Genomic DNA, 288,358 nt, shown 5'->3' with positions numbered 1-288,358 from the left:
AAGTAGAAATTAACTGTATGGTACAAAGCCTCAGTCCTGTTTATTCTGATGGTGGGAATTAGATGCAGTGGTGGTGTCGTGGTTAGCATTCGCACCTCACAGCGAGATAATGTTTGATGTTGTTTGATTCCGGGAATCTTCTCTGAGCTCATACATCTGTGGGTAAATGGTGACTTGAAACTGCCTCGAAGTGTGAATGTGAGAACGTCTGTTTGCCCTATAAGGGACTGATCCTGTCCAGGGTTCACCCTGCCTTCATATAAACACCAGCACAGAATTACTCATATTTTCACGACATCCAACATCAAATTCATCCGTATGAGGAGAAACAATCCGAGCGAAGGCCACGCGGTACAGAATTCCAAGCGACTTAAACATGCCTGCAAACGACAATACTGTAGAAACTAATGTCTGGTTCATGGCTGCGAGGAAAACCAATGGCAGGGGTACAAACGCAGATGAGAAGGATGCTCCTCCTGTCTAGATAGAGTTGTGTGGTTTGAGCATCTGCCAGTTCACCACCCATAGGGGAGTGTCTGTGGGCTCTTCAAACACCCTGCATGGGTCCTCCTCCTTTTGATGCTCCTGGAGAGGGAGAGGACAGGGGGAGCAGGAGACACTCCTCCACACACACTGCCGAGCTCTACCGGACCAGGTGCAGGCGAAATATTGAGGAAATAAAGAGGAAAAATATAAAGCCACCGTGGAAACAAACTAGCAGCATCATTCTGTGATTTCCTGGACTAATAAATGAATCAGTGAAAAAAAAGAAAAAAAAAGAAATAGCTTTAAGATGCGATAAAAAGAAAATTAACCAGACAAAATGGGTGTTATTTTAATGGATCAGGTAGCAATGTGGGTACTTATCGCTCCATCTAACAGGAGCTCAGGATCACAGAGGAAATAAGTGTTGAACTTTATGGGCTTTTATTTCATCCCTGACATCTTTGTGGATGACCAGGATTTCTTCTCATAATGTTAAATACACTACAATAGCCTAGGGAAGCAACCAATATTCTCATTATTAAGTAATTGGAAAAAAAAAAATACTGAAAAATGTCCATTAAATTTGCCCCAAGGCCCCGTGTGACTTATTTAAAAATCATGGTGTTTTTTTGTTTCATAGTACTTTAATTTCCTTCAAATAAACTATTTTCACTTCCACAACTTAACATAAAAATTACATTTGAATGTCTGAAATAAACAGCCAAGTCCTTTCTGCAAAGTTTCCAATATTGCAAGAACCAACAAACAAACACAGAGGGAGACACACGGCAGCATCAAAAGCACTGAGGCAGAGTGAATACTATAACTTGAAGTTTTCTCTGTTTTTTTATTGGCTGAAGGAAGAGACCAACACTCAGCAGTTTTATATCTCCGTGGTATCTTCTGGGTGGATTTAAGGCAAAACCTACTCTCTGACTCTGTTTGTGTTTCTCTTTGTGTGGATGTGAGGACTGTGGGGTGTTAATCCCTGGCTTTTTCTCCAAATTCAGAGCATTACCAAAAACCACACAATGCACCCATATGTGCACTCCTATTTGGAGATCAAAAATGACTCCTCAAAGGATATGTTTTTGGGAGAATAAATGACAGGACGATTGTCAAAAAACAGAGAAAATCATAAATAAATGAAAACACAAGGCTTTTGTGTGGGTTTTTGTGAGCATCTGGTATCAAACATACTCGCACCTTGCGGATAAAAGTCATGACAGAAAAATTACAGCAACAATCAGTTAAACCTGTTACAAGAGGAAAAGCTGTTTCTTGCTGGTCTCCAATGGCTACGGTTTGACTGACAGCTGTAGGTGAGAGGTAAACTATAGAGACCAGCAGTCAAATGGACAATGGAAGTCTCACTCGGGCTGACGCACAGATAAAAACATCTTACACTGTCTGATCTTCAAAGACAGAAGACTGAGGAGCAGTCATGTTGAAATGGTTCAAAGGTGTTTCTAAATTATTGAAGAGCTCTGGGTCTTCCGATGACGTGATAGCGAACCAGTGAGCTTGATAATTGGGTGAGGAAAATGTAGTTTGCGTAAAAGAGTGTTCAAAACAATTCTAATTCGACGAGTTATTAATCAACACAAACACCACAAAAAATCTCAAGATCTTCGCAACACGACGGAGGGCATTTCATGAGGAAATACTGCTCGGATTCCAGCCATGAGGCGCTATCAAAAGCGCTATCTGAACATATATAATAAACCAGTGGTGATATAATATCCACGGCAGTAGGAGCAGTGCTGAACCGGGCCAGCTGACTGGGGCTACACCACCATCTGAGCTAAGGGCATTGTGAGGGATGAATGCTGGGAGGCAGACATGAATCATGTGTCTGGGAATTACGTCCACAACATTTAATATAGTAGGAGTGTATTTCTGTTCAGAGCCATGTGGTCCCAGCAAGGCCTAGACAGGGAAAACAAATCTGTAATGGGAGTACAATTGAATCAGGTGTCTGGTCCTCTTAAGGAAATTAAGTTGTCGCAGGAGCAGGGCCACTTAATGAGAGGCAGGCCCGTGGACAGTGACGAATGGAGGGTGACATTGGCAAGAGTGTGAGGCCGCCACAATATCTGCATTTGGACTGGTGATGATTTTTCATCCATGAACCCCCTCCCACCCCTCCCTCCACCACTCTCCTTCTATCCCCCTCAAACACTCACAGGCGCACGTACACACAACACCACCTCTCTTCAGACCCTCGTATTTTCACGGCTTCATTGGGGACACATTTGCTCCCTGTGCGATGCTAGCTATTTATTTGCACATATATTCATGGGAAAGATGACAGCTAATAAAGAGGGAGAATCTTCTTTCCATGTGCTCTTACTTGCATCTGGCCATTATTCGATTTTGATAGATATCTTCCTGTTGTCACAGTCACGTTTGCGAAAGGCACACAGCATGACCTCTGGTATGAACGGAGATGTACAATACTATTTATAGCTGGAAGAAAGTCCATTTTAATAAAGGTAGTGTAATGCTTATTTTTATTACATGGTTTGATTTGGTCCATTATTACCAATATGTACATAAATGCACAATGGACACCTCCTCTTCTCAATCGCCATGCATAAAATATTAATGGACAATTAGGACTTTGTTATAATATAATTTCAACTGCGATCATAGGAAATTGCCATTGTCTGTTAGTTGAAAATTACATACTAAATTATACATGTTTTTTCAAGATATTAAACTGTGGATTCAAAAGGTGTATTTTGTCACCATGTTTATTTTACATTTATGTCACAAGTTAATATATTAAGTTTGGCTCCACACACCTCTGTTATGATTTCGTTGCTAATTATGTTTTTTTCAAGCTTTCAGGAAAAGTAGAGGCCTTTAATGTATCTTAACAAAACACTCACACATCCTTTGTTTTACTGGACCACATTGACGTACACTGATCAGAGGAAAAGTCTATCGTTAATAACGCTCCCTGCAAATCAAATCCTATCTCTAAGCACAGTAGATCAAATTAGTCACTTGAGATGTTGCTTTACTCTCCAGTGTGAGTCTGCTGATTGTCACTGTTGATCGTTCTTGTTGGTGATTGTGTGAAAAATAACCCCAAAAATACTCAACATGCATTTTTATGAACAATTGCAGTTTGGATGTTTTTTCTTCCAACACTGATACTTATACGACTTGTCAATGCTGTTGGCTTCACACTTTAGCCGACTTTCAATACCATGCACATCTCTCTTAGTTCTATTGATCAAAACATCAACATAGCATATCTTTCGATTCTCTCAAATGTAAACCTGGTATGCAAATCTAGATTTGTTGTTTCCCCTATGCTTGAGAACTATTAAAATGCAGACCCATGTTCAACTTGTGAGTGAAAAGCTCAGCAATCTGTCACCTAACTGAATTACCCTGACATCAAGAGATATTGCCACTAAACATGGGGACATGGCAATTTCTGCCAAAGAAACGTGGACTTGAAGGAGGAGATGTTCTCATTCCCATTTGTTCAAGTATCTTTCATAGTGTCTAAAATCATTTTCAAATGGAGTATCTTAGGTTTGTGGCAAGTCATTAAGGAATCATTAGTTAAGAACAAAAACAGGAACAAACGTCTTTGATTATCTCCAGTTATACTATTTCTTTGTAAGGTTTTTTCCTCTCAATATTCAAGTGGGTTTCTGCATTTTTAGCAGATACAGCAGATACAGGAGCATCTGCAATGCTAATTGACTACCATCATCCACATGTATTACAAACAGGCAGGGCTAACACCTGACACAGAGGCCACCCATGTTGAGTAATTCTCCTTGATAACTGACCTGAGATGATCTCCTGTATGCATAATGGCAGCGCTTGGGAACAGCTATAGTGTGTTGGTGATCAATGTCTGTCCTTTCATCACTGTAATTGTGGGGCCTGAGAATGGCAGAGTAGCCAAGGCTACTGCTGCACGGTGCCCACCGGAATGAGTGGCCACTCATGTATGCCTTTTATAGTTCCACTCCATCCATCCAGACAAGGCTTGGGCTTGGGTTTAGTTACGTGGATGGAGGCAGCGCTGCAACAAAAATCATTGCGAAGTGTGGTGGATTTGTTGGATTCGGCGAGGCTTCAACACCCCTCTTCTCCTGCTCTATCACTCCCAGCTGACTGGGTATGAATAATTGACCCCATAGTCTGGGCCCCAGCTCATTACTGGGGGAAGTGTCGGTCTGGTTTGCGATGCTGTGAGGGAAGGTGCGAGTGCCCACCATCCGGCTTGGTTTTCCCCTCTACCTCTGACCACAAACCAGTCCTTCATCTTTAATGGCCTGTGCCGTGATCGGACATCCAGCTTCTCCAACCTTCCAGCCTAGCCCACTTCATCAAGAAGGTGAATGGTTGGGCAGTAACACATCTTCTGCCAGAGAGGAGTTTTTCAAGAATTCTTAAGAATTCTCTTGTGAATTTAAGGAGTTTTGGGCAGGATTATCAAAGGGGGCAGGGGTAGGCGGGGGAGCAAACACTGACATCCTCGAAAGTTCTGTGGAAAGTTTTCAGGTACACACTCAAACTAGAGGAGAACTATTCATGGTCTTAAGGTGAGCGCTCCACTCGCATGGTGTCGTGCCTGTTTTGACACAGAAGTTGTAAAAGTCACCCAAAGTAAAGTTGCACGGAGCAAAGTACTGCAGCCATGGAAAAAAAACAAAAAACCCACACACACTCACGAGAATAACAAACTAATTCATAGCACATCACAATGAAACTTAACTCTAAAAACCGTCATGTCAGGCAAAAGTAAAGTTTACTCTGCATGAGCTGCTGCTCAACAGATGACTCATTTCTCCCTGCGACGCGGTGAATCTGACACATCTCCATCTGCACAGGAGGGACAGATAAGGCCGGGGAGTGAAGCCACTGAAAGCTGGCGAGGAAAACAATAGCTGATGAGAGGCCCTGCAATACATCAATCAGACAAGTCTGTCAGCTCAGCTCCCCGCCGAGAGATCCATGGGAAGCAAAAGAGGGACCACACAAAACACAGATCCTGCAAATGAGAAGTCTCAGTATGGATTGTTGCGTGATGAGCAGCCAGACCGGATGGAGGCGAGGGGTCAGCTTGTTGGCAACATACATTAAATAAGATGAACGAAGTATTTTATTCTATTATCCATTATATAATAACTGCATGTCTTTGATCCAGTTATAGCTGGTATGGTAAAAGATATTTTTGTTCTTAAATGATATTCAAATCCCGTAACTATTTCAAAAACAGATTCATACATTTCGCATCTCTTGTAGATATACAAGACATAATGTTTGACACAAACAGTAAAGTGCGTAAACAATGATGGCTTTCTGGTAAATTTTACCCTGTAGGCCAGTTTGCTGCCTGTTATATTTACAACCACCCGGTAAAAGTGCATCTCTCAAACATTAACTGAGGACATGCCCAAACTGCATATTCACACAGAGCCTGCATAATGGCATGTATTATTATAATCAATCACTTCACCTTTGAGACCGGTGGTTGGTCTGAATAAACACGGAAAATAAAACATTTGTAGACTGACCTGACAAGTGACCCCTTGAGGTTGTGAAAAAAGAAAAACATGCTCACCTCTTTAAGTCATGTGAATAATGTGACATTTATATATCAAAGGAAAACCTCTTAAGAAGGATGCTCGAGAGACAACTGGCTGGATCATCAAGAGACTGGTGTTCCTTTGCCGCCTTGCAACAACAGGAAGCTTCTGTTCCTCTTCAGCATGACCACAACCATTGCCTGAATAGGTTTGGTTGTCTGAACTTGAACGATGTCCTGTGGAGAGTTTGATCACGACTATGAAGCATTGTTTTGTGGGTCTCCGTTTTGTTGTTATCCAGAACATTCACACGAGGACGCGCAACGGTAAGGGCTGGTGGTGGCCACGTGCGGAGAAATTTAAAATGTGCCTACAAAGGCGAGGAACAGGAAGACTGCTGGCGAGTAAACATGGATGCAAACAATACTTCTTTTCAACTCTTCAAGGCATGGCGCTACAAGTATAAAGTGAAACACTGAATGCAAAAAAAAAAGTTGCCCATTCTTGAAAGGTTTATTTGGATGTTTTTATCATTTTTAGTGTGAGAAATTCTCCTCCAGGAAGCTTTTCATTGTCAGCGAAACTGTAATCAGGACTTTAAATGTCCAATAAAAACACATCTAAATAATAACTGCCCTTCTTGAGAACAGAGACTTGACAGTTAAGATAACAGATACATTGATAACCTTTTATTTCCCCTTTACTGCATTTTACAGGCGCTGGTCTCGTAGTTAGTGACACACACTAGAACAAAAACAGAAAAATACCTTAAAATGCATCTCAGCTAATAACTGTTATTGCTTGTTGTGTTAATGTGCAACCACATTTTAGTAAAAAAAAAAAAAAAAAACGAGCTGTGGACAAAATGCTCGTTTGAAAACTGTTTACGTTTGATGTGACTCATGGTGTTATTCCCATACTCTATTTTCGTAATTGTGCGAATCGATTTATACAGGATCATACAATTCAGGCCCTGAGTGTCTCCAAAAATGCTGTTCCTGAGATTTGTCCCCAGTCTGCATTGATCAGTGTCCGTCAAACTGAAAGAAAATCTGGTGACATTTTAATGAGCAGTTAATGCTTTTTGCTGCTTTTAGGGGGGGGCAGGTGGGATGGGGTGGGGGGTCTCTGTGGTCCGATCCAACAGACAGTGTATGTCCTAGAATACACCATGCATTAATGTTTGTTCTGAATGGGCTGCACTTACGGCTGATCGGTGTCGGTCTGGTATTGAGTGTATTTTTATTTTCAAGTCAGCAGTATACATCTAATAATATCTGGGGACAAATGTGCAGGTGTGCAAAAAAAAAAAAAAAAAAAAAAAAAAGCAACAACACCATAACTCGAAAACGAGTGAATTTGTTTCGAAGCATCACACCCAAAATTCAGAACACGTTCAGTACAAAATGTGTGAGTGGGACAAGTTTCAGTTCACAGAAACAAAGAAGAAGAGAGAGGTGTCTTACCCACAATGTGGATGAAAGAGATTATCAGAGCCGTTCCTGGTTGTTTCATTGGTCGCAGGCAGCCAAGGATTCTGGAGGAGAATATCGCAGAGCTGTCACTGTGTTTTCGGGGAGGGAGAGATATTGTTTGAACTGGGAGTAAACGCTGTGAAAATGGTGGAGCTGGCATATTTACACCCAGGGTCTGCACAGGGGGATTACATGCAACGTTTTTATGTCACCCTCTTGACAGCATCATCTAATGGAGGTTTTGAAGGCTCCCCCTCATTAGTTGAATTGGGGCTGCATTTAACACAGCTTTGAGTTTATAAAGACAATGGCTGCCAAACCTCAAGGCCTTTAGTTAACAACAAAGGAGAGGGTAACAATCAAAGTACCCATGTTCTGTTTTTGCCAAAAACTTGAGTGAAAAGTTGCCAGCATGGAAAGAAAACAACAAGACTTCACATGACAACTGGAGGGCAGTGAAATAATCTAAATGCTATAAGAGAAAAGTCTAATTATTTTTTATTGACTTTATTGGATTAAAAATCTAAACACTAAAATATTATACAAAATATTGTTTTTATTACAAATGTCTTGTGCTGCTCACTGAAGTGACTCAAATACTAGTCAAGAAATGAGCTCAAATATTTTCCCAGAAATCACACTCATCCGTTCATCCATCCTCTGTACTAAGGCCCCATTTACAGGACAACGTTTCATGCGACAACCCTTAATCTGTTTTAAAAAAAAGACACTCCAACAATGATGCAGTTAGTATGCTGGGCCGAAGGGGCCGAAGGGGCCGAACGGGGCGCTGTTGCTTAATTTTGTAATGAAACCATGCAGACATGAGTGCAGAGAGCAATACACTATATAAACATGAAGAAAATGGAGAGAACCTGACATTTGTATGGACTGATGGCGTATCGGATGCGATGAGTCTCAACTATAAAACTACTGATATGGACGATAAAACGACCGCGAGTCATACCACTACAGGTCCGCCATGTTTGTTACAAATAAGTGCATGAGTGGAGGGACGGGGAGAGATGCGCATGCGCAGTAAGAGCGCTCCATTGCCTGCAGCAGTCTCTGCAGGAGGGAATAGCGACCGTGAAAGAATCTTTCCACCTTGGGAGCCGGGATGAAAACTTTGCGAACACAGTGGATCCGTACGCCGGTGTCGTGCGAACGGACCCCCCAAAAGTGAAGAAAGTTTTGTGAATACGCTCGTATTTATTGTCGTGTAAATGGGGCCTAAATTGTCCATCTCCGAGTTGTGGAGTGTTGGAGCCAATTCCAGCTGAATATGAGTGAAGACGGTGCAAATCCTGGACAGGTTGTCAGTCCATCACTGGGCAAATGTTGGGGGGGGGGGACAAGCACACATAACACATACTCTAACTTAGGAGTAACATACAGAAAGACCCTCTGTCCAACCTGGACTATGGCCACTATAAAGCTACAGTTCCAACCACAACACCACTGTTTATTTTAATTCATAGTGATAATACAAAAGACAAACTATTGCATTTAGAGAAATCTAAGCGGGAGACGAGATTTCATTTATATGTACGACTTACTGATATGATCAATTCTGCCAGAAAATGGACCACTGAAAGACTGTTTTAAAAAGGCCAAGTCAGAGTTTAGTAAAACAAAACTGAGAACAAAGCAAAGATTCTGTACTTTGTTTGATGATCAAAGAGAAAATTAGGCGAAAAATATATCATCAGCCCTTTTGTCTTTATTTGCTCTCGCCTCAAAAGTAACAGAACAACCTGCTTGTGTTACAACGTCTCCTGCGCTGACGTTTAGTCACAGCAAAGTATTTACCCACCAATTACCCACAGATTCCTTTCCTCCTCTTGCAGCTGAGCAGCTCCCATAACAGGGAACAAACAATAACAACAGTGAAGGCTCCTCGGCAAGAGGAGACACAGTATAATGCAGGCAGACACCAGAAAGAGGGGTGTGGAAAGAACTTGTACTGATCGAGACGAAATTGAACTTGATTAAAAAGCAAACAAAACAAACCCCCGACCAAACACAAACACTCTGCACACTTTGTGAATGGGTCTGCACGTTGCTTTTCCAACACTCCTGAGGAGGAGAGATGAAAAAGACAAGTGTTTAAAGGGAGAGATCTTCTGCTGTTTGGCTGACATATTTACACAATTATATGCAGGATCCAAAGCTGCGCAGCCGACATTTCTCCCTCTCGACAAGTCACAAGAAGTTTAGCTTTTTTTATCCCTCATATCTTTCTTTACTTTTGTGCCAGGTTGATTATGATACTGATCAACTTGTGAAATTAGAAGCTTGTCTTAATGACATAAAGGTTTGGTTGAGCTATAATTTTCTGCTTCTCAATTCAGATAAAACAGAAGTTATTATATTCGGCCCAAAACATATGAGAGAGAAAATATCTAAATAGTGGATTACTATTGCAGCAGCACATCATCAGTAGGATAAAAATGGCCTGTCTCACGTTCCATGTTATTGGATGGGGAACGAGGAACATGTTGACTCAGAGTCATGCTGAGATATTAATCCATGCATTTTTTGGGTTAGTAGACTATTGTAAGTCCCTATTATCAGGGTGTTCAAATAACTGATTAAAAGTCTTCAATTGATTCTAAATGGTGCAGCGACTTTAGTAACAGGAACTATATCAGTTTCTCTTCATTGGCCTTCTGTTAAGTGTAGAACAGCATTCAAAATACTTCTTTTAACTCATGACACTCTTAACTAGGATCCATCATATTTTAAGATTAGATTAAATTAGATCAGACTTTATTAATTCCACATGAGAAAATTTGAATATCACAGCAGCTCCACATCACACATTGAGCTGTTAATTCCATATTACCCAGAACAACACTTTGATCTTAGAACGCTGGCTTACTGGAGGTTCCGAGGTTTTCTACAAGTAGAAGCAGAGCTTCCAGCTTCCACGCTCGTCTCATGTGGAACCAACTACCAGTTTCAATTTAGAGAAGCTGCCACAGTCTCTGCTTTTAAGGCTAGGCTTAAGAATTTTCCTTTTAACACAGCTTATAGTTAGAGCAGGTTCCGGCCAATCTCGACCATTTTCTAGTGAAGCTGCTGTAGGTTAAGAGAGACCTACACTGAGCTTCTTTTCTTTCTCAATCATCATGTTTCACTATTACATGTCTATAACATTTCTCTCTGTTTCTCTCTGGGTCTCCTGCTCTCATCCACGTGCAGCGAATGGATCTCTGTCTGCTGAATTGAGTGCAGAACCCCTACCTCCTTACCTGAACTAGTTTTGAATCCTTCCACACAATCGGTCTATCTGTCCTTTCTATTTCTTTCTTTCTATCCCCTAACCCCAACCGGAACAGTAGAAAGGTGCCACCCCTGAGTCTGGTTCTGCAGGTTGTAGGTTGGTTTTTTTCCCCACTGTTGCTCAGTTTGCTGATGTGGAATGGTTGGGTTTCTCTCACTAAAAGTGCCTTGAAATTGCTGTGTTGAATTAAGTGCAATACAAATAAAATTGGAAATATAAATTGAATTAAATAAAAGTGTGCGATTTGTGTAGTAATGCCATCTGGCAGAACATTGTCATATTTTTTTCTGATGGAGCTATACTAGCTTTCCCCTCACTCAATTAATTGTGACGTCTTAAAATATAGGTTTGATTGAATATTTTCAAAAGACGGTGATTAAGATTACAGCCCTACTAATTATTTTATTTACACTGTGAACCACAATAAACTAAAATATCACTGTAGTTTCATATTGATTCCTACAAGATGATTAAAGTATCATACCTTTCTGTGTTCAGTCATCATATTTACAGTCTAATATGTCGGAGGCTCATAATGAAACAGTCAATGTAATAAAAGTACAATAAAATGCATGGCACGAGATATAATGCTATGGGCAATTAAATTCAGCCGCACAAAAAGGACCACACAGCCCTTATACATATTCACTCTCCCACTGAAATCTGAAGGAATTGCCAAGTCATCTTCCATGTCTCTGAGGCATTCACTTACAATGGCACTTTTATCATATGCTTATCAGTGGTGGCCCCTCTCTTATAGAGCTCGATCTTTTGGCCCCTCAATCATGGAGCATATTACTCCTCTGTCAGAGCAAAGCACTTCCTAACGACAGGGAAGCCAGCTGGGACTGAGGAGAGGGCAGGAGGCACATGCATTAACATAATAATCCAACCACGCTCCCACAGGCCCTAGGGCCAGAACGCATATTAGGTAGGCCCCCCCTGGTGAAGGTCCTCCCAGAGAAATAAGGCTGCTTTGTGGTGAGGCTGTCAACCTGTGGCAAAAACAAGGATTTACCTGAGCTAATTGTTGACTGGTTAAAAAAAAGAAGAAAAAAAAGGAAAGGGAGGGTGGTAACCAAAACATAAGGCGTCTTGAGCAGCACACATGTCAACAGTGATCTTGCTACATGCACAAATAGGCTAAGTGTTGGGTAATGTGAGGTATAACTTAACCTACTTCTGAATATCTCATGATGGATTAAAGAGAATAAGTAAAGCTGTTTCTTTCTCTCACTCTGTGTGCACTTGCTTTGTTGCCTTCTACATCACATTGCAACACAACATAACCCAGTAGCCTGACACATATTTCTGAGTATAGGAAGCATCTCCTCGCCTCCTCATATTTACTGAAGCGAAATACGGAGAGACATAGGCTTTGAGGACAACAGAGACCGAGAGGGGAGAGAATAAGGGGGTTGGGTGTTGGTTCCGCAGCCTTCCCTGTGGCATAAACTGGGGAGTGTTTGCAGCATGCACTGAGGCCTATGATCCTTTGCACTGGGGTCCCATGGTACTCGTGTGGCCTGCACATCCCTAACCACAAGAGACACTTGCTATCATTGCGTCAAAGCCGTCATAATAAAGCCAAGCAGATATATTGCACTGCTTACGCCTGGAGACACAACAACAAAAAAGCCAGCACACCAGCAACAAGAGTGGAGAAAAAAAAAGACTCAAGTTCAGCAATTCAGAGAAACTTCAGCTTCACCCAATTCAGAGTCACATCCACTGGCAGAAAAGAAAAAGGGTTCACATGGAGAAGAGAGCCAGTAAGTAATGCATTAGGAAACCTGCAGCCAAGAGCGGTGAGGAGCATTTTTGTATGAAAGCCTGTCTCGAAGAGTCTGACTGTCAAGGCACCTCTAATGCGAATGTCCCACTGACTGTTACAGTGAGAATGTCAGTCGCTGGTTGGGGTCCTTGACTGAAGACTCTCACTAACAGTTCACTCACAGTAGCACCTCAGTGGCACGAGAGAGGCAGCTGAAAAAGCAGGAGAGGAGTGAAGTGAAAAAGAACCTCCACAAATCATTTTGATCCAGAGACAAGGTAAGAGAGGGGCATACCTCCCCCAGCCCCCGCCCCATGAAACGACAACTCTCTAATTGGTGGAAAGGGCAGCCTGTCCGTGGCCGTGTGTGCTCTTAGATCTCTCCCAGGACAGCCGAGGCAACGTGCCAATTACTGCCAATTGTTGGCCTGTGGTTGAGATGTGGACAGTTGTCCACGTGGAATAAGAGTGAAGGCCTGAAAAAAGCTGCTGCTGATGCTAATATCATATAACAGCAAGGAAAATACGATACCAGCAGTGCACAAACTTTCAACATTATTATTTTTTTCACTACTTTGCATGTTCATTTTAAACCTTGAAAAACATCAATTCAGTACAATTAATTTCTTTCCTGCAGATACGCAGAGCATAGGTGGCTGCCTCAAGCCAGGTGTTCTTAACACCACCAACCTGGGCACATGCTTTTAACAGCCCAAATATAGCTCCTGTTTAGCAGGGCCAGCAGACTATTATTGGGGTCTTCTTGACGGAAGCTGAACATATACTTGCTTCATCCATTATCCATTCGCCGCCCATCGTGGTATAGGTCAGAGCCAGAGCACAACCTCTTGGAGCAGCAAAGAATAACGGGCCTTTACAACTACTCACCCACAGCTCATAACAGGAAAGCCAAGAAAGCCTTGCAGAGAGGAGGGAAAACAGTCATAATTCTTGTTCAACTAAAAATCACTATAATGCTCTTTAATTGTGTAGGCAAAAATCTTTTCAAAAGAGCATGGTAATTTTACCCTGTTAAATTATTCAGCGCACATTAATAACGGTTGGGGCCGTAGTGGACGAGAGCGGCTGTTTTAGGAGTGATGAGCTGCCGGAGCTGGGAGACAGGATCTCACTAAGGCAGTTTTAAGCCTCGTTTTAAACTTACATTTTCAAGTAAACGACTTTTTAAAAAAATGACCTGGAGTAACCCTGAATACTGGTGCAGGGCTTTAAATATACTCATAAAAGACATTTTACTGTGGACCAACTGCACCAGGCGAAGTTTAATGCAAGCAGAAACGGACAAATTAACAACCCTCGGATTTCTTTTGGTCTCTGTGTTCGTTGAGTGCATATTTTAACCCGCGTAATGAGGGTCAGTTTTGGTGGAGCACTGGCGAGCACACACGGCTTGATAAGCATCGTTTGACGAAAATACGGTCTGTTATGTTAGGTGAACTGCAACATACCTCAGGAAACCCAGATGGAAAAGAATTACATGTCATCATTAAAAGGCAGAAACAATAGGAGGGGGCAACACGGCTCAATAGAAAATTCTCTTTTTTGTTGGTTGTTCATTTGCACGCTCGCTACAGCAAGAGAGACAGCAGAATAACATATGGAAAGAGAAAAGGTCATGATGAAGATCTGATGAGGGGAAGTGATCACGATATACTATGAAGGATGCCATCCAGCAGATAGAACATTCAAGAGCAATGCAAATTTGAATTTGCATGAACCATGCACTCGCAAAGGTAATATACATAATTGGGGGAAGGGTACTGAGGGTAGGGGGATTCTCCACCAGATACGGACATGAAGCAACACTTTCTTTACTTAATAATTAATATCATTCTGTGTGCATGCACGTACACACTCGTATGCACGCACACACACTGCATCAGATACACATCATCCATCCATTGAACAATGACTTTTAAGTACAACAGAACATAGCGAGCCAGACAAAATAAGCACAAATGTGTTTGAGATGAAATACACTTCTTCCCTCATAACATGTAAGTTACAACAAAAAAAAAAAAGCAAGCAACAAAGCCTTCCCGAAGCAGAGAGAACTTAAACCATTCTCCTCACTTCAAAGACAGAGATCTACTCTAAATATTTGTGTATTAAACATAACACACAAAGATGGTATAAATGGAGAGCTCTAAAAGAAGTACAGGGCCTGCAGGAGAAAACAACATGGAACTGCAATGCTTCTTAATGTCAGTTCGACTAACACAAACAACCATGGTGAAAAACAAGCCAAGGCTTCAAGTGTTGTTGAAAGTATAAATCAGCACGACTCAGGAGCATGGTGGCTGCAGTTCAGAAATGTTCTGGGAATGCTTGTACATTCACGTTACACAGGTAGCTCACCTTGGCTTTAAGATTTAATAGCAGTATCTCTTTAAAAAAAAAAAAAAAAGTGAATAAATAAAATGATAATAATGATAATAAATACTTTTACAGAAAAGTCCAAAATGCAATTGAACACCTTAATCATATCAGCTCATTGTCAATACCTACAGCTTTCGAGGTATGCATCATGGACCAGCGTAAGAAGGCGTCAGGCAGCACGATTAACTCTAAATAAGCTGACTCGTACACAGTCTGTTTATTGAGGCGAGTCAGGGGGTGTTCTGAGCCTCAGAACTGCATTTAAAGCTGATCTGGCTCCTTCAGACAGCGCTGCATCCGACTTCCTGTTGTTGACTCGCACTTGCCACAGAAAAGAAAAAAATTGCTGCTGCAGCCTTAGACAACCTACAGCACTTTGTATGCCGAAAGAAAAGAGTTAATTAGAAATACAAATTCTCCCAGATTGTTATTAATGGGAACTGTAGAGTAAGCAACACATATTTTGTGCCCATAAGTAATTCTCAGGTATCTTTGATCTGTGGCCCACAGCGGATGCTGCTGCGTGCCGCTGTCTGGCTTCTGGGATTCTGCCAGCGCCAGACATCTGGCTACTTTGTTATCATTGGCTGATCTGCTCCCGGGAGGCCACTCTTGTGACACCAGGCAGAGAGTGTCCTGGCAAGGAAAATTATCAGCACATTTTGAGTGGATTAGAGTTCCAAAGTGGTCTTCAAATCTCTACAGGGGTCTAGTGAGCCATGCTCTACTGGGGGTTCCTCAGGGCTCTGTTTTGACACCACTGTTGATTTGAAAGGCAACGAGGCTATGGCTCCCACTGTTGCGTCACAGGTTTCAGGCTACATCTTCGGATGTGAAAGAAAAGGCCCCAATTACGATCCGTCACATGTAGAAGGAGGAAAATGCATTAAAGACTTCCCTTGATTAGTGTGGAGATTCGGCATGGCAGAGATGTTCGTACGAGAGCCGTGTATGTCGTTCAGACTCCGGTTTCATGCCTGGCACTAATGTATTAAGCTTGCATTAGTTTTTACCTGACTAATGCAGTTTCGTTGTTCTTTGCATTCTGCAGCTCAGAAATGTTCCTGTTCACAATATCTTTGCCTAAAGCTTTTTTTGATACTAAGGCAGGCAAATATGCCTCCATCTCAGAGGTTGTGTCTGACAATCTGACACACAAAACACTTAGAGGTCAAAGAAAGGAATGCTGCCTAAGCAGTGGCTCAGTGCAGGAGAGGGGGGAAAAAAAGCCATGATGTGACAACCTGAACCTTATTCACAGGATTGATTGAGGTATCGTGTCTTCTCTCCTTTTTCTCTTGGCGTTTCCATTTGTGAATACAAAGCTGCGGTGACCCATAAATATTACATGGTGTGGAGATGCAAAGCAGGAATTAATGACTGGTTTTGTGTGTGTGTGTGTGTGTGTGTGTGTGTGTGTGTGTGTGTGTGTGTGTGTGTGTGTGTGTGTGTGTGTGTGTGTGTGTGTGTGTGTGTGTGTGTGTGTGTGTGTGTGTGTGTGAGAAAGAAGGGGGGGGGGGGGTCCCAATGGGATTCTGCTTAGACAGGCGGGCATGGTGAGGGTGTGGTCTTTATCTCTGTCTCTCTGACACACAATGTCGACACTTTTATTTTCCTACACGTATCCACTGGGATGCAAGATTTTTGGCCTGTGTGCTAAGCTGCCTGTCAGTGACTCTGTGTTCACTCAGTTTTGAAGTGTCGACTTATTTTCTGCACAGAAAGTGGACTGCTGTTTCTATAACACCGTGGTGTTAGATGACTATACTGATTATTTTTTCACTCATTGGTGAAATATCCACCGAAAACAGAACATGTTGACACTTTCATTTTCTTTCAGCTATGAATGGAAAGTCTTCAATGAATTTCACATTGTTGGCCTTTACAGCTTTCAGGAGTCACTCAGAAGGGTAAGCATGAAAATATCATTGAATATGCAGCTCACATGTCAAACTGCTAAATATGATTTCAATTAGTGTGCACAAACTTAAAACCTCCATTGGCGATCAAGTAACTTTGCATATTTGAGTTAGCCAAATTAATGAGTGTTTTATTAAGCTGATCAACAGATGATAAGACAGCAATATTTTTGAATCATCCACAAATGTTCTATCTCTTCATTTCTGAGTATTGGTAGCCATTCAATTGGTTCAAGCTGATTTCTTAAAACAACCAAGATTCAAAAAAGAAAAAAAAAGGGCTTATGGAAAATCTTGATGACCTTTTTGTTTTGTTTTTTTTTACTTAAGAAAGTAATTTATTGTTTACGGAAAAGAGTAATTCCTTGTGAGTCTATGCATAACCATGTATAGCCTCACACACGGTCTATCAGTTCACGCTTACTAAACACAAGATTACTCGCTTCACTCCAAATGTTGCAGAAAAAGCTAACATGTCACCAGGCCTCTCGGAAGTAATGACAAGGTAGTTATGTGAGGATGAGAGAGAGAGAGAGAGAGAGAGAGAGAGAGAGAGAGAGAGAGAGAGAGAGAGAGAGAGAGAGAGAGAGAGAGAGAGAGAGAGAGAGAGAGAGAGAGAGAGAGAGAGATTGGCTTTTCCTCCCTGCTTAGCATGATGAATCGGTTGAGGAGGGGCCACTTGACACCTGTCACCTAACCAGCCAGGCACAATTACCTCTAGGGGGAGGACGGGGGACTTGCTCGGGAGTTGCGCATAGCTCCCAGTGAAATAGACGAGTGTTTGAAGATCATTAGTGTTACAGGCCCTGTCTTCGTGGCCCTGTCCAACCTCCTGTATGGCTCGCTTTGATCACGCCACTGCGTTTTTTTTGTCAATAGTATGGGTACACTGCATAAATTATAAAGTTAGACACACAAAGTCAGCAGGTAAAATGCCACAATCAATTTCTGTTTCGGCCGCAGATGGGCAAGCAGACTGCAGGTAATGAGCGTCATCATCACTCTGCGGCCAATAATGTGTGGTGGCCGAGCTCTCGTGTCGCTATCATGTTCAAGCCAATAGCTTTGGCAGAATTGACACGCACATGTTTCACACACAACAAAAGAAACACTGGTGGAGCTGCTCTGGAAGAACCAAGTTTACAGAGTATATAAATTCCTGTTTTTTATCCTGAGAGAAAGCAACTCGGTGAATGTCATTGGTAACTATGTATAGGGTCGTGTATCTGTAGTCCAAGACTGTGTGAAAGGGGAGAGCAATGAGCTTCAGGGGAATTACTTTTACCAGCTTGAGTTTTTTTTCTAAACATCTAAATTATTACATTAAAACACATTTTATAATATTTTAAGACATTTTTGAGTTCACTGTGCATCTGCAGCTTTTGATTAAATGTGACAAATAATATGGAGGAAGGACATTACACTGGTAATGTTTTCAGGCTTTAAATAAAATATAATCGACTTCAAATTTTGAGTCAGTATAAATAATAAATGCTGCCACATAAAGATATAGCTTTCACATATGCACTTCTTAAATTTACATGGGAATGTAAAGACAGACAACAAAAACTTGAATTCTTTGACAGGAGAAAAAAAAAAGAAATATATATATAAATATATATATACAGTATAAGTTGGATTCATGATTAAAAAGTAGTGATGATTTCCAAGATGACAGATGCTCTGATGTCACACAGCGTAGCGTCCTCCGTAAGTATGGTGTTTTGCATCGCACTGCAGTGCTTTCGATATAGGAAAATGATCATTATAGCTGATGAGGCAAGGGGCTTTGAATGATGACAGTGTGACAGCAGAGAGCTTTTTAATTTGTCGGATCAGATTGTGACATGCTCCATCACAGGACGGAGGAAATCTTTTCATTTGTGCAGAAGAAGAGGGGAAAGGAGGTCAATTAGCATCAACCATTAGACAACCCGGTGACAAGCGATAAATTACGGCATGGGACAGTCAAACTAATGAGAGAGACGCAGCAGAAATGTTCATCCAGGTTGGACAGAATCTTACAATCATCCCACTACATTAATCACTTGTATAACACTTGACATATGCAATCTTTATAGACACATCCTCTGAGGCGCTGCTCCTCATATACACTGCCTTTCTCACCGGAGCCTTTGTTGTCATGCGAGGTCAGTTTTACTCAAAGGAACATCTGTCATGTCAAATCTCATCCTACAGAACCAAGAACATCAATGATGCATCAAATGCACGCAGCTCATGGTAATTTATGAGATTTCGTGCATAGTTCAATCGGAACTTTTTGGGGAGTTTTGTCCTGTTATTTTAGATTGATCACTCATACCTGGCCAACATTGCAGGATATTTTATCAGATGTGAGAATGACCCTATTGTTTTAAAAATCACAAAGGCCCTCCACCCATATGATTTTTGCCAACAGCAGCATGAGAGAAAGGATCTCATTTTATCAGAAGAGACAATCTCAAAGCTGGTCTTTTCTTTTTCTTTTTTCCTTTTTCCTTTGCCAGGCAGGCTTTATTTGACTGGCTGTCAGGTATAACTCGCCTCCCCTTATATTGATCTGAAGTACCTAAAGGTATGTGACATCATTATGAGGCTTGACCTTATCATCTGCTGCCCTGCAGCCTATTGACGCGGCTGGGCCAGAATCTAATGTGTCTCCCCCAAAGGTTGGTACCCGGTGCGTAATAGGGAAATTTGTGGTGGTATTATTTGTTTTCCTGACCTCTTGGCCTAAGGTTGACTTCACAACTACACCAGGTTAGCTGGTTCTGCCGTGGAGGAGTTAACATTAGAGAACAATACTGTCGGTACCCATATGGAGAATGTTGAAAGCATTGTCTAATCTAGCTGTCACTCTTCTAACCAAATACTAAAAACAAATCTGTGTGAGGCACAGCTCAATTTTCCTTAATCAAGCAAACATAAGTTTTAATGAGAAACAACAACATTGAAGCTAACAAGCCTTATCCCCCAGGAGTCATTGGAGACCAAAACACAGCGATAAGACACTATACAATCCGCCTTTTCACATACACTGTGACAAATAATGCAAAATCAGCTTGTGTGTTCAATTGTTTGCCAATGTGTTTTTCACACATTTTTTTAAGTAATATTATGTCAGTATTATGTTTGAAACTTCTTTTACTGCCCCCAAGTGGCCCAAACTGAGTTTACCACAGCTTTTGCTTAAAATTCAATGAAATGTAATTCCACAGTTGTTTTCTTGTTTCTATGGGCCTCGCTGCTTGTTTATTTCTTGATCTGTGTCAAATTATTGTGAAAAAGGTTCCTATTATTGGAGTGTTCGCATAAGAAAATCTCTCCCTTTCTCATCCTGTGAAACAGTGTAGGATATCTGATCACTTATTCTGCAGTTGAGGGCTTTTCCTCATTTCTCATCCAATAGAAAGGGAGATAAAGCTTTGTGGGGCGTCTCATCTGCACCAATAGCAGCATCAGCTTCAGAGTTTGGCTCTAAGTGCGGTGATGTGTAACACATATTAGCTAACTGGAAACTGAAAATATCTCTCAAATTTGTCCCGTTCATAAGGATTTTATCTGAATTGTATAAATCCATGAATGCAAAGAGCAATCTAACTTTGTTTCACGGGCCTTTAAAATAGGAGTTGTCTTTAAAAGGATTGGAGGAAACCACCTACCGCCTGTTGAATTACACAGACAAAAATGCATATGTAGTATGAAGGCGATATATTAAATCTGTCCACCAAACATAAATTCAACCTGACACATAATAGGATTTCAATATAGGTTGTGGTAAAAGAGTTTTGCAATAATTTAACATAAAGATGCACAGTTGAAACCTTTATAGAAGAAATTCAGAGCTTTTTTTTTTAATTGAACTGAAAAGATTGTGTTCAGATTGTTGTGATTATTATGGGTTTTTAATTGGTTTTGTAGCCCTTGTTTATTGTTGAAATGAACTCCTATATCACACTGTCACAAACTTGTAGCACCAAATAATCTACTCTATAAAGCAAGATGCTCACACATTAGCTATCTTTACAACAACTTTTGGAAAACAATGCAAAACCATGAATAAAACCTTCTTAAATCAGTGTATACAAAATAACTTTACTATCTCAAGACTAACGCTGCTTGTATGTAGCACTGTGGAGAGATTAAACAAAACAAAAAAAACAAAACAGCACGCACTATATGCCAGTTGAGCTACAGTTTTTGAAACTGCTTTCATTATCTCAAGTGGGGAGCCACTTGTTCCATCTGCGAGCTACAGTACAGTGTGTGGCATTTAGTACATCCTGGAGGCTTCTACCTTTTGTTGTATGCATTTAAACAACACATTAAAGCCCAAATGTTCCTTGTGGAGCCTGTCACATTTCCCAGGTAAAGCAGATGAATAAATAAAGCTGCAGCCGTGAGTGACTGAAACACCCCCTTCGTTGTGTGATTTGCTGTTGCCTTGAGTTAGATACAGATCTCTTTGTAGACCCTCTCCCAACAAGCATTGACCTTCTGCTCTGACATGTAAAGAGCTCACCGAGATCAGAAAAGGGAGGGGGAAAGCTGTGAATAAAGGCATCACTACTGTGAGCAGCCAAGAGACTTCATCCACTTCACTCCACACTCCTCTCCTCTCCTCTCCTCTCCTCTCCTCTCCGTCTCGCTCCATCTCTGTGTTCAGCCGAGGAGCGGAGATACCTTGTTGGCGGCACAAAGGAGCGGCTCTGTAATAAAAACAGCTGTCTCGGGTGGTCTTGGTGTAATTGGGATTGTTAACGTGGAGAGCTCCTGAGGGAGGCTGAGAAGAGTATGTCTTTGTGTAAAGCACACAGACACCTCTGCAGCACTTCTTGATTCGGGTGTGAGTAAGATGGTGAGAAGAGGGGGGGGGGGGGAAAGCAAACAAGTCACATGAGTTATCTCAAGCCTTGCTGTATGTGCTCTCTCTATTTTACTTTGGCTTTACTTTTATTTTTAGACGGAGCAGCTTTATTTATACATAGCAAAAAGCCTTGAAGTGTAGCAAATCTTTTTTTTTTCTTGCACAAATCCACTGAGGGTTTGTGTTTTTAAAGGCAAGGTAGGAGTGCACCTTACAGCTGGAAGACACCTCTTCTTATGATAGTAACATGATCGCCAATTACTGGGTTGGTGTAATGACATAAATTAGGGCAAAAATTCACAAAAGTGGGGGTGGGGGTGGGGCAAGCAATTATTCACTGAAAGGTTTATTTTCCATTTTAAAAATGTATTACAGAGTGGGGAGCAAAATAAGATGTCTTCCCAATTAGAGCACCTGCTTTTCCTCATATCATGAGTTAAAATAATTTGTTTCTATTTTGCTAAGAAAAAAAAATAGCATAAAATACAATTATGCATTATTTCAAACTGATAAACGCTATTAACTTCTCAAAATGTCTAAAATTGCCATTTCAGTATATTTTCTGTTTGCCATGGCAGACCCTTCAAAGGTGATTCTGATACCCAGCCTGACACTGTGTCCTCCCTCAAACGTGAGGAAGCTGTTGGCATATAGGAAGCAAAAGCCTGGGGTAGGTGAACACACTCGCTAAAGTGTTGAAAGTGTACTTCAAAGTCAATTGCTTGGGAGAAGCTGAGGCTGATTTATTTGACTTAAGATATACTTTTTGTGTGTTTCATTGTGGATGAAAATTTCATACACCGATTTAGAGGTGGTGAAATATAAATGATTCCTTTAAAGTTTCATCATAAATCAGTCTGTCGGTATATGTGAGCAGACACTGATTGCTCCTTGATGTCTCCTGAGCCTGATCTCTGTCTCCTGGTGTCTGGAGGTGGCTCAAACAGCGCCTGTTGCCCCGCTGAGGCGGAACAACATATTTCTACAGCTGGATGGCTCCCTGGTACTGTAATAAATAAATAAATAAATAAAAAATAAATAAAACAACAACACGGGTAGGCTTGTTGTCGCGAGGACTGGGACATATGAGACGTATATGTGCGTAAAACAAGGAGGATTTAAAAAAAAAAAAAAAAACACGCACGGAGCTGATGTCCTGTCGAGCACGCAGACCTTCCGATTAAGGAGCGTTAACGCTGCCTGCGCACCAACGTCAGTGGTCTCGGTTGAAATGCTTCCAGAGGTTTATAGAAGCTGTGGTCACATACCAGGGCGGCGATATGTGGTCTGTGATGACAACAATCCCTTTGTTTTACCAGCAGCGAAACATCCAGAGAGTTTTAAGAGATTATTCCGACACTGAGCGTTGTTTCACACCTGTTTGTCGATAAAAATGTGTGACGTTGTCGCGCGTGCGTGCGTGTGTGTGTGTGTGTGTGTGTGTGTGAGTGTGTAAAGATTTTTTTTTAATCCACAATTTGATAATTTTGTTAACTGTCTATATGCATACTCACACTCTTCACAAGGACCATATTAAACAAACCAGACATCCCTTGTTAATTACATCGTGATTAAATATTTTAATTACATTACCGATAATGTGCCTTAATTAGTGGGGAGATAAGATAATAGTCCGCTATGACAAGTGTATAGATTTACAATTAAACTGGGCTCATTACTTAAAAAAAAAAAAAAAAAAAAAAAAACTCTTTTCCTGCATACAATTTCTAATGGACATTATACAACTTGTTTGAAGTAGTTTGTAATGTCCTCGCTCAGATTTCTGTCTTGTTTGTATACGTTATCATCAGGACTGTAAAATGGTAAAACGGGTTAAATGTGGGTGATAAAATATTTTTTTTTTATTTAAATATTACCATAATATTCCGAGTAGTTTCCGGTGCAATTCTGTTTGTTATTTTTTTTTTCCCAACCAAAGAATTCTACCTAATAAAATCACTTGTTTTCTTTTTCTTTGTTTAATTTTACAATAACATTTGACATGAAATCAGGTGAATTGGCGCGCTGGTAATTTCCCCGCTCCCTTAGGGATTTGACAAGAAGTTGTTTTTTTTTAATTTTCTATTTACAATTTCCTGCGATAGAATATTGTCGCTCTGTAAAACGGGAGTCAGAAAGTCTTGGAACGTCATTAGACGTGTTGTTTGGTAACGAGGTGTTTGGTGATGAAGTAGAGTCATTTGAAATAAATGCCTTGTTGCTGACTGCCCATGCGCAGAGTCCCCAGCGGCGGCGGCGGTTGTGGAGGAGGAGGAGGAGGAGGAGGAGGAGGAGGTGGTGGTGGTGTGGCTAATGAAGAATAATAAATCATGAAAGGGTTTTTCAGGTGCGGTTGAAAAAGAGTGTGTATGTGAGACGGTGAGAGAGCTGTGGACTGAGAGGGAGGGTGTGTGTGTGTGTGTGTGTGTGTGTGTGTGTGTGTGTGTGTGTGTGTGTGTGTGTGTGTGTGTGTGTGTGTGTGTGTGTGAGAGAGAGAGAGAGAGAGCGAGCGAGAGAGAGAGAGAGAGCGAGCGAGAGAGAGAGAGAGAGAGAGAGAGAGGCGGAGAGAGACTCAGTCTGCCCTTCGCCTCAGAGCAGAGGCAGTTCGGGTCCCCGCAGCATTCAACCTAGTCGAAGAGAAAACAGCACAGAGACTGTCACCGCCATCACTTCTCACTTACGGTCATTTTTTTTAAAGACGGAAACTTTTTTTGACCAAAAAAAAAAAAAAAGAGCAAACAGGTCAACGAAAGCGACAGCAGTTTCAAACTTGAAGTGTTTTGGAAATCCTAAGAGACGGAGAGAGCTTTTTTTATTATTTTTTTTTTCTTCTTGCGTCGTCTAGGAGGAGCTTTGCCCCCCCAAAAATATCCAAGGCAAAAAAAAAAAAAAAAATTATATATTTGTACAGTAAAACGAGGTGGCGGCAGCAGGAGGAGAAAGTATTTTTGAACAAGTCCACAAAAGAAGAGGTTTCGGCTGCGCTCCGCTGCATGGTCGGTCGCTGTCTGGTATTTCATTTGGCCAAAAAGACGCGACACCTCCAAAGTTCCGCGCGTAATAATAAATAGATGTGATTCAGTTTGGACGCCCGTCTTCCGCCGACACTTTATTCGACAGTGACTTGAGATTCCTGCGAAGCAATTGGGCTTCAACTCCCGACCAAGGAGGCGGAGTCTTAACTTATTAAAAGGAACTTGCCGAGGCTTGGACGCCCGCAAAAATGATGATGATGTCTCTGAACAGCAAGCAGCCTTTTGCTATGGCTCACGCCAGCTTGCCCGAACCCAAGTACTCGTTGCATTCCTCTTCATCCTCCACCCTGACTTCCAATGCACCTTCATCCTGCTCGTCCTCCCGACACAGCAGCACCATCATCAGCAGCAGCGGCGGCAGCAGCTCGGAGGCGATGCGCAGAGCCTGTCTCCCAACCCCACCGGTACGTATTCTGCATAATCACTGCTTAAAGGCACATTTTGACAGCCCACTTTTTTTTTTTTGCTTGATGTTTTTTTCATGTCTGCGCAGCAAATCACCCAACACCTCCATATTTTTTTTCTTCCTCTGCTCAACTTATGTATTCAGTCGGCTTTGCCTTTCGTATTAATTTTTATGACCTGGGATGTTGCATGTGTCTTGTTTTGTGTGCTCCTTTTTAGGATTTCCTTTTTTTTTCACATTCTGGAAATGTTTTAAACCGAGGAGTGGTGGGAGAATTCCCTGCTGACAGCTATGTGTGCATTCTATTTGCAATTGCAGAGCAATATATTCGGAGGCTTGGATGAGAGTTTGTTGGCCCGGGCTGAAGCTCTAGCGGCGGTGGATATAGTATCGCAGACCAAGAGCCACCACCACCCTCCACATCACAGTCCCTTCAAGCCGGACGCGACCTACCACACCATGAACACTCTCCCCTGCACGTCGTCTTCCTCCTCCTCCTCGGTGCCTATTTCTCATCCGTCCGCCTTGGGTGGCCACCACCACCATCACCACCACCACCACCACCACCAGCCGCACCAGGCACTGGAGGGGGACCTGCTGGACCACATCACCCCGGGACTGGCACTGGGAGCCATGGCAGGGCCGGATGGCTCGGTGGTTTCCACGCCTGCGCACCCTGCCCACATGGCGGGCATGAACCACATGCACCAGGCGGCCATCAACATGGCTCATGCCCACGGGCTACCGCCGCACATGGGCATGAACGACGTGGACGCCGATCCCAGGGACTTGGAAGCGTTCGCGGAGAGGTTTAAGCAGAGACGGATCAAACTCGGGGTTACCCAGGCGGACGTAGGGTCAGCGTTAGCCAGCCTCAAGATTCCTGGGGTGGGCTCCCTCAGCCAAAGCACCATCTGCCGATTCGAGTCCCTCACGCTCTCCCACAACAACATGATCGCTTTGAAGCCCATCCTGCAAGCGTGGCTAGAAGAAGCCGAGAAATCGCACAGGGAGAAACTTAATAAACCCGAGTTGTTCAACGGCGCGGAGAAAAAGAGGAAGCGCACGTCGATAGCCGCGCCGGAGAAGAGATCACTGGAGGCCTATTTTGCCATTCAGCCGCGTCCCTCCTCGGAGAAAATCGCAGCCATCGCAGAGAAGCTGGACCTGAAAAAGAACGTGGTGCGGGTCTGGTTTTGCAACCAGCGGCAGAAACAGAAACGAATGAAATACTCTGCATGCGTCTGAGCTCCGCTTCCAATCACCACCCCCCTTCCAAACAAACAGACAAACAAACAAACAAACAAACAAAAAAAGACTTGGAACTGTTTAGAGACGATTTGTATCATATTTCCTATCTCACATCCTTTTTTCAATCATCAATGACTTTGAACTTCGAAAAATTCCTTAAAAAAACTGAACAATGACTGAAAAAAACAAACCCACAGTCACGTCTTTTGACTCGCTGAGAGGGAGATGTGGAGTCAAGTAAAGCGTCGTTTGACAGAGCAAGTAAGACCACTGTTTCCACACTTACTATGCTTCACCTTTTTAATGCCAACGCTGTGTGACTAACAGGACTCTATGCTTTAATTTTTACTCAGCATTAATTTACAATGGTGGCCATAGTTTGAGCCCTGTGAAAATAGCGTGTTTTGTTTTGTTTTTGTTTTTTTTAAATTTATTTTAATTATTTACACACAGCGAGGCCGTTTAACTCAAAGCACTTGGTTGGTGACTATTGGTGTTAATATTTCTGGCTTATAGAATAAGCTACAATTTTCCCTTCGCGTCTATGGCAATGCAGTCTGACATTTATTCAGGGTCCATGAGGGGATTAAGAGGACAACACACTTGGTCTTGAAAGCTAATATTAGATTACTGCCAAATAACCTTCTGTAAATTAATAATTTACTTGTCACACACTTCATTTTGTGTCTAAATGTGTAATTAATTTCACTTATTTTGTTCAAATGTGTGATCGAAGTCAGGGATCTATTTTACAGATGCCCGGGTTTTGGAATAAGGTGTATGGTTGTGATTAGGCCTCAGTTATGTGACACTATCGAGACAGTGATTCACAAAGATTTTACAAATTTTTGCAATTTAGAAAATATGATTTGAAGCCGGCTACCTTAAGATTACAATCCAGCGTGGCCGGTGTCTTATGAAGTATTTATTGAGTGAGGTCATGTTTACTTCATTATATATTTATTGGGATTCCCCCCCTCCTCGTTTTGCCTGAGAAAATCAAATTTTGACAGCAAGTAAAGCGTGTTGTCCTTGTCTAAAGGAAAACGACTGAGAAATACACAAATTTTACGATTTCTAACGTTTGAGATGGTACAATCGAGATATATATGAGATAATATTCTCTTTTTAAATTATTTTATGTATGCTTTCTGCTATTTATTTGTATAAATATACGCGCATCATACTGAAGTCGTTGCTTGTTAAATCACCTTGTTTAAGTAATGTTTTTTTCTTGAAGAGAAAAGAAACAGCTTCATGGAAGTATACGTGTACAATGTAAATATTTCATTGGAACCAGTCGATGCACATAAATATATCCGTACAGGTTTTTGCTGTATTGCTGTTTAGCTGAGGTAACTTATTTCTGTAATGTATGTTGCTTTTGGTTCCCTGGTTAAATAATTCTATTAATTTATTACATCCATGTAATTTTAATTTATTTAATTATTGAACTGCAATATGTGTTTCATTAAAGAACAAACTTTAACATTTAATCGGACGTTTTCCATGACTACACTGTGTAAAGTGGCTCATCCAGACATATTAACATTCCTTTATTTATTCATCTATTTATTTATTGATGAGGAGGAGGGAAACGGTTTAGCTGTGGGCTACATGGATTTTAAAAGACAGCTTGTGGATTCTTTACGCTGCTTTGACTGAGGGGAAAAAGAAGGGGGTCTTTCAAAAAAAAAAAAAAAAAAAAAAAAACGTGGCATATCTTGGTCATGTCCACCTGGAGGTCAACGCTTTGGTTTTAGGAGAGAGAGAGAAAAATACAAGAGGTCTTTCAGAGTGCTCATGAGCAAAACACCACCCCCTTCTGTATCTGCCCCAGCCTGCTCTCTCGCTGTCTGGGTAATAGCAGATGAAAATGTGAAATGTAATTAGAAATTGCTTTCTTCTCGCCTTGAACTTGTGATTTCACCGTCCTCCTCCGGGCCTCGTCATAAAGCAGGCCCTCCAGGATCCGCTCTCTACACCCCCCCATCTCTCCCTCTTTATTCCATCAATGTTAAAGACACACGTGGCTTCTCCACCGACTTGCTGCCAGCTTATGCGGCTCACTGTTGCCTTACCTGAGAGCAAATGCTAATATTCTATTAGAGTCTAATCAGGGGGTCTATGGAGAGCTCGATGGGTCCCTGGAGCGCAGACTTGCCAGATGTCAGCCCGCCAGAAAAACAGCTCGCCTGCCAACGTGCCCGTCTCTATTTAAATACACACTGCAACATGCTTGGGTCGTGCATGCAGGCTTTGAAGCAAAAAACCTTTGGTTGGAAGTTATAATATGAAGAGAAGGTGGAGGACGGGGGTTTAAAAAGAAGAAGGGAGTATTTTGAATGTCATGTCCAAAGCAGAGCTGGGTTGGTTTTTTTTTGGTTTTGTTTTGGGGCGAGGGGCTGCAGGGCTGACTGAGCAGCTGAGCAAGCGTTTCAGCACCATGGACAGATACCTGGGAGACTGCACGAGCCAAACATTAGCATTTCTGAAACCTGTCCTCCACCTTTACACTGATTATTTACAGCACCTGGAATACATTTGCATTGGATTATTTGGGGATAATTTCAAACTGATTACCCCCTGGTAAATTTCTGATATGAGATAGAGAAAGAGAGAGAGAGAAAGAAGATTAAAAGTCTGACGGTTTTCAAAATTTACAATTAAAATAAAGCTTTCTTAAAAATATGGTATGATGTAGATTCTTGCACAGAACTGTTACATTTTTTTTTTCTAATATTCAAAAATGCAAACGTGACGTAAATTGCACCTCAATATTTGCCCAGCTTATTAAGATGGCTCAGCGCCCTCATAACACTCATCCATAAACCAAACATGGTGAGCCGCCATCCTCGTGACAAATTAAGAGTATCAAAACGACCCTTATTAATGAGACAGCGATGATGGTTCATCAATTAAAAGATGCTCCTGGTGAGTGCTTCTAATTTCCCTCTAAACGAGCCATTCACTTAATACGTTAATAAGAGCGAATTATTAAATTACACATCGAATTATGAAAACCAGATAATTATGAAGAGCGAGTTAAGTAGTCATTAGCCATCCCGGTTAATTACCGCTGGTCAGGGAGGGCTGCCGACTGAGGGTCTCATCGGGAATTGAAATTAACTTTATGCAGTGAGCCCCGCTGCATGCCTGACAAGCACTGAACTCGCGCGCGCACACACACACACACACACACACACACACACACACACACACACACACACACACACACACCAGGGTTGAAAACACTCCTCCTGCCTGCTTTCACTTTCACATATTGGGAGAAAATCCATCTGATTCTTTGATATTGAATCAATGGGACCCCGCAACAGAAAGAAGAGAAATAAATAACTACACACACACACACACACACACACACACACACACACACACACACACACACACACACACACACACACACACACACACACACACACACACACACACACACACACACACACACGGCCTCAGCACAATGAAGAAAATCGAAGGTCGTTTTTTGATACACGAAATAACACATGCGGAGGCAAATAATTCACCTTAAAGCCACACACACACACAGGCACACACAAACACAAACACACACACACACCACGTGCAGCGTGGGCTCCATAGGTTGAAACAAGCACGCAGAAAAGACACTGTGGGAGATTTCGACAAAACGAAAGGGGCAGCGCTGTTTCCTTTTGTTATAATTACGCCCTCTGTTTTATTTTTCTCTTTCCCCTGAACATTCCCCCCCTCTTTCACAGGGATACTGATGAAATTTTAATGAAGCCAGGGACCGTCGGAGCTCCGCCCGGGGACCCGCGAGTAGAATATTTTAACTGTACATTTACGCCAAGTGTCTGCCTTCAAAGACGCGACTGCTCTCGAATTAGACGCACTGTGAGCCATAAAGTGAGCGCGCGGCGCACTGTATACACTCCCCCGTTATTTGTCATCTGTTGGCTCCTCTGCTGCGCACTTGCGCGCCCGAGCCCGTCACATGGCTGCGCGAGCGAGAAGCGGCGATGGCCATTTGATATTGTCGCCAATCAGTTGTTGTTGATGCAATATTAATCAGCCATCAATAGTCATTAGTTTGTTAAGTGTTTTCCAGAATCTAATCGATGGCGCAATGTTGGATGGCTTGGAGGAGGACGCTGGGATACTTTTTGATCTGGGATGGCATACAAAGGAGGGGGAAGCCACACTGTCTCTGCCAATGCAATGACTCTCTCACTGGGAAACACACACACACACACACACACACACACACACACACACACACACACACACACACACACACACACACACACACACACACACACACACACACACACACACACACACACACACACTTCATAATGTTAAAAACAACACACATATGTAAATCTTCTCTCTAAATGTCATCTCTCGAAATGTCATCGTATGGTCAAATCGCCGAGCATAAAGTTGAAAAAGTTTTCTCAGGTTATCTTAATTTACAGCAAGCCTAAAATACAGGGTTGTACCATGCAATGCCACAAGATATTTTGTCCCCTCCGCAATCCTCCAATAAGTCATCAACAAATGTCTCAGCAATGCGAATCTAAAGTAAAACCAGCTGTTTCAGAAAAAAAGGCCTTTTCATCTGGAAATTAAAGCAGAAACGAAAAAGTGCTGTCCGCACATGCATAGAGAGAGCTAATATCCTATTAAATATTTATAAAGTCGATGCATTCAGACCTGTACCTTTATTTTAAGTTAACATTTTCTAATGAGATAAACGAAATAAGTAATGTTTTGATTCATAATAATTACTGCAGTAGGGCACTATCAGCAAAACAAATTTATTAAACAATTATCAATTGCACGTGATTTATATAAATATATATATATATATATATTAAAGTAAAATGGGGAAAATAATTCACAAAACAATTCCCTGATATTTTAATGCGAGTGGAAACGTCCACAGCCTTCATAACTAAAATGGCTTTGGGGCATGATTAGAGGTTGGGTGCTGGGAAGCCACACTCACCCCTGACATGTGGCTGACACCAAAATAATGATTTGGATGCAAAACCAAGCTCCTCACCTTTGCAGAGCATCGTCTCTTCCATGCATTTGATGTTGGAAGAAACGTCACATTTTGTTTAATTTCTGGAAGACCCATCCTTACTTTTCTTGGTTTTTATAGATTGTTTTCTGTTGTCTGCACAGCTGATTCCAGTTAGTGAATTTTATTTCTCAACATGAGTCTGAATGAATATTTAAATGCTTTTGCTTGAGGGGGAAGTGTCTACACACTGGAGTTTGACTGGTAAAATACAGTCATCTCCAACATGGCAAGCAGGTTTAAGACTTCATCAAGGACACATTATATGTTTTCAGAATATTCAGTAATCTGAATGCCAGAGTGATTTATCAGCAAAGATGTGAGTAAATAATTCAACACTGCATACAGTCCAAAGAAGTCTTCCACTTTTGGATGGGAATCCATTAGGTTGTAGAATTATGAGCCGAGATAGAGGAAAATACAAAGGAACCTTTCACCCCAATTCAAACGTATAAATCAATTTGTAATGCACTTTCATACCGCTAGGGTGTTAAAAAATAAATATATAAAAAAATAATACATATACTCTAAAATTTAGGAAGTCCAATCCGTGTCATGTATAAAACGTCAGATAATAATAATTTAAAAAAAAGAAAAAAAACAAAACATTGCCAACTTTTTTATTTTCATTTTATAAAGATATCATCAAGTATGCACATTTAATTATTGGTCAGACAATTGGTCAGGATTTCAAAAATGTGTCTTCATTCTAACATTTCAAGTGAACCGCTTTTGTGACAATGGATGCAATGATGGCTGTGAAATTTCTCTTTGAATGAATTATCAAATTGCATTTTGTGATATTTAATTAAAATAAAATTGTCAAAATTTTCAGCATAAAATTTTCCTATGAGATACTGAGGAGATATTAAAAGTACACTCATGTCACTCCATAGCGGAAAATCACACCATGCTTTAAAATGTGATGGGAAAACATGCTGTCACATCAAATGAAATAAAAAATACACACACTCAGTTGAAGCTTGGTTTATTTCAGTATGATCAGCATAAAACAAGCTGCCGCAGGATCAGCGAATTACAAGACAGGAGTTCGGAGTGAAATTCTTAAAATAACTGAGTTTTAGCAACGATCCAGAGACACTGCCTGAATAATGGGTCTCACAAAATGTACCAAACTCTGTTGGGGCGAGTCCTATTATTTGTAGTTATTTTACCAAAAAGAATTTTAAAAATGCTGTCTTAATTGAAAACTGCCATCATCAGTTTGCATTCAAACAGAAAAAAGCTCGGCCCTGATACACTTGCTTTGATTAAAAAAAAAAAAAAAAAAGTATTTCCAGTTAACACACCCCCATAATAAGACAGACACATGAATCAAGACCTTTGACCTCAGAAAGATGAATTTCGCTCTGGATTCATCGTAAGATGCACGAAAATGAGCATCAAATTAACGTGTTCATCATTTAAGTCGGTCACGTCAAGTCATCATGTGTATTCAGCAACATATTATGACCTAATGTATAAATTGATAGCATCAAACGCCTTCAGCTATCAAATATTAAACAGTGGTGGATGTGTTTATGAAGCGCCAGGTCGACACCTCATGATCCCTTTTCACATGAGCGTCGTCCTCCTGGTTTTTTGTGTGTGACCAGCGACCATTAGACTTGTCCGTTCTTGCTGTTTTGGTGTTCTTTATGAGTGAGCTGTAGACCGCGTGGAGATTGGACCATAATGAGAAGGTGGTAGAGCTGTCTAGTGGATGTGTGTTCATTGGGCTCTGACAGCCGAGCTCTGTTGCAGATCTATTAATCATCCCCACAAGGAGTGTTAGTCTCTCTCTCTCTCTCTCTCTCTCTCTCGGTCTCTCTCTTTCTCTCCCTCACTCATTCACTCACTCATTCACTCTCAGTTTCCAGTTTATACAGAACAGAATCATTTACATAAAGTCCTTAAGGCAAATAACTGTTGGGGGCTCTAATTTATATCTGATCGAAAATTAGCCGTCATTATGCGCACCATTAGCTACGTCTTTAATGTGCTTCTAAGCACCATTTGTCAAGCAGCTTGTTAATATCCTTCAAGTCTTTAAAGTTGAGAGCTCATTAAAGACTGCTGTGCCGGCTCTTGATGCTATTTCATAAAATTTGGTGGGAAGGGACAGATCATTTAAAAGTATCTTATTGTACAAAGATATTTCCCCCCTCCCTGCCCACAAAAAAATAGAGATGGCCATGCTATGTGTGTGCATCCTGCTGGCTTTTCCAATGGCTGGAAATTAAAAGGCACAACACAGTTCAACTCTCGGATGTTATGTCTGCAAAGATTCTCAGTCATCTGGGTCATGGTATATCTGATACTTATCCTAAAGGCAAACCTGCTTGAAGTTTTGAAGATGTTTCACTTCTCATCAAAAAGGCTTCATCCAGTCTGACGAGTCTGAGAGTTCAACACTTTTACTGAAGAATCCTTATTTCCTGGAGGAGTGTTTGCAAACTCAGGATATCGTATTGCAATTTATCAAGAAAAACATAAATTATTGCAAAACTATAAATTGATATGGCTTGAGAAAGTATGTCTAAATTTATTTGATTTACAGGAGAAAGAAAAAAAAACCTGCTTATTTTTAAGATAAGCAATTCTCTTCTGACCGTCTCAGATGCTACAGTGAGGAATAATTGTTTGGAAATTCACACATCCGAAAAGCAAATGGACCCTTTCATATACATTCTTTACTGAGAAGACTGTCTACAGTTATGCTGCCCACAGCCCATAAAATAAGGGCCTCACAGGCCCGATCTTTGCCGATGGGTAATGCCAGTTATGCTGCTTTATTATTGGTTAAAACTCCAGTGTCCTCAGTCCTATTTTTTCCCCCCTCTCCAGTATAACAGATTCCTCCAGGCTAAAGCAATAAAGAGAGTAATTAGAATGCTAAAGACAGATGTAAATAAAGGGAATGAGACAGTGGTGAGGGATGAGGCGTCTAGGTCACACACTCTCATCAAAAACCCAGTTGGTAGCAAATGACACAACGTTCAGTGCCAGAGGCCTGGGGCTACGACTGCGAACCAGAGGACATAATGGACTAAATTATGGCCTCAATGGCTATGCATCTCAAAGCACCAATAAGGACACACACACAAATGTGCGCACGCGCATGCACAGGGCTGCTTGTGCACCAGATCTACTATTAGCCTGGACTAAATCTATCCAAAGCACTATGTAATTTTTCTACATTATACCTTATACGGCAATCCAAACTATGCACCTTATTAGGCAGTATAGGCTTATCATCACAACCCTCCAGAAACAGAGTTTGCCGGCTGCACTTTCATGACCCCCTCCCCCCCCCCCGATGATCCAGAGATGGACCTCAGCATTTTTCACACTTATATACAACTGTATAGAATAGCATAGAAACAAATTTTGGGAGGAATCAATCGCTATTTTCATCTTGGCACAGTATGAGAGTTTTCCTCGAATAAATCATTTCTCTCATCAAAAAAATCAAATTAGACAATACTTGATAGGATTTGTATTGGGTGAGTGAAGGCACTGTATCAAAGAGGAGGCAGAGCCGGGCAAACATCAGCATTAAACTATACACTTGAGAATACATGCGTAGTGTGGGGGCGGGGCTCATAAAAAATATTTGCATTATTAAAAATACATTAACTACCAGGATGTCATTATATTTAACAGCATAAGTCATTACAAATTGGCCTCAGCGATTAAATGAATCCTTCTATTTTAAGGGAAAATATGTGCATTATGGGCAAATTTTTTTTTTTTTTATGGTTAAACGTGTTGTCATGTCAGTCAATTCAAGAGGAACAGTAAAATGCACATGATGATCGGTGAAAGCGTGGTTTATACACGCTTTCATTTTTTAATCGTTTGTACAGTGAATGAGATTTACAGCATATGCAAGAAGCAAGAATGGCCTCCCTGAGTTTTGGTCACTCGAAATCAATACACTAGTTTTTTTTTAATTCATTTTTGACCTCAAATAGAAGAAAAAAAACTAGTTGTGAAATTGTCAGTGGAGTTCCTACTAACCATGACCTTCTGGAAACTGTAGACGGGGAAAAAACTTCCCAAACACGGCGTCCTATTTGAGTGTGGGTATTATTTTGTACACAGTTCAGATCTTGCCTTGTGAATAAAACGCTTTACTATAGTCTCCACACATGGCTCTTTATTTCTGTTCACCTCTCTTTTAATCTCTGTCAATTTGTGGGAGCCCCACATCACTACTTTATGATCTGCACAATATGCAAAGATGTATTCTGTATAAGAGTTTCGTACAGCTTGGGATATATAGGCTTCAGATTTACAAGACACTTTGTTTATGTTTTATTGTAGTAATCGCCACCCATCCTTCTTCTCCACTGCTTTCTCCAACTTGGGGAGTGTGTGTGTGAAGACAGGATACGTTCTGGACAGGTCACTGATCCATCACAGGACAACCACACACATTAACAATCACACCTGCAGAATCACCAATGAATGCCCGTTTTTGGACCATGAGAGGAAATCGGCATACCTGAAGGAAATCCATGCAATGAGAGGAGCTATGAGAATAGAATACTGACCAAATAATCATCCTGCTTCCACCCAAATGTAACTAAGGTCTTACTTCACCACTTTACAGGGGGGATATACAAAGAGATTTATAACAAATGAAAAGATCTCAAAACATCACAACATCACTTTGTAAGCAACTGCACAGACACACAATTTTAAAACTACATTTCATTTGACAGAAAGTCCACAGTCTTCTCCAGTCTCATGTTTACGACTTTGCAGAATTGCTAATACCTACTAAAAATGTAAGCGCAAATAATTTAGGCAGCCTTTTCTTTCTGGCCACAGACTGCTGGCTGCCTGTCATTCCGTAAAAGAGCCAGAGACTAAGCCAGATAGTCTCGTTCAAGGATTATGACAGAGATGCATAGCAAATGCCTGGGATTAGATTGATTTTTATTTCACTGAAAATATTACAGAATACATGTCGCAAAAAAATGAACACCTAAAAAGGTATTGATCAGGGAAGCTCAATATATCCAGTGTGACCATGAAGCACACGTCACATTTCCAACAGTATGTCAATTACTGTAATGGAAATGAGAGGTATATAGCATTTTTATTGCTTAAAAGTTTCATCATCTTGCCATGCAAATACTCTATTGGAAGTAATGTCTCAGCAAAGCAGGTTGATGCCACCTACTATATTAGATTACACTGTGCTGTTGAAATGTGTGCTTCTGAGGTGCCTTTGCAAAAGGTTGATTACTTTGGATATATTTCACCTGCCGCTCTGGGCTATTATTGCTTGAGATACAGACTATAGTCAGAACCCTGATGGAGCGATCCTGAATGGCCAACGTCCCTGGTAAAACCATATAAAGTGATTCAATGCGAACATAAAGAAATGTTAACGATCGTCAAAGACCTTTGTGTTGGATGGCATTCCTTCCAGTTGCTCCCTCTTTCTCACTCTCTGCTGTCTTTTTTTTTTTTTTTTTGTTCTCACTTTATGAGAGCATCCAAAGTGTGAGCATGTGCAGATTGCAGTGTTCCACAAAAACATGTGAAACATCATATCTCAGCTAACAGAAACATGACCACGATGCTAAAACCCCATACGCTGTAGTGTGTTTCTTTAAAATTTATAACACAAACAGTGCGACGTGCCTATGAGATGCTTATGTATCTCAGTGGTGGTGCTGTAAAATGTGGCAGACATAGTTTCTGACCTCTATATAGCAGTGTGGAAGGACCTCAACAGCTGTAAACAACACTGCAATCAGTGTCCCATCTGCTCCCATGTCCCACTTGTGTGGATGCCTTTTCGCCATTTCTTTCACCCTCTGCCAAGCGGCTGCCTCAGGACATCTAACCCAGAGAAAAGAGCTCATTTACCCAAGGAGGAAAGAAGCAAACTAGATTTCTGAGTGTGTCTGCAGGGAAACTTGGTTGTGACAGTGTTTTAACAGAGTGAAGATGGGTTACAATGTGCACAAGCCCACAAAGAAACCCCCAAAAAACCTAAAAGAACACTTCATCATACTTTTCTACACCATAACGTCTGTGAAAATATTTACACATGAAAAGCATCAGATTAGCTTAACATCCTGCAGCTAACCTGTTACCCACGGTAGCGATTACGTGTTGATTTAACCTCCATTAACCTCTATTCACTCTAATGATGCTTCACAGGGATCATTTGAAGTGGATGTCCGGGCAGCTGGTGCTCAAAAGGTAAGTGGTGCGATCTCCCCACAAAGGGAGTCTGCAGACACTCTTTCAAGCTGACAAATGTTAAGAGGTGTTTTTCTGTATAAGGAGGGAGTCACAACTTTCAAGCTTGCCCTGAAACCATTAAATATCTCAACGGAGCAACATTTTTACGAGGATACCTCAGTGATGTTTTGGTTGTGCTCAGGGAGACGTGACGCATATTCCTATCAGCAGCTTCACTCTTCAAGTAAGAGGAAGACCACGTGGACTAAAGTTAAAGAGGAAAATTATACTTTACTATTGTCAAGTGCTTTAAGGAAAACCTTGTAGAGTTTTTATGGGCATAAACATCGCGTTACAATAATAAACGCTGCTATTCGTTGGGCAAACAAGAGGTTTAGGTAAATCTTGAGGTTTTCCGCAAGTCCTTTGTCAGTTCTCTATATGGTCACAAGCTCTAAAATAAGTTGGCCAGAATATGAAGCTGATGTCAAATTACAAGCACTCCCTGCTTGGTGAGGGTCACATTTTATTGTTGAGATCCATTTACTTATTAGATACAATTATTTAATTGTTCTACAGTGTTCAAATGAATGCTAATTGTTCTGTTTGTAAAAATCCCAAAAACTCCATGGATATGGACTGAATCAACAATGATAAGCTCATCATGTTAATACCGTAGACAACAAGCTAATTATGCAGTGTACAGGATGCTTAAGATTCTTACTTCAACTTTGTTCCTTAAACAATGTTTTTTTTTATGTATAATGATGTCGATGTTTAAAAATATATGCCGCCCTTGCCAGCTCGGTGGCAAAGGGTCAACGTACCTCAATCAATCCACGTTTCTTTTTATTCCAAATAATTGCCTTATGTTTCTATAATCAAGGTGTAACATCTTTACAAGCTCCTCATTCAGGAGTGGGCGAAGGCAAACTTTGCATTCTGCATGCATAATCCTTGTACGGATACGCCTCGCGCCAGAGCCTCGTGCGTTATGTGATTTGAGCGGGGGGTCAGAGCCACTTGTATTCCTTTGGGTGGGATTGTGGGATTGTGGGAGATTTGATTGGAGCATTATCCCTACACGAGGGCCCTCCAGAACTCCTATCTGTTGTTCCCCCTACTCATTTACTTTATCAATGCGCCGCTGTAATATACATAATTCAGACAACCAGGGAATGTCTTTGGGCTCCGAACCACCTGCTGGCTTTTATTAGCTAATTAATGGTGATTTATCAGAGCCGCTAATTTGAGTGGGGCCGCTTGCCTTCAGGAGTCTCAGAACACTGTATGAATTCTGATGGTAATTATGCTTATTTGATGGGCAGTTTGCTAAAACAAAAAGTTCTGTCTTCTCTGCCCCAAAGGTATGAAATATCTGCTCTTACGAAAGATGACCTTGTCTGATTTTTTTTTTTTTCTGTCTCATTAAGGTCTTTCACACTGTTCATTTTAATACTTAAATTCACAACAGCTTTTTTTTTCGTATCTTTTTACCTGTAGATGGGTGTCCTTGGGATACTTCTATGTTTTGATGTCCTTACGTTTCAAGTATATTTACTGTTCAAGGACCAGTAATTCCCTGCGGCCACTCCGGACTCACGACAGGACGGCTCAGCAATCCCAAAGAACTACTAGCATCGATATGGCAAATTGACTTTAAAAAAAAGAAAAAGAAAAGAAAAAGGACTTGTGTTTAAAGGTTTATATTACATTAGAAAATTGGATCTGTGCTACTTTTTTTTTTTTTTAGAGAAACCCAATAACATAAGGTTAATTCTCAGAAAGAAAAATGACCAAATATATGAAGCCATAAAGATGTTGTGATGAAACATTACTCAATGATTTTATTTACTTTCTTGTAAAACAAATGCAAATGTAAAAGCCTCTGAATAAAATGATTGGTGAATATAAGCTCTGACGTTTTTTTTCACCCCTAATTTTTGAAGAAAATAATTATGGATAGGCTTGAACATTATGTATAGAATAAGTAATATCTATATAGTTATCATGACATCACTGTGCTTCGAGGATTTGAAAATTTGTATAAACAGATGTTTAAAAAATTAAATAAAAGTGTGACGAATTGCAATGAACTGATTGTTATTATTAAAGTTTTACAATACTGTAATTTGAAAGAGCAACTCTCAAAGCGCAAAATATTGTCATCTACGCAAATGTTTTTTTTTTTAATCATAAATTATATTGTAGTACTGATCAACATTATTGCCTATCTTATGTTCACACAATATTGTGCATCCCAATTGTTCACATTTTGTTCAAGATATCAAGCAGGAATAAAAAGGTAAAATGTCAGCTTTATATTCTCAATCACATGTCTTTTCTCATATAAACAAATTGTTTTCTTCCTGGTTCGTAGAAATGTATTTTAAACGATGGTCTATGTTGAGAGGTTTGGCACAGTTCTCCCTGATGATCTCCATAATGAATCCAAGATCAACACACAATAAGATTGTTTTCTTATTATTAATGTGCCACCTCCACAACCTCTTGATTTCTTTTGTTTTTATTTTTCTTTAAAGCCAACTTGTTGTCATTTTCTGTGTTGTGGCTGCCAATGTTTGATAGAAATATACTCTATTGGTATTAAATTAAGTCTCAGTGCTTATTGTGTCCTGTATTGTCTTGATTTCTCAGCTTCACGATATAGTGTGTTTTCACTTTATCTTCTTCCATCAGAAACCTCATCATAAATGACCATAATATTCATTAATGACCATAATATTTTATGTAAACAATTCAACTAATTGTTTCACCAATCACACTTGCAGGTAAGAGGGTGACCTCCAGTGTCCATCGTGATAATGATAGCAACACTGGTGAACATGAACCTTGAAATGATATTGTTTCTCAACTTTTCCAGTGTTTAGCGCCTGAGAAAATATTGAGCTCTAAGTACCACTATTACAGGTGACCTGAACATAAAGTAATGAAGGCCATTAGTGGAAATGAAAATTGTGGTTTCAGTGATTTGCAAAAATATGCAGTTTTCTGACCAATTTTATATTTACAGCAATGTTAAAAATACATCCAGTTTTCTCGCAAGCAATCCCAAAAAAAAAACGTCACCAAAAAAGACAACAGTTTCGTGAGGTGAACGATATCTGGGAACGACAACTGAAGAGCAGCGCAAACGACTTCGAGCCATAGTGAGGTCTTCAGTGTGAGATTTAACTTGTTGGCAACCACGGAAAATGGTACACATATGGTGACAATCCATCCTGTAAATGCTTAACTAATTGTTGGGGGGGGGGGAGTAAATGAAAACATGGACTTGGTGGGAGTTCAAAAAGAGAATTGAAGCAAAAAGAACAAGAGTTTGCCATTTCAATGCGATGAATACATTTAAAAACTTATTTGGGAATCCAGCCAAGAGTTGTTGGGATAATTCGTGAAGACTGAAAATGAGAAACTTGACTACATGCATGATGAGCCAAGAGAGAAGTCTGACAAGCTGGATGACCTTGCAATGTGAAAAAAGACAATAAAGATACACACTTAATTTTCCTTCAATAAAAGTAACTGCTTTTCCCTATTTTGTTTAACTGGGTGTTGCAATATTTTATTAAGATCAGCAGCTATGATGAAACACTGAAACCAAGGACTGAGTAGCTATTGCTGCAGTGTTTTGTAGTAATGTAGCAGTTACACTTACTGAGCTGCCTTATTTCTAGTGACAAGCACAAGTCACATGGTATGGGTGAGTTCCTGAAGTCATGCACAATAAAGGCTGCAGAACATGTGACGCAAAGAAAGCGACAGGCTTTTTCCATTGTTATCCTGAAAGATACAATTTGACATTGTATTTATATTCCTGAAGGAAGTTCAGGTTCTTCATATTAGGTTTATTATTAGTGTTCATAAAATGGGAACTTTTTCTGAAAAATGCAACAAAACATTTGAGTTATTATCATTTCTAGGTTATTAGGTCTTCACTTCGTTGTTCCAATATGACCCCCACAATCAAATTCCTCCGACACCTCGGTTGAGGTATAATGTCTGATTCTAACAAAGGTTTCAACGTGCAAAAATAGCAAACACATATTGTGGACGCTGATCTGCTAATATAATGAACTGAAACCTGAAAGCCAGGCGAATTATCACACAGCATCTATTTAGTATCTAGTTTGCCTTTATGAAGATGAAACCTGTGTGCCAGATCACGCAAAATATTGGATGGAGTTCATACTGGCACATTCATTGTGATTTAAATCTGAAAATATTGTGCTCTTCATGATTCTGTCTGTTTTAATGCATTTCAAGAGGAGGCATAAATCGCTCAGCCAATAGCAGAGGTGCTGATGTTATTGTGGTGAGGGGAATTTTCTCAGTTGGCTGACCACAACTTTTATTTGCAGGCTTTAAAATAAGATATTGTGTGTTTTAGCTTTATTTCCAATCTTTTCTGAATCAGTTCAGCTGCTATTAATTTTTCCACAGCTTTGACTTTGTGACACATCTCCCATATTGTGTTTACTTATTAATCAATTAATGTTTTTTGCCCAATTCAGCTTTGTTTGCTGCAACACTCATATTTGCAATTCCACCACCATTAAACCTACTTCCATGGTGTTAAATGTCAATTTAGGTTTGTGGGGGCTCATTGCATCATCACTTCATGGCGAATATGAACAATAATGCATGCAAAACCCTCATTTCAATACACTGCCTGCATGTAATTTCACCCATGGCATTATTTTTAGATGATCATCCAAAAAGCACATGCAAATCAAATTCTTTCAGCATGAACATGTAGTTCAGCATGCTCTACACAGAATCTTAGCAAGTCAGCCCATTAATGTGAACTGCTGCAAATGAAAGTGTGACAATACTGACTGCACAATAAATATGTGACATAAGAGTATTTCTGTTTCTTTGGCTTGAAGGCCAACAAGGTTAAAGCATTTGATCCGTTCTTCTCAAGGAAACGCTTCATTTTAACTGAGATGCAAAGCATTTCACAAGACCTCATCATATCAACAAAGATCCAAAGTGTAAGGCATCAGATGGTCGATTGATGTTTTCTGCCCTGTGCATGCATATCCTTGGGGAAATACTATAGACTCCCCCCTCCCCCCACCCCTCTCAAAGCAGGTTAAATCCCAACAGTATGGAAGTATGAAACACAATGTCAACTCGTCTTGCATGTCTCAAATTAGAATATATGGAAGGAGGGCAAAAAAAAAAAAAAGAGTTAAAATATGTCTGCAAGCATACACCTTCTTGATCTTTTCATCCCAATTCAAATAAAATTCAAAACAGCAGGTAAATGGTAATATCACACAAGCAAGCAATGGCGCCTCCAGCAACATGCTCCATTAAAAGAGTTTGCCTCGTGAGGTGCTGCAGTTCTCTCTGTACAAAGTGAAGTGTTTACTCAGTGGGAATTCAACAGGATTTTTGAAAACACACTTTAATGTAGAAAATCTGAAAAAAGTCTCTCTCTCTCTCTCTCTATGTGAGAGCAACCAGAGTGTGTTTCTGTCACACTACTAAGAGAAGCTGCTGTATATACAAGCATTGTACTACATCAAAGCACAATTGCACACTGACAGCCAAGTTCAATTTGTAACCAGAGGTGGATGTTTGGTGTTAAGGCCAAATAACTCCAGTTGATGGTATTCGTTTGACACAGCTTGGAGAGTCAATTAAGATGCCAGTCAAGAGCTCCACATCAAAGGTGGGACATGTCTATGTAATTCCAGCTCTGACCCACAGAGGTCACAGTGTGTGTTTGTGCATCTGTTTCTGTTTGTGTTTACACACAATGGACCTCTGGTGAGGACGGACCACGGCGGCCCCTCTGGGAACGGAGCTTTCGGTGTAGAAGCACGCTCTTCACAAGGACCCCGGCAATTGTACCACAATGAAAAAGGGATCAGTCCTCCTCTTTCCACACCAACACACACAGACACACACACAGACGGAATACTCGGACGAGGTTTGATGGGGAAATGGAAATAAGCGCCTCTGCGCCCATGAATGCTATCATTTCATTCCCCTACTCTGAATGCTCCAGGGATCTCGGAGAAGGAGAAGGAGCAATAAGTTCACTTTGCTGAATTAATGCTGTAATTCTTTATCGGGAGAGCCTTGGCATTACCTTGAACCGGGCTGGTTTTATGCAAAATGGTTTCAAGCCTAGTTTTTTTAATGATGGTCCTAATTTGTTGGCTCACTTTAAATTATTAATCTCTTTTATATTCAAGTAGTTATTACGTGTCATAACTGCGTATCTATGGGGTGAGATTTAATAGCATCTGCTGGACCTTAGGAAAGGAGCCTGTGCAGAAATGCTATTAAATATTAATAATTAGCTAAATATTTGCCTTGGCACCTGCTTTGAGCCACTGTGCTAATTGGCATGGGAACCGCTGCTGTGGTCACTGAAGGCACACAATGAGATCTTAACACAGAAACTCAGGGAACAAATCAATTAGAAAACCGACATGAAACTGTGATATCCAGAGAAACAGCTGCTGAGATCTGAGTGTGGTCTTCTTTTGATGCCTATCGGATATATATACATATATAAAAACAAAGAAAACTGTTTTCTAAACTATTGGATAAAACTATTTCTGTAAAACAATTTCATGTTGACCTTTTTTCCGCTCCAATTTACAGTTCGTTTTTCCTTTCATTATTTACCCACCATGATCTCAGATGGTCTGAAAAGATCCAGATAACTCGATTAATCTGTGCTCACAAGATATGCATCTATTTAACTTTACTGAAGGCAAAGACTTAAGGAAGTTATTGGAAGATGTTTAGTCTCACTGCACTACACTGGGATGCAAAATGATTACCTCCAGAGGGTTGCATGCTGGAAAATGCCTCATACTTCAGTAGCATTTAAAATCTGACATAATTGTTGAAGATGGTGATTAAAAGCTAAACGAAAAAGGTTTGATCTTTGAACAAGCCATGCTTACAGAATTTGTTTTGTGACTTGTTTTTGAGCATATTCCAATACAGCAGGTAGAATAATAAAAAAATTCAGTCAAACTGTACATTTTTTACTGTTTGCAATGTCCTTCTAACGGCTGAATTTTAGTGGGAAACACGGAGCCTGCAGGCTGAATGTTTGACACTTCTCTGTTGACCGATTTATCACGGATGAAGTTTTGCAAAAATACATAATTCTATTCTTTACATATCTTGAGAAAACACTATTTTGAAATGCCTCAAAGTCTGTACAGAATCAAATTAACTCCACATATATTGAAAAGATATTTGCATTATATTAATCCCATCAATCTCACTTTATTCCGGAAATCTCCATGCACCAAGACAGTTCTAGCAAAAAAATTCCCCGACTTCATTTTGAATAGCGAGAGCAACAACATAATTTGACGATGTAATAGCAAGATGGGAGGCTTTTTTTAGCCAGATGAAATGGCAGGAATAGCTGACAATATATATTTTTAATTGTGTCAAAAAGACTCACCAATTCCATTTTGTTTAAAATTATTTTGTTCGAGTTGTAATCTGAAATAAAAAACAAATAAGGGCCTTCAAACTGTATAGTGAAGTTACAGAAATGTTACATTTGTGTTTATTACTGGATCAAATATTTAAGTCGGACTCACGTGAAGGAGGTAATTGTAAATGTCACACAAGGGGAGACTTGTGACAATACACGCAGCAGAAGAAGGGCATCGTCAGGCCTATAAATCCATCTACTCATCCATCCATCAGCCAATCTATCCATCCATCCATCAGACATAGCAGTAAACCATCTGCCAGTCTGGACCCCCATCCCTGGCTGAACCCCCACAGCCACCAGCCCAGAGGAGGCTCTCCCTCCCGGGGTCTGATGTGCTAATGTGAACCTTTATGGTGCTGACCTAAGTGGAGAGCTGAACTGTAGCATAGTTGTGATGTAATGTTGAAATATCACAACATAAACATAATAGGGATATAGCATCTACTGAGATATACAGGTAAATATATATTTGAGAGAGAGAGAGAGAGAGAGAGAGAGAGGGAGAGAGAGAGAGAGAGAGAGAGAGAGAGAGAGAGAGAGAAATGTAATATATCTGTTCTTGGAGTATCACATAAAAAGATGTCACAGTTTTAAACCTTTTTTTTGTGGGGAAAATCCATTTGTTTGAAGTTTAAAGAGAAACGTGCAACCCTGCCACAGAGCTCTGCTTGGCATTCCCTGCAAAATTCAATTAGACATAATGCTGCACTGCGATCTATTCATTTGAGGCACCCAGTGAGGCAGCCAGTGGGAGTGTATTGATTGGAGTGTGTCATGTGTGGAAGCGAGAGAGGGGTGGCCACAGGTTTTTGCTTAATGGACTGAAATAAAAAAGGTGGGAATGGGCTTTAATTAGAGAACAGTGGCAGGGGCGCCCGGTTTCCCCTCCGAGTTGTTACCCCGCACACCCCCTGCAGAACACACTCACCCAGCCATGCATTTTCACATGTTGGTGTCCACGTAGCAGGTCGCAAAATGCAAGCCGTGCAATGGTATACACAAAAAAAATTTACACACTTGCCCTCTGCCATGGCTGCACACCACACACACTGAGACACACAGGAGGAGGGCAGAGGAGAATGGAGGGGGCGATGAAGGAAAGGATGAGGGGTGGGGTGGGCTCCCAGTGTCTCAGCTGCTGCTCGGTTGCTGCCTGCTCTTCGCAATGAGTTGCAACTGTCAGTTTATTTTATCTCAGGCTTTTCATCATCGCACAGAGCCTGGCTGGAGGAAGCCACCTGAGAGTCTTCGGAATTTGTTGGCTACAAGTCATTAGCAAAGACTGCTGAGATGCGCTGGGGCCGGTAGATGTGAGTGGGGTGCTGCCGCAGACAAGTGTGTCCCCTTAACCCTTGTTAGGCTGATAAGACGCAGCAGCTACACTTTGATGGTGGGATAATTACATGCAGCCTGGCTGTTACAGAGCGGGTCGGGGAAGCTCAGCTGTGCAGGTGACGAAACGACGACGAGGAAGATGATGTCACGACGCCTACTTCTGCTTAGGTTTTCATTTGTTCCCCTCGACAAACTCTCCTCTCCCATTTCCACAGACATTCCCTATAGCTCCCAGTTTGTGTTGCTAATTTTCAGTGACCCTGCCTGTTCTGTTTTTTAGCCTGGACATGTACCTTCAACCAGATGCCTTCACTGTGATCGAGCAGCTCTGTTTCTGTCTGAACACTGTACACGACTGAAGATTTAAAACATTATTTCACTCTAATGTTCATCTTTCCATGCACTAAGTGTTCCCCGTGCACAGCTTCTTTCTGAATGTTGACCCATGACATAAGCAGTTACAATTGGAAGTTCAAAACAAGTAGTTTGATCAAATCTTAAGGAAATAATGTGTCAGAAAGTCATGCTCAGGTAGAAGGCAAACGGCCGGCCACAAACACAGGCTGCAGCAAAACTGACCAAACTAATCAATATGGATTTTGCCTATTTTATGATCAAAAGTGCTTTCATTATTAATAAATACATTTTGTACTTCTGCCCACTCCTTTTGGTTCATGCAAATGTAGATTGAGTGGATTGTGTTTTGTTTTTTTTGCATTTGTTTTATTCATCTAAGTGTTTTTTTTCTTTCTATTTCTTTATTGTTACAATTTAATGAATTTAATGAACTAAATTAAATTAAGTGACTCAAATAAGTTGTAAGGGTTGATTTGTTTTGGTGTTTTTCTTTAACTACAAGGAGAGGCAATTCTATATACTTGGTTTGGTTGTTTATACATGTCAATAAGTCCACCATGATCCCTTCATAAAATGGCAAAACAAAACAAAACACTAACTGCACTAACATTGTTTCAAATGTTTAGTGGTGTTGATTTTAGCCAGACTTTCAGCAGGCAGATGAGACAAAGAGGGTTTTGTGCTTTGTAAAATACACAAAGTTGCTATTTTCAGTATGAAATTTCTAAATATTAAATTTTTACATGATATACTTCAAGTAACATTACATAGAAGTGCTCCATAGCATTTTCTTGGCCCAGAGTCTAACCTGTGTGATTATTATCACAGTTCAACTTACATTTGACACTCTTTTGTGCTCCAACATCTCTGAAGGTTGTAGAAACAAACCTCTGAATCCTACAAAGTGTGACACTGTGATTTTTATTTCATACCTGAAATAAGAGTTGAGTAAATGAACATCAAAGGTAGGATTTAAAGAGTGGCTCTCATATTCTGCACTATCTGACTCCTCGGCCGAGTCTGGATCACTGAACATGTCATTTCCACTTTAGATCCACTTATGTGTTTGGTGACGGCAATGTATATTTATTTATTTTTGACGGCATATGTTTGTCCGCTGTAGATCAAACCACCGGTGGCCTCTTGTTAGATAGTGTATAATGTGTTGGACTCCTCGGCAGATTTACATTTTCTTATAAAGGATGCCAGCTCATCCCTGATGCCACAATGCTTTGGTCAAAGAGAGCGCAGCCTCAGTAGCTCCTTTTATGCTGACTTGAAAGAGTACATGTCCAAGTGGGAACACAGTATTAAATATGAATTCTGTTTGGGTCCCACTTCAGTTGCCTCTTCGTTTCTACCAAACTCTCAACCAGTGTCAATGTCTCCATGTGTGAATCCATGTAAGTGAATGTTTTTGTAATGCGAAGGCTCCAGAGTGGAGGGAGGCTTACCTTGGAAATGCTGTGTGATTACCCAACAAACACAAACAGTGGCGCTAACCTTGGCCTCGCAGAATTATTCTTTGGAATGGATGAAGGGTGAAGAGGAGTAAAATGTGAAATTCCAGTGGGCGCCTCAGTGTGTGTCTAACCTTGTGAAAACACAGAGACGTGAGTTTGATAGAGTTATTACACGTCTGGGCCTCCACCATTTGTGAGGCTGAATCTATTATCAGAGCGGGAGACATGGCTACGCTGAGATTCTGTTGGGACGTCTCATCACCTCCGTGTCACGGGTCAGGCAATTGCAGCAGACACTGTTTGCTTTTCATTACTAAAATACAAACTTTAAGGATGTCTTTTTGTTTTTCTCAACAGAACAGTGTTTACACTAGCGATGATTAGACTGTTAATATTTCTGCTGTGCCTCCGAAAATGTAATTTTAGAAGCTGAGAGGGAACATCTTGGCTTGGAGAGCCGACTTCCTTTGTTCCGGCAATGTGAAACAAGTTTATTGTTTTAAAAGCCTTTACAAAAATAATTAGCTGAGCACATGTTGTGTATATTAGGTACATGGGGCTTGCGTTCATTCTCAGGAGGGTTTTTTTCTTCTTCTTGTTGTTGTTTTGTAATGTACACACTTCAAAGAAATAAAGCTTTGTTGAAAGGTTTACAGAAGCGATTGCTTCATCACGCCAACATCAGTCATAAGGAAGCATGTTTCATCATCAAGGCAGGGTAAACACTTCTCATGTTTAGATCCATGTCAGCCTATCAACACATTGTTATCATTGCTAACTAAGCATGCGCGCAGCTTGACACTGTTAAACTCAGTTAGCCGACATATTTATCCCTCCCTTATACATATAAGGAATCTCTTGAAGGTGTATCCCATATCCATCAAGACGGGAAAATAAGACGCTGGTTATCACTGTTCAACCTCCCCTGACAACTGTCCAATTATGTATATCACATTCTGGCTACTGTTTGCACTAGAAGTAATCAATAAAGGATGTGGCTGAGTGCACATACATTTTGGGGGGAACCAAATGCATGAAAACTTAATCATTGGCTCAGGAGGGTGGGGAATCAGATGCCGGTATGGAACAAGTAGGCAATGGTTCTTCATGAGGGGAGGGACTGATTAGTGATTGTAGCTCCAAGTTTGATGGGGTGTTGTGGGAGGCGGGCGGGGAGGGTTTCTCTCCTGACGCGGCAAATGGAATGGGTGACAGGTGGAAATGGGGATGAAAAGGCGGTCCTCAGTTTCATGAATAAATGTAAACACAGCACCATGCAATTACTGCGGCTGGTCATCTCTTTTGGGTGAGGGAGGGCGGGTGGGAGGGGTAAACCTGCGGCGACATCCCTGCAGGTCCAATCTAATGAAAACGTGCAGGTTACTGGGGCGTTTAATTGTATATACGGTAAAGCTAAGAGTCAGGACTGTAGCGGCTTGTTGCGGATGAAAGCCTAACCCTACAACTGGAAAATTTGATTCAGTTTAAACATAGCGTTTCGTTTATTGATCCGCTGTGGAAGGTGAGATCATCACAGGAACACAACCTGAGCAGATGGATTCATTTGAACGTGCCATGAGAACACATGGGTCTTGTTGCTCAGCAGAATAACTTGTTACACAGGAGTGGGAGAAACAAAATGTAATTTTATAGCAGCAACCATCAGAAAAACAATTTGGCTGCACAATTTCTAAGATCTGAGTTTTGTTTTTGTTGTTTTCCCATATATACAGATTTTGTCAGCACAGGATGACTTGAATAAATATAAAATAATCGAAGCCGACTAGTACCAAAAATCACATTGACAGGTGCTTATATGCATCTTATTTTAGATCAATCTTGTATAATAATCTCCATGCATATGCATATCTATTTGGTATCAACACTTATCCACCACAGAAGAGGCAGGTCAAAGCATACCACAGTTATATCTTTTCTATTACCAAGGTTAATCAATAATTCATGGGTCACAATAGCAGGCGGTGCAAGTCAGGGGGAGGGGGAAGGGGGGCACCCTAAGATCCTTTATCTAGGCAGGATCCCCTCAAAAACAGGAAGAGGAAATCAGAGCCTCAAACCACTCTGTGCTGAAAGAGAGAAAAAGAAAACAAACAAACATCACAGTGCAGTTTGCAGCCCCACCTACGGATTTAAGGACCAAATTCACCATCATCACCAACGACACCACAGTGCCCCGATCAGGCTCCTCTCACTGAGACGATAACCTTTTCTTTCCCCACACTGGTCTCTGAGTAGTACTCACACCATCACTTAGAGCATTAATCAAAAAGCATGTGCCTAATGGCTCCTGACAGGCAGCGCCAATAATGGGCCGCCGTCCAAGCCTGCATCTTCCGCACGCATCTGGTAACACTAACAGCAGCGGCCCGAGTGCAGCTGCCTGCCCGGCTGCAGCGAGATTGTTAATGACAGTGGATGATACGGTCTCACTCGCCATAAAACACTTAGAACCCCGAGATGTTACCACATCATGCATGAAGAAAGCTTTTTGATAGTATGCTAATCTCAGCCATTACTGTGGGATGATTTACAATCACTTAAACAGCACATGAGGCGGCTGCAGAGACACTGGCTGCCTGGCTGGGATAATAAAGACACTGGCGCATGTTGATCATTAGAGAGCTTTCTCGTCCTCTCTTTATATTGGTGTGCGTACTGCATGTGAGTACGAGTGTGTAGGTGTGTGTGTATGCAAGTATGAGTGTGTGTGTGTGTGTGTGTGTGTGTGTGTGTGTGTGTGTGTGTGTGTGTGTGTGTGTGTGTGTGTGTGTGTGTGTGTGTGTGTGTGTGTGTGTGTGTGTGTGTGTGTGTGTGTGTGTGTGAGAGCATGTAGTCTGGATGCAGTGGCATTTGGCTTAATTAGTAAACAGTTTTAACACGAGAGAAACAAAAGACAGAAGGAAGGAGACGCATTTTGCCTCATCTTGGTGCAGCAGTCCCCTACCACTCATACCTGTGTGTGAGATTACACTGCTGCTTTCACAGAAAAACAAACAAAAAAAACTAAAAAAACCATCAGAATACCAATACACTATGTTCTGAAGGTCAAACATTTGTTTAACCCAACTCCAGACCATAACTTCTTCATGAACCTCCATATAAAATCGTGCCTGGTTAAAAATATATTTTCAAGCTTTTCAAGTAAAGTCTATCAAAGATGTATATCTTGGCTGACATGGGTTTTTTGCATCCACGTAAAGGGAGGTCAGTATTAATTGAGCCAAAGAGGACATTAATATGACCCTTTTAAAGGACACAGATTTAGTACATTTGTTTTAATATTCATTATATGTGGTGTTTTAGGTTTTTTCTCAGGACTTTGACTTAAAGTTTATCCAAAATTGAACAACACAAACAGGGGGATATCAGTGAAATATGCAGCAGATGCTGGAGTTAATAAAAACTGGTTGAAGTCTTGTTTTTAGATAAAACACAATATTCATGCAAGAAGCATTGACACCTTCAGTTTAGGGATTGCAAACATTAAGCTAAACAGTATTTTCTATTGTATGATAAATAACTACCATACACGGAATCTTGTGTGTTTGCTCATCCACTGACAATGTTTTTTTTAAGTAAGACAGTGGTCTGTGCTAAAATCAAACTATCCCATCACATAACCATGACTATGAGCCCACCTTACAGCAGCTTACAGCGTGCTGGCTTGTTACACCAGTGTTTTGCACTGTTTGACAATTTATGTTAGCAGGCGACATGCCATTCAGCAACCTGCTGCCAGAGTGTAACACCTCATTTTTTGATTGCTTTCTCTACATGTAAAGCTAGGAAATTGCATCAATATTTCATAGGTGGCAGCATTTTCTTGTGCACGGATTCAATGGGCAAGGAGATAAACAGTGGGATATTAATAATGCAGCGCGGGTGACACTGACCTTATTTTGTGCCTTTCAACCTGCGCTGATATTTTGATGCACAGTGCCCCGCTCCTCTCTGGCACACAGGAGGTTTTCACGCTCTTTGTTCAAAGTCTGAAACACACACACACACACACACACACACACACACACACACACACACACACACACACACACACACACACACACACACACACACACACACACACACACACACACACACACACACACACACACTTCCTGTTTGACAGAGGTTACATCACTGCCTAAACCACCTAAAGATATTAACAAAAATGCAGGGGGTATATTCCTGGGGTTGCTTTTTCTTTTCTTTTTTTTTTTTTTGGGGGGGGGGCACACAGAGGAAATACATATCTTCATTTTCACAGAAACAATGTGAATGCTAAGTGTCGGTTTGACAACTGGTGTTGACAGCTGAGCAGATGCCTTGAAGGTGAACTGTGAGAGGCTTTGACAGGGGACTGAAAAGGAAGCGCAGCAACCTCCACTTCACTTCAGTGTGAGGGAGATACGAAGCAGTCAAGAAAAAGAAAGAAAAAAAAAACTGTCCAAGTTCAGGTCACCAGAACAAATAAAATACCTGTATGAATAGATCTTTTTTTTTCCTCACAAAATCCATTTATTATGGAGCATTTGTCTATTTATTGCAACTTATAAATATATACTTGATATTAAGGCTTTCATAATTGTTTAATAATATGGAATCACACATATCTAGGTTGTTATTTTCCTTCTCAGATCAATTTTGTGAAAAGACCATTCAAACAGCTTCATGTAAACAAACACAATAAAAGAGACTGTGAGAAATGTGACTTGCTGAACCTGTTCATAGGAATTGGGTTTTTTTGGGGAGCAAAAGACTTTTTAATACACTGTTCAATAATCCTAATTGATAATTCTTTTTTTTTTTCTGAATGGACAAGAAGAAATGGCCTGCCAATTGCAATATAAGATAAGATATGGCCTAGCTCACTTGCATAACGTGAAATAAACTACCTGCACTGATACAAACTGACATTCAAATGCTTTTGATCAGCCTACACAAGTTATATTATAATACCTTATTCAAAGTACAGGCATGAAAGACTGATGCCTCAAACCAAATACAATTATGAAGAATGTGCACAACAATAAAGTGTCATGTTAAAAGGCAACAGGCATGAGAATTAGGCATTTAAAAGGGCAGTAGTGCTGTAAAAATCATATCAAATAAAATATGATATGATTAATGTGACATTATAGCTGACATTGATGAATAATTCTATGGGAGAAACCTGAGTCAGAGGTCATGCATCCTATGATTCCTGATTTAGTCAATTACCTCAATTTTTATGTTATGCTTAAATGTGATGCCAGTGTTGAATATTCTGCCACGGGAAATGTTCTCTCAAATTGATAATTCATGTGCTAAACATTTTGGTGGGGTATGTTTTAGAAAAATAAATACCTTAACAGTCTTTATAAATATCCCTTTGGCCCCCGGAGACTGACTTTGGCCTCTCAGTCATTGGCGGTTAAGCAGCGGTCATTTGTCTCTGCTCAATACAAAGACTTGTCCCCGTAAAAAGTTGCCTTGGAGACAAACATCTGTGTGTGTGTGTGTGTGTGTGTGTGTGTGTGTGTGTGTGTGTGTGTGTGTGTGTGTGTGTGTGTGTGTGTGTGTGTGTGTGTGTGTGTGTGTGTGTGTGTGTGGCCCCTGGTTCACACATTTACAAAGGTGACAAACAATGACTAAGCCCCATCTGCCAGGAGCTTTTACCATGAGTGTTATAACAACCAATAATAAGTGTAAATAATAAATGGCCCATATCTTACCATGAGGGGGCCTCGGCAGCACTGCTAAACTATTTAAGGTGCCTTGTTGATGGGAGTTATTCTTTGCTGTGGGGTTGTAGAAATTCTCCGGCTTCCCAGTAGAGTTTTGGCCTGACAATAAACAACAGTTTAATACTTTATCTAATCCCTGCCAGGAGGTGAGTCCAACAGCAAGCTCTTGCAGATGTTCACATCCAATAATCTATCCATAATTGATGAAACAGGGAGGTCAGATGTAATGGCTGCTGCCATTCCAGCAACAAATAAATGGTTATTGACAAAACAAGCCAGTGTGGCACTGAGTGGGCTGTGAGATGACAGGCAGGGAGCGGGTCGGGAGAGGAGAGGCGTGGAGACGAGACGAGACGGGAGGCAGGAGAGGGCGGAGAGGCTGAAGTGTGGAGCGTCGCTCCTCGGACGGACTGGCGGGGGCCAGACGGGGCTCCGAGAACGAGGATGATCCCCCAGTGGAGAGCCGAGGACACACCCATGAGGAGCCGAGACGAGAGCATAGACAGGAGGAGAGCGGAAAGGGGGAGGGGGGGGGGTGTGATGCTGAAGGTGTGGAGGTGGGGGGTGGGGGCGTGCGAGCAGCGTGGCGAGGTGAGTGCAACTGCATGGAGTGTGCTGAGTGCAGTGGGCCAGCTGTCCGCTCTTCTTTCATCTTTGGGCTTTATGTCAGATACAATCTACCTGCCTGTCAACCCTCAGCAAACATCTCACAGTCCTCTCTCCCGCTTCCTCCCGCTCGCCTCCTATAACTACCCAGCCCCTCTCCCTCTCCTCCCTCTCCTCCCTCCCCTCATCTCTCTGGTGGCTGTACAGAGGCATCCACCCCTGTGTCCTCTGATTCTTCTGGCTAAATCTCTGAATGGTCTGCAGCATGCTTTATTCACCCACTTCAAAGTCTCCCATTTCAAAATATATAGTAACTGCATTTCTCACAGATAACAGGGAGAAAAAATAGGTAATGAAAAAATAATTCCTTAAATGGATTTCTGATGTAATAGCTAAGTATTATTATATCTGCATCATTTTGCAATAGTGCATATCATTCCTACTTTTCTTTAAATTCTACTTTTAAAAATGTACTGAATTAATTTTGAAATCTCAAAAAAATGGCATGAATAACAAGAGTCACTGTGTAATGATTGTATTATTATATTTTAGTGAGAAATGGGAAAAACTACCAAATGGAAGCATTTGCGGTAAATAAGTCTAACCATCATTTCAGGTTTGTAATTAAAGAAATGTATGTAAATCCAAGAAGGTTGATAATGCAGTAATTTTACATTAATGATGTCTCAAATTGCCCCTAAGTTCTAAGATGAAAAAATGAGTAGATAAAGACAAACTTGGTGCAGAGAAAAACAATCCAGATGTCACAATGTGGCTTCGCTGGCACTTCACTGGAGTTAACTCACCAAACAAAACTGCACTTTATTTAAGCCTCATTAACTCTCACATGATAAATGGATCCATGGTGCACAACAGCGCACATGACGAGGGGAAGGCTTCGAAGAATTACTGAGAAAGCAGAGGACAACATGCTTTTTAGTGCCGCTGAAAAAAAGGCAATTTTTAACTCTGGCAGAGGGTTAGTGACTCTCCCTTGTAGAGTTCCCTTCTCCACCGCTTAATTACTGCGTGCGATCATGAATATTTCAGGCATATGCTTTCCCACTTTGTCATTGGAGTTCAGAACTAAGAGAAACAAGTTCATATGCATATTAATAGGGCGTTTGCGGGTGGAGGGGGACAGGAGGACTAAGGGTTGCCAGTGTGCGGGTGACAGCAGGCGGAAATGGCACTCATTCCCCAGCAGCTGCTCTTTTTAGATCCCCCTCAGAGGGAACTGCCCGAGGAGGGCCTCCGCCACAAAGGGGATAAAGGAGATGAGGGCTCTTGATGGAAAACAGGCAAACAACCACTGGGACCCCTTCCTACCACGCTCCCACACGCCCCCTCCTTCAAACACTAATGTGAGCGCACACTCCCACACGCACACGCACACAAACCCTTGGCCCACACTTAGCCAACCCCCAGGAGTTGTCAGGCCCTCTTTAGCATTTTCCGCGGTGGCTGCTAAACTGTGCATTAGCACCAGGCTAACGGGGCCGTTCTAATGACAGACTGAGACTGAGGAGAGATTTTCTTTTTCTTTTTTAGTTTCCCTCGCTATGTATAATGACAAATGGGATGCAGTCCTGAGGGAGGCGGAACGAGCTTGGGCCTTGCAAGCATCTGAGGCCCCTATCGGTTGAAGAGGGGCGTACTATTAGAATGACAATATAAATGTAAATCCTAAGTAATAATTCTTAAAAATGGCTGACGCGACCCTTCCCTGGATCACGTGCGTCACTACACTAACATGGTCTAGGGGCAGCATTAAACACTGTCTAATTGAATTTATGGACCTTTAAAACACCACTTAGCACCCAGTAGAGCATAATGATATGCTTTATTTAACATATCTAAACAAAGACGATTACAGCATTGTGCAGGTTTAATGGTGCACAAAGTGTTTTCCTTCCACTTGACAAAGAGGGCTGTTTGCACATGTGAGTGTCTTGTTATCAAATAAAAAGCCTCCTGCACAGAATCATTAAACATAAAACCTACAAGACATTAACAGGAATGTAAACCAGAAGGCTAATGAGTATACTTAACATGCATCCATTTTTTTTTTCCTCCCATGGTCATTCCTGCAAAAAGTTAATAATTTGCTGCATGTAGGACAACATTTGATTAATTTGAACCCTGTCAAGTGCGCACAGAGATATCAGGATCCATCAACGACAAGTTCAAAGCGAGTGCTAATTAGTTTGACCTTTCCCGTCATAATTAGCATGCCCATTCAACCTCCCACATTTTACCAGCAAGAACAAAAAGAGGTAAAAACTCAAGCTGGGTCCCTGGACAGAGAACACGCTCCTAATTGCTGTTTTCGAACAATACATGACACTATGTTTAGTTCCACATGCCCCTCATTTGCACAATTCTTATGGCAGATGCAGATTTGAAATACAAACGTGGAAGCGCAAGGCTGAGACAACTTTCCCAAAATGTAAGGCAGGAGTGCAAAGACGAGACGCGCAGGGTGAGGCAATTACAGCAGTGGCAGTTATATCACTTCTTCTAACATGTCAGAGGTACTAAATGTGATTTATAGAGGGAGTTCCTGCTGGGCAGTCCTAAAGAGGAAAAGAAGTGAGAGACCTTCAAATGGAGTGTAGTTGCACTGGAATAATATGAGGATCCAAGCACATGTTCCCTGTTTACTTTTTGCCATCTAAAAATAAATTCACAACAGCCAAAAACAAGAAGATGTTTGTTAAGGCATGAATAGTTTAATTATTAGTAATATATCCTGCTTGTGCACAAAGTGACTTGTGTAATCTTACGACTGCAAAGCCTACTGGTTAGGGTCTTTAAACCGTCATTAACCATTTATCTGCAGCTGAGGTTAGCCGGTGACAGCCCATGGACAGGATTAGAGTACAAGTCTAATGCTTATATCTGCAAACACATCAGAATGACTGCCACAGCTACAATAAACCCCTGTGATCCATTTCAGATCTTGTTCCACTTTCCCATCAGTCATCATCACAGTCCCTATAATTCCCTTTCTGTGTGCCAAGATTTTCTTGTCTTTTTTCCCCCTCAGATTGAAGCACAAAGAGAACAGGATGGAGAGGGGTGGCTTTTGTTTTGGTACCTCTGTGTCTTCCCCCACTCTCTGTCTTTCTCTCTCTTTTCCTTCCCTCTGTGGGGCTCTGGTGTGATTATTACACTTTCAGTTGAGGATTTAACCACGGGCCAGTTGGGCCATCGCCTCGGGGAGGCCCCCATTTCAATGCGTGTGTGCTACTTTTTCCCCCAGTTTATTGCCTTGCCTTTTATTCTGCCAGGCAGTCCCACTGACATCAGGGGGCTCTTAGAATAACTTGCCCGAGGCAATCAGATCCCTGAACCTTAAATCAGCCACCATATACTGGTATAGATTCAAGATCTGAAAATGAGATAGCGCTAATAGATAAGGATAACTCATGTAATGCTGGAGATGAAAGGATTGGGTTTTTTTTATCACTTCATTAAATGTGATTATATGTGTTGTATGGTTGTCTAACAGAAGTGACCTTGTGTAATCACCTTTAACATCCCTTAAACGACAGTATACCACTAATTTCATTTTGAAAATATGACTGTGATGGTCCAATTCAGAATATAAGCAATGTGTTTTGCCTCTATGCACAGTGTCATGCAAATCTATCAGAAACACAACAGCTTGTACAAACATAGAAAAAAAATCATATTAAATCAAATGAAATCTGGACATGATCTCTATTTAATTATTGAACCCAAGGAGAACAAATCTCACACAGCATCATTCTGTAAAGTTGACTGAATCTAAAACCAACTGTCCACAGTATTTTAATGCGTTAATGGTCCATATGAAGGTTTAGAATGAAAACACAAGTGAAAGGGGAGCCTTCCTGTATTGACGATCTGGGCCCCCTGGTTTCAAACTGTGTGAAGATCAATGTGGCATGTCAAGTGCAGGTCAAGCTCACAGAGGCGATTCAGACCGATTGTGACAAAGAGCAAAGCAATTATCATCCTTTTGTACTCAGGACAACATGCATATGCAGCATTGAGTCAAGCTTATGGGACATAGTAGTACATCTCTCATGTATTGATCTACGTGGCTGAGTAAAGCAATATTTATATCATACCAGTCACAGAACACTCCACAAAGTAGCAGGACCTGTGGTGTAATGGGAGGCGCCGTAACCTAATAGTGAAAATGTCCACAGTTCGATTGGGGTTGTGGGTCTCTCGGTGGGGAGACTGAATGTTCACTGCATGGGGTTTCTCTTGGCAGTCCAGTTCCCTTCCACAGTCCGAAAACAGGTGTTTAAGGTAACTGGTGAATTTGTGTCGTTTGCTCCGTGATGTCCAGTCCGACCAGTTGAGTATCCAGCCTTCGCTCATTATCGGCCCCCGGTGGATAGATGGATGGATGGAAGTGTAAAAGAGTGCACTGAAGTCTTATACAAAATAATTTATAAACTTTGCAGCTTATGCCAGGTCAAAGTGAAGAGCTTGTGACTTGTTGCACAGTTATGCAGCGTATGAGACTTAAAAGTTCAGGCAAGAAAGAAAAAGGAAGGAAAGAAACTCAAACAAGGTATAAAAATCCTGTATGTGGATGACGGCAATATAAATGAAAGGTAAATTCTGGTGTTTATACCGACATTAATAATGATTCTGGTTAAAATTTCTTTAAGTCAACAAGACACACACACACACACACACACACACACACACACACACACCCACACACACACACACACACACACACACACACACACACACACACACACACACACACACACACACACACACACACACACACACACACACACACACACACACACACACACACACACTTCAGAGGTATCCTATCACGGAGAATACCTTTAATTAAAGCATTTATCATTCATACATGAAGCAGTTTTTTGACAAACAATATCAAAACTATAATCAATCAAGTAGCATAATTAATTCCCCCTGCTGTAAACATAATCATTTATGAGTGCCAACCTACAAAAAGAACGGATTTATTATAGACAGACGTACCTAAAACATACTGAAAGGGAACGCTGGGCAGGTGTTGTATCTTGATCTCTTGTTTTTAAACAAAAATATCAAATCGTAATTTCATACAAAGGAGGGACGCAAACAAAATAATGAGAAGTTGTAGTGGTCGGCTTTTAAGATCAGTTTTCTAACTGAACTTTTGCGAAGTCTGGATCAAAGGTCTGCACTATATAAGGATTGCAGCATCAGACTGAAGAATCAGAAAAGCTTATAAAACATACCAGTGACAATAGTTCCAGGACTGATAAATGTAGACCTATTTAGTTTTGCTGTAAGGAGACAGAGGGTCAGTTACTTGTCTCACATTTGTTAGATCATCCATGTCAAGATCTCTTGAACGTGTGGATTTGCAGTTGTTTCCAAAAGGAAACGCACTAACCGAGCAATCACCGTCAAGTTTGTTTCAACTGAACCAAACCTACCAAGGCCTGAGCACAAGACTTCAGTGCTGCATTTGCATAAGTGTGTGTGTGTTCAATGTATGAATGGCAGCTCAAAGAGCCCATGTAGCGGGTAAATATTGCAGAAGGCCAGAGTCTCAGGAATGAGCACTGTTGATCTGTGATCTCTGATCTGTGCGGGAACTCAGCAGGACACTACCACCAACTCCAATATCACATCAGCCGCAGACATATACTCGCATTTGCTGGGCTTCTCTGTCTCCAGCTCGAGGAGGTTTATCATGTCTATTATTGACAATCGGCCCCTCCTAGTAGAGATGTATTAGCCAGAGCTCTAATAAAGGGTGATTGTGTCTTTGTCCTACCATGGCACTCTATTGGGTATACAGGTCAGCAGAATAGCTGGAACTTAAGATTTTGTTAAAAAACAGACTGCTGCCGAGGGTTATAAGTAGATTGGTTTTACAGTAAAACAAAAGGCTCTGCCATGGTCTTCTAAAGCTGTAGGGGGGGGGGGGGGGGGGGGGGGGGGTTCATAGGAAAAGCCATGGCTTTTAACATCTGATGGCAGTTGGAGGCAAACAGCTGAAGCAATGCGTGAAAAGGAATACATAGTTAAGAGCTTAATAAAAAAAAAAATCTTTAAACAGAAAAGAGCAAACATTGAATCATTGTTAAGACAATGTTAAGTCGGATTCATTAATATTGAAGCATCAGCTTTGTTGAGACCAGTTTAAGTCACATCTTATCAGCCTTTAAGATCTGAGTTTAAGATTTTATATGCAGTTTATGCAGGCATCATGGGCCACCGCCACACTGAGCTCTCGCCGCAGTCTTTATTGAAAGCTTTCTTAAAAACGACTGATAAAAGCCAAGGGCATCTTTAAGAATTGACATGCTCTTTAAAACATACATCTCATGAAAAAGACTTAAAGAGGGCCAGTTGCAAATTTAATATAACTTGGGGGATGCAGCAGTGAAATACCATCAGTGTGCAGGCGGCGACTGTTCACAAAGTAACTGCCTGAGTCTGAGAGAATAGTACGCTCACATCACATCTAAAAGCCAAACACACTGGCAGACAGAGGCGAGGCAGGCAAGGCTGATGAAGAGTGAGGAGAAAAGGCAGACTCAATTGAGCTGGGGAGATATACCCCTATTTCACCTTTTTGCATCACTTGCTTTTGTACTATATGTCCATTCAGACAAGAGCCTTTTATGGCATGAAAGTGAGGGTTTGATGAGTTCATCTAAGTAAATAAGCAAAAAAAAAAAAGAGAGAGAATGGAAAAAAAGAAAAAAAGTTTCATGACATATCTGATTCCTGCAACACCCTCTGCTCCCCTCCAATGAAAAAAAGAAACAAAGACCTGGACAAAAGAAATTTCGGTATTTGGAACAATACAAGTCAAGGGCTCTTAACGCATGAGAAACTTTAGTGTAATTCTGTTCACTTCTATTTTGATGCACTTTTTTTTGCCCTATGAATATTTGATGAAATGGGTCTAAACTAAAGCCATATAACACTCCTGCATAACTGATGCTCACACCCGTGAGCCATCAACATTAGGGGCATGATTGACTGCATTCAAATGAATTCAAACTGCACATTGATTACTTGATGGAATAAATGGGTCCTCCCCACCACATTCCCTCGACATTCTTCAGCTCCGCTTACGTGCAATAGATTCCTAAGAAAGGAGCTTTTGCGAGACAGAAAGAGACAGACGATGGCTCATTTCAACTTTCCATATATTTGAAAATGCCATGTAGATTTGATCCCTGTGGGAAGTTAATTAGGTTCATAGATTGCTCCAGGTATTCTTCAGGTAATTCTGGGTGTCATGATCCCTAGAATAGAAAAAGAAAGAAAAGAAAGTAAACCTGAGACCTCACTGCTCCAAAACACACTGCTACATTATTGGGAAAAGCTAATTATTTTTACTGCGTCAAGGGTGTGCATTTTTGCCCGGTAGTAACACAGCGAAAAAGGAATAATAATTGGGAAACCTAATGAGATGAAGCTAGTGGACACAAAAGAACCTAGCCTACATTGTAAAAAGTTAATGCAGTTTACAGAAGTTGCTGTGATCCTCCGAGGCGGACGTTCAGACCTCAACCCCACAAAAATCTTTTTTTAAACCATCATTATTAGCTGCCGGTGGCCACAAGTGGATGTCTAATATTTTTTCTAACAATGCCCTCTCCATTTTTAAATTCAAACTGTCTTTAAAGACAGATATTGGTAGTGCACTGCAACTGCAACTGCAACTGCAATCATAAACTGATGTAGTAGCTTCAGGACGAGTCTTAGGCATCCCCCAGCCCACCTTTAACCCGAACCCAAAGTTGGGAAGATAAACAATGAGGCCAGTCATTTTGCACTGAATAAGATTGCAGGTACAGGACCTCAAATGATTGTTCACATTCTGCCACCAAGAAGGTTAAAAGTAGCAGAATGATTAAAGATATTCAGCTTTCATCGCTTCTTCCATCAACACCAGTCGCTTCATGTCCATCTGATCCACAGCGTTTCCTCAGTGGAACAGCTGTATAAAGAAGCCCAACATAAATATGAATAAATAAATTCCCAATCTAATCACTCAGTTGAAAAGATTCATTCACACACGCACCTTACAGCCATATTTTATTCAAACAAAGGACATCATGAATGAATCATAAATAAAAGGAGCCGCTCCATGCCAATTGTTTTAAAATGTTAAGCTATAACTAAAACCTCATAATGAAGCTGATCCGCAGAGACCAAGGTCAAAAGTAAAAATCATTTTGGTAATCCGATGTACAACAGTTCCCTCACACGGTGGCATAATTAACTTGAATATATTAATTCTTTAGTACACTGCTTATTGAATTATACATTCTCAATTTGCCTTCGACAATACAGTATATTGAGCAATGATAAGGAGTTGTATATAAGACCTGTTGGCATATCTGGAGCCCCTGAGCATGAATTTTTATTTCCTACTCACTGAAGGACATTGTGTTGGGTTCAGGGAAATCATGAACCCCTTCTGAATAGGTCTATTTGTCTGAGTAAGCTGTATTTGCGCTCCCAGGACGCGTAGGATGAATTTCAATATTTTAAGTATTATTGTCAAACCTGAGTAGACCAAGGGTGCAGGAGCAGACCTGACTACCAAAGAGAAAGTTGGCTCTCTATAAGTTCCGTTAATATTACGCGTGTGCTCAGCAGCGGGCAAGCTCCATGATTGACCACAAGCTCAAATTTACAATCAAGACACAAATCAGCCTGAGATGCCGCTTGTCACTGTGTGACAGCAATAATTCAGTCACAGGCTGACGAAGACAGCACTTTACAGAGTAGTCAAAACGTTGTTAGACAAACCCAAACTGTAAATACACCAGCACAAACTCAGATCAACGAATTCCTAGAGCTGAATACAGCTGTGACAAGGACTTCATCATTGCACATTATGCCTTTGCATTGCAGCACATCTTGGGGCGTGCACATCTGTTTGTTCATGTTGCACAAGAACACATAAATTGGGGAGAAGAATACCACAGAGCTTTGCCACAGTTTTAAAACTCAAAGGGAAATGATTGAACCCATCCTCTGCGCCTGCTTTATCAAAGCTGGAATTGAATAGCAAAGCAGCTTTTTAAAAAGGCTGAAAATCCCATACACACACTCACCTACCTCTACAGTCACTTTAAAGTCACAAATTAATCAAAAGAACATGACGAAGAAGCTCACACATGCATATAGAAAACAAACTTCCCACTGAAATACTCTGAGATCACTGAAGCGATTTCTTCCTGCTGTGAGGCAATGGCACTACAGCATCATGCACAGTAAACAACAAAATATTCAAATAATTTTTTTAATTCTTGCCTGTATTGTTTTGGCACAACACCTTAACCCTAAACCTTAATTAGGCTTATAAACTATACAGTATATCACATATATCTAATCTTCTGATGTACATTTTGTTCTTTTCTATAAAAGTATCATCTAAACTTTGGGTTACAGAAGACTTAATCTTCAATTTGAAAAGAGATATATTTCAAATTGAACAAAATCAAATATTACTAAAAGTTAATTGACATAATGTGCAGTTAATCAAATGAAGTGATCAGGTGTCGATTGTCACATGTATTAGCTATAAAGTGAAAGAGCTGAACCTTATGTCAGCTGGCTACGTATGTTGTCTAAAATGCTCATCCTCCAAACTCTAATCAAAACAACATCTCTCATTTTCCACTTAGCGGTCCCACGTTGAACCCGTACCCTCCAGAACACACACGCACGCACACAGACAATACCAGTATTTTGTATGGAGATAAAGCCATACATATATCAGGATGCGATAGATATGAACACACACACACACACACACACACACACACACACACACACACACACACACACACACACACACACACACACACACACACACACACACACACACACACACACACACACTTTAAGTGCCGACTGAGCACCAGCTCGACAAAGGAGGTGGCAGTGTAAAACTTTCCCATTGTCTTGTCAGTCATGCCTGAAGAACTCACATTCACATCTCTTATTCTCACTTTTTTGATCCCCCAAAAAATGGGGGGAAAAAAATCTTTTATATTCAAATGAGAATATTAACATTAGACATCCAGCATCACAGAGTCCCTCTCTGTTAGCATCTCATTTGAATATCTCATATCTTCAAGACACGGCTCGGCTAGAGTCATATGGGCTTTTGTCCCCAGCACAGGACACCACAGGCAAGTCAGAGAGGTGTCACACATCCAGCCTTGTAATTTGTCATGAAAGACCCCGTTCCTGGGATGAAGGTAACGAGCTGTCAAGGTTATAATGGCTAGCATAAACAGAGCTAATTAATTAGAAACCAGGAGAGGCAGGGTATAACCACACCGTCGAGAATGCATAATTAGCTAATGTGTTACACACACTCCTCAGAATATGTTGCTAAAAAGGCAAAACAATTATGTGGGTGTGAATATCAACAAGGAGAGACTGATAAGGAGTCTCCCAGTGGCACCTGTAACAACCTCAAAGAGAACATGCATTATAAATACAAAAGGCAAGCCAGTCTCTATTAGAGATGAAGACCAAAAGCCACTCAGACAATAACATGTCAGTGTCTCTTAAAGTGCACAGCAACTCCCACAGACATCTCACAAATGCCAAACAAAATGAAAATGACACGATCCGGCTCAGAAACTTGGTGTTGGGCTGAAAACTTTCATCAGTGCTTGTCTCTGGAGGACCGGGCTGAGTTTTTCTTCTCTGACAGAAAATTGCAGCTAATCTGTTCACAGGGTTGGGAGGGTCTTAGGCTCTCATTGTCTCAGGTGCTCAGTAGTATTTTGATACTGTAATTAGTGAGTGAAAATTGAGATCAAGCACTGGTGCTGCTGTGAATGTCATCCAGCTGAAACAAAGATGGGTGGGAGTAACTTTAGAGTTTAATCTGAAATCAATCTGCAGGTCAACATGCCATTGTAGAAGCTGCTGAACCTGACTGTTACCTACGCCAGTCGTTAGAGGTGGCTTCATACTGTGGCTCAGTGTTTGCTAAATTAACCAATTCGAAAAAATCTGTGTAATTACCACTAATTCTCATTAATACTGGAGAAGCTGAAGACACACAGCATACCAATGCTTCTGCCTCAGGCTACGTTTCCAAAATCTGCTTTATTTGATTCATGATGAGCTAAGTTGGAAATCCCTTCGTATGGTGAGGAATATAGACTCTATTTCCTGAGACTTTGCAACAGATGTTGGCTACGTTTGTGATATCATAATTTAGTTGATCAATGTTTGATAGATTTTAGTTTGACAAATCAGAAATCTCATAATTATGATGATTGAAATTACATTTACAATATATTTCAATATAAAGGACGTATATCACATTTTTGACATATGAAAGTTTGCTGGGTCATTGTATGGTATTATATTTCAATATGAATAACATGCTGCAATATTAAAGTTATAATGTAATGTATATCGTAATGTATATTGATACGTTTAACTAATTGTTTAACTGATCTCTCTTGTAAATGAGACTGTGCATATTAATGGAACTATTTGTAAGTAAATGCAAATCAATCAGTTAATCAATCAAAATAGGGATGCACCGATACCAATACCAGGTCTGATACTGCACGGAGTATACTGGTACTCGTACTCCTTGATACAACCCAGTGAGTACGTGTACTATGAGTACTACGTGGCATCATGCACCAGCAACGTTGCCCGCAGGTACACAAGAGAGCACCCTAACCCCATGCCTGCGCTTTGGAGATTCTTTAACATCAGTAACAATGACAAATGTTATGCATACTGAAAAGTATATGTTCTGCCAAAATATCGAGAGGAAGGTGAAAGCCAGTTCGTACAACAGCAACGATTTCATCACCAGAGCCATTTGGAGCAGCGGAGTTAACCCAATGTTGCACATGAGTTTAACTGCTCAGCATGTAAGTGAGTGACTGAGCTGTGCTACATGCTACATGCCACAGGGCTTCGCGGCTCACACATCAGTGATGCTACATCCTCAACATGATTAAAGTATGACTGATACAATCATTAATAGTAAGTTGGAATGTGTGGCAGCACACAGCAAGCTCGGTCCCTCGGCCTACAGTCAGTATGCATGGCGCAGTGTGTAAATGGAAGCTACACACTGCCCTACACGTACTATAGGCTGTTGGGTAGAGTACTGGTGTCGGTACTCAGTACAGGCAAATAGCTAGAGATCACTACTTGTACTCATCCTTCACAAAAGTGGTATCAGTGCATCCCTAAAATAAAATAAAATGTCACTTTAAAACATAGGAGCACACTCAGGTCAGGGTGGCTCGATGGGCCAAACCACAGGAGGCTTAATATGCCAAACGTTAAATACGACCAATAATACTGCAATGACATTTCTTAATACCAGCTCAGTATAAAAAAAAGAAACCGCTAATATAAATAGAAATATTGCTGTACACAAAATTTGCCATATTTTAAATGCCTTGTTTAAATGATCAAATATGAATGGTTATGGAAAAGTATAATAAATTGCCATTTGTAGAAATTCCTTGTTGTAGTAAATATCCAGTATATCGTGTTTGTTTGTTTTTTTGAGTTAAATGTCTAAGCTTAATGATTTAACACTAAGAAGACAAAGCAAAGTTTACAAAATAATGTTTATAACACCAAACAACGATGCAAACTGTAGACCTTTAAAGTGAATTAAAAGCATTTACTTATATAATCAGACAAAGGTATGTATGTTTTATCTTTTTCATGTTACTGGTAGTGAACACAAACTTCTGAATTTCAAGTGAGCAAGATAACTGAAGACAACTCTGCAGGCAGAAATGTAGAAGAGAGAGCTATTGTGCCTAGAGATATGTCTACTCAGCACGTTTTCAGTCTATAAATACCCCAAATAGTCAGTGTAATGTACATATCATAATTATAATAGTACTTCTTAAAAATAAACAAAAAATCCTATATACCAAAGTACCCAATGGCAATAGCTGCACCTATTTTAGCATGCTATCTCTAAATTGTGTCATCAATTATTATTTTCTAAAGCTTTGCTATCACAATGTGAAAAAATTACTGGATTTGTTTAGTCTTTAACTAAACCAAAAAAATATGTCTGTTGCATTTTTTTAGTATAGAGATAAATCTCAATTTGAAACTCAAGAATATATTTTCTGTTGTTTGTCTTTCAAAATATCATCATAAAGTGCTCTTCAGACATTTTACAATGTGCTGGTAAGAATGTCATATCCATATAAAGTCCAATCCATTTTTTGGCAAATCCGGCCTGATTCTTCAAAACTGTGTCTTGGCTATCACCCACTATTAGTCACACCCATTCCTGCTCCTAAAAACAAAATTGTCCACTGCATTCAACAAGTTCTCACTTGAAGTATTTTATCAGAGAGGCTCAGCAGATTTATTTGAGGTTTTAGCAGATATGACTTTAATTTCCCTTAGCATTGCAGATGCCATGGATGAAACCACTTCTCTTTCTCTGCCCTCAGGCTCCTGACGGTGATGCTGTGGTTCCTGGTGCTGAGGAAGAGCTGCCACCACCCCCCTCAGTTACCTGCTCGGTGGTGCGGCCCACGCTCCGGTCAGGAAGTGTTGAAGCTGATCCAGCTTATTGTGCTGGCTCCTCCGGGGGCTTCTGCCACCATATGGCTGACCCAGGCCCTGCAGCCTCCCCAGGGGCGTGACTTACGCTCGGATCCCAGTAACGACTCGGAGTGTACGGCTCTCCACGTTACCCCTCCTCCCCGCACCATGACGACACAGATGTTGTTTTAGCAAGTTCCCTAAAAAAATGTGAACTATAGAGAGAAGACGAAAAAGAAATGGGGGAACATCCAAAGGAGCCAATTTAGATGGAGAGGCCCTTTGGCATGCCGTGTGCCTCAGCAAGTGTTTGATATGAGAGATATTAGCTTGTGGGCTTTTCTTTCCTCGGACTTCAATACAAAATAATGGCTCAGTTTGTCAAATGGACGGACTGCTGGACCTGTGGCAGTGCACCTCACTGCACGACGTGGGAGATGCACCCTCCGACCGTTTCACTTTTTCCAGTGCCCTGACATTTCAAAAATGTTTTCACCAGTAGTTTCAATGGCCCTGCACCAATATTTGCATGTCTTTTGTCCCCAAAGGCAACAAAAGAGGACTGAACAGAAATGGAGGGGAAAAAAGTCAACAGTTTTTACACCAGCCAAAGCTGTATCTCAATGTGTCTTACATCTCTGCACCCAGCCAGCCCCCCCCACCCCCCGTCCCTCTCATCCCTCGTTCCTCTCGCCTCCTGGAGGGCAGAATGATTGAGGGGTGCTACCCCTGCCTTTTATCCTGCAAGCGAAGGTCTGCCTCTCTCCATAGCGAAAAAAACCACCAGCCATAGAGGTGCAGTAAAGACGAGGAAAGTGAAGGGGAGGGACATGCGGCGTCACATATTCCCCTAAAGCACAATAAGCCATGCACAGGTTAGATGCAAGGATATGGAAAGTCATTATTTGCAGGCCTAAAGGGATGTAGTTGTTACATGGGCCAGATGGTATACCAACAACAGGCCAAACAGGCCAACCTATTAGAATCCTCTGAAGTATCGCAGCTCACTATCAAAGACCTACATGGATCTAGTTGTGGCTACTTTGTTACCTAATTTATGTATGTTTATTTATGTGCCATGTGCATGGGTTTACCCGGGGGAGTTTGGAGATGTCATTTACATACCTGAGTACATTAGGCTTGCTTAAGTGTGTCGAACACAAGAACGAGTGCTGCATTAAGACTGAACTCGTAACTAAAGTGTAAATTACCCTTTCAATGTTGTTAAACTAATTTTTAAAAGGAGAAGATAAATATAATTTAACGTGAAGAAGAAATCATATTGAAAATTAATAAGTGGAAGGTGAAACTCTTATTCTGGCAAAAACATATTAGTACTGAATATGCGGTAAGTATAGGGTTAGAAAAAAGAAGCTTTAATGTGAAACTTTAAACACAACAGTTGAAGGCTGTGTATAAAAAAATCTACAAGATTTTAAATTAACAGCATATTCAATTGGCAGAGAGTGTCATGCTTCTCATTCCCTATCGATAATAGTATTGGTTAACAAAAAATAACATCTTAAAGTGGGAGAAACATTCAAAAGTAAGATGACAACTTGATATGAGAGCAAACATATGACGACAAAGTTGGGAATGGCGCAATGGGGCTTTTCCTCCCATGCATTGAAAACAAAAACCTTACAAACTGAAGGTATACTGAATTGCTCTTTTGCTTATTTATATTTACAATAAACATCATATAATATATGGACAGACCCAAATGTAGCGTATAACAATTACAACTAGAAAAGCAATCTATAAGTGAGGAACTACAGGCTTATTTTTAGAGGACTGAACTCGTCCACAGTCAGTAAATCAGACAATAAGACATTGTGAATACAGAAACAGCCTAAAGATTTACCAGTGCAGAAGCAGAGACATGAGAAAGTCAAAAGCTCACAAGAACAAAGGACACATAGAGGAACACCAGGTTTTGGTTATTGCTGGCTCTGCAGGCTAAAGCAATTATCAGCAAGATTATCAGTGAAAGCACAGAGCTGTTGACATAAAAATGTCCACTTCTGTATTGCTTTGCAGCTCATTCCAGTTGCTGTGAACAGTAAATTGTAATGAGGAGAGGCTGATGGAGGCGTTAGCTCAGGGGACTGTTAACTGACGGGCAAACCGGGTATTATAACTGACAGAGGAGATTTGTGGCATGCTTAGGTTTGTAATCTAATCTCCGCTGTCATCAAATGACATGATTTGGAATTGTTTTATGGTCAACGTATAGGAAAATCACTTTGGATGCTCGTAACTTTACTGCTCGAACAGTTACTCTCAAAGGAGCCTGATTTTATGAGTGCGCAAACTTGGTCAGTTCAATCAGTGTGATCACAGCTGAAGCAACCACAGACCTTCTCCACATCTCACGTTTGATGTGATTGGACAGCATGTCACTTCCCACAATAATGATTTTTCTTGAGATTTATTGTAAGATGAAGCTTGCCTGTTTGTTTAATACACACGTTTGGGCATATATGCAAAACTTTTCCAGATGGGACTTGATTCAGACACATTAATCATTGCAGACTTGCATATTTAATTAAAATGTTTTGGGTTTTTTTTTTAAATCAAATTGCACATAAGCATTTTATTGTGATCCTTAATTGATCAAATACAGCACAAAGTCAAAAGTTTATGGGTGAAGTTGAATTCCATTTAAATTCCTTGTCTTCTTGCCACTGTAGCCTCTGGTTTGTAGAAGTGAAAGAGATGATAATTGTTATGTCTGCAGTTGGACAGTCACGCTGCAGGCAGGACAGCTCGGTGCAATGTTTATATGGTTTGCAGAGACACCTATTGGCTGAAGGTAAAAACTGCACCACATCCTGCAGATGCACACAAGATGAAAATGTCCTACCAATCAAGAGTGCACTGCTTTTTAATTTGTGTAATTCATTAACGTTGAATAACAAACAAGATCTGGCATACATAATAGATAGCAATTAAAGCACAAGGCTTACTCTATCTCCGATCCTCAAAAACAGCAAAACAGGGCTGGAGTTTTCCGACTTTTAATAATACACAGTGCAGTCACATACAGAGCAGTCAAGTCAGCCTGTTAGGAATAAAAAAGCAGTGTTTCCTTAGGACATACTAATGAATCATGTATAAAAGATAATCATTATTGGTTTATAAACGCCAGCGTCTCACAAGCCACAAGCACACAGCTCAGTCCCAGGATATGCAACAACTAGTAATATTGTAATTAAAACTAGAAACATGTCTGAAATTCTCAGACTTCAGACAAAAGATCCACACAAAATCGCTCAACTACACGAAAAGGAAGAAACCGAGAATGTATGATATAGTTTTAGCCCCTGATAGCGCAGCATCTTTTACAATGGTTTTCAATCATTAGATAAACCTATTCCGAATACGCTTATGAAATACTGTGAATGTAAAGGCATGTTCTTGTTATGAAATGTATGAATATTATTTGAATGCATGTCGTGCACTGAGGAAGATGTACACTGTGCTTTGTTTATGCCATGTTACTGAGTTCGTAAGTAATTAAAACTGTAAATGTAGATTTGATTATTGGAATACAAGTCTGGACTGTGAGTGTGCAGGACCCGAGTTCACGTATCAGTTTTTGCAGGACATGCATCTGGTGAAATATTCAGTCTACAAGTGGAAATGATAACTTACTGCAGTGAAAGAGACCAGCCGAGACGGCACTTTACGTTACCATGTCCTCAGCTTTAACCAAAATAAGGAGGTAGGGAAATTACAAGTGAAACAAAAGAAGAAGTGGTGGAAAAAAAATAGCAAACTGAAACGTAACTCTTTAATGGTGCACTCATTTAGCTCTGGCTCATTTCCACGGCACTCAACAGGTGTCGTTTGCAGCCGTAAGTCCTAGTTAACAGCAAAAAGACTTTCCTCCTGATGCAGTTTCACCTTTCATGGACCAGATACCTTTGAAAGAGTGAGTGTATACAATAAATAGAATAATTCATGATTTTGTCATTAAAAATGAAAAGTTTCTTTTCCTCATACTTGGGATGTGTTTTGAAATTATACATAATGGACCATAGATGTTCAGAAGTTTTCCAAACCTCCTCTAGCTACGTTGGGAGACGTACATAAGTCCCCCCCCATGCGTTCCACAGGAGAGGGTTACCAGGGCTTTAATTATGTGCAGAGCCTGGATCATTAGCATGGATGGGGGCGCGGAATGGAGCGTCCTCGTCTCCAGTCAAGCTCCGAGTCGACCACCCCCTCCTTTCTCCTCCCTCTCCTCTCATGGAACAAACGAGCCCGGCCTTGTTACCGAGGCACAGGTTAACAAGCGCCGGCATGGGTTCATATTGATGAGCTGTACATACATGAAGAATATTGGCTGATGCATCTTACGGGCAAGTCATGTCAAGAAGAGTGCTGATTTTATTTTTACTTTTTTTTTTTTTTTAATCGTTCCGACTTTTTTGTGGAGTCACTAAAATCACAGGCGAAACCCAAATTCAAAATGATCATCCCTGCACGAATCATTTAAAAAATGTCCCCCCCAAAAAACACTGCCGTGACCCTGTGCGCTTAATCCCACAAAATGCGGTTGCACAGCTGGAAACAATCTGAGCATTACCGTGACACAGATACATCTGACGCTCGCGCACATTTATCCCAACCCAGTTCTAAACTTTCTCAATTATTCATTAATATGAAATTGTGTTTGTCTCAAGTGGAACAGTGCGATTTCCTCCTGCGACATGCAGGCATTGTTTGGCCCCTCTCCGGAGCCACTGTCACTCCTTTGCCAATTTCTTCGTTGACACATATTGTTCAGGAAACCATTTCCCTCCTGATAGTTTGCAGAGCCCTGATTTGTCCTAATCCTGAGACCATTTGTAATACAGAAGACGGGGATAAATAATAAATTGTGTATGACAGAGTCAAAAGGAACAAAAAAAAAGTGAAGCTTGCGAACAAATGGTTTGCTTTATGGTCGGGGAAAAAGAAAATCTTTCTTTATGGTTGCATTATCAAATCATGATATGTATATTCACTGTTGAAATGAATAATAATAAGAAGGATGTGGAGGAAATATGTAGAACAAAACTTACGAGTGTGAGGCTGCTCTCTGCTGTGATGCCTACACAATCATGGGGCTCGGAGGCTGATCACCAAAATGTACAATCCTGTGCTGAAGAACGTGCCACACATGAGGCAAAAAGTTTATGTAAAGACACACAAATAAGATAAAATGGAGGGGGGCTGACAATTATTTAGGACTTAACTAAACAAAATGGTTTCATTTTGTAAATATGAAATACATAAATCAGTAATGAATGTGGGAGATGTTTTTTTGTTATTAAAAGAAATTCCTTGTAGAATCATTTATATGCATCTTCTTTATTTTGCATGCATTTTCAAAAATTAAACATAGTTTTGTACATATTTTCAGTCATTTAAAATTGTAGTTAAAGTTACACAATTAATACAAGCTTTAAAATGTTTATGAAAATCTATTCTAAGAACGTGTGTCAGGCTCATGGAGGTTTGGTTCTGTCTGCTTTAAAAAAAAAAAAAAAAAAAAAAAGGCGGTAACAACAACTGACTGAAGCAAAATACTACAAAATTCTTATATTTGATCAAAGTGTATTTTCTAATTTTACTTGGGTAATTATTTTAAATAACTGTCGCCATTTATACACTCATCATTCTCTCTGAGGCTGTTTACCTTGGAAGAAATAAATCAATTACAGTCAGATACGAGATTCAGTGTGATCTCAGTGTGATATGTGTATGTGGTCAAACTGACAAAGAAATACAAAGTGACCTCCTCCAAAATTTCCCACTGGCATTTTTGCCCATGAATGCTGCATGCCGAGTCTGAGTTCATACATAATTTGGAATCACAGTGTCGTGTGATCTTCTGTAAGCACTGCTCATTCAAATCCAGCAAACGGCTACTGAATAACTTTAATAAAAGATCAGTGATGCTAAAGACTCTCTCATAAAACAACACTCATCCATTTTAATGCACAGAAATTTCCATTCCGGTTTCCTTTGTAATTGAGATTCATTTTGCAGAAACTAAATTAGTTTGAATAGTATAATTTGTAAATATATGTTAATTAACCCCTTTTTCTTCATCTCGTTTGTTAAGAGAGAGCAGAGCCAAATGAAATTCAAACTTACCTGCGAGGCAGACTCAGGACCTGTCTATGAATTAAGGCAAATAAAAACACTCCTGCACAGTTTACTTTTTTGCATACTCAGTTGTTTTTAGCTAGGCGAGGGCCTTAATTGCATTGTCGTTAGTGTGTCTAATAATCGCCATGGGACATTTGGGTTTATGAACCTGCGCATGCTTATACTGTGTGTAAAACCTGCAGAAGGAAAACCACAGGAAAAGGATGCCCACCACTGCTCCTTAATTTAAGGAGAGATTAATAAAGTAGTTGCTAGACTTGCAGTTTGTTCTCCCCAAGGGTTGTATTACTAATCTTGGAGATACAGGGTTCATCTGTGGAGATCTGCCCTTGTGGAAGACCGACAAAACTTGAAAGGCTTGTCTTAAAAGATCACTGATGTGCTGCTGTTACTTGTCGTCTATAATTTACTCTTAGTTTCACTCAGATTAAATGTTAAAAGAAGGTCTGACTTTACAGTATAAAATACTGTACTGTCTGGTGGACTGAGACGCTAAAAGGCCTGCCGATGAGAGAGCAGAAAGGAAGTGATGTGGAGGCAAACAAGTTCTACATTAAGATGTATAGCAACGAGTCCATTGACTGAATGTGTCATTTAGAAAACAAAATTAACAGTTATAACCGAACAGACTTATTTAGTGTCACAGTGCACTTCTTTGAATATTTGAATATTTACACACTGAAGTCTATTTCATACCTTTGTATATTTTAAAACAAAAGATCCAGCACCACTGTTTGTGTGGTTATGAGGATTTAAAAACGTATGTACAAGAATTTATTAATATTCATAAATTCTCTAAACCCCTCCCAAGCCTCACCCATCTTATAAACATTTGTCACTGTTATTTTGGAAGAAATGAGAAGAAACTGAAGAAAGGGAGTTACGAAATATGATCACTTTCCCAATTAAACGGTTAAGGCAGTAACTTGCATTTAATTGTGAATAATGGATAATAACAGATAAGCCTGGTAAATTTTGAATAAGTGTGATTTTAAAATATCAGCTACTCATAATTTATGTTGCTTTTTTTTTTAATTCACTTCACAACCACATCCTAAACCAACATCGACAAAAGAATCCATATAGATGCACTTATAATTGATAATGTTTGGGGTCTTTCCACGGCGGTGCAGCATCAGTGAACGAACATGTGTAGAGTGGGAGGCCTGCTGTTGTGTTCACAGATGACAGGAAGCATAATCCTATTTAAGCATATTCACAGTTGAGTCCCAGTGCAGCGAGCAGTCCCACTGACTAATGTTCATCAGTTTATTATTTATCAGCTTCATTCCCCCCAAATCATAGCAGCTCTCACACTGTTCAGAGGCTGCGCTCAAATTAGTCACATTTTAGAGGATCAGACTCCATCGTGGAAACGGTTTCAACATCAGTGAACACCACTTGAAGACAGTTTGAATTTTTAATAGTTCAATAAAAGGCCTCAGATTTTTGCAGGTATTGACAGTCTGACGCCGCGCTGAAATTCACCTGTTTTGTTATTGTTTTTGGACAGCCGTGAGTCATGATGATACAGATTTGTTCTAGTCTAGTAAGTAGAAATCTTCACAAAGGAGCTTTGAATGACTCCTTTAAGAGAAAAACAATGCTTGTGTGTTGTTCTTAGGATAAACAGTATCTACGATTTTCAGAGCTACACTTGTAAAGGCTTTTTAATACCAAAATGTAATGATAATGACATGATTTCTGCTTTATACCACAGAACATTAATACACTCATACACTAATGCACTCTAGTCCTGCATCTAATTTAATAGTTTTTTCCAAATCAAGAAGAGACAAATGACAAATTTTTCAGTATCCGAATCATCTCTAAGTCATGATAACGAGACCACAGCCTTGCATTGCACTCTTGACCACCTGTTAGGACCTGCTATTAAATATTTCACAGCCTTTCTCCATTTTTACCCACTTTTTCTGTGGCCCTTTGATGTTTTTGTTCCACATTATTTCTTCCTTTTTCATCCTCCTCGGAATAGCTGCGGAATAATCCCACGGTTTTCTCCTTTCATGCCTGAAACTTTGCATCGCATTTTAACATTTGTCAAGAGAACATCCCTTTTCCTTCTGTATGAGAGATCATCTTTAATAAAAGCGGAGGGCTAAGAAGAGCTGTAAATCTGTACTAACCACACAGTGCTGAGGTCTCCGCGAGACTGATTAGCATCTGGGAGCGAGCGCGCGGCTTCCTCGTAATGAGAAGAAGTGCTGGTTGGCTGCCATGCGACTTGCCTTGGCCTTGATGCCATTTCCCTGGACGGTCAGGAATTATTACAGCCTACATTTTTTTTGTGTCCATCATGGCAGGCAGCCATTCGGATACGTTTTCACTTGAAAGGTTTGCTAATTTCCAACAATCTTGCCACCAGACCAGCGATGTGACCACGTCTCCCCTGAGATCTCAAGGCGGTGGAACTCAGCCACTTGCTTCTGAAAACCATAGAAGTATTACGGTTTTTCACTGTATTTGCATCATGGCAGTTACTTTGGCATCCATCTTACATTTACATATATTTACAGTCCTTACTGAACGACAGCAAGTTTCAGGTTGGATCAGTCCTAAATAGGCCTATAATTTTGTATTCAGTAAGTTTTGCATTTTGCCATCAGTGTCATCTGAAGATAATCTGATAAGCCTTCAGCCAGTGGTTTTTAAAGTGTGGTGCGGGCCTCCCCTGGGGTGCGAGGCAGAGCTTCAGGGTCAGCAGCGAGAAAAAGCAAAAAAAAACATCCAGGGGTTGGGGATCTCTTTTCAGTTAAATGTGTAAAAATACGACAAAAATAAATGACTTGAAGGTGAAACTATCTCATCAATCTACTCAGTGCAATGTAAACCAATTAAACTGATTAGACCAACTTTAGCGCAAAGCAGAACAGTTGTAGACTATGAATAAAGGTTTACACAATATTCTAAATTAAAAGGACCTAACTAGCACAGGAAGAGTTATGCTTTTAATTGTTATTGGATCCCAACAGCCCTTAACAATAATATCGGATTTGATATTAAAGCACTTTTAGAACATAAAATATTATAATTGTAATGGAGACACATTGATATAAAAAAAAAAAAAAGCTTTAGTACAAAATTTTAAATGTGATAGTTGTGGATTAATAATAAAAACTTCAAATTAAGTATCTAACGAGTATATGAGTTATGCCTATATTCCATATGGAGCCCAGCATAATATTTTATAGTGTGAAAAACATTTGAAAGTCCAGAGTAAAGTAAAATGAGATAAATCTTTATGCAGCCTGAGAGTTGAAACAGCTGAAAGCTGTAATCTGGTTTAAGCTTTATAATGACAAGTGTTCATCCTTTCAGTTTGATAACCCTGATTCAAACTACACAATACTTGAATTTGCCATGCAATAAGTTAGATATGAGGATTTAATCATGTTGGTTAAAATGGGAATCATAATAAATAATTTAAATAGGACGTGTTCACAAGAACGACCAGATAAAGTGATTCTATCATTTCAGTAGCAGAACTACATGAAAACAGGATTTTATTACGGAAACATCAACAAAAAGCCCTCCAACTCATGTCAAACAAGCCTGTTGGTGAGCCAGGACATCTATGAATATCTATTGATCATATCAGCCTTCAAATAGCTTACAGCATTTTGCATAGAGGTTGTGTTCTTTGACACATTTATAACAACGTGATTCCTGACTGTCTAAATTCTTAAAATAATTGAAAACTCAGACGCAGTCAGGTTAAAATGTGACGCATTCATGTGGAAAAGAATTAGTAAAATGATATCTGAGTGATCGGATTTTAACTTGTGGTAATGGAGAGATGGCAAAGTCTTCATGAAGGTCTTCATTTCATTTAATTTAATTTCATTTATTTATTGAAAAGGGACCGTGTACAATTTAACATAAATGTTGGCATTTGATGCATTGTACTGGAGTCCTACCTGAACTGAAGTAAATATAGTTCAAATCAGTGAGTTTGCCTTTTCACGGTTAATTCAAGCAACCTACGAAAGCTTTAAGTGGCATATTTCTTCAGAGTAATTTTACAAAACCTATGATTGTAAAATTGATCATAATTCACATGCATCTTTATATATATTACACACTGTATGCACATCTTTTAAGGTCTAATACCAGCCACACTCCTTGGTTTTTGCATCTTATTGATGCACGAAGGGTTTTTCTTTCTTTATGTTCAAATATGTTATAATTTTTCTATCTAATAACAAAGTTGGGATCACAAAAAATAATAATTGTAGAAATAAAACGACAGATTAGTTGTATAATTCATTTGATTTGACAGGAATTTGATATAAGCTATGTAGGAAAACTACACTACTTTAACATTTCCTATATTACTACTAACGTGTTTCAGTTAGAAAACACCACATTTGTAATTGTTTTGTGTTCATTTCTTTTTACATGTCTCGAGAATTAAACCGAAGCAAAAATATATGTGGCAGTGCAGTGCAGTTACTCTCACGATGACAGTGATTGTGATGCAGTGTAACATGTTCCTAATGAAATTCTTAAGTCTTCTGCCCTCGTGTCAGGTTTGACTCGATGATGTGGTGTATCTCTGATTCCTCTCTCTTTCTTTTTATTCCCTGGACAAAAAAGGAAAAGATCTAAACCTTTTCTTTTTCAACTGAATTTACATCTTCGGCTCATTTCTGCTGCTTTCTTACCAAGAGAATTCTAATGAAGGGGAGAGTCTGAGATCTACAGGGATACAAGAGGACCTGGAGACAGGAGAGAATGCAGCCACTGATGGCAAAAAATTTCCATAAAAGTACAATCAGGTTGGAATTTTAAAAGTGAATGTTTAAGTAGTCTAAGAGATGGGCTTTGATTCATACTCTGATCAAACCCAAGACATCTCATTCAGAGAATAATGATTTTCCCCCCTTAATTTCTCTCTGTTTCTGTCTCATCTGTGAGCTTACAGGTAGAGCAAAGCCCAGTGGTATTGTTTTCCCTCCAGTACTTGAGCACAGGAGCCTTTCTTCTGCCGGATTAGACATGGCCAAAAAGAATGGCAAATGTAGATATGGCGTGTTATTAGTGGTTGGCTACACAGTGAAGATTCGGGCCCCATCCAGTGAATACATTTTCCATCCATCCAACACTTGAACTGCAAGTAAATAAATATGTAGTTTTTATATATTCTTGCTTGAAATGTGGAAGAATGCAGTGTTGCTTTTGTGCATATGGTCACATGCGTGAGAGGCAGGATAAATATATAATTGCAATTGTTGTTGTTCGCAGGAACAATACAGTACTGAGAGGAGAGATATTTTATCAAAACAGGCAAGGAGTTATTTGAGCTGTGGATTTAACCAAACAACCCAACAGAAAGACAACACTCCTGAACTGGATTCCACATGTTTGTTTGTTTGTGTTTTTTTTTTTTGGAGTATTCCCATCTTTTGGAATTATTTCAGCCTTACAATGAAAAATTGGTTACTCACCTGCCAGAGCAAAGTTCTTATTCATCAAAAGTGTCAACCTAAAAATACCAACTGCTAATATAACTAAGTATTTGAAGAGAAACTAAATTCAATGCAAGATATTTTACAAAACTAATTGCAATACGTTTTCAAATCAGTACAATGGATGAAGTCCTGATTACTGTTCACACTCCATTAAACTACTCCAAATATATAATTAGTGTTGTTCGTTTTTGAAAGCATTTTAAATATAGAAATCAAGCTTTCCACTTACTATAATTTGTTATTAGGTATTGTTGTAATCATTAGTAGTCCTGCCTCATAGCAGTCCCGCCTTGGTTGGATTCCAGGTCGGAGGCCTTTCTGTGTGTTCTCCTCAGATATGCACACTTTCCTCCACCAAAACATGCATTTGAAGTGAATTGACGACTTCACTTGGTGTGAGGCCGCGTGACTGTCTGTCTGCGTTTTCTCTTTGATGGCCTGGTGACCTGTACGCATCATCACTTGGATTGGCCTCAACTCTCAGCGGCTGGAAGTTAGACAACACGGTGTTGGGATTTCTAATATACATTTTTCATGAATTACTTCCAGCGATTTATTACTTTCACTAATCTATTAATTACAGTAATTTAACGCTAATAACCAACCATAAAGCCCAACAATGATCATATGGATGAATGGATAGAAAACTTGTCAGCTGGTATGAGATCTCCATAAAAGGCCGAACCTCACACATTCCGCTTTGACTACTGACCATATCTCTCCTCGGTAGTGTTGATAAAGTAAAAGAAACTTTGTTTAAACGAGGTAGCGGGTTTGTAGAGCACATAGTGTAGGTCTATACATTTTCAGTTTCAAATACGATCTGTCAGACATGTGTGTTTTTGCTGCAAGCTATTACTCTTTCATGGCCTCTTTTTAGAGAGAAGGTTCCTGACCAATTATTTTCAGACAGATGCAGGGATGCAGAATGACTAGAAGCATCAGGTTTTTTTTTCCAGATGATGCCTAAGGTAAGGGGAGAATGGCCAGAGGCTACGGCAGCCCTCTGGGGACAAGGAAGGCTTATGAACTGTGAAACTGACATATCTCATCCATTACTTTACCTAAGTAAACCTTTAAAAACCTTGACAGTCCTCTACATGCTTTTCCCAACCTGTATATATTTAGCATTTTATGAATTTGAAGTCATTTCTTGAGTATCGACTATGTATAATCTGGTGAATAATCACTGATCCAAGGATGAACGGAAGTGCTCAAACTTAGTGTACCTGCTTATCAGCACGCTTTCATATTTATTTTAACACAGCCTTATGTTATTTTTATGCAGTACAACTTTCTAAAATCAATACACTGGGCACTTTCAGGATGAAATATGTTTTATCATATCAATCTGTGTTTCCTTTACAAGCCAGTATTCAAACCAGTGCCCATCAAAGATTTGCCCTGACAAAACTAGTCGGGGTGAACTGAGTTTTGGTGGTGTGTGGATTAAAAAAAAACAAAAAACAAAATCCACTTTCCACTGCAACTGCTCAAGTTCCCTTGATGATAGGACCTGAAAAACCAAAACGCCTTGCAGGGTGCCTCCAGAAATGTTCCTTCAGTGGCTGCTACAGCCCTCCACCCCCACAGGGTCACCATGTCTGAATGCTGTCACGTCCACTTAGAGCCACAAGACGCAGTGGACATCTCCCTGTGGCTTCCTTTAACCCTGTAGGCACTGTAAGCATGTCATAAATGCACGACATGTACATTTACAGAGCAAGGTTCAACTGCAACACACTTAAAACTGTAATATTTCAGGGTTTTACATATACGTTGTTTGTTTGGATTCATTATAAAAATAAATCACATCTGAACTATATTAAACTGTATCAGAATGTTATATTGTCTTGATCCAGATGAGGTTGACAACTGAAGTCAAGTATACGCAACATGTATACACAACACAACAATTCAGGAAACTAAAGTTTATAGGACTCTTAAGAAACCAAGAGTTATTTTAGAAAGCATGCAAACTACTACAGATTAAGGCCTTAGCCGAGTTTCAAAGCTGGGCCTTATTGCTATGAGGGAACTCTGCGCCACAGTATCCACTACCAAGGGTTCACTATTTCATTTAAACCGTGAAAACAAAGTTCACAACAGATTGGTACTGAATCTCGAAATGTGTCCAGACCAACTGTTGGGAGAAATCAACAGTGTCTATGTGTATGTTTACGATCCACATGATATTTGCTCCAGTAACACTTGTGACTGTAAAAATGATACAGCAATGAAAAACTAAATTTTGCACACAAAAAAAAAGAGAAGGTAATTATAATTCTCAGAATCAATAATCATTTTGTCTGATTGTTGTATGTTTTTATTTGATCGTGGGATACAATAAGTTCAAACTCACTTCTGCTCCCTTTCATTGATAACTTTGGTAAAATTTGTTTTGTTTCGTAGTGTATTTTTCTGTTTTGTATTGTTATATATTTTTTTTGTCTTTGGTCGATAAATGAAATAAACTACAAAAACTAAACTACATGAAGTGGGCTGTCTGACCCAGAGTGTTAATGTAAAATTGGTGCATGAGCTAAACATTTGCTTCAGTGTTATGTGGCCAATTGCACATGTGCAATAATGCACCACTCTGTTTGCTCAATTAAAAATAACACAAACAGAATAAATAATAGCCAGTATTTTTGGGCAAATTGACTTGGAAAACTCTATTCATAATTTAAATATAACAATGTTTTTTGGGGTTTTTTTTTAATTATAAACTGTAGTGCTTGCTCAACATCCATGGCTCACGAGGCATACTTGGTGACAAGATGTTTTACACCATGGGAGTTGTAGATTCCTCGTGTGCCTACAGATTTAATTTGTTTCTACGTCGATTGTTGTTTTTTTTTCTTTTTCTTTTTTAGTATTTTAGTACATCTGCAAATGTACTTGTGTTGTAACTTAACTGTTGATATAAAGCTGTTTATATTCTATGTATGTATGTTGATATTCCTTTAAACTTAATGAAAACACCCAAAACTAGCCTTCATGTGGATAAATGTAAAAAATTTGGGAAACGTCTCTTATTGGAAAAAATGTCCGCCATCACTCTTAATCATACACGGTCTGTGTTTTATTATTTACTCTTGTATTATTTTATATGTATGTAGGACTGACTGAGAAGTGTGTAGACTAAGTCAAAGTGAATGTGCAGGTCACAAAAAAGTAGAAAAGGAAAACACTGCCTGCCATTACAAACAAAACCATTTCATAAATGTCCAGCAGTTTTATTTAAAAAAACAAAAAGGCAACAACAAACTATTGATTATTTCAACTATAAATAAATGCAGCCAAAGACAAAGGCTTAATTGTGATATACTACAGCTATAGATCAGTCAGCAAAGGTCAAATGTAAATAGATTAATAGTTCAAAGTGCTATGCAACATAAAAAAAAGATCAATGTTTTTAAGGTCATTCTTATATCTGAGAGTACAGTTGTCATTAGGGCACCATTAAGTATTCAGAACACCCCAAGGTATACACAGAATGACTTGAGCACAATAATAGAGCAATTTGATTCTCGAGAAGAAAGACTGATGGACTATATTTCAGTTTCAAGTTTGACTCATCTATTGTTTGGAGGATAAAACCACTCCCCAGTTTTCAAAGTAAAATTTTTCTTCTTTTTTTCATATTTGCAGTTGCAAAAGCAGCAATAATCCAAATACGAGTAAACAGACTTTGGCAATTCCAACTGACCTCGATTGCTCAGGAGACAATCTCTAATCAATATTGGTGCTCTGGGTGCCTTTAGACCAGCCTCAAGGGCCAAACAGCCATTATGATTAGCATCCATAAGAGCACAGCAGCACAATGAGAGAGGACTCTGCAGCAGTGGGCACTTTTCACACTGTGATATCAAGAAGCTTTTGATCGACATTTAATGCTGCACAAAGGCTTGTAAAGCAATATTTACCTTCAAAACACTTTGTGTATAGTTACAATCTGTGTTGAGCACCAATACGATAGAAATTGAAAACTTAAATGGAATAAAATAAAACAGGGGATGAAAAAAAAAAAAAAACCTATTCTGTCCACCAACCAAAAACATGCTTTGTAGGTTAACCTTCAACTAACCCATAGCTAGTTATTAGTTAGTTGTTAGTCATCCATGTTACCCAGTGTCATGTCACCCTAAGTCCCCAATAAATGAATCTCGGGCGAAGCGGCTTGGAATATTGATGGTTTAAATTCTTGAGTGAGAGTTACTTTAACAACTTTTTTTCTGTGACCTCAGGCTCTATAGGTCACTCCTTTTCTACCCAGCTATGTTACTGGCAGGTAGTGACCCATCAGCTGTTGATTTTATCATTTAACAATCCCAGCTTGAGCTGATCTTCACTTTGTAAAATGGGTGCGGATTAGCCTCATTTGACAAAATACGTTTAATGCATAGATTAAATGATTTGCACATCAACGCATCACCTTCTAACAATGGCGATTTTCAAATGATGCTTCTTTGTTTTGTTTTGTGATCTGGATAAGATGGCCTTGTGGGAACATTCATCAATGTAACGTGGTTCATCAATACACAGCTCAGTTAGGCTACTGATATTTCAAAGCCATGATAGAGGTCATAGATTTTAACCAGCACAAACATCAGTCAGATAGAGGATCAATGAACCGGGCAGACTCCACTAACATATTCAACTCAACAGCCCCTCTGCCCCGGGACTCTCTCTGCTACTATGAGAAAGAGACGAGGTCAGAGGGTTAAGAAGAAGTTACCGTTTGCTCATTTACTCAGCAGTATGTCTGACTTTTCCACCCATTTAGACTTCACTGTAAAGTCTAATCTGAATTAATGTGATGCGAAGGTCTTACGTTTCCTCATGTCGTTGGCAACCATTCATGATGTCACAAATGATGCTGTGCTGGTGGTCTTTGGCCGTGTCTGACCAGACCTCAGGGTGTCAATGACAAAGTCTGAATCAAATGAAAATTAGTGCACATGACGCATTCAGGCTACCCACACAACTTTTGAGCGACAGTAAAAAAGAAGTTTAAAGAAGAATACTGAGCTTTTAATTACTTGTGTATGGAATTTGAAATACAACAAGCTCAGAGAAAAAAAATGCAACAAATTGCTTTCTAGCAGAGATACTTCTATGGAACAAAGATGAATTCAAAATTATAGTAATCCAGTTTGGGGTTTTTTTCTGTGGCCACTTGGGAAAATGAATGCCCACCTCGGATTTAGAGAGGTAAGTCTACATTTTGGGTCTCTTTCAATGGCCATCATACAGTCATTCAATATGCAACTACATGTAAAAAAAAACAACTTTGTATACTACTTTGTAAATTTCATAATTGGCTTAAAACTGAAATTAAAAACAAAACCAAATGTGAAAAGAATAGCTTCTGAATATGTATTTTCCTAATGTGTACTCATATGCGACAACTGTGACACTTAAAACACTGAAAAGACAATATTGGCACATAAGAAATAAAAAGTTGTTAAAATAAATAAAAAGTTGTTGTGATGTTAACAATTGTGTGTTGTTTCAATATAACTTTGGAAATAACATTAACACTGGTTCAAGTGTCCATGCTTGTGGCCAAAACACATATTTTACACACAGCTGTCTTTTTATCCATATGTGCTTCCCATAATTTTTAAAGTGGAAACTTCCATTTCAAGCAATGCGCACTAATCTGTTTCATGTATGCCATATGCTAGTCTGTTACTGTTCCTTTCTGCTTTGCACAGGCAGTTTGTTTTAAGATGTGTCTTGTGTATTGGCATTGTAGCATGCATTGGTTTGCAAACTGTCACTTTATCAAAGCAAACAAACCACGACTGTTGGTTGTAACCGGAAAATCACTGTCTCAAGCCCTCACTGTCTCACTCCACTCACCTCTGACCAACTCCAGCAACCTCAAACACAACCGCTCCAGGTCCGCCCTCAAGCCCATCCACCAACTCAACATCTTTACCAACAGAGGCAACGTAAACAACTCATAGGTACTGTTTATTATAATGAAATCACACACTCATGCACGCAGGTAACAATATGATACAGACATGAACACCAACATCCGTATGGAAAGACAACAAAGTCGGATTGCTATTCCGGGTGACTCTCGTCTCTAAAACTACCAAGTCCCAGGAGAATGTCAAGCAACTCCAGAAGCTGCCATTGTTGTTAATGTCCATCTGCTCACGCATTTGCAAACAAACTACTGACTACAGCTGTGGTGTTTAGCAGTAGCAGTTTCAGAAAAGTTGCATTTTCAAAAGTTCCCACGGAGACGGAGTTGTATCACTTTTGAAAAGTTCCACTTTGGGAGCCATCATCAAAAAGCTGCCTTTTTAGTGGCTCAAACCATTGCAGTTGTGTAAATGGATACACAAATGACAACCAAAGAGCTCCATTTTCACACCAAAGAAAACGGGCTTAAAAGTAAAGCAATACATTTGCATTGAGTTTTTGTTACAATTTTGCTGCAAGTAATTAGTAGTAATTTAGTTTGACTCATTTTAATTCTTCATTGATTCATCAAAATATAAAAGTACTCAGAAAAACCACTTGGTTACAGTCATGCTTTTTAAAACTTATTTTCCAACAAAAAACAAGTTACAAACTGCACTTTGTGTGTTACTAACTTAATAAGGAGCGAAGTGAATGTCTGCCTCCAGATTTGTTTTTAAAACTATACTGCATTACGGGACTGATGCAGCAGTTGTTGGACAACTAATGACCTCCAAACGGAGGCCAGAAATGCCTGGTAGCCCGTTGTTAAATCATCAGCTTTATCCTTGAGAGTGCACATTCTATAAAGACCAAGAAGGCCATGTTGTTCAGAAGATGCTCCCCCAGAACTTGGAGGCAGCTTAGGTAAACAGAGGACCACACATATTACGTTTACAAAATACAAAACACAAAATTAACAGTAAGTAACAGTAGGGCACCATTTGCTTGACACGACTTGACACAGCTTTCGAGCTCTTCATCATTACATCGGGACAAGAAAAACTGAGCAAAAATTGAATAGAAAAATGAAGTTTGTCATCCGTAGCGTATGCGAGAAGTGATTCCAGCATTGAAATACTGCCTTTAACAAACCTGGACGGTGTGTTTGAGTTTCACCAAGTATGGACAGCTCCATCAATATTTAGCTTCTCCACCAGCTCACCTCTTCTGCAGATAAAAGCAAGTGGAGGCCAGAGTACAAGGAGACGCCACCTCTCCCAGTGATGCTAATTATCCCTGTTTGCTATCTGGGTAGCTCGCAGGCATTCTGATTGGATTTACTTGACAAAATAAATAAATGATCATCATGAAACCGTAATGCCAACTCTCTGACCTTTCCACACACTCAGGCCACGTTAGCAAAGGTATGGTGGAGCAAACACTGTTAGAATCTTTTGTTCTTGTGTTAAGATACTTTCTCACTTTGAAACCATTCGTGATACCTGCCTGGGTAAAGCTTGTGCCTTTTCCTCACTGATCGTTTGCCTGTTGCTTCCAGTTACCATTTCTGTCTTTAAACACATGGCATGATGTGGTCAGGAAACTACTGTTTTGATGATACGCTGCATACACCTGAGCAGCACCTGGTTGTGTGCTCCTGAGTGTTTACACTCCATGGCACTGTGGGGTAGGGATGGATTCCAGTTTAATTGGCTGCATTTAAACCACCAATATTTTTTCTGTTGCCTGAGGGCAGCAGAGGCCAGCTGTAAACAATGACACCGTTACTACTGCTGCCTCAAAAAGTTGGACAAACAGTAAAAACACAATTTGGAAAAGAATGCGTGTACACATGATCAAAGAAAGCTTAATATTTACACTAATTTCTCAGCGTTGGGCTGCAACAAGTTGATGAGAGGAAAATTTTAAGCAAAGCCACCAACAATTAATCTTTGGACCGCCAGGACCAGAAGGATTCTGCACTACATAATTGTATGGACTCAGGAAAACTTGGAAAAATCTTCAATCTACAAATCCAGGCTGAAGTCGTCAAATACAAGGAAGAAACCTGATGTGAATCATCTGTGAACAACTAAGAAATTCCATAATCTATGTCTCGATCCTGTAAAACCTCCTGAGGTCATCTATAAAGCTGTTCTGGGGTCAGAGTAATCAAACTGCAAAATCTTTTGGTCAATCAAGGATGCCATATGTGTGGAGGGACAATTTCAGGATGAGGGAGGACACAAGTGAAAACCCTTGCACCATCAGGGAGAACATACAAACTCTCCGCAAAGAAAGGATTCCAAGCTCAAATCAGAGATATCTGGATGTGAGGCAACAGTGCTAATAACTGTAACACCAGGCGGCCCTTGTTTTTCATTAAATGGTCAACTGTCTTACCTGTAATATCCAGGTTAAATAAACGTGCCAATCATTACTTAGATTTTATTTAAAATTTTCACATTGTTCCAATCTTTTTGGAACTGCGATATATTTTATTTTGTTATGTTTTACATAACAGTGTGCAGTATGAACTTGTCAAGCTCTGTCACACATGTATCCATTAAAGCTTACTTAGTGGGAACTACAGTACAAAAACTTCAAAGAAACATTTGATCGCAAGTCACATGGAAATACGCCATGAGCTATTTGTTGCAATTTTTAAACTGACATTTTTACTCATGGTGCCATCTATTTCAGTCATATGGATCCTCGTCTATTTGTTAAAAGTATTTTAAAATAGCAGAAAGGTTTCAATATCTGCAGGATAAAGTTATAGATGCTGTGTCTTTTGGAAATGTCATTCATCACAGTTTTGATGTTTAGCTCAAGTGTCCAAGAAGGTCATGGCAGACAATAAGAGGATTATGTATTTATATTGATGGCCATCTTAAAATCATTATAACCCTACAAGGCAGCTTTTATGCTTGGCTGATGGTAAAATAAAACAAAGCATAACTTTCTATAGTAAATAAAATGCTGGAGTGCAGTGGGAAAATGAGACTAAGCAAATCAAATTGGAATATAATTGAAAAGTCCATTGTTTCCATTGTCCCGGTATTTCCTGCACTCATAACAAATTAAATAAAAGGTTTCAGGTATTTTTTGAACTGAAGTTGAAAGGTTTTTATTTTACAGGTGATGAATCTGAAATAGTTGTGAATTTCACAGTTTAACATACATATGGGAGAAACTAGCCTTTTCGTTGAAGTATTTTCAATACTCCTGGATATTCTAAAGCAAACCGAGTATTGCAGCAGATCTGTGTGGAGCTTTATGGAGGCAAGCTGAGATCACAGAGGTTTTAAACTTGGTGGTTCACTTCCAAAACTTCAAACAACAAGACAAGAAAATTGCGACTCACAAGTCATCATGGGGTGATGGAGGAGATTGATGGCAGCGTTGGATGGCAGCAGGTTCTTGGTCTTTCTGACCTTGAAACAAAAAAAAAAAGAAGTTTTAATTCAATCAGGCTTTGCAGTGACTCTTTCTATCAAAACCAGCATTTAATTTTGTGGTAACTTATAAGCTGTTCTTCTGTTGGCTTCAACCACACATACCAGCCTTTATTCCATTAATGAGTCCATTTTTCTTTTATTGGAAAACGTCTAATAAATATCGTCGTTTGGGAGTTTAAGATGCTTTGATTCATATGTCCAACAATCACAATTTATTAGACTTTCCCGAATCTTTTTCATTGTAAGGAAGTATAGTCAGTCGCTGCCTTTCAGATCCACTGCACAGCTGCTTCTAATGTACTTAATGACACCAAAAACAACTAACTCTGAATCACCAGCACAACAGTAGTAACATGTGTTGATGAGTTATTAGAGGCTATCAACAGCCTTGTTGGGTTGGTGTGGGGTGTCAATTCCCTTTAAAATACCATAAACATTATAATCTGTACAGATACTGCAGTGTTTAGTTTTGTATGCCCATACCTCCTCGGGTGTCGTGTCCAGGTAAACGCTATTTTCTGTCACTTGATAGTACAACTGTTCGGCCTGTAGCCCCGCCCACATAAACCACGTGGCATCCATCCTCATTTACTCTTGAAATAAGTTTTTTTTTTTTTTTATGAAAGCACAAAGTTAAATGCCCTCTTCAACTTTTTATATATTTATTTACTTTTCTTTTTTTTTTCTTTTTTTTTTTTTGGGGGGGGGGGGGGGGGGGGGTGCTCAACAGTTAACATACAATACAAATATTTGTTTCCTGGGAAATTAACTCTGAAACTATTAACAAAAAAAGAGGGCAGTATGTGGTTAGAATAACATACAGCAGGTCTGGGCAATCGGGGACTATTTATTTATCCCAAACTAAATTTAATAATAATGATTAAAAAAAAAAAAACAATTCTGTATTAATGAGACCAATTTGAAAGTGCATTAAAACAGTTTATTAACAAAACAAACAAACAGACAGCCTCCACCACTGGAAATTCTTTCCTCTAATTTTTTCCAAGTTGGAATAATGTTTTAATTTACACTCACTTTATTAATGCCTCATATGAGGGTAACTAACCTAAAACATTCAGCAGTTACTGTTGTCATGGCTGTATTTAAAACTTGTTAGTGTGGAACTAACATGCATGGACATGTTTAAATTACAGCAAAAGTTTTAGGTACAACTGCAGTTACATACTTTTGCTGATACTTGGATTTAACAGTCTGGATACACTGTAGTTGCAGTGAAATGATATTAGTGTTTTGAAATCAAATGAAGTCACCCTCTGCCCACATAACATGCTTTTAGATTGGACTTGCCAACCAGCTCAGCACTTTGACAGAGACAGGTGAAGCCTGCTTCTGTGACTTGTTACTGTGCCGTTTGCCTGGGCCACAGGACTGCCCCGAGAAGCGAGCCATCACAGCGCTCCGCTGTCTGTCACTCTCTTTCTCCCCGACCCAGAGGCTCACTTTATTGTCTCTGTCAGTTGTGAGCCGGTGGTTTGCCTCCACTCACTGTCACCCCTCTGTCAGGCCCTGACCGATAAAGCTAGCACCAGCGCCAATCTCCCTTCTTCTGCTCCGTTGGCTGTTCCTGGACTCCATTCCACCACTAATTAGCTCTTCAGAGATTTCTCTTTGTGGAGGCAGGGGGGTTGAGGGTGGTGGGGGCGTTGGATGCTTGACGGGTGGGGTGGGGTAAGCTGCGGAACGATGTGCAGCGGAGTGATGAGTCCTATTGGATATCCTGGCTCCAATGACAGTGTACTGATTCTTGCTCTGAAGAACACATGAAGCACATACAAAGATAGATGGATAGATAGATAGATAGATAGACAGATAGACAGATAGACAGATAGACAGATAGATAGATAGATAGATAGATAGATAGATAGATAGATAGATAGATAGATAGATAGATAGATAGATAGATAGATAGATAGATAGATAGATAGATAGATGTCTCAGGTTTTGTCACTAACGTCCTGCCTCTGCTGGGCCAACATGACCACTACAGGTCTTCAGGTGATTAACATGTTGGCAGAGGTCTCTACATGAAAAGACCCCTGTTTCTTTGTCTTCTGGTGTGTAAATATTGTGCTAGCGGAATATGAAAGTAGTGCAACTATAAGGTACAAAAACATAGGGAAAAAAGATCAAGAGTGGGTCTCACATCAAGGAGGACCCTGAGGATGTCTTTGTTGTCAACTTCAGAAGGGGGAAGAGAGGAGCAGAGGAGGAAACTGGCAGAAGGGGGAAAGATGCCAGAGAGAGCTCAAAGGATTCGGTCTGGGCAAGGTGATCGGTATTCCTCGGCAGTCTGCCTTCTGGCTCAGATCAGTGGGAGTAAGCTGGCAGCCAAGCCAGAGGGCATAACAGCACAAACACACCTTCAGCACTAGCCTGCTAGAGGCTCGGCTTCACAATCTAGGGGGGCGGGAGTTGGGGAGAGAGAGAGAGAGACAGAGAGAAGAGCGGGAGGAAGTAAATACACTGTAATTATCTTCAAATCATCAACTGCTGACATCCATTGTAAATATGTGCTTGTTTGTGGCTGTGTATGTGTGTATGTGTGTGTGTGTGTGTGTGTGTGTGTGTGTGTGTGTGTGTCTGTGTGCAGATAATCTGGTAAAAGCCACGATGCTTCACCTACGGCTGTGTTAGGACAGCAGTTTATGAGATGATCTTCAGCTGTGGGTTACATGTGGTGAAAATACTGAGGTCACCATTCAGGCAGACGCATCCTCGGGCCAGTAATGTCGTATCTGCTCACATCACCACCTCACTCTTGGATGAAATCCAACATTCCTCGACGTGCAATGAGCGCAGAGACTCTACCCCTCTTCAAGGACTTCCTACCACCATGCTGGGACAAACGCCTGACACGCTCCTTGCGTAAGACACCTACATGGCCCCAGCTGATGTTCTGCTACAGCTCTGACTAAAGGTCTAAACAGGTACCTGATGGGTGGGCAGAACTGTGCAGGTCACACCAATGAAGAGCTCACGCACACACAAAATGTTGTGACAGGTACCAGATGTCCTGGCAAGGGCCAGCTGTCTCCATGGGCAACCGCTTCACAAACACACACACACACACACACGCACACAGGCTCACACCACCGCATGTACACACAAATGCTCTCACTGATGCATGCACTCGCGGCGTTTGGCAATGATGTGCATTCTATAGTATGGGACACAGTCAGTGGATTGTCCAGTCTCCTATCACACATATCAAAATAATGCCATGCTTTATACACATTTACATACTGATCATTACAAAAGAGTGAAACTTTGCTCTTCAGATTATTGCAATCTGATTTGATCAATCAACCAATCAACCAATCAATCAATCAATCAATCAATCAATCAATCAATCAATCAATCAATCAATCAACCAATCAACCAATCAATAATTTATTTATACAGCTCTTTACAACACTTAAGGTGACCAAAGTCCTTCACAGTAGAAACAAAGATTAACAATGAGAAAGGAAATAATGAAAGGAGTAAAAACAAGAGTAAAAAAAATACAATATCAATAAGAGTAAAATAAAATTGAATCAAAATAAAGTACAATAAAATGAGATAAAATGTCACCATATCACTGTGTATTAAAAGCCAGTCTGAATAAATACGTTTTTTTAGCCTGGATTCTAAGACACCAAAGTCGGTTAAGGTGCACATTTCAGTGGGAGTACGTTGAGAAAAGCCATGCTTGCACAGGTGGAAGAGGTAAACTCCACCCACAACCTTCTCACTATGGAAATGAGTAACCATAATACCACTGTGTGAACTTCACCTCACAAATTGTAATATTAATACAGTCCCATATTCATATCAAGCTGAAAATCACAACAGTACATGAAAAAACCCATCAGTGTTTGACTTCTTGACACATGCAGTTCACATAATTTGATCATTATTGTTTCAATATAGCAACTTTTCTATTCAACTTTTATACCCAATTTGCATATTGAATACATTCTCCAGATTGAGAGGTTCTGATTATCATGCCTTCAGTCAGCAGTCTTCGTCCCAATGACAGAGTGATACTCTTGCATGTACCAAGTTGTCTGAGCGAGGTGCTTAGCCAAATCAACTCTGTATCGGGGGGTGACTCCTTCATCAGCCGTGTGAAGCTCAAGGAAAAAAAACAAACATCCTACAATTGGAAACCTGCCTTTTTAAGAAACCGTGAGAAAATTCTGATTAATTTGGCATTGGTGTCCAGTGGTCCACCATATTACCTTTCACACACACGACAGTATGTCCATGTTGAATTAACGCTTTACTTATTACAGTTTCCAGAGTTGCTGGATCTGCATCTGTTCTGTAGTTGAACTCTTTTAGATGTTGAACACTCTGCCTAACGCATGTGCACAGAATGTATTCTGTGTGAGAATTCACAAAGAAGTTTTATGTAAAAGTGTAGACTAAATATATTCAATGATACTTTAACTTTATAATATGGATTTTGGAGCTTTTTTTTTTCAAACTTTCTCTAAATCTCCTCTTTTATTATTTATTCTAAATATAATTATATACTCATGAAGCAAGACCTTGAGTTTCTGTTCGCACCAATCCGTGGAGAAACTAATTTAACAGCTATGAATACATTTTTGATGTGCTAAATTCAATACAGCCTTAATGATGAATAATCTTCATTATTATTCTATAGTGCTAATAATGTAGTGTTGTAGCCGATCAATATGATGCCATCTTGAACCTTCAGTAATGTCCATGGAGACTTTCCGGAAGATCACTCATCAAGGCTGCACTGAAGTGAAAACTAAAGTATCATCGGATGCTGTCTCAAGTCAAATTTCCATTCTGCATGTGCTCTTCAACCTCATGAGATCCTGACCAATAAATCTTCTTCAGATGGAAAGCAGAAAAATCTGTGCTGTTATGAGGTTTTTAAACTGAATCTCAATGTGTTTTTTTTTTTTTCCCCTGCACAAAACAACCCCTATATATCCTGCTGCACAAGGTCAACATATTCACATGGCCAGAGATTGAATTAAATAAATAACTGCAAGAAACAATTAGCAATGCATCAATAGTCAGATCAATAGTGATGTTGGTAATTATCACTTTTGGGATAGGGGAGATGGTCTTTCCTTATTGATGCTCTCTAATTCACGGGTATAACCTCAGGGCTTGCAGAATAAATCAAAACACATCAAGGTAAACCGCATTCCCAATTCCTTTATGACAGATGTGAATAAATATTGCCCTGTAACTTAAAATATTAAAATGTGAACTTAGCTTGCATGAGCATGGTCTTATGGCCATCATGAAATGTTTTATATTTTGACACCAGGTTTGATGAGCTCAGATACAGCTCATTAACAGTGTGGAAAATAAATTAAATGTAACAAATTTAATTGATCATTTGAGAATTTAGCCAAAGACAATTCCTTGTTTGGACTTGGTTTTCGTTAATCAGGTTGCAACATTCTAGAAAATAATGCTGAAAATTCAATTATGATGTTTCTGTTATATCATCTAACTAACCCTATTTTCAGGATTATATGGGAACCCAAATGTTAAAAACTGATTCTGAGAGTTTTTATCTTTTTTTTTTTTTCTTCTCCAGGGTTGACGTTGGTGGACTGGGCAGTGTGTGTGCAGCTCACACTGAGAGTATAGTTATGAGGTGAAGCTTCAGGCAAGCAGGAGAGCTCGGAAGAAGTGAAGACGGTGTCAAAAAGTTAAAGATTGACCCAAGGTTCAATACTAAAGAATGCATAAACTTGTTTAAAAAAAAAAAAAAAAACTTAAAACTATACAACATGAAGTGAAAAGCTGAAGATGTTATACTACAGAGTTGATGATGGATGACACATAATCCGACCTCAGCGCCAAGAGCCTGGAAGTGGAGGTGATAGCTGCTTCCATAATGGAGTGATGGACAACTAAGATGACAAAACAGAAAAAAAGAAAAATCTACTGTTTCAGTTCACCCACTCACTCTGACACCCAGAAGACAAGCTGGCTGAGGGGATCAGGCACAGTAAGGGATCATAAACCTGCATTCTGTGGGCCATGATGTCAGATGCTACCTCATGATGGAAATGAACCAGAAATAAAAGCATATATATATTTTGAGATACAAGATTTTCCATTTTCAGAGGGACAGGGATCATTTCCCCCAAAAAAATAAATAAGAAAAAGCAAAGTTTACCCCGTTCTAGAAAGTTTCATTCTAAATGGCTTCTGACATAATCACAGATTCAACCCCCAGACCATTGCTGTCACGATAACATTAAGAAAGAATTGCATCTCAGCTCACCAGCTTTTTTCTGCAGAAACAAATACATGAGAGGGAAACATGCTAGATAGTCCTGAAAACTGCAGCATATTGATAGTTTTTTTGTTGTTTGTTTGTTTGTTTTTATAGCCAACACTGTGATTAGTTGTGCAACTGCCTTATGCAAGCATTTTCTCTCCTTAAGCAAGCTTCAGATCCTTGGACCACATCACACAGTAGAGAAGATCATAACCAGGATTAAATAGTGGGGAAAAAAGAACATTTGAGCTATTGCTCCATGGTATGACGGAAAACATTGTCCTCCATTATTCAAGAATTCCCCTCTGAGGTTACATTTCTCCTCAGTTCTGTGAGGTCCTGGTCAATCCTGTGGCACCTGGTGATGAGAAAGTAAGTAGAGTGAAGCATGCACCCATTGATTTTTAGTTAATAATGAGCTGATCATAGATTCTTGTGTTGGCACAAAAGTTAAACATGAATAAGTAGCATGCAAGGGACATGCAACACACAAACTGAAATGAAACTGAATCCATTTTACCCAGTGCACAGTTTCCCAATACAGAGAAACACTGATTAATCATGTCAAATCTCTGGCTAAATCACTGCTAAGTTATAGCCACATGATGAGACCAGACATTTAATAAGGAAAATGCTTTTTTGACTGTCCAGTAAAAAAACACTGAAGAGGAAAAGGCCTGCACCTGCCCACCCAGCTCCCTGAACAGGTAAGCTCTTGAATTTGAGCTGATTGTTCTTTCTTCTCAGGGTGTGCCCAAACCGTCTTAACCTGGTGGTTGACATGGGTCTCTAGGGTTGTGAAGGTCTGCAGATTGTCAGTCATCTTATTAATGATCTTTAATGGTGGCCTTTGACGACTAATCAGACAACCAAAGGGACGAATGGACAAGAGTCACCAGCTGCTGAGTACAAAAAAGTAATTGTTATGCAAAATGAAAAAGAGCATTGTTGGCATGTTGCAATTTCAATCCCCCATCTGTCCACATGTCAATGTGTCCTTGAGCAAAACCCTGAACCCCACACTGCTCAAAATGGATGGACTGAGCATCTTGCGTGGCAGCCGCCTCCATCAGTGCGCGAGTTTGTGCTTGAATGGTTGAATGGGACCAATACCATAAAGCACTTTGGTGGCTGTTAATCAGTGCAAAAGTGTTGTATAAGTGAACTCCATTCAACAAAATGACGAATGGAGATGAGGAACAGGCAGGTAAGGGCAAATGGAACAGAGTTGGAATTAGAGGTGATGCTGAGAGCAGGATTTGTGAGAGAAAGCTGAAAGTAAGTCTTGCTGAAGTGTGAAGAGACGTAAGGTTGTGATTATAGCAGGCGGACAATGAGACTAGTATATGCAAAGCTCTTTGGACACGGGGAGGGAAAAGGTCAGATCGAAAGAGCAAAACAATGCAAGGTTTAAAGGCTCAGACATACAATTCTATGACAGGAAATTGGTCACACTGGCTGCGATAAAAATCTCATGGGGATTGGATGAGTTTGACAGAACTTGTATTTTTTTTTATCACTGTTGCCTATACTGGCAAGATGATGTATTACGTCACTGATTACTCCATCAATGAATTTGGAAGATAATAAACTAATGGAAACAAAAAGTTTTGCATTTCATTGTGTAGTTGTAAGCCCACCATAAAAATATGCTCAGTTCAATGCTTTTATCCAGGTAGTTCATTTTTCCCCAAAGTCATATTTATTAGGCGAAATATCCTCTCTTAAATTTCCCAGAAGTGTGAATTAATTTGCAAGCCGTGGTTTGACTCTCTAGGTTTTCCCTGAACTGGTGACCATTTTTGCCTGTGACCCTAGGACGTAACGGTGAAGAAGATGGATGGAGGCATAGCACAGCATAAGTCTGCTCGATGAATATGTGTCACTAATTTGTTTGACTAATTCGTCTGAAATGACCGGAAAATGTCTTTTTCATTTGGTGATTAAGTAATAAAAAAAAAAAAGCCAGTCAAACTCCAGCACATGATGGCATCTATCACTCATTATTATTGAGCTAACTAAAAAATCAAAAAGGCTCTAAAGAGCAAAATCAGTCAGCCTTCCATCAAAATGAGTTGCTTTGTCACCATGTCACTTTTGCCTATTCTCTTTCCCCCCCATTTATTCTGTGCCTGTGTGGTCTATGTGGGACACTGACGTAATCCCTGCCCATCAGTTTTCCTTGAGCCCAGCGACCATTTTTTTTTTTTTTTTGGTTAAAGTACAGACTTTCAGTTTTGTCCTATAGCCTGCCTCTGAACTCTCCCAAGAACGAGGCTCTCCGCAGACACACTGGAGAACAATGTGAGTCTGTGCACCATCTGAGCCTGGCCCCTTCAGGCCTCTTCTGTATCAATAATTCAGACATGACCACACTGATTGGAAGAGACAACTGGTGTTTAGAAGGAGTAAACCCAAAAGAGTGCTCCATCTCCTCACAAGTTAAATCTCCTCTGTGTTTGCCAGTGAATTAGATGTACAACGTTTGGAATGATTGTTTCGCTTCGTGTCGGAGTCTCGCCACCACTGACCTGCTGTTGCGTGCCTGACTGTAGACACACACACACACACACACACACACACACACACACACACACACACACACACACACACACACACACACACACACACACACACACACACACACACACACACACACACACACACACACGCAGTCAGTCACCCAGGTGAAGAGAAGGCACACAAAACTCCAAGCTCTGTTGATGGGTCCATTGATTTTTGAAGGCCTCACTCCTTCCCCTTTTCTTTGATTATTAATTCACAGAAGCAAAAGAGAACTGCCCGGTGCTTTTAAATCTTAACTGCTCACTGAAGCGCCGTCTTTGGGAAAGATGGACCCTACGGTGGGTATACATGTGAGCTTAATATGGGCGTTTAAAAAGAAAGAGGTCATTCCATTTATCTGTTTTTATATCATTGTCCCAGGTAGCAGGGAAATGTTCAGAATGTACTTTACTTCTGTGTATAAAATTGTTCGATACGGGTATATTTTATAAAAGCATAAAAGGAAATCAAGGTTAGTGGATGAATTCTTTCTAAATTCCCCCCTCTGTGGGATATATTGGCCGCACAAAAATATATATAAAATACGTGTTCAACAGGTTGAAAATTCCCAATTACCCGTCCAGTATGATGATGAAATCAAAGTGTAAGTGCTGGGCGCTGGGTTCTGGCCAAAGGGGTAAGAAGTGCTGGGTGTTGGGAAATAGCTAAACTGACCAGCTGAGCTCTGAGGATTTAGGATGTTCTCTGACTGAAGGGCTTTTTGTAGGAAATATGATTTTATATCCATAAAAAGCAATACAATGCCATATATTAGGCTTTTCATCAGGGCATTGAGTCTACTTAAGATTGGTAAAAAAAAAATTTTGAAGTACTGTTTTCCTGCTAGTGACTGGTAATAGTTTAAAACGTGATAATCGTTTGACCAGTTTGTCATTTCCTCAATTATTCACTAGAGGGAGCAAATACAAAGCTATTCAAAGCTCTTTGGTCTTCTCATACTCAGTAGAAATGACAGAAGGCTGAGCGATATCCAGATTTATTCACCATCACTCTCTTCTGCAAAAAAAAAACCAACTAAACTAAACGTACTGTTTACATAAATTAAAATATATATTGTAGAAAGACATGCATAACACTCCTCTTGGCATTTCTGCATTACTTTATTTGTCTGCACATGCTGACAGACCAAGGTATTTTAAAAACCTTTCATTTTGGATGAAGAAAATTCACTAACTAGTTTTGTTTTTTCCTCCAAAGCATTGAATGTCAGTGGCTCTCAAAGCTGTTTTCATACAGGGTGTGCAGTTTACTACAGCATGCCGGGTTTCTTTTTCTGATTAGTTGACTTCTCTGTGTTTGTTTGCTCTATGATGCCGCTGATTAGTGGAGATGGATTAATGAATCATAAAAAGACACGTTAGAAGTATCTTCTCTGAGGGACACAAGCGCTCATCTGTGGAGAAACTCGTAATGCATTTTTCACTTTTTGCTGCATAATTAGATGTATTGATGAATATTAACAATTAAGTCCTTCCAATGTCTTATTTCATGTGATGCCAGATAAAGACTTACTCTTAGTGAATTAATTCCTGATATGCTCCTTGCTGAAACATCTAAGATTCACCCAGAAGGCCTAGCTCTGCTTGCTCCATGTCAGTTGCTCTGGGATCCCTATTCACCGCCTCTCCCCTCCCCATACTTGCAACCCTCAACTAGCACCCACCCTACTACCCCCCCCCCCCCCCCCCATGATTTTTTTTCTTCTTTTTGCTTGTTTGATATATTTCTTTCCACCCCACCACCATATTCAAAGACTTATACAATATACATGTTCCATCTGGTCAAACTTGGTGAACTTAAATATACCTGTCAAGTGCAACTTTAAAGTTTCCCTCGCAACCTCTACTGGGTCTCGCCCAATCCACCAAGGCTTTAATTAAAAAGCAGCCCCAGTTCCAGGATGTGCTTCTAAATGAGGGAGTTTGCGCTGGCAGACGAGGAGCTGGGGTCTTGCAGTGGGACCCGGCTTGTGGCTTTCATCACTTCCACTCCACAGCTCTGAAGTTCCGGAGAGGCATCTGTCTGACTTGAATTGGAAAGATGGAGAGATGCACAGTGAGAGAAATTTAGAGAGAAGAAATTGAAGGAGGCGAGGCGAGGGAGGAGGGGGTTGGGGGGGGGGGGGACTGCTGTGGCCCATGTGGGCACAGATTCCCTGCTTTTGTTCTGACTGTGAAGATGGAAAGCGAAATGTTAAAGGTAGAATTTTTCTCAGCATTAATGCAGGAGTTTTGCACTCAAATTGGAGAGAGTGCTTGTTAGTATGAAGTTTAACTTGGCAGAATGTTGTTTTATTTTTCATAAAGAGTTGGACTATTTCCCTCCCTCTCATTCAAGCTTAAATGTCAGTACATCACTGACGACTTGACAATGTGAAATAAAACATTTTTGTTTGTTAAAAATCAAATACTAATAATAAGTATACTTTGCATTAATAGCCTTTTTACTGTATTGATGAATCATTTCTTTATTTCTGCAAAAGATAAAACCTCTGCAGAAAAAAGCAACCTAGAGATTATTCAAATACGCACTGGAATTGTAAATATTGGAAGTTATTCTACTTTCTAAAGAAACGAGTTTCTTTTTTTAAATATGCAAAAGATCAAATGCTCTGTCCTTGTCAATGTCTTTTCTGCTCAGTTTAAATCCTGTAATGAGCTTTAATCACACAAAAAACAAGCAACTCTGACATCTAGTGGATCTTTCCTTATAACACAGCATTATACGTATAAAAACATGTCTATTCTTTCAATCCAGCTCCTATTTGGCTTAATCCAAGTTAGGATCACAGGGGGCTCAGTTCGGCTGACTGAAGGTGAAGGTGGGCTACAGCCAGGACACCACAGGACAAACACAGAGAGACAGACGTTCATACAGTCAAATTCACTCAGGGACATCAATTAACTTCAAATGTGTAGCTTGTGGTACGTTTTTAGGTATCCAGAGAAAAGCCACACAGGCAGAGGGTTGACATGCAAACCCAAGCACTTTTGAACCATTTGAAATTGTTGAAAGTCAAACAAATGTGTTTACTTTGCAACAAGGCTAAAAAATAAATAGCAACATACATATTAGATATAACCTGGGCTTACACATCTGATCGTTGGACACCTGGTTCCCTATCTGGGACTTTCCTGAACAAACTTTGCATGTTGTCCCTTTCCTGTGTGTAAATATCTTTTAGTTTCAGTTTCCTCCTAAAATCCACAAAACGTTAGTTTGAGGTCAATTGATGAATTTAAAACATAAAAGTTAGTGTGTGACTGTCTAGATGGAAAAGTCGTCTTTTTTTTTTAACTCAGTGTTGAAGAATGTGTAATGGCCTGCCTTTGTTTCAAGTTTGTTTTCCTGTGGTTTAGCTGTTTATACATAGCCGTCATATAAAACTAGTGAAAACCCTGTTATTTTTCCACTTCGATTATTCATCTATATTTTTACAGAAGACATTTATTCGATATTTCTAAAAGGCTCAGAGCGTCATTCTGGGCTTGATGATTCTAGGCAGTCAGCCAAAGCTCACTGAACCCTGCGAGAGGTTAGAAATTTCTCACGCACGTCTCTCACTGGCCTCCAAGCATGCCTTTTGCTTAGAGTCTGCGCCTCTGCAATTTATGACCAATACAACACCAGCGCTTTTCCAAATGCTTAGTGTACATCCGTGGCTCGGCTGCCAGAAGTTCAAGGAACTAGAGAACAGCGACTGTTCGCCTGGGAGGATTACCCCAAGTACAGTTACACAATTACCCCAACCGACTATAATGAACATGACGATGGACATGTTTCTAAATATACCTCCTTTCTGTAACACACACAGGGCTGGTAGAGCCGTCTGGCCTGTATTGTCATGTGTCTGTTTCCCCCAAAGTGTCATTACATGTCAGCTGTTCATCAGTGTGCAGTGCAACAGAGAAAAGGTTGAAATATTGAATACCTTACAGGAGACAAATGCAGCTGTGGCCAATGTCCCCACGCTTTCCATGAGCAAATGTCCCCACATTATTAATAATTAATTATCAATAAATCATCACTTTAACCACAGTTGAACCAGGCACCAATTGATATCATTCCAATTTCCTGTATTATGAAGTTTATTTTGAGCTGAAATTGTTAATTAACTGCAAAAGGTATTCACGTCGATAAAAAAAAATAAGAGACATAATTGTGCTTTTCATGAAATTATCTGTCATAATTGTCATGCCTCTTCGAGGTGAAGCTCAGTCAGAATTTGGAATAGAATAGAATAGAATAGTTTGAAAAACAACATGAAAATGTTTAGCAACTCTACTTCCCAATACAGCATAAATAAAAACAACTTCAAAAAATAAGAATGAGTGACCTTTATATGTGTACAGAGAAATCTAAGGGGGCTGATCACTTTTATATAATCAGCACTGACGCCATTTCTTTCTCGCATGTCTCCTCAAATCTCGATAGCATACATAACCACAGGTCATTGTTGCCTTTCTCCAGGTTTAGGAAGGATACAAACACACACGGTGTCCAGTTACACCGCGATAGGCACTTCAATTTGACCCTGCATATTCCCATGTCTCAGAGGAGGCATGGCTCATTGGCAAGAGAAAATCTGTTTCAGATGGCGGCCACGCTCTCCTCTGCTCTGCATTTTCTGCCTTTTCCTCTCAACCTTCGTTCGGCGCGACTGATGCAACATCTTCTTCCCGGACAGAAGGAAACCAGATTCATGAACTCACTCGTGTGATTAATTAGCTTTTCTCAAAAGAAAGCAAATCAACAAGTGAAAAATAAGACAGACTCCAAACATGTGCAGCAAATACTGCAGCTGACAAAGTTAGGCAGCATCTGTAAATACTATATTAAACTCACTGCAATAAAATAAAACATTTGCTGTGCCAGACAAGGCCAAAGCAGAAAATCCCACCACAAAGTGTTCGTGTGATATCAGCAGTGTTCATCTCCAAGGGTAAACGGAGCTCTCTTTAAAAAGCCAAATGTTGTGAATTTGGATTTGCTTGCATTAGTCCAGACAGGGCAGTGTTCAGCTTTCTTTTCCTATTTGATCTTTTGTCTTTAATCCCTTTATACTTTGTCCAAAGCTTAAGTCTTTACCAAATGAGTGCTACCATATGGAAGCTCTGCCGACTAACAGAGCCATTTCATGTTTATGATTACAGATGCAATTAGATGGGCATCAGGACACGAAGGTCTAAGTTTTATACAATACATCAGCTGGAAAATCTGTGTGAAAGTTGCTGTTTTTTTCTTTTTTTTTAATGTGTACCACGTATTATTAATAAATCCGTGAGGGAAATGCTGAAACTTCTGCCATCTCGATGAATTTGTTAGCTGACATTTCATGGACAAAGTGATGGTTTATCAGTCCCTGCACCCTTCAGCCAATGCCAGTCATGTTGTAGCAGTCTGTTTTCATTTTTATAAGCTGTGGGGCTTGCCGTATATATAATAAATCATAACAGTCACTAGAACCTCTCTGTTTCTCGTCTGACTGGTCAGGATACACATTCTTTCGGCGAAGTCTGTGGTTCCAACTTTGTTTGCTTTCGAGACCAAGTTTTGTTGTGTTGGCTTCCCTCCTGACACTATGTTTCCTTTTTTTTATTTTTTTATTTTAACTTTCTGTATCCCCCTTGTTACTTCTTTGCAGCTTTAATGTTTATTGTACTGAACAGGGATTTTATTTATGTATTTACTTATTTTTAAATAAAAGAGATTATCTAAATCAAAGCATAGTTTGGGGACTACTTAGAGGGCACAAGTGTTCTAGACCTTATAATTCACAATAAATAGTTGATGGCTTCATTAGTGCTGTAGAAAATACTGTAAAATAATAAAGTGTATATGGGTGAAAAAGCTGAATAACTGATAATAATTACACTCCCACAAATGACCCTGCAAATGTATAAGAAGAAACACCAGTAAAGTGAATCTGAATGTAGCATTTATTGACGATTATTACTGTGATTTGAAGGTTTTTGCTTGATTTGATGGATATGCTTAATTTAAAATCTCAGTTTATCTGCAAATCATTCACACCCAGAGGGGGCGAGATCTGGAGAAATCCGCAAACAAATGCACAGACTATTATACTGTTGAAAATATACAAAATTACAAGTTTTTGTTTAAATATTTTCTAAAATGTCAATATTTCAAAAATAAAAAAGTACTTACTATTAAAAAAAAAGAATTTAAGTAGGATACCAGTTACTTTTCAATTGCACGTAGATTATTCTCAAATCAAATTCAATGCATTTTACATAGAACTATGAAGTATGAATAGTCAAAGCACATTTCTGAGACCAACAGTATCATTGCACTTTAACATAAACAAATGTTGCTATGAAACAGAAAATTACTCTGCTGGAAAAAGTAGCTTGTGAATGTAAACGCACAGCTTTCATTATTAATTGAAATTATAGGTGTACTCAGTTGTGATATTTAATTTTATAAGTAGTGAAGCAGATTACACAGTGAAAGTGGTACTTAAGTATAAGTAAATGTCGAAAAAAAACCAACTTAGTGACTCTAATTTAATACTTCCAGCCCTCCTAACATCATACTGAAGGTATATATAAGTGAAATGATTCAGAGAGAGACTTTAGCTCTTGTATTTTATGTCATTAATATGAAACATGATACACTTTCTTCAGTGATGCAGCTATTTACCTCACTCTGTCATTGTGAGATATCGTCACAATTTCTTTGTCCACACTGGAGACCATAAAGCGGTGAAACACGAGGAGCACAGGACTCATAAAAATAAAGACTATTTAATCAGATTTAATCAGCTCTGATTTCATCTCTGAGTCCCCTGTCGCATAATAGTGTGTGTTTGTCACACACACACACACACACACACACACACACACACACACACACACACACACACACACACACACACACACACACACACACACACACACACACACACACACACACACACACACACACACACACGTTCATATTTACTACTAGTACTAGTACGACTACTTCTACAATCTTTTTCTTCTACGTTCACTTGCAGATTCAAAAGTCTTTCTGTTGCCGTCACTCACTTATTTAAATGGAAGTAGAAAACACATGAAAGACATAAATAGCATGTGCTTCAAACAGTCCCCGGTGCCCGATGCCATGGTGTGCACTGACAGTTAAGCCAAGTAAGGGAAGCAAAGCATGCACATACATATATATACACACACACACACACACACACACACACACACACACACACACACACACACACACACACACACACACACACACACACACGTACGCACACTGTTTTCCCAGTGTAATTAAATCACCCCATGCTCGGCCCATGGGATCTCCCTGGAGGATTTAGAGGCCCACACTGACAGTCCCCGCAGGTCACAGGGGTGGCTGTTTTCCTTGGCCATGTTTCATGAGACTGCATGAGTTCTCTCTGGGAATTGGGTCCTTTGGAGAAAAAAGGAATAAAAAAGAAAACCTCACCACAGTGGAGATCTGGACTATAGGCATCAAGAACAAATGTTGAGCACAAACTCATCTCAGTCATTGCACCCTAACACCACGAGCAACATGGACCTTTGATTGAAGAGGCTCCCAGTGGGTGGCCTTGCATCCACAATATGCTCCAGGTCATGTCAGGTCTTCTCATGTTTGTTCTGTTTATGTTTTATTAAGAAACTCATGACCGCAGCACTCAGGACACAGAGAGAGTTTTTGATTTTGTTTTCTTCCTTGGATGCAGGGAGTGGACTATAAGTGAAAAAACAAATACGTGAAAATACCAGAAAACTATAAGCTGAATCCAGACAGTTTTGTGTTTGGCTGCCATTTAACATTTGAGGCTTTGCTGCAGCTTTTACACACATCACCATACCTGCAATTCAACATTAAGCAATTTGTTGCAGCGCTGCAGAGCCAGTCTCCAGATTGTGGCCACCAGAAATATTACATTTTCTAAGAAATTCATAGTTTCAAAAGACACATTTATTCTACTTTCCATAAGAGTGTCATATCAAATTCTTTCACTGATTACACGTCAAAAGGAATGCATATGAGACACAGTCAATACATGAATCAGGCCAAATGAGAACATGCATACACACTCATTGAAGGACCACAGCCTAAATATTAAAGTCAATTGATGGTTCAAATGAATCCTGAACATATGATTCAACAATTAATCAATTGAATATCTGCCATTTGAATGCAGGTCAGACATGAGACCAACTGCATTCAGCATAAGAATCTTACAGAACAAACATGTGTTTTTAAGCTTCTATTGGATCTTGAATTGACCCATAAAGAAGACTTGTAGAAAAGGAAAATTGTGGGCCAGCTGTGACTCAGTTAGTAGAGCAATTTATCTTCCAGTACCAAGTTGGCTGTTCGATCTCCCACGTCGCTGTCTCTGTAAATATCTTAGACAAGAGAACCGAATCCCAAGTTTCTCCCAGTTGAAAAAGAGCACCTCCGGTGGCACCTGCTGTTATTAGAGTGTGATAAATGTGACTAATCAAGTAAAGCACTTCGAGGCCACTCGTACGTAAACAAAGTCTATTCACACCACTTTATCCAAACCACTTTAACAAAAGTCACTTTATCACAGGAAACGGCTTCATGCCAATTAATTTCAATTCATATTTCATTTAATTTTGATTTGCTTCTTGGTTTGCAAAGTTACATAGTGGTTAGCACAATTCATGTCCACGCTTCTTGGCCTTTCTGAGCAACGTTTGAAGGTTCTCTCCGTGCACATGTGGTTTCCAGCTCATTCGCATGGTCCAAAAAAAAGAAAAAGCCCAAACTTTACTTGCCCATTGGTGTGATTGAGTGTGTGTGTGTGTGGTTGCCTGCCTTGATGTGTATCAGGGTGTATCATACGTTCACCTATAACCAACTGGGATTGCTTTTGCTGGACAAAAACAGTACAGAAAACGAATGTACTTACATCTCCAATAAAAATCAAGCAGAGGTCCGAAAGATTTTGTTTATTGATTTGGAGAGAAGCACACAGATACATTATTATTATAACGTACAGGGTGAAACCATACCATGTCAATGGGCTCCTACATGCCCTTTGATATACACTACATTATACGCTCATTATCCAACTCAAACAATCACCACTTCTTTTTTTTAAATATTGATTCTAAATGTTCTCTGATAGGGCTGCTGAAAATACACAATGTGAGCTGTGGCGCTATTATTTCTAACATTAAGTTCTAACGCCGCCTGTGAGAAAGGATCTGAAAAGAGACATGACGAACAGTGGACCTCCCGCTGATATGCAGCTTCAAGTCCATCCTCGGGTTAGATGTATTGATGACTATAACCCATTTGAGCTGAGATCAGGCGGGCCGGGGTCATTAGCCCGACCGCTGTGGCTACGACACCAGATGGAGGTGAAGGTATGGCTGTAGGCAGTGCTGTGATCCAAGGCTTCTAAACATGTAATTCATTCTCCTGTGAGGGTCCCTAACCACAGGAAGCCTCTCATGCAGCTCGACTGATCTCTGCCTCATGGCCTCGGTGCACCTTAGCATGTTTCACCCAGTTTCACCGATAAATAAGTAAACATGTGACATGCTCTGTACAGCAACAAAGGTGTGGTAAAATGACTTCCAAGGTATTGATCCATGCCTGGCTGCTTGTTGTTTATGATGTCTGTGTTGTGTCTGTGACTGGAGTCTGTGTATAGATTTTTTTTTGTGATGCTGTTAGTTGAACAAGAACAGATATAATCAAATTGTCTTCAGCTGGACTGTGCAACATGAGAGATGTGTGAGGTTAAGAGTATTTTTTAGATGTAAGCTCTTGATCTTACAGAGCTGTAAACAAGACTTTCATCGGAACAATGGTAGCAGCATTTTTTATGGCTTCCTTGCCTAAATGCTCTCTGATAATTAGCTTGTCACAGGATTGTTGCATTGTGAGGCTTGAACACACCACGCAAATGCAGAAACAAAAACAAGCAATGCGTAGCGCATCACTAACAATAATTAAAAAAATGTGAATAAGGATAATTAAACCTGTGTGCGTGACAATACAACATTATTAGTTAAGAAAGTGTAACTCTCTGCTGTGATCTACATTACTTTAAACTCCTGGTATTGCAGTTATTAGTGTAGTGAAGCACCAGTGTACTAACCACCGCACCACCATTCGTTGTTGATAAGAGTAATAAAATGTGATCAGTCATTAATAGCTGCTTGATTCCTTTTTTAATTATGATATAAAAGTGTTTTTTTTTGTTGTTTGTTGTTTTTTAGCACATTTCACAATGTGTGCATTCAACTGTAAATAAATGTTGTTTTTTTTCCCAATCTAAATTTTATTTCAGTATGTCTGACTTAAAAAGTAACATTGGTGTTTTGTCGGTAATGGTAAATCAGGTTTTTGCCTGCAGAGCAGGCTACACTATATTATATACACACAGTACCTGAACTTGTATTGGGTGGACGGATGAAATGGCCTGTTTCACTCCAGGCTTGTCTTGGCTCAGCCTTGCTTGAAATCTAAGCTATTATCTGACATTTTTGATAGTCTTCAACATTTCAGATAATCACAGCAAACGTGTCCTGCAGGAACATTCAGTGTAAACAAGTTCAGGAAATGGTGATGACGACGACGATGATGTACACTGGTGTTTTTCGGGAAGCCTGGTTTTTGGCACTCAGCTGCTCTGACAAAGTTTATAACCTTTGCAAATCATTTGCGCAACAACATGCAGGCAGTGTGACTTCTTAATCCCTGTGTTAATCTCCATAGGTTGATTAAGGAGTTTCTCGTTGTCCAATGTTGTCCTCTCACAGCATAGTTCTCAATGAAATCAACAAGATTTCTCCAAATTCTCTCAGAAGATTAAACATTAAGATGGATTATATTATAGTGACTTTAATCCAGTCAGGTTTCTCTCATCTGGGTTCTAATATTTCTTGGAAACATGCCTTTGTGTCTGCTTTTTTTTTTTTAATCATATTTCCTCTCAAACTAGTGTTTATTATCACACACAAGTAGATTATCTGCTTGCACTTGTCCATCAGACTCTCAACCAACTAACCTCCACTCACCTCTCAGGAAAACCCATCCAGCCAAAAGAACACAGCATTGTAAAATCACGGAGCCTGTAGTTAATAATCCGTAGTGCCAAACATGCAGTCATTTTCTTGGCGGTCCTGCCCAGGCATGTCTGGCAGTGCCCACTTCCCCAGCTTTGATCATCGGGCACAGGAAACAGACACAGAGTGTGTGAGCATGACTCTTTATTTACTAAAACTAATTGTATGAGTGATAAGGCAATAAGGAGGGGAAGCAACTCTTAAGAAACTCTGGTAATGCAGCATGGAAAGACACATGCATACATAATGCCATATACATTACGGCTGATGAGAGGCTGCAGTCGCAAATCAGTCGATGAGTATCTACTTTCAAGGGGGAATAAGTTCCCATTATACTTCAAATGACTCGTCTCATTAGTAGTTGCTTGATTATTATTGTGGTTGCTGTCTGTCTTATTGTTTCTCCTGCTGGTACTTGAAATCGGTTCAGGATTTGTAAAGTCAACAGCTGTTCTTTCAGCTATGATGGTCTAATGCAGGGGTCTGAAATGTTTTTGGCACTTTCCACCAAGTGAAATCTGTCCACACTCTCTTTACTACATGACATTATATTTCAGTGTGTAAACATTTTTGCTCTATCTTCCTTGTACTTTATAGAATTTTCTTTATATTTGTTTGTATTATCTATAATTCGATATTTTCATTATTTTACATATCACTTGGGTTGTTTTATTCAACTTGTTGGAGCTGCACTGGTCTCCACATTAAGTTTTATTGCAATGAATATATGTATACTGTATATGTATGCGTGTATTCTGAAATTACATATTTTAATGTTGAGATGTGTATATAATGCAAAAAAAGTTTCTTAAATTTTAATGTTTCTGTCGATCTCTTATAAAACACTGAGTTGAGATTGTCAGAAAGCTGCTATTAAAAAAAAAGAAAAAAAAAACAGCAAATATTTATTACTTACTTTATTTTTTTCTGTGACAAGCCAACTGTGAAGAAGTGTTATACAGTAAGGCCACTTATGGTGCATCTTCAAGCTCTGGCAATTCACGAAACCATCATTTTCAGTGTTGCGTGTCATTTTATAAACAAGCTTCCTGGTATTAATTGTCTCCACAGGTGGGCCTCCTAAGTATCGTTGGGCCCTCAGGCTTGAATAAGGGCTCCATTATAAGAGCCAAAGGTCAGTTTGGTGCTCGGGGCTAATTGATTTGAGTGGCGCTTAGATATGCATATCCCATGAATCACAGCAATCAGAGCTAATCACCGTGATTATCCATATCTTTTCAGGTGCTGGGCTATTATTCTACAGCAATATAGATTTTGTAGCCTCATATTTACTGTGAGATATTGAGAAGATTTCTTTTTTACACTACAATTTGTATAAATGTGAGGTTAAAGCTGCACTTTGGCCCCGAATGATAACTCACTATGTTCTACACACACAAACCACAAATACACATTCAAGGCACATCAAGTGTGATATGTCAGCCTCTCTTCAGAGACAGAATCACTGCCAGATGGCGCCGGCCGTCTTCCCCCTAACCTTTGACACCCCCGCTCTCCATCTCTCACTTACGCACACCGGAGAGAACGACAAGATTCGGGGAGTTGAAACTCAGGAGGTCATACACTGTGTAGCGCCAGATGAAACCAGGAAATCCCTGTGGTCTGTTAATCAACACGAATGATCAACAGAATATAACCACAAAAGGTAATGCACTGATATGAGAGGGTTTTATGAGATCACTACTGTGTGCAGCACTGTAGCTGTTCGGCAGAATGATGATGGGAGACATTTAGAAGCTCTCTCTGTTGAAATGGTAAACTGAGCGCACTCTCGTTTATCATTTAATTGATTTATATGTGTGCACTAATTCACATTGGGATTGGCGTTTTCCTACATTTCTCTTTTAAGCTCGTGAATTGGAAAGAAAAAAGATTTTAATTGACTGTACTTTACTTCTTTTATCAGTATTTGGTCTTTTTCAATCAAAAAATTACAATCAAATCAGCATTAAAGAAAAGACTGGCATCTTAGCAAATGTTAGTGAAAGGGGATGCAATTATTTTCAGTTGCTGTTTAATAAACACAATTGCCTCTTCATTATTTTGAATGAGTTTTTTATTTATCAAAGAAAACAGCCATGTAAACATATCAATGCATGTATTATTAAATGAGTTCCATGTGTGAGCAAATAAATCACCTCTCTATTTCAGTCTTCTGTGTCTTACAGAAAGGTATAGCTTTTGTCTCTCTGCTTCACGGGCAACAGCTGACAATAGGCATGTGCGTGTTTGCATGTATGAGAATAGATTTGAGTAATTGCAATTAAATCATCATGGCACTGAAATAGAGCCTTAATAACCCCGGTGGGACGACGGTGGATCTGTCCCTGGCTCGCTTTCCATTGTTGCTTTCATATGGTGGGTCACAACTCGCAGCAGCAAAAAAGCTGAAACTGAAAGTAATTTTTTTCATTGAGAACCTGGTCTCAATCTTCTCTGGTACGCTGTGCAAATAAGTTCAATCCAGTGCAACAGTTTAGCAGTGAAGTGTGCTGGGATCAGGCTGGGTTAGCCTAACCTGCTATACCAGACAAGAGCTCAACGTTTTCCAAATAAAAGCAAAGGACTGTATCCAAATATGCTCTGGTTCTTAAAAAAGTGTTTCTGTTTTTCTTGGCATGTGCAAATTTCAACTATGGCCTCGATAACAAACACGTTTTGGGAACAAAACTGCATTACAGCATGTAATTTAAAATGTAGACAATAAAGAAGTGTGTCATAAAAACAGTAGTATTTTCTGAATGAAGTTTATTTATCCATATTTTGCTAAAACAAAAATTTTGCCTATATGTATGTTTATATGCACATGTATTTTTTGTTGTGGAAAACCCTGCAATAAAAATCAAGTTTAAAAAAAATAAAAGCTTCCAACAGATCACCATCTCAGCTTTAAAATGCAATTCTCACTTCATTATCTTCTCTAAATATTAAGTGTTTAAAAAAACAACACACATCTTCTCCAGTAGTTCCATGAGGCAAACTAATAGAGAAACACAAATGGGCCCGGTGCCCTACATCAAAGTAGAAAACAACACTGCAAGCAATCAAGGGAAATGAGTGGAGAGATTAAGTGTTCTGGAGGGAGGGAGAAGGAGGGCAGCTGGATGAGATGGAAAGTTGAGCTCAGCCTGGGAGCAAAGCGCGGCGTTATACCTGTATGTGAACTCGGCACAGTGTTTAAAAATGAAATAACCATTTGTTTTCCCCCATATTGGTTTCGGAATGTGACGCTAAAATATTACTTGTTGTCATAGTCTCTGTCAGGTAACCGACCTGCAGTAACATCTGGAAGTTCAACAAGGAATCTCCCATCAGTCTTTCCTGACTGAGATTTGTCAGTTGCATCCACTTGGTCTCCACAGCTGTGTTTACAAGTAGCGGGTCGCGTTCAAATTGTCCACAGATGGGTTTTTTTTGGGGGGGGGGGGTTTCACAGGTTCTTGTGCTGTATTTTGGTGAGTCTTATATCATAACATCACTGCAACAACTCTGCACTTTAGAAAATACACAACAATGTCACACAAATTCCAGTGCGATTGTCCGATCAACGTTGAGTTATAATTATGTAGTAGACATTTTCAGCATGCACTCGTGAGCTTCCCGATAGGGAAGAGCAAAGTGCGATGGGCTGAAGCGCTTGGGTTTATCAGTGCATTTAGGGCCTGTTCGACGAGAGCCAGATTGTGAGCAGGAATGCGTCTCAGCTGTGAATGCCTCGTCAAAGACTCCACTATCAGCAACCCTGCAGTCTGGGAGCTCTGCGTTATAGCCTGCGGACACTGTAAGCACTGGGTCTGCATGCTGCAGAGGCAGTTTTAAAAATCAAGAGCAACTGAGGGTCAACTTTCTGTCACGTTAGCTCTTAAGCCGTTCTCTGAAGCGCTCGAGAGTTAGGGGAGGTCAGGTTGTTTGGGAGTGTGTCTGTGTTTGTGTGGTGGTTGAACTGATGGCTGATATCGGTACTCAACAGTTATTTATGTTGCCTCCCTCCAGTCTCCCTCCGTTTTCTGCACATTTATCAAACGACAAGACAGGCCCCCACTATTAACAATACCAGCTGAAATATTTGAACCCTCTAATGCTTACATCTCGTTTGTGGTGCGCTAACATAAACACTAAATGTCACACTCATCCTTCAGCAAGGGACATTTGTTGCTCCATCGCACAGGTTTTTGTCACCCTTAACTAAACTTCTTGTCACCGCTTCTGTTTAAGGCCCAAACTCCTCCAGACAGCTGACATTTAAAACCCTTAAGGAGTTCCTCCATGCCTCTGTGATCAAACTGTTTTTATTTATTTTTAATTTAGTGAAATTTGCTCATTTAAGAATTATTAGTCATATTACTCTCAAACAAGCGAATGAAGGAATTCATCTTTTTTTTGAGATATGTGCCGGTACGATAAGGTACCATCTTGTAATCCTCAACTTTTATCTTTTAAAAAACAAAATCAAAACAAGAAAAAACTGAATTTAGCATTCCTTCAAAATAGCATGCTGCATTCTCAAATGTGTAAAAATCTATTGAAAAATAAAACAAAAGATTTGATATTCTTTGAAAGAAAATCCTTATTTCAAGCCAAGTGAGAATAACTTGTTTTATGTACCTGTTTTTATTTATCTAAGATTTGTTTTTGTTTTTCCTATTTATCTGCTGCTCCAAAAAGTCTGATTGCAATAGACAAAGTTTCGTCGTTTTATGGCAATGACAATAATGTTTTTTTGATTTCTTAATAAAATATAAGCGATCAAAAGATTTAGTATTTGAATACAAAATGTCCCATACATTTTGTTAATATGATAAATATATTGTATGAATTTATTTTTATCAGTACACGAGTTCATTGATGTTATTATAATGAAGATCTTCCACTTTGTTTAGGTTCAATTTGAAGAATGGGAATAATAAAAACTAATAAAACACCAAGTTGCCTGGATATGATCACCAACCGTACTCTATTATGACACATTGTAACATAATTTACTTTTACTGATTTTATCTGTGTTTGAAACAAGATTTTTTTTTTTTTTTTTTTTTAAGCACCACAAGTTTTCATATTGTTGATTCATCTATTGATTTACCAACTGACTCACTCATCCATCAATTTAGCTTAACTTGTGTTTTACCTACAAGGCCTTTAGTCAAACTTATGGTTGGACACAGTGACCACCTGACCACACTTCTTCAGTTTGCACAGGCTTACCTCTTCCCAGTCAGGAGTACTGATGCCAGTAAAGCTGAGTCATCCACTGAAAGTGTTTTGAGTTTGAGAGTCGTCGGGGGAGCCTGGTTAGGATTCATTTCAGAGACATAAACCAGCACTGCACAGGCAAAACAAAGTGATGCTCTGGTACGGAGTCCAGTCGAAAACAAGACGGAGCAAGTCAAGCTCAATTTGTGTGCTTAAATGCTTTTCAGTTGACATGACATATCACTTCCAATTTGCACAATGAACAAATACTATGCAGTCCCTTAAAATTTGCATGCCCTGTTTGTTTTTTTGTTTGTTTTTTTTCACTTTGTCTTTTCAAGCTCTGAATGTGATGTCACTCTTGTACAGCAGTGATTTTTTTTCCTGCTGCCATTGTCACAGTAGGTCATGTTGTCTGTGGTTTTGATTTGGCCCATATTTGAAGCTTTATGCTCTTCCTGAGGCAAAGCTGGGCAGTTTGCGGAGTTACGGGTCTATTCTTAGGGACCCTCATGAGACAAAATCAACAGGGACTTTTATATCGCCATGTGATTTGGATGGTTGGGTGCTCCAACAACTTCAAATCATCTCATTCTGAAGACTCTGCATATAAAGCATTATTAAAATAAAAACAAAAAAAAACAAAACCCGAAAAAAATCACCTCACTTCCCTTTACTTGCACATTGCCTGAGTAAAAAAAAAAAAAAGTTTCAAGAACTTCACGAGAGCACAGATTTTTTTCCCTACAGGCTTTTTTCATCAGCAATTGTAATTGCTGCTTCAGACAAAAACTCCCTCCTTCTAATTAAACTAGTCTGTTAATATTATATTGATTAATGTCAGCTGAAGTCAGGTGCTGGCACTGATCAGACCTCCATAATATTCCTCCGCCAAGATTCACTGATGCTTTTTTTCCCCCCCTCTCTCTCAATGCAGGAACTTTTTGTTTGTCTGAACCATATGTCCCAAATTAGTAAAGCCAGGCAGTATACTGAGCCCTCTTCACTCTGTCACTGCTTGTCACAGAAGGATTGGCCTCAAACTTATTCTCTCCCTCCCTCTCTGTCTCCTCCTCAGTCCCTCTTTCTCTCCCTCCATCTCTCTCACTCTCTCTCTCTCTCTCTCTCTCTCTCTCTCTCTCTCTCTCTCTCTCTCTCTCTGTGTTCTCTCTGTTTTCACTAGAGTGTCCCAGTTAAGAAATTGCTTACATCCCACTCAGTCTGGGGCTGGATTGAAATTTCCCATAGGGTATGTACCAATATGCAGAGAGCACACTTCGACAGATGCCATCAGAGAACAAGCATATGAATTACCAGGCAGCCTGCCATCTTTGAGTTCAGACAGAATGGCATTAATACCTGATTATGATCCAAACAACAACACAACAACAACATGAAAGCCAAAGCAACTGGGAGCAGGTAAAGGTTTCATCATTTATATATTAATGGATTGACTAACAAAGATTCTACAACCCCCCCCCCCCCCCACCCCCAACCCCCCTTCAAAAGTTAAAATGGCATAGAAGCTGCCAACAATCAAGCGACTTTGAGAGAGAGAGAGAAAAAAAAACAGGGTAAAAAAAAAAAAAAATCAGATGCCGTCAGCAAATCACGTTCCAATAAATTAAATATTCGCCACTGCTGACCATAACTAATTCAGAAGCCATGATAAATTTATGACTACAATTAAAGAAAACAAGATCCCTTTAATTTCAAATGGCTGTAAATATTGGCATTACCCAATTAAGTCACATTTGACTGTAGGAAAAGTACCTGCAAACTCACTGAAACTATATTTTCTGTGGAAAAGCCTGAAGGTGCCATTCATGGCTTTAGAAGTACAAATCATTTATTGCACTGTGTATGTGATTAAGAAATTTATACACAAAAAGTCTGTAAATTAATTAAATTACTGTTTTATTCAGTGTTAGTTCAATGGATAAACACAACACGGGGAAAAAAACGTTATTCATATTTATTGTATTTCCCTGTGATTCACACTATAATGTACATTATAGTAATCCACAAGGTTTTACGTCTAAATAATTTGGGAGATTCGTTGAAGACAGATAATTCCCTCATCAGAATGACTTCAGAGATCACAGAAATCTATACGTTTCTGGAATAAGTATTTCTTTTTATTGTTGTTATTTTTACAAAATCTAAACATTATTATCATAACATTATGTGTCATTTATGGATTCTCCATTATTATTATTATTAGTTTGTATGACTTGTGAATGAGGGAAATCTGTGACAAAAAGGGTGAAGCAAGATGTCATGCAAGCAGTAAAAATGTATTTTTAATGAGAAAAAAAAAATTATTAAAAAGGATCAGAATGTGAGCCTCATTGGGGATATTCACCCAAAAGTCTTTGACCCTGAAGGCTTCAGGCCCACAGTCAATCACAGAATTTATGCACACAATGTCTGGGAATGTTCCCTCTAATTTCTCTTTCTTACATCAGACATGCATGTGATGAGAGGCAAATCTGATTTTCAAGAGCATCATTAAAGGTCTTGCTTCAGTAACAACTAACTGTGATATAGATTCTCCTATATCCAAATGAGGAGAGAAAAAAATATATATACACTACTCTACTTTTCTTCACCTTGCTGCCTTCCTGGTACTTCAAGCTCGTCCAACACCGACAAATAAATCAAAGTCATTCACACAAAGTGAACTAATATGCATTAGCATGGTTTCAAATGTACCCCATCAGAACAGATGAATGAACAATTGTAAATGTTGGGTTTCTTTCTGTAAAAATGTTGCTATATCAATAAAGTTGAATTGAAGTGAATACATTTTTAACCCTTCAAGAATGAGCCCACTCAATTGGGAAAGCTCTGCCACAAACAGCATTGAGTGTGAAAATAGGATGATGTTACACAACAACCTCAGTGATAAGAGAAGATGAGCAACTCCAACGCCAACCAAATAAATTCCAACATTTTGGGACAGTTGTGGTCTGCTTACTATGCTTAGAGCTTACGCACACAAGCTCTACCAAAAAATGAAAGCTAGCACACATTATGGCATTATGAGGTGTGACTGATTCAAGGGATTAAACCAATTTAAGATTTCAGTTTCAAATTCATGTGAAACCAGACTAATTAAACAAAACCAATTTAACCTCTCAGACTGAAAAAATATAAATAGGATTGCTCACATCATTTATGTTTGATGTCTATTAGTTTAATCCAATGAGCAATTATTCGAACCTGGTTTATCGGGTAATATTTTTAGGAAATTGAATGGTTTTCCCCGGTTAGCAGTTGCTGTGTCAGCAGTGTGGCAGAGCCAAAGACGGATCATGGTGACTTTGATAGCCCTCTTCCTGCTCTCAGCACGCATCATGATAAATGGTCCACTTTGAAATCCATAATGGACACTGATGTACAAGCACTTTTCTTTCTTGACATTGAACTGTCTTCTTCCATCCAATGGGCATTTGGTCATCTCAGAGAGCACTTTATGTTTGGGATTTCATTCCTCTCGTTCTCTCCCTGTGAAGATAAAACGGTATTCTTTTCTGTTAAAATTTGTCACAACTATTTGATAAGTGAAGGGAGTTGTCTCAACCTAACAACTTTCTGCTTCAATTCAGGTTTATTTGAGCAGTAATTTTTCATTCTTTGTCCCGAAAATGATGTTGCTGTTGCATGTATTGAAGGAGTGGTGTGATGCGGTCGGGCCACCCAAGCAGCTCCTGGTCTATAAAAGTAAAGATTGGGTGACGGCGAGCTCCCACTTCCTGTCTCAGCTTCCTCTCATCAAATGAAATAAACACAACATCAGAACACGGACATTGACTTCCTCGTTCCTAATCTCTGCAGCTTCTCGTGTGAGGAAACAGTTGCGTGTAATGTATACAAGACATAGTGTGAGTCTGAAGGGATTGATAGGGAGAGTAGGAGGGATTTAAGGAAAGGGGCAGATTGGAGGGGCGTTGGGCTCCCAGATGCCCCTGCCCCTGTGTGTGTGTGTGTGTGTGTGTGTGTGTGTGTGTGTGTGTGTGTGTGTGTGTGTGTGTGTGTGTGTGTGTGTGTGTGTGTACTGCAGTGCCTGACAGCAGGCGGTGCCTCTGAGGGGAGAGAAAGAGAGGGGTGGGAGGGTGATGTTTCCAAAGGGGGCCCAGTCTGTTACCGAAGGGAGGTGGAGATTTACTATCCCACCCAGTCAAAGTGTCTCACTGGTGCTCTGACACACACACACACACACCACACACACACGCACGCACTCACGCAGAGATACGCAAAACCACACGTGCACACGCGCACACAGAGTTCAGCACACACACTCAGACATACTGCAAACTCTCCACAGGAAACTCCGAGCCATAATGTGAAGGCATCTCAGAGCAGACGGGTGCATTGCTCAAACCAAGTGGGATACGGTGCGGCTTTGATAGTGCGTTAATTACTCATGTGATGTGATACAGATGTCTGGGGGCTTCAGCTGAAAGTTTGCCTGACGGTTTCCAAGGGGGCCAGGCAGACATTTTAGAAGCGGTAGGTGAAAACCAAACGTATTTATTATTTATGGATAGATCAGTTTGCGTGCTGTCACAGATCCCAGCAGTGTCATGCTGATGCTAAACTGTGATGCTACTTGAAGGGCTGGCTGCTAAATAGTTCTTTGTGTACTTGGTGACAGCTGGGACTTTGAACAGGAACAACTCTGGGCTATAAGAGTTGCCTCTACTGTGACATGATGAAAAGGGCTCCTCCATCGATCTGATAGTTTGAAACTTTATCTCCTCCTTTGCAGCAATCTTGAGGAATGTATTGGTCCATAAAGTTGTTTGTTGTTGTTTTTTTTCTTGAGGGCTCAAGGTGTATCTACAACTTTTCCTGTGTTCTTTAGATTTACATCTTTTTTTTTTTTTATTCTACCCATTATGCTTACATTACAGAGCCGAGTAAAAATAAACCCTGCAGTACCTCTTTGTGAATAAAGAAAAAAAGAAGTTCCTTTCAAAAATTAGAAGCAGAGGTAGAATAGAAAACTAAGGAAATCATTCGGAGGGCTCATGGTGAAAACAGCAGAAGTGGAGGGAAAAAGCTGTGCACAGTGCTGGTGCAACATTATTGACAGAAAGACATAATCATCTCCTCCTTCTTCCAGGAATTACTGAGAACAAAAGAGATGCCCTATGTGCTCTGCTATTGTCTCGACATTGCAGTCTAACTGTAACAAGTCCTGGCATCTTCCATCTGTGCCCCCTCGGCAAAACCTTTTTGAAGTCTTAAAGACGTTGTTAAACTTCTTCATGGCTTTTGAAAGGGACAGCAATGCTGTCTAAATTTCTTGTGCCTGACTTTTAACATTACACTTCTGTTCGATTCTGATGTATCATCTGTGAAGAGAAAGGAGGCGAAGCAGCAGGATGTGCATATGTTGAAAAATAACCATACGCTCTCTGTTTCTTTTCTCGGCAGTGATATATTGGGACAGTCTTTCAATCAGTGACATCAAAGCGGCCCCGCGCGTTCAATAATGGGCGCCCCAGCTGGGCATATGTTGTTGCTAATGGCCTGTATGGCAGCCCGAGGTATCTGCCAAATGAACGGAGCTGAAGCCGAGGAGGACTACCTCTCCGACATCCTCGTCCACTCCACCCTCCAGTCCCCAGGTTTCTTCAACACGATCAGCCCGAGCACGGCCCCCGGTCCACACCTGGGGTCCAGAGCAGCCGACGGGCAAGAACTAGGATCCAGCTATCCCAATGCAACAGTCATGAAGACGCCGATGCGACCGCCGATGTGCATCACACCGACCTCGATAAGCAACTCCTTTAAGTACATCAACACCATCATTTCCGTCATTGTCTTTGTGGTGGGCCTGGTTGGAAACGCCACCCTGCTGAGGATTATATACCAACACAAGTGCATGAGGAATGGGCCCAATGCCCTGATTGCCAGCCTGGCCCTGGGCGACCTTATCTACATTGTTATTGACATACCCATCAACGTATACAAGGTACATTTTTCATATCTTTATTGCATGTTCACGATATTACCCTCAGATTTTAAAGAATAACATTGCTATTTATGAAGATGATGAGTGCAGACGTGACGGGAGGGGGCAAATGTGTTAGTGAGTGTGCAAGTAGACGGGAAGGGGTAATCAGTGTACTGTTATCTTCCTCGTGTGTGCAGATTAGTGATGAGAGGAGCAGGGATATGGCCGGCTTAAATAAACACTGGAATAAGGCTGCAGTCACACATACCGCTGTCCCTGTAATGACCTGAGACATTAGTCATCGACCCTTATCTGTAGTCTAAAAAAAAAATATTACAACAGCTCTGCAAATGAGGTACAATCATAGCTGTTAATTAAATCCCCAAGTATTTTTAACCAAAGACCATTGTGCATCACGATAAATCTTTCTTATTCGGTTCTTCTTTATACAACTGAAATATTAACATCAATAAAGAAGGTCAATGAACAGACGGTGAGGAATCCTAAAGATTTAGTTTTAGTAGTTTATTATGAGTTTGTCCATCAGAACGAGATCTGGTCACAATTCTATGCGACTCACGACTCTTTTATTTACTTTTGGTCTGCTTTGAAATATGAGGTGCTTAATGATGATGAATTGTTGCAGGGCTCCTTTCCTCAGTTTGATTTATACCAGTAAACACTGTCATGCTTTGTGCAATAACAAAGGATGACGGTGAAATGAAGTGATCAGTCAACCTGATCTCTTGAGCTCATTATAAGATGTCGTTTTACAAGAGGAAAAATGAGAAAGCCACCTGGTTAAAATTAACTCGGGACTCTGAGGGCACGGGGACTTTGTAGTCTGAGCAGCACATGTGCAGAGAGGAAACTAAAGTCTTACCGGGGGAGCAGCTAATGCACAAACAGAAAACGAGCCACGTCTGCAATATCGAAACCCCCTGTTTTCTTCCTTCCAACAAGGACATTGTTTCCATAACACTTGTCTTTTGTTTTGCTTAGTGAGACTTCTGTTCTGCGGATGGAAAAGTCCGATTTTAAGGTCTTCTCTTGTATGACCTTGGTTTATTTAAATAACTCAAGTAACATCTGAGTAATTCTGTAGTTTCAGTGACAACACAGCAATTTAGTACTAAAGTTTGGTGTGTTCAGAATGTGTCATACCTTTGTAAAAGCAAGTTAAATGTTCTTTTCTTACATTAACAAAGCCAGATCGCAATTTAATAACTTGTATTCAGTTGCTTGCGATAGAAGATAAACATCCAGCATTTCCATCAATGTGTTGTCATGCTTTTGCTATACATGACCATTTATGTGACAAATGTATGTTTTATCCTGCAGCTGCTGGCCTCACGTTGGCCGTTTGATTACAACGAATTTGGACGGTGTCTGTGTAAGTTGGTTCCTTTCCTGCAGAAAGCCTCAGTGGGCATCACAGTCCTCAACTTGTGTGCGCTCAGTGTGGACAGGTCAGTGGACACAACCGTACTTCACCAAGAAAGAAACGAAATATACCAGAGGGTTCAGGTTCACACTTGTGTTCATGTTTTCTGAACTAGCTTAAACACAACTTCCTTGAGGGACTTCTTCTCCATTAGGAAATGAACAGTGACGCTCGTTCTCATGAAGCTGTTTTTTGATTATGTTCATCATACCGTCATGACATTGGAAAACCAGCTTTTTGTGTGAACAAAGTCTGTGTGCTCTTCTGATGCTCTTTACTTCTCTGATTGTATTATTTGGAGTCTGCAACATTAAGCGGGCAATAAATGTGCCGTCTTTATTTATGATGTTAACATTACCATCAGAGCAAGTGCCCTGACAAACTTGTTTCTAATAGCACCTTGATAGAAATTCCGCGATGAATAAATGATGATGACAAAATGTGGAGGCACGCTATCATCTCACTTTATGCACTGGACACAACTTTAGAGATAAGAGGTTTGCCTACACGATTTAGACATGCTCGAGTGGAGATTTGAATGACCTCTGTTATGGGAAAATACAGGCAGCACTGCTGTACCGTCATGTTCAAGAGCAGATACTCTCCAGTTGTTTCCATGAAATGCGAAGCATATATCTTTGTCTCTGTGTATTATGAAAGTCCTCAAGTCCCTTTTGTGCCTTTTCAATGTTGGGGGAAGAGAAAAAGGTGGATACATTACCACTTAGTAAAATATAAATGCCGCCATGTTGTTCAACAGAGAAATTCAAATGTGTCATGAAAAATACATTGTTTTTGCCATAAAATCTTGATGCATGATTTTACTAAAACATTTCGACAAGTGGTTTCTATTAATGAAACAAACAAGCAAACAAGTATTCAGTGCACGGGAAACACAAGCCAACAGACAGACCTCTCTGCCAACATGGGCCAGTCTGTTTGGAGGCTTCGCAAAAATATAAATATTAGATATTTAAAATAAACAATTGATCGTCTCTCATTAATTCTTAACACTTTGATATTCTTTGCTGACTGAGCAGTTTGTTGTGTTTGGTGCAGTGCCATGCATAAAGTAAAGGCTGTTAGCTTTGACAGTCAGCAAAGACAAAGTGATGTCTTTACTGATTTTCTGTGATAAGATGGAGCAATGACTGATTGCAACTGAACTTTTTGCATACTTGCTTCAGTTTACAATTATTTTTGTGTGGATGAGAGATTCAACAGCTGCACAGCTCATAATGACAAGGTCCTTTTTTCGAGTCTGGTTTCAGTGTGAAAACAAGCCTTTTAGGCTAAATGGTGATTCTAAATTGCTTGTGGGTGTGTGTGGTCTGTCCTTCTCGTCCTGCCCAAGCTACATGCAGTATTCACCTATAGCTGGGATCAGCTTAAGCCCTTCCCTTTAATATCCTAATTGGTACTATTACACCGATATGATAAAGTCAATCTTCCAGTCATACGTCTTCAACCGTAACAATTTAGCATGCCTAACAGTTAGTATTATATGATGCCTGCACGAAGCCATAGAAGTTAACCTTCTATCCCTCTGTGTTGCAGGTACCGGGCCGTGGCCTCCTGGAGCAGAGTGCAGGGAGTGGGCATCCCTCTCCTCACAGTCATCGAGATTGTGTCTATTTGGCTGCTCTCAATTTTACTGGCGGTTCCAGAGGCCATTGTTTTTGATATGATCAGCTTCAACCACACCACAACTACCATACATACGTGCATGCTTAACCCAACGACAGACTTCATGACGGTACACTGCCTTCATTTCCTCTTCACCTTTGGTTTGGTTGCATTGTGTTTAAGATCTTTTCTTCTTTTGTGGTGAGATGAGCATGAAAATGGTTAAATAATGCAACAGAAAATGGACTGAAGTTTTTGCTTTAAAAGAAATACCATTATTGGACAAGTGTGTAAGGAAGCCTCATATACAGGATGACCACTCAAATGGAAAGTGCACCTTTTTTTCAATTGGGGTTGTTTATTGGCAGAATTTCTAGTCTATATTGTCTTTCCTGCATTTGCAATGAATAATTAAAGATATAGACAACTTTAAAATGTAATGTAGTTTGGTCTAATAGACATCCTTAAGGGTGTGCCCTTCCACCAAAACTAGAGTATCACTTAAAGAAATAAGCCTGGTCAACTGACTTCTGCTCTCCTTGGAGCATGTAATTGATTGCAGATGAAGTGCAATTATCGAGGGCGTGGCGTGGGGAGGGCTCATGTTAAGCCACATGTGCACTCACAGTCCATATGTAATATTTCACAGTTATAAATACAGTTAAAGAGTCTCAGAAACACACTGCTCGCACTATCAACAAATAGCTATGAAATGGCACATTTCCTTTTGTTTTGGTAATACATTATATGGGCTAGTAGTATGGCAACATCTGGAGTAGATCTGCAAACTGAAATGCACAAGGAAATTGGGTACGTGTAGGTTCTTACTCCAAAATATTTATCTCAAGCGAAACCATAGGTGGGAAAACCCACTTACAAAAAAGATTTCCCTATAATGAACTAACTGCAGCTGACAGCCTTACTGTACCTGTCTCCCTCTAGTTCTATACAAATGCAAAGGACTGGTGGCTGTTTGGCTTCTACTTTTGTGTGCCACTTATTTGTACCGCCATCTTCTACACACTGATGACCTGCGAGATGCTCAACCACAGGAACGGCAGCCTTCGGATTGCTCTCACTGAGCACCTGAAACAGGTTGGACAACCCTTAGAAGTATTAGACCGTTGGATTGTGATGTACTTTGGTATTTGGCTAAAGATGATCAATATTTGGTTTTGTATTGTGTTTTTGTGTGGAAAACAACATGTTTTTTTTTCTTTGCAGAGGAGGGAGGTGGCCAAAGCAGTCTTCTGCCTCGTCCTTATCTTTGCTCTCTGCTGGTTCCCTCTGCACTTGAGTAGGCTCCTCAAGAAAACTGTTTATGACCAGAATGATAAGAAGCGCTGTGAACTGCTGAAGTGAGTTTCTGATTGAGCAAAATTGATAAGTAAACTTTTTTTTTTAAGAAAAGAAACTGATAAGAAATTAGTCATGTTTGCATTTCGGTATTCACTTTCTTCAAAAGTTAAAATTACGTCAATAAAAAAAACATTTCAGTCAATATCAGTGGTAAATACTTTTGATTTATATTGAAAGAATAGCAATAATAAATATAATGTATTCTTTTCTATTTTCAGTTTCCTGTTGGTCCTGAATTACTTTAGCGTCAACCTCGCAACAATCAACTCCTGCATCAACCCCATCATTCTCTACTTTGTGAGCAAGAAGTTTAAAAACTGCTTCAAGGTAAAGTTTTACCCTCTTGAAGATCAACATTGCATCCACATACACAGAGTTACTCTTTATCTCTCATACACTCATAAAAACTTCCTGCCCGGTGATTTATGCAGTCACTTTACTGGCTGAGGTCACACACACATATCTGTGGAAGCATCCTGTGCCATCCTGTGAGATAAACCACGTTTCCTTGTGCGTGTTAAAGCAGTGAAGATTAAACTAGTTCCACGTATGAAAGGCAAAATGCTCTCAGGAAACACTGCAAAGTTAATATGTTCTCTTTCTTCTTTTTCACGTGTTCATCAAGTCGTGTTTGTGCTGCTGGTGTTACTCTGACAACCAGCTGAGCAGCATCGGAGCCATGAACGGTACCAGTATCCAGTGCAAGAGCCCCGAGCCAAACAACCCCCACATGGACCGCAGCATCAGGAAAGACAGTAACTGACCTCCGGCCTGAGCAGCACTTTGAAGACTTCCCAGCCACTTCCCAGCCAAACAACCAATACTCATCCTCAGCCCTGTACACATGCAAACATGCTTTCTTCAAACAATAAACTGTAGGACCACTGACACATGCAGAGAAGGACGAGGAACTGGAAGTAAAAGGAACAAACAATGGATTCGGTGTACAATGCTCCGACTTTCCTGAACCCCCCCCGGACGTTAAACTTCCTAACACAAAGTCCTTCTTTTCCCACACCCTGGACAGTGACGCTGAGTTAAGGGGGGAGAGCAGGATGAGGAAGAAGTGGAGGAGGTGGAGGAGGACTCTTTCAAGGGATGCAGCTGAACGCTCGCTATAAATGACTCTCTATCAGGAGCCAAGCGTGCTATTCCTGTAAAGGGCAGCACGACTGGGAAAGATGCTTGGGGGAGGAAAAAGGCTGACTGCTCACTGTCAGACAAGATGATGAGAGATGAGTATGTGCCGTCCCCTGGAGTTTGCTACTCACTGACAAGGAAAAACAGGAAAGCATGTTACTGACTCGAGCAACAATTAATTTTCCATCGAACACGTGAGTGTTTGGAGGCTGACAGTGTATTTTACTTGTACTCATTATTCATTGAGCTTCTTTGTGGTCGAAGTACGACATGATTTAAAGTTCCTTTGCATGGTATTTCACTCATAATGGTTTGTCTGATTCATTGATAAACCTGGAGAAATGCCTCCATTCACAAAAAATAAAGAGTTTATTTAGGGCAAACGTCCAAACTTCTGGCAATATGCAAATGTTATCATTGATTCCAGTATCTCAAAATTGAGTACAGGGTTACAACTTTTTGGATCAGGAAAAAAATGGGGCAGAGATTTGCATCATTATGAAATATCCTCTGATACCACTAATAAATGAAAACCAATTTAGTTTTTCAGACAACACTGTGAATTTCACCATACATTTATTGTTATATCTTTGCCTCTATATTCCACAAAACATAAATATATGTACAGTGTCCATTTTTATAAAGTGCTATATCATAGTATTAATGAATATTTTACTCAGACTACATTACATTCGTAATGACATTGGGAAGAGTTGAGTAAAAGCAGGCACTCCAAACAGTGAACATTTTAGAAAAAGCACAGTTTTACCTTTGTGTCATTGAGTTGTGCTATGACTCATTCTCATATATGCAGTACATGTAAAGCTACAGCCAGCAGCTTCACTAAGACCACAAACAGAAAAAAAAACAGGCCCATGTATTGCTTAACATTTTCTTCATAACCATAGATATAGCTTTTCTGGGAAAACAGGACTTTTGAGGTTAAACAAGTGATGATATGTCCATGCCGGCTGGCCAGCTTTAGTCATGGGAAGTGACTCACAGGTCTGATACAAATCAGTGCGTCATCATTAAGGTCTGCTGAGACCACGATGAGCCACGTATTCAAATTGAGTGGATTTTAAAGCATCAGAAACATTTAAGCAGCCCTGCTTAACCAATGGTGGTGAATAATCTTGGGTTTGACAATTATTGTTAATATTTTAAATGAAGAAAAGCATATTAGATGTGTTGGTGTGCAGGACAAGAAAATATTTAAAGACTCTTGATGCAGCCAATTGCTGAGAAATGTAAGTTAATTAAAATGTAAATCTTAAAAGTGGTTCATAAAGTAATGGGGGGAAATTATGTGAAAAATGTGTCTAATTGTACCTTTTCAAGGGGTTAAATCATAGACTCTTTTACGACCATGTGGTGTTACTTCCATATGAGTTGTAGCTTTATATTTATTGGAAAAGACATGAAATTGAAATGAATCATCTGAAGTAACTCTTGAACAACAAAGTAAATAATGTTATTCTCAAAAATGCTGATTCATTGTTTGTATGTATAAATTCTATCCAGCTACCAAAGGGCTATACTGCCTTATGCTATTTTATATGTGGGTATATAATGACTTGCCTGAGTTTGAATGTGCATGTGTGTGAGTGTATCCTGTGTGTATAATTACTCACACTTCTATGCTTGGGAGTGTTTTGGACAGTAGTGTACAGAAGAGTAGGCTGTTTGTACACAACCTCATGTTACCACTATCCATCCAAGTGATCCATTATAATCTGTAGAAAATGGAATTCCACATGTTTGTTGTCATTAATTAACCTTGTGTTAAAGCTGCTGCTTATGCCAATAAACCCACTTCCATCTCCACTGTATGACACAAGGGGCTTTGTTTTACCATCGCATTGCTTTCTGCAGAAAGTCAAGGGGCCCCTTTTTTTTCTGTTCTTCATCTGCATCTGTGAGAAGCAGGCGTCTGGGAGTGATTTGAAACACACTGTGACCTGCTTGGCAACTGAGCCCTAAGGGTTGCTCATGTCAGCAGAGAGGATGTGAACTCGCTTGAATGGTGGGAATTTGATACACATAATTCACTTCTCATCTCTGTTGCCAAAAGAGGATTATAGAAAGCAAACATCTGACCATCACATAGTTGGGCTGCATTCATATAGAACCAGGATTGGGTTTACTATGCACTTAGATAATACAATGATTAAAAGTGATGGATGAAGTAGCGAAACAATTGACAATTACTGAGGAATGAAGTGTGTGATGATTTATTACAACACAAACAACAAAATCATAATTTCTGAATAAACGTTCTCATGACTTTGATCCACCCAGGATCAAAATCCATGTTGGTCATAAAGTGACAGTAACCAGAGCCATTGAATCCCATATGCAAAACTGAACAACACCCAAAACTAACAAACCATGGAAGCAGCCGCCGGTCTGTTATTCATTTCAGCGGGTTGGCAATAAATCTCAACCGGGTCATAAACCTCATGAAACACATTCATATCATTGACATGCAATCATGTCATTGTCAGGTTATAGTAACCCTGAAGACATTCTGAAGAAAGTTTGGTTCCGGGAATATTCCTCAGTTAAAAGGAAGCTATTAAAAGAGTGAATTTAGGAAGAGCTGTTGAGAAAAACGGATTTGGAAGTGAAGGAGAAAAGCAAAGGAGGGTAAATCAGACCGATTTATTTTCTGGAATTTGGTGGGAACTTTGTTTCCTCAATTGACTGAAGTTAAAAAAACAACATACCAGATAATCCCAAAGGTCCAAAGTGTGTCTCCATCTACAGATCACTCTGATTGTGTTGCTGGGGAAGAAAAAGTGAAAAGACCTTGAATGGAAACTCCTTAACAAGATATTACTGCAGGACCCTGCAGTCTTCATCATGTTGGGAAATTTCCACATCTTCATTTCCAAGCGCAGCCACTTATTCTCATGAAGATGTTTATACAGAGAAAAGTACAAGCAAACAATGTTTCCTTCAAGTATTTCCCTTTCAACTCTGATGGCCTATTCTTTTATTTATAGGAGTTCAAGAGTCATTGTGATTCTTTGAAGTATTCTTTTCCTGTTTCCCACTATATTTCTATTTCAGATCATACTGAAGCATTGCATTTTGAATTTAGCGTGTTTATTACAAGCCTTGCCAAAGAAAAAGAATAATTACCTGAAATAAAATGTAAAAGCTAATTCACCATTAATTTAACTAATATATTAGTAAATACAGTATGGGCTATATAATGAGAAATTCCAACAGAGAAAAACGATTTCAATACTGATCATTTCTGGACACCAAGTTATATAACATGTTAAATAATGGCAATAAAAGAAACACATACATTTTACTATCTCAGCATGATTTTATGCTTACATAATTCACATTTCTAGACACATCACAGACCTTATCATAGGCAAATCTGTAGGTATAAGTAGTCTCCGAATTAACGTTTTTGATATAAATAGCATTATGGTTCTGAACACATATTGCTGATTGTTGTCACCAAGATTTTATGTATCCAACATGCAATTTTAGCAACTTTTTCAGCACAAAATATCCACTAAGCACAGTTTACACAAACTACAATAGAAGCTTTTTTTTTTTCTTCAGAAAGTCTATGTCACTTTATATTGTTCTTAACCTTATGCATATAAAACACTTATTATATAAGTATGACAGCATGGACCGGTCAGCACTCTCACCTCGAGGTGCAATTTTCCCCAGTTCAAGTCTGACTTGGGGGCCTTCTTGTTTGCATGTTCTCACCGTGCTTGGGTTTTACCAGCCACAGTTCAAAAACATGCATTTGAGGCTATTTTAGTGACTTTAACTTTTCTGCAAAACAAAGCACATTATTCTGTTATTTCTGCTGGATTGTTCAATACAATGTACAAAAATACTTCGGAAGTTTTTTTAGTTTTTTTTTAAACTTGCTACTTTTTGCTGCTTTGTTTTCCTTGGACACGAGAGCAACAACATGGGACACAGGCAACCCAAAAATCACTGATGCAAGAAGACCAGAAAAGCAGTAAGTCCAGCTGACATTTTGCATCACCACACATCTTTCACTTGCTTAGACCATTATTATTATATTATTCTTTCATTTCTTTTTTTTGTTTTCATGATAAGACATCTATACTGGTTCCCTTTTTTTCATGCATTTCCTACACCAAAAGTTTCTCAAACTGGATTCTGAAGAAACAGGCCTCCACGTTTAGAAATCTTTTCCAAAACACCTGACTGACATGAAAGGGTTGTCATCAGTCCTCCACAATGTTGAATCGAATCCATTACTTTGTCCTACCAAAGGCTGGAGGGAGCAGCATTCGATCCCATTTCACAACAGATGAAAGCTACACCTGGACACTTCACATCTACAGATAATTTAGAGTTTGCCATATATCTTATATGCATATCTTTAGACTGTGGGAGGAACATGGAGTACCAGAGATAACCCACTCAAGTACATGGAGGATATTAAATCCCATAGAGAAAGACTTCTGAGCCCAGACTCAAACCAACGATATTCTCACTCTCGACATACAGTATATCATAACAATCAAACATCTTGGGTAGAGTTGAAACCATCAGAAATCCTGTTAAAAGATGTTGCAATTCCATGTGTCCATTTGTTGATCCATACTCACATGTCTATTCCAGCTTTTAAATGAGTCCAAGGTGATATTTCAACATGAAAGAGATGTAAGACAATGCAGAGAGGAAAAGGAAGAGTCTGAGAGCAGGCTCACCTGACCACCAGTGTGCTGTGACACCGTTAAGCTTATATGTGGGGGAAAACTTGGCTGCTGAGGACACACTAAAAATAAACATGTATGTTGTAATGTGGGAAAAAGGTTTTAGCTGTACAACAAGTTTTCTGCGCACAAATAAATACATTGATTTAGGCTGTACAGGTACCCTCGCCAACGATTGTTGGGGTAAAGGTGATGTTTTTGTCTGCGTGTATTTATTTATTGGTTTGCATGTATGTATGTTACCAACTTTTTGCAAAAACTACTCACCTGAATTGCATCAACTTTTCACGGATGATTTGCCATCATCTCAGGACCAATTGATTAGCTTTTGGAATAATAACAGCTAACTTTCCAAATAAATCCCCAAAAACTGCAAAAATCTAAATCCCATATAAAACGGATGGGAGAGGCACCTCATGGAGGAGATCAAAGAAGATCAGACTCTGTTGTCATGCTCCCTGCTAATTGTTTCACACAGTGATGTTGCGACCTGACCTACCGAGTTAGCATTGATATGAGTTAACAATTACCATGCTAGCAATGCTAGGTTCCACAAACAAATGTGGCACTGGTGAAGGTATGCGCTCTACCGAGTGTATTTCTACTTCTTGTTTGAATTGTTTATTAACGAACATATCAAACATGAGTGGATATAGCTTGAAGAGTTGGCTCGACAATATGAAGCTTTAACTTTTGTTTTCTATATCACTAATGCAATTCCTGTATGATTTTACGGAGTTACTTTGACTCCATTCTGCTTATTCCTAAATAACTTAGGTTGTTCCTGAACAACAGAAGTGATGAAGTGAAGTGAACACCCTCAGTGTGTCTGAACATTTCCTGACACGAAGGCCTGTGGCAGACATACTAAGATAAATAAGTAATTGTTGAACAATTGCAGACTTCTGTTTTCATTTGACAAAGGAGGTGCACTTTGGCTGATACATTACATCTTAGGGATCAGACAGTCTCCTCCTTTGTTCTGCATAGATTATTATTATGATTATTCCTCAGACCTATCCGTGCTGTTTACACCATTTCCTACAAGTACACATACTGCACAAGTATAAAACCCCGTAGTTATGGCTTTGATTCAGAGAGATGTGGCGGACGCCGCATCCTTTATGCTAAAATGTGTTTTTGGGTCTGATCAAACACGGCATATGTTTATCTACCCTGCCCTTACATGTCTGTACCCTGTATGCCACTTTAGATGGCAGTCCCTCCAAGCTATCCACCATGGCACTTGCTCGCGCAACTTGTGGCAGGGACTATTTCTAATTCATAAAAGCCAAAAGGATCGATACAAAATTCATGAACAATCTGTCCTGGAACAACCAGTGATTTCTGTGTCTGTGGGGCAGTGGAGACATATAGTGCAACAGAAAAGAAAGTTCTGCCTCCTTCATTTACACACAAAACACACATGCACGTACGAACACGGGAGGAAAAGGTCAAAGTAAGGTTGTGACATGTTATATAGCCAAGTTTTATCATGCTTTCTGGAAAAAAAATGTATGTTAAGATACTATTCCTCTGGGGAAAAAAAAAAATTATTTTTTTAAATGCTTACATTTTATTTATTACATTACCAACAACCAATATTGAACTTGTACAACGTCTATTCTATTTGTGAAAATGAAAAAAGTGAATATTTCACTGTTTATTCTTTTTAACACTTCAACCACATTGGACCAGGTCCAGGTCAAAAACCACTATATCTGGACTTCTCAAATCTGGAACAGACTGCAGGAGTCAGGAAGGATGAGACAGTCAACCTTTTATTACTTCCCACAGATTCAATACAACACATCCGACAGACATCCTCTTCAACTCCCTAATTCATACTCACAACACACCACCCACTTCTGATGTGAGAGAATCCGCCTCCAGTGCACGTCCCAAAACATTGAAAAATTGTTTTTAACTTGAAAACAGACTCAGTCTTAAAAAATAAAACTGCATTCATAAAGTTTATATTATCATTTATATTTGCACAGGATATCAACAGGTAAAGCAGGTGAATGGTTCTGGCAGGCATACAAAAGCTTGAAAAAAATAAGCAGTTCATAATCAAAAATGCAAGAAGACAGATTTAGGGAAAACATTTTTTTTATTGTTACAAAAGATACATTTATTTTCTAAAAATTTCCAAAAATTTGTTTTTTTTTACAGGCGTAAAACATTGATATGTACTTTTTTAATATTATTGATAATACAAAATGTGTATGGTATTAACCATGCTCTCTGCCAAACAATATCTGTTAAGATAATATTCCTCTGGGATTTATTGTCCTTTTTTCATTTAAAAAAGTTTTTTTTAATGTTCCTTATTACATTTATGATCCTATTTGAGCTTCAATTGGCTCATGATGAGTATTCAGGTAATCTGATTAAATTTCAGTTATTGGATTGGATCAACTGAAAATGGGTTGTTCAAAAGGGAGAGAAGGATTCTGAAATTGGATTAGATCATGTAACCCAGTCAGTTTGTGTTGTTCAAAACCAGATCTGGATAACTTTGATCCAAAAAAACAGGATTATCCTGATCCCAATAGTGGGCAGGATTTCAAGGTGGATTTCAAGAAGAAAATGTAGCAAAACTTTAATATTTGGTCATATCAAATCAATTTGTAGAATTTTTTGTATATACTTTTATTTATATTGTGCACTCGATTTGTTGAACTGTTGGTGAAATAGATAAAGTAGACTTAGGCTACCAATTTAGCCTTTCAGTATACTAAAGCAAAAATAAAATAAAAAATGATCTTGTCCCCATGAAATAAACCCCCAAATAGATTTGAATAACAAACAAAAATTATATATTCAATATTTCTGTCATTCATCAGTGTAAATTAAGCAAAACATGCCCAAGGCCCATAAATACTGTTCTATAACAGATGAGGTGGAACCATGGACTCAAAAGGACCTAATTACTTCAGTTCTGGGCCGACATAGGGCCACATACTGCAAAGAAAGACGGCCCAGTGCTGGCCCACACCTGGGCCACCAGTGTGCCTGCAGCTAGCCGTGTGTGGGCCACCTCGAGCAAACCGGATCTGGGCCACCAAAGGGCTGTCATTCTTCGCGGTGCCTGGGCCAAACCAAAGTGCACTGTGTGGGCCAGAGCTGGGCTTGACCAATTTTGCATTCCTGTGATATCAGAACAAAATTCAAAAGACACCTAGTAAAAAGTGTGCAATGATTTAGTTTATGTGATGATAATTTACAGAATTTACAGGAGGTGTTGTCAACAACCCGATGTGACTTATAAAATAAAATAAAATACAAACATGATTTATTTTATTTACATATGAGACAGCCTTACAATAAACGCAAGACTATATCTTAATTGTTTATTGCTGGACTTACAGTGCAAACACTTCTGGACAAAAAAAACAAAAAACAGAACAATGCCATCAACAGGAATATAAAGCAAAGCAATCGTGCAATCTAAAAAACAAGTCGTTTTTTCTACTATTATCACCAACACGTGTCAGATTCATAAGGTGTTCTATTTGAATAACCAACATTTCTTCATGCAAATGAATCTGGAGAAGACATTCGGTAAATTAAAAGTTATTATTAAGATTTTCCTTTATTTACATCGTCCTATGGCATTTTTCTGTTGGAGTGCTTTGAACATTTAATTTTTTTAATTTGAACCATTTTACCTGCAGATTAAGTCTTTATTTCCTATTGTTTACATCATTAGTACATGATGGCATTTGTAACAGTGTGTGTAGAAAGTGGCAAGAGGAAAACAAATTGTTTGACTGTTTAGGTTAGTCTGCAATGCATGAAAGGTTTGACTCTTACAAATAACAGCACATCAATATCAATATGTGAAACTCAATGAAAGTAAAATGCGGGATTCTAAAGACCCACGTTGAAGCTATGGAAATGTGTAGGCGAGAATAAATGAAAGCTTTTGACTTTTTGAGTGTTGGCCCCAATTGTTTGAATTTGCATTTTTTTTTTTACAGGGATCTAATGAGGGAGCGCTAAAAACTACATCTCAATGTATCCACAAAGCTCGAATAACATTGACAAAACAATACACAACAAAAAAATGTGATCTGAAAAAAGTTTGAAGCAGTCCAGAAAGACAGATCGGAGTATTTATGAAAGATATGCAGTAAATTCACATTGCCATCTGCTGGCTAAGGCACAGACCATGTGGTAAATTGGAGTGTGGGCCAACCAAACTAGTCACAAGACTGTCTGCTTCAATTTCGACTTGGTATTGAATCCACCAATCAGATTGCACTTTGTGGGCGGAACCACAGGCAAGCAGAGAGCGGAAGTAGTACGCCCAACAACAATTAGTTCTTGGGAAAACTTTTGTCTGTCGACGCTAAACGAGAAGAAAGACTCAGTAGTTTCTATTTATTTAAAGAGTCGAATGTCGTTTGAGTGTGAAGTCTTATTTATCCGCCCTATTCATCCACAAACTGTGAAGGATTAAGGCAGCATGGCTCTTCGGATATGTTTGTTTACATGGTGAATCAGCTGACAAGCTAACGTTAGCAGTCTCGGTTTTGTGTGTGAGTGTGTGTGTGTGTGTTTAATCGTTATTTTTCCGGCTGCTCTGAATTAATGAATGAAACGCAACATCGGTGAAGCAGACAACGTAACTGTGCGGCGGTGGTCGTAGTGACACCGAGTGGACGATGCGAAACTAACGTCCAACAGACGGAACGTTCGCGACGTGAAGCCTCCGGGTCAATCTGTCCAGTCACCGGATCATCCGCCGGCCTTCATGACAACATGCCGTGCTCCTGCGGGAACTGGAGGAGGTGGATCAGGCCGCTGGTCGTCCTGCTCTATATTCTGCTGCTCATTGTCGTCCTGCCGCTTTGCATCTGGGAGCTGCAGAAGTCAGAGGTCAGTTCAGGCACGGATTGATCTGATCAATATGTCCCTTTGTGTTGACAATGGCCGGTTGAACACTGTGAGTCACACTTAATAAAGAAAATGTGCTGTGTTTCATTCCGAATTCCCACGCATCATTTGATCGCTGTACTGTGAAGATGACATGTAAAGGTTCTCACGAACCTCATTTCGTTTGATTCCTATTATACTATTGGTCACTTTACTCATGAATCCATAAAAACACAGGAAAACTGAAGTTTCAAGGTACATGTATAAAAAATATTTAAATAGACTCGTGACAATTTGGGGTCACTCTTATCCTTTGGACTGTGGGAGGAAACAGGGAAGTGGGACAACACGACAGTGAGGAAGAACATGCAAACGCCATACAAAATGGCTGCGTATTTGAACCCACAACGTTCCTGATGTGAGGCGAGAGCTCTAACCACTGGCTCACTGTGTGGCCTTGGTTCTACTTGGAGGCCATAAATGTAATAGTGGCTCTAGGATCTCCTAAAACATATTGATGCAATGATTCAGTAGACTGTCGAGGTACACCGGGTCAGATATACATGTTGGTGTTAAACATTTAATAAAGAAATCCATCAATCTTTGCCACTTTAGGGTTGTGGGTGAAGTCAATTCCAGCTGAACATGGGTGATGGCAGGGTACACCCTGGACAGGGCACCAATTAATCAAATGGCAAACACACATGCATGTTTCCGACATGCAATTTAATGTGAAACACATGTTTCTGGACTGTCGATGGAAACTGAAATGCAAATTGAAAACACTTTGACACACAAGAGGAACATGCAATCTACAGAGAGAGACCTGACCCAACTCAAACTCAAACTGGAGACTTTCCTACCATGTGGAGACAAAGTCAGGAATTACATGATAGAAATCACATGTACGGATGTGGAAATGTCCTAATTATGGGATTGTTATTGTGCAAGTTTAATAGTTTAATCTGCTTCTTAAATCAACAACACATGATTATAGTTCAACTGCCTGTTCCTTTCTGTCCTCATTTCTAAATAAAAGAGGATATTTTAATGTTACTTTTAGAGTCAGTTATAAGTATCTTATATTTTTTTCATCCTGACAGTGAGTCATTGCTCAGTTTAACATTATCTGGTTGATCAATACAAAAGCCTATTCACACATTGCTTAAAAAATACAATTATGATACAATTTGGTTTCATCACTTGTGGTTCTCCTCCCTCAAACAAATTTGATTTGAAGTGTTTTTACAAAGCAATTGTACTCGACAAAGAGTCAAAATTGACCCAAATACCCCAAATGTTACCTCACAAGACGGAACTCACTTAAATGTTCACTGTTTTTCTTGTAATGGCAGGTTGGCACGCATAACAAAGCATGGTTCATTGCTGGGATATTCGTCTTCATGACCATTCCCATATCATTATGGGGCATCCTCCAGCATCTGGTGCACTACACGCAACCAGAGCTCCAGAAACCCATCATTAGGTAAAGCTGTCAGCAGTCACTTAAGCCATGAATACGAGTCTTAAACATGTTTAACCAGTTGTGTTGTTTTTGTCTGTTTTTAGGATCTTATGGATGGTCCCGATCTACAGCTTGGATAGTGTAAGTCCTGCAATGTGAGACCTAAAACTACACTACAGATCAAAGTCTGTACTTTGAAGCCTCAGTTCTGTATCTTTAAAGTGACGATTAACAAAACTGACGTTTTATCCATCTCATACTCATTTGGCTGTTTTGTTTTCTTTCTTTTTTTCTTCAGTGGATTGCACTGAAATACCCAGGCATCGCAATTTACGTGGACACGTGCCGAGAGTGCTACGAAGCATACGTCATCTACAACTTCATGACCTTCTTGCTCAATTACCTGGAAAACCAGTACCCGAGCCTGGTGTTAATGCTGGAGGTCCAGGAGCAGCAGAAGCACCTGCCTCCTCTCTGCTGCTGCCCCCCGTGGCCGATGGGAGAGTGCGTACGCTTTTGGAAACGTTTTAAAGCTCTTTCACATTAATTAGGTCATCTGCCTGAAATCTCTCGTAGTCTTCCTCAATCTCAGATGGCCAGACTTTGTGGCTAAATTGTGCCAGAGTGTTCCACAGTTACAGATTTATTCATTTATTTATTTTGGTAATGCTTTTTTCAGATCTGTTTTTTTTATAACTCCAGGAAAAAAACGACAACAACCTTGTTCCATGAAAATTCTTTCTACAAACATGAAGTATTTGTAACACTGATGCGGTGACAGACTTGTTTTGGTTTCCTCCGTTCTGTTGGGACTGTACTGTTGTATCTCGTAACAAACAAACAAACCTACAGTCAGCCGCTTTGTATTATCCAGTCAGGCAACGTTTATTCGACATTCCTGTGCGCTGCTAATCTAATCCAGAGTTGTTGTTTTGCTACATGAGAAACTGACTCATGTGGAGAAAAGAACTAGAAGATTCTCCCAAAATCATTTTCATTCATTACCTCTATTTTGTAAAGTTGTCCACTTGCCAGCTCTGCTGGAGTTTTATAATTCAGGCAGTGTAGTGTTAAACATCGTCAATTTATTTGTTCACTCGTCGTCAGTCGCCCCTGATGTTAAGGTAGTTAAAGGTGTTAAAAGTCACTCGCGTCTAATTCGGGTGATTAAATTCCTCTGCAGGGTGCTCCTGTTGAGATGCAAACTGGGAGTGTTGCAGTACACCGTCGTCAGACCGGTCACCACAGTAATTGCTTTGTGAGTGAGCCTTGCATCTTTGTGATATTGATTATTGATACTCGTCACATTTCCTTCGTGGCTTCTATCAATTCCTGCTCAATTTGTTTATTTTCCTTCCTAGAATCTGTCAGCTGTGCGGAGTCTACGACGAAGGCAATTTCAGCTCTACAAACGCCTGGACGTACTTGGTCATCTTCAACAACATCTCACAGCTGGTAAATGGGCTGGTTTTTGTGTGTTTTTGTTGTTGTTTTTTTTAACTTCACAATTGAATTTGCGTCCCGCGAGGAGCGTGACATTAATTATGAAGCCCATTTCAATGCGGGTTTCCTTACTCTGTCTTCTTCTGCTTCAGTTTGCCATGTACTGCCTGGTGCTGTTCTACAGGGCTCTGAGAGAGGAGCTGAGTCCAATCAAACCAGTCGGCAAATTCCTGTGCGTCAAAATGGTGGTCTTCGTTTCCTTCTGGTAAATCTCCGCACGTCGACAATCCGTGACACGAACTCGAAATGTTTGCGGTCGCACCGGGATCGAACTGACGTGTGTCGAAACTCTTTGCAGGCAAGCTGTGTTCATTGCTCTGCTGGTGAAAGTGGGGATCATCTCAGAGACGCGCACCTGGGACTGGCAGAGCGTGGAGGCCGTAGCCACTGGATTGCAGGTAACAAGTTAGTTTATCGTCAAATTCACAGATGTGTCCTTTCGTTCAGTCGTCTTCTTGGTGGCCTCCTGAAAGTTTTCACTTCACTCGTCCACGCTGACCTTTGCGATCCCTCTGTAGGATTTTGTCATTTGTGTGGAGATGTTTCTGGCAGCCATTGCGCATCACTTCAGCTTCACCTACAAGCCTTACATCCAGGAGGCTGAGGAGGGGTCTTGTTTTGACTCTTTCATGGCGATGTGGGACATATCTGATGTCAGAGCTGACATTTCCGAACAAGTACGCAATGTTGGTAGGTGCCCCCCCACCCCCACCCCTTCTCTACTTGTTTTCTCTGGTAATAAAATGTTTCCTCAGCGTCTCCAACGTTAAAATACTTTTGTTCGCTCCACGCTGACAGGGAGAACTGTCATGGGTCGTCCGAGGAAATCCTACTTTGACGAGGCACAAAACGACGGCGAGCGATCCGGCCTGCTCTCGTCGGCTTCTCAAGACGCCATCGTCGAAGCAGCATCCAACTCTGTGTCTCCCAATGGTCAGTACCAGGGCCTGGGCAACACTCTCACGCCGCACTCCGTGTCGGCACCCGCCGGGCTCAGCTCGGCCCTGTGGGACGACGGGTACGAGGCCAGACCCGAGGAAACCCCGGAGGAAGAAAGGACCCACCAAACCAAAGAGCCAGCGGAGGCAGATCTCATTGTGATCACTTAGCTTCAGCTTGCGTCTCAGACTTTAGTCGGTATGGTTGGGCGGGACCCGATTACAGCCTCCCCGTGCTCTCCTGGATGTGACTGATGCAAACAAACTTCTTTTTCTTTCTAAATGGTGAATCAACCAAGTAACCGTAGGCGTTTGCTGACAAATACAAAGACAATGGACCTCTCGGCCCGTGACAGCTCCATGAATGTTTTGTGGAGTTCGGGCTCTCAAAAGACGTTGGAAGTAATGGTGTGCTGGACATCAGGCTGTGTGACGCAGAGAACGGTGAAACTCGGACTGACTTTGGTCATTTAACACATTTAAAAGTCAATAATCTTTACGGTTAGGTAAGAAAGCACGCACCATATCAATTTATGAGTGTATTCTCATATCATGACGTAATATCGATTATACATCCCCCCAGTCTTATGAGGACAAATGTGTGGCTCAGTAAATTGTCATCAAATCAGCTATAAATGGATGGAGCATGATGGGACTGTTGCGTATCCTCACAAGCATACGTTTCCACAAAGGGAGCCCATCTTTGTGCTGGTAGAGAATCCATGTATCCTTGTGAAGCATGGACTGACACAAAGGGATTTTTATTCACACATTGTGTCACTGTCATGATCCCAATGTGACAAATGAGAAATTTCCAATAGTGAAATACATATTTTGAGAGACTGGATGCCGTCTTGTGAGATCAGTCATCGTGATGGAAGGTGCACAAAACTAAAAGCACATAGGATGTTGAGAAATGTTTAGTCCTCGTTTGCTGATGTGATTTCTGGTAGGGATAAAAAAAAAAAAGTGTTCAAATGTTTTGTACGAGGTAAATTGTTAAGACTGGAAAAATGAGGTTTAAAGTGGCATATTTGACATGCAACATCACTACGTTGTCAGTGTAAAAATCATTCAGTCTGAAACTGTACAATCGGCACATTATAGTGAGTTTATCTACCAACAGTCTGCCTGCATCCAGAAAGCATTCACTGTTTCACTTTTTCCACATTTTATGTTGCAGTCTAATTCCAAGACGGAATAAATCATTTTTTTCTCCTCAAAATTCTACACACAACACCCCAGAATGACCAAGTGAAAAAAGTAAGATTTTCGCAAAAATCAAAAGAAACTAGTGAAGCACTTTGAATGCTTTCCAGATGGATGGTATACTGCTTAATAGGAATTTCATCACCGGTGTTCTCAGATGCATTGTTCTTTGTTGTGGAGTCGGTCTTCAGTCATAGTATGGAGATCAGTTTTCCCCTTTAAGGTGGAACTGTGCAGCTTTTCAACCGAAGCCATTTATTTTTTCCTCATAGACTCCACAAAGTTTTACTTTATTCCATCCTTTCTTTCATAGATTTGTTCAGGGGTACGGATATTAATGTTTAAGATGTCAGTTTGTGTCCAACAGGTAAATGCATCAAATCAACAGCATCATGTTGCACGGCCTTATGTTTTTATTTTTCCAAGTGAAACTTGACAGGATGAGATTTGATCAAATGTAATTGTTCCACGTTTTGATTTCATTTCATTTCTAGCAGCCTTGTCAATAAATCTGATTAACTTGTGCTTTTTCTTGTATTTAAAAAAAAAAAATAAAAATGTAATCGCTGAAGCTGTCATTAACATCTTTACAAATTGACTGTCCATAACAAAAGGAACAATAGCGTACATATCATACACTTCAAAATGCTTATACAAGTACACGTTATATTTGTAATCTCGGAGCACAGCTTCCCAAAAACTCTAAAGTCCATTGTTACAAATATCCATGACTGAAAAACTAACACGGGACCGTAAGAAGTTACTACTCCATTGGCCCGTGCACGTCTTCTATATGGGCTGCCATAGAGATGGTGCTTTTGTGAAGCTTCACAGCGAGGCGGACCCATTCTCCGGCTCGCACGTCCAGAGGCTGCTGCAGGACCACGGCTGCCTGCTTCCAGTGAGAGTTGGGGCTGAGGGTGCTGACGCTGATGTCCTGGTCCAGGTAGATTTGGTACCAGAAGGGGACTGCAGTTATTTGGCCCGCAGACGTAGCCTGGACCTGCGACACAGGGATCAGTGATTGAAAATGGTGGTGAAGAGGCACATTCGGATTACTTTCGGTATTGAGGAGCCATGTTTTGCTGTTAAATCAAAAAAGTTGATCATTCGGACAAAAATCTATTTATCTTATGATTACCAATAATATTGTTTGCTTTATCGTGCAGATAACGAGTCGCATCATAGAAAACATAGGAGCTGCATGGAGTCCAGGATTAGAGCCTTTCTGTGCAGTTTGCATGTTCTCCCGCTGGATGTGTGCGTTCCTCTCAGTTGTCTATAACACGCATTTGAGGTTAATTGGCAAGTTTACATGTGTGCCCTGTGATGAACTGGCCATCGATGCAGACTGCCTTGTGCCATAATCAGCTGGGATTCTCTTAAACCTCCAGATAAAGTGGCGGAAAAATGGATGTTAATAACTGAAATGTTCTTTTTTTTTCATTAAAATCTCTTTAAACGTTTGGATATTTGTTGTCCAGCATGACCTACTGGCCAGCATGACCTACTGGCCCATTTCATGTGGACATTATTTTTATAGAAACATTACAAACAATATGTCATTTAAAAGAAATGTATCTATTCATGGGTTTGGAGAATAAACCAGATCCCCCATTTTCAAATAAGAGTGACTTTTCTTAGATTACTTGGTAACAACCCCAGAGAGATACGATTTGTTGGGGTCAATACAGTGATTACAGGTTCCATTTCTAAACCCCAGGACCCGAAAGGCAAAGTTAGACATTAAAAAGAGACATTTACACGAAGGTAATGGTTTGAATTTATGCACTGGCAAAGCCAGTGCATAAATTCAAACTCTATCCATTTTATTGCCCATTACAACACATCACGTTATGAGTGTCTTACCCGGACATCTCTGTGAGTGTAGTTTGCGTTGGTATCCATGAGGTCAAGAACAAAGAGCTCCACAGACTCACTGAGATGTCTGCACTCCAGCATGGAAAAGTCCAGAAACACGTGGACTGGCACCTATGCAGCAACAACAACATGACACAGCAGCGCTGGTGAGGTTTTGGAAAAAGACAATCGTTGAAAGAAGAAAAACATGATTGATTGTCCTTTAAATGAAAAACATTACTTGTTTTGAGGGTTGCAGTGGGGTAGTGGTCAACACTTTTGTATCACAATGACAAAGTCCCATGTTCAAGTCTTTTATGGACAAAAAAATAAAATCCTCATATATACATTGAAGGACTTATTTGTTCAAAAATGACAAAAACAATGCTAAAACGTACAATTTACTTCATCACAATCATCGTTTATGCGATGCATATATTTCTTTGTTTGTCTGTATGTCTGTTAGCAAGATTACGTCAAAACTATTGCACGGTGTATTGGCGGTGATCTGGAAACACAAAATAAAAAATAAAATATGACAACTAAAAACGAAATATTTACATTTGCAGAAAAAAAAGCCAATTAAATCTTCGTGGACACTTTTAGGGTCTTAAAATTACTTATTTTGAAATGTTCCTTTTTGTGTGAATGAGTGGGTTTTATCCAAGTTTCTTCCACAGTCCAGAAACATGCATTTGGGGTGTGATTCTTAACTGCCCGTCGATGTGAAAGTGAAAATGTTTGATTATAGGTCTGCGTTTGCCCTGCCTTATAACTAGTGAAATGTCCAGGATATGCCCTGGACATTTCATCATCCACAGTCCGGTGGAATCAGCTACGGCGTCTCATAAAGTTAAATTCCTCATTTGGATAAAGAAGTTAGAGAAGATGTAGGGATGTACATATATACTGTAAAGATTGAAATGTGAAAATAAGTATTCTCTGAAACAGCATTGACATAAGAAAGAGATTTTGCTCTACTTTTGGATAAACACATTATTATAAATGAATTTCATATACTGTATATTTTCAGGAAATCAACACATTTGCTTTTTTCCTCTGAATTAATTAGGTTTTGACCAAAGAAAATAGTTTAGACTTTCTATAACTTACCTTTTTTAACCCCGTATTTCAAACACAACACTGTAAAATATTAGTCTAAACAAGATCAGCGACAAACAGACCACAAACAAATGAGAGCTTTCTGTTAGTTTCAAGCCATTTTCCATATATATCAAAATGCGTTTTTATTTATACCACTTATTCACAGCGAAATCTTGCGAAACAAATCCTCCCTGCCTCAAACTTGACATGTGGTGGGCAAACTGGCTGCAGGGCCGCCGACTTGGAAGCCGAACGGTGAAAACCAAAGAGGCGACACACAGAAGAGTCTCACTTTACCGCAGAACAAAAGAAGCGTCCCTCCTCCCCGTCACAGTTGTGTAGACCTCAGAGCCCCCCGTTTGATGTGCTTGATGTAATGTGTGCTGATGGATTCAGGTAGGAATGTCTTTGGGCCGGGCTGCGTGTTTGTGCCGTGTGTGACAGTTGTGCGAGGAAGTGCCCTCCACTGAGGGCTTCAAAGACAGCATCTGTTAAAACAAACGACCATCCCGCGAGACGCCGGGGAAATTAGAGCACAAACATGATGCTGGAGAAGAGAACGAGGGAGGGAGAGACAAAGCTCCATTCCAGCCCAAATGAAGGGAAAAACAAACAAACAAACAAAACAAAAAAAAGAATTCAAAGGGATTTCTCTGCTTCTTTTACGCAGCGGGAAAGCTCACATCAAAGAGGAGAGTGGAGAAACACACTGCTGGACCTTCACACTCGGACTGAAAAGGCTTGTTCCAACAAAAGAAAAAAACCCACTCGGTACAAGACAAAGCTGGACACAGTCTGCCTGATTAGCTTCGGCAAGTTCAATTTCATCTGCGGTGATGATTTTATAGTATTGCACCATGTGTCTGTCATACTTAACAACACCCAGGGCAACATATTTGCACCTAATATACAATCGTTAAATGTGAATGATGCAAGCTCACAAACACAGAATAGAGTATGTGAAAACTGTCAATATTGACTGTTGCATCAGGAACATGAGACAGAATAGGAGATATAAGCGGCTGGAGATGTACAAAAGGAGGATTTCGCAACGCGTGTTATGAAGGCTGGAGAAGTTTCAACCTCACAATATGACTTCGGTGCCATACCCTGTAAAGTGATGCTGGGTTTGGCGAAATTTAAAGGAAATCTGAGTAGAAATTAGTTGCATCGAGCACTGCAGAACTGAACTCTACTTCCCTCGCCTTCCTCTTGTGTATAAGAGCACCGACACCGGCCATGAAAAGTCCCAGAAAAATAGATCCTTGATTTGTTTCGTCTCTAATCTACACACGATAAATGAGGAAATCTGTGTTTTTGTATCATCACACCTTCATTTAGTAAAGGTTTGCTTTCGCACTGCACGTTTGAGAGCCTGGACTATGTCACGCAATCGTTTGGGGACCGCTATCACCCAAAACGAACACTGACCGGAGAGGAAGAAAAGCATCACGAAGTAGAAACCCGGCTCTTTCCGTTTTTTTAAACCAGTAAGAATTGATGTTTTGCAAGTTTGATTTGAACGAATATTCAAATAAATGTTCAGCTGCTCTGCAGATCTGCAAGTGATTCGTCTGTTGGCTCTGCAGTGGCCGGTATTTGATTCACACTCGGCGTAAACATAGTAAATAAATAAACGGGTATACTCACGGTGAACTGGTTGATGAAAGGCGCGATGTTGAATCCCAGTGTTGGCTGCTGACCCTGGACAGCGCTTTCCAGGAGTAAGATGTCCGACTCCACCAACATACCATACACAACAATCTTCTGAGGGAATATCTGTCCTCCGTCTTCCAACAGGCATCTGGGGGCGAAGAGTGAAATTGAAAAGGAAAGCAGAAGACAAATGAAAGGGTATTGGGCTTTCATGTATACCTGGCCAGCGAAGCCTTCTCCATCAACTTCTGTCTGATGAGGCCACACGTCTCCACACAGTCCAGGATGATGGCGCTCCACAGCTTCTCCCTGGACGGCCTCTTCAACATGCCCTGCTCATCCTCCACGTGGTTGAGCCAGAACTCCAGATGCTGCTCCGAGATACCGATGGACTCAGCCAGTCTCTTCAGCACTTCCTGCTGCTTGCTCTTTTCCACCGAGCTGTAGGCTTTCACCTGACCCTGGCCGGCAGCAATGAGGGAGAGCAGCGAGAAGCCTTCCGACACGTCCAGCACGTAGAACAGGCTGCCGGCAGCGTCCGGCTGCGACTCCCGGCTCTGGCTCTGGCTCTGGCTTCGAACCTTCAGCTGGGAGATGAGTTTGGCCAACGCGGTGCTGAAGCTCTGATGGTAATAATGGTTGTTCATGAGCGCCATTTCTGCACATTCCAGCACGCAGAAGTCTTTGGTTCGACTCTGATCGGTCTGCAGACATGCCAACGCGCTGCACAGTTCCGCCTCGGGGTTGGAGGCGAGGTTTCCAGAGTGCGGCCGATCCACACGCTTGTCCAGAAGGATTTTCCGCCCATCTCTCAGCACGGCAACACTGCAGAGCCTGAGGAAGGCGTCTCGGCAGGAGACCTCCACAATCAGCTCGTCCTGCGGCTGCAGGACAAAACCTGGAGAGACAGCAGGGCAGGCATGGCCGGAATAAGCCACAATAAGACAATCAAAGCATTAAACAGTTATGTGTTGTGTATTATGAGGGCTAGGGCCAGAGTAATGGGAAATATTATTATTATTATTCATTGTTGCTATTATCATTATTGTGCCTTTTGTTCTATGTTCAAAATAAATACAAACATGTTGGAGAGTTAAATCCATATCATGTAGTCACTCAGCATGCAACAATTGTAAAACTAAATAATACAAATCCTACAAATATGATGCAAAAATACAAATATAAACTCAGACAAGTATTATAAACATAAGGATGTAAGAAACTAATAATGGTACAAAAACAAACGCAATGTAAATAGAAGCAGGAGAGTCTATATGAGTTCTAATTGAAGAGGATCTATAAACTGACAAATCTGTTGCGACACTTAATGAAATTATTTTTTTTTAGGATTTTGTGGAAGACTTCTTGCCGAGGAAAGCGAAATGTGCGCAGCAAAGAGGAGAGGAGCTCTAATCCAACAGAGAAATGAGATTCAGGGGACCAGGCAGTGCGAAGACTCCGCCAGGAATAACATCTGTTCGTGTCTTCGTGTCAGCACACAGATCATCAGAGGCATTTGGGAAAAATGCATATTTATCGCTTATAAGAATTTCATGAACACTAAAGGGTGTCAGAGGCGATCACGGCGCACACGTCACGGTGGCAGGGAAGCGGATGTTGGTGATCAGCGGGAAAGGTGCTGGCTCCCTTGACGCTGCCCTCGCCAATTAGCGGCGCGGTGAAAAGCTTCTGAGCCCCGTCTGAGAGATGATGTATGGCTACGCCAACTGGAACATGTCATCTAACGTCACCGACCATTAAGCTCCCAGTGGCCGGGGTGACAGCGCAGTTGAGGCTTTTTCAGAACTTTGCCCAACTTAAATGAATGCTCCCACATCAATTTGAACTTTTTGACAGTTTTACTGGACGTCACTGTCCATTTGGACTTTGGAAATGTATCTTTATTGAAGGACATTAAAGCTCATAAAACTCATATGCACTTGGAACAATATGCAATTTCTTTGATGTTGTTTGATGATTTTTTTTTTCAGCAAAGTAGGTCTTTAATTATCACCCAATGGAAATTTACAGTAGTTCTGATGTCAGAAATTTAGGGAAATATTATTATGCAAAGTTTGCAATTCTTAGAAATGTATGATTATCAGCTAATACTACTGATCATATGCAGAAGCCTAAACATCACACTGCCCTCATCTGATCTAAAAAAGAAATACATGATGAAGATAAACAATCAAGCAGCTCATGAACAAAAGCGACTTTGGCTAAGTTTCCACTTCAGGTCTTGATTACTTACGATTTTTTTGGGGGGGGGGCTTTTAGTTGTAAGATGTGACTCACTGTTTCCAGCCCAAACAACGTAAAACTCGTACACCTCAATAAAAACCAGCCCGAATCTCAGCAGAAATCCCGTTAAAACCGTAAGACTATTACGGTATATGTGTAAATGCGCAAAATAAACCAAGTTAAAAGGTAAGAGAATTTGGCTCCCCAAATGGAGGATACCCGCCATATCTGGCAACACAGGTCAGCGCGTGTAAATCCATTTTCAACTGGTTGTTAAATACGAGCCCACAAAGTCTAGACAACACGAAGAGGGAAAGAAGAAGGATCTGTGGCGTCAGTGACACGTCAATGACGAGGCATATTGTAGAAAAATATCTGAATTGGTACCACATAGGATGGAGGCTTGGGTCTGGTGTGGAAAAAAAAAAATGGAACTGGAGCTTTCACACGGCCACTAAACAGGTCGGACATGGGTCACTTGTGAGCAAAAAGAAATCTGAATTGGGTCGCATTTCCCTGCAGTGTGTGAACGAGCCCTTTCTATCAGCCTCAGAATTCAAAATAAAAAGAACCAGCAATATGCTAAATATCTCGGCAGGTGTGAAAATACTGTGACGTAAAAAGTAATGACGTGTCTCTTTGTATCTTACCCTCGGTGCTGTGGACGGGGTAGATGGCTTGCTCCCAGCAGGTGTCCTCCTGAGGTCCAGTCGACAAGCTGCTCTCCTCGTCCAGGTGGAGCTGGAACCACACGGCCAGAGCGTCCAGCTGCCCCTCCTGAGTGACGGGCAGGCGGATCTCCTCAACCTCCCGGGAGCTCAGACCCTCCAGTTCCTACATGTGACGAATGTGCTGCAGTCAGTGGTTTGTGGTTGTGGACCAGCTGAAACGCAACCAGCTGAAACGCACAGTTCACTGTCGTGGGTAAATATTTGAAAAACAATGTTCCAAATTACAAACATTTGAATGAGAAGTATTTGAAACGGGAAAAAAAATAAAAGCCTGCCATATTGTGTATAAAAAGGCTTTAAGGGTAAATGCTATTTAAAAAACAAAACAAAACAAAACAAGATTTTGATGTAACGTTGTATTTCAGGGCTATAAAAGAAAATCCCAACATATGTCAGTAAGTGAATATTTTACAAGATCTGTCACTTTCACACACCCATGGTGAAGCCGCGAGGCAATAGCTATGGGAAGAAACTTGCATTAAGAAATTGTGAACCATAAACATGGAAAATGTGGAATTGTAGACTTTCTGGTCTAGAAAAGTCAATCCACTCCAACGATGGAGCAACAGTCCTGTTTTCTCTGGTCTCCCTGATTCATACTGTAAAAGCATAATAGTAAACATGTACACACATCTCCCTACTGCATGTGTATGGATAAATATGGTTTGTGATGCATATAAACATGTTGTCTGTAATTTCAGTGGCTGATGTCTCTTATGTTAGAGTTTAAGTGACTAGCAGGAAATTCTTCAGGTGCTAAAATCATTTCATTCTTAGATTACTCTGTATAAGGATAAAAGGAGAATATTCTACTTTTCAACAGTTTCTCAGGTGACGGGTTATATTCTAAGCAAACAGTTAATCTTCTTCACAGCTGTTCACCTGCACATTGTTGAAATCTATGTTGAGGGCGGTGAACGGCTCTGTGAGAGCTTTATATCCTCCTGGCAGCCTGCTGAGTCTTTCTGTGGTGTACGGCTCCATGGAGTCATCCGGCTCCGAGCTACAGCTCACTGGACTGTGAAGTTCTCCGGCTGCAGCCATGGATAGACCGCCCACCTCAGATACACAGAGTCTGAACCCCCCCCCAAAAAAACAAACCAACAACACAAAAATCAGATTCAGACAATTTATACTGCTGCTTCTCGAAACGAGACAAAGGTCCAGTCAGAGAGCTCACCTGTGGTGGCGGCGGATCTCAAGGCACTCCAGAGCCATTCCGAACACAGTCGCTCCGGCCGGGATGACCCGGCCTGTGGCGGACTGCTCCCCAAATTCATTCTCCCCTCTCTGCAGTTCACGAAACGTACATAAAACACTCATATGACAGTATATCAAGGAGGATTTGTCCGTTTCCTGTGTGTGAATAGGGATGGCCATGTATTATGTCTGTATCCTTAGGAGCCTTTTACCTCGAATCCGAGAGTAAGACCCCTTTTCAATCACCATTCACTGCTGTATATCCAGAAGGTGGCAGCAAGGTGCAAAATGTTAAGGAAAATAGGAGCTGCTTCTTAAAACTGAAAAAGAAATCCTTCACATACAGCGGGAAGCTGTAAACGAAATCCTATTCTGAGTCATTATAGGCAAATGTGGCCCTCACATGTTTTTGAGAACTCACTGAACTCTAACAGCGTCAGTGTGTGGGTGTGTGAATGAGTAAAACAGAAGTGAAGTGTTTAAAAAAACAAAAAAATAAAAAAAAAGGTACTGTTTTTACAGTGAGGTCATATTTCCTGTCTTGTGTTTGTGTTTATTTACCTGTGGAGGCAGCAGAAGGTGGTGCCAGGCATGAATGAGACTCTCTATGATGCCCTCTCCAAACAATCCTGCATCTACTGTCTCCGTTACCACCAAAGACACTCTAAGCAAACAAAAAAAAAAAGCAAAATGCCTTTTATAGACCACTGATTACAACAATACATTTATTTAAAAAAAAAAAAAAATATATATATATATATATATATCAATTTTAGGTATAAACTGAACCTGTGTGGGATGTCCTTTGGCACTTCCATCTCCAGAGATTTCATATGGAGGATCTTGATGCTGTCTCCCATCCCGTTAGCGTTCACCACCTCGCAGGCCAATTCATACATGGTCTTGGAGAGCTCACATGCGTACACCTCCGCGGCCCCTGCCTTCTTAGCACACATACTTAACACAGAGAAAAGGAAAATCAAGAAGGGGCTCACTCCAATCCGCTCATAGTTGTGGTGTTTGTTTTGAAGGATCGACTTTCTAACGCATCAAGGAACAAGCTTTCCAATGAAAATTTCTGATGGAAAATATCTCACCCAAGGATTCCCGTGCCAGTACCTATGTCTAGTACAGTGTTGCAGCCGCTTTGAACGGCCTTCTGAATGGCTTGCTGGTACTTCCGGTTCCTCCCGTGGTCGTTGAGCATGAGGAAATGCCAGCGCTCCACCAGCCAATTGGCCACGCGGTAGAAGTTCTCTCTAGCTTCGGGATAGTCCGGCTTCAGCTTCAAGGCTTTGTGGAAGTGACCTGCGGCCTCATCTCTGAACCCCATCCTGGAAGGTGAAGGGAAAACATCACAATCTCCAGTTCTAACGCCGGGTGGACACGCACATACATTTCACCTGCAGTGGTAACATTTGTACAATGCAACGCACCTGAACAGGTGTTCACCCATGCTATTTAGGATGACTTCATCAGCAGGGAAAAGCTCCATGGCTTGCTGGTAGCAGTCGAACAGATCCTGAATACGACCTACAGAGTCCAGCTCCTCTGTCCATTTGAAGAGAGTGAACCTGAAGGACTCCTAAAAAAACAAAACAAAACATCAATAGATATCTTCAAAATCTGCAGCCGTAACACCGGAAGTACACTTGCGCATGTAAAGATGGTAGCGTAAACTGTTATTACCCGTGCTAAGTCCTTAAACACAGGTGCAAGGTTGAGGACAAGGAGGTAGTGTACAAACGCAGTCCCGTAGTCTTGGTTAAGCAGACATTGCTGGGCACTTTCTAGAGAACTGGAGACCAGCTCATTCCTTGCCGGGTCGACCCTGCGTCGCCTCCGGGCTCTCCTGCTGTGCTTCGGCTTCACACTGGCATTAGGCATTCCTCAAAAAAATGAAGAGAAAAGACAAATCAGTAGGATTAGTATTTGAGAAATTGTGACGGTGTAAAGATTTGAATGCCGTTTATTAGTTTTATTATTCAGTTTTAGTTTATTGAGATCGAAGAAGCAGACTTGGGTTCTGACGTTCCCTGGTTCAATTCCCAGTCGACAGATTATCACTGTGGACTCCTGAGCACTGCCACATAACTCAACCATTCCCTGAGCACTATAATGGTAGCACGCCACTCCTGGTAATAGGTCAAATGCTAAAAAGGTAGTTGTAGTATTGTGAAGAAGACATGGGATTTGGAGTCCAAAGGTCACCATAACATTCAACATCATAACTTTCCTGAGTAACCTGAAGAATCTAAAAACATCCACAACAACCCAGTTGCATGATCATAATCCTTTGCCAAACTACCTGCTGTGTTCTCAGCACGTTACAGGCTACTATAATGGCTATAACCATTTCAAATGCTTCTGATTCATAAGGTTTTCACATCTGCTTAATTCCAAGAATTCAAATTGTGTTGGTTTATGCTGATGCCACAGGGACAGTGACACTCAGCCAGGAGCTTCATCACATCCACAGCATGGTACATATTGACAAGGAAATTCCGTTTTTCACTTACTGTGCGCCGTTTGAAAATCACAGGGTCTGTAGCGGAATGGAGATGCACCAAAACAATCTCCGCTGGTTCATCAAGAAAGGCTTTTCTTTTTAATTAGAAATTTAATTCGGTGACGTTCACGTCAAGCTAACGTGCTTGTTAGCGTGTCGATGATTCATTCTCCTAACAGCAATCGCATAATAAAAAGCTTCTCTGGCAGCTCCGACAGTCCTGTACATTCAGCAACATCCCAATCGCTTCATCGCCGCAGTAAAAACACATTTGACGACCTAAATTAATGAAAATTACATCTTTTATCACATTAACAGCATTCAACATTCACCAGGCGGTATGTCCGCTCCCTGATCTGCCCGGTGAGAAACACGCGACCAATCATGAACGGTTCCGGAGGCGCAAAGCAAAGACGATTATCCAGTTTCCATTTAAAATCTATATGAAAACAAATTCACAGAGTAACCGCGATAGAGAGTAGTTTTGGTACAAATTGCATTTACCTAATTAGAACAGATTATATTTAGAGATTATGTCACCACCTTGAAGTCACCAAAATAATGACAAGCGGTTCTAAGGGTAAAATCGAAGACTATAAAAGATCAAGATGGTTCACGCAATCTAATTCCCTTGTTACTGTCATGGAGCGTGACGGCAAAGTGACAACCTGTTTGATTAATCCGCTTGATAAGACTTTCCCTTGGTATCTATCGGACGTTTGTGGGTTAAATAAATCAAAGTTGCTATGCTGAATGCAATGTCCCTGAGCAAATGCAAATTTGGAGTGAAAAAGTTTAAGCAAAAAAAAAAAAAAAAAAACCTCAAAGATTTTCTGAAGTCTTTACAATTTTTCTAATCAGAATACGGCTGCATGCACTGTTATCACAACATGCACGTTTTCCTGATTAATTTCACAAGTTTTCATTTAGGAGAACTCAAAACGGGGGTCATGCTTGGTTACTTTGTTGATTTTACAGGTTTCCCTGATAAGTGCTTGCTATTTCATCTTGTTAGCTGCTGTATATAATGACGGATTCAAATTGGTATTGATGAATCACAGACTTTATCAGCCTCCATAGACTAATCTGATTGAGAAGCTTACGCCTTGCCTCCCGCAGAGCTGCTCGCTATCAACTTCAGTTGCAATAAAGACTTGTATAACTTAACATTCACTGAGACTGGTTGTTTTAGCTTTGTTGTATTGCATATTTTTCACCTTATATATTGCACGCTGAAAACCAGAGACTAAGTTTTTAAGCAGCAGGTCTGATCCAACTCCAACTTACAACTTGGTTTTAGGCAAACAATGTCTAGTGTGTTGTATTCGGGAAGTTTCACTTGCATAATAGAAAATTCCTTGTAACCACAATTGAACTCTGACTGAAGTATTAAATTAGGCAGTGAGTCTTTTGTTTGTTTGTTTTTACATTGAATGCATCCTGATGTTTTTTGTGACTGACAGTCATCAAAGTGGCCCAACTCTGACTTGGATATCAAAATTAGAGGAAGGACTCCATCAAAGAAAATAATCCAATTTATAGGTTTATAGTTGTATTTCAATCCATGTCAATATTTGATATAAGAAGCAACATTTTTCATTTCAAACTGTTTTTTGTCATTGCAATAATGGGGAGTAGATCGTGACAGGCAATAGGGGATGGCATGTGACGTTTAATGCAGACTGCACAATATCTAAATTATGACCAAGGCCAAATTAAAATACATATATTTGGCATTTTTGGTCTTGTTGTTCAACTGTTGTTATATAAAAATTGCGCATAGAGATTTTAAAGCATGCACAGAGAGACATAAAGGCAAAGAGACATAACTTCCAGGATATTTTGAGGGCATGGGGGTGCTTCTGCATGTCTGTGCCCAGGTGGTCTCAGTGGTCTCAGCCTGCAGAGCGAAGGCGGAAGCTCCTCTGACTGAACCATCTTGGGGCGATTCGTCTCTGATGGAAGTTCGCTACGCGCACGCAGATGTCAGCAGAGTTTCTCAATCTGTCACTTTGCCTGCTGGAGCTCCATGGAGGGAGGAAAAAAGCTGGAGCCGTGACCTTTTTCTTTTCTTTTCTTTTCACAACCCCCGGCGAAACCGTCTTCCGATGAACGCTCCACCCGAGAGCGCGTCGCCGCCACCTCTCAGCCGCGTTACCTTCTCGCCGCGTTTTCCTCGCGTTTGACAGCACGCGCGTGTCAGAAGTTGCCATGCTAACCGCGGCTAGCCGCCGCCGCTACTTCACGTAGCACCTCGGAAGACAAACCTCCCCAGAAGTGCACTCGTTTGACAGGGGCCTCTTTGCAATTCGCTCTCGGTTTGACTTAACAAAGCAAGCGGCGTTTTTTGCCCGGTTTTGCGCGCTGTTGACCCCCCCTCCACCACCTCCTCCGCCTCCTCCTCCTCCTCCTCCGGTACACCGACAGACATGGGACTACACCCGCTGGAGTTCAGTGAGTGCTATCTGGACAGCCCCGGATTCAGGGAGAAGATCAAGGCGCACGAAGCAGAGTTGGACAAAACCAACAGGTTCATCAAGGAGCTCTACAAAGATGGAAAGAACCTCATCAACGCAACCAAACGTGAGTGGAAGTGGATCAGTGTCAAAGATTGCTGCTGCTGTCTCCCCCGCTGCACTGTTGTTAACTTTCAGCAGTCATCTCCTCAGATTCTGAATTAAGGCTTTGGACGTGACCTTTTGGCATCAGTTGATCCCAAATCAGGGTCAATAACTTGATTTGTTTTTTGTTCCTCTCTTCTTAACTGAGCTGTGATCTCATTGGACTCTCAAAAGAGTTTGAGAAGTGTGAGCAAACACGATGAAAGCACCACAGGAGATCCCCATGTTGCCTTAACATGCCTCAGACCTCAGTCAATTATTCTTAAGTACAGCTTCATCCAGTTCAGGGGGTGCCAGGGCAGATCCCGGCTGAGGTTGGAGGGCACAAGAGAGCAAACACACACATTCACATATGAGGGCGCAGATTCCCTGAATACGATTGACTTTGGACTTGTGGGAGGAGGAATCCGCTGCACACTCAGCCTGAACATAGGAACGCCACAGAGAGGCCCGGAATCAAACCAGGGGTGGTATTGCCGTGAGGCAAGAGTGCTAACCACTTCACAAAGCGCCCAACAATCAATCAGAGCTTCATTAATGGAGTGGTATTGCATGGATGTGAGGTTATGAAATGACAATGCTGTGTTTTTATTTAAAAAGGGTTTTATTGTGGCGCTCTTAAAAACCATTATCCACAGTGACTTTACCTCTGTGCTGCTCAGAGGCTCTCAGGTGCTCAGGTATGTCTCTCATTTTGCCTGAAGGACAACCGGAATTCTTCACGGCTTTGGTTTCAGCGGAGGTGCTCCGGAACACACCGAACGCACACAGGGGTCTTTGTACGAGCCCGCTCGGTTCAGGGATTTTCAGCACTGACATCTTCATGGACGACAATCCAAATTGTTTTCGTGTGATACAGTGGGGCGGAGGTAATTTTATTGAAGTTGTTTTTGTGCACAAGCACAACTATTAGAAAGGCTCACTGCAATGTTTTGACTGTCATAAGGACTTTTTTTTGCCACGTTCACAAAAGACAACACCCTCATGTGTACATGTTAGTTCTGTGTGAGGAATCATGACATGGCATGTTTTAGTCTTTATCACCATATTGAATCACTTGGTGTCTAGAAGGCGTTAAGATGGTATGTGCAATCTTTTCGTTTCTTGGTCTGACAAGTTCAGGAAAGCAGGCTTCACTAATACTTTCCATGATTGGTGCTTGACTTGTGTTTTTGTTTTGTCCTGTAGTAGACGGTACAAACCCAGACTGGCCCATCTCCTCCTTTTTTGTGTTCCAATACCTGAGCAGGTCCATCTAGTCTCTTTTGACCTCTCTTATCATCAGGGATACTCCCCCAAAGTGGCTCCTTCATCACATGATTCTTTCATGCTTGTTAATTTAGTGAGAGTCAATATCTTAAGAACACAGCTGGGTTGGAGCATGGAGGGAATAAACGCCCCTCTGTTTACCTGATAGGATTTGCCATATGTCCTGCTTATTGTTTCCAGCAATGCAAAATCACCAGCACAACCTCCGCCCGCAGAGCCTCATGGTGAACTCTGGTATTCAGGCGAGTGGGTAATGATGCACCGCTCTGCCGGGGTAAACCGATGCACGGTGTCCTGTTTCAGCAGGATGCTCCATGTCTTGGATTTCACGCCTTATGTGACTGTGGTTAGACGTATCCGTCACTTTTCTGCTCCTCGCTCCACCTTCGCCCAACACGCTCTGTTGAATATCTGACTTATGAGAATGTGACGAGGAATAGGAAACTGGAGTCGTGACCTCCCATTGGGGCTATTACAAAATAAGTTGGGTTTTCGGGAAGGAACTGACGGTCACGTTTCGTTGTGCTGACATTAATGAGGTTCTCTGAGCGTCAGTGTTTTGAGTGTGTTGCAAATCCTCTGTTGACTGGATGTCTGAATGTTTTTGACATTGGGTGAGCACTGTACACACTGGGAATTCACACTCTTAAAGCAACAGTAGACACAGACAAAACATTATCCAGCTGCTCCAGCAGTTTAGTATAAATTAAGTGTTTCTTCTGGCTGTTTCGGGTATAATCACACAAACAGGACTGGTGAGTCTACTGAGCCCAGTGTTGCCTTTGACTCCTTACACTTGTGTTAAATATAGTGTTGGGACCATAAATGAACACCACAATATGAGTGAGCACCATTTTTAACAATTTCTGTAATTATTTGTGGAATAATATCCCATAATTTAGCTTATGGAGATGTGATGCACTCCTCTAAATTGTATGATCATCACTGTAGTTTTTGGAGATGCAGGAAAGAATCAATTTCTTGTAAACTTGCAACTTTCGGAGATTCAGGTTCTGAAGGTGCGTCCAATCTGGATCAGTGATCACACCTCTTTCTTCAGTACACAACATCTTTGTTTTTCATTGGTGTGTGTGTGTGTGTGTGTGTGTGTGTGTGTGTGTGTGTGTGTGTGTGTGTGTGTGTGTGTGTGTGTGTGTGTGTGTGTGTGTGTGTGTGTGTGTGTGTGTGTGTGTGTGTGTGTGTGTGTGTGTGTGTGTGTGTGTGTGTGTGTGTGTGTGTGTGTGTGAGTGAGATGTCGGCTGGTGGGTGTTTCATCACGTGGTCATTGAATGTGCATGCTTCCTGAAACCTCCTGAAACGATTACAATTTCACAATTGCAATGTTGTTTGCGGATGATTGCACTAAACCAGTCGCCAGACGGTAGTTTCAGTGAGAAGTCTAAGTAAGGTGTAGGTAAGGTGTTGTTAATTTCCAGTGTCTGGGTGGAGCTGAGCTCCGGTTCGACTCTCATCGCACGGACATCACACTGTTATCTTGTCTCATGAGAATGTGTGGTTCTCCTCTTTGCAGAGATCACACTACATACCAGCAGTTGTTTTCCTCTAAATCTGCTTGTTTGTGGTGTGCAACTTTTGAAGATGAAGAGCTCGTGCAGCCAGATGAACTCATGTGTTGTTTGTGATGAAGCGCGTTGATTTTGGGAGGCGAGGCTTGCGTGATCCTCTAAACATGACGACCACTATCTGCTTCACGGCGTGATACAGCGCTCTGTGCCATTGTGAAAACAGTCGATTTAGCGGCTTATTGACAGATTCAGTCCCTCTTGCAACTGTCAGGACATGATGTGTTGACGCTGGAGCTGCACGATGAGATGTTTGACCTCAGCCCGATCTGCCGTTTGGCCAGTGGACATGCGATTGTCAGTGACTCTGCTACTACAGCTGGGAGGATGTCCCACGTCGGAAAGTCCTTGGCTCTGAGAGGAAGCTTGGAAGCGGGGCCCCGGGGCCGGAGAGCCCTGACATGGAAGTGCCCACAAGTGGAGCAACACGCAGATGTGCTTCTGTTTCCGAGGGTTTCCTCTACAGGAACTGTGTCCTGTCTGTACCCTCTCAACAACCACACCCCACTGTTGTCTTGACCAAACACATTGGTGTGTTGTTTGCTCATCCACACGGTCGGAGCTCTCCCTTTCTGAGCAGCGTAGCCTTGTGACAGCCTGGCTTTCAGCTCCATTCATTATGTATTGCTTCCTGTGCATTCTGGTATTGTGGCTCTGTTCTGTAAAATTGAATTAACATCAGACGCAGGACCAGCAGGACTTCCTCTGGCAAGCTGACCACCGGACTCGCGAAATGACTTGAAGCCTCTGATTTTTGATATCAGTATTTATTTATTTATTTATTTATTTATTTATTTCCACTTCTAGTTGGACAGAAGCACCTGGGCGTGCAAAGGTCAGCGTTTCTGTGGCAGGCAGGTTTAAGAGTAGCCTGCCATGGTGTGCTTTGGCTCACGGCTGCTCTCTATAATCAAATTACCAATTCTGCCCAAGAGCCACATCACAATCTTTCATTAAAATCGCATTAGTGGAAGACGTGAACTCATATGGGAGGAACGCTTTTTATCTCTCACTCCACAAAAAGGCCTACTATAAAAGTGCATTGCCTGGCAGAGTTTCTTCGGCTCCTTTTTTGGCACAAGGTCCTTTCACTTTCAGTATGTACCGTTGCATTATGACATTACTCTCAGGTTCTGTCATGAATCTATGATAAGCTGCTGGGATGCTGGTCAGAGCGGCCTCGCGCTGCACCGTTGTTTTGAGCATCAGCAGGAAGTCATGAGTGAAGTAATGCATGCTCTGCGGGCAGGGAGCTAGGGGTTTGGACATGATGGGATGGGTGGGCCGGCCCTGTCGAGGGCAAAGGTGGGCGGCGAGTGGTGCCTGGAAAAGTCGGGAGAGTGGAACAGGAAGGACTGTGGAAAGGCACGGCGTGCAAACGTCGAAGGCCTGGACTCGGCAAGTGCTGACCTAAGTGGCACATCTGATGAGACCGTAGAAATCATAACAAACAACCCCCCGGCAAACGCCAATAAATACAATGTGGACTTCTTCAGCACCGCACCTTTGACATTAACTTACATTTCATGGTCTGTTTTGGGGGAAAATGCGTACAAGATAATACGACCTTTTGTTTCCTGCTTTGATAAAAAAAAAAAAAAAGTCCTGCTCTTCGATCCATGCAGTTCATTTTGACTGTGGCACATGTAACATCCACATGTAGTGCTGCGCATGTCATGTGGCAGGACTGTATAACATTAAGGTTTAAGTGGACGGATGAAAATGAAAAACATCCTGTCAAGCTCAGTGATAGCAGCAAGTTATGAGCATTGTGAGAGCATTGACAATAAAGATGAATTCGATCAGTAGCTGATTACTACAAAGAGTAAGAGTGATAGTGTAGCTTATTGTTGATTACCAAGTTTCAGTTTTGCAGTTTCTTCCTTGACTACGATCTTGTTATGGTAAAAAAAAAAAAAAAAAACAGCGACTTGTTGATCATAATGTGACGCTGCCCAATAAATTCATTAGTTCCCCCCTTATGTTTTCCTTCCCACCTCCTTTAAACAGGGGCAGCAGTGTTTGCTTTTTCTTCTTGTTGTAATATTTGAGAGATATGAGGTGAGGTCCGTATGACTCATGCTGTGAAGCCAGCAGACTGGGATCTCTGCTGCGCCGCAGAGAAACTAGCCAAGTTTGACAGTTCCCAGGTTTGCTCTGAAATGCCTTGCTTTAAAAGGCAAAAAGGAGGCGAAGCCTTAGCCTGGGACTCTTGTGTGTGCCCTTGTGTGTGTGTGGTATTTCCATCTTGTGATAGCTCTTTCCTCCAGGACCACAGCTATCATTTCAATCTGTTACGCAGACTTCTCATCCGCCGCTCTGTTTATTGCTCCACTGATTGTGTGCAGTTGATCAGTGCTGTTGAAAACTGAATTGACATTATACAGGGATACAAAGCTGTTGCAGTCCCCCCCCCCCCCCCCCCCCCCCCCCCTTGCCTGTTTTGTTGCAGCCTCATGTAACCGGATAGCTTGCATTCTTCATGTTTGATGTAATGAAGACCCCAGCTTGGTCTGATATTAGCTGTCCACCCTGCAGTGAATTAAACATGACTGCAGCTTATGTAATCAGGTCATGGATGGGTGTGATTCGTGCACCACTCCCGCATATGGCTCTAATAAAGAGCTCGCGAGTCTGCTCATTGACATCAGTATTCCTGGAGTTCACGTTAATTATCCACAGAGATGCAAGCCTATGTTCGGTCTTCCCCTAGTAACAGGGTTTGTGTGCCTGTCAACAAAAACAAACTTGTTGCTCTGAAAGTTTAAAAAGTGACTTCAGAAGGAGAGAAAAGTGCAACACTGAAGAAATATGTATATTGTTTACACTTTGCAATGGAGTAATAAATGCTGCTGGTTGAAAAAAATGTGCAGATGGCTCATATGTAAACTGTATTATGGCTCACCTTTATCTACCGATATGTTTTTAAGCAATGTTTTATTAATTTTCAACTTTTATGACAAAGATGAAAACAAAGCCATGACAGCAAATACAAACATGACAAGTCCTTTGATACAGATGAGCTAAAGGAGGGGGCGGCTTCCTATGCCTTGTAGTCCTGAACTTAAGCACTCCATTGGCACGAGTCAAATTTTCGGATATTCATTATTAATTGGGCCAGAACATCCAAAGCACAGAAATCGTTATCCAGACCACCCCTAAAAATTAGAGGGTTTGAGCCGGAGCTCTGCAAAGACACATCCTTCAGTTAACCAACCATCATGTGACCCTCGCCATTATATTTTTACTACTCACTGACACTGGATCCTGCCCGGACCTTATGTCAGGCTTTATGAAGTGTGTACAGGCTGGGTTAAGGTGTGCCAAGGTCCAGTGTAATGTTGTCACAACATGTTTTTACTGCGTGAATGTTGCGGACTATTTTTCCATAGTTTTGAGTCGTGTAAGTGTCTAAACAGATATTTGCAAAGAACTAAGTTTGGCAGTCTGTTTACTTTACAATATGTCTGTAAAGAATTATGCTCTGAATTGCTGAACTTAACTGTTGTTTCAAACACACACACACACACACACACACACACACACACACACACACACACACACACACACACACACACACACACACACACACACACACACACACACACACACACACACACACGTGTGTGTGTGGAGCCAAAAGGACCACAAACTCTGTATCATCCCAACAACCTTCTGGCTCCTTTCTCTGAAGAGAAGCTGCTTCACTATAAAACGTTTGGCAAAAGGATTTAAAAGTGGACTGTTGCAAATATTATGGGCAGTGTTTTGATCGATCTGTTAAAAAATATATCAATATCACTAAACCAGGATGGACTATATTGTCATGCAGACACCTGGTGGACAAAGGGCCTTTGATGGACTGGTGACCTGTCCAACTTGATCTTTGGCTCCAAATTTTTCCCAAGATTTCATGCAACCAAGGTAGAAAAAGCAAGATGGATGGATAAATAGATACACGTGTGGAGAGAGAAAAGTGTGAAGACAAACTGAGTTTAATCCAAAATGTTACTGCGCCGATGCCCACTGGCAGCATATAGGCTTCAAATAAATCACTTTGAAATCTGTGCTGAGCAATCTTCTGTAAATACAAACTGAACAGCTGTTGAACGCTATTTGAACGAAGGTCTGATGGTATCGGATGAAGGACACCTCCTTCTAATCACACACATAACAGGCTTGATATAGCCCAACTCCTCCTGATCCATTTTGTTTGTACACATTTTTATATAGTCATTGAGATGAATTGTCATCCGCCGATGGCTGATCTTTCCAACCAGATGCTCAGCCTCAGTAGTGACTTACTGAAACCGGACATTCAAACCTAGATCATTACTGGAGCAAACACCAATACCGTTACCAAATACGCATTTGAAGTTAGTTCACTGTTTTGTCCAATAACAACAGTCCTGTTATCACGCACAAGGGAATGCAAGAAATGAGAAGTACTGACAGAAGTATGGGCACTTCCAGATATAACACTTTCTATTGAGAAATTCTGAGTAATAATGAGTGTTGTGCAAGTTCCTTAATCAGAACCCCATGCAGTTATTAGTTAGCGTACTGTGCACGTAGTATTGTTGTGTATGGCTGTGATATTGCTGTGAGACATTGTCTGAGCTGCCAGCAATGTGTGGGTCTGTCTAATGACTGATTCATCATTTTCAGCTCTGAGTGGCATCGGTTTGTTGGAAGGCAAATGGTGGTGCACATGTCCTATTTTTGGTCTGTTTTTGCAAACCAAGCAGAACTCTGCATAACACCTGTTCTCTAAAGAAATCCATATAAGAAGTCACAAGGCAGCAACAAAGCAAATTAGATGATCTACCATCATGCAGATAGTTTGTAAAAAGGTAAGCTAATGTTTACTTGGTACTGTGGATACAAACTAATGTAAAAGTTATTCAGAGTCGGACAGCTTTGATGGTGCTGTGAGAAGGACTGGGTTATACAAGGGCTAATGAGGTGTTCCTTCAGTAAACGGGAGAGTAGTGAGGATTTCACGTGACTGTCAAAACAGTCGCTTTCACCGAAGACCAGATTCGGCTCCACGACGGAGTTCATGTCGGGCAAAATTGTTGCGCACACCAAAGCTTTAGTCATTGTAATTATGTTAATGATATTATATAAGCAAGCAGATGCTGATGGAGTGCAGTTCATCTTCACCATCACAACACTCTTCCACACAATAACCATTAGCGCTCAGCTGGTAGAGCGGTTCGATGTCTTTTGGTGTGCCAGGATTTTGCGTAGCAGCCATCAGCATTTGTGAGTGAACACTTGAAGGTCAGTGGTCTTGAAGTTTTAAATTCACTTCATACAGGTTAAGTCGATTTAATCATTGTCAAACTAATATTGAACCTTTGATTTAAGATATTGTCATTCCATAAAATTGGCATAACTCATTGACATGATTTTATGTTGGAAGAAAAGAAAAAGAGAAGCAGAACAAGTCTTGAACTCAGTCCTGAGAGCAACACAGTGAGACGGTGCAACTTTGTTGGTGTAATAACTTAAAATTTGTTCTGCTCCAGGGTTGTACCCTTTCATTATACGGTGTTTGACAAGTACGCAATGAACTCATGAGCAATGGCGAACTGCAGGGCTGTCACTATTGATTATTCTTCATTATTAAGTAATCTGCCAACTGCTTTGTCTGTTGGTTATGAATGTTTCACAAAGATGTTTTCTTCTGAATAAACTGTCTTTGAGAAGTTGCAGTTAAAACGAGAACTTCTGCAAAGTGGGAGGTAAAAGTTGCCAATCAATGTGCCTGTGATTATTCGGTATTCAGTTGTAATTTCAGTCGGCACTACAGAGGTTATGTTGGGTCAAGCCTGTCCAGTGAGGAGTATTGGATGCTCTCTTCGTGTAATATTGTTTGATTATCAGAGTTTGTTCACTGCAGGACGATCTGTACCGTCTCCACTTGTTCCACTGACTGCATGTTAAGGACCAGACTAGACTGACCACAGTCACCTTTTATGGACTGGATCCCTGCTGTCGGTTTGGCTTTGATTCCCTCTCAGATTGACCTTCATTTCAGGGGGAAATTGCTACGTTTGTGTACGTCGCTGTTTGCTTCCAAAGTATTGACATGTCGCACTTGTATTTGTTACATCTTTTATTTGTAAAATATTGTTTATAACTCATACTTAAACCGTCCCACATTGCAGTCATCGGCTTGTGCTTGAAAGTTCTCTCTGTGATGGAAACACACTCAGAAAGTAGAGTTATTACTTTACACATTTACAGTCTGTATTTGTTACTCTAAATGCCTGTCTAATGAATTCTTGCAGTAGCTCAAGGAAGTTTATTGGCCGACAGTTGGATATTCCTCTCAAATCCTTTTGTGTGCCTTTGTTAAAACACTTTCTTTAAAGAGGCTCTGACTCCACACTCCTACCCTACGAGACGCGAAGGTATATGGTGCCTCAAGAAAAGAAGATTTTAGACTCTCTCCACTTTTGATTAATGCTCCAAGGTCGCCCTGTACAGTGTCTTGCAGTAGTCGGTGAGCAATGATCTATTATTAGCCATAAACAAGTCATGAATCCTTGTGTTTTGATTACTGCCATTAGACTACATTTGCTCAAAGCCTGGAGAAAGATATGGGGATTTTGTTCTCGTTTGCGTTTAATTAGTTATTTTGGTTTTACTTTTGGTTTACTCTGATTACCTTAAGAACAACACTTACTTCACCAACAAGAAAATAAACCACTTCCTCCATGTGTTCTATGAAGGCCCACTCACAGAACACGGCTATTCTAAATGTGAAACACAAAGTCTCCCATTGTGTCAAACAGCTTCTTAGCTTCCTGTAGTGGCGTGATAAATTGGCTGGAGGACCCGGCTGGAGGTGCTTTGTTTTCATACTTCTTTGTGTGCTTGGGGATCGTATTTGCCTTGACAAGTGACCAGCAATAGATTCTCCGACTGTTTGAAGTAGACGACAGCAGCAGAAGCTGTGCCCCGTGTGCTGGCTGCAGGCAGACGGCGTTCAAGTCCTCTCACATGTTTGGACTTTCGGTCCTATTGTAGATGTAATCCATTGCATTTATACACACACTATCAAGAGTAGCTTAAGATGGAAATGTAATTGAATAGCTGGTTTTGAGATGGATCTGTCTTGTGTTTAAACATTTCATTATAGACGATCTAAAGTTGCAGGTTTTGTTGATACACTGTGTAACGTCTTCGCCTGTATGGATATCACCGCTGCTCTAAATATACACAGCACTGTTTTACATTTTATAAAGTAAAAACGCCCTCAAATTAAGTATTAGCATGAAGGTTGTCTAAAAAGCCCAAAACAGTGATGTACGCTTGTTGAAATTCTTCTGTTTCTTTATATAATTCCACACGGACTCAATGAAGTTGACATGAGGACACAGTTGGGGCCGTGCCATTACTTCCATGATGTCCTAATTATTGTGTATACCCCAACATGCACTTGATGATGTTGGCTATAGGATTGGGATCGTTGAACTCTGCTGGAATCATCTGGAACTAATCAGATCTTTCCTCGTTGGTGCTGTTTGATTGAATATGGTCATTGTTTTATTTATTATGTCTAAATGTTTTCCGCAACGTAAATTGAGGCTCTTTCCATTGGTAGGACTATGTGGTAAAACCACACACTGTACTTCATTAAAAAATCTGTTTGTATTTAGAATACAACCAATAGAATACCTTGTAGACTGAGCTGCTGAATCTCAACACTGCATTGTAGAAGTTCATAGAAATGAAAACCGGTTTTATCTAAAACCTTTTCCAGAAGATTTGCTGGGGGTTCTTTTGCTTTACGACTTCCAACATGTCTTTGCACCTCTTCTGATGTGTCAAGTGTGACTTGCACACTGGAGACTAAATATAACCTGGTGTGCGTCGCGCCGGCCGGTGGTACCTGCCCTGCTGGTGCACACCGGCCCTGCTGCACAGCAGGATGTGGCAGACTGTCTCCGAGCAGGATGTTTGCAATGTGGTTAACTGTGATATAAGTGCCAGACGTACTTTGCAAGACAACTCATGATGAATCCTTGTGACCGTATCATAGCATACAAATTACCTGTAAGTGTATTAGTATTGTTTTTCAAGATGTTTTCATTTAATAAAGTGTTGACAAGCACTTCATTTAAATTTCAGCCTCTTTGATAGTTTGTATTAAGTTTCAATGTTTTGACAATTCCTTTCAGAGCTTGGGATGGCACAGCGAAAGTTTGCCCAGTGCCTGGGAGAGTTTCAGTTCGAGTACATCGGAGATGCAAAGACAGACGACGAGAGGTGTATCGGTGAGTGTTTGGTTTGGCACCTTGCACGGCAGAAAAACTAACCACCAGGTTGGATATCCACAGCAGGCTCATAGTGTAAATGTTCATTTGCAGTTTTGTGTGTATACACACGTTAGGAGCTGGTCTTGTTGTGCGCCTGCACCAGCGTAATTGCAACGTTAGTCGATTGGCCTGCATGTGAATGGGAGACAGACTGAGTCAGAATTAATCACGTCACAATGTTTAACTTTGTTTTCTTCCAGATGAGTCTTTGCAAGAGTTTTCCTCATTCCTCAAAAACCTAGAAGACCAAAGAGAGCTCATGGTGAGAACAACCAGTCTGGACTTGAAAGACAGGGGGAACATACCTACGTGTGCGGGGGTGGTTGTGTTTTTGTGCGCCCGCCCGCGGCATTTGCAGTGAAACTGTTTATATGCGAATGCAAGCTTACACCTATTACTGCCCATATTAGGTGCCTGTGTCTATTAATGTCCAACTCTGTCATGCACCAGAGATCCAGACCAACATTCATAATATAATTTTCTCCAATGTACAGTATGTCCACCGCACTCAGGAGGCTGTGTTCGAGCTAATAGCGTTTAAACAGTTCCTGGCTTGTGTCTGTCTAAGGGTCACTGTTTCATCACCTGCTCGGGTGTGGCTGCGGACTGGACAGAAGTGCTTAAAAACGTCACGCCTAAGCTTTAAATACCAAGGCAAATTGCATGATCACATAAATTCACAATCGTTATAAAATACCCCCCAAAACTTTGCTTCGGTACGCGGCAAAAACAAAATCAGCCTTTCCTTTAAAATACCTGTCGACGAGCCTCATTTTATCATAAAAAAAAAGAAAAAAAAAAGAAAACAGTAGGGGGAATAACTGGGCAGATGTTCGCACTGCCCAATTTTCAGTGTTTGTGACTTTGTATAAACAGCCATCCTCCTATAATGCCAGTGTGTAGCGTCTGAGGTGAGGGAGTGAACCCATCATCAGTCTCTCACTGAAGTGACTGTTGCAGTGCCAGGCTCGGATTATAATGGTAAGCACACGCTCTGCTCAGCACTCCTCAGCACAGCGTGATGACATCACAGTGCACACTAAGGAAAAGCCGCATGGGGTTTGCAGGCACAGACATGTCCTGCGCTCAGCAGCGCAGAAACGCAGGAGGAAGGAGTTAAAAGACTTCTTCCATCTCTGTTCATGCAGTACGTTACAACGCACACAATTCAGTCAAGAGTACAGTTTGGGGAATTCACAGTGGAGCGAAAAAACAAAACTAAGAATAAAAACTAAACTAAACTTCTTAAAAAAAATATATATATTTTTTTTTAAAACCACTATGAATATTTCACAATATATTCATTAATCTTAATAATGGACCATAAATCTAGCAGTTCTAGTTTAGTCGGTGGATATAGTTTTGTGTGAACTGAGAATTTGCAGGTTTTAATTATAGAGTGTCAATAAATGTATTTTATCCATTACAGCAATTTAAAAGAAAATACACTGTAGAATCAAATCACAAAGACTCAATATAAAAAAACAAAACAAACTAAACAAACATTATGTCAGGAATAGCATGAACAGAAGATTTGTACAGCTAAATTAGTGCATCTAAAAAAATAATTGAATATAAGGAAAAGGTTATCTTCCGATCGTCAATTTCAAACACTCAAACCTTTATCTATTCACATGTATTTCACAAACTATTTCAATACTGTTTTATTGCTGGTAATTTTCTGATCTGTTATGAATCTTATAAAATACAGTATTTTGAAATATAAGAATACCTCACATGATCTGGGATTTTTCTTTTCTTTTTAGCAAGAGACCAATTATTGAAATTAAAATTTAAAAAAAATCTCGACACCTGTTGCTCGTTGCTGGTGTTGGAATATTATTTTTTCAGTGATATTCATAATTTTTGGGAAGTCCATATAATCTTTGCATCGGAATTCATCTGGTCAAAACCCATAAACACGTAAAAAGTAAGCCGTGTTTCATCCAGTGTCAGAACAAGAAGTGATGAAGATGTTTTCATTTCTATAGATGAGAAACATCACGGAAACCTTGATGAAACCTCTGGAAAAGTTCAGGAAGGAGCAGCTCGGCACAGTGAGGGTAATGGATGATGTTTTATGGCCTCTTTCTGATGTGCTTAGTTGGTCCTGGTAGATCTGTTCACATTCGTACTGTATCCTCATGACAACTGAAAACGTTTTTCTTTCAAATGGAACATTAATCGAAAATGATGCGCAAGACAAACACTGCTTTTGCTCCAAAAATTAATCAGTTGATCTTTTTGGTTCTTCCATTGTACTGTTCCTTAAGGCGGAGAGAAAGAGGTATGAAAAAGAAACGGAGAAGTACTACAGCTCTCTGGAAAAGCTTTTGAACATGTCAGCAAAGAAGAAGGAGCCACAGCTCCAAGAGGTTTGTATTCTTACCTGAACTCTGCAACAGATGCCTTCAGAATCAAAGTACTTATTCATGATCCAAAAGAAAAGAAAGCAAACAAACATTTTGTTGGCTTACAAAGTCCTTGCTTTAATTTTTGTTTTGGGTACAGTGAAATGAGCCTCTCTGCAGGGCCTGCTGGGCTGTGTTTGTTTCCACTGTGTCACAGGGAAAGTGTGTCTTTTCTACTACACTAACTCCTTCTACTGACTGCAATGGAACAATCCCCATTACGCCACATTGAGATTACACATTTCAACTGTGGCGTTCTTCTAGCTGGTTACGAAACGCTGTTTGCCTTCTCGTCTTTGTTCCACGATGACGCCCTGTAAGGCTTTCCCATGTCTTGTATACAGCAAACAGAGAGGACACTTGAAGCTGTTAACATTACGACTGCAGGCTGTTCTGCTCTCCTTCTGACACAAGGCTCTGCGGTCCGAACACAAATTTCTATCTAACGTGAATAAGCACAACCAGTGATTCAGCCAAAGCCACAAGAGTCATGAACTTTATCAAAACCCCTTTTTGTTGCTATGTCAGCTCAGTGAACAGTAAATATATGGTTAAACAAAAATAAAAAGCATTTTCTTATTTGGTCGCTGTTGTGCAGAAAATCTCATCTTACAGTCGGCTTTCATTTCCAAATAGTTGTGCGAAGTTGTATATTTACTTTTGCAGTATAAGGAACCCTTAAAGCGCATTGGATATTGTAGTTTGCATTTTCTGACCTGTGTCCTGCACAGGGAGAAGTAAAGCAACCCAGCAGCTAAGTGGATCTTTTCTGAGTGGATTAACCCTCCAGTTTAAAGCCAGCCCGGTTAGATTAAACACCGAGCCACTCTAAACTGCATTGGTGTAAGTTTGGGTGTGTCATCAGCTCCTTTGTAGTCAGGGCCTGCTCTGCTATCATGCTTGAAATAGATAGATGGATGTAGTATTGTGCTTCCTGTTTGTTCCATCCCCGGTTTATCTAATTATGTCAGACATGTGCACCTTGACCCAGGAGGGCCACATTTCTTCTGCCATGCTCTCCCACTTGTCAGCTCTTAATGACAGTAAAGTTCACGTTGCCTAAGACTGTCGCATGTGTCCTTGAAGAGGTCTTTGTCCTGTTTCGCACTTCCCTCGGTTTTCCTCTTCTTCTTTTTTTTTTTTTAAAGCTCTTGCGTGTGAGTTCATGTCACAAAGATTTATTTCTATCAGTTAAAGAATACATGTTTATAAATTGCTCTTGACACACATCAAAAGTTTGGCGTCCAATCTGGAGAGCATTCTGTGTGTAGTTTCCATGCTCTTCCTGGGTGTGTTTGCTCAGTTCTGTGACCTTTTGTTGGCTAGAGTAGTATAGGAGATGGAGGGACTTTGTCAGTATTTGTCAATGGCAAAGCAAGCTACCTTTATAGTATCCTAAAATTATTTGATCCAATGTCAAAAAAAAAGCCTCCAGCTTCAGAAATTAAACTTTACCAGAGACCTTCCAGTGTTTCCTGCCTTCGATGCTTTGCTTTGGGCCTATAATTACCTCGATGTTTGTTCTCCACTTCCTCAGGCAGACGTCCAGGTGGAAACCATGAGACTGCACTTTCAGGAGGAGTCTCTGGACTATGTGTGCAAACTGCAGGACATCCAAGAGAGAAAGAAGTTTGAGTGTGTGGAACCGGTGAGGGCCTCGTCTGTGAGACATGGAAGTTCTGACGCGACTTCTTGTTCACATTGAAGTGATTATTTTTGAAGGCTTTGGCTCACTCTCTTTTGGCTTGCTCGCTTAAAATGTGAGGAGCCACATTTACTGCTTGGATTTTTTTTCTTATGAAATGGCATGTCTGAGTTCACTTAAGGCATTGGCATCAAAGACATATAACTACATTAAGTTTATATATTTCAAATTCCTCTATATTTCTACAAGTTGGTCATAGTTATGGCAGAAAGAGACCATAGTATTCGTGCAGGCATGAAGGTCATTCCTTGGTAGGAAAAATATTTTGGGAGGGAAGAAATTTGAGTCATCTGTGCTAAAAAGCCTGAAACTTTATAAGTTACTGACTCAATTTAGTTTTGCGTGTCTAAAGCTGCAGCATGTTGGGGCCCTAGTTAAACCCGAAGGGAATGAATACTGAGGTTTTTCTGAAGTTTCTGGAAGTATTGTCTTGTTTTTGGGGAGAAAGCTCAAGGTCCAGAAAGCTATCTTTTAAACGCCCCTTCCCACAAACACGTGGGTGGATGAGATGCCTTCAAGACAGATTAGAGTAAAATGATGTACCCATCCCTCATTGAACACAACAAGAAAACAGATGATAGATCACATGAGATTGAATCACTGTCTGAGGAAAAGACAAATCTTTTGCCATGATGCATTTTATTTCATATCGGTCTTTCTTCTCTCTTTCTATTGTCATTTTCTTCTCGTCTTTCAGATGCTGGCCTTCTTTCAGACAGTCTTCACCTTTTATCACCAGGGTTTTGAGCTGGCCAAAGACTTTGATCATTATAAGAGAGCACTGCAGATCAATATTCAGAATGTAAGTCTTTTCAATGTTTATTAACATCATATGTGTGATCGATATCTTTATCTTTTGTTATTTTAGCCAACAAAAATGTAGTAACCGTCCTCTGAAAAGAACCTCGTGGCCGCTACATGTCATAAAATTTGCTGAACAAGCCGGAATAAAAGCTTTGTTTGCAATAATTATTGAACACCAACACGAATAAGAAGGCAACACAGATATTTTAAGTCCTTACTCTAATAGCCAGAGGTTTATTATTTGCATCCCTGTATGCTTCGCTACAAACCCCTCTTACCCGAATTTACCACCGTGCAGCAAAGCATCGTTTGATTGGGGTGAAGGGCTTTTTATGGGGGCGCATACTGATTTTCCTGGTGACCGAGGTCATCCAACTGAGTGTCAGGAAGTGACTTCCTGGAGTGTGTGTTTGCTTCCTGTCCCTCCCAGACAAGGAGTCGATTTGAGGGCACACGTTCAGAGGTGAACGAGCTGATGAAGAGGATCAGGGAGACGCCCCAGGAATACAGACAAACCAGCCCCATCAGCTGTGAAGGCTACCTCTATGTACAGGAGAAACGTAAGACCTATGCTGTTATGGATTTATTAACCTGAAACGGCAATTAAGCAAATTGTTTCGATTGTTGCATTACTACAATGGCCCAATTATTTATATTTATCCTTTTGTTTATGGCCATGTAAACAAACACGATGTGTTAAATGTGTGTCTTCTCTGTGTTGTGTTCCAGGGCCACCTCCTTTTGGTTCAAGTTGGGTCAAACGTTACTCCACTTTTGTCAAGGAGCAAAAAATCCTCCATATGGTCACTTTTGACCACAGATCTGGTGGAAAAATTGTGAGTTTTAGGCAATTTGTCACTTTTCTTTTCATTGGCATGTTACTTTTGTGGTATTTTCCATCTGTCCCATCATCGAAAGCATTCCGAATAACACTTTTTTTTTGTTTCGTTTAAGGGTGAGACAGAGTCTGTCACACTTAAATCCTGCCTCCGCAAAACGACAGACACGTTGGACAGGAGGTTTTGCTTGGACCTCGACATAACAGATCGGTACATCATCGCCTTGCAGTTGCTCAGATGCAGTGTGGTTTTGTTGTCTGCACGTCCCATTTAAATCACATTACTAACCCCGTTCATCAGGTATTTCTCTTGTAGGTGATTTTTTTTTTTTTTTTTTTTTTTTAATGAAACGGGTGTCTTTTCTGCAGCATCTGCAGAAGAGGCAGACAAGTTCTCTGACAGTTTTGCTGAAAACCTTAGCTCTGCACAGCTATTTGTTGCTTTGTATTTTGGATTGTGCCTGGCAGGGCAGCAGCAGTGTTTCTTGGGACGCTGCCCTCGCACACGTCGCTGTGGGATTTGTCACACCCTGTTGTGCCTCACTGTAACAGACACCTCATTTTGTCAAAACTTAAACACGCCCTGCACCCTTTTCCATCTTATTAATAGCAGAGCAATACCCCTGACTTAGGATGGCAATATGAGTGCTCACTTCCATTCTGACTGTGATGAGTAACTTGATATCCATCTGGTCCTCCAATGATTGCAGGTGTCATAAACCAGCTGGTGTGACTAATAGGGGCTCATGACTGTAGATACAGCGATTTCAAGGTGCACATGCCCTTGGAATAGGGTGCTTGAAAAAATTAATGCTATAGCATCCTTCTATCCCTTAATGCTTTTCCTGTCTTATAACTGCGACTAAGACATCAGCCTCATGCTAATATAATGTTTCTTTCAGGCCTGGAACAGTACTTACAGTACAGGCCCTGTCGGAGGATGACCACAAGTTTTGGATGCAGGCCATGGGTGGGAAGGAACCTGTGAGTCAACCTTGACAGTGTCTTGATTCACCACTCACTTCTCGCTTTCATTTTTTTCCCCAATTTCCTGACACCAAAGAGAAAATTTGTTTTTAACAAATAATCCTGCAAAAGTCTGCACATTACCGTACTTCACAATGTATGTTTTAACAGATTGGACACTACCTTGGGAGAGCATTATCTAAAGAAAGAGGCAGTAAGTATTTAGCTGCTCCGGACATTGTGTGTTTAAAACAATTGGATAAACTTAACATCATATTTCAACGTATTCTTTCCGTGTTGTAGTTGATGCTCAGTTGGATGAAGTGGGTTTGAGTTTTGTGAAGAATTCCATCAGTGCAATAGAGACAAGAGGTGAGCTTTGACTATAGTCACTCCTAGAAATATTGAGCATGTCGTTTCTGAGAATTCTATGTACATTATTTTAAAGAATGCAACGCCACTAAATATGAAAAATATTGGTGCAAAGCCATTAACTGTACACTAGAGGGCAGACTTGACTCGCTGTTAAAACAAATGTGGTTTTGTCTGATGGCTGCAAGTGTGGTCTGTACAGGAAATTCATTCAGGACAGGTTATTAATGTCCTTCAATACAGATGTTCATATACGTATTTATTTATTTATGAACTGCTTTAACATTTCAGCACTAATGCTAGATATTTCTTCAAGATAATCAGTCTCATCAAGACAGGATCAAATGGCAATGATATTTTCATGCATGTCCTCTACAGTTTCTACAAACTGGAGTTTTTTTTTTTAGTGTCTTTATGAAGAGACGTGCTAAGCATGTAAAGTTTTGATAATTATTGTTTTGTTCCGATTAGGTATTAACGACCAGGGCCTGTACAGAGTTGTGGGGGTAAGCTCCAAAGTCCAGAAGCTCCTCTCACTAATGATTGGTAAGTTAAAGTTCACTTTTTCCTCCATCTTCTCTGCTCAGTAAATCTATTTTCAGACACTTTTTGGTGTGAGCTGAATGAAGTACAATTTTTTTTAATTAATCTGCTACCGCACTATCTCTGTGAAATTAGCTTGCCCCCAGTTAGCTAAATGTGCTGATGTAATGGATGTGTCTGTTAGGGGTGACATTATAAAGATAGCAAATGACAATCGGCCCCATGACTCAGCCTATCTTTACCATGTCTCTCTGAAGCGCAACAAGTGCTTATGTGTATCTTTGCCTCGCTTTCATTCACTTTTATATCCTCCAGACAACCAGACAAGGCTCGTCCTCTTCATGTTCCACCACTTTTTGGCTCTGCTTCGTTAACACACCACTAAGACGGCCTATCACGCACTCGTAGCCAGCTTAAGTCTGTCAGCTGCCTTCCTGGGTTTCCTTTCTGCCTCTCGCCGGTCTTGAATCCTTTTTCACTCGGCTGCTTTTCTGTAGTTTGTCCTCTGTCCCCTCCACGACTCCTTGTCTGCTCTCTGGTTTCCTCCCGTCTCCAGCAGACACCAGCTCACTTTCAGCTCTGTGTTCAGAATGATAACAAACTCAGGGAGCCACCAGCCCGTCTCAACTTCCGTCCAAAACCTTCCTGCCTCCCGCACTGTAGAGTCCATTAATGCCTTGCTGCACCCTTATCAAAAGTTTCTTTCGATCCTGAATTTCTTCAGAGTAGCTTTCATTACTTATCTTTGAATTGCACTATTTCATTGGAAGGAGTACAAAACACTAATTTTCTCTGCTCTTTAATGTTTACTAATGAATGGGTGTATTGAAGAGGGGGTTATTTTACCAAACGGAGTTAAACTTTATATTGTATACTCTAAAATGACCTGTTTGTATTATAAAATGGTAGTGTTATTTGCTCTCAGACACATTCACAAACATTTCATGCACGCAACAGTTCACAGTGAGTGGGTGAAACAAGCTTTATACCCTGTAGAAAGATTTTGGATCCTCCCACTCCTCCCTTTTTTTTCTCCATTTTTTTTTTTTTTTTCATCTCTCACCCACCAACATGGCCGCGGTCCAATCGGAGAGGACAGAGCAATAGAGAACTCTCCCATCATATTACAGCACAAACAAAAAGAGCGGCACCTATTGAATGACGGGCAACAATATAACAGGAAGAAGACTGTAAGAGTGTCTGACCTGTCTGTGGAGCAGACATAATGAGCTGGGTAGTGTGCGGTGCTGGTCGGGATACGGCTATCATAGTTGCTGAATTGGACATTTTAGGTCCTATAGATATACTTGCAGAGTTAGGTAAATTTGAGGAATGCTGTGAGGAGAATTTCCGGTTTCATTTTTTATTTTATTTTTTTTAAAGGTGAAAGAGATCATGAATACATTTAATACTGAGTGACAGGTCCTGTTTTAGTGGATATTTTTGTGACCTGCCCACATGATGGCACAGCATGTCTTTACAATTTCTCCTAAATGGTTTTATTTTCGAGCAATATCTCCAAATAGACTGTAGTAACTTCGAAGGGCTGGTTCAGTGGCATTTGGTTCAAAAGAAGTATGTTTCTTCTACATGGATGGATGGATGAATGTTCTCAGAAGCTAAATAGATGACTTATCAATCACAGTGCTCTATGCTTGTGGTCTCCAGTCTCTGGTTTAGGATTCCAATAGATATTCACGGGGTAAAATGGAAGATTTTTGTAGGCTTGACCAGCACCACGAGACATGATACTGTCAGACTTACTTAAAACATTTTTACCAGCTGTTTAGAAGAGTAGCACTTAAAGATGAATGAAAGGTCATAGGAAAGAGGTAACCATTTTCCAGTTATCCCTTTCTGATCACACTTGGTAACTTTTCTCATTCCCTCACACATACCAAAGTAAATTAACAACCACTGAATACTTAAATAGATGTGGGTAAATAGAGATATATGCGGATTGGTGTGGCTTTAAAGAAAATCATGGAAATTCTGATTTTAATATGTAATCACTGACTATAGATCTCTTAAAACATGTTAAACACTGGAACAAAACACTCTGGTATGATGAAAAAAAAATATTTCTAATGAGTCAGAACTTGAGGGATATTCTTTGCACATACCACAGCATATCTGTTGTCTGAACATGGTACAGTCTTCTCACAACTCCAGCAGTACATGACATGTATTTTCTCTTAGCTATGAAGGCAGACATGCCATTGTGGTCAAATGGGCCTCTCTGAAATTAGATTGCATTATATTTTAACAGCCTAAAATTGTCTTAACTATTTTAGTAGGACTACAGTATTTAAAAAAGTGAAAAAATTTGAAGGGGGGAAAAAAATCCTTCACTAATACAGGACTTTTGAAATTTTCATTTAAAAAAGTAAATCAATAAGCGACTGAACGGTTTAAGTATATAAACATTAGCGTAAATTTAGTTCTCGTGAAAATTCACATTCAGTAAAAAAAATAGAGCTTGAGAGAGAAGTTAAGTCCTGGCTTCTTTTTGACCATCATGGCGTGCCGTGGGTGTGAATCTCGACTTGTCCGTCTTCTGTAGTTACAAAAATGGAGTACTCCCGACCTCCCGTAATCCAATGTCAGCGGTTTGTGTGTGGAGTGTGGGTTTCTCAAGCTGTTTAACCTTGTGTCGAGCAGTTTCGTGGATGTTCACCGGCTACTTAACAGGTCACACGAGGCTGAAAAGGTCACTGAAAAAGGTTGGAAACAGAAAAAGTTGGGAGTCAGTGAGGAGTCAGAACTGGACTTCTCTTCTTTCCTTTTCATGGGTATTCATTCTACTTTTTCAAACCTCCTGATTGTTTTGTCACTGAACTCCACATCGCAGCACAGACATCACAGTGCATTTCTTAAAAAGCAAATAGTTTATGAACTTGTTGATCTCATGCAAGATATCTTTCCCTTCTGATGGCATTTAATCTAATCAGCACATTGTCCATAAAAGAAATTGTATCTAAATACACTTGGCATTGCTTTGTAGTTGTTCCTTCTGTAAAATGTTGTACGTCAACTTTTCCAGTGTATGATTTTACACACGTTCAACACAGTACTTGTACATCTCCTGCACTACATTATTCAGGTATCTGTTCTTTAATTGAAGTATTTTATTTTATCTGACAATTTTCTACCTTAACTCTCTTTATATCAACACAAATCTGTCCTTCATGCTCCTCACATTCTTATAACTGGCTTGTTCATTGTTTCCGCTGTTAATGAGTTACAGTGAAAGGCTCAAAGTAGCTGATGACCATTTTTCATACTGAAAATGCATAAAAAGGTTTTGAATACTAATCACGTTGCATTCATGACGGGTTAAATGGTATTTATCATGATTTATATAGTGGAGCCAGGTTAAGATGGTGTGCAAGTGGTGTCAAAAGACCAAAAGCCTTTTATATTTTCCACAAATATCTGTACTTCTGCTCGAGTGAAGAATATAGTGGTATTTTGGCACCTCTGCTGAACTGCTTAAATCAGGCCACTTGTACAATAACAGACTGGTCTTTGTTGACTCACACTGACAGACACCTTTTCTCTCACACGTTGACATTGGACAGTCCTGTTTTAAGAAATGGCTGGCTGATAAATGCACAGTCGCTGTGGCCACAGTGCACCGGCGAATTTAGAAAAATAAATGTCCCAGTAACAGGCCACCTACCACCCATGCAGCTAAAGTCTGGCTATAGTGACTCAGGCCCTGCGCAGTACATCTGTTTGGCTCAAAATGCCTCACTGACATGTTGCACCTCCACATCCTCTATAATTCTTCAAAGGTTACTTAAGGTGTGACTAAAGCCCCCCGAATGTTCAGCACAACACACTCTCCAAGTCCCTGTGGAGTTGGTGAAGTAGTAAGGGATTAATTAAACTTGTAATGAGTGTAGAGCCGGCAGCCCTCTGTAGAAACTGTAACTTCTTTCCATATCCACTGAGGCTGGACTCGACCCCCACGGCTGCTGGCATTGCTTTTATCCTCACATGGCTAATTACAAGTTACATATTTATATTACCTATTTGGATTTTCTATCCTGCTCATGAAATAATATACAGCTTCTACCTTTGTACAATCTGATGATAGTCATTAGGTAGACTTTAGTTATTCCTAAATTGGGTTTTCTGTTGTGATGATATGTTGTGTGATTTTGATTCATTCAGATGAGAAGAGCAACGAAGTGGATCTGTCTGCCAGCGAAGACTGGGACGTTAAGACAATAACGAGTGCACTGAAGCTTTATCTGAGGTGAGGATGAAGCTGATTACGTAATATCCCAATTTTCCTAATGCTCGTTCGCTGTACGCTCGCTCTTTTGAGTTCACTTCAACTCTCTATGTTACAAAGAAACTCACTGGTTGAATTTGTGCCCATGAGCATCATTTATTATAAAGATGCAGGTTTTCCAGGTGCAAAGGGCGAGGGTCTGCTGTATAGAAATTGTGTAAAATTTCTTTGACTCTCAAAGTAGCTCCATGAAATCTGTCAAATTTCCTCAAGTGAAGTGGCGTGTGAGGTTCCTCCAGTGCGGTTTGCAGGAGTAATCCACAAATATACGTTTGAGGTTAATTAATCACTCTAAAATGTAGTAAACTGGATTAACACAAAGTATATGCGTCGATTGACGATGTAAAACTGTAAAAACTTTCAATTAAGACAGGACGTGTGTGGTGGTCTAATAAGAGAAATATGTGCATTGAATGAAATAAAATTGCACTCTTGTTTTGTCACAATAATTGATATTAACCATCCTTTAATGAGATTGAATGATTTGTTTTAGATTTATTTCCATCAAATAGTCCAAACATGTGCCGAGCTTTTTATTTCTTTTCAATATCTTTGATATTACTTTGTGATTTCTTTTGTCTAATACTTCGGTAGTACTGAGAAGCTCATGTTACAAATGTCTGACATGCTGGTGAATCTCATCTATGATTAGATGGTCGTAGTGCCATGATGTATTATTTGAAGCTGTCATGTAGCCAAGCAAATCCATGACTGAGCAAAGCCAAGCCAAAGTAGTTAATGGATTTGTTGTATGTCTCTTCTGATGAATATGATTCTCCCTCTTCACTTGAAGATGCAACATTTCATCTATTGTCAGCTCTGTCATTTATGAAATGGCTTCAGATTTAATTATGCGAAGTGCTTTTGTACAATTAACTTCTATTATGATCTGCATGTTTCACATTCAGCAGCTTCTTCCAGGTTGGCGGAAAGAGTGGGTGAAGTTCAAAGTTTAGAAATGTAGTTTGGCTTCAGGAAGCTTGTAGCAGTTGAATTTAAATGCCAATTTGTTTTGTAAACATGTAACAAATTGAGTTGGCTCTGCTCATTTCAATGAAAGAGAAGTTGGATTCTGTTTTCAATTTGCCTTTTTTCTCTCGGAGATGTGAATAATACCATCAAGAAGCAGATACAATTATGGTTTGGGGTTTATCTGTTATCAATGTCACCAAATTCCACTTAACGTCATCATCTTGTATTCAGATTTGTCTGGCCTTTTACCTTCACAATTAACAGTCATTGAGCATAATTAATGTTTTTTTGTCATTGTGGAATTCATAACATTAAGGTAAAATGTTATTTTGGGGATTTTTTTCACCAACTGTACTACTATTAAGTGATCATAGTGTTTGTTCAAGTGGCTGGGTGGTTACGTTACACATCATTACAGAGTCTCCGATTAAGTTGTGAATGATCAGCCCATTCACATGGGTTACGATCGTGATTGTTGCCGTGATTGTCTGATTTTATGCCTCGACCTTTTCAAGTTTGATGTAATTATTTTTGGACTGTGGGACACAAGTCTGTTTCAACTCGAAGTACAGGGGTTTTCAGCACTTCTCGCATGTAGTAAAGTATAAACATTGTTCAAGCCATTGCAGCCGATCCATATTGTTATGGTACATTAATCCGAGCAGAGTGTGTTTCTGATTTGTCTTTTACTTGCCTGACCTGCTGGAATAAACCAGGGTCAGTAGCCTCAGTTTCCTCTGAGGCTAAGTACCTTTGGCCACTCTCCAGCTGCAGTGTGAAAGTACCTTCAGATGAACTTGGTTATCTCCACGCGTGCACCATCTAATTCCATCCCCCTGGCCTGGCCACATTAATCATTGCTGTGTGCAGACCCTATAAAACAGTGTGCTGGCTATTTCTGTCCCCCTTGCTCACTTCAACTCTGCTTCTCCATCCCCCCCTCTTCTCTCTCTCTCTCTCTCTCTCTTTCTCACCCTCTCTCTCTCTCTCTCTCTCACCCTCTCTCTCTCTCTCTCTCTCTCGCTCTCGCTCTCGCTCTCGCTCTCTCTCTCTCTCTCTCTCTCTCTCTCTCTCTCTCTCTGACACTTGTTTCCTTCTCTTGCTATCTCTGTGAAGGAGCCTTCCTGAGCCATTGATGACCTATGGTCTTTACAAAGAGTTCATCAGCCCTGCAAGTAAGTTCTCCGACCACTTACAGCCACACTTCATACGCGTCCAGACCGTAAGCAAACAGCAGTGTACAGATGTGCCGCATTAGGCTGAAATGGATGTTTCATCAGTTTAAGTGCTCGCATTCAATAGTTTGTTCTTCCTCAGAGCGTTATTGAAAATGTGCAGTGAAGTGAAAAAAAACCAATGTTGAAAGATGGTGAGATAACATTTGACCAACTCTTTAAAGTTTGTACTAATGATTCAAGCAATACATTGGTCCTAATAGCACTCAAATGTAAACTATAAAGTGCAGTGCCAGTGCTGTTGTGGGGTATTGTGTCCTTTATCTTTTAACTGGCTTTCTCAAATGTCTGACAATGTTCCATTTCACTAAAGAGCTGATCAGCGGACTTCAATTGAAGTGTACTTTTAAACAAATCTTCCATAACAGCACTGTTTCAGACATTTACTCAATCGTTCTGTGTGATTTTATCTCTGTTCCCCCCACACTTTATAGCTTTACAACATACCGCTAAATTCCTGGCCAAATAATCCATAGACATCCAAAGACTTGAGAATACAATTGTCCAGTGACCTTGAACAGCAGAAAGACAACCACATTTTTTCACCCACGTAACATAATTTCTCTATGAAATGTTTCAAAGCAAGCCAAACTCGAATCTTATTACAACAAGTGCTATAATTGGATCAGGTTTGACATTTTTATCAGGCGCTCGCAATGCCCTCATAACGAGGGGGAAAAAATGGATTAGCAATGAATATTTTTTTGATGGATGACAGCATCCATAAGAAGCTTTTTTTTCCCATGTTTAAATCCTTGTCGTTCCCATAGTAATGATATTTTGTGTGTCTGTATGTGTGTTAGTGTGTGGGCGGTCAGATGCCCATGTGTGAGGAAATGTTTAAGAGATGATCTTGGGGGTTTTAACACAACCCTTTTATACGGTAGCGACAGTAATGTAAAGCTATCTCCTCCGCCAGCATAGTGGTCCCTGCTGCCAAATTCTGGGAGCTTGCCGACTATATATCAAAATCACACCTTTTCTTCATTTATTTGAACTGGAATGGATCTTCCTCTGATGCTTAATCCCTTATACTTGAGGGTGATAGTCTTTGATTATTGTGTCCTGAAAGGTCCACTAACTTTCGTTTAATTTGAACACTTTTCAGTTGGCTACAAAATGGCTCGAGGGGGGAGGGTTTCTGAAGTTAAAGTGGGTTTCTCTGTCCCTCAATCACTTGTTGTTTCCGCACCTCAAAATCTGACTGCATCCTGCTTTAACCAACAGTGTATCTTGTGTTTCATCATCTTCTTTCTTAATTTCCTAAAGTAAAATACTCAATCTGTGTTGGCCGGTTGCCACCTGTGAAGCGCAGAGAAATCCTTGATACGAGTGCGTGGCTGTTTCTGCGTTTTTAACAGAGGGCGGTAGTCCTGAGTCTCGCATCCAAGCCGTCCACTGCCTGGTCCACAAGCTACCAGAGAGGAATCGACAAGTCCTCGGGCTGCTTATGAAGCATCTGGCCAAGTGAGTGTTCATAGTTCCTTGGTCATAGTTCACCCAATCCCCGCCCCCTCTCTCTCAGTTCTCTCTTCCTGCTTTTCCTGTCTGTCTCCTTATTCTCACTCCACATGCTTTTTTTCTCTCTCTCTCCCTCACTCCCACTCTCTTCACTCCCCCTTCCCTGCTGTCACTCCATCTCTTCTCTGTCTACTCAGTCACTGCCGGGTAAGATTGATGCTACGACCGGCTAAACATTTTTGGCATTTCTTAGGTCATTTTGCTGTTTATTTGAAGTTGTTAAAAGGGTTATGTGGCCCACCGTACCCGTTCGGCGTGCCGCTTTGCGGCCCACCGTTGAAGTGAAAGGAAATACACCATTAAGCTCTGCATTTGGATCGCTGCGTACGTCCCCACACAAACTACAATTGCGCATCACTCCATTTGTGAGATTAGATAGGAAGAAAGATTTAAGAAATAATGTTAGCTAACATTACAGGGTTTTACCTCAGCAAGCTTTTTATAAACTAAATATGAGCAAATTGAAGATAAGTAAATAATCCCTCTTCCCCAAGGCAGTGAAAGTCTGGTGGATCTTATTTCATAGAAACCCGCTGCAGAATCAGGCTCTGGTAAAAAGGCAGCGCTATTGAAATTGAATTTGGATTATCCAGCGTGAAATTCTCCAGACTGGAGAGACTCGAATATTTTTCTGAAGTTGGCGTGTGTGCATGTCCTGCAGGGGAAGGAAGCAAAGCCAGAATTTCACACTCCTATCTGAAATGGTTTCAGAGATGTTATAAATGTGAGTTGTCACCAATGTTTTTGTCTTCAAAGGCATCCTTTGAAGCTATTTAAACTGTCTCTCTGCAGCTGCACTACATATCATCATATTTCAAGTGTGAAATCTCTTCACCTGTCCGTATAACTTCTTCCTCAAATAAAGGTTTTCTCCACTGTGTGTTTGACCGCCAAAGATAAAGTTTCATTGACTGAAGGTGTCCCAGTTTCAAACTGAATATAGAAGACAATGACAGTGTAAGCGCAGATCCATCCTGGGTTTAAACATCAACTGGCAATGTAGACGAGCTATGACCTGTCGACATTTCAGTGCAATAAACAACCAAAGCAGCCAGTTAAAGATTAAGTTCATACTTTGAGATAAAAACCTGTGAGAAAAATCCAGGGAACATCAAGATGAGGTTTAAAGTGACCGAATAAGTTTGATTGTAGTGTCCAAGCTTTTTTTTTTTTCTTAATTCAAACTACTACGATCTACACATCGATGACAATCAACCAACATGTCAAATGTTGCCCTCTGCTTATATGAGTATTCTTGCCTAGAGTGTATTGCCAAGTAACACATGAGGTGAAGTTTGAATCAGAGGGCTTACTCTGCTTAATGAAGCACATCCAGTTACTGCCAAGACTAAACAATTATGACTCACATGTATAATTGAAGGTTTGTTACAATTTGTCTTGTGAAATGATACATATATCCTGGTACAACCCTGTAATTAATAGCTAGGTTGAGATTAATGATTAGTAGCTATCTTCTATCGTCTCATTTACTTTTGTCATTTTTTTTTTTTTTTTTTTTTTTTTTTTTTTAGAATCTGTTATACAGTTATGGAGAAGTAACTGTTGCCAGTATTTTGTGTTTGTTCAACATCTGTTACGTTGGGCCGGTTAGTTGCGAGTAAAACATTAATGTGAGTTGTTGTTTTGCTCAGTGTGGCGGCCCACAGCAAACACAATCTGATGACCGTGGCCAACCTGGGCGTGGTGTTTGGCCCCACATTAATGAGGCCTCAGGAGGAGACTGTTGCAGCTATCATGGACCTCAAGTTCCAAAACATTGTGGTTGAAATCCTCATTGAACACCATGAAAAGGTAACGGCAACCACCGAGATTCAACGTTGGTACAAGGTGATGCATGTGAAGCAAAAAATGTAAATGTAGAATTGAAAGACTAAAAATCTGTTCATGGCAAGTAAAATTAGTATCGCCTCTGTAGGACAAGTGAAAATCTTTGTTGTCTCATTTTATTTTTTCCTACAATGATGGTCAAATCTGAGCTGCACAGATTGTCCTCATTTGATTCACTCTGTCAGGTATTGCAGTATTGTGTGTATAATTGTGTTTCCACTTGCCATCCAGAGCAATATTTACTAAAAGCTAGTCTCCCTAGGCAACACGGGGTAAAAACGACAGCAGCCAGTGAAATCTGAGGTGACGTGACATCAGTAAGCCGCACACTGCACCGTTGTGTTTACCAACCTGGGTGGCACATAATTACTTGATACTGAAGGATAATAAATGTGCAAGCCAAGCAGAAATATGCTTGAAGGACCTTTTTTCTCGGTGTTGGGGCCTTTTTTTAAAAATTTTTTATTCTATGTTCGGAAATTTCATGTTTCTCTCTTAAATTGGGTCTGGGCCGTGTCTATTGGCAAAGACGTAACCGTACGGTAGCAGAGTTCCATTCAGACAGTACATCTCAATTAGTGTAGATGGTGAAGCCCTTCTGACTTTTAGTTATGTTTCTTGTTAAGTTGGCTCCAACTTGTGCACGTTCTTCTGAAAAGCGTGCCTTTTGAACTTAGTTTGTAGTAATGAACATGTGTCATCTTAGATGATGGGCAATTTGTGGTTTCTGTGTACATGCATATTGTGTTTGTTTCATTCTCTACAAAATAATGAGCAGAAATGAACTTCTTAGATAATGAGACATGTACTGCATTTAACTTAAACCAGTGGGAAAACATACCCTTAATCCACTTATTAAGATACAAAGGAGCAAGACAGCCCATTAATTTACAGAGTTTGACTCTCGCCAACAGGGGGAGCCCTAAGTGCTCATATGATGAATGCAAGCCCCTTTATTATTACCAACAGTTTGATCATTATGTAGGTGGATTATTAAATATATTCTAATACATTTGGAAGGTCCTTTGCCTGTCTGAATACATTTATTTTGGTTATGAGTTGTTTCATAACCTGTAGTTCATGGGATCATGTAATCTCCCCAGAATGCCATTAATCGGTGTCAACCTCAAAAGGGGATAATTCTCCATGTCAAAAGGGAAAAAGGTTTGAGATTAGTTTCCTAATCTGTTGGGAGCAGCACTACACTTTGCATAAAATCAGTTGAAACCATGAGCTTTTTTTCCCCATGCACTTTCATTAAGCTGAAGATAATGTGCATTGAAGTTTATTTCCACCTGAGCTCACAAATTGAAAATGTGGTGTGAAAAAATACAGAATCCAGATGAAAACCAACGGAGTATACAAATGTGTTAAAACATCGCTGGCAACTATGATAGCTACCCCGAGGTTTCCAAAAGTGGCCAGGTGATAAAGGATGTCGTGTTGGAATGCAGCAAGAGCATTTTTGGAAAGTACAGCATATTGGAGCAGGGGGAAAGTTGAGCAGACAGACAGACAGGCATTAACTTCCTTCCCAGCTGAGTCCCACTCCAGACTGTTGATACCCCAAGATACCAACAGCAGACTCTGTTTTACATTCACCTCCAACTGCAGAGGGAGAGAGAAGCAGCAGAAACTCTCAGCCATATCAGATTTCTCACTTTTTCTATCTGCCTTTTCCTACAAACTTTCTCTCTCATGCCCCCTCCTTGGTGTCTGCCTCTCTCGTTCACACTCTGTCTCACTTTCTCAGCCACATTTTCTCTCTCTCTCGCTCTCGCTCTCTCTCTCGCTCTCTCTCTCTCTCCCTCTCTCTCTCTCTCTCTCTCTCTCTCTCTCTCCCCCCCTCTCCCTCTCCCCTCCCTTCCCCACCTCCCTCCTCTCCTCGCCTGTGATCCTTTCAGAGGCTCTGCTGAGACTTCCTCTCCTCTGCAGCCCTATTCTCTTTTAACTCCACATCTGAAGTTTATATGTAAACACGGTCCAGTGTAAACAGGCTGCGCCAGTTGGCCAGCCCGCCTCAAGTCCAAACCGTGTTTATTTTACTTTCCTCTCTTTTATAGAGTGGGTCAATTTCTCTGAGGAGAAATGTCACCTTAGCTTAGACCCAGATTTCTGGATTGGCTGTGATTGCATTATATGTGGAGCTGCACTTGTGTGGGGTATTTTTTATTGGCACAAACAAAATCTTTCACATGCAGTTTTCAGGGTCCAATCAATGAGCTGCTGCTCAACTTTCCCTAGGAAGCGCATGCTGTGATTGCTGCAAGAACCTTTTCGATCTACTGCTACATGAAATCCGGAAGTTGTAAAACCCGTAGGGTCAGTTGAGGACATCCTGCAGCTCTTGGAGTATTTGCGCTGTGCATGTTGTGGTTTGGTGAAGACTTACTCACATGTGTATTCAGATCTTTGCAGATGCTCCCGAGTCGTGCCCTGTTGCCCCTGCTGCCCCAGTCTTCTCTGCTCCCACTCGGCAATCCAAGAAAATGAATCGGCAGAATCGACCTTTGGCTGTCTACAATCCACAAGCTCTTGACATTCAGAATGGTAGGAGAGCTCTAAATTTGTATCTGTGTATATTTAGATAGCTATTCAGCATTTTGTAACGTGTCAAAATAAAAGTGAAACTGAATGTTGAGAATAAGATGTTTAGTACTCTTGATGCTTTTAAATGAAAAGCGCTCTGCCCTGAAAGCATAGCTCACACATATTTATTAATTTGCAGAACCCAAGAGAGAGGCAACACACGAGTAATGAGCAATTTCACACAAATGAGTAATGCATGCTCTGAAATTAATAGTGACGGCAAATGAACACCGCGTCAATCTGTTGTCCTGTAAAATATGTCTAAGGAATAATTGCGTGACGTGGTGTTTCATAAGTGAAAGCCGCATAGTGCAGATTAATCTCAGCCTGAATTATTATTTCTTCTCCTCTCGTTCGTTTATGTGAAGCTCACTTTTATTGTGCTTGCAGGAGTTGTTTCGCGAGTAATTCAGTTGTGCTCTTAACCAATGGGTAATAAGAAAATCACTACCTCTGCATTCACGCTGTCATCTTTCCTGTTCAGGTTGCTGTCGTAGCAAAAGCTGTGGGTTGAAACATCTGCCAGGTCTAACATGTGTATCATGGTCCGCACTGAAATACAGTCTCTTATAAGTGTATGATTGAGCTTCAAAGTGAAATTGGAGTAAACATGCCTGCTGTAAAACATATAATAAACCTGCACAAACACTAACACCAAAATAATAATTGTATTCATAATCACAAGTTAAAAGTATAGAAATGAATTTCGCCTCCCCTAATTTTGTCTCGCACAAAGTACTGATTTGTAGATGGCTGCTGTAATTTTGTATATTCTTCATGTTATAAGGTATTGGTGTTAATGGATGTTGAGATCCATGCTCAATAAAAAAACTGTAATCCTTCAGTTTTTCGTAGCTCATTTGAAATATTGAAGGTCTTTCTATGTAGTCTGTGTACACTTATAAAAATCTGTCAGAAATGTTTGGCCTAATATAATAATTATACAAAACCCTTCTTATTGCTTTTAATCATGTTGTTTCCTCAAAATTAAGGGGAACAAATCATGTGGTGTAAAAGCACCCCCCCCCGACTTCCATATTTTTGTTTTGTGATACTGACCCCCCAACCCCAACGCCAAGCCCCACTCCCTACCAAGAACATTGGAATCCCTCCCAGTGCCTTAATGAATAATTACTCAGACCCATTGAAGCAATTTATCTGTTTGCTTTTGTTTTGTCTTCTGTACAGCTGTAGTGCATTTTGTTTTTATCTCACTGGCTGCAGATCTATTAAACTCATGGAGATTAAAGAGAATCAATGAACTTGAATGACTGAATTTCATATCAGATCAGTGGTCTGAATATCAAAATACCCAACATTCCCTTACCTAAAATAATCTAAAAGTTCAATTATCATCTACCTAACAGTGTTTTTAACGACAAATATATGTATCTATCATGAAATCATATGTCAAAGCAGCATTGCAAAGCAAAATTTCACTCATTTAGCTTTAGCTCAGTGCAGTGTTTCCCTCTGGCTGCTCTAAATTCACTCGCTCACATGGTCTGCTCCCGAGTGACCACCATGATGTACCACTGTGTCTGCAGATGGACCCAATCAACTTGGCAAACATCTGTCCTACTGCATGGAGAAAATCACACTCTGCCAGAAATCACTTGCCTTTCCATTCGAGTTCGATGAAACAAATTCGTATAATAAGTCCGGCTATTATCATGAAAGTTGATCTTCTGACCCACTGACCCAAACAAACTACACTGCGTTCTGATTCACAGCCAGTTAATTCCCTTCCCCTCTGCAATACCAGAGGAGTCTAAATCTGCTTACCAGATTGCCTATCTTTGTCTCCTTCTCAACAGCTTATACTGTGGGGTATTTTAATATCGGGGATGAAAGCCATAATCCTTTTTTAACCTTTGTGTCTTTTTATATGGGTCTCACATAATGAGGGTAAAGCCAAATTTAAGAATTCTGAAGCGGGGAGAGCGAAAGTGAGGTTATGTGAGCTTCTGCCTTCCTGCGAGCCTCTGTGATACTTAATGCCGGATATCGCTGCTGATTCGCGAGTGCGGAAGAAGAGTGTTAATCAGAGTGTTTGTGTGACAGCCTTCCAACACACCAAGTGTAGCAGTGAAGGCAAATCAGAACTTTTAGAAGGTGATTCTAGTGCTCTTCTTGCTGGTTTGACGAGCTTTTTTAGAGTGCGAAAAGAATTCGCTGCATATTTAATAACAATTAATAGAAGGGGTCTGCTTTTAAGCCTTTATCTCGTCAGATTCTACAAATGAAAACACAATGATCAAATAGTTGCACATCAGCCAAAGGCTTCAACTCGAGATCTGATTCACTATAATAACTTGACCTCTTAAAAAAAAAAATCACATTCCCATTTATCACATTCAACCCACATCAGCTTCTGCCCAATTGAGGAGGTGTTAAAACTTATCACATTTGGCTCAGTTAAAACAAACCCTGGTTAAAATCCAGGCAGTATAAATGCTCCCATCCACACCCTAGTGTGGAGACAATAAGCACACTGAGTCTCCAAGGTCTTGGTATGCTTGCTAACACTTTGGGGTAGTTTGGTTGTCGTTACATTAAAGACTAAACACAGGACGTAATGGACCGCATGGTTAAGCGTGTGACGTGCATTTAAAAATGTGTCGATTATTATCTGTTAAATTTCCCATCACAACAATCCGACACGAGTTGCGTTGCATTTAGCTGCAGTGTTGGGGAAATCCTGTTTCTTGTCTTAAAAGGCAACATCCAGGACGATTCATCCCCGCTGAGAACTGCTAAAGAAGAAGGAATACTTTGACTTTGATGACTGAGTGTCTCCTCAGGCATTATTGTGGAACTTATGTTGTAGAATATTCATATGCTATGAGAGCTGTTAAGTCCATGTTTTGTTCGTTTTAATGTTAATGTTGCTGATGTCGGAGCAAAGCAGACCAGACACAAGTGCCCAGCATTATATTTTTCCTGACGCCAGTCTGGACCAGGGAACTGCACCACAGTTGTGAACACTCCCAGAGTACCTGAAAGTCCCTTTGCTTCCTTTTTTGCTAATGTTCAGGCAAATGACATACTTCTTCAATACCTGAAGTTCAAGACCTCTGAAGAAATCTATAACGATGTCACAACAGCTCGTGGCTAAGTGAGTGTTCAGCGCAGTTTGAGCCCTGAGAGCCCCCCCCCCCCGGATCCTGTTTAAAAATGGTTATAATCAAACTTATAATAAATCATTGTAAAATATGTCAAACATATTGCCAATGTGAAGTAAACGATGTGATAAATGAACACAGTGTATAACTCAAATGTATTTAACATTTTCAATATGTACTAATTTGGATACAATTTCAATAAAAAACACAGTTAAAAGCAGATGAGTTATTGTCTTCAGGGTTAAATGCTTCCATGAGTTTGATATGTGTTTGTTGAAGAAAAGACAAGATAGAAAAAAAATATATACACTTCCCGCATCATTTTATGCCTTCACATCTCCCAGAAGCACGATCTTTACTTGACAGTGAAATTGAAATACAAGAGCTTGGATCTCCCAGATGTCTCTTCGGTTCCTGTCTGTGACTGCACAAGTGTATTACTGTGAACAATACAAAGTTGGCTGTAAGTCTTTCCTGCTTTGACAGCAGTTTGATTTAGAAAGTCTCTTGTTGATGCAGCATTGCCCTATGTGTTGATAAATTATTCAGCTCCTTTATCAGGGAAGCGATCATCAGTAAGAGGCAATAGCCGGAATCTTTACCAGTGGAATCAAATGTAATAAAAACACCCAATTTTTTTCTTAGCAAAACCCCTTGTTTTTTTCAGTGTCGGTCGTGCGAGATAGTTCCATCCTCGCGACAGATGAGACTTCAATGGGAAGCAATGAGTCTGTATCGTCCCAGTCATCCTCCGCCTCGGCCTCGGAGACGCCTTCAGAGAGGATGGACGCCGTTCCACTTGGCTCCAGCAACAACTCCAGGTGAGTGCTCCGCTGTGCTTAAGGCCCAAATCAATATGTCTCTGTGACCCTTCTTAAGATGCAGGTGATGTTGGTAGATTCCCAGTGAACAAATAAGAATTAAAGATGTGAACATTGTAGTGACCTTTTAAATTGTTCTTTTATTACTCTTACTCTTTGACATAATGTTGTTCCGAGCACATGCCTGGCTTTGTTTTCAAAAGGAAATTTGATTGAATTCAATTTTATTTATATAGCACCGAACACAACGGTCATCTCAAGGCAATTTTAGAGAGAAAATTCCATATGAGTGAACATAAGCGACGGAAAGGAAAAATAACCTCCCGTTTAACAGGAAGAAACGTGCAGGACCCCACTCAGAGGTCGTAGCTTTCTGCTGTTCCTGTTGTGGTGAGGAGATAGACAGATTGTTGGGAGCGATCAAGGGATATGACTCGGGGAAATAGGTCTGAAAGTGATGGGTTTTCTTATATTCAGGGTCTAATATGCAATTTCAATTGTAACGCCACAAGAGGAACATGTTCAATGCAAACCCTGGACACGTGACTCAGTGGGTCACATATCAGGAGCACACAAGGAATGGAGACTTTAGGATAATGCCAGGTCGATAGGAAGCCAGCTCGAGATGTTGCTGCTCCATGTTGTTAACAAGCTATTAAAAGGGCGGAGGTGCTATGGGTGAAACAGGCAGCATGGGAGCCCTGCGGGCAAGAGTGAATGTTCGGGCTCAATTTATGTTGGGTCCAATATGGTGTTTAAGGTTACTTGAGTCTTTGCTGCGTTGTCGAAGATCGTTCCGCCCGTGCATCAGCTCAGTTGCACTATTTCCACTGTTAAAGTGCGAATACTGTCGTCAGTAGGGTTAGATTACAGTATGTTGTCATTAACAGGTCTTTGCTTCCACAGTAGTCAGGTTATTAGAGTAGTATCAGAAATGTGGGCGATTCAGAAGTGTGATCAAAAAAAGCATTCTCCAATCTCGCTTATGTTTTTTTTCATCCAATTCCATCTCCAATTGATGTTTGCTTTTTGTGATTATATCGTCTCGCACACTAGTGTCTTCTTACACATCACCTACTCACATTTTCTGCTTTTAATGTTTTTAAAAAAATATATTTTATTCCAGATTGGGCTTTTTTGCTGCATTTAGACAAGTTCAATTATTTTCTTATTTTCTGTCTGAAATCATTTATATCAATCAATTGATCAATTTATCAATCATTTATAGGGAACCTTATTCAAAGGCTTAATAGTGTGATACTTTCCATATTTAATTTGTGATTGTATCAAATGTTCAAAAATAAACTCCTTTACATGTTATTTATGTGCAACTAGACAATAGTGGTTCCAATATATTCATCCGACAAACTAGAATAGCAAAACACATTAAAACTGGACAATTTGATCTGCAAGTCAGCATCCAAGCTCTTTATCATTAACCTCCTCCTCCATTTGTGTAACTGCTTCCTGACCAACTAATATCCTTTTGCAACATTTCCTGTTTGGTTTGTATATAGTCTGAAATTATTATTATTATTTCTAATGCAGCTTGTATTGACAATCTGGATGGTGTGCTAACAATCTTGGATTCTACATATTTACCATTTTATAGTTTCAAATGTGTCTTGATGAAGTAACAGTCTTACTGTTCATCTATAAATTGTTACAAAATCCTTTTGTCATATCACAAAAACAACTGAGTAAGTTGTAGTATCCAACAATATTGTGTTATTTACAAAAGAATTACACTAATTTGGACATACTGGACAAAAGGATCATGTTTATTGAAATAGACACACTGTACATGTGCTAGATGTAGGTGTAACGTGCATATAAATGAACACAGTGTCACAGTTCTGATATTTTTCTAATATTTTCAAGTTAACAACATCAATCAGGTGCAATGACCAGGAGTAATACAGTATATGCCTTTAAAGGACCTGAGAGTGGTACATTTTACAATATCTCCCTGACGAACACCAGTATTTAACCATTTTTTCTTGGAACTGTCCAATAACTAATCATTGCTAGTTTGTGGTTATATAACTTGCATAATGATTTCTGAAATTGGAACACGTTTCTGATTGTAATCAATCAATCAATCTAACCTTGTATATAAAACTGAACAGCTGTTGTATTTCTGATAAAGTGTAAAACCTTCAGCCTGCTTTATCCTGCCGATGGACACTGGTGACCTTGTCCCAGGGGACATTTGGCAAAATGTAGGCTACAGCCTCAATGAGTGGCCAGTTCATCTCAGGACCCGCACAAAGAGAGCCACACAAATTGAAATACAACTACATCCAATTCAGAATGGCTGGTTAACTGAACGCTTCTCTCATTGAACTTCCCATGGAGGCCAGAGCACCATCATAAAACCCACACAGCTTCAGTGAGAGCTGATAAACTCCTCAGCTTTCAGCCGGCCAACAAGCATGAACTCGATGTGAAGCAACACTCAGACCATCGTACTCCAAAACAACCCTGCAAATAGCGTCTCAAAATTGAATTCAAGTCGATTCTTCCCCTGCTGATGTAGGATAGGAGACACTAAATATCATAAAACACAATATATAATTTTATTGTGAATCATTTCAATGACCCATGATTTACCTCTACTGGATCATATTTCTTCTGAATAACAAAAAAAAAAAAAAAAAGTAATTCTTTTTTCATATTTTTTTTAGATTCAAAATGAAATAATTACGTGATGCTCTGGCACATTTCTTTCTGGCTTCTCCTTTTTGTCCTCACTCTCTGCTAAGTCCTTGGTCCTTCATTTTTTTTTGTTGTTTCAAGCTCATGACTGGTCTTGAATGCTGATGTGAGAGATGAATTATTGGGTTATGCTGCAGATGTTAGACTATCTGCTGTGTCATGTCTACAGGTTCACCTTGAAATAGACTCCCCACCCCCACCCCCACCCGCCACCCCCCTTCACTGTCCCTTTCTCCTTCTCCACCAGCTGAAAAGAATTGTAAAGTAAAAACAATTCCCCTCACAACTTGATAGAGGACAATGTGATTCCTGTGTCTTTCACCTCTGTGGGCGCATGCTCGCTCGCGTGCGTGCGTGCGTGTGTAGGCATGTTCCCCCCCCCCCCCTCAAGTTGCAGGATGAGATAGACATGGCTGTATATTCCTTATGTAACCAACTCCATATTTTTTTTTCCCCCTGTGGGGATTTTTTTCTTTGTGCTTTCCCACATATGTGGCATCATGTTGGAGGACGGAAGGAGCAACCAGGAGGAGGCCATAAATCTCAGCTCTTATTTGTTTGGGAGACAGGTGGCCGTGCGTTGGCCGTGTAAATCGTATTGACATTGGGGAGATATTCATCTTGTTTACCCTTATAGCCACAGCCCCTGTCCCTTTATGAAGACTTGCGCCATATGTCACAGGGTGTCGCCCTGGCTTTGTTCACTCATAAATCTTAGCATGTGAGATGGTCGAGACCTGTTAGCACAGCACCTCTCTGGCGTGGAACCCAGGGATCCGGCTTCTGTCACGGCCAAAAGCGAGCAGTAGGGATGGCAATCGCTACATTAGTTCCAGCTACTCTCAGAAAAAATGTTTTATCTGCACTCTGGTGTGCTCGAAAGCGCACCTGGAAAGCAGAATATTTTAGTCAGGCTCCTGCAGGAGAGAGCTGCAGAAAAAAAATCTGCCTGGTCAAACACAAATGCATCCTGACTCACTGTATCATGCAGTAATTCTTTGTGGACCGTTGCACGATTTGTCATCTTCATCATTTTCAATGTCTCGCCTCATTTCTCCTCTTCTACCTAAATTGAGTCACAGCCTCTCCTGGTGGCTCTGTTGCCCCAAGTCCTGGCCTGACCATGTTCCATTTTCTCGCACCCCCCCCCCCCCCCACAATTTCTTTCCTAAAGCTCTCCAAACTTCTCGCTGGCAGGCAGCTGTGGATCATAAAATGGTGGATCAGAGCTTATTTCCTGCCCACCCAAACTATGGTGGTGGCTGGGCGAGCATCTTGGCTGTAGGTTTGATTCCACTTTCTACTAGAAACAGTAAAAAATCCCACCGCTGCCATCAGTAGAAAGACCGTTGATAGCCCCGCTCATCCCCATGTCAGCTTCATGCCAGGATCAACAAGGGTTGGATGCTGCAGGCTGAAATTCCTGCAGTAATGAGAAGCAGCAGTCTACATTCTGTTGCTGAATTTCTCCCTCCTACTAGCCTGGCAGTGCGTGATAATGTGTGATAACCCCAATGATTCAAACGATAAACCATAAGGCTTCCAGCTGTAGTTCACTTTGGAGTTCAATGTTTGTACTCTTACATTTTATTGAAATTATATCTTCTTTGTCGCAACTTGAAAATCTGTGTTTTTAAAAGCTTGTGATGAATATTCCCAACATCTGGAGAGGCGTTTCTTTCCAGGCGTTGCATTTTCAAGTCCTCATTTGCTGCATTTAATCATCTTTTGAGAAAAAGCGTAGCCAGGCCTGTGATGAGTAAAAACAATGAAAGAGCAATTCAAAGCTTGTTGCTATTTTTATGGATGCGAAATGGCAAACGATTTCACTCGGTTTGGCTTAGCTGTAATTGTGAAAGCAATTTTGGGAAGAATACATTTACCTCTGGTTAAATTTATAAGTTTCTCGGGCAGCCATGTGGCAATCACTGATTTTCCCCAACTGTTTATTCCACAATTATTGAGATATCGGTTTATTTGATCGACGTTCACTGATCTGGAGAAACTGATTCAACTAAAATAAATCTGTATTATTAATTTGTTTACAACTCCACAACCCATCTGTTCACTCTCTTATATATATTTGTGTGTGCGTGCGTGCGTGCGTGCGTGTGTGTGTGTGCGCTCACCTGTGGGTGGGTCAAGCGTTGGTGCATTTCAGCTCTTCTTTTGCTTGGCTGTGACCCAGGCAGACAGCGGTTGTGCCTGGGCCCAGGTTAATGAGTGGATTTGCTGCACTGCAGCGCACTGTCCCCCCATGCTGATGTGGAGCAACTGAGCACCACAGTGGCCCCACAATGCTGCAGAGCTATAAATCACCCACAGTCAGGCCAGGCCCAAACCCAAAAGCCACAGCAAGGGATGGACAAGTGCAGCAAGAGAGGAAAAGGGAAGATATGCAGGGAGGAAACACTGCTGAAGAGAGGGTGGGGGTGGGGGTGATGAAAGCATGATAACTATTTATTTACCTTTACCTATGTCTGCATGGCATCTCCTGCCATGTTCCCTGTTTAAACCATCTCTCTGGCTCTTCTCCACCAAAGCCAACATAACCACTACTCTCAACCTCCAGCCCCTCCCCAGCAGCTCTCTCTAATTGCCTTTATTAACGTCTCTATGGGAGCGGCAGCTCGAAGCAATTTGCTCATTATGTGCTGTATTAGCGCCGGCCCTGGGGCAGGCATGCAACACAGAGGGATGCCTGGCTAAGACTCCCGCTCTCCTCCTCTGAGCTCTGCCTTTACCAGGACCCCCTACCTTCATGCGCTAGGTTGCCCATAGACTTGTTGGCCCTGACAACAGCGTCAGGCACTGCTTCCTTTGTGACAAATGAAGCGGCAGTCAAATGAGGTTGTTTGACATTTGTTCATTGAGAAGTTGGTAAAATTAAAATGGACTATGGAAACACGTGCACCCGAGGACAAGCTCAGTCGCGAGAGGAACTTCAGTGGTTTTAGTCTCAGATTATACAAAATATCTGGAAAAGATGGTTCATTAAAAATCATTTACAAAATATTACAAACTTTAACACTCATTCTGATGTATTAGTTGTATTACAATAGTTCATTCATGTCACACTGGTTTCATGGCTGAATTGCAGTTTTGCTTTTTAAGCTTTCATCTGAACAGAAAAGCAAATAAAGTCATTATGTAGTTTTATTGCAACCATAACGTTGACTTCAGCATTGTACAGATTTGTCATTGTAACTTGGTTCTCTTGGTGTTTCATGCATTCAGTATATCCTGAAGCTTTCAGACCGAGAATTTGTGTTTTGTCGGGTCAAATCACCTTCAACAAGTCGGTTTGATGAGGGTTGAACATCTGTCCGAGGCAGATTAAGGTTACAAGCTTTTTTAGTTACTGAGATGGAAAAAAAAAGAAGTCATAATTCGGGTCAAATAGATTTCTTTGTATTACATTTAAAATCTTCTGCTAAAAACATACAAATTTCTCTTTGGATTTACCTCTTAGGTTGTTACGGACAGTGGTTGAGAGCCGGTCCTCTTGAAGAGGCTTTTTAGCAGATGGAGTGGAATGGATGATTTAATTTATGGAAGCCTGTTGTCCGTTTTATTGGAGCAAATGGACAGCATGCACACAATGAGATTTCAGAGTGTGTAGCTGCTGTACAGTGCGAGTGGAATAAAATGGCATATTTATTCTCTTTGTGATTTGTGATCTGCAGTGATTCTAATTAAAAACCAAACTTCAAACATGCTCAGTTGTAAATGTATATTATATGTATTTTTTATTTTTTTTATTTATTTATTTATTTTCCTCAAATGCCTGAGATTTTAATGTTCCATCGTATATGCTTTTAGTATTATCAACAACAACCTCTAGGTTGAATTGGTTCAATTTATGGATTTTTTTTTACACTTGGTGACCATTCATTTTACTGCATTTTAATTTTTTTGTTTCTTTCCCGAGATGTAGATGAGCTACATTGACATCACTCGGATTCCGCCACAAAGAATTTTCACATATATTATTGAATTCAGCATTTAAAAACATCAGTGTTTGATTTACCACTAAACTATGACGGCAATAGGGGATCAAATAGTGTGTGTACCCTTAAATACTGGTAAAAGCAGGGTACAACCTGGAAAGGTTGCTAGTCTATAATACCACAAAGAGACAATTTAGCATCTTTTCGTTTTCATCTACCAGAGGAGCTGGAGAAAACCCACATCCATACCAGGAGAATTTACAAACTCCACACAGAATGACCCCCCCCCCCCCCCCCCGCCAAAAAAAAACCTGGACTCACACAGAGGACGTTGCACTAATTGTCTATGCTATTGTCCTGCACACAGCAGCTATTCAGAGAAAATGGACGATGATGTCATTTAGTAGGCAACCCAGTAGAATATGTTGTGACCAAGTGCTGTGTTTTCTTTATATTTTCCCTTTATGTGTAGATCCCCAGCGGTAGCAGCACCTCGTTGTGCTCCCGGAGCCTCGAGAGACGACCTCCCTGCTGCTGCCACCACAGCCTCTTCTGAAAAGGATAAACCAGATGAGAGGTAAGACGGGTTCCTTCCGTCCTCACCACTTTGTGCAGTTTACTTTCTCCTCCATTTTTTTGTCTCTTTCTATTCATCACTTTCACATACACCGACTTCTTAAACGCACTTCTTTCAATCTAATTTTTGACTCGCTCGCGAGTTTCACATGTACACACAACAGAATCACAGCCTCCCTCCCTCCCTCAGCTCACGTCGACTTCAGGTTTTGCACATTCATATACCCACCTTACGTCTCACGTACGTTTACCCCTCCGATAATTTAGCTACCTTTTGAGGAATTTAATGCACCATAGGTACTGGCTGCAGCCAGAGCAGAGTCTTTCTCTTTTATCACCGACCGAAGTGGACGGGGCTCCGCAGACAGCCTGGCTGTTACTCTCATTTGTTGAATAAATGATGAATTCATTGTTGAATGCTTTTAGAAAGTTGCTGAGGAATATGTAAAGCAGTGTGATAATTCTATAGGTGCCCATTAATTATATAAATATACTTTTTTTTTCTATTTCCGAAATGTGGTTCCACTTGACTGCATTTCTCCATAATCCTGATTTTGAGAACTTGGCTGAGCATTATTGTATTGACAACTCTGTGACCACAAACTTTTTTTTTTCTTCCTCCCATTTTGTACATCTACTTTCTCTTTTCTCATCCCACATTGCTGCTGTTCTGCCGAAAGAATATGAAATATTTATCAGGGCATCGTGTGTTGAAGACACAATTTCTACATGGTAATGTTGCTGGCATTCGAGATAACAGTTTGCAATAGTGGGCAAAACAACCTTTCTACAGGAAGAGTTTTTATGTTTCCTTTGCCAATGGAATGGCATAAACATGTCTTTTACTAACCTTTGCAGAGCGATGAATGTGGTTTCTTTGATGGCCCTCTTTTTTACATCAAACTGATTTAAAATGCAGCTTCTGAGCGCACAAATGTGAACCTGAAAGCTGAAGCACTGCGAAGGGGGTTTTCTATTCTACCTGTGTTTGTGTGCAAACCTGCTTGAAAATCCCCTCGCCACTTTTTAATTATCTCACCATAGATGGTTGTCTGCTGTGCAAACCTAATGTGTGCCTGCTTTCTCTGCTTGACAAAACTCACTACAGACAGCGCTCTGGCTCATTGTGTTTAAGCGTACACACACACACACACGCACACACACGTTTTCACTCGTTCCGTAGTCAGTCTAGACCGGCGATCGGACAGGAGTGTGTAGTGGCCCGAACTCCTCTCTTACTACTCCTACTTATTACCCAGCCTGGCCCATTTCTGCTGTTTCAGGCTAGTGAGTGAACGAACAAGCAGGCCCCGGGCCCAGATTGAACTGTGCGGTAATCCTCCCCAAAGCTCCGCCAGCTCACTGATTGCCTTCATTTTTCAGTGTCACCAGCAGGAAAGCCAAGGCAGTGTACCCATGTGAGGCTGAGCACGACTCTGAGCTCTCCTTCCAGGTCGGCGCAATATTCAACGCTGGTACGTGTTATCGCCTACACCAGTCGCTCACTCAGAACCAGCCCGGTCATATATTGGATTTGGAGGAAAACCGAACACCCAATCTGATCGTCAGTTGAACAGAGAGATGAGACAAGGAGAGGGAGGACCGGCAGGGGCGGGGCAGGAGACATAGATTTGCTCTTCAGTGTCTGGGGAAGAGGCTCAGCTGAGCTTTAATCACTCTCAGAGGAAATTAGGTTTTTTTGGGGGGGTTTTTAGGTCCTTTTTTTGTAAAAACGCTCTTTTACAAGCTACACATACCTCATACATGCATATATGAATGAACATATGCAGAATAGCCTCATGGGAAAACGTACCATTTGTTTAAGACCCCACAATACATTGTCGTGTTTATCAGTAATCTTCACATCATTTCTGTTTCGCGTACATCCGTATTTCAAAAAAGCTTGAAACCTTTAAATGGCTTATCACAGTTTTGTAAAATGATAATATCACATTGTGGAGCCCATTTTCTTTACATTTATTATTTAGACATAATGCTTTGATTAAAGTGTCTTCACTACTGAAGTTAATTTCTTTTTGACCCCAAATTTCATCCCTTGTTTCACAAATTAAAAAACTGTGATAAGTTTCTTCTTCCATAGTTTTTCCTACATTCTGTGTGTCCTTCAAGACTTAATCAGTCTTCAAAGAAAGTGATTGAAATTGATACATAAACCGTACGTGTTGAGGTTTTTTATTAACTAAACTAAACATCTACTTATTGCATCTCGGGGACCCTTGACATTTTGTATATTTCACCACGCTATACAGTTATTTCCGCATGTATCTCTTTTTTTTTCTTTTCCGTCGGAGCAAAGCTGTGTGCATAACGAATGTGAAACAGGTCAAGAGGTCTGAATACTTTACCTTACAATATAGAGTTTGTTTAAGGAAGAATTAAACATATGCTCATGCTCTTCAGCCTTACAACATTTATGCATCACTAATTTCCTTGTAATTTGATTCCCATTAATTGCATAAAGTGACATTTTCGAAGCACGTGCACCGAAAAGATTGAAATTTTAATTGTATGTCATTATTAAAAAGGGTTTTGTGATTAGCTGCTCAAATGTGACTGCAGCAGCAGTCTGTGGGATTTTTGCTTCAGAGTTTTGTTTTTGTGCTTAAACACCTGTCAGTCAGTCTGGAAATGATAAGTTCAAACCCCGCGCCTTCGAATGTTGGCGGTGGGAGGAAATGTGTTTATACTTTTGTCAAAGATTGCTCTTTAATTTTTAGTTAAATTACAAAGCATGACAAACTAAAGAAGAAAAAAAACAGCAGGAGTGTTTTTTTTTTTTTTTTATTATTATTACTCTAAGGCTGGCTGAGATGTATTATCTGCCATATCTACAATGCAAGAAGCTGGCTTTTTCCCAAGGTTTTGACTCTCCGTGTAAATCTAATAAAGATGCATCCAACAGATTTGCTCTAAACAAAAGAGATTAGAAACAAAACGCTGCCACGGCAGTTGAATGCCACAGCACCGTGGCTGCGTTCTTCTTTTAACCCTCGTCCCTCTTCACTCTTAACATGCACACATCCTCACTGGAGGCTGTGTGTCCTCTGCGTGTCCCCCACCCTCACCCTCCCCGTCCCCGTGGTATTATCCTCCCCCGATGACGCTGTGTCCTCTCCTGCAGTGACCCATTCGCGGGAGCCCGGATGGCTGGAGGGGGAGCTGGAAGGGAAGAGGGGCCTCATCCCTGAAAACTACGTGGAGTGGCTGTAGAATCACATGGAAATATTTATGGACTTTTTTTTTTTTTTTTTTTAAATATTGCATTCAGTGAGAGAAATGTGCCTCAATTTGATTCACAGTAGATTCTTGTTTGTGACCCAAACTCCCTGAATGACGATGCCATTTATTCCGAATGGCGGGCCGTTTTAGACATATAGGTTTACGCAGTTTGGCTGGTAAGTTTATCCTGCACGTGCACGCATGTTGTTTTGAGTTCGTTTTTGGTTAAGTGTTCACACAAATTTCATCATTGGGAATTGCAGTAATGGGATTGCGTTTCCAATGTCATGCTGTATATGGAAATGCGACAGGCTCCAAATACCCAAGCGACGTGGTCGCAGCACCAGAGTGTCTGCCTGAGCTCACTCTCTCTCCTCTGCCCAGTTATACATGGTATCCATGAGCTCAAAGTCAAAGGGAGACTCAGAAACTGTAAGGCTGAATTTCAGCACGCGGGCCACCGTAGCAGTTCACCCTCTTGACAATGATGCAGACTAGTTTTGTCTTCAGCTGTTAAATAAAAAAAAACAAAAAAGTTTGAAGATGCCTGTGTGCCTTAGCCATCCAGACTCCCCTCCCCCTGGGTAAAACATGTACGGGTATGTATGAAAATGAATCGGAGTGTCACTGCTTTAACGTTCTAAATGTTTTATGAATAGCTAGATATTGAAAATGAGGCACATCGCTTTACTGTAATGTTATTTAATTGGCGCATTGATTGCATGTTTTGCATGTTTTCTGAGTTTCAAACGCGCACTGTTTTGTTCGTGGTGCACTCCTTTACATAAACGCAGTGAAACACGTTGCGCCGACCCCAAGCATCAGACTGTGCCAAAGAAAAGAAAAAAGGTGATTTTCGCTGGTTTGAAACAGTGTTTTTACTGTTAAATGATGTCTTTCAGATGTTTTTGAAGCTTTTGTGCAACGTTGCTCAGTTACTTTTGAGCAGAGAAATGAGACACTCCCACAAAGGTGAAGCTTTATTTTTTTTTTTTTTTGGTTTTTTTCGTCACTTTATTTTATCAAACCAAGTAATTATGCCAATCAAATCTGTTTGATTGTCCACAGATATGCAGTTTAAATGTTTCAATGTTCAAAGTGTAATTATTATGAGCGTTATCTCCAAGTACAATGATGAGCAGGTTTTCCAAATATTTTAGCTTATTCACATGATTTTATCCCTGAAACACTCAACAGACTTTAATTCATGTGAGAACTCTCGTTTAGTTGATTGTTTGTTTTCACTTGCAGTTTCAATAATTTCAGATGATTTATGACATTTATAAAAGGCCTTCACTTGTCTTTTTTTTTAACTTTTGGGTATTCTCTCAATGTTAAACAAATAAACATTTTTGTTGTTCATCCACTGTATTTTGTATTATTAACAAAGTAAATGTGATTAGTGGTCCTTTTTACTCTTACAGAATGATGTCTAGCCAAAGCTTTAAGAAAAAAAGATCCTTTACATTCTGTCCCGGGTGCAATCCGTTAAACACAATTATTATTTTTGGATCAAATGAATCCAGGAAGACACTTAAGGGTGGATTCACTGCCACGTTGTTAAGCGTTATTTAAAGCGTTTCCTGTTACAGTTCATATGTGGAAGGAATTTGCGCCATTATTACTGTGAAATCTTTGTCTGATTTTTGTGGTGAGTCACCTCGATGTGTCACCGAGCAGGCCCACAGTTTGCAGCACGGCCCAAGTATAATGTGACTTCACAGCGCAGCCCACACCGACACGGTGCGCCATGTAGTGTAACGTAAGCCTTCCTCTTCATATTGACCTGCGCCCGTCCATCCGACTAAAAGCTACTTCCAAAATAACTTTCCATAAGGGGATTAAAAATAGATGGTAATCTTTCACAGAGGAAAACACACTAATCCACCTCCTCCCCGATCCATTAACATCTCAGCCTCACGCATGTTAATTCTCAGACTACATCTGTGTAATTAACACACCAAATGGCCTCCAGATCCTGTGCTTTGGCCTCGGTTACATAATTACCATCAGTCCACCACAACGGCGCTTGGAGCTCCAGGAAGTGCTCTGCTGCACCCTCCATACCCGTGTTAACTTGTCTGTTCAAAGGAAATAGCTGAGGTTCAGCGGTGTTTTCTGGTTGCAGCGCATGTCCAGAAACTCCCTCAAGCATCTTGACGATACGACGATAACGTAATGGAATGAGGCAGAGCTAATGAGATGGGCAAAATATTCTCCCACAATCCACCTCCCACCCCCCCCCCCCATCCCCGTTCAGGGCCCTTCATCATCTCCCCTCTGCCAGAATTCTGCTGAATCATAAGAGACATCCACTCCGCCTGCCTCTCACTCTGCTTCGGACTGTCTGTCAGGAAGCATGCCATGTTGCTTTCTCCACATTCACTCATCCTATTCCTTCTGCCGACCTGGCTGACTTGCCAGAGTATTTCAAACTCTCCCTCGCTCCCCTCCCCTTCGGTCACTGCTTCACCTTTCTGCTGATCGACCAGACAGCCGCTAAGTTCTGCACTTTTTCATCTGTTTATTATTGTCCCTGTTGTAAATTGGGAATCTCTACGTCCGGGTTACCTCGTGTGTGATTGACCTCTGCCCCTCTGCTCGCCTCGCTCGTCGTCGTTCATGAGGCCTGGGTCATGTTGACATGTACATCATTGTCGCCATTTAGAGTGGATGTCGGCGTGCTTGAGTTGTGTAAAAAAAAAAAAGTGAAGACGGACGTGCTCATTGCTCTCTTCCCACTCCTGGCTGTGCGCCAGCTGTCCTCTACCTCCCATGACGCAGTGTCCTTCAGCCCCCAAAAACACATACTACACCATGACTCAGCTCGGATCAAAGCCGTACAGCAGTTCAGCCGTCGCCACCAGAGCAATGACAGGGAAGTGCCACCAACTTCACCCCAGACATGCATGTGTGGAGGTTACGCTAACTTATCACTCCCCGTGTGTCTTTATTTCATTTCCCACAAAGCTCAAACACAATCACAGTAGGAGCTGATGAATTATTGGGGCTGAAAAAACTGAGTGGGAATTTGGAGAGAAGTGAATTTCAAACATAAAGGAGAGAGAGTAGTGGGAGGGAAAAAGAAAAAAAAAAAAAAAAGAACCCGGGAAAAGTGGGCCACAGAAGCCGCCATGTGCGCGGGTGCAGCCGTGAAATCAGCCTGATCCAATAGATTCTGTTTATCTGGCACGACTACAAGTGAAAGCAATTGGAAATCTGGGGGAGATTTGGAGAGGGCTGTGGATTTGGAGAGAGAGAGAGAGAGGGAGGGAAAAATGAGCTAAAAAAAAAAGTAATACTGTCTGCTCTACAGTCTGGCAAAGCAGGCGTGTTTTCAGATCAGCCTTTAACAAGGTTAATGGTGATTTTTCTCCACAGGCAGTGTTTTACTGTAAAAGTCCCAGGCTTGCACGCTCTCTCTCTCTCTCTCTCGCTCTCTCTCTCTCTCTCTCTCTCTCTCTGTGTGTCACTTTTACCCTCCTGTCTTTGCGTCTCCTTTTGTTCTCTGCGTCTCCTCTCCTCGTGGCTGCTGTACCTGCTGCTGCTGCTGCACATCATTTCTGTTTTTCCAGCCCAACGCTGAGTTTTTGGGCTCATTATCCTCCCCAGCCACCAAATTCAGCTGTTTCAAATTCATCCAAATCAAACACCCCCCCCCCCCTTTTTTTTTTAACCATCCATGCATCTTTCCTACCTTCTGTCTCGATGCACACATTTCACATCTCAAACATGCGATAAAGCATGCACACACAAAGACACATACATTATATCGCATCAAAAGATCAAACAGTTTTATTAGAATCTTGCAATACTTTTGCAAACACAAGTATGGCAATATCTGCATCAAGATGTACAGAAGTAACTGGTTTTCAAAGGTCTTTTTTTTATTGGTTTATGGTGAAGGATTTCTACTGTATGATTGCTGGAGAGTTGCTGAGAAATATTGTACAAAGCATCTGAGTTAAAATGTAATTTTTGGAATTGGAAAAGAAAAAAGTATTTATATATCAATAACAAATTCACTGCCATGGCTGTGGAGATATGGCTTAGTCTTTCTGCACCCGATTCAGATCTGCAAAAAGAAAAGAAAATGGCAATGACGTGACTCTACATACAGTGACGCAATAGTGTACTGTGAAACAGCAGTGAGACAAATTCTGAGTCATCCGTGCCGGAAATAGGAGTTAATTTAGAAGCAGGCAGCTTTGAAGCGATTGCTGCTCCCAGGAGTGCAAGGAAAGGCTTTTTTTTTTCTTTTAAATTATATTTTAGTGTTTGCTGTAGGTGGTGATTGATGACCATTAAATAAACAGTACATTAATCTTGCTCCTCCAAAGGATTGCTTCGACACTTTGGGGAAATTTGCTTTGTGCTTGGGAGTGAGATGAGAAGGCCGATATCGCTCTCTGATCTGTCCATTACCACAGCGCGCCGCCAATTTTACAATTTTATTTCCAACGACTGACATCTTTACCCACAATGCAGCTCAGCGGTCCAGCCAGACATTCCAGCCTGTAGTTGCCGTGCAGGCTGATGTAGCCTAAAGCTGCAGTGAGGTCTGGAGAGCTCCCCTCTGCCCGGCTCCACACCACCAGGTTTCTTTCTTTATGCTCAAACTTCTGGTTTTCAACCCCGACAGACTCTGCCTCAAGTGACTTGTGTGGTATCGATTGTCTCGTCTAACTCTGGGCAAAAAGGAAAAGGAAAAAAAAATATATATATATATATATTTCCCAAAAAGAAAGTCAAACTGCACCTTCATATTGCCCCCCAAAAAGTCAGAGCTTATGTTGCTGGAGGGCCAAGGAGTCAGACAAGGGCCTCATAATACCTTCAGGTCAAATGTGTCACTTTTGTTGTTGTAAAATGTTTTTTCATAACTTTTCATAACCCACCCCCTTCCACATCCGTCGTCTCATCTCAAACAGTGTGTGCACAAAGTTTGTGTTCTCAAGCTTCACAAGTCAAGAACTCTCCTCCACGTGTCCCCCGGTCCATAGTTTTGTGACTTCTTGATTTTTATTGTGGTGCTCAAACAAATACCTCCATGGGTTAGAAAATCATTCCAAACAGCAACAAGGATCCATCACTTAAAACATCTTTGTTACAAAATAAGAAATCCTTTTTTTTTTTCTCTCTCTCTCCATTGAATCATGTGAACAATGACGGAAAAAAAAAAGAAAACTTGCAAAATCAAATAATTTTACTTGAAAAGAAGATAATAAATGTACTCTCTCTAACATTCAGGTAGTAAGCTCCATAAGTCTCTCACAATGTATGATACATTCAGTTCTCCATTGGGCCCGTCCTGGTGCCAACATATACTGTAAATTCTTCTCTGTGATCCGACACACAGAACATGGCGAGTGGGAAACACACTTTTTGTTTTTGTTTGTTTTTTTTCCAAGATTTCAACAAGATGGTTAAAGTAGAAATGTTTTAGACTATACTCAACATAAGGACTTGCCGTATTATTTACAATATATACTGTAAAATTGTAAATCAGGTGAGATAAAAAGGCACAAGTTTCCCTTTTTTTTTTTAAATACAATGTAAACATCTCATCAAAAAGCATGCAATAACATTTCATTTTACAAAAAGGATATCATTTTTAGACAAAGTACTTAAATATTGTTTTCCAGCAAAATATAATTCTCTCAAAAATACTTTCCCATTCATCCTATGACCCTTTAGACGGTTTTTTCTTTTGAAATGGATGCAAAAGGGGCGAACGAATAAAACAAAAGTGTGAGAGATTAGCTTGAGGGTAAAGCAATCTGGTTGTAAAATGAAGCCTTTCTGATTGGTACGAAGTACAAAGATTTCCGTGCCGGGGAGTTTAATTGATGTTTAATCTATAAATAAAATGATTAAAAAAAAACAAAAACACTTCCATTTTCTTAATTTTAACGAAGACGTGCTGAACTTTTTGAAAGCCATGCACCAACCTCACATTTTTGTCCCGGGAATAATTAAATAAATAAAGATTTTGAATGATACGTAGTTTAAATTACCATTATCAAATTAGTGATTTGAAAACACACAAGCTCCACCCCCGGCATCCCCTCCACCTGCTTTGATAATTTTGAGTGGCATTCGGGATCTAACACTTTGTGTGCCAATCGTCTGACGATTCCCCAAAGAGGCCTCATGTAGTGTCGCGCAGCATCGTCATGACAACAAAGTACTGCACGCAGCCACCCCGCTTTGCCGGTGACGTCGGGTCGGGTGACCACCCGGAAAAGTCTCCCTCCTGCGCGCTTTATCACATTTGCTTATCGAAACAGACAAATCTTGCTTAGCTGCACAAATGCCTCATTTCACATTGTATCTCCTCTGTGCAAAATCTAAATGTGGAAATAGGATATGGCTAATCCTATAACATAAATGCATAATACCCACACTGAAAGAGCAGATCAACTATGCACATGCTTGCCAGGGGATAACACACACACACACACACACACACACACACACACACACATACAGATACACACACATTGAGCCATCCTCACTCCATACACACTTACAGGGCACAAAAAAAAGAAGAAGAAGAATCACACACACCCGCTTACCCTCTGTTTTTCTTCCCCAGCAACTTGCTTTTCAGTAGCGTCATAGTAGTTTTCCACAACCGCCACGAAACCAGTGGGGTGTGAGAGAAGTTAATGGTCCAGACAACTGGGCCTGCTATACTCAAAATAGTAGTAAATTGGCCCAAAATAAAAGGTGATCATACCAACGCAATAATCAGTTCTTCATCTAGCGTTTGTCAACGTGTACCTTAAAACATCTGTACAACAGCTGAATAGATGAATGTGTTTAAGAAGTTGTTAATACCTGTACACGTTTGCCTGGTTTTGATACATTAGCTGTTTGCTGCAAGCTCCGATTTGGATTATATCAATTTTACAGAGTATTGTGTGTGTGTTAAACTTTGTATCCACATCTGTGTAGTGTGTGGACCGTCTACAACTTACTGTACATGTTATGCTTTTGCCTGGCTTTTTAGAAATGAAGCACCTTAATGTAAAATGACTGGCTCGTCAAAAACTAAACCTCTGCAACACACTTTTATAAAATGCTTTTTATTATTTCTGGGAAGAGTAGATAAGTGTTGGTTCACAAAGGGCTGGTTTTGCTTCATTGTGAGTAAAAACAGACATTTGGAGAGCTGCTCTGGAGATAACACAAATGACAGCAATTACTATGGATGCACCTCAGTCAAATCCATTACCAGCGGACTCCACTGAAATGGTTTCCATAAATGCATCATGTTTTCCATCCTGCAAGCACTCCTGACCATTTCAGCATGAAGGTAAAATGTCTCATTGATATTGTCTTGATTCTTTACCACCATGCCTCCAGAAGAGTGACGAGAGCTTCACGTGCAGGCCGTCTTTACACAGAAGAGACCTTTTCTTTTCTTTTCTTTTTCTAATTTCAGAACAACTTTAGCTTTGGACTTTTGCATATTAGTTTTGATTGTTTTACTACACATTTTTAAACTTTAGAAAACTCAGTATGTAAATGTCAATGATGGCTGTTATGACACCGATCAAGATTGAAACTTAGCAGTTAAATCTAATGTAATTACTCAGCTTATGGTGATGCTTGTATAGCCCTTGAATATATTCAAATAGACATTTCGCCATACAATCTAAACTTCCTGTGCCTCCTTTGCTCTGTAGTCTTGTTGCTACACTGCAAAGCAAATCTAAGTATTGGCATGATTTTTTTTTGTTTGTTTTTATAAGTGCTATTATTTGTGAAAGACTGCATAAGCCAGAGTAAATATTTGCAAAGAAAAAAAAAAACCAACCTCTTCTCTAGATTTGAAAGGGAATCTCATTTTAGTGCATGTGGAGTGCATCTGTGCCTCTGTCTTTCTGTCTGTGTGAAGGCATGTGGACTGTAAGTGTGTGTGTGTGTGTGTGTGTGTCTGTGTGTGTGTGTGTGTCTGTGTGTGTGTGTGTATGTGTGTGTGTGTGTGCGTGTGTGTGTGTGTGTGTGTGTGTGTCTGTGTCTGTGTGTCTGTTCGCATCTATCGCATCCTAAGAAATGTATGGCTTTATCTCCATAGAAAATACTGGTATTGTCTTTGGGGTGAGGGGATGGGGGCGGGGTGGGGTGGGGGTTGTTACTTCGGGATACTTTGTCACATTTGTCACATGTCCTTCTCGCCGCGTCATGCTTGGCTCCTCAAATTATTCACAGCTCTGAACCACTGGTGGTGACTGCAGGGTCAAATCCTGCTCCCCTCGTTTTGTTTTGTTTTGTTTTGTTTTTTTTCAACTTTTTTTTTGTCTTTTCTTTTTTTTTTCCTTTCTGCATCTGTCACCACGTCACTTCGCTTCCTCCTCTCATGCGAGGGCGCTGGCAGGCTGGGCGACTGGGTGCAGGCCAACGCGTTGGGCCCTCTTTGCACGCTTTCCTTTTTGTCCTCTTTTTCCAGTTCGTAATGCCGCTTCTGTCCCAGCTGTGTGTGGCGAGTCACTTCTTGTGGAAGTAGATTGTGTGAGTGAGGCCTGACTCCACCTTTGGTATCTGGTCGCTGATGATCTCCACCAACATTTCGGGAAACTCCACCTTCAGGGCCTGGGACTCGCGAAAGGTGTAGAAACAGAAATCCAGCAAATTCCCCACCAGCTGGACAAACAGAGGATGAGAGAGATATAAACCCAGTTTTTAAAGTCAGACAGAAGAAGTTCTATTTTAGATGTCCATGTGTGTTTATGCATTCCCAGTTGTAACCAGTTCACCACATGGGGGCACTACTGATTTTTTTTTTTTTTTCTTTAAAGAGAGGTCATCCACTCAGCACTAACCCCATTCACTCAGTCACGAGGGTCACTGATTTCAAGCTTTTTATCTGCGTGACCCCTTGCTTGCTGACTCACCTCTTCAAGGCTTTTCCTTTATTATTGTTCCGCCTGTACACTCACTGACCCACGCATAAAAAAATAAAAACCATGATTTAGCACATTTGCCACTGTTGCACTGTGATCCAATAAACTGTGAGCTGCTATTGATCCACTTCTGTTCCATTCACCAATACTGCCTGATCAACGCCTCTTCCAAAACACCCCGCCCCCCCCGCCCCCCGGAAGCGGCATGCAATAATCCTTATTCCAAGCCACAGCATCACTGGAGCGCTAAGTAAACGCATTATCCAAATCCACTATGCTGCCATTTCACTCCGAACGTTTCCAGTGATACGAGAGCCCCGCGGCGCCACTGGACACCTCGCTCAGAGTGTGAAGCCACGGCACACTGAAGAGGCTGCCAAGGGAACCCTGCGCTGTACTGTATGCAACTGGCACCGCGGAGGCAGGCGGGGTGAGGGTACTTACATCATGCATGGCGTCCAGCAGCTTGGTGAGCTGGAAGAAGCGCTGCCAGGTTTGGCCAGAGTTGTTGGTTGCTTTCCCCACTGAACGCCGGAGCTCTTTAATGTAATTGACCCTCATCTCTTCGAAGGCCGCCTGGTTCTTCAGACCCTCTTTGGGAACTGGGAAACAGACAAAACCTTCAGTCAGTCGGCTGGGCGTCCTGATAACAATACTCAAGGAAAGGAAAAAGAAAAACAAAACTGTGTCAACATGAAAACAAATCTGGGAGCGGCCCAATAAATGCTGTCGAGTGTAAGACTTGGAGGCGTTCGCGGGTGTAGACAGCTCCTAACTCAACACAGTTCTCATTTGAAGCGTGGAAGAAAACCTACAGCAGCCACAAAATGCAGCACGGAAACCACAGAGAATTTCCTCCGCAATAAAACTTTAGCTTTGTTTTGTTACTGTAAAAACATTAAACAACTTACAACGGCAGTAACTTGAATTAAACAGGTCAAAATTATAACTGCTTCCAGAATTAGATATTCTCCGTACAATTATCGCTTCAAATGTCCTTCCATGCATTTTCTATAGTGTTCTATCCACTTAAGGCTCACGGCAGGAGAGAGAGCAACCCCTGGCGCACACGCAAATTCAACTTCTCACAAATCTAGCATTTGATAGGTTTTATAAAATGGCTGTCAAAGGCACATTCAACATGATTCACAGTTAATGGGCTAAGTCATGCACAACCACCAGCATGTTCCTTTAATGTAGAAATATGTAAGTGTGTAAAGGGTAATTAGGGGTGCTTAGTGAATTATGCTCCGACTCCCACACACTAGCATTTTTTGGGGACTTTTTTTTTTTTTCTTTTTCCCTCTATTGACGACCTAAGCCTATTTAGCAACTCATTACAAGCACTTTCACCATTTCAAGTGGTAATTAGTTTAATGTGCGGCCACTGAATCATGAAAGACGACTGGTAGACAGAAAGTAAAAGTTATGTCAGCAACAGTGACAGCAAAGAGAGGAAAAGTGGAACAATAGTGAATTAAATGACTTAATTTTGTCAAAGGCACCTCGTTTATCAAGTAGTTTGTTCTTGAACTGCAGCAATTAAATAACTACCACCTTCACTTGCATCATTATAATGGCTGAAGTATCAAGTTAAGAGGCAGTGTGATGGAAACACAGACAAATGTGAGGAAAAAGGCAGGATTAGAGCACCACAAGGATGAATCAAACGTATTTGCAGTATCTTTGGTCTTCTATACTCCACCGAGCAGAAGATCACAATCACACATATGAAAATCTACCAAAACCTTTTTGCTGCATACTCGCTGAAGAAAAACCTCAAAGACATCAAATCAAAACGAGTGATCGCAGCGTGAGACGATGCGAGTGTGGTCTTGTCAGTGACGCTTACTTGTGGCAGGCGGAGTTTGCATCTTCTGCCTGTTGTCCCGCAGCCGAAACGACAACGATGGGGTTCAGTGGCGTTGCTATAATGCCTCGATTGTCATTTGTGGTTGTGATTTCAGGATCATCAATATTTTTTAATTTAGCATCTTATTTCAATACGTTACTTTCAAGCATGGAGAGCAGTTAAACTCTCTGATTTTAATGTTGTCATGCAAACGAGTGAAAAGCTGCAAAGCCTTACAGTGAACAAATAAAGAGAAAGTGTTGTTGTTTGATCATAAAATATAAATAATTACATTTGAAATGCAAATGATTAACAGAGACTTGTGAGAACAACTGAACATGTTTCAATCTGCAGGAGAACATTATCCGAAAGTACTTAAATTTAAATGGGTAACTTCAATAACGATTTGAAAATGAAAAGTTAAACGTGATCTGCATTTGAACGCTCACAGTGTGAGGAGCAGTGAGACTGAAGCCAAAATCAACTCTTTGAGGATCAAATGCAGTGTCAGAGGAAATCATTCATATTTTCTAAGTACTACATTCAGTTTCAAATTGCTTGAAATTTAATTCATAATTACACTATTCAAATTCTGCTTCTGGTGAAGGTGGCAAGGAGCAAATAATATTTAACATTTCATGATTACACATACATGGATTTTTTCAGGTAATTGAACTTGAGTATTTATCTGAAGACTTTATTTTTCTACACGTGAACAGCAATCCGTTGCATGCTGCATTAATAATATTTGAATGCCAAGAATTCCAATTTCTGTTATATATAATGTCCATTCAGGCTTTTATCATCATGTTATGAGTTATTTTCTAAACTGTGTCATTGCTAATGACTACGGTAAACTAAAATGTGTCCACACACAATTTTACAATAACAAGACCTCTGGAAAAGGTTCAATATCCCTTAACAATTCTATTGATAAAGCAAAAAAAATAAAACATTTGGTAAAACTTGTTAAATTTGGTAACATTTTCAAATAATTGTATGTATATTTCTATCAATTATTCAACGAATTGCAACTGAAATCGATTTTTGTTGGTTCATTTTTATCCAGAATCCCTACTTGTTAAAATTATATTGATATGAAGATGTATGCTTATCAGACTGATGAGATTTTTAGTCTCGCTGCTTGGTAAAGACTAAAACTAATGCAATCAGCAGGGGTTGTTTTTATTTTCCAAATTTCAGACCAACTGATTGGATCCTGACAAGTCATTTTGCAGATGTTGCAGCACTTTCTTTAAGAATGTACATATATGCTGTTTTATAACTCTGATAGTTTTTATGTAAATGTTGAGTGTTTTTGTAATTACTCCGACTAACAGAAGGGGGAGACGAAAGTTGTGCACATGCTGTGCATTCATCTGGCAACATGGATCTATTGGATAATAGCTGGAAGTCATTCATTGTTCCACCAGAATATGTTTGAAAAAAAAAGCGTACCGAAGCCACAAGGAGCCGTTTTCTCTTCATGCACAGAAGAGAAAACACAACGACATGGCTAAACATGTTGAAGAGATTCAGTGGTATTTGTATTTTGTACATTTTCTAGATTTGCATATCTGTCTTTTTCAAAATAATGGAAATATTTTAGTGGTTCGTTAAAACCTTCTTTTTTTCCCTTTTTTTTTTTTTTTTTTTTAACCCTTTCAGCACCTTGAAAGCCTCAGATAAAGACAAACCACTTGTAGGACCACGAGCATAAAGCAGTGTCTGACAGGACTTGTTGGAATTCTGCAGAGCGAATAGCCAAGGGCAAAAAAAAGCCTGCTTCTTGTCAGTTAGGATTGGAGGTTTTTGAGAACGGATCATTGCAGGTCAATAACTCTGAGGATGTGTGTTTGGCTGCCTCCTTCCCGTGCTCTCCTGCGCTCCCCTTTCCACGTAATTCTTTTCATCGTACCTTGATGCACAAACACCTTGGGGCAGAACATACATGAAGCAGAGGAGAGCAGATCTGAAAACAGATTGTTCTCCGGTGCAAAGGTTGTGGTGTCTGCGCAAGATTGCATGGCTGACATGGTGAGAATGTGCTAAAACCCCGGGCCGCATTTGGACCTTTTGTTTTTCTCCCACTGACCCACATACGCCCTGATTAGAAACGGACCTGGCATTCAGGGGCGTTACCATGACCGGCCCCAAAAATAGGGCATTTATACCACCATAATTGGTGTCAAATTGATTTTCGCTGCAGGTACAGAGGCTTTTCAACTAGGCCATATTTCTCCCGGCGAGTGCAGCTGCATTACCGTGTGCGCCACAAGCCCCGGGAGGTTTTTATCTTAATGTATGAGGTATAGACAACAACATATTTCGCGCAGACAGAAGATGTCAATAGCATGTGTATTATCCAATGACGTGCACGTCCCCGCTCTCAGTAGCTCTTAAATACCTGAGTGACAGGGTGTCGTCAGGTCCTGATTTAAAACTTGAGACCATTTATTACTAGGGTTTACAACTTGCCCCGAGCGTGACCACAATACCAAGCAAGTATAGCGGCGTAGGGTTGGAAAGATAAGATAAGAAGGAAAAAGATTAGAAATTTTAGATTTGTAAGATTAGAAATCATCGTATTTGCATTTGTCAAGTGAAATGCTGCTGTTTAACAGAGAAATCCTACTTTTCCCATCTGCAATGAGTTTTGGTTTAGGATTTCTTTATTTATAAAGGAGGCAGTGCATATTAATGAACTCTGTACATGAAATTGTACAAAATTAGACGACCCACCACAGCAACCAGGACGCCATTGTAATTAATGGAATAAATTAATGAGACAGCACAGGGCCAACATGTTGGCGTTATTGTACGTCATCTAATCAATACCTTTCAAGAAATGAGCTGATTTTTATATTATCTCCATCCGTGTGCAGGGTAGCGGTGTAACTGGATGGAGCAGGCCACAGTTCCTGTACCAAATCCAAACAGGGTCACGAGACACCGCGGGCTGAGTGAAACCTTAGCCAAGGTCAGAGAGGAGGAATAACAGCCTTTGTCTCTTTTCTCTTTATCCCTTCTTCCTCTCTCTCTCTCTCTCTCTCTCTCTCTCTCTCTCTCTCTCTCTCTCTCTCTCTCTCTCTCTCTCTCTCTCTCTCTCCCTCTCTCTCTCTCTCTCTGTTTTAGCCATTCTTTGTCGCTCTATGCAGCGTGCACATAGCCCATTTTTTCAAGGCCGCCTGGAGGCACACACACACACTCGGTGACTCGGTAGTACTGACTCCACTGACAAGTTCTGACACCTCCTCTGTAAACATTTCCACCACTGCTCCTTCCACAAGGCCCGGGCATTATATCCGAATGACTGTAACTAAAAGAGCTTCCTTCAGCACCTCAGAAAAATCCTGCAACGCACGGCTTCTTTTTCTTCAAATTATTCACTCGCGCTTTGCCAAACCTCCGCACGGTGCATTCACTCCATCATGTGGACTTTGGAATAGACATGAGAAATGAAGCACCGGATGAGTATTTTCTTCCTCCGTCGCTCATATTTTACAGCTACATTTTGACTAAATCCAATAACCGCAGCAGATTGAGGCAACTGTGAAGCACCTTAAACTCGCTGCTTTGATTCTGCATCCCTGCTCCTTTTATCCGCTCCCTCTCTTTCAAAATTCCAGCCCGGGTTTCAAGGAAGTGGAGAAAAATAGCAGGTCTTGGAGCTCTGCCTGGTGCTTGACTGGCCTTTATTAAGTACAGCAGGGCTCTCTGGAAAACCTCCAGAGGACCGGCGAGGAGAGGAGAAGGAGGCCACAGCAACAGAAGGACCGGCTCTGCCACCCCACCACTCCCTTTGTTTGCTCTTTCTTTCTCCCTATAGCTGTGCACCTGTCTCTTTCTCACCAGCAGAAGCTCATGCTGTCAACTTTTTTTGTTTCATTTCACTCTTTAAATCTAACTTTTCCCTCTGGGTTTCTTAGTTGCTCTCACTCTCTAGGTTCTCCTGCCTCTTCATTTCTACACAACATCCAATGAGTGAAGTCCTGCCGGAGCTACCCTGCTTTCAGAGTTTATATCGGGGATGCGCTTTAACATTTTACTGCACCATGAACGAGAAAACAACCTCAGACATAGTCTATGTTTTTTTTCAAATTTACTGAAAGAACTTAAGGTCCTTAAAATGTACAGTGCTGGTAACGTCTTTTAAATCAAGAACAAAATATGAAGCAGCTTATTAAACCCCTAAAAAGGTCAGTGGGGCTTAGAAAATTCATTTTCATAACATTACCAATACAGCTGTGGCCCACTTTAAACTTCTTAACTCACTGTTAATAGTGATGCAACAATGAGTATTTGATCTTGTGATAGCGCAGTAAAGCTACAGCGACTTTAACCACAATATATACAGAGTGGTAACAGTTGATGTTTCTAACCTGGCAGTCAGGGACAGGGGAATAATCACATGAAAATGATACAAAAAGTCAAGCTGTGCTGAATAATAGCACTTCGCTTTCAAGAACTTACAGACATGATGCTGATACTTTAGCTCAGGGGTCTGCAACCTTTATGACCAAAATCGTAATTTTTGCACTTGCCACCAAATCAAATTTAACTGAAGCTGCAAAACAACTGAGGCCAACTCAACTCTTAAACTTTCATATCGATATGGACATAAACTGTGACGTATGTTGGATTTATGAAATTTCAGTTTAGGATAGCAAACATTTCATTGCATTCTCAGCTGTGTTTGTACCCCCCCCCCCCCCTATTTTCTCTCTCTTAGCCATTTTAGTTGGGTTTTTTTAGCGAAGAGTTGAAAGTCCTTGTGTAATTAAACGTGTTGCCGTGTAAACCAATTTGTACGAGACCTGGGAATATCTTAGCTTCTCTCTTGCCATGACAGCAATTTGATTTGTCTGAATATAGTAAATGCTAAATGAGCTTAACTTATAATGCGCCTTTTAATGTGAGCAGTCCCAAAGCACTTTACATCGTTAATCACATTCACCCATTCACATATACATTCACGCACCAATGGAGGCAGCGGCCATGCAAGGCACTGTCAATCCACTGGGAGCAATATACACTAGTAAACAAAGTCAACTTGTTAGAATGGCACTAAAGTGAGATAAAATACGACATGGAGACATTTACATGGCCCTGTAGCTACCGGCACGCTTACAAAACATATTTGACATGTACAACTTGTATTTCGCCATTATTGTCACCAACATAAGGAAGAACATGCATGCACACAAACAATTCGACGACGGACACACACATACCATTATGCACACATGAATCAAAATACATACGCAACTTCCTCCACGCATGCACAAGACATCCTTCTACTATATTAGCCACAGAAACAAACAAGGAAACCAATAGAAATGTGGTGATGATCAATTTTTAAATTTGTGGCTCCAGACTGCAATTCAGGGTTGTATTTATTTGAAAATTTAACAATATGAGCACTATGGATTTAAGTGTGCTGTGCATCATTATTTAAATCTGAAGATGATTTTACTGAACGTGATAGAAATGTCTACCCATTTTTAAAAGTGATGTGAAATAGCGAGACAAGACGTGATACATCCATGTTTTTTGCTGATCTTATTCAAGATTCAAGCAAACTCTCTGAGATCCAAAACACACATGTATTGGATGAAAAAGTTTCCACTGAATGGCACTGATGTTGAAGTTGAAAGACGTTTGTCCAACATGCAGACATTTCAAATCCCCGCAGCTCTCTCCCTCCATCGGCCTCTCTGACAAGTCGACGTCGAGGGTCACAAAATCACATAGACGAGGGCCCACGCAGACAAAAACGCAAATCTGAGACTGTCGCGTCTCCCAGTGAGGCTGTTAGTGTCGTGGTTACCTTTTTTTTTTTCCCTTCTCTCAGTAGTCAGAAGTGTGGGTGTGGACAGTGAAGTTATGACACAGCTGCACATCGTGGAAGATTTAACTGTTACTATCGAGCTGAAAGCATCAGCTCACACTGTGTGGATGTGGCGGAAAAACCACTGCTTTTAGTTTCCAACTGTGCGACTTCATCCAACACATCTTCGCTGTGAGGCTGTGGTGCCTGTGGGCGCCGTTTGGCGGGGAGCTGCATCACGTTGAGGCCCTCTTTATGAGTGATAAAAGCATTCCGTTCACCCACAGCAATTAAAAACAGAAAATTAACCAGAGCTGAGGAGTCCTTAATTGGAGATTTGAAATGACACCATCTGCATATACAGTTTGTACGTATGACAACAGGTGCGTCACGTCTATGTTTGTGATTGTTGTCAAGCAGACTGTTGAGAAAGAGCTTCGAGGTGTACTGTGTAAAACTCTGAAGCTTTTAGGAGCACACATTTAGAGCTATTCATTATGGTAATGGTTGATCTTCCCCTGAGCCCTTTTATTTATATATTTATTCTTAATTTATACCGTCGTTTTTGTACAACTTTGGCTTTAAAAGTCACTATTTTGTATTTTTTATGGGATTGTTTTAAGGACCACAATGGAAATAAGTTTCTTTTATGATTTTTTGTGTCATCCTCTGGATTTTTACATGTTATCATAATATGTGTATGTTTATATTTTGTATGTGCATGTGGAAAATACAAATGAATTCAAAACTTCAAATCAAATCATTCATAAAGTTGTGAAGAAACCGTATGAACCATTACTTTATTTAAAAAAAAAAAGAAGTCCTTTGTGGATTTTTGGAGCACCCCCCCAATCAGAATCGTTTAGAAGCTGAAGGATCAGCGTTCAAACGGTCGCCATATGCAACCTCATCACTAGAGGTCACTGTATCTTCGACGCAGCGCCTTTAAAGCGTGATCCAAGAAACCCTACAAAGCTGCGATCGTGGGAGCGAGGAAGGCAGCCGCTGCCAACAGTGTCTCAAAGGTGTGTGGATGGAGCAGAACACAGGACACCATATTAATACACCACGGAAACACAGTTGCTGTGTGAGAGGCAGAGGTTTGGTGAGGAGGGTGTGAGCGATGTCCGCAGTATGACCGCTCCAGCAGCAGTCGACACTTTCACATTCAACAATCGCGCATAAATGACTCGCCGTTTACAAAAGTACGCTAGCCTGGGCCACCCCCCAAAAAAATCTAAGCGATTACATTTGGCTCGCCGAGAGGTGATTATATATTTAAAAAATTGAAATAAATAAATTGCGTGTCGAAAAATATACAAATCTTGGTGTTTCTAAGCTTATCGCACAAACGTGGAATGAAGAGAAGCTGTGTTGATAATTCAACCGTAAATCACATTTGAACATTTTTATGATAACTTTTGAAACTGCTGCTGCAGGAGGGCGTAGCCGGCCTACGACCTTGGAAAGTCACCGATATGAAACGCGGCGACCGTCGTCTGGTACTCGGAGTGTACAAACTGGTCCTGAACAGAAGCTCGTTGTATCGGAGTATGACATGAATGCCCTGCGTCCAGAAAGTGTGTGTGCAGGCAGTTTGTGTGGGGACAAGTGGGCGTGTGTGTGTGCAGACATGTAGCTCACTGCCTACCTGTACTGAGAAGCAGAAGGACCTTCATGGAGAGAAACTCATCGTAGGTGAGCTGCAATCGCACAAACTCCTGGCTCACTTGCCTCATGCCCAGGCACAGGTCGTACATGGCCGACTGCTGCATGCGCTCCCTGGGAAAGAAAATACACACTTAGCTGCACGAAAAGGTATCTTTATTGAAAAAAACTCAACTTCCTTGAATTGATGTAAGTTATAGTCCCTTCACAGTGATCGGCGAAACATTCATTCTTGGTCACACACTAAGGATTACTTTCTCCCTTTTTTTTTTTTTTTTTTTTAATCTTTCATCAAAACGAGCTAACCAATTGGCTTTCTCACTCCCTTTCTTACCAAACGAGTTCAGTCCAGTGAAACAGTGTTTCCACACAGTGCAGAGGAGGATCCTGCTTGTCTGGGCTAAGAGCAGAATACCAAATCCCCCCAGATTGCAGAGTGCTGCTTACAGTATCACAGCACAGATGCACCATTTTTCCAATGCTGTGGCAGACTACAAAGGACCCCATGGCTAACCCTAGTCTCCATAGAAACACTTATAAGACAGACTTGTAATGCTACACACACACACACACACACACACACACACACATATATATATACTGTATATATATATGGACAGGAGTGACACATGCATGAACATATGCACATGTTTACTACTCAGACTGCTCAGAAATACATCAATGAGTGTGCGCATGTCGGATAAGTATAATATCGTGTGTCACTGTGCTCTCATTCTCACACATTTTCATAGTGAAATAATCTTGGTTGCATCACAGAGTTCACAAAAACAGGAAAGAAACATTAAAAAAGCACGGGCCAATCCGAAACGTGCTCTGCAGATGCTACAAATTCTCTGGCTTTAGGTTCCAGTTCTCTGTGCTATAAATCACCATCACATCAGGACTACAGTAATTAAATGCAAGCAGTGTGCCCGGGCTTGAAATACGGTGGAGTTTCAGCATCAATGCGGTGAGGCCGCAACATTGCATCGGCAGTGAGGGTGGAGACTTTGTTCTGATAGTAACTGAGTTTAAAAAAAAAAATTAAATAGATATAAAGAATTCTCAGAGGCACAATGTGTGCATGAAAACATAACACATTACGATCTTTACTGTACAGCTGTCGGCTGCGCTAAATAACTGAGGAGGTGTGACAGTGCCGGAGCAGACCTGCACTGTGTATGTGAGCAGTTTCACAAAGTACAGCATAATATCATTTCATACAACTTTGGGGCTGGAGTTTCTAAAGTCTCCACACGTTCACTCTCTCTCGCTCTGTCTCTGTCTCTGTCTCTGTCTCTGTCTCTGTCTCTCTCTCTCTCTCTCTCTCTCTCTTCCTGAAATCAATTTTGCTGAATCACTGTCCAAAATGAGCTGCTAGTTTTGGAGAAAGAAAGTTAAAAAGAAGAAGAAAAAAAAACAGCAGCAATGTTTCGCCTTGACTCGCTCTTTCCTAGTTCTCTCACTCTCCGTTTCTCTCTCTTCCTCTTCCAGTCTCGAGCTCTTTGTCAGTTCGCGATTCAATAAGGAGTACAGTTCATGATCTCCTTTAGCTGACAACAAGAGCTGATTGTTCGGGGGGGGGGGGGGGGGGGGGGGGGGGGGAATAGAAAATAAATCCAAATTAGCACAGTGAAAACTCACTGTGAAAATAACATTACATAGTCTTATTTCATAACAGTTCTAGCAAGAAATTGTCATTGTATGTCGAGCAGATCAGCTTCACAGTCCGAGTCTTGCGGTAGGAGGGCCGGCGGTCACGTTTTGATTGGCAGCTGATCTGGCACCAGAACAGACACAACGTAAATAACGCTGCACCGCTCACAACAGTTTACAGGCCAAGAACGTGGAGCGAATCGCAAACAGCTGATGTTGAACAGTAAAGACCACAGAACACAACAACAATGACACACAGGTGCATTTTAACCCGCTGAATTGATTGCGGCCTGTAAACGGATGTAAAACTTGTGATTTTCTTTGATTGTAAGTGTTTTTGTAGCTGCGATAAGTTTAACATAGCAACTGAAGAAAACAACAACAGCAAAATAAAAGTTTGATACGATCATACTGAAAAAAATCAAATGGTGTAAATTGGTTGTGGGCGGGCCTCCCTTGCAGGGGCAATAAAGCTCCTGGGGTGGTCAGGGTGAGGCATGTCTGCCTTTCTGGGTCAACTGTAAGTGGAACAGAAATATATCAACCATAAAAAAAAATAGGTGTTCGTGGAAAATTTAAAAGCTTAATACTGAATATAGTTGCAGTTTACATATAAAACTTTGCAAACAAGAGAAGTGGTATGCTTCTTATCACCGGTGGATGCCAACAGCTGTGGTAACAATAATACATTTAAATGCCCAGGATTTCAACCTGAAATTATTTTGGTACTTGGTACAGGACAAAGCTTGTGGGAGTTCATTCTCTAGAAACATTCTTCATTTACTTGGCATTTTGATTCACACAGAATAGAGAACAATTTGTTGCTGTTTATTTGAATCAAGAAACAATGCTGCTGCAGATATCTACACACGTATCAGACAAATGACTTCACAGTTTTACCTCGTCTTTTGCGTCGAATTTACGTCTGTCTTTGCAGTGGTAACACTCAATCAAGGACAGATTTCACTGTAATAGCTGAGTGAGTGGACAATCTATTTAATAAATGCCTCAAAGCCCTGGGCCAATACGCATTAAGTTGCTATGGAAACAAGTGGACACTCTCCAATCTTCTAAAGAGTGACGGGTCTTGGCAAAGTTATGAACTCCTTTTTTTATATATATATATATCCTTGTATTTGTAATCAATAATTGAAAAAAAATTGTAGCATTCAAGCACACACACTACGGAAGAGTATTAGGGCCACTGAAGAAAAAAAAAATTCGAAGGCTAAAAAAAAGAAAACCTCATTCAATCCAGAAAAGTTGAAAATCAAAGTCGAGATTTTTTTTTTTCACAGAGAAAAAAAAAAGTTCTTTTTCCAAAGTCCATCTATCCACATGCCAGGGCGTGTGACTGCTTCAAAATGCATCACAGGCGGTTTAATGAAGTGGTGAAAAGATGCTTCAGAACAGGATTTAGCTCATAAACACAGTCAGTTATCAGTATTAAGAATTTGCAGCATGCAACTCTCTGTCACGGACGTTTGTCGAGTACAAAGGACAAAGGCACAGATCCTGGGGTGCTTATAAGCTGTGTTATTATCAATCAGGGAAATCTTGTGTAAAATCACATGTCCATTAGCAGTAAGCAACCCTATATAGTTAGAATTAAGCGATTTAATGTGATTTCACATCCACAGGCAAATGATGAGGGATGGACAGACGTCTCTCTGTGAAATAGAAAATCTCAACTCTGATTTTTGACTTTTGCTGAAATGCTTGAAGGTTTGCTCTTTTTTTTGTTTTTTTATGTCAGAATTTTTTTTTCTTCAATGGCCTTAAAAATGTTCGGTACGCACGCACGCACGCACGCACGCACGCACGCACGCACGCACACACACACACACACACACACACACACACACCTCGGCCCAAAAAAAGACAGCAGGGGTGACAGAGACATCCAGTCTGCCCTGACAAAGCTGTGAACATGTGACCAACATTCAGGCCACCAACAACAGCCTCTGTCGGGCTTAATACCGAGCCCATCTGTCAGCAGGGAGAGCTGCTGTACACAAACTGCATCTTATGCAGCGAAGGCGGTTTTCAGGTTTTCCTCCCTGAATACCAAGACACACATATTTACAACTTACAACTTTTTTCCCCCCCTCTCTTCATCAGGACTCATTTAACGCATAAATATCAAAAATCACACAAAACATCCTCTTCATCTGATTTTTTTTTTTTTTTTTTGGCAAAAGCTGTTTCGTCTCCTCTCAGAAAGATAAAAACATTTCTTATTAAAGTGTGATCCACTTGGCATTAAATTGATTAGTGGATCAGAGCATCTGCTGAGCAGAAAACGAATGCTTAAGCACACACTGATTGAGCACACCAGCCCACAGCGGCAGTCTGACACTGGGTTACACAATAGCATTTTTGTTGTTTTATATTTATTTATTTGTTTGGGACAAACTGACCCACTGACATTGACTTACACAAGCTATTAGTTGGAGCTTTTAAATTTGCCCCTGACTGAGCGCACTCCTCTACAGCAGGCTGCCTACAAAGGTTACTATTCTCCTCTTCGGTTATTTCAATTGCATTTAATTCATTTTGGGCAACACAACACTGCAAACCCAACCAGAAAAGAAAAGCCTTTACGCAGTACCTTTCCTCTCCACTTGCTCCCCTGTTCAAACATATTAACAGAGATCAAGTGGGCTATTGACTGCTCCGGCTCAGCTTTGATCATCTGTGCCTCACGCAATAAAAAAAACTAGCGAAAATACAAAAGTGTTTCACTGTGAAGTGGCAGAAATAAGGTACAAGATTAGGACCTTGTTAAAAACCTGCCTCTCTGAGGGCAACGTCATTACCACAGAAACCGTTTACTTCCGTAGGGAACATTTAAGCATTATGCTAATAACCAACCGACTACATTAATGTTAATTTACACCTGACAGTGCAGTTCAAACTGATTCATATGAAGATGCATTATTAAAAGTCAATTGTTTCATCATTTATTTCTAAAATAAATGTATTTTTTGTAAATGTTAACTGTGATAATCACAGCCTCTGGACAATTTATCACAGGAAACACAATTTAAAAAGTGTACATTTGAAAATATTAACCCTAAGATGTTGGAGGATATTTATATACAGTATTTCAAAATGTTAAAGCCAGTGTGCAGACACACATTTACAAAACAGTCATGCAGTCAAATCTCTTTCAAAGTGGTTTTAAACTGAGAAAAATAACACAAAATAATTTATCTTTGAATTAATTATTAAGAGGCTTTGGTACCTTTAAATAATTGCCTTTTATATTTTCACTAAAAAAACACCTCCAAATATGACTTTCTAGACTTGTTAGTTGCATGTTTAAAAATAGATACTATTACATATTTTCCTATTTGTAAGACGAGGGCTCTAACTTCAAGTAGGAGATGCTTTGCTCAGGCAAATAGGCCCAACACTGTATGACGTTTGTGCTATTATAAGAAATATTATCAAAATAACAATTGTCCCATGTCGCTATTTTTTCTATCTATGTTGTAATATTTCATCTAATTGAATATGGTTAGTTCCTAAGAAAATGGTCACTTGCCCAAAAAGGTGTTTGAATCATAAGAATATATTGTGGCGACCTTTTAAAGGAAAAAAAGAAACAGAAATACCTAAAACAATTCAGCTTATTCATAGTTGGCTTAAAAATATACAATTCACTGTTTTTAGTGAGGAAAGACATTCTGATTGTAATCATATGTAATCAAATCTCCCTTTATTTGCATAATTCCTCCTTTTTGCTTCCAAAACTTTAATAATAGTAAAAATCCATGGACTCCATATCGTATCAGTTTTGTGTGAATGTTGCATCCTTGTCAGTTCCTTTCCTTTTTTTTTGTAGTAAAACACTTGTATTTTCACTGATATGTTAAATATAACTTATAGTTTTTTTAATGTCAAAAAAGAAAAAGGAAAACTATATAGATTCAGTATTGCAGTGATATTCCATTGTTCTTTGTAAATTGCAGTGTGGCGTAAACACGTCAGAGCCGTGTGCAGATCTGGAGGTGGAGACATACTCATTGAAGATGAGGTCAGGGGCAAAGTAGAGCATCTGTCCGTTGGTGTGTTTGTAGGAGCGCCAGCTGAGGCAAAAGGAGGCCAGACACATCCACGAGTACTGGATCAGGGTGATTTGGTCCTCGATAGGCAGGCCTCGGAAACCTAACACACGAAAGCACAGCAGACAGAAATAAAGGTGATAAGGCAGCAGCATTATGTCGCACTGATTTATTGCATCTGGAGTTCCCCGCCAACCTATGGAGGTATTTATTCGGCTCAGCATGCGTGTGCTCACAAGCACCTATGCATTTGTTTTTGTTTTTGCCAATTTTTTGTTTTGACATGATAACCGCTGAGAAGTATTCACCCATTCTTGTTTCATGCAAATCCCACAAGGCCTGCAGTTATTGGCATGTTGTCTACGAAGCTCCAAAAATAGAGTCGAATAGGAAACTCGCCAAACTTTCAATCAAACTCTGGCAAGAAACTCCTCTTCATGCAAAAACGTAGGCCAGCTGAGGACACACGAGTGACTTATCAAGGCTTAGGGACTATTTCAGGCTGTAAGCATGTCAAACTGCCAAATGCAATCATTTAAATAATAATATTTGTGAGAGAAGGTGCGTCGAATGCCTGACTTTACATTTTTTAAATTATTGAATATTAACATTTCTTGAGGGTAAATCTTCCTGTGCAAAAGTATTAAATCAGCTCTTTTGAGGTGTATTTTTTTTTTTTTTTAAGAACTAAACACAAGAAGCAAATTAATGAGGACCAGAAGAACAGTCATATATTCATGGGTCTGTATAAGCCCTGAAGTCAAAAAGTCGAAGGTACTCATTTTGACCCTTCTGTCTGGCTTCTATTTATACATCCGGATATGGCAAGCAGACACCGTGGAGGTATCAAATATTTGCAATACAGCAAATTAAACAGCCTCAAAGAGCTACCTGTGAGGCATCTTTCAATGTGTCTCCCTCTGACTGGTTCTTTGTGGCAACATGTTTATCCCTCTCAAAACATTATTTTCTCCACGCGCTGTGGCTTACATGTGAGAATTAATGAGAGAGAGAGAGAGCGAGAGAGAGAGAGAGAGAGAGAGAGACGTTAGATCTTCTATTAAACATCAGACAGTGTGATGTAAATGAGTTCTGTTTGGGAAATCCTAATCTTGATTCTATTTAACGGTGAAACAGGATTCATTGCTAATCTCGTTGAGGCTTTGCAGAATAATTTCCCGACCTAATATTTGAAATGAAAAATTGTCGCAATCCAACAAAACTAGCGATGTTGCATCCTAAAGAGATCAAAAGTGAAGATGTGGGAAATGTTGTGTTCATTAAAAGCCCAGGCAAAGATTACAGTATAACCTCCCCCATGATTTATTAGTCTGATATTTTCAAAGCTTACCCCCTTTTCATGTTCAATCTATAAATATAACTCAAATGTATTAATTTTTGAACAAATATCCAGAATAGAATAAATACGCAAAATATGGATCACATTCAGAAATGTTGTACTGCAATTAAAATCCACAACTTCATGAACTGAAGCCATGTTATTGATATTTACGCTTCTCATTACTGGAATTATTTTTGATGGTCCAAAATCGACATTTAGTGTGTGCTTCTGCTTTTTATCCAACATTGCCTGACAGTTCTTCAATATTGTTGTCTTTCTGATATTAACAAGCTCATGTTACAAATATGTGAGATGCTGAAAGTGGGGAGTCCTTTGACGCATAGCACACACACACAAAAAAAACAAACGGTTAACCTTAAACAGATTTCAGTGAGCAGTGTGTCCACTTCCCTAGAATTCTGGCTTAAAACAGCATTTAGACCTCAACCCGCTGCTCTAGTGGTCACTAACCTGGAAGTACTTTGGCCCACTTCACCATCCGTACCATCTGCTTTCCAGCCAGGCGGTTGAGACTGGACAGCAGGTGGTCAGTGGTGTCAGGCTGTGAGTTGTCATAGCCGGAGTACACCTCTTCGGGCTCAATCAGCTCCAACACGCTGCAGATGGAAGGCGGCAGAAAAGGTGTGACCACCCCAGGCACGAGGGGCACCAGGGCATTGGCAGCGCTGGCATTCAGCTCCTTCTCTGAGGACAGGTAACCGCCCCCAGCGCCACCTGTGGCAGTTTGGACGTCCTTAGAGCCCTGCAGGTCTTCGCTGACTCCCTTAAGCTTCAACTTCTTGGACTTTCGCGCTGCGGGGAACACAAACAGCCGTCATTAACGCGACGCACGAGGAACTTCCTTCACGTCAGCTTACAAGACTATTAATCATGAGACAAAAGAAAAAAAGGAGTGTGTTACACAATACACTTAAAACGCTCCTGCATAGCACCCATGCCTTGATTTTATCATTCGGAAATATTTTGCATTGCGTCGATTGGAACAGAATGGAAGATGTCATGCATGCAAGAAAAATTTTGTTTAAAGCTGGCGATGCAAAATGATCGCAGGTTTGGTGAGCATTTTATGTTGAAAGTTTTGGGTCATGTATATTCATTCTGAACCTGTAGGACCGCTTACACGTTTTTAGTTGTAGTTAATTATATTGTTGTTATCAGTCAGTAAATAAGTAAGTAACCTTTCACGGGTAAAGATCACAGAGTGCTTTAAGTCAATAATAGCAGTAACAATAAAACCTGAAATAAAAAGAGTAAACATATAATGTGGTAAAAACATACGTGCAACTAAAAACTGAGAGATAAATGGAATTGACCAACTACATCTATTACAATTATTGGAAAAGTGTTTCTAAGATGATTCATGAAGAAAAATCTTAGTATGGGAAGTATTCCACATGATTCCTTTCTCCCTGTCCATCACCAGCATAAACATGTCCCTCTTAGTATCGTCCACAAAAAGCCTTCTGCCAGTCAGCCTATCAACCAGACATGTAATGTTGGGCTCAGTGAAGCCAGACGACCCCCGAACCAGCACCCATCACCAGTATCAGGCCGTGAGTTCACAGGTTCCACCGTTCCACAATGGTACTCGCTATTATTCATGAATCATTTTTGCCAGTCGGAACCAAAACTTCCTCCGCACATCTGATGTTGAGCTCGAATTACATAAATCTTTGTCTGAGACAATCCGGGGCCTTTCCTTCTCTGCTCTTCATAGGATAATTAAATAGAAGCAGCTGAGCCCCGTTCACTGGCTTACACTTCTCAAAAATACAGCCCCACTCGCTGGCAACCTTAAGCTTTTATTCATGACTCATGGTCATCTGCTGCTTTCCGCCGCTGCACCGCATTTCACTCCGTAAAGAGACATGTTTACCTCATGCCGTTTTTGAATACGCTGAGGTTAATTACCGTCGCCTGTCAAGCAAACGCACGTGTGGATTCACACGCAGAATCAAAATACTGTGGTCAGTCAGAGGGTTGTTGTCAGGTGCAGACCGTGTGGTGGGTGGAAGTCATGTTGCACTTGATGAACGGCACATAAAGCGGCTGTGAGGCAGCGTGCATAGCATTAACATTTTTCAAAATGATCATAACAGTGAAGCCAAATTAAAGCCATTGAGTAATACGTTTGAATTTACCAATATCACATTTTGTGTGTTTGATAGAACAGCTTGTGTTTTACAGGTTACAGGCTCTTTAAGTAACTTGATAATACTCAACTTTTTTCCTTTGTGGGGCTTCACTTCAGTTTATTAGTGGAAGAAAATCTCCATCTTCACTGAGCACAAACACTTCTTTTAGATAATTTTTTAATCTCAAAGTAAAACAAACTGGGTTGAACAAATTTCAACAACACATCATCATTGCGGTGTTTGTTACATATTACATGTAAAAGTGTGTCAAGTGTAAAAAAAAAAAATTATTTTAGTTTCCCCTACCAGAAACCATGTTTTTGTTTTTTTTTATAGAACAAAAACTTTTTTTTATTCAGCGAAAAGATCAGATGTGTCATTACAACCACAAACTTCGAACCACATGGCTGTGGTTACAAAAGTTATGAAGCTTAGTCATACTCTTACTGCAACCATTTTGTAAAAAGTCTCCATCATCTTAGCATAAAATTGTAAAATATTGTTAAAGTTACTTTTGACCTGTAGTTACCAACCGTTTTACCCCCTGCAGCCCCACAAAGAATACCTCTGAACAAGGCTGCACACCCTCTCTTTGATATCTGATGAATCATCGCAGTGATGCTTCACAAAGTAAATGAAAGGAGTTTTTAGTTTCCAAGGTCTGCTCACCAGTTTAGAAAAGGTCTTATTATGGTTTTCTTTGACTTGTGCAAACTGATTTTGACAACCTCGGGGCAGGCAAGCCTTCGACCCCCTCCAAACTCCAGCTTGGAACCACTGCTTTAGGCAATAAGAGATTGTTATAAAACATGAGACTGTTTGTATTTGAGTTCATTTGAGAGAAAAAAAGGTATTACCAGGGATAAATTCGAGACTCATATTCACTGACAAGACATTTACTAATTGAAACATCCAGTTCACACAGTTCATTCCAGCTGGGGCCGTGCTGGGAGCTGCTGATTTGCTGGGCCCATAAAACCCATTCTGATCTTTTTATAAGATACAGAGATATGCAATTAGACTTGATTTGACATGACAGCAGACAATGCATTTCCGAAGGACAATGAGTTTATAGACCAGCTTCCTACAGACTCACTTGAGATAAGGCCACAGACTCGAGCCAATGTGCTGACATTCCCCTGAGCTTTTACAATATTCAATATCCTTCTGCACAACCATTTTATTGCACGACTGAACAATACACTTAGAAAAACCTTCCGTAACACTCAGAAAAAGTAGAATTTTTTGCCTTTATGTTCATGGATACATTTCTTGTCCTCTGTTGACATTGGATTTAAAATCATTTGTCGTTTCAATCACCCGAATGGGCCGAAGATCTATCCAGAAAGCTTTCAGCTTCGTGAATGCTCCTGCAACCCTGAATTAGAACATACCAGTGGCCATAAATGAGTCTGTGTCAGTTTAAAATCCCAGCGATTCTGAATCGACTGCATGTCCCTCAACCACAGTGTTGTCTTGTGTCCCCTCACAACACAACACTGTAACTTGTCTGCAGGCTTGTCAGCTGACATAACACATATAGTACAGTAGTTCTACACCTACAGCAGATGCATTATGCATATTGTGCTCGGATATACTATATACACACAAACATCCTATGACTCAGCATCCCCTGGCCTCCTGTGACTACCGCCAGACCCACTTTTTCATATCGTTCCTTTCTTATAAGCAGAGTGAGGCTGACTCAAATGTCACATCTGGGACACGTGACAGAGCGAATCCGAAATGTGGGGGGGGCGTGACTCCTCACCTCCCAGGTTCATCCCCGCCTGGAGACACTTCCGTACACGACACGCCGGACAGTTTTTCCTACGGATCTTGTCGATGATGCAGTCATTCCTCCCGGCGCACAGGTAGTTGTGCTGACCTGCAGGAAGATAAGACAAAGTGTAGGTTTGATGGTTAACACATGTTTGGTAAAAAAACTGATAATTACACTGTTGTTAAAGCATCAAATAAATACAGAAGGAAAAAGATAAATAGAAGCCAGATTTTTATATACTTGACCCCCTTGTTAAATTTCTGTCAGTGACTGTTTCATACAGTAAATAGCATGAGGTTATGATAATTTGCTGGAACCAGGACACTGGGCTGCAGCTAGACTATTCCTGACAGTGATGCTAACATGGCGAGAATCCCTCCTGCCTCCTGCCTAGCCCTCAGCTAAACCCAATGATCTCCCATTTCAGAGAGCTTCCTTCCGCTCCAGTGGCTCTTCACTGTACAGCTCCTCTCCTCCTCCACTCTTCTCCTTCTCTACGCCTGCGTCTCCATCCCTCCTTTTCCACACGTCCGCCAGCCTCAGAGCACCATACGCCCACACACAGACAGGCTCATGATCATGCACACATACAGTCATTCACTCACTCTCATATGCACACACAGACATGCACGCACGCACACACACTCTTGTACAGCCAAAGCTGCTCTACTTGGCAATTTAAAAAAAAACAACAAAACTACACATGTTGTATGTGCTTTCACAAGAAACACACAGACATGGAAATCACAATGTAACCTAGATGGAGTGGTACAGTGTGGTGTTGTGACCCTTGTGACCCCCAGTATAGGCCTTAGCTCCATCCGGGCTTATGTTAAAATTGTGTCTGCATCCTACCAGTGTGTCGATTGAACATTGACAAGCAAATGTTTGCACATTTGTGCATATTAATTGATGTCTTTTTGCATGATTAATTCAGATTGTTTGCTTCTTGTGTATGCAAGAATCCTGGCATAAACCGCAGTGTTTTCAGGATGAAGAGCTTGTGTGTGGTTTGCATGAAGTTTCCTCTCATTAAATACATTCTGTGCATTGCCTTTGTTGCATCTACAGTAGAGAATTTGTATTTGTGTGTAGGACTGAGCAGAAGTTGTTTTCAGAGCTAGCAGGAGTAGTGCGCAGTGTGTCTGTCTGGCTGCTGCCAAAAGCCAAGGAACCGAGCTGCAGGAGGAGAGGCAGCAGCTGTAGCCCCACCACTATTTCTGGCTAAATCACATGACCGTTACATAAGCCCATTTTTCTTGCTCTAAAAAACAGTAAACTGCGACACAGGAAATACATTGCAGCCGTCCCCTAACCCAACCCCCCTGCATGTGTGTGCACACATGAACACACACATACACAGACTGATAGGCCAGGCCAAATGGCAATTCTGAAAACTCTGGAGCCTTCCTGTCAACTGTTTTTCTCATTCCTTTGAATTTTGTTTAATATTTGTTAGATTGAAATACATTTTATGAGACACGTGCAACTATGTGTATCCGACAGGGAGGGAATTTGTTTATTTATGCGCTGTGTCTGCACACACTCTCAAGCACTCACACAGCATGTTTACCTCTAAATATGTGCATTTGCTTATCAGCCCAGCAAGTGGCTGGTTTAGTCATAAATGTTACTTTTTCAGTCGTACCTTGAAGATTCTTTTAAGATTCCACAACACCAAAAAAAAATCCTTTCATCTAAGATTTTGGTTGTTTTTTTTAACATGAACCAATTTTGTCTCGTATTTTTACACGCATCCTATGAGAAAATGCCGCTATGCTTTTATTAGTACAACAATTAATGATAGCAAACATATAGCACTGTGAATACGGGGATATGTTCAACAAATACAGTGTTAAATTTCAAAGCTCTGTGAAAACTCTCCTGATACAATACACACACTGTCAGCATTGTATCATGACACAGAAACCCTTAGAGTACAAACAGAGTTATTTACTGGGGGCCACTCACATCTACTTTTAGCTAATGAGCTCACAATATGGCAACAACCCGCTGTGAATGTCTCTGTTGTCTTTCTGGTTAAACATGCATCAGTTATGAGGACACTCTCCTGAAAAGGAAACACTATTTCCTATGGAGGTCCCAACGTTGCAGCCACATGGGAGGATAAAATATCTTACTTTCAAACACAAGCCAAACCAGCTTCAGGCTGTTGCTAAAATACAGGCTTTTAAGCTGTCGTGTCTGAATGTGGGAGTGAGAAGAGTATTCAAAGTTTTTACTCGCAAACCTGTTCTATGGACGAGGGCTGAAATATAGCTGCTGGATTAATATCATTGAATTATTCGTTTGGTCAGTTCTGTGATCACCATTGGTATTCATGCATCCTATAATTTCACACAAAAAAGGAAAAACAAACATCCAAAAAAACTGAGCACTCAAAGATGTGATCGTTGTTACTGCTGGGCAAGCAGTATGCAAATCATTGCCTTGCAATAGAACTGCTACTCCAGTTTCTTGGACAACACACAAACAGCTGTGTTGGATAGAGCGATACACAATTAGGCTTTCCCGTCCTGATCATTGTAAAAAAAGAGGCTCTGGAGCCGTTTTGGAATATAAATGGAAGTTGTTGTTTTGCATATTGACACTTATTTGTTATAATAATATGCTTTTAAGTGTGAAGATTTCCCCAGCTTCTTATTCTATATTTCAAACAATGCATCAAGTCTGCATTTAGGCTTCAATATGATAAAGAGAAGTGTGTAATTTAGAAAATGAAGCTGGTTACAACAGTGATTGAGGAAATCACATCTGCTCTCACTTAAGACAAGAGGATGACAATAAAACGTGACTTTTAAAATCATAATTATTGGGGATCAGAAAAGTGATGTCAGGCATTCACCCACCCATCCATCCTTTGTTCAACAAGGGTGGAGGGCGCTGGGAACAATCCCACCTGCCTATGAGCAAACGCAGGGTAAGTATGTACAGGAAAATCAGAAAATGTAGAGAATTGAACCGGTGATATTCTTGCTGTGAGATGGTAGTTTAAACAAATCCATGGCTTTGCAGCTTGTGATGTCAGACAATAGTTTTAATACAGAACTGAAGCTGTTTTCTTAATTTATACATAAATATTACCTTCGCCAACGAAAGTTGGGCGACCGCCGAAGTTGGTGTTCGTCTATTTATTTATTTATTGGTTTATATGTATTTTACCAACTTTTCGCAAAAAAACAACTCACCCGCATTGCATGAAACTTTCATGGATGATTTTGTCACCATCCATTACATTAGCATAGCCAACCGCTACCAGGCTAGTGATATCGTTTCAACAAACAAATGTGTGTGTAGTTAAGATTAGTAGTAGTCATAGAAGTAGTAGGAGTAGAAGCATACTTGTTGAAAGAAAAATAAAGCTGAATAATTCCAGTTACTCTTCTGGTACTTTGTGTAGGACTTGGGAGATTGTCATATGCATCTTTTCAGTAAACATCCCTCTCAGTGCTGTATTTTTTTTTTTTACCAGACTACTGAGCAGGGAAAACAGTCCCACAGGCCATCAGATTGCCGTTGCCTATTTGCTTGAACACGAGAGGTGCAAACCTGCAGTGACGTCAAAGAACAAAGGTGTCGCTCGGGGGCAGGAAGAGATGGGGATTGGATTATAGTCACATGAGAGACCTGCGGGTCAGCCGGGGTCAGGGTAACTGAGAGCATATGGAAGAAGTAGTCCCAGTTATATCACCGCACATGCAACAAACATATGGTGTCAGTGTTCCTGCTGCAATGAGAGGCTTTACGGGGAGGGACACTGTTGTATAAATGCAAAATGAATGGTCAAGTAATTAGCAAACGACCAGGCTTATACAACAAATTACTTAGAGCCTTAGCTTCCTTTAGATTCTATTCTACAAATATTTGCTGCATTTCCATTTTCACTCATAAATTGAACACTAATTAAAAAAACATTACCCCAACATGCTGGGAACTAAAATAAGTATTTTCTCCCATGTTTATAATGTTCATTCGAAAGAGAAGAATCATAAATTCCAGACCTCATTTGTGTGAAGCTGAGATTTTAATACAAAGTAAGCTGATATGTATGTACATACACTGCAATAAAGAGACCCATCCTCAGGCAGCACAGTCCAACTTGAATACCTATTAGCAATGTGGGTCACACAGATACGTACTGTATGCTTTGCAGATTTGATTTCTACCTAACCCTGTAGAGCTCAAATGAGTTTACTATTTGGTGCCTGTGATTGTAACTGTACGTTTTGCACAGTTTGCGATCAAAGACCCTCTGATGTGACACATGTGCCGAAGAACAAGGATCAAGACAACAAAGCTAAATGGTTTCTCTCCAGCCGTTACATGAGCCTCTTGCACACACGCACACACACAACCTGAAGCAGTGGCCGAGGCAGTGGAGGGAGGATTTTATTCCCACAGCCTGAACAGGGACCGACTTGATTGGCCAGCAGAGCTGCCCGTCAAAGCGGAAAGACTGAGCAAGACTTGTCCTCAAACGACCTCTTCCATAGAGGCGATATTGAAAAACATGAACGCCATCCGGCACCGTAGAACAAGACGGGGCCGTAGCAAGCTTTACCCACATCTTGAGTCTAGTGTAAATCTCCCAGTCACCCCCCCCCCCCCAAAAAAAAAAACAAAACTAAAAACTAAAAGGGGAGCAGTAAAATGAGCAAATGAGCTGAAAACGGGGTCTACTATTATTATAAAGAGCAGACATGCCAAGCCACTGATGACATGTGAATAATAAGCTGGCGTTGAACTCTTCAAATGCTCTCCACATGGAGCCGTTTATTGAGAGCAGCTGTCTTGTCTCAACAAACTCGTCTTTAGTGGAGTGGATGCAGGAGAGAGGCAAATGTGAGCGCGTTCAGTTAATTCCTCATTTCATTACCATCGATGACACATATTTGTGAACTGTTGTTTTTGTTTCAGAGGCTGGTTTCCCACCGCTCACATTGAAGGACTCGCCGGCATTTTTCCACGTGACACTCGAGTCAACAATAAGAACACACTCGCCAAATCGTGTAATTGCATACACATTATTACCCCCCCCCCCCCTTGTTTTTAATATCTGTTTACGATACAAAACACACTGAGTGTCGGAGGGAATGCAGTATAATAAGACCTGTCTGACTGTACAAGACAACTTGCATGATTTTAGTGAATAGGAGAGCAGGTGGAGGAATTTTTTATTTTTTTTTTGGTGGAATGAAGTGTGCGTGTGTAGTGGATGCCTAAAGAATAAACCGAGGGCATTTTGACAAACTTGCAGCCAGAGAGTACTCAACACTTAATTTAATATTTATACATATTTCACAGGCGCGTGGCTATAAACTTTACAGTGTACAGTTGGCTGTGCCTTCTGGTGGATATTACAAAATTAAGTGGAAGGAATATTTGTCCTCTTGAGGAGGACTGTAAGTGAACAGATTTGGACAGTGAAAAGCCCATGTGGCCAATAGATATCCAAACAGATGGTCGAAATGTAAACCTAAAATACAGACTTCAAAGTATGGTAGTGCCAAGGTGCTATGATGTGTGGATGTGTGTTAAGAAGATTTTATTAAAAAAAAAAAAAAAAGGGCCACTGAATGACTTTTGACTGGGATGAGGGGAAATAGACCCTCCACAATCAGAGTATTTGTGTGATTTGTTGAAGTGTCCAGAATGCTAACTAGCTCTGTAGTAAAGGGCTGTGAGCCAGTTAGTCGTCTAATGAGCTACAGCCGACTGAAAAGTTGTCTCCCCCGAGGGAGGCCATGCCAAAAGAAATTAAGCATGGGCTGGATTATTCCCCTTGTACAGATGCCCACTCTCTGCAGTCTTGTCTTATATCTGCCGTGCCAAGTTTAAGTTTTTAACTTTGAGAGAAACGAGGAGGAGGAAGAGGAGGAGGAAATAGTGGGAGAGGGGGAGGAGTATAACGTCTCCTCACGTCCTAACTTACACCTCTCCGGTGCTCGTTGCTGACGCATCACTTTCCATCCCTCTCCTGGTTACTTCCTCGCTCTGCCGGCTCCTCCTCTCTTTATCTCTCTGTCTGTGTCTGACTTTTTCTTTGTCCTTCCTCCCCTCCTCCCTCCCTGTATCTGTTTCACTGTCCTCTATCTCTCTTCACTTTGCAAAATCCTTCTCTCACTATTTCCATCCTTCGCTCTGCTCCACCTTACCTCTCCGTTTCCACCTCAGCAGCAGCAGCAGCAGCAGCAGCTGTGGACGGGGGTCACGCGAGGTAACGGCTCACACGTTGCATGCAACCGTGGCGACATCACGCTGCTGCGCTGGCCGCTTTTACAGTCGTTCGGAAGAGCGAATTCTAGAGGAAACTGCAATAAAAAGCTGGCCGAATATTGAGAAAATGTGAAAGTAAGAGGCACCGCATTGCAATTTAGTGCCCCACCACCACCACCTTTTTTTTTTTGGGGGGGGGGGGGGGGGTTGTGGCTTTCAGTATAATCATAAAACATACAAACGCAATGTTTGCACTCTCTGATACTTCACCTGTCTACGAGTCAAGTAAGACCTTGAACATCTGCCACCAGCTCTCTGCCCGGCAGGCTTCAAGCAAGAACAACGGCATTTCTGATTCAATAACCCCGGACATATAATCTGGTTTCAGGTCTCTGTAATGGCAGTGTGTGAATATCATCAAATCAAAGCATGATTCGATTGGGAATGGGTGCAATTCCCTGAATGCTCAGGAAAACACCTTGGGAATCTGATGACAATCAAGCATTCATGTTTACTTTTTTTCCTTTTTCTTCTTCCTCTTGCCTGCACTTGGCCTGTGAGAGCGTATTTTGCATTCACATTAAATGAGTTAGGCCAAGGCCTCGGGCAACAGGCACAGCATGAAAAGTGCATTATGACTACTGTTGATTTCCCCCAAACTAAATATATCATAAAGGACGACCATTGGAGACTTACTTACCCCCCAACCCCCCACCCCTTTGGATGTGTCACTAGACCTGGCCACAGTGTATAAATGCAGTGCCTGTTTATGGAAATTTCACTTTTAAATTAAACTTTTTCAAAAAACTACATTGTGGACTAATTTCCAAAAAAGCAATTTTTTACATACATGCAACCGTGTGATCTAAAGTTAAAAAAAAAGGGCAATGACTCCTGGGTAATAACTCTTTCAAAAGCGGCTGTACGCTGCCTATATGAAAAGAACAATCTGCTTCACTGCCTGCTGTGTGTGCCGCTTTGAGCAAGATCCTCAAACGTTGTTCTGTCAGGAAGAAAATCTAGTGAAAAATATGAAAATTACTAAAAGCTGAGTTATTGTATTGCACAAATTTTCTCATTAACATTTCCCAGCTGGAAAGCCTCTAAGCTTAAAGCCCACTTGGGATACGATATTTCCCCATGATACAACTCTTGATGAATTGGACACAATATGTGCTAATAGGCTAGACACCTTGAGTTGTTAGTTAATCTAATTTTGTTAGAATTAACTTGATATTGAGGCTGCTTGGTATATAGTTGTATATTTTGCATGGGACATGCTGTGCACAATACCAACATGTTAGGATGTGCGATGTCAAGTTGAGCAGATCAACAGCAAAAGAAGTAATGATCAACTTTTTGAAGCAAACATTTCACACACATGCACGCACACTCACAAAAACACACACAAACAGAAACACAAACACTACTACATGGACCCGTGATGATGTTCAAACAGTGGTAAGCTGTCTACTCACACATAAAGACACATAAAGACAATGTCAGATTGCCCTGCAAAGTCCTGACTGCACATAAAAAAAGTTTGTTTCTGCTACACCATCCATTGCTCGTACTGGACAACCCAAACTGCTCTTGGCTTTACACCGCAAACGCCAACCCTGGAACTCAGACTCCAAACTAGGTTTTGGTTCCAAGTTAAGACTGTCCAAAACAAATTGGAAAGCGAACTGGAGGCACATCAGCTTAAGTCTATAATGTGGTATAAAATACATGTTTAATTACAAGTGTGGTACATTCACTTTAGTTCATGGTCCAATCTGATTTTGAGTGGACCACACCCCTAAACTGACTGAGAATAATAACTTAGAAACAACAACATCTCCAAATGACTCTAGTCAATGACTTTAGTGTAATATGAGAAGTTCTGAAATAGTCAATATTTACTGAAAAAACTTATTGCAAAAAGTTAAAAAAAAAAACGTTTTTCTTCAAATAACCACTATTTTAATGTCTTGCAAGTTTCAGTATTGCCTCCTAGTCCAATCATCTGGAAGATGCTCTTTCTAATGTTGGATCGAAGTTGGTTGGAGCCAATTCCAGCTGTGAGTGAAAACAGGGTAAACCACGGACAGGTCGACAGTCCATCACAGAGCAAACAGAGAGACAGACAATCATGTTCAGGACCTGTCCGCACAAGAACACCGTTTCATGTAACCACATTGTTTCATGTAACAGTTAAGAGCCCGAAAACTTTTTTTTTTTTTTTAAACGGGTTCCAGAGAGGGGAAATATTAAAATGTCGCCTCGGCTTTGAGGTGTGGACGGACAAGACGCACATTTGTGTAAAACAATGATGTCATCGCCCCACCTTTCAACCCTGTCCGCAATGTCACTAAACAACAACCATGGCGGACTACATGCTCCAGGAGCTTCCGACGCCAGTGGGTTTAAAAGAGCAATACCTTGGATTTCCTGAATACGAGGATGAGCAGGAGTATGCACTGTGTCTTCTTCTCTGTTTTTGGTGTATTTCTGTGGCAGTTACAGCACCACCTAAAGGCCTGGTATATGTACTACATCATCTTGAGCTGTGTTGATAGTAACATGTGAAAGGAAATATTTCTAAGGAACGACGGGGAGAAAAAAAAAGGTTTTAGCTCATGTGGATATTGCCTTCAACCAGCAGGAAAAATAAAGCCTGCAATTCAAGTTAAACACATTTTTTGCAGGAAGGACAACATCAAGGTACACTGCGAATACTCATACATACATGCACAGGAAGAACATGCACATCGTGTTGGTTGCAGGCCAGATTGACTACGACAGCACCGTGTGGCAGAAGCTGCCCATATATATGCGCCCCATATACTACAAACAACTTAATTTTGTTCTTCATTTGACCATCAAATCTGCCGAAACATCTGAACGCTTGTTGATTTTCAGGAGACACAAATTCTTCAGCCCTCAGTCGCCATGTTTTCACAAACTCACACTCAATATGGCTTTCATGGTAATGCGACTTCGCTAGCAATACGGTAAGTAGTTTTGACACCCGCTTTATTATATTATCTTTGCAGAGACAGCCCTAATGTGTAACTCTATGTAGCTTAATGAGGTATCGCAGATCATTTTCACACACCAAATTACAAAAACTCTTCAAACACATTTATTAAACACGTAAAATGAGAAAAATAAAATAAGAATAGCTTGAACCAGTGTGAACACATGTTTACACTTGTGTGTGAAAATGTGTTGTTGTACAGAAACCGTGATGCTGTGAAATGAGCAGGGTGAGAGACAATAGCCACATATCTGACCACCTTTTAACTCGTCACGTTTGTAATTTTAGTGCCTGTAAACGCTATTGTTGTGTATAACTTGTGGCATTCATACATTGCTTGTGTTTTGAGAACTTTTGTTTGGTTTTCATTATATTTTCATGCTTGAGTCTGCTTCATATCAGCAGTCATGTTGGTAAACGTGACTCGATTTGAATCCTGGCTTTTGTCATTTAGATGATGAACGTCTTAAGGTGGAACTTTACTCCATTTGCTTGTGTTTTCTTATTGCACACAGCCATACCTTCCACGGCTCGTTTGAAGAAGACCTTGCAGCTTCCGCACGTCACCACACCGTAGTGACACCCTGACGCCTCGTCTCCGCACACCAGGCACACCTTGGCCGTTGAGGATGGTTGTCTTAATGGCGAACTAAAAAGGACAGACACACAGATAGAAAAGATTTCAGACCAGGCATAAATTAACCAGGATTCTTTGACACGTCGACAACAGAGCCGAGTCTGCCTGTCCACTTCTTAGCTGCATTACCGCCTGATATGAATTGTCAAACATCTTTGGCTTTTACAACCCAGTGACAGTAGCAGCACAATGTGGCTGGCCATAAAGATGTCTGCCAACCAGCAGAGGAGGGCTTTGCACCCCTCTGATTTATAGCTCCGCCGGGTTTACGGAGATGACACTGACAGAATCATAGAGGAGATTATTTAAATTCAATAAGCAGAGAGACACAGAGCAGGATGTCAAATTTAAGTATGATCCAAAACAGTTGTCCTCTTCTCTGGCATGAAATGTGGGAATCAGTGGAAAATGTCTTTAGAGGTGGAATAGAATAAAAAATACACAAGAAAAACAATCTCAGTACACGACAGTACAAAGCCAGTTTAGGGCCAAATATCATGGGAGTACACCAGTACTGGGGAGAGGTGTTTCGTATGTGACAAAGGCTGGTGTTTTTATTTATTCTGAGTTTCAACCAACAGACAAGGAAACAGAGCCGATGACAGTCTGCTGCATTTCTGCCTGATCCAGGCCATTGTTTACAGTGGCATCATTTACTTCTTTCATCAATGACTGATTCCTACAATTACATGACTATGAGAGCTCAGGAGGAAGAGCATGTGTTTACCCATGTAGTGTTCATAGGGAGAATCTCTGGCCTGCAGATGAGACCATGTGGGTCAAAAGTTATAATTATTTCATTATGACTGTCAGTATCTGATTTATTAGTACTCCAGGTACTTAAAGAGGCACAATGGCAGCATTCTGCAATCGTGTTTTGGGAGTTGAAAGACATTGGCAACAGTGATTTCCTCAAGAACAAAGCAGGTGTGTTCACCTAAATTTCAGTTCTCCTCTTGTAGAAGTGTCAATTCACAAAGTAAATTCAACATGCACAGGATGATTGTCTAGTTTTCTTTACATCAGGTGATCTTCCTGCCACAACTGCAATTCGAGGTTTTGAGGGTAAAAATAAACCTGCAGGTTTTGCTCGTGTTTTCATATATGAAGGGATTCAAAAGTTCATTTCCTTTGGGAATATTACCACATCAAGTACAACATACAGATAGGAAAACTTGAACAAAGTGCGCCTATATGAGGAGGAGCTGAATGTCTGTGAATTCTGGGGCATACATAGGTAATTGGTAAATGTTTTTGCAGTTGAAATAAAAGATTACAGACCACCTGTCAGTAGATTTCTAAAGAAAATGATCATTAAAAACATTTGTATTTTTTGAACTTTGCTGTAAAATTCAAGAATAATTTACTAAAAAAACAGATATAATCTTATCAAATCGGCATATAAACAATAATATTACACTTAAACTTTACTTTTAAATCCTCCCGTGAATCTATCATTTGTATAATTTATCTTTTGCTACGCCTTTATTTACTGCACACTTGCTGCTGCAATAATACAAATATCTTATCTCATTTCATCTCACCTTATCATATCTCGCCTCATCTTACATATTTTTTGAACTTGGAAATATTTGTTCCACATACAATATATTGCATACACAGTATGTAATGTAACAATACATATAACAAATATTTTGGGATAAACATTTAGGGAATAATCTTGAATATTCATATCTGATCCATTTATGAGGTATCAATGATCCTTATTACACTATAATTAAACTCAGTTAATAGAGATGTGCTAATGAAAACCAAAGTATAAAGCATCAGATGGATGATCATTGTAATTTGATCATTCATCAAGCATTCTTTGTGGATGAGGGCACATAACACATATGTTAATAGTGCATATAAAACTTGATTAGGCAGATAATATCAGCTACTTTAATGCTAATTGTTAAATGGGCCTAATACAATGATTGATCAGTCATGTAGTAAAACATGTTTTACTTATTTGTTGCATGGATTGAAAGCGCAGTGCATTAGGAAAATGGTCTACGCACGTGTAAAAATTAGGTGGTGCAGTAGATTCATTGATAAAACATTTCCCTTCCCGCTTGCATACACACATGCAGAATGCACACAAAGAACACAGCGTGTAGATGAGTACAAAGAGAGAACACCTTGTATCAAAACATTAAAAGTGGCCTCAGCTTCCCCTTCTTTTCTGTGCTAATTACCTCTCTTCCATCTCAATCAATAACACGCAAGGTGATTGTCTGGTTAACATTCTCCGTACATCCTTCATCAAACCAGCTGCCAAGCTCTCGCTTCCCTCCTCTCCATGTCTCTCTATTCTCTCGCTCTCTCTATTCTCTCTCTCTCTCACTCTCACTCTCGCTCTCATGCACACACATTTCCTCCAGGGGACGAGCTGGAAAGGGGTACAGCAACAGCACACTCAGATACAATCAGGACCACTGATCTAATTCCCTCTTGTCCATCTACACACACATTCAATTTGTTAGGACGCTTAGAGGAGTCTCTGGTGAGGTGTTTGTCTGACTTGATCTTTCTGGCATCTGGCCCCATGGTTTCAGTTAATGTGTGTATGTGTTGCACGCTCAAATCCAATCCATGTCAAGATGTGTTATTCAGCATGTTAATGTAGTGAATATTCGCCCATTGCATTGGCCTTTCCTCACACCACCGCGTATCAGTGCTAAGAGGAAGACAGGCAACAGAAGCCGTGAAAAACAGCCCAGGAAAGTTTTATGGCCAAGAAACACGGCGGGCGGCATGTGAGAGGTCTAACTGAAGCACGGCTCTAATATTGAGTCAGTGGTCAAATCCCTTTAATGGTTCTGCACATTAAAACCGTGTCGCTGCATGCCAGCCTGCTTGCCTGCTGGTCCACCAACAAGGTGACTTCCCCTCCCTCAGAGAAGTATATAGGTCATTCACTCTCTGCTTATGAAACCAGAGCAGACAGGCCAGGCTGCAGTGACTGTGCACCAACGGCTGCCAGTAGCCCAAAACTAAACACAAGCGACCAGACATTCACAAATCAGGCTGTTGCCGCAGAGACACTCGCCCATCGTTTGCAATGTACAATACTTGCTAGAAATGCACGAAATGAGCCTCATGAGTTAAAGGATGAAGGAATGAGATGTAAAACAAAAAGGTCTGCACATTAACGAAAAATTGGGACATTGTGGTAAAGTGGTTTGTTCCTTGGTTTGTCCCTTTGACCACGAGGCCACAACAACGCGGCAAATGAATTTCCTTTTTGTTCAGCCTGTCATTTCCCATGCTTAAAATACTCTGAGGTTTGCACTTATGGCGGCTTAAAAGACATTGTGCCTCTGGAAGAAACATTTTGTTAAAGACAGTTGGTCGAACTGTTAATTCTTGCAACAAAGTTTCACACGTCACCTCGCAGGCTGCAGAGGAAGATGCATGTTTCAAGCCAAAATCAGGAGTGTACTTGCTCAGCTTGGTCGAGCCATTTAAATGGACTATTGCCTTTGTCCACATATACATGCACAGTACTGTCTTTGCATATGCATTGTTTCAGCTCGTCAAAATTGGGCCATTTTCAGATGACCCACAATGTAATAGAATGAAGTGTCTCTGTATCTGTCCAAAAATGAAATCCACCAATTTTCACCATGTTTACAGTTAGCAGTCAGATGGCTTCTTGTTTGAACTTCTGTTTACCTTTTAACGCTCATGGACAGTCTAACTTTATGTGTCTCCCTCCTGTAGACTCTGCTCCCTCCAGTCTTTTACTTGCCTGCAGAATCTCTGGCTGTGGGACTCAAGTCTGGAACTGCTAAGGTTTTTTTTTTTGTTTGTTTTTGTTTTTTGTCTTTTCTTTGCCTTTCTTTGCTAACACCAATACTTTCTCCTTCAGTATTGTTTTCTCTAAGCTTTATTTGAATGAAAATAAAATCAGACAAAAAAAAAGTTTTAAATCCCTGATAAATTGAAATACTCCTATGAATATATGTTTAATGAAGGTCTGAGTTTTATGATGAACATATCCAAAAAGGTAATGTCTCTGGTGGGTCTGACTTCTTTTTAGAATTTTTTTTATCTTGACCCCTGTCGTCTCTATTTCTGGGTGCAGACCGCAGACTAACTCAATGGGACTGACTGCACAGATCAAAGGTCTCATTCTTCGCTCTAGTTGCCTTTTTTCCCTTTTTACAGAAACCCCAGGGCAGCGGTTTCATTGTTTTCAGTGTCCTTTCATCTTTTAAAGATAACACACAAAGCCAACAACTCATTTAGTTGCTGTTTATTTCCCATAAGGGTACAGATGAGTGTTAGTACACAAAGCTTGTTCCTTCCCACCGAAATGTGTGAGCAGAAATGTGTATCTTCCAGTAACTCTCATGGCCCCCTTTGCTGCTTATCGGACAAACACGGTGCTGTGGGGAGGATATGAATGAAATGACAGAAAGGAAAAAGATGTGTGAGCTTGAATTTTGTGTGCCTACCAGAGTGTGTTCGGACCAAACCACAGGACAGATGTTTGGGCTCAAATTGGCCTCTTGCTTTTGTACAAGTAATTTGGATGTCACACTGTGCGCATTCTTCAAATGGTTCAAATAGCTCCACCCTCACTCAGCTGCAGGAGGAATGCTAACTCACTGAGAAAAGCCTCGAAAGGATGGTCATTTAGTCAAAAAATTTATGAGAGCCTTGAAAACTGCCCTCGAAAGTGACCACAGACATTCACATGTCAGGGACACTTAAAAAAAAAAAATTGACCTTTCCTTTGATCATATGCATGAACGCTGTGTACTGTATACAGGTCAATATGGGTCACAACACAAGAAAGGGTCAGCAGTCATCCTAGCGAAGCGTGACAAGAACAATTATTTGCTATAGAAACTGTCAAAACCTGACAAATTGAAGATACAAAGGAAGTCCAGGGGCTGTACTTATTCTGAGCTTATCACGATAACATCGTTATAGTGAATAATTGGCTGTGAGATGGCTGCATGATGGACGACAGCAAGCCTTCGTGGTTAAGCATGAACCCTGTGACCCACATAAGTACATTAGCATGGCAGCATCAGTAAACAAGCAGCTGAAACACACAGAGAGGCACTGTTGTGTAGAAAAACAATGTCCTCATCCTGCATATAACACTGTCTGCTGCGCTCACACGTGTACTGTACTTTGTTTATACTGCTGTACAGCCAGCCACCCATTGTAGAGATAAGACTGATCTGGCTGGCTCATACTGTACATAAATGTTTGTATGAAGACCTGTTTTAAGACAAGTCTAAAATGAGTGTTAAGTGTGTTTGAGTTCAGATTAAATCTTCAGGAAAAGAATGTAAGTCAGTATAATGTCCTCAGAGCTCATGAAAACTGTGTGTGTGCGTGGCCTTTTTTTTCTGACTTTAAGAGGTCTAAAACATGACTGCACGCTTCGCTTGTAGGGTCCATTTTGACTTCTAGAGACAGAAATGCTGGATCCGACAATATTTTAATTAAAAGTAATCAGAGCAGATTTAGCCTAGAAATTCACATTTCACAGATTCACATAAGATGCAGTTTTAGGTTTGAAGTTACACATGGGTTAAGGTTAGGGTTAAAGTTAAGGTTAGGGTAAGACACTTGTAATAATTAAGGTTTGGGTAAGGGGTATGTCAATGCGATGGTCCCATAGGAAATGCTGTGCAAATGTGTGAGTGTGTGTGTTTGAGAAAACACATTGACTTCCCAGGGACAGAGCCCCTCCATAGCCTGGCCTACAATATTTATGTAATACACACCCTGGCATGCTGCTGGAAAAAAAACATTAAGCTACCCAAGCTCAAAGAATATTTATGTAACATGCAACTTGGCATGTTGAAAAAGGTAAAGGTAGATTAGTTAGAAATGGCTTACATAACCATGAGCAGACAGTATAAACATTAGGTTGACACCCACTCACTGCCTCTCAAAGGGAGAGAGGTCTTATGGGTAGTGTTAGAGAGCCACCAGGGATTTATTTTCTCCGGTGAAGGTGACCCTGGCATTGGGCAGAGTACCTGAGCATACAGAAATATGAGATTTCCTCCATGCTGGGCTTGTGTTACACCTGTGTTAAGGTTACAGCATAATCTACTGGGAGTGATTGATGCTTTTGGTTAAGAAAAAAAAATAACCTTGGAAATCTTATTTCATACTGCATATACATTCCAATTAACAGGAATAGCTAATAAAATACCAGAAATAAGGACTTAAAGTGGAGAAATATGCAGCTATTTCACCATCGAATAAAATGTATTTTATCACAGACACAGCAAATTTGCTTTTTGATGGAAGCTGTTATACCGGCTGTGATTGCATTCCTTGTTTTAGATTCCAAGCTGTCATGTTGTCTCCTCTCCAAGGCGCATGCCTACAAACTTTAGGTGACCTTCCCCATAACAGGACAATCACGGCTCTCTGGCTCCTATAAATCTGACGTTTTGACTGTAAACAGTGAAAAGAGACAAGTCACACACACACACACACACACACACACACACACACACACACACACACACACACACACACACACACACACACACACGCACATGCACACGCGCACACGCACACGCACACACACACACACACACACACACACACACACACACACACACACACTCAGAATCCTTTTTAGAGAGCTCACACTGGCTCAATCTAAATGGGTGGATACAAGCTACAGTGTCATTGTGACCTATTATCCAGTTTGTGCTCAGCGTGTCTGAAGCTGTAGACCTCTTTAAATGATACTGAGCAACTCACTTCACTGCCACACTTTGTTAAACCAGAACCTTTCCTGCAGCTAAGTGCCCCAAAGGCCTTTCAGCAATCTCACTCCTCTTTCCAACTAGTTAGAATTGTTGACCATTTCAACGTCCCCCTGAATTACTCAGAGTCACACAGAGTGAGTAAATGTAATCACCTGGGATATTTTGGCTAAGTGGCAAAGCACGCAGGCATGCATCTCTGTGAGATGTGGCAGGGTGTTATTATAGGGTGGGGAGGATTATCATGGCTGGAAACTCCCGTAATACATGCCTGTCAAAGACTGATCACATCTATACGGTGTAAAAGTGGTCATGGGATACCACCGTCTGCCTGCAGTTTCGTTGAGGCTTTCTCTGCAGCGTGACAAACCTAAACTCTACGTGAGCACTGATGTGATATTGATGAACGTTTCGAGACATCTTTTTTTTTTTTTTTGTACTTCCACACTTTTTTAAAGCTGCACACAAAAACTTTAGTCCAGTCCTCATTAAAATTCAGCTTTTTGCATATTGCCACAACACAAAAAACAAAAAAAACAAACCCACCACCACACTGTTCCTATACAGTTTATGGGGTCAACACACCCACTCATTCATTTGGACTGTATGCAGACCACAGAGTTCACAGTAACACACAAAGCATGAACCAAGCCAAAGATTTTCAATACTCTACGGAACTCAATTTAGATGTATCTTGCGTCCGAGCTTTAGAAGTGATGTGCAGGAAAAAGTTTGCGTAGAAGTTTTGCTTTTTTGTTGTTGATGATTTATAAATACTTTAATTTGACTTTTCAGCCTTTAAATGAACCAAACATTAAATAAATAAATAAATAAATAACTCAACTGTTAAGGGCAAAACAACAGCTCTACAAAAATAGATACACATTGCAACGTGAAACTGGATAATAATTTTTCCAATGCTCATTTAAACCAGATGAAACAATCGCATTATTCATTTTTGCATCTTTGACAAACCTCAAGTCCTGCGGCACAGTTTTGATTGACTGTGACAAACATGTCTTTACTGCCCTGAAGAACTTTGGTCACTCATGTGCTCCTCACATTGATCTGTTACTGATCATCCAATATTCTGTTTTTAGGACAAACTTTTCCAAATAATTTGAGTTGGAAGCTGACGTTGAAAGCAGCTGGCCAAACTATTCAGCTGATGTGTTGAGAAATAAACTGTCGGGCATCAGCTTGATGTCCAGACATGGGAAATCAAGAAGTAATGCAAACATGACGCTAGTGATAAACCCAAAATGTCCAACACACAAAGAGCGTGAAATACCAGCTCACTGACTTAAATCACATCTCCTGAATATAAACCAATGTGATAATAATTAAAAACAATCATTGCAGTCAGCTTCGGACTAACTAAATACACAGAAGGCTACCTGTTTTCACCACCTTTGCAAAACATGGCTCAAAATCGACTTTAATCTAACTCACTGCCACGAAGAAAAACACAAACGGACCACTTCAAAGCCGTGCTGCTAAAACTGGTTTTGTTACAGAACTAAATCCTTTTATTTTAGTGGCGTGAATGAACTCTAGACCTGACCTCCCCTGGTGTTCATGTTTCAGCTCTATGTACTGCTTACTTTGCTCTTTCCCACCGAGCCCCTGCTCTCCCCAGCTCCTCACAAATATGTCCGTGGCCACATTTGAGTCCCGGTGCCCATACAGGAAGTGACCTCCAAACTCAGCTTAGAGGCCCGAGGACAAATGAGAAAAACAAATCCCTAGACAGGGAGATTATCTTTAAGGGATCAGCCCTGACCTGAGCCACCTCCATGCCACACTCTCCTTACTTCTGTTCTCCACTTTCTAGTAACAGTTATCAAACACTCGACTTCTGTTTACACTGACCTTCTAATGGGCGAGAATGGTCTAGACTATAAGATTTAAGTACACCAAAGGCTAAAGGTTTCCATTTAAATTCTAAAACCATAAAAAAAAACTTCATGTACTGAGCTTGTGAGTTCACAGAAATGAAACGTGCCAAAAAATATTTTATTCAAAAGATGACCTTTCGCTTTCCTCCGTGATTCAAAAAGGCCTCACTCTGAATGTAGGTTAATGTACACTGGCGCTAACACATGTTGCCAGCAACCCTACGCATTAGCTGTCACATGTGATCATCCTCAACACCCACCAGTCATTTACAATTCTGCGAGGACAAACGTGGAGAAAAAGCAGGCAGGGAGTCCGATGTGTGCACGGCGAACGCCGCGCAACACAAGGCAGGCTGCATGAAGAGACGTACTGAGCGCTGAAGTAAGCTCCGAGGCTGTCAAGTGGCTCTGCCTGGGGTGTTTATTGTATGTACAGTTAATAGCCAAAGAGGCTCGCTAAAGGCATAGTGAAGTAAACCGCTGCCTCCGGGAGCTGGCAGAGCAGGAGCCCAAATCAAATCTATTTGTTGGATGGGATTCAGGTGGCACACATTCTGCATGTTATCTTAAAGACTGCTGAGAACTGCTCTGCAGTCAGCCTGCCTATAGTATTTGACAGGTTCAACAGCAAAACAGCAGCCCGACGCACAGCAAGAGGTCTCCGCTGCACTTAGCCACTTAGTCGATCTGCTGCAGACAGTAAATGTTAGGAGCCAATCAGATAATGAACAGAAATGAGCAGGCGAAACACAAACACAGAAATGTGGAGTTTAAAAATGCTTTGTCTTTAGCTTTTTGCATAACTTATTGTCAAATTACGTCTTTGAACAACAATTGGTCCCAATTCAGTTTTCTCTGTTCAGTATAAAGATCTAACACACAAAGGAATTGCATGTGTGGGTGTGTGCGGTTATTTTTTCTTTCATGAGTCCTTCTACACAAAACTCAATTATTTTGGAATGAAAATCAGCACTGTTTTTTCTTTTTCTTTTCTTTTCTTTTTTTAAAATTCGGGTTAATTTATCAGGTTTCACACTGAACAAACTCATCCATCAGTGACACAGTTGCAGCAGTAACTTCACAAGAACCCTAGCATATATATGTTGATTGTCAAGTGTTTCTGGCATCTCTGGAAGGGTCTCACACTATCCCACTATAACATGTGCAGGTGAATAAAAAGAACGACAAACCTAACTTCTTTTCTATCGGGGACGATAAGTACTTTGCACAACATCTGTCGAGAAAAAGTTTCAGCTCTTGCACAAGGTCGAGGAACTACTTTTCTCTTTGTCTATCTTGTAAAATGAAATTTACTCAAAGTATCATCTTTTTTCATATGAAGTGGAAGACAAAGTCAAGATCATCATGATTAGATAATGCTGAAATCATCATGTTTCTTCCTGAAGGCTGTGAGCTGCCGCGAATGTCTTTAAAGCGGGTCGTAAATTTGCATCACACCTTCATTTTGTTTATTTGTTGCACTCCTAAAGCTAAAAATGAGATTGTTGCAAAAGGACATTTTATCTTTGTTTCCCATTTCCATTTATTGAAACTGCGGGATTACTGCCCTTCAAAGTAATCAAGAGTAAAAAAAAGTAGTACACAGATTTCTTATTTGTTCATTTTCTTGACTTCACAAGTACAAAAGGTCCTTTACTTGTGGTACAAAATGAACAAGCAGGTTAGAAGGCAAAGACCTAAACAAACACACACGATGCTGGTGTTCATCTCCAAAGGATTACAGGCCCAGATGGCCACTGGACGAACAATGCAACACCTGGTGAGGGACATAACGCAATTACCTTCTCACAAAAAAAAAAAAAAGAAGGAACTTCTGCAAAAAGGAAAACCTCACTCTACACAATGACTCATCAATGGCTCACATATGTGTGTGCTGAGTAATCTAACTCTCAGCTAATCTCTTAACTCTACACACAATCCGAACCACGATATAATCCAACTGGTTAATCTACACTGGATCTGCAGTCAAGGTCTCTCCTCACATTATGGATGTGGTGACTAAATTACTCTGGCAAACATGAAGCACATCGTGAACGTGTGATTTCTTCTTTTACACACAGTCATTTGTAAGGATTACTTACTTAAATAAGTACGTTCACGATGTGCTTCATGTTTGCCAGAGTAATTTCGTCACCACATCCCTAATGTGCATAGTGATGTAGCGGTTAACAATCTCTCCTCGCAGCAAGTATATACCTGGCTCAAGTTTGAGAATTTCTGTGTGGATTTTGCATGTTCACCCTGCGCATGCAGGGGTTTGAGGTTCAATGTTGACTCTAAATTGCTCGTAGGTGAGACTGTGAGTTACTGTGTGTCTCTCCGTGTTTGTTGTGCGATGGACTGGTGGCACGTCCAGACTGTACTCCTAGTCAGCTTCAAGTACGATGAATGGAAATATGTAAACTTTATCCTCATCAATGTTCCTATTTCAATCAGCCTTGTGTACACTGTCTTCAACAGAGAAGAATCTGAAGAAGAATCTGAACCACTGACAGATTTCAGTAAGCACTGCTTTCTTAAGGAAGATATACACATAGCTCAACCCCGCAGCTGCAAGTGATACGTGACGCCAGGATGCTTGCATCCTGCATCTCTATCATAAGACATTAACTGGGCCCTGGTCCACGGCCACACAATGCCCAGACTTGCCTTAACACCCAGCTCTACTTTACGTGTCACACAAAGGGATCTGTGTTGGCTCCACACAGAGCGAGTGAGGTGGAGAGGGGGGGGCGTCACAGAAAGATAAAGAGATGAAAAAATCCAGAGGAATAGACTTTATTTCTTCATTCAAACCTACAGTTGTCAGCCGGCACCACCACTGTACTTGCATACATCCCATGTGGTCACCTAATTCTGTGTTCAAAACCAGGAGGTAAAAATAACATCAGTGATGGCAACCTTGGCTCAGGTGAGACTTGCCTCACAGGTGTAGCTGACTATTGATCTATATTTAATAGGGTGAAAGATTTGCAGTGGTGCATGTGGCTGCCCTTTTAGAGCAGGCGCCCATGTCACCTCCTCTTCTGTCGGGTCACTTCCTGGATGTCAGATTTGGTGAGGCGCAGTGAAGGCACACACAATTATTATTCTTAAGCCTACCATCAAAAACACTTTAAACAATAAAGACTGATGAATGTGATTTTAGAAATCAGCAGCACAGAGTGACAGAAATATTGAATCAGTAGCCAATATTAGTTTTAAGATTTTTGATATTACATACGTGTGACACGACTAAAATGATATGCTTTAATAGAGTAAGTACACTGTTTGAGCCAATACAGTATACCCGTATAGTTTAAAAAGATGACATCCAACAGTGGGGGAGTGGTTTGCACTCTCCACTCACTGTGATATTGTCCTCGGTTCGAATCTGGGATGGACTGGTAGGCTCTTTCTCTGTTAAGCTTGTATGTTCTCCCTGTGTTTGCGTGAGTTCTGGTTTTTTTTCAGGATTCTGATTGGCTATCATGGCTTCACGCTTCTTGCTACACTGCCCCCTCCAGGTTTGGCATGCTCATAGCAGCTATGAGCCAGCTGCATATGTGGGTCAGTGTAAATGCAGATTTTATTTTAAATGGAGAGAGGGAAATATCAATTTTTAAAAAAGGGGTATGTGTAAATGTGGCCTTAGTCTCTTAGTTACTTGAATTGTCACAAATGTTTCTGATCATGTTTGAAACAAAAGAATATCTGTCCTCTCTGTGTGCTAAAACATCTGGAAGTGAAAGGTAAGACTTTATAATGGTGTATGAACACACAACACTATCTAAGGTTTGATAGCTGAGACAAACAAAATGATAACAGATCTAAATGAGGATGCCTTTGGGCAGTTGTTTTCCATGTGGAAGAGTTGATGATTAAAGATTATTACCTTTTGTCCGCATGTAAACCAGACCTTGGGACAATAAATTGGAGGCTGCTAACAACACTTGCTGGCACATTGTAACTCTGTCTGTACTGGAGTAAATCCACACAGCTCTTTTAAATGGTCTATCCATCATCCATATATCATCTGTACCGTTTCAGCCATTTTGGGGTTGCCAGGAGCTGGAGGAGATCCCAGCTGACTGTAACTGTACACCCTGGACGTGCCACCAGTCTGCCACCGAACAACCAAAAACATTCATCAATCAACATCATCACATCAATACCCACTTACATTCATATCAAATTAAGAGTTAACATTTATCTTCAGTTAATCACGAGCTTTTATCATGGGAGCAAACAAACCGTTGCATGGAACTTGTGAGGTGAGAGTACTAATACAAAACTGTGTACTTTTACTCCATGAACATTTTAATGGTGCGTCCCATCATTTGAAATAAAGACTTTTGAACAGTGATGACAATCGGGATGTGTGCGACTCATGAGCTGAACATCAAACACCCACCGGCTCCTGAGCTGGCACCAAAAATATTAACTATATTTATCTGTGTACCAGTAGTGTAACTGCACCACGAGTTGGAGCTACAGCACGATCAGACAGCAATCGACCTCCCTGCGGCACTGCTCAAGTATATAGAAATTTTAAAGACGCCTCCATGCTAACAATGTCTGCGAGTGTCCGCAAGTACGCGCATACTTTGTGACATCAACATCGTTATCCGCCCCTGGACGCGAGTGTCCTCTCCGACCCTGCGGCGGTGCTCCGCGCGCAGCCCAAATTTTGTGAAAACGTGTCCTTTACGCGACTGTACGCGCCGACTGCGCATGAGCCGGAGCTTGCGTGAGGAGATCCTCCATCTCTCCGTCTGAACAATCACAATTTAAAAGCAAATAAAGACAGGCACACAGCTCAAGACTCCTGGAGTGAAAGATAAAGTACTTTAGGAAAGGTGGAGATATTTTCGGGATCGTTACGTTATGGAACTGTTCAGAAATAAGCGGTGCAGTTGTTGAATATATCCTCGTTTTGGTTCCACTACAGCTAGTTCAGATATTTTATGAATGTTTTGCAATGTGTTGGACCTCCGCTCCCCGCCCCTTATTTGCTTAAATTTCTCTGGATAAAGGCAAAATATCCAGACAAATTTATGTAAATAGACAATGAATGGGAAGCGGAAAAATAACAGCGATTATATCGGTATCAGCATCGGTAATCCGCAATATGTAGTTTTAAAAACATATAACACTGTGCATCCCTACTTTTAATCAATTAATTTTCATTTGGTTGAAAGAGGTATCAGTCACTTGGATAATCGCTGCTTCGCAACAACCTGCATCGTACTGTGCCATTATCTTACTAAATCTTGCGTTTTATTAGTGTTATGATTAAGGCATGCTGTTGTGGCAATTCTACACAACCTCCATTAAACGTTCCACAGTGTATGAGAGATTGGTAATGTTTGATTTGTCCTGTGTTCTATAATTGTGACGACAGTTCAGTGAGTGACTCGTTTCCTTTTGTTTGCCCTACGATGGACTGGTGACCTGTACAGCATGAACCCTGCCTTCACGGATGCTCAGCCCTCTGCTACCATAAGTTGGACAAAGCTGCATGAATAATAGATGGATGAATATCACGTCAGGACTCTTTGATGGCCATTTGTCATTTCTCAACATCCTTGGTGAAATGTATTCTGTTTCTCTTGCATGCTCATTGACAGGCATGCGTTACATGTTTTTGTCACAATTATTAATTAGTTTATGTCGCGCATTTTCTATTGTTGGCCTGTATCTTACTGCTTTTTAATATGTAACTGTATGAAGCAAATTCTCAGTCGGCAATCATAAATGTTACTAAGCCCTGAAATTGAATTCAGTTGACCTAGAATCCTTGTACATGTGTCCCCTACATATACACTAATATTCATTGTTGGAAAATTGAATGCAAATGAAAATCATCTGACTGAACCATGGCAGTCTTTCCTCAGGCCAGTAGTCATGTGCTCCATAATGAATATATTTATCAACATACAGTTACAGGCACACACACACACACACACACACACACACACACACACACACACACACACACACACACACACACACACACACACACACACACACACACACTTACGTACATACGTACCATCTTCCAGCACGTTGTAATTCCCTTCACGATACTGTTTTAATAAATCATAACATCGGGCTTTGCCACTAAGATGCCCTGTTCAAATAAAACACTCGCCCAACCAAATACTCCCGAGGCTCAAAATATCTCCCACATTTTCCATCTGAGGGAAATACTGTTGATTCAGAGGTTTCTCTCCTTCCTCCCTCTCTCCCTGCTGCTCTTCCCCTCAATCGTATTGTGTATACACTACATCTCATTGTTTGAGGTGTATGAACCTAAAGATTAGAATAAATACATGACATCTTGGGCTCATAAATATTTAAGAATGAAAGATGGGTCTCAAGTGCAGACAGAAGGGGAATACACCACTTATGTACAGTAGCTTGCATTTAAAGTGTTTTATTATTAAGAAGATTAAAAAATAGGAAATAGGTTCAGAATTAGGCTTTTCAAGCGATGGATCTCTCTCCTAAAAGAGACAGCTCAGGGTCCAACTAGAGTAGATTTTTAAGAAATATTTGAATTGCTTTTTTTGTGAGCAGCAGTTTAGTCTCAAGTGACATGCTGAGCTCTTAAACAGGAGGCCATGGGGATTTACACAGTGAACAAAGGATTCCCTATTGTAACACTGCTTTGTGCAGGAGAAAAGCAGCTTGTAGCTCTACATTTTCTATCTAGTCACTGTTCTGCTTCATGTTGCGAAACCCGTCAGCGCTAATGAGTAGCTTTATAAGAGGAAATAGAGCATAATTGCTTTTTTTCTGTGAGGCACAAAGACTTGGGCTGGATTCGCGAGAGAAGTCTGTCAATCTCACATCAAGGATATACCTTGTATACCTGACTGGCACACTGCATCCAGATTTCTGACACCGTGCGCTGTGTAGCACACTGACGGCCTCTCGCTGTGCCACTAGCTCCTCTTTGTGTGCTCTGCCCCCAGGATCCGTCTGTCCACAGAGGCTTTATATGAGAAAGCCTGTCATAACAGCCATGTTGGAGGGTGAAGCATGCCCATTTCACTGCGATCCCAGGCCAAAGCATACAAACTCTGGTTACTGTAAATTCAGTGGAGGTGCCATGTTGCTCTGAGCAGATCTGTCACCACTGAATCCCCTCAGGAAAGAGATGTCACGATTTCCATTTAATACCTACTGCTCCTACACGCAGATGTTACGCTTTACAGCCTCACTTGTGTGAAGTTGATCGAAACAGACAAACATTTCAGTGTTTCTGCTGAAATACCAAAAGATTTAAATTTCTAAAAAACCGAAAGCCAAAACGGCCTGCTGCTAAATTGCACCAGATATGCCAGATGAATGATTCTTAAATAAATCGGTGACTGTTGTGCCCCTCATTACAAAAGCACAAGGATTTGTGTAATGCGTTTTTGTTGTTTCATGTCTGGATTTATTTGCTTCGCCTTGTCTCTACAGTTTCTAACTTGGGAATCTTCTCCTGCCAGAGCCAACAGCATCGCTTTTCAGAAAATCCACAGGAAAATGTTCAATTTTAATATTTCCTCACATGATTTATGTCTTAAACAGGCACTGACATCCATTCCTTTATTCAATAAATGAAAATCATTTGCCTCTTTATCGCGGCAGGCTTAATCTTTTACCTTTCTTACAGACCTCGTTCAATTTTCCTCTCCTGCAGTCGCTTTTTTTTGTGTGTGTGGAGGGCTAACTTTGGCATGCCGCTGAAAGGTCCTTACAGCTGCTGCTCTATCACGGCGCCTCCGTAAACACTCCCGCTTCCTCAGCTGTTTTGACAGAGCCTTTCTACTCCTTCACGCCACCGCTCCTTTCCCAAACACACACTGTGTGTATTATCCCTGTAATCTTTGCCTCCTGCTGAGCAACTTCTTTTAATTTATGTGGATTAAAGCCATTTGTTGCAGGAGGCAAAGAGTGCCATCACGGAGCCAAACATCAATATTGGACTCACGCTGTACACTTGCATCTTTGGCTGTATACCGCAAGCATTTGAAAATATCTATACATGTTTCGTTGAACTGCTTCGTTGAATGCACTGCACTCTGCGGCCCTTTTGTGTCGAGGCCGAATGTACAAAAGACCATTTGAAAACTTGTACTTGTTGTGATAGCATCATGTTGTTAATGAGAAGCAAATGCTCCGTAAATGAATCTGTCTGAGCTTCTCGCCCTTGGCCATCAATCAGAACTAATACAGTCATTGCTGATTTAATAGGGTTAGAATGGCTGCCATGATGCAGTACAGTGATGACGCATGTCATTCACTGAAACTATTTGTTCACAGAGGCTATTCTGTATTCTTTTGTCCTCCTGCTTTACCTGCACCGGAAACCCGATCCACAAGGAGGAGGAGTGAGAAAGTAGTGAAAGAGTTCCACCATCCCACAGCTTATGAGGCTGTTCCAACAGTCTCGCACCCAAGGGAGCTATTGTAGTCACACCGACTCTACCCAGAGAGACAACAGTGGACTAACAGTAAACAGAGGCTGTTTCAGGTCTGTCTGTGTAGCATTAGTATGTATTTCCTCGCTCTTCGGCCAGAGTAACAAGAGATTACATTTACCTCTTTCTGGTCCATTGAAATCAATTGGTGCAGTTACGAACAGCGGAGTGTGAATGATACAGACTAATTCTCCTGGAGTGGAGGTTAATGTGAAGTGCACAAGGTCAATGCATTTTATAAAGGTAACTTTGGCTTCGCCTGTGACTTTCTCTCCCTTTTTCCCTCCCTCTTCCTGTCTTTCTCTTTTACTCACATGAACACACACACAGGCGCAGAGTCCCTTAGTGGTTTCTTTCTCCTTCACTCTTTCACTCTCCCCTTCCTCTCTCTCCTTCTGTCTCCCACATAGGTTATCTAACAGAGTCTCTCCAGTTCTCAGGGTATTCTGTATTCACCCCCCCCTAATTTCCTACTCATTTTCCCCTTGCTTCTTCTCTCACTCCTTTCTTTTTGCATGCTAAGAAAGTGTCTCTTTAAACACACACACACACACACACACACACACACACATTGTAGGGGCTCAATGAAAGCTGTGCTGCAATAATTGGATTATTGAGCAATCTGCAAACAAACGTAACACACAAAGCACAGGATCAATGCAGAACGCTCGCATCATTTGAGGTGGTCAAAAGCAATCAAAGTACTTGCAGGTAATAAAGCTATCACACAACTTGCTTCTCGGGATTAGTGAGTTTAAGAGGAAATGGTGATGATGTGTTGATAATTGCTTATTAGACATCAAAGAAATCTTTCCTCCGTATGGACTCTCCTTGTTCAGCCCAGTCTGGCAGATTTGGATGAATGTATGCTCTTCAGCTTAAACTGAGCCCTGCAGTGAACAAACACAGTCTGTCTGTGGTCAGTGGAATAGCTCGGAGCTTCTATTGAGTATTAATGTCCAGATGGACAGTTGTGTAGTAATCTGCTGCACTTGTGTTTCCAGCCAGGTAGTGCTATAAACTGGCTAAATTTAATAGCAGCTTCATCTAAAGGCAACACGGAGTGAGCATGCGGAGGCTTAAAAAAATAGGTTCACAGTAAAATGTATATAAATTTGTCATTTTTACTAGTGTTTCACTATTTTATTTTATTTTTTTACTATTGTGTGGATGATGATCAGACAGGAGTTTATGGTACAAATGAGTCTTTTGAATACATCAAACTTTTAGTTCCCAGACAAACAAGCTCACAGAGCCTTTTCCTCTTCAATGAGAAGGAGAAGGAATACAGAGAAAAAGAAATGAAAAATTAATTCCATCTTACTGGTGCGAGTAGCAAATTGTCAGTCTCTACTTCACCCAACCTGTCTTGTATCTGTAACAAAGTGGACTACTTTCAGGCGTGACTAAGCTTTTTCTCAATCCAGAAGTACAACAACAACAAAAATAATCCTAAACTATTAAATTTACACAGAAGAAGGAAAAACCATTATATTTTTTAAGTTAATTTGCTTAAAAGAAATTAATTATTAAATGATTATATTTGGTGAAGAGATATCATGGCTCACACACCAACTGAAAAAGTTGGAGGTGTATGTATCTATTCAGATCGATAGAGCCATCCCCATTTCCGTACAATGCCTGATGCAGAAGACCAGAAAAACAAACCATTTCCCCCTTGAGATCCACTGAAATAACAGCAAACCATGCAGTAAATAGCACAGTACATCGTGCATCCGCACATGCAGCATACAGTTCCACTATAAAATCCAAAATTATTTGTGAATTCAGAATACGCTCACAGTTATAAGGAGAGGGTTTTTTTCTAGGTCAAGTGTATAAACATTGCTTGTCTTGCATACTTCCTTTAGTTGAGAGAGAGAGAGAGAGAGAGAGAGAGAGAGAGAGAGAGAGAGAGAAAGAGGGGGGGGGTTCCTCCAAAGTTTGCCAAAGAAACCTGTTTCACTAACCCTGAACTTCTGGTGTGGAACGTAAAAGTGGAGCTCTCGCCCGCCTGTCAGTTTGCAGTCGGGGAGTGTCGATAAAAATGTTACATTGGAATTGACATGCTGGCAGTCTTTCGAACAAAAGCCCTGCACTGTCATTCTGCTTTACTGTCTCTCTGAGCGCGCAGTCGCTGAGACCCCCTCTCTGGTTTCTTTATTCTGCCTCTTCGTCCTCATCCCCCTCTCTCTCCCTCCTTCCCTCCCTCCCTCCACCCCTCCCTCCCGCTCACTCCCCCTCACTCTTTCTCCCTCTTCCTAAAACCCTTATAACATCCTCCGGATTTAAGAGCTTAAATGTCAGTCTCATGATATCAGTGCCACTCAGATTAAGCGCCTTAAATACGATGTAAATGTATAAATGTGGGCCAATGAGTGGGCACCATTCAATCCAATTAGCCGTAATGAAGGCAGTCTCAAGGAATCTCAAAAGCAATAATTTCTAATCATTTTCTGTGGCTTATTGACTAATACACTCCAGATAGACCACTGAAAATACTCTGCCTGCATATAGAATTTTGTTTGTTCTGCATGTGGGCATCTTCTCACTCACTTCCAGCACCACTAGGAATTAGGAGTGAAGGCAGCCCGGCGTTAAAACAAAGCGAAAGATGGTGTTAGTGGGTGCATTTTGCTTCAGGTGCTGGCTTATCAGATGCCAAAGCACTGCGCAGTAGGTGATCATATTATGAAAAAAGCATTTGAAAAGTTACCACAGAAACGATCCTTTGTCTTGACAATAGTGAGGTAATAAGCAAAATTATTCCGTACACACAAAACAGGAATGTTCACCTGCACATATTTGATATTCTTCCAGGTTTTCAGTACCTCTGCCAGTAACTGTCACTCAAACAATTACATAACACATCATACGCACATCATACATCCAAGCGTTAAGTTTGAGAACCTATTTTTTTTGTTTGTTTTTATTGACTTATTTGTATCAAATTGACTTTTTCAAATTTTGGACCTTTATTACAGTCTTCCAGAGTTTGACCAAACACCCCAACACTTTCATCCAGATTTGTTTCATGTGGCAGTAATGACCTGTATTGGGGAAATATGCACAGTGAAGTAACGCACCATGAGTAAAGCAGTTAAAGTTTCTATGAGCTACTCCTTACTTGTCATTTCTGTTATAAGTAAAACATTTGGAACAGTCTCCCTCTCTTAGCTTTAGCATTAACATTTGAAACTGGCTGTTTACTCAAGAAATGCCTCATTAATCCTGAACAAACTCAGTCCTGCCGACGGCAACATGAACGATGTCCCACTAAAAATAAAATCTTTCACATATACTGAATAGATTTAACTCCTATAGCGCTTTAACCGAAAGTTCATCACATCCACACACTGGTGGGGATGTGATGTGTGCAAGGTGCACAATATATCCATTCGGAGCAATTTGGGTTTCAGTGTCTTGCTCAAGGACACTTCGACACATGGACAAGAGGGTGGCGTGGAACCGAACCTGCGACAGTGCGAATGAAAGACGACCCACTCCACAAATTGAACAACAGCTGCCGGCACTCATGATGTAGTGGTGGTACTAAATAAATGTTATCTTTCTTTTTCAGTAGTAGTTTATAGCATAGTAGTCATTTGCAGTATATCTCAGCTGTTTTGTTGCTGCTTTTTCTCATCATTATCGACTTCTACATCCGTTTATTTTTTACATGAGAAAGTGATGTACCGAGTGTGCCGCTATTTGACATCTAACTGATGCAATTTCAGCAGAACTTATTGAGGGAAAAAGTCATTAAAACAAATACTTGAGCCTGAACACAAGGGAATATTTCAGGAAACTAGTTCCTTTTTTTATTTTCACAAACTAGTTGGCAACTATTTCTAAAGAAGCAAATAGTAAACAGATGCAGTCTTTCAGGAAGTTACCAAAACTTTTTTAATTGCCATCAAACAACAAAGGAAAGGGTCCTTTAATTGTTATTATAGCTGTCTCTTTACTGCTAAATAAAGTACATGTGTAAGTGACCTAATTTTTAAGACAACATACACACACACACACACACACACACACACGCACACGCACACGCACACGCAAACGCACACGCACACGCACGCACACACACTGCTTTGTAAATAGAGGAGTGCTACTTGAAGTTATTACCTAAACTGGTTTCAGGTATATATACTTTTCCCTGAGGACATCTTCCACTATTGACAATGGCATATGCAATTGGCCACTGCGCCATGATGTAAAGTAGATGTGAAGTCATAGACAGCAAACATCTGAACACCCAACCCCACCACCTCCACCACCACCCACTAGTTTCACACTGATTGATTTGGGGAGAACGGAATGCAGCCTAAGAAGTCACACTAAAAGTCTTGGAAAGTCAATAAACTCATGATCAATAGGACACAGCTCTAAATCCTGCGTCAGATTTGCTATCGTCTTTATGTTCAAAGCGAAGATAATGCAAAAAAAATGATATAGGGCTGCTTCAGTGTATCTAGAGGAGACCTTATCTAAACATCTGCAATGCAGCAAACAACCCCTTAAACACCAGCATTGAAAACGTTCAATGTTATTAAATCATATAAGCCACTACATTTCATCTTCTATTAGATGATTCGTTCAACTCCTATGAAAGGATGATTTTATGCAGTGGTTGATCTTGAATGTCGAAATAACACTCCTTCCTTGTACTGTATTGCACATCTTCTGAACAGGTGTTACATCTGGTGGGGGCTTGCACTGTTTGATTCGCTCTTTAAGAATTTCACAAAAAAGCTGCAATCCACCAAATCTAACACCTAACAATTCACCCCAAAGGTGTACTAGGAAAAAAGATGAGAGCCAGATTACTTTGAAATTTCCTCTTTCTGATGTAATCTGTTCGGCATCTACAGCACCCGTACAAACTGGAACTATACAGAAGCTGGAAAGTGTGTGTGTGTGTGTGTGTGTGTGTGTGTGTGTGTGTGTGTGTGTGTGTGTGTGTGTGTGTGTGTGTGTGTGTGTGTGTGTGTGTGTGTGTGTGCGTGTGTGTGTGTGTGTGAGAGAGAGTGTATTGTGTCTGCCAATGGACGCCTCAATTTTTGGAGAATCAAATATTAGTAGGCTGCATTGATTTTGGAACGAACCCCTACGTTCTTGTGTGAGCTCGGTTCCCCTGCCAAGTTTGTCTGGTCTGTCTACTCAGTCTTCCTCTCCAAGCAGTAAGAGTCACTCCTCTGAAGTGTTTTCAACGTGCGGAGCAGCAATCGCTCTGCGTGTCGACTTCTTCCTTGTCTTTCTTTGATATTGATAGACGTCAGACTCGGTGGCAATAAAAAGAACATTTAATTGAAATACGTCAATATCTTTGTAACGATGGAAAACTATCAATGCAGGCTTGGATTAGGATGTTAGTTGAACTTTATTATATGAACGTAAAACCAAAATATAAGTGAGTTTTGATACAGACAGTGTGCCTTCAGGGGAGGAGGAGCTTGAACCACGTAAGGCAAGCCTAAAATATGTTTTTATAAACAGTCTTTTAAAGTTCTATCGGTTACAATTATGGTTTTGAATTAAAACATTTGAATCTTTTGAAGGTATTCTCTCTTAATCTTAAAATACATTTAGAGAAAGTAAAATAGATTTTATTATACTGATTAATAGTTTTAGTTTTCGATTTTGTTTTTCTTCCTTTCTTTAGAAATGGAAAATCTTACAGGAATGGCCCATGACGCATGTTTCAAATGCCTTTATGTGGTGAATCAACCTGTTTTTGTATAACAAGTACGGCGAGGACAGGTTCAGTGACTTCCAGGTAAATGTGTGAGGAGTAATTATCATCACGCGCTACAGTATTGACACTTTCCACTCTTAAATCCCGTCATCTGCTGCGAAAGATCTGAAATAAATTGAAAGGGAACTTAAATGTGGCCTTTCCTCTCTTGGCCTTCTGTTCATCTTCCTGCTTATGTCTGATCAATGTTTATTCCTGTCTGTCCATCGCTGTGTCTCACTGCTTCTCTCAGTTTTTCTTCTTACTGTAAATCTCAGATTCTCACAAGGACATTGGCATAAACCAAATAAGATGCTTGTCTTGCGGTTACTGCAGCACTCCAGTTTTATGTGGACTTAATGAAACATGACAAATGAGGGGTTATTTAACATTTTTAATTAGTTTAACTTTTTGCCAGTTCTTCACAGAGTATATATACAGCCCACTCTACACACATTCAGTAAGAATGATCATCAGTAATTTATTTTTTATTAGATGCCTGTATCTACATTATTGTTCTTATACCATTACAAGCAAACATCATAAAGACAATTTTGGTGTTTTTTTTCCTCTTTTCTAATCTCACTCTAATGTTAATGTTGTCAATCTACGCAGCAGCGATTTGAAACGATCGCATAGAGAAATTCCCAAAGATGTGTTTAAATTGTTTAGGCTTGAAAAGTATATGGAAATTTTTATAGCTGCAATATTAAAAACTGTCTTTCACAGCACCCCTACCACCCATGGTGTCCTGTGAGAGAGAGAGAGAGAGAGAGAGAGAGAGAGAGAGAGAGAGAGAGAGAGAGAGAGAGAGAGAGAGAGAGAGAGAGAGAGAGAGAGAGAGACTCTCTGGCATTGCAGACATAAATTAAGGTATTGTGGAGAAGAATGTGAATTTATGTAAATTAAGGAAAGGGAAATGAGTATAGGGCCCACAGAAATTCACAAAAAAGCCTTCATTGATGCTGCTGTTTGTAGCATTGAGTATACATAAAAACCCTTGATTGCAAATTTGCACATGAACATGTCTGCATATGTAAATCCTCCACAAACACAAGTCTGTCACTGCCTCCAACAGGAGGAATCACTTTGTACATTTTTGTGAGCCTAAATAGGGATTTCCTAAATTGATGCATGTATGCCTCTGTGTGATATTCCTGATGAATTACTGTGTACTATAGGTTCAAACTTGCTGGATTGGCACCCCTTCATTCCTCAGTGTGTTCATTTAGTGTTACAGAAGTGCACAACACACCCTCGACCAATATTAGAAATCTCCTTCAGCCAATGTTTTTTGTTTTGCTACTGAAGTAGTGCCTTGGTCAAAACCAGCAACGAATAATATTTGTGACTTCGTATTTATCGTCCCTTGATCTAATGGAGCTACATTTGTTTGCAAATAACATGTATTTTGAGCACTTTCAATTCCCTTGATTATCTTCCCCGTCCTGGAGTATCCCCGAGGCACACAGCTTTATATACGAGAGCCTAATCTGATTTTAATTCACTGCAGGGTTAACAGATGCTGGAGGCAGAGCGAGCTCAACTCTGTGAGGACAGATCAGATCAATTACCCGATCCGTCAATAGACAGCCAGTTAGAGACTACCCTGCGCTGTCCGTAGATTAGCTGAATATATTCTCTTTTAATCAGAGTCGCCACGACCTTTCATCAATGCCATCTTCCCTCTGACCAATGAGGTGTGAAGAAAGAGGAGTTGACAGGTTTGAATGTCCTTCAGTGTCTGTCCTGTATCATTACCCATCTCTCAAAATAGATCGAAGCTATCTAAAAAAAGAAATCCGTTGTCATGCATTCACAGTGTTTAATGGGGCTTTGAGACCTTGGTCAAACACAACTGTAAGTTGCGACTTTTGGTCGCACGTTTTCCTCTGTGCCTGTTTCTCGTGTTATCATTATTAAACAGTGTTCTGGAACAACTTAAACAAGGGATTTGCTATTATTTCAGCATCAAATGCTGATTACAGTGGATCCCTATTGTGCAGATATAATTACTTCATCGTATTCAGTATTTACCCATCCATAAAACATTGGAAAATAGGAGTGCTGCAAGCACTTGACTACATTTTGCTTCAGGCAAATTCCCCATAACATTGTCTACTTAAAAGATAGATATGTGATGGTGAAGCTAACTGCACCCATTTACTCAGAATAGAATAAAAAAACAAAGGGAGAGGGGGGGGAGACAAAAGTCACACTGAAATATTAACATGTCCAGTATGCAGCTGTGGTTGTTTACAAGTATGCATTTATTTATGTGTCCCTATTTGTGTGTGTGTGTGTGTGTGTGTGTGTGTGTGTGTGTGTGTGTGTGTGTGTGTGTGTGTGTGTGTGTGTGTGTGTGTGTGCGTGCGCATATCCCAAAGGGACCAAAACCAAAGGAAACCCACTGAGGGGAAATAACTAAATCATGCAGCTCACAGATGTTTGTTAAAAACTATCATCAGAAGAAAGAGAAGATGGGTCCAAAAAAAACCAAAAAACACGGACTGTTCTGTGGACATTATGATGTTGATAAAACTGTCCGAGCAGTGGTTAACATGTGTTAGATAAACATGAATCAAAATCCAGCTTCCACTCCATGGCGGCTCTCATGCAGTGTTATGGAGTGTTAACTACACAACAGCAGGACTGTGAGCCATATGCAAACACCACGATGAAATACTTGGCATGAAGGCACACGTGAAAGTCTTGTAGAAAAGTTTAACATCGAGTTTTACTATGATGGAGCTTAAATCAGTGATCGGTGTGACAAGCTGTCGTCACATCACGTCTCATCGTGTCTCCCTTTGTTCAAACTTTGGGTGTTTCTGTCATCGAAAGTGTTTTCCTGCTTGAAGGTGCTTCATACCGCGAGCACAGCGAGAGGAGCCCACTTTGCTGAGGCCACTGTTTCTCCCATTGCGTCAACATATGTGACGTGCCCTCATTTTCAACAGCATTAATCTCGGGGGGGGGGGGGGGGGGGTAAGGGACAAAGGAGGGGTGAAACATTATTCAGTAGACTGAGCATTTGACTCAGCGCTTTGTCTTGGGAGTCATCTGTGGGCTCTGTAAACGGTGTGTGTGCAGAACATCAGCCATCCTTCATGCTGCCCTGATTGTGAATCACCATGTGGCGACCTGATTGGTTTCAAAGTTGAACCCAACTTGAGGATGAGAAAAAACACCAAACCCAACAAAAACAACAAATATAAACACTAAGTAGCTTTTTTTCCCCGCTACCTTGTTGTGAAAATCCTATTACAGAAGCCTAAGTAACCTAGTCATTTTGATAAATCGCAGTAAACCACTGATTGTACGCAAACAAGAGAACGAAAGTGCTGAAGGGAACTGGGGATCAGTCCTAAGTTGTTATTGCTTCCTGAGTGGTCAGAATGAAAACTGATTATCTGTAAGCAGCACAGATTACACAACATCAAAGTCTCTTTTCCTCACAAGAAATCCCAGAAAGCCTGTCCAATAAATATCATCAACAATGAACAATTTTACACAATATGCAAAACTACAAAAAAAAATGTTTTTATACATTTTAATGCAGCCGTCCATTCATATTCATATTCATAGTTTTATCCAAGTCAGGGCGATAATGGGCAGACATTAGGCAACCTCTCTGTTAACTGTATATCACATACACACACACACACCTGCACCTTCAACCTACTCAGAGTCATCAATAAAGCTAACGAGCATGTTTGGAGTGTCGAAGGAAGCGAGAGCACTTTGAGAAAACTCACACAGGAAGAGGGAAAACATGCCGCCGCCACACGTAAAAGCCTGCATCAGAGTCATTGTGTTCCTGCTGGAACGTGACTGTTCTGCCTTATAAAACATCATAATGCCTTTGTAAAATGATTCATTCATTCATTTTATTTACTGTTTCCACAATAACATCCTTACGTCCATTGCATACTCTCCAACTACTCCTCGCAAGTGTTAAAAATGTGTCATTTGTTATCTAAGAACTGTAACATCTTACATTAAACAATACAGTACGGTACATATTTCACTATTAACTGTACTTACCACTTTGTGGTGTTCTGTAATTCATTTTCGATAAAAATTCCTCTCTTTCACCCTTTCTCTGTGTCAAACAAACACACATCAAGTGCCATAGTTTTTTAGCAGGTTCTCTCTCGTTCCCGTTACAGTATGGTAATTCTCTCCTGTTCAGCATTTGGCACGTCTCCAGTGTAATCACTAAGGGAAAATCACCCCTTGAAACACTTCTGAGTGTTTGGCTCTTAATTCATATTGCATGAAATGAGCATGCAGCTTTTTTCACAGGGGGAAAAAAAATGCCATGCTGTCGGTGGAACTTGTCTAATACAACGCACAGATGGGAGCTCTAATAACTAACGCTGGGGCCAAGAGAATAAAACAGCTATAAAATGAGACCCGTACCTGATCTGACAGTTATTTTCCAATTGAGACACCAACCAGTCGACAAATATTTCATATATGGAGCCATCGCAGCATGGCGATCATGCGACTCCTGCTGAAGCTGCCCGTTTCAATTTTTCCTCTGCGGTTGGCTATAACCTTTGAATCATTTAGTGGATTAATTTTGCAAATCCAATAATTGTTGTCCACTACATTCAGGTGTAATTATGCACGATTAGTGATGCACAGTAACTGGTTCCAAAGTACGTCACCGGCGGAAGATAGCAGCAGCAGGGTATTTTGGCTGCATGTTGTTAAGAGTGGGAGGAAGAGGAGACGTGTGTTGTCTCGCTTAGTCCGTGGTCTTATCTACCTATAACATACGTACATTAGATGTCACTTATTTTAGGAATCATAACAACCTAAAACATTTCATAATGAGACGTAATGCATTGTTGCTTGTTATTAACAGTATGTTTTAATGACTCAATAGATTATGCATATAGAACATGTTACGTTTTAGGCAGTGATTTGCCTTTTCAGGGCTGCGCACTGGTGGTGTTGTCATTAGCGTCTCCTCACAGTGAGAAATCCCTGGTTCAATTCCAGGCTTCGGGCCTTTCTTTGAAAAGGTGGCAGGTGTTCCCTCTGCACGTATGGGTTTTCTCCAGGTGCTTCAGCCTTCTTCCACAATCAAGACATGCATCCTCGGTTAAATCATGTCCCTCAAATGCCTGCTGGTGTGCGTGTGCCCAGATGGGTGTGTGTGCCTGCACATTTACCCCATTCTTCAGCCAGTTAAGGTCAGCTGCAACCATCTGCGACCCTAACTTTGATAAAGTACAGTATATAAGCTGTATCGATGCACAGTGTATAAGATGGATTATCTTTTCACTTTTTTTTACTAATTGTTAGATTTTGCCACCTTTTTACTTATTGAATGGTTAGAAACAGAAAGTAAAGTTGGGGATTTAACCGGGAACCGCTTTTATGTTTTCTGCACTTGGCTACTGGGCTGCCCAGCAAATAACCTTTTCTTCAGCAATTTTAAAAGCTTTGTGCAAACTCTGACACCAGTGCTTTGAAGTGTACTCATGTGTCACATGTCAATTCATCGCCAAAATATTGGCGATGAATTGCCACAGCGCATAATAAACTCACTGCAGGCAGACACATTATGAACCCACTGTACATCCAGCTCTCACTTTCACCGAGGTTTAACCAGTATACAGTAGGTCATATGAGTAAGTAGGCCATCACGCTGCACATTCCTCGCCTTTCTTTTTTTCTGCCTCGATGCTACCGCGGTGTATTACTGTATAAACCTTGACACGTTCGACCTCTGACAGTCGTCTTCGCCACTCAGCCTGTCAAACAGGCAATTGAAGAGGCAGTTGAAACAGTATCAGCATCACACCTGAATAAGAGGCTTCCTCCTTCTGAGCATGAAATGCCACAAGGCGCATGTGTCAGTGGCACTGGAGTGAGTGGGCGTAATAATACTGCTATGAAGGAAAGAACCTGAGACATGTCAGCTACATTCACAACAGGCAGGATAACATCCTCCCCCTCGACCTAAATGAAACTTTGTGCAAAGTGTTACAATATTATTTAAATGCTAAATCCTTTTAGATGGTCACTGTCTGGTATTACTCATTCCTGCTTCAAATCCTGAGAGTCACCTGGTGCTAAACAGCTTGTGTGTGTTAATGATCGCACAGAAACCTGGACACTGCGACACATTTGGTGTCTAGAATCAGAGACATAGATGTTAGACAGGAGGGAGTACTGGTTCCTCTGGTGCTATTTTATTTTTATTTTTTGCTTAAGTCGACTGCAGTTGGGAAGGAAGTGGCATTCTGGCAGATTGCAGAGGATGGCGGAGCTTCACATTACCTTTAATTGATGTTAGAAAACAGGTTTCGCGTGCAACAAGTTATGCAAATGTCATACCTATTGCTTTACAGTGCAGAGGATTATGTCAAAAACTGGATCACACACATCAATCACACGACACGGTTTCATCTTTTGTAGTTCACAAAGTGGAAGACTGCCAAATTAATTGTACTCTGAATGTTGTCATCTGAGGTTACCTGAGATATTAAATTTATATAATTGAAACACAGTGAGAAATAAACACGAGGAATGCAGTGGACAAACCAGATACAACCCTCACAACCTCACCGTCTCTCCTTTATGGCCTCAGTTCCATTGTAATTACTTCAAACCGCACTTAGGTGAATACTAGACTGAGCATGTCGAGGTGTGGATTGACAGACAATAAAACTAGTGTCTAAATGTTTTCTTCTACAACCTTCCATTGCGGAAAGTCCAACATTAGCTGCAGTATAATAGTGAGTCAGCTTCTTTCATTTTCTCAGAAGTCCAGCAGCTGAGGGAGATTGTGGAAAAAGAAAAAAAAAACGAAAACAACAACAAAAAAAACAACCCAGAAAGCTTGTGCTTCACAGTCAAAAAACTCAAAATATAAAACCCCAGACTGCCTTCCTCTCAGAGCAAAGAGAAACAGGCAGCCGAAGCCAAGCCAGAATACGGCAGGCGAAACAAGAAGCAGACAGTGAAGAGGGGAATGTTTGTCCATGCCAGGTACAGTGCAGTACACTCTGCAGGGGGAGCGGTCAGATGTGAGTGAGTCCCAGAGCTGTGGAGAGGACCGGCTTCATGTTATGATAGTGTTTTCTGAACAGGCAAAACACTGGCTGATTCCTCTCTCGAAACCCTCCAACCACAACTAAAGTTGATTGTGGTTACTATGAATGGAAACAAATATAGCACAACATTTAATGGAATCGCGGTCAGTTTCAAAACCTCTCTCGATCTTCTTAAACTCATTTCACTAAAGTAAAGTGACATTGACACAAATCAGCAGCCAGCTCTCATGGCTTATATGGTGTCACTGGTGCATCATATTGAAGTCTTCCTGGTATAAATGTAGTAAACTCACTCTGTTTGTCTCCTATGTTTCCACAGCCGTTCCAAAACAGAGGAGGTGAACTTCCCACTCCTACTTTATTCTTCTAAGAAAATAATCTGGAAAGGATCACTCCTAAAGCTTAAAACTATTACATCAATCAATCTATTACATCAAAGCACACATTAGGAAGACAAATTCATATGATGGAAACCCACCAATCTTGAGTTCAACTTTCAAAGCAAAAGCTTCTAACTAGCAACCTTTTTATAGTACATTTTTGGGGCTCAAGCAGCTCTTAACAAAATCTTTTATTTTTATTTATTTATTGAGTGACACATCCACAAAAACTTACATAAGTTCATATGAGCTTCGTGAAAAACCCTAAGTGGATCCTTTAACACAATGACCTGTTGTAAACACATACGCTGTATACATATTGTATGTCCTATAATTAATATACTGCACTGAGTTTCATCTTTAGATGTGTGCGAATAAACTAAACTAGATAGACCAGATTGGAGTGGATTCGTCTCGACATCCCCCTATCTCACCTTGGATACTCTGTGATTTTTTCTTTTTTAAATCTGAAGTACCACCAAGAAAATTACAGTCACCTCCCTATAGAGATATTTCACAATCTGAACAAGAGTGAAAGTAAAAGTGTGTGCGTGTGTGTGTGTGTGTGTGTGTGTGTGTGTGTGTGTGTGTGTGTGTGTGTGTGTGTAATATGACCACTGACCCTTTAATATCCCCTCAATTACATCTTTTCTTTTCTTTTCCACTGTGACAAACTGTGGTCATGTTTCACTTCCTGACAAACACATTTACCTCTTTTGCAGTGTCAGACAAACAGATTCCCTCCCTGCCAACAACAGGTCCAGTGATGATACTGTATCTTTTTCTTTGAGCTGTCACTTGATCCTCGGAGGCTTCCTTTTACCTCCCGAGTCAGTTTATCACGGGGTCCTGTGGGTCTACATACATGCCTTGTATGTCTGGAGGGGCAGTGATCCTGAACAACACAGATTCTGTGGGACGGTCTATTATGGATTTAACTGCAGGCTTTTCAAACTATCTGAATGTCGCACACAATTTATTATTTGTCTCATAAAGCGCAAAGGGGGATGGCTTATGAATGGGTACTTTGTAGATTATAACAAGCTTATAAAATGTGGAAAATGTGTGCGCACATTACTGCACCTGAATGCTTTCTGTGTTTCTGCAACTTGAACATACATAGACTGGTATATGGTAGATTTCAAATATACAGTTCTGTAACAATGGACCGCTGGAATATTATTTCATATCTAAATAAAAACGGAATATCATACATATAGTATGATTCACTTTGTGTGAATGTCAGTGTGTGTGTGTGTGTGTGTGTGTGTTTTCCAGAAAGAATGAAAGTGTTACGTAAAAGGCCCCGGAGTCTCCACGCCCCCCCATCCAAAACACAACAACACACAACACACAACACACAGCACACAAGTACACCCTTCACTTTATTTGAGCCAACTATGCATGACCTACTTTGGGAACCTTTCAAGCTGAACAATTAACATTTTGGTGGGGGGGGGGCGTCTTCCTCCATGGCGTCCTTTCCATGGAGGAACTGACAAGACAAACACCGGGCTTAAACGCAAGCACTTTGGCATGAATACTTGGGTAAGTTCTAATTAAACATGAATGATAAAGGCATGCCTTGTTTGCTCAGTCAACTACATCAGAATACAAGAGGAAGACAACAGTTTGCTGAGCCAGTGAGATGAGATGGGCTCTCTCAGCATGCTCGCCACCAAAAATGAAATATACAGTAGATCTCACTGCTTTTTATAGCTCAGCCTGAGTAATGTCCAGCCAATGAATTACGCATCCACCTGCGTTCATCTTTGCAAACAAGCTTTTTTTAAAAATTAATTTCCCTTTATAATTTTAGATTTAGGATGCATGCACTGAGTTACAAAGCTACAAAGGTCATGACTAAGGAGATCTATAAGAAAGATTTTCGAGATTTCTTGCATGGCAGGTAAACGGAGCAGTTGGCCAACAAAAGATTGCGATTTGGCGACAGCATTTCACATGGTGGCATCGACAAACAGAAGCATGCACTACACTTCATTGTGGCTCTGGTATTCAGTGTTTGCCTCCTTTATGCAGTTTGTTAATAACCTCAACAACATAAGGGGATGTCAGCAGTAGGTAATAGAGCGTAGATCTCCAACTACAGGCTTGCCCTAGCAGAAATCTGGCCCTCTGTCACCAGAGTGTGTTTCAGGAAGAAGTTCAAATGAGGACAAGACAAGCATTCAAATCCCAGGAGTCTTCGCCAAGAGTAGCCACACTTTTATTGGAGTGTCAAGTCCGGCCGAGAATGTGTGCTGTTGTTCTTGTTGTTGGCGGCCATGGTGGCACTGTGTGTGTGTGTGTGTGTGTGTGTGTGTGTGTGTGTGTGTGTGTGTGTGTGTGTGTGTGTGTGTGTGTGTGTGTGTGTGTGTGTGTGTGTGTGTGCGTGCAAGAGGCTGAGAGGAGACATGGCTTCCTTTCTCTGCATCCTATCATTGTGTGCCATACAGTATCATCTTGGTTCTTTTAAAGAGATTACATTCACTCTAGACATTTACTCTTACACTGTGAAGGCACAAGGTTAAAAAAAAAAAAAAATCATTCATAAAGCTGGACAAAAATGCAACCTTGCCACTGTGCTCTCATGCCAATAACCTGAGATTGAGATAAGAGATCATCTCTGCTGATTTTGTGTTGTGTATTTGGGAAGACCACCCTCAACTATGACAAAAATCACAAAACGTTTCAACCTTTAGCGACTCGTCAGCATGACAACATTTGTGCACATTTGTGTGCAGTGTGTACTTGAAAAAGAAAGTAGGTGTGGTATGCATTTGACGGAGGTGCCAAAGAAACCAAATAAATGGTTTTTGAATGCCTGTTGGGTTTTTTGGGTTGTTTTTTTTACAAATCAGTCTCAAAACCAAATGTTTGACCTCATAAACACCCTGAGTTGCTGTTGCCGTACAATGACCCGGTTGTCGTACATGTTGCTTTGCAACAGCCGGCTCTGATCATTCCAAACTTTACAGTGAAGCCAAAGGCTGGCACACTCCCTCTAAAAAGCAAAGGGCAGTTTTCCCAAGTCTGCTGTAGATTCAAGGCACTGGCTTTTTGGTTTTTGACATGTGCAAATCAGATTTTGACAACCTTTCAGCAGGAAAAGCCTCGGAGGCCTCCGTGATCTCTAGTGCCCTCAACCAAAGGGGCCCTGGACGCAACGTAATCAACTAACCATGCATCCATCACCTAAATCACTTTGTTCAATTCAGGGTCGCAGGGGGTTGGAGCCGATCCCAGCTCATTATGGGCAGAGGCTTGTTAACTACTTCTATATGTATACAACTAATATTATATCTGTACATGCAAGCTAATAATCAAAACTTTTTTTTTTAAAGCAGAGTTTTTGGGAAGAGCACAAAGAATTGTGAAATAAAGAGGAAAACAGTGCAACATAAAATTAGAATCAGATTGCAAAATTCTGTAGATTCAAAGCTGGGATCCATCAAATGTGGTGATTTTCCAAATAATTTTATACTGTACAAATAATTCAGGTTTCAAGTGTATCATATGAGCACTGACAAATAATAAAGTCTCTGGCATCCAGGTTATTAGTCCCTGCAATTAGTTTGAGGGAGATACTGGAAAAAATATTTTTGTTGCGCAGTGGAAATAAATTAAACTGCATCCTAATGTGTCAATGATAATCAAATTAATCTAATTAAATAAAAATAGCCGCAAATTGGAATCTGTAATTAGCCCAAAATCAGCCACGTTATCCATCTACTCTTTAAACTCTTTGAGGATCAATTGTACAGTTCTTTAATGGTTTTGTGCCGTCTTATCTTACAGATTTACTTTTACCTTATGAACCATCGCAAGCTTTTTAATCATTCCCACCTCCAATACACAAACCTACAGTGAGGCTGCTTTCCAGCACTACTGTACAAACCATATTTATGAAACAGTCTGCCAGAGAACCTGAGGGCTGCCGAAAATGTTCATGTTTTTAAAAGCAGGTTTCCTTTTTAATAAGGCTTTTTAAATAATGCTCCCTTTTTTCCAGTGTTTTTATTTTGGTTTTTTTTTACCTCAAAATGACTTTGGCCTGCATTATTTTTCTCTACTAAAAGTGCTATATAAACAAAGTTTGAGTGATTGAAACACTTGACAGTTCACTAACCACACATATCCAATGACTGTATGTTTCCCCAGCCTCTGCCTCATGAGCTCGCTGCCTAAAAAACTCCTAAGCTCCATGAAACACCTTCTTCCCGCCTCTTTACGGGTTTTCACCTTGCTGAAATGCCTCACAAAGAGCTTTTATCCTCACCAGGCAGTCATTTCTGAGGCTACATTTTTAGAATTGAAGAAGTGTAGACAGTAGAATTTTACCACTTGGACCAACTCTTACTATTCATACCTTGAACGTTGCCTCTCGACTCGGCTTTGCACAGCCTTCAATCCACCCACACCCACCAGTGATGGGCTGCCCAGAAGACAGGAAGAAAATCTGGATGCATGTGAGCTCTGTGTGTTCATTTGTTTTGTTTGGTTGTTTTTGGTTTTGTTGTTTTTTTTCTCCATTCAGGTGTTTTATTGATCTAATTTCTCTTCCAGTAGAAAGTCATCTTTACTGCTTGTAATACACAGAAATGTCAATTCTATTTGCAAATTTAGACAAATGGTTGTTTATTGCAAGGTGCTTCAAATGTGTCTGTGAGCATGGAAACTGTATGCCAAAACTGAATTTCCTGAAACCCAGTCGAGTGTTTTTCCTACCTCTGAGAGACAAAGATTCACACACCGTTCCACTATTTCACCTGTTTCTGCGAAGCATATTTTATCATTTCATTTTAAGCTTTTTTTCCCCCACACTGAAATATAGTGACAAAAATAGAACAAATAATTAAAATAAGGTTTATTCATTTGAGCCTAGAATATTCTGTTGTCAATTTTTGCAGCGAAATCTAAATTTCTGCGCAAAACAGCAAAAGACAAAACAAAACAATTGTTTTATTGTTGGTTGTTGCTTTGACTGAGACCATACGGATGCTTTGAGGTGATGTGAGTAATGGGGCTTAGATTCTCATTATCTGTGGATACTCTGCTTTCATTCCTTATCTAATTTGTGTGTGGGGCATAAAAAGAGAGAAATGGGGCAACTGAGTTGATGAAATGATCCTTCATAGATTTTGGTATTTGGTGATTAATTAATCTGGTGTTGGGATTCTGCTGGTAACATGTAAAAAAAAAAAAAAGTTTATAGTCTTCTCAATGAACGTCCTCCTGTTTAATTGGATGCATCGTCACTAATTTTAACATGATTGGTGTATTGTGTTATAACACCTTACAAATACCATGTCAAATCTGTCAACGTTATTATCATATCATGCTTTACAACATCAATCATAAACAACTTGTGCGTGCAATAGCGAGCTATTAAAACGTGCCGCTACCAAGAAGTGATGCACCAACGATGCTTCTTCCTCCAGTCAGAGTGACGTGGTTGTTAACAGATGTAGCTCAACCCACCAGCCGAACATCTTGCTCCATTTGTCTGGGGATGTTTGACTCAAAGGTAGAAACCAAAAACAAGCAGCAAAAAAACAAAACAAATGACCCTTCAGTAGGAGAGTCACTGTCACAGGCTTTTTATGAACCAGCTAACTAAAAAAAAATTCACAGTGAATTATTGTAAAAGATAATTACTCCTATAGTGTTAGTTCAGTCTTTTGTTCACATACATTATTTAAATAAAAAAAAACAATACATTTAATCATCTTAATTGCCTAATTAAAACTTAACGCATATATAACTGCATTGAATAATATTGAAGGTGTTTCGACACTCATACCACCTAAGACTTTTCAAGAATTTTCAAAATTGCTGTTGTGATAATTATGGTACGTGAAATGATAGGAACTGCATTTATTCCTTTATGATATTGAAATGTTTTCAAATAATATACTTTGGATTTTTGTGATACAGAACCAGTTAAGTTAAGGTAATAAACTTGAAATATATAGGAATTATGGAAATACAAATTTTCTCTTTGTAGATGAACACAACACAAGTGACAGTAAAACTGTGTGTGTGTGTGTGTGTGTGTGTGTGTGTGTGTGTGTGTGTGTGTGTGTGTGTGTGTGTGTGTGTGTGTGTGTGTGTGTGTGTGTGTGTGTGCGTGTGTTTAGTCAAATGTACCTGTACATTAATCCTATAATTGAATATAAATGTTGTCTTTTGACATTAAGCTCTACTTGTGCTGTTACCCTTATGACTGTATATACTGCTTTAATTAAGTAATAATAACTGCCTTCAATCTTCCACCACTTGAATCTGTTTCATTCCCTGAAACTCTATTGCTCTTGGCCTCAATGCTGCTATATTTTAATAAATGTATGTTGTGCTTCTGACATTTACTCACTGATGACTGAATACATGTCATACTTAAGATTGCACAAATACACTCACGACTTGGTAACGGTCACTTAAGATGTCATCAAGAACATCTACACACTCAAAACAGTAAAGTAGGTTTTTCCATGTCTAACCTGGCAGCAATTAGTTTTTATTGAATTACACAATGAAAGGAAGGTAACAGTTGTGTCAATAACTTCAACCTTTTTTTGCACTTTGTCAGCACATGTGCTTTGAATGGTTCATCTTTGCTTCACTTAATAACAATATAATTAAATATACAACAGCCCACAAGAGAACATATATAATTAAAAGACTTGCATTCAACAACAGCAACAAAAAAAAAGAAAACAATTCATATCTTTGCCACAGTATTATGGATACTCAGCAATCCACTGAGAAATACAGTCATTCCCCAGCATGCTCACCTGTAACATCCATTTCAAAACCCAAAGAAGCAGCTGCCAGCTTTATAGTCAGGAACCCATAATGCACCGGGAGCCCCTGTGCATGCCTGGTGTTGGGATTTAATTGGATATTAGTATCCAGCAGTGTCTGAATTAATCAAATCATTTCCATCCATTAATTTAGTGGAGGAACATACAATTAAAGCCTTATTAGTGTGCTCTCAGGAGTATGCCTTTTCATCCCTCTGCAGAACATTGAGAGTTGGCCAGAGTCCAGTGTGAAGCATTTTCCCTGCTTCAATGTGGTGCTTCCTCATGATGGGCATTCGGTCGATCTACAAACCGACTGCAAGCTTTAAGCAAAGAAAGTGTCCGTCTATAATAAGCTACTACTTTTCCCAGGGCTGTGGTTAGTGCTAAAACTTTTAATGAGAGCTTAACTACATGAAACAAAAATGTATTGTTGGCCTCTATTTTTAGTTTTCACCATTTGACGGATTATGACATTATTAGGTCATGGGGTTGACAAGTTTTAGAGGAACACTACGTAGTGAAACTTCCCTGTGAAAACCAACACAAAAACGCCCCAAATAGGTTGAAAAGCGATTCAGAGATTTAGTCAGCGAGAAAAAAAAATAATCCAGGGCTCTAATGTAGGTCATTTTATTATAATTTACATATTTATATATTTTAGAACTGAATTATGCTGCTTTTTAAATATTCTCATAGACCTTAATTACAGAAACCTTTTTATGGTTTAAAAAATGAAAAAGGGAAAAATCCACTTTGGCTACCTAGTTGAGGTTTAACTAAAATATCACACATGGACAATAATTCAAGAACCCCCCCCCCCCCCCCCCTCTCCTTTCTTCTCCTGTGAATCCAAGTTAAAATGTTTTGCACAAAGTGAAGCAGACTGCTTAGATGAGCAGCCATCTTTAATTAAAACCATTTACAGAGAAAACTGAAGTGAAGAAAAAAAAAGAGCTGAAGGATTTAACACTCTGTCATCCAACGCTTCTGCAGATCAAAGACTTTTAGTTGTGCTTTTTAATGGTTACGTAACATTGTTCTGCCTATGAAAAGTTGAACTTGGTTGCTGTGAAGTCAGTCCGAAGCTGGACAGCGCCACAGATTTTGAACAGGATACAAAAAGCTCATGTTTATGCCTAAGTATAGTGGTCAATCAATACAACACCGCTGATGTAAGGTGACACTAAAAGTAGGCAGCGATCTCTTGGAAAAAGAGTTCTTAAGCCCCACTAAAGACACTATTGTATGTATTTATAGAATAATATATGTGCGTATATGCACCTGTATGCATGTATATTTGTGTTTGTGTCTGTCTGCCTCTCCGCCTGGCTGGCTGGCTGCCATGTGGCCCACCTCTTACTGTCATCCTGTCTGACATTAGGGCTAAGCTGGATCTCATTAGGACCAAGGTGGCAGTGATCCCGTCACCATCGCTTTGGCTCCTGCCATATGGGTCGCCTCCAAGGTAACGGGGCTGTATCAGTCTCCTCAGAGCTGCAAGCCTTGTTAGAGCACATGCACAAACACACAGTATACACAGGCGGAGTATCTACTCCAGAGACAAGTGTGCGCTGTACACATAAAGCTGAATAAACACATCAAACTGAGGGGATGCAGAAATGAGACTAAGACAATCTGGTGCAATCTATTGATGAGATGCAGTGTAAATAAATGCACATGCGCGGGAGTGTCAGGAATGAGCCAAGAGTATAGTGTGGTCACAATGCATGCACGATAAGAAAATGAAAAATAAGACATGTAAGATGGGCAGGGCTATCAGTGACATCTGCAAAGTTTCCACTGTGCAACATCACAACAATCAGTTTGGACTTGTCATGGTCGAGTCTCAGTCAAACACAGCTTTGCAATGCACAGAAGCTCGAGCGGAGCCCTGTTTCTCCTGCAGCCTCTGAAGGAGTCTGACTTTTATCAAATGCTCTCCAACTAAGCAGGTAGTCATTTTATGGTTTTGTTTAGTGCTTCCTTCCGCCAGCTCACAAAGACAAGAAACTGATGAAATTTTGTGCATTATTATACGACAGCGATGTCGCTTGTCAATAAAATCCCAAATAGACAGTTATTACTTCTTTTTTTTTTTTAAACAGTTATAAACAAGTCCGTATCCTGCATCAAAAACAATTATTCATTTTACTCTAAACAAACGGCCACACCTTTCATTTCAAGCAAAAACACAGTGTCTTTTATGGTTTGTTTTATGGCTCTAAAATTCACAGTTATTAACTGGGCTGGTAATGTACTTCACATGCAACTAGGACACCCGAATAGACTGAAAGCACAACAACTGTGTCAAAGTTCTACTTTTCCAGATTGGCAATCACTATAGATCTTTCTTTTTTGTTTTTTTTGTTGTTGTTTTTTCACTCCAGCCTGTTTGTTTTGGTTCAGCTCTGAAGCTCGCAAAATAAATAGTTCATTTCTTCACTTCTGTAACAAAAGCATGTAATCAATCATTCAGAATTTATGACACTGTCTATGGCCCAGGAACTGTAAAAATAGATATTTGCATTACACAAGGTCTTAAGCCAGACTGCCTGATAACACATTAATAAATGTTGCTGCTGTACATATGCACAGGCTGATAAGAGATAAACTTTGCCTCTGTGTTACAGTAGAATGCAGGGCAGAACTAGCAGAGATGACGCTGTGATCACATGCTACTACAACAATGACCTGGACCCCGTTCTTTAATTCCTGTTCCCCCGTCAGTGTCCCGCTGCCTTTCCCAAGCCCTGCTGTTGTTATTATTTTGCACTTCTGAAAGCGAGCGGCATGAATCCCTTGTGCAATACGGGTCTGCTGCAACAAACTGGCTCTCCATCTATTAGGTTCTCTAGAGAGACACACTATTATACAGCTAAACAGAGGGGGGGCGGCATTGTTAAGGAGTGTGAAAAATAACTGCTCTCTTTAACTAAGTTATAATGTTTGTTTGTTTTTTGTTTTTGTTTTGTTTTATGGTTCCTGCATGCACAAAGACACATATTCTCCTTACCTTGACATGCTGTCGCTGATGCAGGTCTGACCATGGTATCCCTCACCTCTGGCTGACAGCGACCCTTGTGCCATGCCTGGCCGAGATTTCCACGACTCCATTAACGCCGTTACGGGCGAAATTAGATTCAACAAAGGGTTGGACTGGTCTCTCACATCATGCCGCGTGAAAGACATTGTTCCTTGCGCTCCAATCTGGTAATGGAATGAATGTCCACCAGAATTAACTCCAACAATGGCGGATGTAGACATGCTGTTATTCTCTTGGTAATAGCTGCCATCATTGGTCTCCTGCTTAACCCCCTTGGACAGTACATTGTTGGAGAACACATCGGACTCATAGTTCCCATTGATAGAGGAGACAGGGGGTCCCAAGATACCGGAAAGGCTGTATTCGTCAATGTTATTCCTCAGAGACAGGTAGGTGGTCTCAGACCCAGCGAAGAGACCAAGAGATGGTGACTGCTCACCATAGGATTGTTGATTCATACATCCCTCACTTTTGTTTGGCTCACTCTTTATCTGTGTAATAAAGGGTGTGCTACTCACATTACATTTGGAACTACCTAAACACATGCTCCTGAAGTCAGTCCCAGGTTCGTTTTTAATGTACTTTACCATGCCCATCTGGTCCAAGCCAACATTGAAAACTTCTCCATCCACCATCTCTACTTTAGGAAACTCAAAGTTCTTGAAGTCCGTGTCGGTGGTGAGCCCTGCTGCTTCTGGGCTGTTGGTGTCATTCTGTACCAAACCTAGTCCACTAACTGGGCTGGACACTGGAAATCCAACAGAGGAGGGGTTCTGTGGGCTGCTGACAGCCAAAGTGCCGCCTGTGGCAGGGCTGGAGATGGAGGGCCTTATCGTGTTGCAGTTGTTGGTAGTGCCAGAGCAGCTGCCACCAGTGGGGCTCGAGACAGATGACCTAATGTTACATGTGGTGCTGCAGGACGGAGGGGATCTCACACTACTCATACTCTGAGGGCTGGACATGGGGGACCTCATGACATTGAGCGGGCTGGTGAGTGGAGGCGAGCCCACCGTGCTGGACTCAGCTGGGCTACATGTGACTGAATTCCTGCGCTTGATGTTGGCTAGGGTTGCAGCACACGAAGTCTGGCTGACAGGACTACCAACTGATGAGCATAGTGGTCCAAAACACACCGGTGGACTGGTGGTAGATGACACCATATTGTTACTGCCTCCAGGGCTGGAAATGGAGCTGGAGGTGTGTGGACTGCAAGACAGAGAGGAAGCCAGCATGGACGCTGAGCTCACTGGAGTACCGGAGGTGCATTCTCTGGGAGTGCTGCTCGGCTGTTGGAAACTAAATGGTTTTAGGTTGGGACTCTTTGTGGGACCTCCCTGGTTCTCATCCACGGCTCGTCCACATACTGGATACAGCTTTCCAGGACTGTTACTGCCCCCATGCTGGCTAAATGCAAAGTCTGCCTCCCTGGCAGCATTCATATACAGGCCCATAGACTCAGCTACCGTCTTGGAAAGCTCCTTGGAGTCCATTTCCTGCTTATGACCATGGACAGAGTTGTTGAAGTGTGGGAGAACAAATGGCTGGTTCTGGCTGCGCCGAAGCGCTGGCTGCTCCTGCTTCTTTGTATTGTTGTCTTTGCAGTCAGTGGCCAGGCTTCCAGCAGGGCAGCTGACATTGACTATGTCCATCAGGATATCATTGTTAGTCAGATTTGAATCCTCCGTACTGCAACAGTACTCCATAGTGCCGGGGACCTGGGACCATTTGTTCTCTGACCCATTCCCATCAAAGAAACTTTGGTATCTTTTGGTCTCCATCTCTGGTGCATTGATTCACCTGGTGAGGAAACACAAGCACACACAAGTTTACATTGCCGCTGTCACAATATGCACACAAAGTATTGTTTTAACAATTACAATGGAGAATCAGACTCATTTGGAGCATGTGCTTTGAGTTGGAATTCATGTAAAACTAAATTAGACATTAAGGAATATTGTCATTAATATAAATAAATTGCTTGGTATAGTTTAAAGTTATAGATCAATGTTAAAGCACATTTCCTTCAGACAAACCTAATGCAGTAAAACAATGCGTGTCAAATGTGCAAATGGCAGTGTCGGATATGTGAAGATGTAAAACACAAGAGTAAATTGACAGATATTCCAGTGTTACATATTTGCTGTTTAGGGATACCAAGACAAGATTATTAAATTACAAAAGTACAAAGCAGGTGTGTACAGTTTTTCCTCTCTGATAAGGCTCATCATGTGCACAGCAGGGGGCTGTACAGTACAACTTGCTGCACTTCAAGAGTTAATTCATCTTCGTGACGTCGCCTGGGCTTTTTGTTTATATTCCCACCTCTACTGCGCCTCTATTGGACAGTTCAGACAGAAACCCAGCAGCCCTATCAGGCCACACGTGGATTGGTCTGAAGGCTGCCACTCAATAGTTATTGCTCTTGCAGTCACAACATTGCTGCGACATACTGTAACTTCAAATGTTGTTGGCTTCATCGTGTGAAAATATACAGTGAATACTGTCAACAATGAAACACTTTAAATAACAGAGCAGTGATGCAGCCGTAGATCAGGTTTGTTTGTTTGTTTGTTTGATCGATTGTTTGTTTGCGTGCACTCCTAAAAGCTCTCGGTCAGCCGGGATACCAAAAACTTAGTCAGATCGTCAGCAAAATGTGTGCGAAATGCTTGTTAATAATAAAAAGTAAATAGGTGTCATCTTTATGAATCGCCCCTACAGTCCGGACGCGGCTGCCGTGTCTGTGTGGGACATGCAACTCTGCACATCTCTCCATTTTGCGGGTGCGCAGGGGGGGAAAAATAGCGGAAAAAATATGCAAAATGCTTCCCTTCTTATTCCTTCTTAAGTTATATCTCTGCTTTTTATGAAGTTGCGTTTTCGAATCCATAGATGGGCGCGGAAGATTAAGCGCAGTTGGGGGATATTACACATTCTTTAAATCACGTTTTTTTATGTGATTTGACAGCAGCAAATTGATGGACTTCTCATTGCATCCAGACAGGTGATAAAGGAAACACGAAAAGCTGATATATAAATTTTTTTTTAAATGATTCAGACGCATCCGGGCTTTTTTTTTTTTTTTTAAATAAAGTGTATAAACTTCTTGGTGAGTTTTATTATGGAGCAGACAGCAGAGGGCTTAGCGGTCCCGCTAAGAAGTTATAATATTTCCAATGAAAAGACAACCGAATGCATGCAAGTAATGAATCACCACCCCCCCATCATGAGAAATAAGTGGGCTTTCTTTCTCGTGTGAGACTGAATAAAATGTGGAGAGAAAGCCAGCCTGCTGCGTCCGTCCTTACCTTAATTACGACATTCAGAGTTGTCAGGTGGCTGTGTTGCTGGGCAGCGATAATCCAGAGGGCAAAAAGCAAGAAAGAAGAGAAGGGGTGGTGGTGGTGGGGGGTGGAGAAGAAGAAGAAAAAAAGAAGAAGAAGACACGCAGAGCAAAGTCAATAAATAAGAACGACTGTCTCGTATCTACTCTTTCCAGCACATAGTTGTCAGTTTGACAGCTCCAGACACAGTGAGGAGAAGTGCGCTGCGTCTGATCAGTGGTAATCCTCAGCAGAGAGACAGGACGGACGGCGGCCAGCCGGGGAGAGAGAGGGTCGGACCACAGCGGCGGATAATCTCACATTATGGCCGTAATTTCTGCAAAGATTAGCGAGTCCCGGTCCTGGGTGGAAGTGAGTAATAAAAACAAACGAAGGAGTCGGGTCGGACTTGCAGTCAGAGCGACGTCATTCTGTGCACATGGACCCTCCTACTGCAACGAGTGCAACACAAACTCCGAGGAGGAGGAGGAGGAGGAGGAGGAGGAGGAGGAGGAGGAGGAGAGGGGGGGAGGAGGGAGAGGAGGAGAGATGGGAGGGGGAGCTGAGCGCAGGTAGACGGAGCCGTCTGGAAATAGGGCACCGTGCTCAGTGCAGCGCTGTCTCAGATAATCTCCTGTGTGACGCTGGGAATAAGTCACCGATTTCAAGAAAATACTTTTTTTTCTTTCTTTTTTTTTTTTTTGCCTTTGCCAAACCCTCGACCTTCATTCTTCACCCTACTTTAGGCTTGTATTCATTATTTCCGCATTTTCTTTCTTTCTTTCCTTTTTTTTTAGTGCCACATCTGAACAGGTTTGTCATGCAGGTCCCACAATTTAGATAAGAGGCTCAGGTCGGACAGGGTTCCCAGAACATACTTCACAGTAAACACGAATCCAGCAAGACCCTACAAGTACTATGAGAAAAGTCATTGTAAGAGTGAAATAAAGGCAATGTAAGATGCTTCCACTAGGTGGAGCAATATTTCTATTGCTGTTCGCAGAGTAGATGCGGTCAAGATGTCACCGACTTCAAGTCCCAAGTCAAGTATGACCAGAGGTCAAAGTAGCAATTCCTGTGATTAAGTCATATTTTAGTATTCTCTAAGTGTTTGGATTCCACTCATTCTCCAGTATTATGTACTCACATCTATTCATCTTCTTCACTCATTTTTTTTTTTCAAGTTTGGGTTCACGGTGTGCCTGGACAGGTCACCAATCCATCGTGTGGCAAATACAGGAGCCAGGGGGAAAAAAATCATTCATGCACAAGGTGAATATGCACATGCCACACAGAAAGGCCCCCAACCCTGACTCATACCTTAAATACTGTCATTGTGAGGTGAGAGTCCTAACCACTTACTTGCAGCCTATTCTATACGTCTCTCCTGAGTACATGCACACTTTTATTTAATAATCAAACCTTTTGATTTCAATAGCCAAAATGTTTGCTTCATATCTATATTTGTCTTCCATAGTGTGACTTTAGAAATGTATTTGAAAAGTGTCCAATGGACTTTTGCGTAAACAACTGTAATACAGCGGTACTTTGAGTTGTCAATAAGTCCCATTCAAACAATTGACAGTTTAAAAGTTTAATTTGAGCACAAACTTTTTAGTGCACTTTTTACATTTGAGTGTCTCATTTTCACATTTTTAATGGAATTAAAACCATACAGTATGACTTTGGGCAGGCAAAGTGAAAACTGTATGTGCATTTGAAGAGAACCATTAACTGAATTTATCACAACCTACACATGCCTCTGTGGTGATTTCAGAAAGAACGAAACACTTCCACTCTTCACTGGTGATGGCTGTTCATATACTGTTGATGTAAAACAATGACAGTTCGATTTGCCAGAACAGGAAAACTGTTTAAAAAACTGTTAGGTGAGCCAGATATATGCTCACACTTAGTTTAAAAGCTATCAAACTGCAGCTTCGATTAGAGGAGATCTGTGTAACACACTGGTAATGCACTGGTGCTCTCACGAGAAAGGACAATGTGCTCGTGTTCATCCGCGACGCCAACATCCACCAAATTTGCTTCATCATTTAGATTAAGCTATTATTTACATTTTACTGCCCATACCTCATTGCACTGATGTGAGCGCAGACTTTGGTTTTACTCCAGCAACATCCAATAATCATTTTAATCTCTGGAGTTGTCAGTCACATTTGGTGCCGTTTCACGTGGCTGACTATCAGGGTGCATGTAAGATTTAGGCTGAGAGAGTGGAGCTCCATGGAGTGGTTTCAGCGTTTCTCTTCAATGCTTGTCTGGATTCTCCAAGCCAGCCTGTAGCTATTACCCAAGCAAGGCAGCAGCAGTTAGATTAGTCAAAGCCAACCAAGCAACACTGCCCGCCTCCCTGATCTGCCTGTTAATCACCCATGAATGGGGACCTGCTTTAGGAAAAAGTAGGCGAATTGAGATATAAGCAATGTTTCCCACACCCATTCATGCAGTTCCCACTTGTCCATTGCACATAATGGGTGCCAGTCAAACACATCATGAGCAAATCTAATTTAGCTTTGCATCGCAGATTTTTCCACAGGGACAGAGTCATAAGAATTTGCAGACTGACAGCAGAACACGGCTGATATCAAATCAGTAATAATTGGCTCCCTCATTGGTAAAAATTGAAGGCAGCTCTCTTGAATCTCTCTGAGCTTTCAAGCGCTGTCATTTTAGACAAATCAATGATAATCACACTAGCCTGCACACTGTACATTCATGGTGGATAAAAATAGCAGTCTTTTGAAGGGAAAGGGTGTGTGTGTGTGTGTGTGTGTGTGTGTGTGTTGGGGTGGGGGGTGGGGGGTGGGGAGGTCCTTTCAGAAGAGTGATTGCTATGATTAGGAGCAGGCTTCCACTCCAGTTTAGACACACAGCAGACAGCGCCGGTAGCTGAAAGGGCCGGGCACACATCGACGTGCATGCGGCGCCTCATGGGGACAGGTGAATTGGAGCATGCTAACTCTGAAACAAAACACTCGTCAGCGCAGCAGAAGACCCCATCCCTACTGTGTGAGGTAATTACAGAGGCAGTTTTAATCGGAGAAGAAGTCTATCGCCACCATCCTCCATCAACAGAGTCATGTTCCGACGAAGTTCTTCAGGACGTCTAATGTGACACTGTACACATGCAACACAACCGAACGATACATCAGATAGGAACAAATGTGCTGAATCTACAAAAAAACGATTGAATTTCACGTCAAAACTTTTGAAACCTTACTGTAACAAGAATACTACATAACCAACAAAAAAATAAACACACACAAAAAAAACCTGTCCCTTAGATTTATTTTTTTTTTCCTCATCACAAAATTGACCTTGAACAAGGCCACCAAACCACATTCCATTTCTTTTGTGCTCCTCTTATTTGGTCTCCAACTTCCATGTAAAATACATGCGTGTTTACGTACAGTTGTGCTCCAGAGAAAAGCGTGCATGTGAAGTCAATTGGTGATTCTAAATTGCCCAAAGATGTGATTGTCTGTGACGGGCTGCGACGTGCTTATGGTGTAAACTTGGTCAACAATGTCGCCAATGGAAGAAGTCATATGACAGAGTAAAAAGAGAGAAGTACATTCACATTTCTCCATCTGTACACATCATATTTTGATGACTAATTATAAAGGAAACTATCAGACCTTTTACTATTAAACCAAATGTGGCTTTGAAACTGCAGGCAGATTGTGTGTGCGTGTGTGTGTGTGTGTGTGTGTGTGTGTGTGTGTGTGTGTGTGTGTGTGTGTGTGTGTGTGTGTGTGTGTGTGTGTGTGTGTGTGTGTGTGTGTGTGTGTGTGTGTGTGTGTGTGTGTGTGTGTACCTTGACTTTCGGCCAATGCCAGCAGGGATCTGCTCCAGGCTCCAACAAACTTTAGTGAGATGAATTGGGTGCAGAAGATATATGGACGCTTGTTTCATTACTGCATTTATTTTACTGTGTGGACTTTTACCCACAAGCTGTGTTGATCAAAAGTCTCGTAGTTGATTGCTGGAGGGAGATGACAACATGGAGTGTGAGTGGTCAACAACAGTCAGGCTGTATTTCGTGCCTATGTGGGAACTTTAAAAGTGATCTAATCTAGCATTTCTGGCCAGGTTTCATTGGATGCATCCACTCACTGTCAGTAAATGAAGAATTATTCGCTGAAAAAAATCTAATCTTATTCGTTTTGGCTACTGTCAATACGGTCAATGTACTCAACAGACATTTATAACATACAGACTGAATAACCCATGGTTCAATGATAAGACAGCGGCCTTGGAAGGTCAGACGTGAAAATATAGTCTATTGAATTTTAAATTGTGTTGCCATGGGAACAAGCATGTTTTGACATCTGAACTCTGTAGCCATGGTCAACGAAGACAGCTTGTAAAAAAAAGAAATAGCCTTGAGCTGTTGAGGGTGAATGATAATGAAAATGAATTACTTATTGTGTGAACTCACTGCATTCCAAACTATGAACACAGTTTTTATACAAAAACTGAGTAAAATCTATATTTGCTCCCATGATATAACTTTCAAATGTGGTCAGTTTTCTTGTGCCTGATTTTCAGCCTTATTCACGGAGGCATTCACTTAGACAACAAATTCTATTACACTTTAACCTGTTAATCCAAGTTGACCAGTCAGTGTAATGTTTGATTTAACAGGAGTTGTATTTCTGTCATGAAAGCAGTAAAATGAATGCAAAGTCCAAGAGTTACACAACCAACTTGCTTGATTTTAATTAATTCACCCAGCGGTATAATTACAGACAGAATCATCCAAGTGTGACTGTATCAGTGTGAGAATTTACACTTTAGAATATTGCAAAGGCGCATTTACATGATTCAAGACCAGAAAAAATACATTAACAAGGCTGGATGGATGGAAGGCTGGATGGATGGATGGATGGATGGATGGATGGATGGATGGATGGATGGATGGATTGATTGATAAATCTTTTAAAATGAAAATGTTAGAGAGAAAATAGTCAGAGCATTATGCAAAGTCTTCATGTGTTTCTCCTGAGACAGCATAAATAAGGCCATCCTCTAGTCCCAGTTTTGACACAGATTGCCACTCACCTTAAGTTGCTCGACTACATGAATAGCACGTATCATTTAAATCCTGAATGATATGCATTCGCCCTGCCTCCCAAAACAAAAGATCTC

The 288,358-nt window shown here is 40.6% G+C and overlaps 6 protein-coding genes across 8 annotated transcripts; 4 read left to right on the top strand and 2 right to left on the bottom strand.

The window, feature by feature from the left end:
- Nucleotides 1-24,997: 24,997 nt before the first annotated feature.
- pou4f2 (POU class 4 homeobox 2) lies at nt 24,998-26,463 on the top strand (the record flags this gene model as incomplete). The annotated part of the gene is made up of 2 exons (XM_080521168.1): nt 24,998-25,213; nt 25,534-26,463. 2 exons carry the CDS (start codon nt 24,998-25,000, stop codon nt 26,461-26,463), a joined length of 1,146 nt encoding a protein of 381 aa, XP_080377294.1.
- A 92,432-nt stretch (nt 26,464-118,895) lies between these two features.
- ednraa (endothelin receptor type Aa) lies at nt 118,896-127,954 on the top strand. The gene is made up of 8 exons (XM_080521038.1): nt 118,896-119,116; nt 120,047-120,587; nt 121,911-122,038; nt 123,571-123,769; nt 124,582-124,734; nt 124,864-124,997; nt 125,217-125,325; nt 125,624-127,954. The coding sequence occupies exons 2-8, from the start codon at nt 120,105-120,107 to the stop codon at nt 125,759-125,761; spliced, it is 1,344 nt and encodes a 447-aa protein (XP_080377164.1). The 5' UTR covers nt 118,896-119,116; nt 120,047-120,104; the 3' UTR covers nt 125,762-127,954.
- Nucleotides 127,955-135,196: 7,242 nt separating this feature from the next.
- tmem184c (transmembrane protein 184C) lies at nt 135,197-141,394 on the top strand. Its single transcript, XM_080520252.1, has 10 exons — nt 135,197-135,758; nt 137,111-137,241; nt 137,325-137,361; nt 137,519-137,724; nt 138,404-138,478; nt 138,582-138,675; nt 138,816-138,928; nt 139,022-139,121; nt 139,242-139,413; nt 139,522-141,394. Exons 1-10 carry the CDS (start codon nt 135,642-135,644, stop codon nt 139,830-139,832), a joined length of 1,356 nt encoding a protein of 451 aa, XP_080376378.1. The 5' UTR covers nt 135,197-135,641; the 3' UTR covers nt 139,833-141,394.
- Nucleotides 141,395-141,544: 150 nt separating this feature from the next.
- On the bottom strand, nt 141,545-152,508 carry prmt9 (protein arginine methyltransferase 9). 2 transcript variants are annotated; one of them, XM_080521048.1, is made up of 13 exons: nt 152,185-152,508; nt 151,355-151,554; nt 151,102-151,250; nt 150,763-150,999; nt 150,455-150,622; nt 150,227-150,329; nt 149,646-149,755; nt 149,348-149,540; nt 148,385-148,568; nt 145,710-146,388; nt 145,485-145,638; nt 142,740-142,862; nt 141,545-141,873 (listed from the first exon to the last, which is right to left on the bottom strand). In XM_080521048.1, the coding sequence occupies exons 2-13, from the start codon at nt 151,550-151,552 to the stop codon at nt 141,634-141,636; spliced, it is 2,538 nt and encodes an 845-aa protein (XP_080377174.1). In that variant the 5' UTR covers nt 151,553-151,554; nt 152,185-152,508; the 3' UTR covers nt 141,545-141,633. The 2 variants fall into 2 exon arrangements, with proteins under 2 accessions (XP_080377174.1, XP_080377173.1); XM_080521047.1 differs by lacking the exon at nt 142,740-142,862.
- Nucleotides 152,509-154,200: 1,692 nt separating this feature from the next.
- On the top strand, nt 154,201-201,879 carry arhgap10 (Rho GTPase activating protein 10). Of its 2 annotated transcripts, XM_080518018.1 has the most exons (23): nt 154,201-154,757; nt 165,843-165,938; nt 166,181-166,242; nt 167,972-168,043; nt 168,254-168,355; nt 169,929-170,039; nt 170,794-170,898; nt 171,331-171,460; nt 171,630-171,736; nt 171,855-171,949; nt 172,641-172,722; nt 172,876-172,918; nt 173,008-173,076; nt 173,548-173,622; nt 177,799-177,883; nt 180,011-180,069; nt 181,491-181,596; nt 183,303-183,462; nt 185,907-186,048; nt 189,880-190,033; nt 197,174-197,278; nt 198,661-198,752; nt 200,420-201,879. In XM_080518018.1, the coding sequence occupies exons 1-23, from the start codon at nt 154,604-154,606 to the stop codon at nt 200,506-200,508; spliced, it is 2,295 nt and encodes a 764-aa protein (XP_080374144.1). In that variant the 5' UTR covers nt 154,201-154,603; the 3' UTR covers nt 200,509-201,879. The 2 variants fall into 2 exon arrangements, with proteins under 2 accessions (XP_080374144.1, XP_080374145.1); XM_080518019.1 differs by lacking the exon at nt 198,661-198,752.
- Nucleotides 201,880-204,356: 2,477 nt separating this feature from the next.
- nr3c2 (nuclear receptor subfamily 3, group C, member 2) lies at nt 204,357-283,524 on the bottom strand. The gene is made up of 9 exons (XM_080521034.1): nt 283,172-283,524; nt 279,834-281,660; nt 239,567-239,694; nt 229,775-229,891; nt 226,319-226,660; nt 224,464-224,608; nt 218,763-218,893; nt 209,874-210,031; nt 204,357-209,169 (listed from the first exon to the last, which is right to left on the bottom strand). The coding sequence occupies exons 2-9, from the start codon at nt 281,639-281,641 to the stop codon at nt 209,014-209,016; spliced, it is 2,985 nt and encodes a 994-aa protein (XP_080377160.1). The 5' UTR covers nt 281,642-281,660; nt 283,172-283,524; the 3' UTR covers nt 204,357-209,013.
- Nucleotides 283,525-288,358: the final 4,834 nt, after the last annotated feature.

This window comes from Blennius ocellaris (genome assembly GCF_963422515.1).
Source record: "Blennius ocellaris genome assembly, chromosome: 3".
Lineage (NCBI taxonomy): Eukaryota > Metazoa > Chordata > Actinopteri > Blenniiformes > Blenniidae > Blennius > Blennius ocellaris.
The sequence above is the reverse complement of the archived record's forward strand: the minus strand, read 5'-3'. Positions and strand labels throughout refer to the sequence as shown.

Excerpts from the sequence above, each read along its gene's own strand:
- nr3c2 (XM_080521034.1), bottom strand. The coding sequence starts at position 281,641 with ATGGAGACCAAAAGATACCAAAGTTTCTTTGATGGGAATGGGTCAGAG. Across the intron at positions 229,892-239,566 it reads CTTCAAACGAGCCGTGGAAG|GTCAGCACAACTACCTGTGC; the intron begins GTATGGCTGTGT and ends ATCTTCCTGCAG. Across the intron at positions 224,609-226,318 it reads GTGGGCCAAAGTACTTCCAG|GTTTCCGAGGCCTGCCTATC; the intron begins GTTAGTGACCAC and ends TTCGTGTGTTAG.
- arhgap10 (XM_080518018.1), top strand. The coding sequence starts at position 154,604 with ATGGGACTACACCCGCTGGAGTTCAGTGAGTGCTATCTGGACAGCCCC. Across the intron at positions 170,040-170,793 it reads AGTTTGAGTGTGTGGAACCG|ATGCTGGCCTTCTTTCAGAC; the intron begins GTGAGGGCCTCG and ends CTCGTCTTTCAG. Across the intron at positions 171,950-172,640 it reads GACCTCGACATAACAGATCG|GCCTGGAACAGTACTTACAG; the intron begins GTACATCATCGC and ends TGTTTCTTTCAG.
- prmt9 (XM_080521048.1), bottom strand. The coding sequence starts at position 151,552 with ATGCCTAATGCCAGTGTGAAGCCGAAGCACAGCAGGAGAGCCCGGAGG. Across the intron at positions 149,541-149,645 it reads GAGATCCGCCGCCACCACAG|ACTCTGTGTATCTGAGGTGG; the intron begins GTGAGCTCTCTG and ends GGGGGGGTTCAG. Across the intron at positions 142,863-145,484 it reads CTTTCATCAACCAGTTCACC|GTGCCAGTCCACGTGTTTCT; the intron begins GTGAGTATACCC and ends GTTGCTGCATAG.
- tmem184c (XM_080520252.1), top strand. The coding sequence starts at position 135,642 with ATGCCGTGCTCCTGCGGGAACTGGAGGAGGTGGATCAGGCCGCTGGTC. Across the intron at positions 135,759-137,110 it reads GGGAGCTGCAGAAGTCAGAG|GTTGGCACGCATAACAAAGC; the intron begins GTCAGTTCAGGC and ends TTGTAATGGCAG. Across the intron at positions 138,479-138,581 it reads GTCACCACAGTAATTGCTTT|AATCTGTCAGCTGTGCGGAG; the intron begins GTGAGTGAGCCT and ends TTTCCTTCCTAG.
- ednraa (XM_080521038.1), top strand. The coding sequence starts at position 120,105 with ATGGGCGCCCCAGCTGGGCATATGTTGTTGCTAATGGCCTGTATGGCA. Across the intron at positions 123,770-124,581 it reads CAACGACAGACTTCATGACG|TTCTATACAAATGCAAAGGA; the intron begins GTACACTGCCTT and ends GTCTCCCTCTAG. Across the intron at positions 125,326-125,623 it reads AGTTTAAAAACTGCTTCAAG|TCGTGTTTGTGCTGCTGGTG; the intron begins GTAAAGTTTTAC and ends GTGTTCATCAAG.